The sequence below is a fragment of the Callorhinchus milii genome, unplaced genomic scaffold, assembly GCF_018977255.1.
Source record: "Callorhinchus milii isolate IMCB2004 unplaced genomic scaffold, IMCB_Cmil_1.0 Scaffold3, whole genome shotgun sequence".
In the NCBI taxonomy this organism is placed as follows: domain Eukaryota; kingdom Metazoa; phylum Chordata; class Chondrichthyes; order Chimaeriformes; family Callorhinchidae; genus Callorhinchus; species Callorhinchus milii.
This window is the reverse complement of record NW_024704744.1, coordinates 63,284,432-63,572,789: the sequence shown is the minus strand read 5'-3', so window position 1 is coordinate 63,572,789 and position 288,358 is coordinate 63,284,432. Positions and strand designations below refer to the sequence as shown.

Below are 288,358 nucleotides of genomic sequence, written 5' to 3'. Positions count from 1 at the left end.
TTTATATAAATTTGAAGGGGGAGAAAAATAATCTGTCATAAAACTTTATAGTACTTAAAACCCTGAATTTTATTGACTTAATGCACTAGTGTGTCTGCCTGGCTCAGTGGTAGCACTCCCACCTCTGAGTCAGAAGGTTGTGGGTTTAAGCCCCATGTCAGGACTTTGAATCACATTGTCGAAGGTGACACTCCAATGCAGTGCTGTGGGTGTTTTGCATCGGCTGAGACATTAAACCAAGACCCTGTCTACCTTCAGGTGGATATTTAAGATCCCTCGGCACTATTCAAAAAGATAAGGGTGTTTCTCCTGGTGTGCTGGCCAACATACGAAATTAAAAAAATCGATCAGTCACTCCACGACTGATTGTGGGGGATTGCTGTGCACTGCTGCATTACGCCCACAAAATACCGTCAATCCATTTTACAGTTTATCTTGTGAAGTGCTTTGAGATGCCTTGACATGACAAGTTGCTATGCCAAATGCCAAAAGTATTATTATCAATGTTATTAGATTCACACATGAGGGAGAAGAGAATAGACGGGAGTAAGGAGTGGGTGGAATATAAACACTGGCAGGGATGGTTGGGCCAACTGGTCTGTTTCTGTGCAGTTTGTAAATCTGTATGAAAACTAAAGCCTGGGACAGTCCTAGAATGCCTTCAGGCGTACAGAAACTCATCTCCATAAGTAAGCACTTTTAGTTTTGAGTTTTGATGCTGAAAGAATTTTACAGACATAAAGCTGTTACAACATAATAATAATCCTTGCATTTGATGTAGCGCTTTTCACGTCGGGAGGACGTCCCAAAGCGCTTCACAGAACACACTGTAAAGTGAATTGACTGTATATTTAGGAGCGAAACGCAGCAGTCAATTGCGCACAACAGTGTCCCACAAACTGTCGTGGTTTGAGTGAACAAATTGTTTTTTTAAAGATTATTATCCTTCATATGGTTATATGATATGGTACAATATAGTAATCTTAAATTGCCATATTACCATGGGACATCCTCCTGACGTGAAAGGTGCTTTACAAATGTAATTTTGTTGTTGTAATAATTATAATATCATAATATGGTAATAACTCACAAGTTCAATAATAGATGGTAAAACATTTCAAATAAATTGTAAAAACTTTACCTGATTACCAAGTTCCTCTTTATTCCCATATGTTCTTTATCTCACATCAGGATAAAAGTGGCAGCTTATTGAGCAAGAATAGTATCAGCTTTTTCACCAATCCACTGGATATTACAGTACTGTACTTCTCAGCAGTGGTGGTAGTGACTTTTTTGACTGGTGAGGCACATTTCCTTAGGCTATCTATGAATTCGTCTAACTGAGCGATCGTGTGACCATGGTAATGGTTAGCGCTTTGGCAATGTCTTGGCCTCTCTCCGGCTGGCCTTTGGTCCTTTGCTGCTCTCACCCAATTTGCTCAGCTTCCACTTGCTGGTCTCTGTGGGACATGGACATTCTAAGTGAGGCAATTGCTTCTAGTGCTTCTGATAGTATACCAGTAAAAGCTTATAGTCTTATCTAACTTGTAGTCCTACAGATAATGACTCAAGGGCTTTTAAAGTTTAAATATGCAGGTTGAACTTCAAGCCATGTGTAGTTATTGAATTCCAGATCAATAACCTTTTCACTTAACCTGAACATCTGATCAGATCCCCTCCAGGTGATAGCATCCATGACCTCAACTCATTTCTCCTTATCCATCTATTGGGTGATAGGCTGCACCTCCTGTCACTCTGAAGAAATCCCAATAAGCGTTACCGGAATGAGTGAGCCATGAATCTTAAGCTGCTGTTTGGTATGTGTGCAGGTCTCTTTCCTTATCCCCTAACATTACATGCTTGTTTACTTCTTCATTTACTTTGACATGTGCTGTGGATTTACTGAGAACCTGAGTCACATGGATAATCTCAGCTATGGGTTTACTCAGATGTCACCTTTGCTGTGAGTTCAAGTCCTGCACAATGACTCAAGACTGAAATTGAACTTGAATGAAACACTCCTATTTTAAGGCATCAGATTCCAAGTTTATTCAAGTTAACACTCTGCTCTCTATAGACTTTTTTAAAAATATATTTTTCTCTTGACAACCTATTACTGAACAACTGGAGGCAAGTGCATGCGTGTCTTTTCAGAAATATAGTTTTCTTGTTAAACCAAAATCTATGTGGTATTAAGCTTTAATACAAATGTAATCTTGTTATTGTTAATTGTCGCAGGCTAATTGCTTGTTAACCCAAAAATGTTTATTTGGGAAAGAATTTAGTTTCGGGGAAAGTTACACAGAGATCTTCCCTTCATAGCACCATGATACAAATGTGAGATTGATTGACTAACGTTCTTTGTAAGAACAAGTGCAATCCCCCTTTTAGGGCCATTTGGCTGAATATAGCTGCTGTGTGACAGACAAATGTCTGTCCGATATATTGCAACTAATGATTAAATAGTAAAATAACAGCACATGTATTCCTTAACATTAATAACATGAATAGATCTCCACTGAAGTTGTTTTCTAAAGGTGTACAGTCAAAAGAGCCAATAATCACCAAGTAGTGTTTATAACATGTTACTTTTCTTGTGCATCTCTTTATGTACAATTGCTGCAACTTTAACCTTACATAAAATCAACCCCATTGTCCACCTCTGTCAAACACACCCAAAGGCTTCTTTACTAACAAAAATGTATGTAGGCAGTGACCGTGAAAGAAAGCACAGATTAAATAAATAGTAAAATATAGGACAACAACAAATTACATTGTATAGGATAATGTCAAACACGAATATTCAATAAAAAAGCTAGCCTTTACACCCCACTGCTTCATACATTCATTGGATTTTGTATTTACTACCTGGATGTCCAAATAATCAGGAACTGGAAATGAAATGAATCACTCCATGGGAATTCTGCTCCAGAAGCATTTCGTTTCTGTGGGTCTGTGTGACACGTTCCTGCGTACCAACAGCTGTCAGTCACTCATTGTGAAACCATGTCACAAATACGGCAGTTTTGACTGCTGATAGTGACCCATTTAAGTACTACTTTCTACATGTCTCCTTTCAAGGCCAAAGAGCTCTAGTTTTGACAGACTATACAAGTTTGTTTCTGGGTGTTTGTGCTCCCAGCTGTCTTTTCCTATCATTGAAGCAGATGCATTTATCACAGTTTATTAGCATGAAGACAGACAATAATTATTAATTAAGGGTTATAGCAGACTACCATAGCACATAAACATTACACGTCTTTAACAGCAACAACCTAATTCTTCATTATGCAGGATCGCTGAAAGTCAGAGGACACAACTATTCAAACTCCTACTGTAATTTTCCCATTATCCCATTACGCCTTGAAAGGGGTTCAAAGGTAACCATGGAGAAGGTCTGGAAAGTAACCTTCCGGCAATTGTGTGCTAACCATGACCAGCCCATTCCACTCTAGGACTAGCGGGTTTGTCTGATGAATTCCCACATTTATTGTGAACATAAAGCAGGCAGACCTTGGAGATAGCTAACTGATGGTTGATGAATGAGTTAGCTACATGGTAGATATTTGTGCCAAGGACTAATGTTTATAGTGATTTACTGCAGGACTTCAGTAATGCAATTGGAAGGTGACTGTAACCTGACCTTATTTCCCTCTATAACAGATCCTGAGAGGAAGACAGAGCGGAGACCACAAATCAAGCCAGAGGAGCCCTGGGTTCCATCCAATGCTCCCATTAAACTTGAATTATTTTTGTTACTTACTAAGGGTGATGGCATCACCCAAGACCAAATTATGCCTTCACCACTTCATTGAGTCTGCTTTTAATTTATCTAATCAATTGTAGTAACACACAGTATTAATCACATCATGTTTTCCATGTTAAGGCAAGTATATTTTCAACTGACTGTGGCATATTTAATCTGAAAAGTGAATTCTGAGTAATTTATTTGCTGTTGACCTAATGCTGACCTGTGTTATGTCACTTTCACATCAGTCTCCTCAGTGATTTTACTATGAGCAGACTTGATGTACGGGTCAGAGTCTGCAGCATTATTGTGTATGATTTAGTGTGTGTGTATGGGCAGGGGGTTACATTGTCTACTGCACTCTACTGTGGTGGGCACACCAAAGTCACTCTAATTTCAACAATTTAAATGAACCTAATTTTACTAAGCAACCCTCTTCCCAGAAAAATACAAAATCTTCTACAGCAACGAACAGAAAGTTGCAGCAGTAGAATTAAATATTTAGGGGTAGATAGGTGAGCCCGACAAAAGTTTGTTTTAGTGAAAGTTTTAAGGATAGAGAGTGAATTCTTGAGTGATTATGTGCTAAGCACAGACATGTTCGAACTTAGCTCCAGTGAAAGACTCTGGGCAGGTTTTCCATAAACCCAGGTGATTTATTTAGCACAGTTTTCAAACCTTTTGAATTCCTAACATGGCTGAACCAAAAGACCAAGATGTATTTTTTTTAATATATATGTATTACAGTTGCTATTTTTATAGGTGATGGACAGCTCTGAATTGTGAATCATGTGAATAGCACATAGGAACCTGCCATAAGAAGGTTATTTAAATCTGCAGGGAGCAGAATTTTAGAGCATAAAGCCGATGAGGATCAAGGGATGTTTTTGATTGCCAGATTTCAAAAGTGTTGCAACAGTAATAATAATCCTTGCATTTGAGAAGTGCCTTATCATGTGTAGAAACATCTCAAAGCACTTTGCATATTATTCTGTAAAGTGAATTGACGATGTATTTTGTGGGCGAAATGTGGCAGCCAGTTTAGGTACAGCAATGTTCCACAAACAACAACAACTTGCATGTATGTAACGCCTCTCATGCAGGGTAGTCCCAGGGTGCTAACAAACAGTCATGATGTGAGTGCCCAATTTTCTTTAGGGGGATTGTCGGCCAGGATATCCCTTCTCTTTTCGAATAGTGCCTTCGGATCTTTAACGTCCACTTGAACAGGCAGCCAGGACCTTGGTTTAATATTTCATCCAAACAATACAAACTAGCTGAGATGGTAAATGATAATGACACACACAACAACACATCAAAATACATTTCCACAAAAATAGCCACCACACTTGAAGGAATTATTGGCTCTCCCACCCCGCATCTCCCTCCCCAAGCTTGAGTGCTCATCCTGCATTGTCAAGTGCTTTGAGACATCCTCCTGCCATTAAAGGCACTATATAAATGTAAATTTGAATTATTGTGTGAAGCACTTTGAGCTGTTCCAATTTGATAAACCCACAACTTTCTGACTCGGAGGTGAGAGTGTGAGCGACTGACAGTTTAGCCCTGATCAGGGGTTAATTGGGGAGATGAGAATCAATAGAGAGTTTTTTTGAGCTTGGATTTAGTCAGGTAATCACTCTGAATGGTTGTAGTGATATTATGACATGTTATGAGTGGAAAGAGGAATGCTTGTGTTGCTTTGTTGGAAAAGTTTTTGGAACGCAGGTTATTCAAGTACCATTGTATTATTCATCAGGAGGCCCTTTGGCCAAAGACTTGGACTTCTCTTGTGTGCTTCATCCTGTGGTGCAATGCATAAACATAATTTGTGCATTCGCATTAAACTACTGGGAATTTTGTAACTTGTTTGATGAAGACGCAAATGAGGAAGGGGAGTTACTCCTTAATGTTCGTTTGCTATCAAAGGGGAAGGCACTTGAAGCGATTTTAGAATTTAAAAGAAAAAATGCTTACGTTTTTGGAGGGGAAGGGAGAACTTGAAGACTGCAAGCTCCTTCAAGACAAAGACTGGCTCAGTGACCTTGCTTTCCTTACAGACATTTTCTTAACAACCTCACTGGACGCTTGCAAGCCTTTTTTCAATTTAATTTCAAACTTAACCTTTTTTTGAATGTTTTGTCTTAAAAAAACACTGGATCACTTTGTTCACTTGCAACACTTAAAAAGTGACAGTAACATCATCATCAATGTAGAAAAATATCAGAACACGATTTCTTCAAGATTTTGAAGAAGACAAAGACAATATAGCACTTTTCATCAACCCTTTCTCTCTTGCAGGCATCAAGGTTAAACATTATCGACCAGAAATACAATTGGAAGTTTTGGAACTTAAAAATCATAGCAAATTCAAAGAACTGTGCTTCTCCAGTAAGCCAGGACTTGAAGTCTTTTTGGAAATTAGTCCCTAAGAGTAATTTTCCTAAATTGCTCGACCATGCTCTTTGATATGTTTCACCGACAGGCCGAAACTTTGGGCAAGTTTCCTTACTCCACACGCCTTTGTTTACCAAGCAGTAAGTAGGAACCGGGCTTTTGGCGGATCGCATTTTGCCCACAAAATATACAGTCAATTCACTTTACAGTATATTCTGTGAGGCGCTTTGAGAAGTCCTGAAGAGTGATAAGGTGCTATATCAAATGCAAGGATTTTTTTTATTATTATGTGTGAAGATTCGGATCAACCTACACCTGTAAGCAGTTCTTTTTCACCAAGAACTTCATAAAAAAATAAATACCGCTCCAAACTACCGGGCGACCATTTTAATAATCTTCTTCTACTGGTGTGTTCAAACTGAATCCAAATATTGAAGAAATCATGAACAAAAATCAAATTCAGAAGCCTCATTAAGTAACTTGTTTGATATTTTATTGTAAATTTCTTATTATGCATCTTTCATTTCTTGTAATATTCTTCTTTTTAGTTTTATTGTGTATTTTTTAGTTGCACAGCAATATGTCTTGGGGTCACACTGGTACACCTTAGCAAAAGATTGGCCACCACTCCTAAAGGGATTCAATGATCTGCTGGGCGCAGTTATTAAGACAAAGTGTGGAACTGTTGGGCTTTATAACAAATCATGCTATTACTGGGTGAAAGCTGTTTCCATTCAAATATTTGTTGCAGTGGTTATTGTCGACATGTGCAATAACATCCATTATGTTGTGGAACAACTGTATACAGCACCATCAGGCATCCTGCGGCCTCTGTGACCACCTTGGTGACAATCGTGCCAAATTGGGGACAGTTAATGTGCATTGGACCTGCACCCACTAGGTTTGGAGTTGATATTGTTGGCTCTTATGAAATTAGACATGTATATCTAAGAGACAGCCTCATCAGTCTGGGTTCAATTCAATCCCCAGCGACTGCATTTAGCTCTTTGTGTAGTGCATTTAATAGAATGCCAAACGCAAGTCCTGTGTAACAGGCCAAATGGAAATTGTTTTGCATCTGGCAGCCTACACATCCAGAGTATATGTTAGTTCAGAGCACACAGATTACATTTAGTACATGCAGTGCAGCATAGAGCCCATATTGAGTTCAGACAGCTATACATCAGCGCTGGCTTTCTCTGTGGGGTAGATTAGAACTCCTTAGTGATCATGCCCTTCACCCAGTTTGGTTCAACATATACTTTACATAGCACAGATTTGAGTTTGTTGTATTCATCTTCACTCTTTGAAGTTATTTTCGAAGAATCCTGTGGCATTTGCAGAGTTTTTGAAGTAGAGTTCACGTTGTGGCCACTGCAGTGTTTGGTAGCGTTGATTTCGTGCCAAAGAAAATATCTCTGAGTTTAAAAAATTACTTTGCCAAAATAAACACTCCTACTTCAGTGAACTTTGGTTGCATTTGAGGTTCATCTTCATTTTGGATCCACCCACCAGCATGTGAGGCGCTATATCAAATGCAAGGAATATTATTATTATACAACATAGACAAAATATTTTATTCCTACTCACTTGAATGATTCTGCTTAACTTCCGATTTCCATTCCTAAATTAAGTTGCCTTGTATCAGAATGGACAGCATTTTTCTTTGGGCAGTAACCACGTGAATGTACTACCACCCAACCCTCTAAAATGTTTTGACACTTAATCTTGTTCCCTTTGTCATTACCAAATTAAATTCTTATAAACTGTCACTAATATCAACAACCACTCCAGATAAAAACTGGTCACTCACTTCATGACTGTTTGTGGGATGTTGCTGTACAATGTCCCACAAACAGTCAGGAATTGAACGATCATATTTATCTGGGGGATTGTTGGCCAAGACACTGAGAGAAACTCCCTTTTCTTTTCAATTAGGAATGGGATTTGAAACATCTAATTCAACAGACTCCAATGACAGACTCAGTTTAATGTTTCATCTGAAGGATGTCTCCGTCAACAATCAACACACCTCAATCACTGCAGTAGCAGTCTAAACTATATGAGATCAAAGTTCTGAAATGATGTTTGAACCCACAACCTTCTGATGCACAGGCAAGAGTTCTACCAATAGAGTCAGTCTGATACAAAATCAATAAAATAACATTTGCACACAGCAAGGTCCAATAAACAGCATGAAGGAAATAACCAATTTGTATCTGGAATATTGTTGGCTCGGACACCTGGGAAACTGCCTTCTCTTTTGAATAGTGCCAAAGGATCTTTCACCTGAACAGGGAGACAAGACCTCATTTAATATCTCATCCAAAGCTTCCCCAGTTGGACTTGTTCCTGACAGCAGGAAAATCTCTCCTTCAGAATTATTTTATATTTATTTTTGTGCTCCCGATTAAATTGGCCAGATAACAAAAACAAATCAAGAAATTGCTTTCTAATTGTGTACCAGGACCTCATCAGCAGCGGAAGCACAGGGACGTGCCAGACTTGTACAGTACTTTTGATCATCCTCTTTTCCCCCTGCCTTCCACCCTCCCCGATCCCGGCCCCCAGCTTGGGTCCGAAACACTGATTGTCCAGCGCCTTGGGACGTCCTCCTGTGTGAAAGGCTCTATACAAATATCATTTTGTTATTGTTGTTGTTATTTTCACATTTAAGTGCACAGCGAGATCAAATATTATGGCACTTGGTTGAACATAAAACAATCACACATTGGTGCAAGGTTACCTTGCTTCGCTATGAATCCCTGCATTGGGTCTTGACCTTTTACCCAGAGCGTGAGAGCAATGCCTCCTTTGAATGCTGTACATTAAAATCTACTTCAAATCATTGAGAGTGGAGGCCCAGGTGGAGATGGCTCCTAAGTGGTATTTAATGGAGGAGGAGGAGCAGAGGAGGAGAGAATCATACAGCATTTGATCACATCAATCATTGTGCTCTGATTGGGAAGACATAAGAGAGCGTACTGCATCCATCCAACTATTGGCACTGAGCAGTGAGTGCCTCATGCATGAGAACCTCAGGGCAGGAAGCCAAGTCTTTTCCTGTTCCTAAGTTGTGCTTGATGCCCCTTGGCTGACGGAGAGGTCCGAATCTTGCTATATGTTTACAAATCTGGTGAATATAAATCTTGTGGTGACACAGCAAGCTGCTTGTTCCCTCTGCCCCCTCTTTGTAAGCAGCTCAGAGTTGCTGTATTATTACGACCACCTACTGCAAACAATCTAAGATAACAAAGCTATTTGGATGCTGAGAATGTGATGACTATTCCTCAAGGTAGGCAGACTTGGCTTTGGTGTATTCTGGACTGTGTGTGCCAAGTGTGGGATCAAGCCCTTGAAAGGGAAAAGAGTGAATCAGTCTAAAACAGTGCTGTGAGGATCAGTATCATCACTGAGCTGTAAAATGTTGCATTACGTGTATCCTATGAAATGTACAAAAGGCAATGATACCGTGCAATCAAAGATAAAGTCTGAAAAACTTCTCCACTCTCTCGCTCACGACTGTGAACTTTGTACCAGATTCATTATTAACGGAAAATCAATAGCACATATCCAATTGGAGTGAATATTAGCACTAACACCCTGATGTAGCAACATTTAATACCAGCGCAGAGATAAAGGTCTGTCCTGCATAATTCAAATTACAGAATTGCAGGTAGCTTTGTGGTGTGGATCACATCTGCTACATTCAATGGAACTCCAGAATCATAGAAATTTAAGGCACAAAAGAAGACCGACCATTTGGCCCATCTTGCCTGTGCCAGCTCCCTCAAGAGAAATCTTTTCAGCCCCATTTATGGGTCCTTTCCCCCATACCCTTGTAGTTTATTCCTTTTTAGGTATTTATCTAGTTCCCTTTTGAAAGCTAAAGGATTCTGCCTTTTCCCCTGCAGGGCATTCCATATCCTAACTACCTTTTGTGTGAAAAGATTTCTCCTTGTCTCCCCATTTTCTTGTTTGTTCACCGGACTCACAATAATATAATTCCTTTCACATTGAACCTATCTCATTCTCAAATCTACTGGGCATTGCCATTAATTATGGACCAGATTAAAGTTGATGACTCCAGGAGTGATGGCATCTAGTTGACCCCTTTGGATGAGGTTAGCAGATAGGTTTGTCTCCTCCCCTTTCTTCCTCCACCATCTCAAGCAGAGACGAATAAAAACAGCTGAGTTCACCACTATTGTCCTCAAAGGCAATTCAATCATACTAACATGTCTTCACTGGTTAAAGTGTTTGTGTTGCACTGTTTTAGCTGAAGCTTTCAGATCCATCTGTTGACTCAATGGCTGGAGCTCTGGCTGAGGCAGCCAGTCTCACTTCCTGAAGATATTTTTCCAAAGAAAATGTGTTAAAAATACATGGAGCGCAGGTTAAATATCTGCATTACAGTCAGACAACTATGTAAGTTGGGCTCAGGGCTGGTACCACTGTGAACATGTAATTACATGACATGATGGATAATTTTATAGGCAGGTGACTTGAGGGTCAAAGGTACAGTCTCATTGCTATGTTTCACTCCACATTGATTGACATGTTCTGCTTTCTGGTGTATGTGTTCCTAACTGAACTGAGAAAAATTACATTCATCCAGACAGCGAAACAAGTTACAAGGCTGATATATTAACAGTTGTAGTTGGAATGAGGTAATTTAGGGCTCTTCAGAGAGATACCACCACTCATTGTTTTGTACAATCCTGATATTATTCTTTGGTTACCTCCTCACGTCATTTATTTTTAGTGTGTATATAATGAAAGAGGAATCCAAAGCTTTATTGAGCTCCCTAACGTTAAATTTACTTTGCTCACTTTCTCCTAATATCATGTAACCTTCAGTTTACCTATAAAATGAACAATCGCTACTCTAATAAATCCTGTGAAGTACCTCAAGATGTTCTCCTGACTTGAAATAATTATTATTATTATGATTATGATTATGATTATAACCCTGGGTAAATCAGTTTCTGTTTCAGACTGTCATTCCTCACTCTGCCTCAGTGCAGAATCGCCTCACAACTTCAGAAGCCCCGAGACATAGTTCTTCATAGTTTAACTTTGGCTCTTAATGATAACCTCATACTAATGCTGCACTAATGGCTGTCTCTGCCTTTTGCTACCACAGTATCTCTCTTCATACAAAATTGCACAAATTTTTGTTTCATTTTCTATATCTTTTAAACACAAATTTTACAATATGAACAGTCATTAAATATCTAATAGCCCGTGGCTCTCCTTCCAAACAATATATCATTTCCTTCATTTCCTTTCATTAAGTTCCCTCCGTGCACCATTACTCATTGCCTGATCGAGGGGGTCAGGAGGCCATCTCTCCCAGCTCCTGCGGATATTGCTCCGTACTCGGTCAGTGGAAGGTGGGTAGGAATGACCTAGGCCCCCAGGTTCATTCATTCTCTGATTTCCACCCTCGGCCAAGAGAATCACCCTCAGTCCTCTGGTTGTCTCCTGAATTTGGGAAATCATCAATTGGGTGGTTGTAGGGAAGCTTTTTACAAGGTCATGTGTCACATCAATAAAGTGCATGGTGAGAGTTTATAATAATAGTAATACTTGCATTTGTTATATCGCTTTTCACGTCTTTTCGACGTCTCAAAGCCCTTCACAGAATAATAATAATACTTGCATTTGTTATATCGCTTTTCACGTCTTTTCGACGTCTCAAAGCGTTTCACAGAATAGACTGTAAAGTGACTTGACCGTATATTTGTAAATATATTGTAAAGTGAATTGACTATATTTTGTAGGCAAAATGCTGCAGCCATGAATTGAACTGACCAATTTATTACTATTTTATTTGAAGGAATTAAGTTTCAGGGAAAGAACAGTTGTATTTCTGTCCCACATCTTTAATGTTTTACATTTCTACTTCATCACCTACACGAGGCCAGCTCTTTAATGATGCTAGGAAATGGTCAGTTCAGAGCACCTGGCCAGTCCAACAGAACTTTGAAAAAACACAGAGCAATTTGTTCTGAGACCTTTACAGCTGCTTAAAAACATATCTCTTCAACTGCACCCTCCAAGCCTTCAAACCTTAAAAAAAATTGATCAGTAGCACTCAGAAAGGTTTCAGTGTTACACAGGATTTTGCGTCTTATCCTCCCCCCTTATTGAAGGCAGGAGTTGCTACTGATCCTGACCTCCCTGGGCAAACCTCCCACTCTGACCTCTCAATCCTTGGCCTCTCCTGATAACTCCTAAACCTAATCCCAACGCAGATTCCTGGAGCAGCGTTTTATCTTTCCTCAGGTGTTCTTTGAGCCTGCACGTCTGACCTGTGACTTTAATGTGTTCAGACTGTAGTTGTCCTCACTCTATTCCCAGGTGTGTGTTTTATTTCCTCTCTCCATTTAAATTGGGATTTGATGGCTTATAATAACTGCCGTCTCACCCACTTTTATCAAGAATAGAGGAGCTGACAATGTAAGAGCTCCATTTTAATACATTTCCTCCACTTTATGCACCAGACAGAATATTTGTTGCCTTTTTAGGTATCGTAACAGTTTTTAAACTTCTATTCAATTTTTCTTTCTTCTTGGGCTAGCCTTGCTTGCTCTATCCTGTATAACCTTTATTCTATATAATCTTTTTTAACACTGTCGAGATGTGGGTGACCCTGGCAGGCTGGCATTTATTGACCATCCCAGTGCTTGGCAATGTTCCCCCAACGTGAAATATCCTACATAAATGTAAATTTGTTATTATTGTAAACTGCTCCTATCCTTAAAATATAATAATAGTAATAATAATAATCCTTGCATTTGGTATAGAGCCTTTCACATCAAGAGGATGTCTCAAAGCACTTCATAGGATTTAATTGTGAGTTATAATGATTGTGTGTTTGTAAGTGAATGTGGCAGCCCATTTGCAGACAGCAATATCTCACAAACAGCCATGACCAATTTTATTTTGGGGATTATTGGCCAGGACACCCTTCTCTTTTCAAATAGTCCCAGAGCATCTTTAGCACCCAGCTGAACAGGCAGACTAGACCTCAGTTTAACATTTCATCTGAAGGGCAGCACCTCAAACAATACGGCTCACTCTGAGCACTGCATTGGAGTGTCAGACTAGAAGATATGCATTTTAAATCACCACCTGGGGCTTGAAACTACAACCTTCTGACTCACAGTTAAGAATTCTATCAACTGAGCCAGGCCGACTTGTGGTGATGGTGTTGGAGTTCCTGGAATTTTGACACATTTTGTTTGCAGGCCACTGAAACGCTTGTTCGTGCCTTCATCACCTCCAGGCTCGACTATGCAAATGCCCTGCTTGTTGGCCTTCCCAACTCCTCCCTCCACAGGCTGCAGATAATCCAGAACTCTGCAGCCCGTGTCCTCTCCCGCACCAAACTCTGTGACCCCATCTCCCCCATTCTTGCCCGACTCCATTGGCTCCCTATCCTTCAGAGGATCCAGTTCAAGATCTTGGTCCTCACCTACAAAGCCCTCCATGGCCTCGCCCCACCCTACCTCTGTGACCTCCTAACCCCCTACCAACCCGCCCGCTCCCTCCGCTCAGCCGACTCTGGCCTGCTCCACGTCCCCCGACCCACCCGCCCCACCATTGGCGGAAGAGCCTTCAGCCACTCTTCCCCCAACCTCTGGAACTCCATCCCCCAAACACTCCGCCTCGCCCCCTCCTTAGCCTCCTTCAAGTCCCGCCTCAAGGCCCTCCTCTTCAACCATTCCATCGATCACCCTCCTTCCCCTCCCCTCCCTTCTCCCTCCCTGACCTCAGCTCGGGTCTGAAATGCTGTACAGTGTCCAGCGCCTTGGAACGTCCTTTCGATGTGAAAGGTGCTATACAAATGTAATCTTGTTGTTGTTACTGTTCAGTTTGCAGGATATTTATCATTGGTGAAATGTATCGAAGCCAACATTATATCTTCTCAGCCAGTTTTCATTTGCATATCAAAGCAACATGTCAAAATGCAGGGTATTTATTACAAAATTACATTTGTAAAGCGCCTTTCACGTCGGGAGTGGGATGGGGGGGCATCAGGAGAGGGGAGAGAGGCATCATTGTAGAGGCGAGCCTTGAAGGAGGTAAGGGAGGCAGTGAGGCGAAGGGAATGTGGGATTTACCACCTCCATTGCACACAATTGTTTTTTGCAAATGATACAGGGCAGTAAAATTAGCAATGAGTTGGTCTCTGTTATATGACTGAGATACTCAGCAAAATAAGTTTTTTTATCATTACAAGTTATTACTCGTCCAATAACTTGTAATGGTAATAACCAGCGCAGCATAATATTCTGAATTTTTTAATATTTAATAACTTTGGGACATTCTTCAGACATGAAAGGCACTATGTAAATATAAATTTGTATTGTTTTTTGTATTGCATTGAATGTTGCGTGCTTTTTGAAAGAAAAGTATTGTTGGATTTCATGGTGGTCTAAGATTTAAGTCATGATTCACTTTGCTTTGATTTCAGGCATGTAAAAATGTTGCAGTCATTATTGGATGACTGGGTTTATCCTAAGGTAAATGGATCCATTACATAGAGTATTAATTGGTTTCATTGTCAGATTTCATGACTGTACACAGAAAGGTTTCTGACCGGTTTAGTACAGGCAGATGATCCAGACTGACTGAAACTCAACCAAAGTCCACATTTCTGCTGAGACTTGTTGATTTTCCCACCTGCCAGAGAATATACCAACTGTTGAACAACTCTTGTTTATTTTGCTGGTTTTTAGTCATTTTAGCACATTTTATCCACTCTGTGGATTTGGTGCTGTTGGTAGATTGCAGCGGAGTTCCTACAACTCAGTGTGATTTACGTCCAGTTACAAGAAGGAGACCGTGTTTGTCACTCGAGTTCTTAATTAAGGAATCTGTTCGTAATTACTGCAATTGAGACCACGATATGAGCAGAGGCTGCCATGTTCACCTACTAAATTTACAGTCACCAGATTTTACAGTAAATCCTGTGAAGCACTTTGAGATGTTTTCCTGACATAAAATGCAAATGCAAGGATAGTTGTTATTTATTATTACAGTGTAAAGGTATTGGGAACCTCAAAAAGGACTTGAGATGAAGGATTTTTTACATTAAACATTCACTCCATTACAGGTTAGAAACCAGATAGTGGTAACCACAGATTATCACTCTCTCAGTCCTAGGTATTAATAATCAGCCCCTGAGAGATTTATTAGAATTGATTCACTATCAGGCAAGTAACTACAAACTAAGCATGGACTCATCGTGAGGGACACAGTAGATCCACATCTCCTGTGTTAGTTGATAACAGTGATACATTTTTGCCTTGAGCTAAGTTGCTTTCCATGATGTTGTGGCGATCTGTTCAATCTTGCACATAAAAATTCTTGGCAAGACAGCAAAACAAAGCATTCTCTGTTGTGTTTTGCGTGGGCTTGAAATCCAATAGAGGCGAATGCCGCTCAGCAAGCTCACTCGGTATTTAGAGAAAAAATAAAATAACAACTTTGGACGACCGCTTTCAGAGTTAAGGTTTGAAATAAAGACGCCTTGAAATGGGGAACTCAATGCAAAAAGAATAAAGTGAAAGCCTAGGATGTGTCCTAAGGCGTCCTAGGATAATATCCACCTGAACAGATAGATGAAGCAAGCCTTCATTTAATGTATCATTCAAAGAATGGTACCTATTACAATGCAGCTCTGTCTCAATGCTGCACTGGAGTGCCAGTGTGGACTATGAGCTCAAGCGCTGGTGTGGGACCTCACCTGATCCAGGAGTGAGAATGCTACCAACTGAGTCAAACTGAGCCAGATGCTCATATTCATATACAGCATCCCAGATGCTGTATTTACTCTTTTCACACAGAAAGACCCGAGTGCTGATGGCTGAGGGTACTCAGAGCTGCTGTAGGGAGTATTCAGAACTGTAGGGAATATTCAGAACTGTAGGGAGTATTCAGAGCTGTAAGGAATATTCAGGGCTGCTGTAGGGAGTATTCAGAGCTGTAAGGAGTACTTAGAGCTGTTGGGTGGAGTACTTACAGTGCTCAGAGACGCTGCTTTGTTAGCAGAAGAGGTTGAAGTGAGTCGTAAAAATTAGATGAAAATAAAACATTTTGGAAGCAGTGCGCAGTATAAACTGATGCAGCTTAATGTCATTCACAAACCCATGAATTCTGGATTAAAATTGCTGGATGAAAGGTAGGTATCGTAAACTGTTATAAAGCTAGTACCAATACTGCTTTGTTACATAATAATGCAATGTCACCACCTGATATTCCCATAAGATAGAACCGTGTTAATAGGACAGTAAGACTAGATTGCCTACAGTATTAACACTATTGTATCTTATGGTAATATCAGGTAACGACACACAAGAATTTACATCAGTACAATAATCAAATCCACAACCCTGCAAAACATTTCAAAATAACATGTTGCGAGAGAGGAAGAGAAATGTATGGATTATGAATTATACCAAAAACAATTTGTGTCTCACAATCTCCAAGCTGTGATTCCTGTGGAACACTGTAATCAGAAACCAGCTCCTGATTCCAGCTTTTTCCTAGAGCCAAAAAGGAACTCGCTTGTTCGCTTGTCACAGACAGTCACTACACTTGACACTAATTACCTGTCAAGCATTTTGAGATGTTAATAAAACTGCAAATAATTTATTTCCTGCAGCAATCTGAGGATACCGTGCATGTCTTTCAGAATGATACCTTTACAGCAATGGTCATTCATATCGGCAGCCTTGGTTGTGAAACTGGTGATAAAAGCTCACAGAAGAAGATGCTTTGCTTTGACACGTGGTTCATGTACATGAACGCTAGACTGAAATTGGTGGATGAAAGCCAGGTATTCTAATCTGCTATAAAGCTAGTACCATTAATGTTTTGTTACATAATGGCATAATATTGCATAATGGCACAGTAAGACTTTCAGTTTTACTGTTCTATTAACACTGTTGTATCTTCCTGTTACACTGATATGCATTGTATCTTGCCCTGAAGTGGGAAGTGAGAATTACAAAGAGAGAAGAAACCGTAGCTTGGAAGAGGTCCTTTGCCAAAGAAAAGATCCAAATACATAGGAGAAAATCAGATGAAGTGTAAATTAAGGTTAAATATGCACAGGCTGTTCAACTGCAAGAACATTGGTAATTTTTCTGAGCTCATAAAACATTGATTCGCCTCAGAGAGATGATGCTTTGTACAAGCAGAGGCAGTGTAACTGAGAGTGTCTGCAGGAGAGGCACTGAACCATCTGACCACAGGACAGAAAAAGGCCATTCTGCACATTGTGTCTGTGTTGACTTTTTGAAAGATCAATCAATTTGGTCCCAATAACCTGCCTTTTCCCCATATCCCTATCAATTACTCATTTTTAAATAATAATAATAATAATTAATAATCCTTGCATTTGATATAGAGCTTTTCACGTCGGGAGGACGTCCCAAAGCGCTTCACAGAACACACTGTAAAGTGAAATTGACTGTATATTTGTGGGCGAACGCGGCAGCCAATTGCGCACAGCAATGTCCCACAAATAGTCGTAGATTGAAAATGACCAATTTATTATTGTTTTTTTTGGAGAGATTATTATTAGGCGTGTGGAGTAAGGAAACTTGCCCAAGGTTTCGCCTTGCCTTGAAATGAACTCAGGTCTCTCGCTTGCAAAGCGAGTGGTCTAACCACTGAGCTACAGGACTCCACGAGGTCTATCTAGGTCCCTCTTGAAATCTAATATGGATTCTGTCTCAACCTCAGCACCTGACAGAACATTCCATATCGAAACAACCCTCTGTGCAAAAAAAATCTTCCTAATCTCCTCTTTCACTCCTTTGAGGAATATCTATTTTATTATCAGAAACGGTGAAAAACATAGGAATGGTAAAGGCTATCTGTGTCAGATCATTGTTTAATATCCTACATATAAATTTAAATAAAACTAGACAGGACTGAAGGACCCTTCCTTTGAATCAAGAGAAATGTTTTCCACAAAACCCATCTCGGTTCATAAAATCTCTGGGTCAGAACTCTGAGCCATGGGTACTTCACACTCTTCTGTTCGCTGGCATTTAGGGAAACCAACAGGGGAGGAAGTACGGTTAGTAAATTGCTACTTCAGCAAAACTCAGAGAGAAAAATTTAAACATAAAGACTACAAGATTAAACAAGCAGACCTCACAAAGAACTGAGGCATTTTGGAGCAAGAATAGAACACAAGTTCTTCAATACCTCATTTTTATGTTTGTAGTTTGGAGAGATTTGTTTCTCCATGTCAATGGAATAACAGATATTTATTTGGCAGGAATGGGTTTGGTGAGTGGGAAAGCAGAGTACTTACTGCAGTCAAGTGACTGTGATGCTTCTAATAAAATAGATGTGCATAAACCTGGCTCATCTGGTAGCCTCTGGTAACCTCACCTCTGATTCTGAAATTTGTGGATTCAAGTCTGACTTCAGGACTTTGAACTCATAGCTTAATGTAATCCTGGGCTGCATTGTTGGATGTGCCGTCCTTCAGATGAGACATTAAACGAAAGTCTTGTCTGTCTGTTCAGTTGAACATTATGGTAATACTCAAAAGTAGAAGGGAGTTTCTCTGTATGTCCTAGACAATGATCCCCCAATAAATTTGATCATTCACTTCATGGCCGTTAGCGAGGCATTGTTGTGCGCAAATTAGCTGCTGAGTTTCCCTACAAAAATACACATTGTACATTAAATCTTGTGAAGCACTTTGAGACATCCTTCCAATGTTAAAGGGGTTATATCAAATGTAAGGATTATCAGTGTTATAGACATTTAGAGCAAAGGAGAATTTGTCTTTGATGCTGCAGCTTGATCTCATAATAATTATTATCAATATTGTTGATGAGCAGCACAAGCTTCTCTTACATATCTTTGTCAACGTTTACATTAATTGCCAATGTGTTTTGTTTCCACATTTACCAAATCCGGTTCATTTCAAGGCAGATGTTCTGCAGCTGTTCCACAGTATTTTCTGACAGTTTCACTGGATTCTGAAAGTGCGTTGGTAACTTTCCAAATGAGCTTTGAGCAATGATTTGACAGTCTTGAAAGGAGATCTCTCAGAGATATATGAGATTTTAAATGGGATTGAGAAAGTAAACCCAGAATAATACTTTTGGATGCACTGAGAGAGCAGAATAAGAGAGCACAGCTTCACGGTTGCAAAGTGTAATTTCAGGTCAAACACCAGGAAGTGTTCTTTAACCTGAAAGTCATTAATGGGTAGAAGAGTAGCTGAGGTCAGGGTACAAGACTCATTGAAATCAGTTCAATGCTGTACTGGGAGGTAGTGGGAATGCTGGAAGAATGAAATCGCTAAACATTTTTTTTCATCTCTTAAGATCTTATGAATAGCAACCGGAAAGTAACAGTTTACACAAACCTGCTTGTGAAGTCTTCTCACGTTGAATTGCTAGTTTCAGTATGTTCTGTGGCAATTTCAGGGGAGACTTCTATTCAATGCGTTTTTTCTGTAGTTCTTATATTGAAAACTGGGTTCAAAATTAAAGTTAAGGTAACAAGGTAAATCTAGACCTAAGTAGAATTTCTCGGTTGTCGTGTCCATTTAGCTTTCTCTTGTCCTAGGCCCCACTAGTAACATAGGAACAGGAGGAGGCCATTCAGCCCTTTGAGCCTGTTCCTCCATTTAATTAGATCATGGCTCATCTGTACCTCAACTAATCCTTTCAATTCCAATGAATTCCAACTCCATACTGTTGATGAATTTGAGTTACAGATTATCTGATCCTTTGCAGTTCTTCACTGAACCTTGTTCAGCAAGCAGTATTCTGAGCCATCCTGGTCTCTGCTCCTGAAAAGGGCTGTTAACATAACCTTGGTGATGAGGTGATGACGTGAAATTGGAATGGTTACTTGATGCTAAAAGGCTTTATTTTAAGCCAAGAAATTACATCTTTGCTCTGCCTCTGAGGTGCGACAGTACGAGCATATACAATAACAGCCTGAGCTAGCATTACACCTGTGGATTCCTGTGGATTAACATTCGTGAAGTCCTGTAGCTCAGTGGTTAGAGGACTCACCTCGCAAGCGAGAGAGCTGGGTTCAATTCCCAGCAGGGCGAAATGTTGGACAAGTTTCCTTACTCCACATGTTTCTGAATACCTAGCAGTAAGTAGGAACCCGGTTTTTAGTCGATTGGTGGATCACTTTTCCGGGGACAATAATCATTAAAAAAAAAAAAATTTTGTCACTCAATCCATGACTGTTTTTAGGACACTGCTGTGTGCAATTGACTTCCGCGTTTCACCCACAAATGTACCTTACAGAAAATCCCGTGAAGTGCTTTGAGACATCTAGAAGATGTGAAAAGTGTTATATCAAATGCAAGAATTATTAATATTATTATTATCTGAGATTTGTTTGCAGGGTTAGAATCATAAAATTATAGACATTTACAGCACAGAAGGAGGCCAATTGGAATTTGCATTGGCTCTCAGAGCAAGTTGTTCATTCAGTCCCACTGCGATACCCTGGTTCCATAACCCTTCAAACTTGTAGCTTACCTGCCTACTTCCACCTTGGAACCCACAATGGACTCTGCCTCTACACCTCTATTACAACAACAACAACAAATTATATTTGTGTAGCACCTTTCACGTCAGGAGGACGTCCCATAGGGTTGAACTTACTTGGCAGAGCAATCCTCATCCCAACAACTCTGTGTGAAAAAACTCTCTGAGTTGCAACTTTGGAAGTGTGTGATCCCGTTCCCCCCAATCCTGTCACACACACTGGGGACAATGGGTGGGCCCAAATAAGATGTAAGCGTTAACAGGTAAGTCTATAGGCCAGCAAATACAAGCAACCTTGGGCTATTTATTATGATAGATGCTGTTCACACCCATATAACTCAATGTCTTTAGTTATCAACATTGCAGTTTTCACCGCAGTTTTCCTAAAGAGACTAAAAATGTAATAAGATTGTAAATATTTGTAAGATTGGCAGTAAACACTATCCAGAGATATGGGTAACCAGAAAGAGTAAGTGCCTTGTGGTTATTGCCCTGTCTTTATTTAATAGGGAATTTCACGTGTCAAATTTATAATTCTAATATATTTGCAAATAATGATAGCACTTAAAAAATTTTGTTTTGTAAGTCTCCATTTTTCAGATCAATTCTGCTGGAGATTGATTTATGTATGGTACCTCCCCATAGGTTGGGCGTAGTGAGAGTGAGAGGCAATTATTCTCCAGGTGATCATTTTGCACTCAGAGTCACACACACTTTTTTCAATGAGTGAAGTTTAGTGTAGCTAACAGTAAATAATCAGATGACAGTGTCCATTAAAGCATGTTTGGTATCCCGCACAACAGGACAGACAGCACAATATTAATGTAACACTCGGCGACAATCAAGCTGAACTGAATTTCACCACAAAATCATTTTAATAATAATAATAATAATAATAATAATAATCCTTGCATTTTGATATAGCGCTTTTCACGTCGGGAGGACGTCCCAAAGCGCTTCACAGAACACACTGTAAAGTGAATTGACTGTATATTTGTGGGCGAACGCGGCAGCCAATTGCGCACAGCAATGTCCCACAAACAGTCGTAGATTGAAAATGACCAATTTATTATTGTTTTTGGTTTTGGAGGGATTATTATTAGGCGTGTGGAGTAAGGAAACTTGCCCAAGGTTTCGCCCTGCCTGGAATTGAACTCAGGTCTCTCACTTGCAAAACGAGTGCTCTAACCACTGAGCTACAGGACTCGAATGGGCTCCTTCTCACATTAACCTCTCAATTTTCCCTTTACCAGCTCTCAATGCCAGATCTATAGATTCCCGGCAGAGCTGAGCTTAGGGCTAACATTTGAAAGGGTGATGCTTTGCCCTGTACAGGGTGTCAGGTGTCACATGCCAGCCTGGCTCAGCGGGTAGCACTCTCTCCTCTGAGTGAAAAGGTTATGGGTGCATGTCCCACATTGGGAGTTTGTGCTCACATGGTCTAGGCGTGCATTTACAATAACAACTTGCATTTATGTACGTCACAGACACAATGTTGGATGTCAAGCAACAGGAGGAGGGTGAGATCACTGGAGTCATAAATAGTGTCTTTCATGTGAAAGAATATCTCAAAGCACTTCACGCAATGAGATAATTAAAAATGAAGTGAACACTGATATCTTGGCAAACGTGGCAGCAAATTTGGATCATAAAGAACGTAGAGGCAAGTAGTAAAATGAATTAGAAATTTTGGCATGAATTCTTCAAAGTGGAAAAGGAAAAATAACCAGAAGAAACTTCTTATCCTTCTTTGAAATAATGGCGCAGGATTTTTGATCATCTATTTGAATTTCAAAGCAGATGGGAAAGAGGAAAAAATGTATGCAGAAATAAAATACAAACCCATCTAAATTTTATACTGTATATCATAATCATTATGCCTTAGAATCTATTTTGACCCTTACTGTGTGTTTCCTCTTTTCTCCCAGTATCCTGGTCAGGAATCCCCCAGCTAAAATTGATCATTCACTTCATGGTTGTTTGTGGGACATTGCTATGCGCAAATTAGCTGTTACATTATTCTCAATATACAGATTCACTACATTTCACAGTAATTCCAATTAAGGCTGAAGTTAATTTTTTTTGCAAAAGTTTGTACAGTGTACATTTTATGACCAAGATGTTTGGGCCTTTGATTCCTATCCAGTAACCCTGTCGGAAAATGTGTGCATTTATGTGTGGACATTGAAGGATAACAGGATCTAGATTGTCTGTGATGCCCTCTATGGTCATCTTTTGAACCTAATGAACAGTCGCTTTGGCCAGGAAGCACTGCCTTCACTCATACAAACATACCCATGATGAATCAGGGGAAGAAAGGAAGGTAAAGAGGGGAAAATCAGCAAAGAAATAAATAAAATAAGGAAAATATCAAATCACATGAATGCTATTATACCGTTTATCATGCCCGAGATTGTATCTCAGAGATTTACTCACTGCTATCCACATTTTGCTGGGAGGGTTGTCACTGAAGCCTGACCTTTTAAATTAAAGAACAGTGATCAATAGAGGTTTCATGGTAAAGAATGAAAATCCTTCCGTGAAGTGAAGAATCCCCATTACTGATTCTTATCTGATTGTGACATCCAGGTCAACTGAACAGAGGTTCAAACCAAAAGAAAGGAACAGAAGAACTGATTTACATTAACTTTAGTAAATTATGTTCTTTTTCCATAAAATCAATTTGTCTTCAGATGTACAGCATCACCTGCCATGATCTCATACTCTTGCCTCTGGGTCAGAACGTTGGGAGTTTAAACCTCATGTTAAGGACATTGAGTTCAAAGTCTAAGATGCCAATCCAATACAGTGTTGGGGAAGTGCTGTGTTATTCGAGTTTCCAAACTTCTGACCTTAAACTATTTGTGAAGCTTATAAATTCCACCCATAAACACAGTACAAAGGAGCAGCAGTCTTTGGTACTGTTGAAGTTCTAATCTTGTGGAAGACCTGAAGGCTGGCCACATCTCCTCAATGTTATAGAGGGTGGTTTCTGGCAAGGAAGAGTTAGTTGCCTGACATGGGTTTGCACTGTACTAATAAGTTGGTCCCAAAGTAAACACTGCATTTAATAATAGTAATACTTGCATTAATAATTCTCCTATTATTAAACTATAATAATACATTTTGCATTTGATATAACATTGTTGAAATCTCTCAAAGAGCTTCATAGTATTTTACTGTAAAGCGTAGTGACTGTTTATTTTTAGGCACATCTTGGAAATCCAAGATTTCCAAAAGCAAATTCTGTTTGAGCAAGAGCTCACTTTATCTGATAAATCAATGTAAATATGCCTTAACTGAATGAATATGACATAGTATACGGTCACCCTTGTTAATATGCCTGTCCGTGATTGGTATTACATTCCATTTGTGTATTTAGCTTCAGGACAATATTCCTATGACAACATACTTTACCTAAAGAGTTTCTCTCTCCTGATTAAATTGTTCTCAATAGGTAAACATTACTTAAACCAGTTTATGAATTCCAAGTGAGCTCTGAAGCTGGTAAAGAGCAAATATGTATTCCAAACAAATCCTTTCCTGTACATTAAAACAGTGATCTTTGAGATGTTTATCTATGTTATATAAATGCAACTAGTTGTTCTGTTTACCATGCTTAGATGAATCAAAATTCCTTTTAAAACCAAATGCAGTACTCAAAAGTGTCCCCCAGCACAACAATTTGCTTTTGTGTCTTGCTGATCAGCCCCAATGTGGTGATTGGGCTGATTCTCCATTTCCTTAAGCAGAACAGCATGAAGACAGCATAGATAGAATAGTATTAAGACTTAACATTGCTTCTGTTTCCAGATCAAATAATTATCAATGAGTGGGAAGCTGATCAAAACCTTGCTCTCTTTTACGTGAAGTAACTGGAGGTAGGATTTTCTCCAATTAGCTCCTGTTTACGCTGCAAATCAAAATACTCATGGTAGGGTGGTTCCAACTGGACAAGGCAGTGCTTTCAATGAAAAGCTATGTGGTTTCAACTGGTTGGACTCCAGCCGTACCCCAAAGCACATCCTGGGGTCCCCAAGCCTTGGATCTCGCCATTATTTTCTGGAATTGCGTGAGCAGGGGTGCATCGTTCCAGAGAGTGTGCACATTCCATTCCAGGCACACGGAAATTCCCATGTGTAGGTGACATACATATGTGGAACTCAAAGCCTGGATTGGATATTCGTAGCATGTGTCGGATACCCATCTGACCAAACACATATTACGTGAATTGTCCAGGAGTGGTGAATCATGGTTTGCCTTGAGGTAGCCAGAGATTTGCCTAATATGACCCTAAACCCCGCCCCCCACAAACCACAAACCCCAAGGAACAGGTCAGTAGTCAAACACCTCAGTGCAAAGAGCCTACTTTCGAAATGTGGCATTTTGAGGTGCTCTTCAAGAATCTGCAGGGGAGTTAAATCACAATGTGAACTGGGGTTCCTTTAAAGTTCAGTACATTTTTATCACAAAAAATGTTCTTTACCATATACATGTTTGTAGATATCCACATACTGTTTGCTTGGTTGATACTATTCAAAACAATCGGGACTCCCTTCCCCATAAAAGCATGGTTGATGATTTTAATATTGTAGTTTCAAGCTTCACATTTGAGCTGAATAACAAAGTATATGCACTTTTATTGCACCTTATCACATTGAAGGCTCTCTAAGAGCTTCACAAATAATTACTGTCAAGTGTGATGACTATTTTTTAGGATATTATTATCCTTGAGGGAGTAACTGGTCCAAACTGAATATCAAATGATATTCCTTGTTTTCTTCATTAGGTTAGCAGCGGGGTGCAACGCTTGTTTGCTAACCAATGTTTCAGAATGTTTGGCATTTATTCATCTTTTATTTATTGATCAGGCCTTCTCAGCACTCCCTATTTTAAAATGGAAAGTGTGAGGAGAAGGGAATGAGTCTCGCTGAAAATGGAGAGGTCAAAGGAGCAGAGGTCAGATGGGAGAGGAGGAGGAGGAAGGGGATGCAGATAGGAAAGAAACAGAAGAGATTTGATCTCAGGCTACAGAAGACAGATAAAGAATGGAAATGAAAAAGGCAGAGGATGGGAAACCTAAGGCAAGCAGTTTTGGGTGAAAAGTGGGAGGTAAGGGATTTGCATGAAGAGAAATGATGAGTTTAATGAGCTGAAACAAAGAGACTGAAGCAATAATTCAGGGAGATGCCAAGGATTGCAGACAGAGCAGAGACAAATTGAGGAGAAAGGTCAGCATATAAAATAAACAACAATGCAGCTTGTTGTAGTAGGAGAAAGTTGACTCATGCCTGCTTCATAGAGCTGGATCCAATGAAATAGTTCTTTAAAATGTTCCATAAACATGTTTTTCTCTCGTTTGTTTTACAAAATGAATATCAGTCTCCTGGTAAGCAACACAGACACATGCTTCATTGAATTATCATTTCTCACCAGAGGTCCTTGTAGCAATTAGTCATTGGTCCGTAAAGTTTGTGATTCGAAACTTCAACTCAATGTTTTCCCTAGAACAATAAAAAATTATAGCACAGAAGAAGAAGGCCATTTGGCCAATCTGTCTATCCCAGATCTTTGAAAGAGCAAATCATTACGTCCCATTTACCTGACTTTCCCTCTCCAAATTACTGTTGTTTAGATATCTTCCGCACTAGGCTCTGTGAGCTGAACACTCCCCTCCTTGCCTGTCCTCACTGGCTCCCCATTCCCCAGAGGATCAAGGTTAAAATCCTTGTCCTCACCTTTAAAGCTCTCCAAGTCTTGCTCCCACCCCACCTCTGTGATCTCCTAAAAGTTTGAATTTCTCATTCTATCTCAGTGGCTTACACCTTCCTACATTCCTTAAAGGTCAGGAGTTGTCCAAAGCACAGAATCCATTCAACTAGGAGTTAAGCTGCATCACATGTCAGTGAAATCCATTTGATCCAAAGTCACTGCAGCACTAGTTTAAGGTAATGGAGTCCTGTAGCTTAGTGGATAGAGCACTCGCCTCGCAAGTGAGAGACCTGGGTTTGATTCCCAGCAGGGAGAAATGTTGGACAAGTTTCCTTACTCCACATGCCTCTGTTTACCTAGCAGTAAGTAGGAACCCGGTTGTTAGTCGATTGGCAGATTGCTTTTCCGGGGGTAATAATTCCTTCAAAAAAAACATTAAATTGGTCACTTCAATCCACGACTTTTTATTAGACACTGCTGTGCTCAATTGACTGCTGTGTTTCGCCCACAAAATATACAGTCAATTCACTTTATGGTATATTCTGTGAAGCGCTTTAGACGTCTTGATTATTATATTATTATAAGGTTAAATCAACTGAATATTTTACATCAAGTGAAACCCAATCAGGTGGCAATTTGTGGAAATGTTGTCATAGGTTGCAGATGTGGGGTGACTGGAGGGGTCCAGAGTTTTGTAGGATTTGTAGGAAATTATGAAGATATATTGCAGACCAAACACCAAGCGTGACTATGTATTTCTTTTTTAATTGTTGTAATTCTGGGCATTACTGTATTTAGGTGAAGTTCCTGAAAGTGAACTCTCTTTCTCGCTACAAACTGAAGATGTTATGCTGACCTCCTACGCTGGTCTGAGCAGCAGAACAGCATGATCCATGGGTCAACAACTATCTCTTTGTCATGATTTGTTGCTGGATTTGTGGCCCTCAGAAGTGCAATTGGAGTCTATTGAGGTGGCGGATATAACAATACGGATCAGCAGTTAATAGAGAATAGTAATCAGTAGTTTTATTTACAAGATACTGTATAAGAAAAAGCACGATTAAGCATTGGGCTGGAGAAACAACAGTGTTCATTGAAACGTTCGAAGATCAGACAGTTCTTTCTTCATTTACAGTCCATTTGGCTGCCGCGTTTCGCCCACAAAATATATACTCAATTCACTTTACAGTATATTCTGTGAAGTGCTTTGAGACGTCTCGAAGACATGTAATAAGGTGTTATATCAAATGCAAGGATTATTATTATTTGAGTAAATAGCTTTTCTTGCTGAATTATCCCTTTATCCCATCAGCAGAGGCTTTATAAACCCAAGTAAGAGCTTTGGGCAAATGTTGAATTCTGGGCCTAACTTGTGACCAGCCACAGTAGAAATTCTACCTGGGTGTAGATTTACTCTATTTTCTTTGCATTCCAGAGTGTGCAGAATTTGGCAAATTATTGAATTCAGTCTGAACTTTGAAGCTGTTTTTCTGTATTTCTTAAAAGAAACGTACACAAAACCTAGCTTGAAAATTGAGTCCATATTTGTCAAATTATGGATGCTCTAAATAAATAAAAATCCTTGCATTTGATATCGCGCCTTATCACGTCTTGAAGACCTCTCAAAGCGCTTCACTAGAATATACTGTAAAGTGAACTGACTCTATATTTTGTGGGGAGAAATAAAATACTAAGAAAACAGAATAAATCTAGATCCCAGTGGAATTTTCCCTGCCTCATTTACAGGTACGAAGCCTCTGCTTTTAACCCCTTAATTTCTTCGAAGTGAAGCTCTTAAACACACTTTAACAGTATTGCATCTAATTATAAATCATCAGAACAAGGTAGCTGCCTTTAGTCCTCAAAGGAATGGCAGCTCCTGAATAATTAGCGTTTGAAATATAGCAGGATTTTGAAATGGAGATGCAATAAATAGTTAGAAGACAACATATTTACACTTAAATGATCTGTTTCAGGAATCCGATACCTTCTCCCAGCTTTCAGCCCGTCACAAAAAAGTAGATGACTTTGTTAACATGTAGTGCTTCCAGTCCTAACCTAATTAAATTAATGACTCCTGTTACATAATGGAACCGGAGTAGACACCGCAGACCCACATCAGTAAGCGGAGCACACGATAATTCACTCTGAGCATGAATTCAGCCCACATCAAAGGGTCTTCTTTCAGGTTGATTTTCTTAAAGTGACAAGCACCCGGAGTCTGTCTGACTTTAAATCGAGAGATAATCAGAAACATGACAAACATTGGGATTCTAAACTAAAAGCAGTGAACACTGAAGGTTTGAAGTTCCAAACCTTTCGCCTGCAAGACCATTATCCCTAATATCTAAGGTTGCAAGGAATTGTGTGGAAAATTCCTAAATTCAGCGTAAATTTGGAAGCTGGTTCTTTTTAAGAACTGTGACAAACGGCTTCCAAATTAAGATTGAATTTAGGGATTTTCCACAATTCTGTGTTTGATCTTGAATGTCAAGACGAAATAGTCTTACAGGTTAAAACTAGATGGCATTTGGGCTGCCAGGACTCTACAGAAGGTCTATTGCATCTGCAAAATGAGTTTTGATGCTGATTGACCCCATCTTTTCTTAATTTAAGTTGGTTATGTCTTTAACCCCATCGTACTCTCTGAACTTTGAGTTTAATAAGCTGAGGGTGGGTGCGACTCGAAGGGAATGTGGTGAATAATAAAAGAGGAGGGGAAATCTAGCATTGAAGGGGAGAATGTAAGAACTTGGAAAGAACAACAACAACCTGCACTTATATAGAGCCCTCCATGCAGAGTAGCGTCTCAGAATTAACAGTGGCGGCGCCTGACTCCGAGCCGGGAGTAGGGTGGGGTGGCCATAAACCCAGAGGAAGAGGAAGATTTTCAGGCGGGGCTTGAGGAAGGGGAGAGAGGGGGCAAGGCGGAGGGATTGAGGGAGTGTATTCCAGAATTCCGGGATGTAGTGGCTGAAAGCGTGACCTCTGATCATGGGGTGGTTGGTTCGAGGGACGAGCAGGAAGCCGGTGCCAGTCGGGCGGAGGCGCCAGGTGGTGGATTGGGGAGTGAGGAGGTCGGAGAGGTAGGGAGGTGCCAGAGAGTGAAGGGATTTGAACATGATTGAGGATCTTGAAGTCAATCCAACTTCAGAGAGAGAGAGAAAAGAGAGGTAAAGAGAGAATTTGAGAGATTAAAAAGTGAAGGAGATGAAAGAAGGGATGGCAGCATTCCAATTTCTGTAAGAGTAATGTAGGAAGAAAATAGATCTTGTCTGAATATAAATGGAACCCGTGCAAGTCTACTCTTGGGAGACATTAAGAATTCTTCAGATGTTTCTAGCAAAGCAGTATTTCTCTACTCAAGGCCACATTGACTTTTTGATAACACAGGAACAGAAATAGGCCATTCTGCCCTTGAGCCTGTTTTGACATTCTAATAGATCATGGCTGATCTGTACTTCAACTCCATTTATCTGCCTTTGCTCAATATCCTTTGATACCCTGACCTAACAAAAATCTATCCACCTCAGTCTTGAAAATTCCAAGTGTTCCAGCAACCACAGCCTTTTGGAGGAAAGAGAGTTCCAGATTTCTACTATCCTTAAAATCTTTACAATCCACAAAAGGGACCTTGGTATTTTAAAGATAAAATCCACCTTTTCAGTGACAACACCTGAATATCGAGATCATACCCTGACTGAAGGAAGCATTTCAGAAAGAATCACAAAACTATTGTTTCTCTTTCCGCTGAGTAAATCTGACAAGCCCAGATTTGAAACCACTCGACTCGGTTTGGCAAACATTTTTTTTTGGAAACTGTTCTTCTATTTATGCCTTTACAGCAACCATTTTTTCTGATGGTTTAAGCATGGTTTTATTATTTTTGGTCAGCTGGGTGTCTAACAAATGCAGAAACCGACCACCATGCTTAAGAGTATCCAAATCAGACTGCGAGTTCCATATTTGCCACCCACACATGGTTTAGTCAACTGATACTTCCAGGTTTCTTTCAGCTTCCTCCTTGGTAAGTTCTATTCTATGTGTGGCGTGCATGTGCCTCTTTCTATAGCCAGTACCTTTCACTTATCTGTGTTGAGTTTTATTTGCCAGTTATCAGCCCATATGCACCACCTATCAAGCTCTTTTTGAGACCTTTGCTGACTCCTCTGATTCCACAGTTTCCTCCTTTAACTACCTTAAACTAGGTACGTGAATCCAGATCATTAATATTTACAAGGAATAGGAGGGGTCCTAGTACAGACTCTACTTGAAACCTTCCCTCATTTTGACTTAGCTCCCCTTTCGCCACCTGTACTCAGTAACACAGAGACCAAATGAGGCACTTTGCTGAGCTGGTATTGTGGAAAGATAAGATCAAAATGACTGAAGGGCTTTCTTCATGCGAGCCTCTCTTATGATGGTTTGAAGCGCTGCCGTTGCTGAGATCAGCTAACACATCACAGAGCAAGATTCAAACCAGGGACTTTCTGATCTGTGTGACCTCCTGCTGCACTGATAGCAATGCTGTAACTAACATACTATAGACAGAGCGCTTACACTAGTATTGTTTTAATTCATGGGCAGAATTGCTGATAGCAGGTAATGTAAATACCGATAATAATTACTTATAACACTATATAAATGCACAATTGCTGCCCTATACCTTACATTAATTGCTGAAGAGCATAATGAATCTGTATTTGTAGGCTAACGCAACAGCTAATATGCGCATAATAATGTCCCACAAACAGCCATTAGGTAAATGATCAATTTATCCAGAGAATTGTTGGCCATGACACCTGGAGAAGCTCCCTTCTCTTTTCAAATTGCATCATTTCTTTTTCTGTAAAAGATACCACTCAAATCTGTGCAGATTTTTTTTAAAAAATCTTGAATAGCTGAATTATTCGTATTGATGGCCTTCCACTTTGATCTACCTGAACAGGCAGACCTCAGTTAACACCTCATTCAAAGAATGCGGCACATTGAGTTCTCAAATGTCCAGGATGGTGGAACGAACAAATCCGATATTTCACATTATTTCACCTTGAAGTGTAATATTGATAATGAGAGCTATTTATCATGCTGTCTTAGTAATACGGAGGCCTATAGCACTTCATTGCATCTGTCTTTCATGCAGTTTTGAAGCCGTTGCCTATGATGGATGGCTTCTAACGTAGCAATCTGTCAGTTTTAGTCACTGAGACCCATTGTGAATTTCTTTTCCAGAGTCTTTAAGTACTTTTTCTCAGGGCTATGGGTGGAACATACTGATTGTATAGCGCAATTCAAATTGATTTCAGCCCTTAAGAAAGAAAAGGGAAGATAATACTAGAGGAGAGAAATATTATCAGGGAGTTTAGGCCGTTAATTACAGCACTTGGTAGTTGGAAAAGTATAAGAATGTGTAGCATTGGCAATTGCTTTCCACACTATAGGTTGAGACCTTAAAATTATAAGGGAATGTTTCACTTTTTTTTTCCCTCCTAAAAGACATTCCTTAAGCATGTGCAGATATTTTTACAAATATCTAGAATAGCTGAATTATTTCTATTTATTGCTTTGGTTTAAACAGAGGATTCAAACTGTCACATAGAGGAAAATGTTGTTTTTGTTGAAAAATTTCACCTGGTCTAGATTTACTCAAATAGATTAAATGTAACATTTCAGAACGTCCATAATTTGGCAAATTGTTGAATTGTTAACTTTGAAGCCAGTTTTCTCTAGTTCTTAAAAATGCTAAAGGAAAACCCCAGCTTCAAAATCAAACCTATTTAAACATTTTACCAAATTCTGGACAACCCGAATTGTTAAAAAATAGAGTGAATCTAAACCGGGTGTGGGTGTACTTCATGGTTTGTATGTTCTTTGTACTTCCTTAACATTGATCATCAACCAATGCACATTCAAATCCCATCCGTCAGCTGTGGTTTAAGCAACAAGTTTTCAAAATCCCACAGGCTATCACTGGATGATCAACATTGATCTTTCAATTATCACTCAAACATTGAGAAGAGAATGTTATTACAGCTGATCACAGTATTGCTCCAAGTTACCCTGAGGTCCTTGGCTTTCAGCAATGCGAACAACAAGAAATACTTTTACATTGGTGAAGATCTGCTCGGAAAAGAGAAACATTCTTCTGACAAATTAATATGTAAAGGCAAGTGGTAAGTGAATCTCTAATAGACACTGAGTGCAGGCTCAGAAAGAGTTAAAGAGAGAGGACAGTTTTCACAATCTAGTGTAGGCTTAAGAAAAGGAGCAGCTGTGAGCTTTTACCTGTGTAGTCTTTAGAAATATAGGAATGTCTGTGTGGATCAAAGCTCTATTTGTTCTTATGAGTGAGGTGGGAAACCCTTTAAACTCGGGCATAAATAATTAAATTGTGTATTCCTGTATGAATCGATCGGTGAAATCTATTTTAACTCAGACTTTGGGGGAGGGGATGGTTGATACTCTGTGTTTTGGAAAGTTTAGTGTATTTTAAAAGTGTTTATACTGCGCTTACCTTATAACAGCGTATACAACCTGTATAGGTTGTTACTCTTCAGAATCACAAGTTCTTACTTGAATTATTTCTCGCTAATAGCTCTTATGTGAAGAAGTATATAGATTATGACTTCTTGTGCAAAGCTACATAGAAATTTACAGCACAGAAGAAGGCCATTCAACCCATTGTATCTGGATGGGTAGCTGAGAATTGAACATCCACCAAATCCTAACTGAGAGGAAGAGATAGATATTTGCTGAACAGAGGGTGATACAGAAATTAGTATTATGTGTCACAAGTATAAAGTATGGAACAAGAGAGAATCAAAAGCACAGAAGGAGAAAGTCCATTGAGCCCACCAACCTCCTCTCTCCAAAGCATCCACAGCGGACTCTAAATATTTAATCTCTGGATGGAATGTCCTTCCCAACAATCCTCCAGAGTTTCTATCCATTCCTGAATCCCGATATTAAACCCTGGTATCTCTTCATTGCAAGCAGCCCATATCCCCCACTCACCCAGGATAGAATCTGGATCGTGTCGAGTTGGCCATCTCAGTCCATTCCTATCCTGATATCCTCTACTCCAATTCCCAAACAGATATTTATCCAGCTCCTTTTTAAAGGACCAACATTGACACAGAAAATAATTGAATACAACAACCAAGCTGCGTTTTCAACCCTGGTCTCAGGTGCTAATCCTCAGCTGCCTGAGCACGAGCCATCCGGTCCCTCAGGGCCATGTCAGAAAATCTACTAAAAGTTATAATTTAGGAACTCAAAATCTCTATTCTGAAAGAGGGCTTCAAGCTGACCCTCACCCCTATAACTGCATAGAACATATACAATCAAACAACTCATTTCCTTCCCCTATCACACACAGGGGCCAACTATTGAGTTGTCAATGAGTAAACCAAGGCAAAGTGTTCATTTGCCAATTGCAACCAAATTATTCTCTCTCTTCACATGTTTGAGAACCCATTGATTCTTGCTATTGGAGAGGGATGAGAAGAATTCTATATCACCCCAGTTCCCCCTGTTGTTTACAGTCCTCCCGACATGAAAGGTGTTATATTAAAATGGAAGGATTATTATAAGTGTTGCCACCAGAACACACTTCCATTATTCCTGCCCTCTACCAGCTCCCACACTTGACAGTTTTCATACACAAGCCTTTCTCCATTCTCATAAACAATCTATTCATTTTAGCCTGGGCATTTCCACACCATCTGTCTGATTACCTTCCAGTGTATACCTTTGGTATATAGTGACCCTGTTGGATATAAGAAGTTATATCATTCAATTCTCTTGGAATCATGGCTCACAGAACTGCTTGAAGGATGACCAACATAATGCCCTTGGTATAGGACCATCTTCCTTATGGTATTTGGGTCTCAAACTCTGACTAAATTGTAAGCGAGTTACAGACATTTGTGGTATTTCTTAACAGAATTCATTAATGAGGAATTTGAATTGTGCTTGAAGGCTACTTTCCAATAACTACATCACACCAACTGATTGAAATTCCTCTCCAACACAATCTACCTCTAATGCATAGATCATACTAAGGAGTCCTGTGAAGAAATACTGTAAATTAGATCCTGAATAAATAAACCCTTAGTTGCTGCAGTTAAACAACGTACAAACAATGAAGCCTGTTTCAATGAGGCAGGTGTTCCTTCACGCAAAATCTCTGGAACGCAGTCAGTGACCCTGAGGAGCAGAGTGCAGGCACCTTTCCAGTTTCAGACTTAATAACACAAACATTGCCTGTTGGATGTATCTGCCTCTATGTATCTGTGCACCGAACATCCCTGCGCCTTGCTGCCTTGAATTTATTTCCAGACTGCAAGCTTCTTTTTGTTTAACATATATTTTTAATCTTGCTACATTTATAACTTATCCTTTTTTCCTTCTCTCAGTCAAGTAAAAGCTTTAAGATTCTTCCCTGTCCCATTGCAAATGCAGCAGAAAGATATTATGCACATGGTTGAGGCCAGTTAAGACATGTCATCGTTAAAGTTATATGAACAGTTCAGAACGCCTCATGTTTATTTGTATGTGGTTCCACCTATTTTATGAAGTTAAGGAGCCCATCATAACCTGACTATTTTAGGTTTCATCCCCTAAAGCACATGTGACGTAACTTAAACAGTATTCTTACTTACTTTGGGTGTAAATTCCCCTGTCAACGATTTATTTTAATATATATTTTAATGATCCATTCCTGACCTGCACACACCTGAATACTGGACACACCTTGTACATTGCTCACAGCTATAGCCCCTGCCAAATACTTCTCACTCATTGTTTTATACAATCCTTTTGCTTCTCATTTTGTAATTTCGTACTTAATGGTGCAAACCTTGGACTGTCCAGTGTCTTGGGATATCCTCCCGACATGAACAGCGCTATATAAATGTAAATCTGTTGTTGTTTGTAACAAACATTTAGCATTTTCTTTTATTGGTTACCTGTCGTTTATTTGCTCACTGTTTTGATCTTCACTTACCTCTGAGTCAGATTGTGGGTTCAAGCCCCATATCAGAACTTTGAATTCATGTAGTCCAGGCTTACACTGGGAGTTGCAATATATTATTGCATTGTTCAAAAAGAGAAGGGAGTTTTTTCCAGTATCCTGGCCAACAATCCCCCAGATAAAATTGGTCATTCACTTCATGACTCATGGAAACAAATTACATTGCTTGGAGAATGAATTAAAGTAGACAAATAAAATACTTTTCAAAAATGGGAACAATTCAAATGATTTTTAAATGCAGCGCAGACTAAATGGGACAAAAGTCTCTTCTCAATGCTGGCTGTAAGGGTTCAGTGTAAAACCAACTGGAATGACCTCAACCCAATTATTAGTGGGAATGCTTCATAGTTTGGAAATAATCAGGAAATCAAGCTCAGAGGCCGGTTTGAATGGAATATGAAATTCTAGTGCAGTAGAGAATGATCTGCTCCAGTTGGTTTGAGATACGTGCAGGAACTACAGAGGGAGCTTTCCCCTACATCTAACCTGTGTGGTATTTCACCTGGGGGTGATTGATGCCAGTGAAATGTGCAAATAACATTAAAATAAAAATTACCCAGAACTAACATCCTTAATAACCAAAATAGTTCTTTCACCATATCACAAAAGCTAATCATTTGAAAGAAAGGAAATAGAAGCGAGAAACATGCCCGGTTTGAATAATGTTAATTATTTGGTTCCATCGATATCCTGCAGCCTTCACTCAATTACGTTTGTTGTCACTGTTGTATCTTCATGGACGATTTACCTGTGCTTATCTACCTCTTTCAGGAGATCAAATAAATTGGGAGGGAACTAGGATAGTAGATTATGCATAGGAATTAGATAGACCTCACTGAGAATAAAAACTATTGGTATTATTTAGCAACACTGGGGCAGAGTCACGAAGCAAAGACAATGGGATTAAAATCAAGACATGATGCAACCTAATCTAGGGTAATGGATATTAAACCTAGAGTGAATGGATCCCTAACCTCGGGTAATACAGAAACAGGAACAGCAGGACCAAAGCCTGGGCAACTCAATTTTTTAATCTTGTACACAAGTGTTTCTTGTCTTCTGTTACTATCTTCACCTGTTCTGGTGATCAATTTAGGCTGTATTAATAATACAAATAATAACAATCGTTGCATTTTATATGGCACCTTTCTCGTTAGGATGACTGTTCAAAGCACTTCACAGGATTTACTGTAAAGTGTAGTGACTGTGTATTTTGCATGTGAATGCGCAACCAGTTTGCACACAGCAATGTCCCACAGATGGTCATGGAATGAGTAACAACAACAACAACAAAATGACATTTGTAAAGTGCCTTTCACGTTGGGAGGACGTCCCAAGGCGCTGGACAGACAGAGTTACGGACCCGAGCTGGCAGAGTGGTGGAAGGCCCGCCCGCCAATAGTAACCAATTTTATTTTATTATTTTTTTAAATTTTATTTTATGTGGAGGATTGTTGGCCAGGACACTCGGAGAAACTTCCTTCTCTTTTTGAATAATGCCAATGGGATCTTTAAAGTCCACCTGAACAGGCAGATCGGAACTTGGTTTAAAATCTTATCTGAAGGACGGTGCCTCCAACAATGAAACACACTCTCAACACTGTTGTTGTTTAGATAAGTGTTTAGATAAGTTCAGAGTCCCAACATGGGACTTGAACCTACAACCTTCTGACTCAGAGGCGAGATTGCGACCAACTGTGCCAGGCTTAAACTGCCATGATATTCATTCATTCACAATATTTTTTCTCCTCACAAATTGTTAAAAAGAAGCCAGCCAGAAGTGGTGTCCCATGAACATACACATGACAAACTGGAAGATTGTTAGTACTCAGATACTAGATTAAAAAAATCTCAGTCTACAGAGTGCCAAATGATTTATTCAATGATAACAGGACTATAACTCACAGCAATGTAGCAGTTATCCTGCCCGGTGTACATTCCAAGTATCTTTGCTGCAGGCCTTTTCATGAGTCCAAGCACTATATCAAGAGTTCAAGTCAGTATATACAGTATATGCATGTGATGGTAGAGTTAGTCAACCTCGAAATGTGTGAGTCTCAGTGTTGTCACACCAATAGGAGTACTGCTTGAAATGAGTGATCAGGAATCTACACATTCCCAATTTAACAAAACTGGGATTTTGTTAGCTGGAAACTCTTTTGAAAGGCCAAGATTGTACTGGTGAGTGAGCGAGTGTTTGATACAAAGTTTGCATTACAGACCAAAATGAAAGGGTTCTGAACAATGCCCAGGCAATAAACATGTCAAGGGTTAAATTTCCTGAAAATCAGTAAGAGTCACACATTTATCTAGCGGTGACTTGCTAGATCAAGATAGGATTAATAATAATAATCCTGTATTTTTTTATAGCGCCTTATCACGCCTTATTGAAATGTCTCAAAGCACTCCACAGAATGTACCCTAAAGTGAATTGACTGGAGATCTTGTGGGCGAGGCAGTGTTGGTGATGGGACAAGCAATGGTAGAACCATGGCAGGATGGTGTCATGGAGCTGGAGCACTAAGGAGAGGTGATGGCGGAGAATGGATTGATCAAAATTACTGATGGCAGCAGAGAAAAGGTGGTGAGGAGGGCCAACGAGCCATAGTTGTTGTAGCACAAGACATCATTTGTGACTTTGATTGAGGCAAGTTGGAAGCCACACTCAAGAAACTCATGCAAGAAACATGAGAAGTAAAAGTATAAGTGGATGGCAATACATGTTAGGAACATGGGAAACAGGATCAGGAGGAGGCCATCCAGCCCATCAAGCCTGTTCCACCAGTTTATCAGATCTTGGCAGATTTTGTTTGTGGGTCTCGGCAAAGAAGGGCAGCCTAAGGATAGGGCAAAGCTTTAAGAAAATAGAAAAGTTAAGAGTTAACTTTTAAATAAAAATGGTTCCTGACAGGACTCCCTGTTAGCAACTGAGTTGATTTTAGTGAATCCGCTACGATTTCAACCCCAGTTACTATATAATGAACTCACTTATGCGTGTTGTATCTGTAAGTACCACTTCTGGCTGGTTTGTTATCTGCAGGTATTAAGGTTTTAAAACAACCTAAATGAGCATGAGTTTAGATGAGTGAATCCTGCCCCTTGAATCCTCTCTCAGTCAGTGGTTTTAATTCATTGTCAGAAACTGCTTGAATATCAATATTGGGCATTAACAAAGCAACAACAACAACACATTTACATTTATTTAGCACCTTTCACGTGGGGAGGATGTCCCAAAACACTGAACACAGGATTATAAGTCTGTTACATTCAGAGTGTCTGTGCGGAGCTTGATTGTGGGTTAGAACTCCCGAAATGTTTATTCCAAATATAAGATAACGCAATGAGAAAGATGAGAAAAATTCCTGTTTCAAACAACAAGATAGAAGGAAAGTTGGTGCAAGGTCATTGTCTTGGAGCTTGTGCAATTTTGATGTTCCTCGGATGGTGATAACAGTCCCAAACACTTGCCACATTTATTGAAAATTAACTCAGCGGTCATTCAGACATTTTTACCATTGGTATGAGTGCTGAATGCAGCACACTCTGAGCCATGTGATCTGTGCACTGGACTATGTGGCTGTACACTCTACCCTGTGCACTGTACCCTGTAACTAGTGAGCTGTACATTGTGCTCTTTATGCAGTTCCCTGTAACTGTACAGTGTGGTTTCTGAGCTGTGTTCTTTAGGCCATATGTTGTAAGTTGTATCCTGTACATTGTAGAGCTGGATATCCTATACTGAACACTATGGGTTATATAATGTCCAATACTTTAAGTTGTATATTGTAAGCTGTGCAATGTACCTTGTTCGACCCCCAATTATCCTTCCTCCCCACATCCGGTCCCTCACTAGCACCGCTTTCTTCCACCTCTGACGCATCACCCGTCTCCGCCAATACCTCTCCCCAAAAGCCGCTGAAATCCTGGTCCATGCCTTTGTCACCTCTCGGCTGGACTACTCTAACGCCCTCCTCGCCAGCCTCCCCTCCACTACCATCCATAAAATCCAAATCATTCAAAACTCTGCCGCCCGCATTCTCACCCGCACGAAACTCCACTCCCCGATCACCCCAGTCCTTGCCAGACTGCACTGGCTGCCTATCCCAGAGAGGATCGACTTCAAGATCCTCACGCTTGTATTCAAGTCCCTGCACTCCTCTGCACCCCCCCCTACCTCTCTGACCTCCTCTCTCCTCAAAACAGTACCCGTTGCCTTCGTTCCTCCGGGTCTGACCTCCTCCTCGTCCCCCGAGTTCTCTGCTCCACCCTCGGTTGTCATGCCTTCGGCCACTACTCCCTGAGGCTCTGGAACTGCCTTCCTCACTCCCTTTGCCTCGCTCCCTCCCTTCCTGTTTTCAGGAATACCTTTCTTTTTGACCGCGCCTTTGGTCACCTTCCTCCCCCTCCCCCTGGCTCGGTGCTGGCATCCATTACTGTGAAGCGCTCTGAGACGCCGTCCGGCGTGGAGGGTGCTATACAAATCCAAGTTGTTGTTGTTGTTGTTGAACTGTATATTATACTTTGAGCACTATACCATGAGCCAAAGACGGTGCAATCAGAGTAAAGCTCCTGCATATGGCACTGTGTGCTTTAAGTTGAAGACTGGATAGTACCCTGTGGGCTATTAACTGTGAGGTGCTGTTCTACGGTGAGAGGAGTTTGTCTGTGGTCCATCGATACCACGCGTGTTTTACCTGGTCCCTTTTACGACCACATTAAATCCTTAATCAAAACCCTTACTAAACGCAATACAACATTCTACAATAACTTTGCTTGGTGTTTTCATTCCCACAAACAAGCGATATCTCAAGTTGTGCATTTCTTCACATCCACTCTCACAACTCATCTATTCCCAGCTATCTCTGTATTAGTGACCATGCTTTCTGTTACTTCCTCCTCACAGGCACTTGGTCTGAACCTGCACTGGCACGGCCTGGTACTTTCCAAACACCAATTAGTGTCACTCCCACATATTTCATTTCAAAATATGCCCAGCAATAATTTACTCAAATATTAATTACTGCCATGATGGTGTCAGAGAAGAAGAGGCTTTGAGATATTTTGATGCAAAAAGACACAATAAAAATGCAAATATAAGTAAAAGACTGTGACTATATTGCAGGAATTGTCAAGGTTTCCCAAGACCAGTACTAGATCTTGGCAGTTCACTACCTACAGTCTCTGCATTAATGGACAGTTCACTATCAGCAGTGTCTGTGTTAAGGGACAGATCATGTGCATGTACCTCCTGATTTTGCTTGAAACATGTTGAGTACAGTATTTTGCTTTTATTTGTACTGAACTGCATTCGGTGATGATCAGCCCTGTCGAGCTCTCTTTGTAAAATCTTGGCTGCCTTCTCTCATTCAGCAGAACCCTCCTAGCTTTTTGTGATTGCAAATGTAATCACTTTGCATTTGAGCCAAAAAAAATCTTTAAAAGGCTTGAAATTCCACACTCCCAATAACATTTTAATGATGGGAGTTATATTATCTTATATGCTATTGATTGTATGTTGTTTTCTGGAGTTGAAAGGAAGTTGAAGAATAACAATATTAAAAACCATGGAGATAGAGCAGGGATTGAATTATGTAACTCCAGCGTGTAGCTAGTGACAATACAAACGCGATGATGGGCTGAATGGCCTCCTTTCTATGCTAAAAATACTTCTGCCTTAATATTATACCTGTAATTCATTTAACCAATTTTTAACCAGATCTATCCCATTCCTAACCAGGTGTCAGCCTGGTTCAGTTGGTAATGCTTTTGCCTCTGAGTCAGAAAGTTGTGGATTCAAGCTCTACATTGGGACTTGAAAATCATACAGTCCAGATTGTCATTCCAATGAAGTGCTGGGGGCATTATCAGAGGTGCTAGCCTTTGGTTGAGACATTAACTGAGGTCCCACCTGCCTGTTCAGGTCAAAGTTAAAAATTCGAAAGGAGAAGGGAGTTTCTCCTGCTATCCTGGCCAACAATGCCCCAGATAAAATAAATCATTTGGCTTTTTGTGGAACATTGTATGTGCAAATTGGCCACGCTTGCCTAGAAACAACACAGTCACGACACTTTACAGTGACTTACGTGAAGCGCTTTAAGATATCCCCCTGACAAGAGCAGTGCTTTATTAAATGTAAGAGTTATTTATTATTATGTTCATCCAACATTTTCTTTGAAGGAGAGTCAAGTATTTGAGCAGAGAGTTGCGCTCAGAAGGACCCCAAGAGAGAAAACTTGAGTATGTGAACTGTTTGCTAAAATGAAAACACCATAATTCTTAAATTCTGAAAACCAGTAAACAAGCAGTCTATTATTAAAATTTCTTTTGAAAATATGGTAGAAATCCTAATTGCACCAATTTCAAGCGCCAAAGTACTTCTGTTTTACAGTAATGAGATCTGTGTCTCAGTATACTCAGTAGGGGATTTACCAGCTGAAACCAACATCACCACAGAATGGATATTTTTTGTATTTACGAAACGTTTCATTTGGGTAGAAAATGATTTATAGTAGCCGTTGTGTAATGCAGTAGTCATTAGTGTTTATACATAGCCACTGAAGCTGAAGTAATTGTTAGCTAAGAACAAAACCACTAAGTATGGTTTTGCCATGTGTCACAAATTGTGTATATTTTAAAATATTTTATTATAAAGTTATACCAACCTGCACTTTCCAAAACAGCGAGGAGTTAAAATCGCAGCCATTTGCTGATGACCTTATGTCAAAGTATTTAAGCTCCAAGACAGTTCCACAGCACTAAGCACCATTCCACACTGCCGAAACAACTCTCAACAATATTACTGTAGCATCTGTGATGCCCCACAATGGTTCTGTTGTAGAGTAGAAATGAGATTGTATTTAACTGAAAGAGAGAATTTGGGAGAATTGTCTTCATTTGATCAAGGAATGCCCTACCTGGAATAATGGTTGAGTCTGAATGCACATTGGGATTTACGAGAGAATAGTTAAATATCTGAAAAGGAGAAATACAAAAGGGGGTTGGGGGAAAAGGCAATCTAGAGTTGAATGGCTTCCCTCTGTGCTATCAATTTCTATGGCTCCAACGACCACTTCAACAGGGATGGGTGGACTTGAGATCAATTATGTGAATTATGTGAAAATGTGTTTGTGCTTGGATTGCAAAAAAGCTAATTCTTATATAAAAAAGAATTAACCCTATCTTTTGAGTAACAGATTTAGTGAAAATGAAATACAATTACAATACAATTAATGTTTATATAGGGTCTTTCACATCAGGAGGACATGTCAAAGTGCTAAGTATACTCTGCTGACTCTGCTGGCTGGGCATCCAAGGGAGAGGGAGCAGAAAAATGTGGGGAGTGGAAAGACGACTGAAAGCACGATCAAAGAGGTACTTCTTAAAGTGGCCTTGAATGTGGAGAAGGAGGGAATTGGAGGGACTCTAGGATGGAGTTTCAGAGAGCAGGGTCAGAATGGCTAAAAGCTGGCTGGCTGATGGTGAGGTGGATAAGGTGGGGGACTTGTTGAAGCAGGCTGGTGTTTGCTGAGTGAAAGGAGCAGTCGGATTAGTAGGATTGTGGGAGGTTGCAGAGATAGAATGCAGCGAGGCTGTGGAGGAAATCAATTCCTAGTGTTTTTGCTCCTGCTGTTCTGTTTTTGGATCAGTCAGGTGTCTGCATCCCACCTACACATGGAAATCCCATGTTATTGGAATGGAATGTGCACTATCTCCTTGGAGGGATGAATTCTGTTTATCTAATTACGGAAAGTATTAGGCGCAGATTGGCAAGAGCCAAGGCTTGGGGACCCCAGAGTGTGCATTGGGGTATTGCTGGAATCTAACCAGTTTAAACCACATAGCTTGCCATTGTTATCACTGTCTGGCAAGCTTTCCCACTGCTTTTTCAGCTAGGACCACCCTACCTATTTGGGCTTTGGCTTGCAGGGTTAAGAGTTGCTGAGTGCGAAGAGCCCCTGCCCCCAGTGATTGGTTTACCCTTCCAAGTTGTGCCGATGAGCCAGGCTGGCTGTGCTGTCATCACCAATACTTGGGAATACTGTGGACCTGCCTGGCTCAGGAACCGGACTACCGAGATCGCCACAGAGGGCTGGCTCCATCATGACATTCCATTGCCAAATATGCCAAACATGGAGCCAGTTTAGCTCCAAGGATACCCTACTTACCTACCCCGAGGAGAATAGTTGGTCTCCAGCTGTGATGGAACTGCACATTAACAATGGAAGTGAGCAAAAATGTTTCAGATCGTTTGGAAACAAAGATTCACCTTCCGAATCAGTACAGGAAAAGCTGATAAGTGGAGTTAATTTGTTTGCTACAAGTGAGGAGGATGTGTTGAAGGTAACCTCTAGCTGGGTGGCATTTAGTGGAGGGCAGATGGATTAACAACCAGATTGATGTTGCCAAACCTTCTTCACTTGCAGGGCAGAACCCTGCAATTCTCTCCCTGCATGTTGTGCCGCCCTTGGCAAAGACCAGCTCTAAGGTCCTGTAATAACAAACTGGATCCTCGATGCAGGAGGCCAGCAATGGCTGTGTTGTGTTCTTTCTGGGTTACAGCTTTAGTCTGCGAACCAAATGATTGGGACGAAGCCCGCAGAGTAGGATATTATAACCGTCTGACAACATCTTGCTAAGTAAAAGCATGTTGCTTCAGTAAGTTAAATTCAGCATTCTAATTGCACCACACAAACAAGCTCTGGCACGAACACAGGAAAATCAGGAATAAACAAGAATTTGTGTTTACATAACTTCCTTCACACAGGTTAATGTCTCAAGTCTATTTGCTCTACTAAAGCACATTCCTATAGTACGTGGACTCTCCCAATATGACCTCTACCTGTGGTTTGAGGAGATCCTATGTTTTTATATAATAATTCTTGTATTTTACACAGCATCTTATCACATTGTCAAGACGTTCATAACATTCACTGTATTGTTTTTGGTCAACCAGGTGTCTGACACATGCGGAAATTCATCACCATGCATAAGGGCATCCAAACCAAACTGAGAGTTCCATGCATTTCAAAATTTATATAAAGTATATTGACTGTATATTTTATAGGCAAACCAGCTGCCAAATTGTGATGTCTCACAAACAGCCATAGAGCAAATGACCAATTTTATGTTTTTTGCCTTGATTAGGCTGCGCACTAGATTTCCCTCGTTCACTCACCTCTTTGTCCATGCTTTGGTCCTTTCCCCCACCCCACCCCAAGTGAAATCGCTTGACTGTCCAGCGCCTTGGGATGTCCTCCCAATGTGAATGGTGCTATATAAATGCAGTTAGTTCCCTGCTGTTTTTGATTACTTCCACCACAAGATTATTCTACCATTTATTGCTCTATAAGATTTCTTCTCCTGAAATATATTATAAATTTTCTTTTAACTGGTTTGTATTTATGTCATCTGGTCCTATTTTCGTGACTCACTTTGAACTAAAGGCACAGTTTTCCCCAAATATACCATTAAATATCTTATAAAATTTAATGAGGACTCACTCTCTTTTACCACCTTTCATCCAGATTGTAAAACATATTTCCGCTTCTCTTTATAACTCATCCCCTTGCATAGAAACCAGGCACCAGGCTCCGTGAGTCTATCCCTTCCCATCCTCGCTGGCTCCACTGGCTCCCTATGCCTCATCAGGTCAAATTCAAGATCCTCATCCTCACAGTCAAATCCCTCCACGGTCTATCCCTACCCAACCTCAATAATTCCCTGCAATCGCAGTAACCCAACAATCCATAAGCTCAGCAAATATTAATCAGCTTCATGTCCTCTGCCCTATCTGCCCTACCATCAGTGTTTTTTTCGCTAGGGAGAGTGGCTGAAGCCAGGCCACTGGAAATATTTAAAAAGCAGCTTGATGCTGAGATAGGAGCACAGTAGGGTGGATTAGATAAAAAGAGCCAAAGGGCCTTCTTCATCTGGTGGTCTTCTGGGTGAATTTTCAGTCATTCTGCTCCCACTCTGGAACTCCATCCTGGAATCTCTCCACCTCGGCCTCCTCACTTTTAAAGTCCGCTTAAGAGCTATTTCTTTGAACATTCTTTCGGTCACCTTTCTTCCTCCCAACCACACCAGCTCAGGTGCCAAGTCAGCTGTATAGAGCACTTTGAGACAATTCATGCGCGAGCATCTCCCTGGCTCTCTGATCTGCCTTGAGTTCAATTCCAGGCAGGTCAGGGCGAAACCTTGGGCAAGTTTCCTTACTCCACACAGAGCCTAATAATAATCCCTCCAAAACCAAAAACAATAATAAATTGGTCATTTTCAATCCACGACTGTTTGTGGGAAATTGCTATGCGCAATTGGCTGCCGCGTTCGCCCACAAATATACAGTCAATTCACTTTACAGTGTGTTCCGTGAAGCGCTTTGGGACGTCCTCCCGACGTGAAAAGCGCTATATCAAATGCAAGGATTATTATTATTATTATAATCATAATGAAACAACAGGTGCTCGAAAGATAAGTTTTGAAGTTCTTCATAATGTAATACAATGAGGCTGACCAGCATTCCTCAGACTGATGTTAGTATTTTAATACAATCAAAGTGACATTGATAAACCGTTTACATTTGACAGTGCCTATAATAGTGAAACATCATAAAGTACTTCACAGAAAATTGCTGTCAGGTCTGTGTATTTGTGGGCAAACACAGCAGTCAGTTTGCACACAGGACTGTTCCACAAACAGCCATGAAGTGAATGACCAATTAATCTTGAGAATTAAATTCCCTTTCTTTTCAATCAATGCCATGTCATTTTTAACATACACCAGAGCAGGCAGGAATCCCCATGGTGGTAAGCCATCTATCCTAGATATTTTGCCCGTAAGAAATTTGCTCGTACTGCTCCGTAAACTGTCAGGAAGCTCAACTCAGCTCAGCCCAGCACTGGCAGGGCAGCTCCATCCCCCCATTGTGCACATGGTTGTTCAGCCCCCCTGGACAGTGTGGGATGGAGGTGGGGGTCTTCTTTCAGAAAGCGGAGAAGTGATCCATTCTTCCAACCAGCCTCTCTTCTGTTAAAACACAATCCAGCTCCCTTACTAGAGCAATCGTGAAATCATCACAAGTCTCAGAAGTGATGTGATGCGAGTTTAAACTCTTGATCCCCATGGACTTAGGGGTTACCACACTGCTCACTGTAAACACTGTGGCTGTGTTGGGTAAACGTTAATTTGTTTATTCAGTTTAAAATCATATAACAGGCTTTAAATATGGGATCTGAACATATTTACAGGTCTCCTCACATGAACATGATTGGGAAACAGCCACTTGTGCAGCACCCTGGACAGTCTTGGGTGGAGGTGGGGGTCTTCTCTGTCACCTTTCAGAAAGTGGAGAAGTGATCCATTCTTCCTTACACAGGGAATTAGATATTCTCTGCTTGCTTTTCCAGGAACCAGACTTGCTTTTTCTCTTTGACCGTGCCTTCAGCTCTCTCGACTCTCTAACCCTCCTCGCTCCCTCCCTTCCCTCCCCTCACCCTGACCATTTCTCCCCTGCTCGGGTCCTGACCCAACTGTACAGCTCCTTGGGACGTCCTCCCGACGTGAAAGGCGCTCAATAAATGGAATCCTGTTGTTGTTGTTGTTGTTGCTTGGGTGACTCCTAGGCAGCAGGTGAGTGTTTGCATCTCCTGCCCTCTACTCCTATTATTAATAGTACTAATAATCCTTGCATTTGATATAGTGCCTTATCACATCATTGTGGGGTCTCAAAACGCTTCACAGAAAATATTATAAAGTGAATTGACTGTGTATTTTGTGGGCAAAGCTGTCATTGTCAGTACTATCACATACCATTCGTTCTTCCTCCAGTCTTGCCTCTGCTCCAAAAAAACTAATGAAGGAATTATTCGAGGTTTGTCATTTCAGTAATGTAATACTGTATTACAGTAATGTAATACCGAGGCTCCACGATCCCATCACCCCCACCCTCGCCTGACTCCATGGGTTCCCCATCATTCAGAGGATACAGTCAAGATCCTGGTCCTCATCTTCAAAGCCCTCCAAGGCCTTTCTCCTCCTACCTCTGTGACCTCCGAAACCCCTACCAACCTGCCCGCTCCCTCTGCTCAGCGGGCTCCGGCCTGCTTCATGTCCCCCACCTTGCCCATCCCACCAATGGCCTCTCTGTCCGTGCCCATTGGAACTCCATCCCGCAGTCCCTCCCTCTCGCCCCCTCCCTTGCCTCTTTCAAGACTCGTTTCAAGACCCTCCTCTTTGACCGTGCCCTCGGTCACCCTCCTACCCTTAACCTCCCTGCCCTCCACCCTTCCTGATACCAACTACCAGCTCGGGTACGGATCCCTGACTGTCCAGCGTCTTGGGACGTTCTCCTAAAGTGAAAGGCGCAAAACAAATGTTATTAGCTGTTGTTGTTGAGTGGAGCTTGTTAATGGACTCCATAAACTAGCACTGGGGCTTGATTGACCTCAGCTTGACCCTCCCCCCTGCCCAAAAGAAAGGGGATTAAACTCTTGCACGTCATGACAGGAGCCAAGAATAGAAGTAATTCAGTTATTCTTAGACTGGATTAAGGAATTAATTCAGACTGGGATTAATTGTCTAAGAATTATGCCGCAGAGTTGTGGTGCTTGGCTGTCAGGCTGGGTGAGAGGGCTTCAGTGCGGTGCTGGATGGTTCAGCCTGGGTCCATGAGAGCAGTGTTTGAGTGCGTGGACGTGGAAAGATGTCTCTCCAAGGCCTTGGGCAAATTAGTATCCCATGGAGAAACCACAACAGCACCTTCCAGCCTAAAGAGCATCCCATCTCAGAGCAAGGAGAGACTATCATTGGCGTCTACCTGCTCATTCTCGGTAGGTAACGCTAACTCCTACTAAACACTCAGGCTTCTCAGGCTATAACAGCAGCTCTTAAGAATAGGAAACGTACTTCCTTTTTTAGCCCTTTTCTGGATCCTCAAAACATTGACTGCAAATAAATATGCAATTAAAGTGAACCTGATTTCCCCCTTAAAGACATTTTCGTCACTATATAATTCTAGACCATGATACATTTCTAAAAGCCAAAGCCATTGGTTTAAACTGTTTCTCTTTGACCTGTGCTGCAAGTCCTTGTTCCTATGTTTGTTAGTAACTGGAGCCAGAGAAAGCAACAGCACTGATTCCTCTCTCTCTGTCCCCCCTTCCCATCTCTCTGTTGACAGCAAGTGGAATGGGGGAATCCCATTCCATGGTCTCCTTTTTAACTCAATTTTGTGTTCCACTGTGCACAATGAATGCAAGGATTATTATAAATGCAAGGATGATTGTTACTGATGAAGCACATTTTTGTGTTTGGGTGGGGGTGAAAAATGAATCACTGATATTGGTACAGTTGTGACAGTGTGGCTACATAGAATTAAGCTACCTGTAGTTTGTTTCAACATGATTTCAAATGAAATAGTCAGAATACCACTGAAATGTTACGCTCCTACCCAAACACAGCATCAGCGGCAACAACTGCACAAGAGACTGATTGAGTCCTGTCATTACAACTAGATTGACTGCAGTTTAGGTAAGCGCACCGAGACGTCATCCGGCGTGAAGGGCGCTATAAAGATGCAAGTTGTTGTTGTTGCTGTAGCTTTATACCAATGAATTCTACACTTGCGAGAGAGTGAAATGCCCACATGCAGTTTCTTATATCAGCGAGACAGCTACCAATGAGCAAGTCGGGGGGTGTAATAGGAAAATGCATTCCCCATTCCAGCAAATTGCGACTACTTTATTGTTCCCAAAGTGTATTCTGTTTAGACAAATGTATGCTATTAATCTAAAATTAAACTGAAATATTTATGTTGTTAATGCACCTTGCCGCTGTGTTTTTGGTTTCAGGTTGGTTATCCTGGTTTGGAAACAGCATCGTGATATTTATCTTGTACAGGCAAAGGTTGTCACTTCAACCCCCGGATTATTTAACACTTAACCTGGCGGTGTCAGATGCCAGTATTTCTATTTTCGGCTACTCCCGCGGAATTATTGAGATTTTTAATGTGTTTAGAGATGATGGCTTCTTGATTACATCCATATGGACTTGTCAGGTAAGAAAAAGTAGAGACCAACTAAAGCCAATACAAATATCGTTCCACCAGATACCAATGATCATCAAGAATTAAAGCAAGAAAGAAAAGTATATTCATTCCTTTAATATTATTAAAATATATTTATTTAAATAAAGCAATAAACGTGCAAAGAAATTTGGATCACTAGTCCATCTTGTTTCTTAACAGTAAGTAAGTGACAACAACTTGAACATATTTAGAACAAAAAGCTGAGCTGTCGGATAATCTCTAGTCACTTAGTTTTTCAGATTGGAAAAGTGGAGGCAGGGTCAGTGCAGAGCAATGGGAGTAGCATAACTGTGCTGCAGTAGGTACCTCTGCAATGTACCACATCTCATCCATGCTCACCAACAGACGGTAGATTTGGAGCTCCATTGATTTGGTCTATAATGCTATGTGCTTTATATGTACCATTGGACAGTTTAGATCACTTCTAGTAGCATTCCTGAGCTTCTCTTAAAACATTTAGTCACCAATTGGTATTGTCAATTGGAATCACTGCCGTGGAACAAATCATTTATTTTAATGATTTGTCTATTAATAATAATCTTTGCATTTGCTAGAGTGCCTTATCACATCATCAAGATTTCTCAAAGCACTTGACAGAAATTACTGTAAAGTGTGGTGACTGTATATTTTGCAGGCGCATTGGCTTTTTTTTAAGAACTGGACTAACTAATTATTCCTTGAAAGATTAATGGACAAGCGTGTACCAGTTTTGCACTGCTGTGTGTTTTTGTGTGCGGATTACATAACATGTAGTGATTATTGGAGTTAATTTGCAAGATTTCTCAACAGATTTTCCAATAAGAAATATGTAATTAGCAAAGTTCTGAAACATTGAATGTACTGAGCCTCTATTAAGAATATTAATATTAGTATTGTTGTCATTGACGTACAAAATAGTCACTACACTTTACAGTACATCCTGTGAAACACTTTGAGACACCTCCCAACGTAAAAGACTCAAGCATTATTTATTTATCATTTATTTTAGCTAATTATTATTAGTGGTGCTGATATTTAAATTGGCTGACCTTTAGGATCCCTTTTAAAATAGTGGCTCACAAAGACAAATGATCGTTTTAATGTATGTTTTTTCTCCATCTATTTCTGAATTTTAAAAAATTTGTTTTGTTCAGTCAATGATATCATCGTGTTTAAATTTAAATAGCGTGCCGTGAAGTGTAAAGCTTATTATTAACAGAATTACCCATTAACCTACTTAGCTTCAGCACCAAGTATTAATGTTAAATCAGCTATCACAGCTTGGGCTCAGTAACTTTGTACACTAATAGCCAATGATGGCATCAGCATAAGACTGAGCGCACAAAATAGTCAAATATGGATGAAACAGTGAAACATTAAAGTTAATATAATTCTTTTAGAAATGTATGTTACAGTAGGAGATTGTAGTATGTTACCGTAAGAGGTCATTTGGCCCATTTTTTCTATGAGTGTTCCTCCAAGAAGCCATCCATCCTAATCCCAATTCTATTTTCCCATATCCTCCTATATCATTCCTCTGCATATGCCCAGTCAAAATTGATTTCTTTCCTCTCAATGTTCCTGATGATGAGACATCCTCTTTAAGTGTTTAGAAAACAGAACTTTATTAGGCAATAAATGGTGTATTTCATTTAGTATGAATCCTTATATTTAGTAGAGTGTCTTTCACTTAAGGAGGATGTCTCAAGGTGCTTCACAGGATATACAGTAAAGTGCCACAAACAGCCATGAACCAAATGACCAATTTTATTTGGAGGACTGTTGGCCAGGCCACCAGGAGAAGCTTCCCTTTTGATGGGATGAATGGTGTGTTTCTATGCTGTAACCTCTATGATTTGTTTGTATATTAGACAAAATGGTAAGAGGAGCTGTTTAGGGATCACATTATCAAGTCACTGGATCTTATCTTTCCAGATCGATGGCTTCCTAACATTGCTGTTTGGCCTGGCTAGTATTAACACACACACAATGATCAGCGTGATAAGATATATCAAAGCAGTTCATCCGCACAGAGGTAATATTTTACTTTTCACCTTGTCTCTTTAAAACCCTAACCTTTCCACATATCTTTTCAGTGGATTCAATGGAAATGTCTCTTGAAGGTTTTGTACTCTTATCTGTAGTTACTACACCCCTAACCTCTGGAACTCCCTGCCTCAATTCCTCTGCCTCACCCCCACTTTATGTATCTTTAAATCCCGTTTTAAGACCTACCTCTTTGAGATTATGATCTATGGTCAACTCCCTTTGCCTTCCTCACTTAGTCGGGGTCAAAACGCTTGACTGTATAGTGCTCCAAGACCCTATCCTGCATGAAGCGCACTATATAAGGTGCAAGGGCAATTTTTTAAAAATAATAATTTAGCACAATTGGGCCATACCACAGTGCAGCAAAGATGTGTAACATAATGAGACACATAGAATAGCTGTAAGTAAATTAGAGGGTCCTATTACAAAGCAATTTGTAAAAAAAAATGTTATCTATATCTTATCTCAGCAGTTTGTGGCTCTGTATTTCTAGGGCTCTGTTCATATGTTGCATTGTTGAAATAGTTGCAAATTGAAAATGTTGTCAAACTCCACATCGCAGTGCATTAGAAGGACAGTGGAGCCCTGTAGCTCCATAGTTAGAGCACTCGCCTTGCAAGCGAGAGACCTGGGTTTGATTCCTGGCAGGGTGAAACCTTGGACAAGTTTCCTTACTCCACACGCCTGATAATAATCCCGCAGGAAAAAAATCAATAATAAATTGGTCACTTCAATCCACGACTGTTTGTGGGACACTGCTGTGCGCAAATGGCTGCCACGTTTTGTCCACAAATATACAGTCAGTTCACTTTACAGTATATTCTGTGAAGCGCTTTGAGACGTCTCGAAGACGTGAAAAGCGCTATATCAAATGCAAGGATTATTATTATTAGAAGACTTCGACCAAATTTGGACTTTTTTTACTATTGTATAAAAAAGCTGAAACAAATCTGAAGATTTGATTTTGAAATCTATGCCTGATAATATTCTAAGGCTTAAAGTAAGGCAACGTTACTTTTTAGCAGTAAATCTGTGACCTTGTGTGTTGGTGCTCATTCATCTCTGCCCTATCCCTGTTATGTTCCACCGCTACACCCACATGGGAACATATGCACTTTGATTAGTGGCGAGTGTGTCAGTATCAGTAATTACTGCTGCATCAGATATATGATAGCAAATCACTAAGCTAGAGGGCAAATATCCAGAAAAATGTATTGGAGTTAGAGAGTGCATCGATGTGACGTTATTCCCTTGTGTGATGTTTTGCAGCTTATTCGATCAGCGCTGGGAGTATCGCTGCGTCGCTGGTACTGATCTGGATTGCTGCGATCTTCTGGTCAGGAGCTCCTCTCTTCAACTGGGGAAGTTACACGGGTAAGATTGTCACCAAGAGCCAAATGGAGCATAAACTGGAGTATAAACTCTGCCTCAGACTATTGGGGCAAATGGCATGTTTCCATGCTGTAACATTCTGTGTAATTCTATGTTCAACACCATCTTGGCATCGTTTAACACACTTGATTTTTTAGAAATTGAGTAATATATTTCTAATAAATAATTGCCCCAAGTTAGAGCCTAATGCCACTAAAACAGACCAGAGCAATATCGATCAAAGTGACCTAAGGTTAAGCTATAATATCTTGCTGCTCCTTCTTTTCCAACTGAAATGAGAACAGTATCATAAATTGAATTGTTGCTTCTGTGAATTGATTTAATTTATAATTTTGATTATTTTGATAATCTTAGTGACATGTAATTGGGGATAGTGCCACATCAAAAATCTTGTTGAGTACAGGAAGATGGTAGGATGGTTTTGAATATCCAAAGCTGAAGTAATTTCTGGACCCAGGAGATCACAAGAGAAGTTCAGATGAAGAAGACTCTTTGGCCTATTTGATCTCCAGAATACCTACTCCACTGTCTTCCCATCACAGCAGGAAGCTGGACTCATTTTAAATGAGGCCCACTGTCCTGGCCTCAACCACTCGCCTGGTAACCTGTTTCCACTGTTAACTGTTTGGTGAAGAAATAGGTTAGCCAGGTGGAAATAATAATAAAAATAATGATTATTGCATTTAGTATAGCACCTTTAAAATCAGGAGATGTTGCCACAGGATTTATATAATAATAATCCTTGCATTTGATACTTAGTATGAAGTGGAGTGACTGTGTGTTTGTAGGTGAATGCAGCAACCCAGTTACACACAGCAATGTCCCACAAACAGCCTTGAAGCAAAAGGCCCATTTTATTTGGGGAATTGTTGACGCCGGGAGAAACTCCCTTCTCTTTCAAATAATGCCATAGGATCTTGAACGTCCACCTGAACAGGCAGATTAGACCTTGGTTTAACGTCTCATCTGAAGGATGGAACCTCCAACAATGCAACACACCCTCAGCACTGCATGTGAGTTTGGTGGGGGCTTAAACCTACAATCTTCTGACTCAGAGGTGAGAGTGCTACCGACTGAGCCATACTGACACTTGAAATGAACCAGGTGGATCCTTGAACTGTGAGCATTGTAAATAAGGGCCTTTCCTGCCACACAATCATTACTCATTAGCTGCTGCAGGTTTCTTCTTGCTCTCTTTTCAGAGCAAGGAACACTTACAGGAGGCTTAGAATTATTTGTGTGATGACAGACATACTTTACATAAGGCAAGATATGGTTGCACATGGCTAAGATCTTTCAACCATTTTCTGCTGCCAAATTATAGTAGAAAATGCAGTTACTAAGTTCACCATTGCAAGAATCCTACTTTAATCAACTCACAATAACTTTTTCAAACCTCCCATTCGGATTACTTTCCTGGTTTATTACGGTCGTATTAATGATTGAATAATTCAAATTCCTCCAATAACATGGTGGTTCTTTCCTCCCCCTTTGTGTAACCAGGATTTTCACAGCTATCTCCGTAGTTACAGATTTTGAAGAGGTTTCAGACAGATTTGATAGACTTATCAAAAAGCTCCTATCTCCACTACATGAAGGGCAGCCTGCATGTCTGCTCTAGGATTAGGACAAACACCATTTCCTTGTGTTCAAACATGTATAGACACTGTCTTGGTTCTCAACTGCACTTTGTGGCATTAATTATATTCAATGCGTCTAAACTATTCTATACTTCCATTTCTTTGGAAAATGAAATGCTGGTGTCTCTATCTTTGGTACAGATCGCATGTACGGAACCTGTGAAATAGACTGGAGCAGAGCAAGCTTCTCCACTATTTACAAGTCATACATCATATCCATCTTTATCTGCTGCTTCTTCCTGCCTGTGTTCGTCATGTTGTTTTCATACATCTCAATCATTAACACTGTCAAGTCGAGCCACGCCTTTGCGGGAAATGCTGACCTGAGTGACCGCCAAAGAAGGATGGAGAAGGATGTCACGAGGGTAAGTTCTTACTAAAGTGCATGTGGATCTTTGAGTTTCAGCCTTGGAACCAAACTCTTCTTGTCAGAGTAAACACGGCATTGCTTAGGCTTTGATCTCTACCAAAATAATTAAACTAAAGCAATCATTCCACCAGGACCTACATTATTGTCAAACACTGTAGTTCACAAAGACTTGTGTGTGACATTGAATTGCTGTCACATGAACTATTTCATTCAATCACAATCTGGACCGGATATTTCTATTAAATGTATTTTTTGTAAAATTATTTCACTGACCCGAGAGGTTACCTTTTGCAGGAATGAGAGATGATCTATTCGATGAACATTTCCACAAACAATATAAATATCAGTCCTAGCCTAGTGGTTTGCAGGCACAACAATGAGCAATGAGTGTGAGAAGGGACCAATCTTTGCCATGCTCTACCTCTCCATGATGTGAGGAAAGTACTAAAGCAAGTGCAAAGTCAGCTAAGCCAGCGATCCTATCTGATTCAAAGTCCAACCTCAATTAAACTTTGATGTCGGTCTGCACTTCATCTGTAATACCTGAAGCTTGACCTTGGCAAAGCCACAAATTTTGCAAATGCGGCCCTTGTAGATTGATCAATTCAGAAGGAGGCATGTTTTTAGCTATTTGTCACTAAAACCTTTGCTTGGATCCCGCTTGCTGCTGCTTTGCAATCTGTGTTCCTTTAACTTCCTTACTCCCTCTAATACCGTGTGATCTCAGTTGCCTATTCCTTCATTTCTTGTGGTATAAAATATATTTTAACATGTTTAAATTGATTTTGACCTCCTTACTCTGTCATTACCTGGTCTGGTCTTGGTTTGTTCCTAATAGAAATGAATTTTCTTTCCAACTCACCTCTCTCAAAAACGGTCTTAAAAAAATTCCTCTGTTTCAGTTTCGAACTCTGTACCCATTAAACAAAAAGGGCTCCCTAAAGCTTGTCTTATAGCTACAGAATTCATATTTCTAAATTTCTGACACATGCAGAAACCCATCTCCATTAAGAGGAGTAATCAAACCAGACTGAGAGTTCCACGTATGCCATTTACACATGGAATGGATTGCTCACTCTCTCCCCAGTGGGAAGCATCTTGCTTACCTATTAGGCACAGGTTGGTAAAAGCCAAAGCTTCGGAGAGCCCGGAATATTGAATGGAGTCACCTATTTTCTCTATGTTCTCTCTGCCTCCTCGTCCTCCTCATACAGGCATTCATAATATCTAGGCTCGACTATGCAAACTCCTTGCTTGTCAGGCTCCCCAACTCCTCTCTCCAAAGGCTGCAGATCATCCAGATTTCTGCAGTCCGTGTCCTCTCCCACACCAGGCTCCATGACCGTATCACCCCCATCCTCACCTGACTCCACTGGTTTCCCATCAAATAGAGGATACAGTTCAAGATCCTGGTCCTCACCTTCAGAGCCCTCCATGGTCTTGCTCCCCACTACCTCTGCGACCACCTAACCCCCTTCCATCCTGCTCGCTCCCTCCACTCAGTGGGCTCCGGCCTGCTTCACATTCCCCGCCTCACACACCCCACCATTGGGGGCGGGCCTTCTGCCACTCTGCCCCCACCCTCTGGAACTCCATCCTACAGTCCCTCCGTCTCGTTCCCTCCCTTGGCTCCTTCAAGACTCATCTCAAGACCCTCCCTTTGACCATGCTTTCGATTACCCTCCTTCCCCTCCCCCTACCCTCCATCCTCCCCAATCCCGACCCCCAGCTTGGTTCTGTAACACTGACTGTCCTGCACCTTGGGATGTCCTCCTTTACGTGAAAGGCACAATACAAATGTAATTTTGTTGTTGTGTTGTATGTTGATTTCCTGCCTATTACTCGTTTCTCCGTACCTCAATGATCCCCCTTTGATGTCCTTATCAGATCATTTCTCCTGTCTCTCCTGCTGTATTTATTGCCCTTACCAGCAGTGCACCCCCTTCACTGGGTCTATATTTACTGTCTTCTACTTTCATACCTGTTTATGTGAAACTCATAATGTCAATATTTTCACTGGCTGCATCAGATCTCTAATCTCAAAGTTAATTCTGGTGCTTCTAAAATAGTATTAAAAATATTTAAGCTGCTCCATCAATGCATTCCTTCCTCTTTTTGATCTTCATGTTTAATCTTTTTACTCTTGTTTCCCTGAGGCTGATCTGAAAAATCGGAAATCAGGGCCAGGAGAGAGTCTGGATTTTGCACTTACTCGCTTAGATATTGGTCTCAAAATAGTTTGACAATGAGAAAATCAACGTTTAAAAAGCCTTTCTAATTGCTAGAATTTGAATAAAATACATGCATTGTTTTAATAGAATGATCCAGTTCTGAGCGAGTTCACAAAAGAAACCATTCTCTAAAAGTCTGTAGGCCCAAAAGGTTATTTAAAAGGGATGTATATGGAAATTTGATAAGAAAGGCATATGGAGAAACAACAAGTCAATAAGTTTAAAAGATCTGCCACGATTGAATAAAATTGTCAGCCTGGCTCAGTTGTTGTTCTCTGGCCTCTGAGTCAGAAAACTGTCCTATTCAACAATCCTCTAGATAAAATCAGGTACTCACCATGGCTGTTGTGGGACACTGCTGTGCACAAATTGGCTGTCAGATTTGCCTACAAAATACACTGTCACTCCACTTTACCTTTTATCCTGTGAAATGCTTGAAGCAACGTAAAAGGTGCAATATCAAATGCATTTTTTCCCCAACTGATATGAGAAGTTAGTCCTTTTGATGTCCTGGCAAACAATCCCCAAACAAAAATAGGGTTATTTTCTTCATGGTTATTTGCATGCTTGCAATTTGGCTGTTGCGTTCATCTTCAAATACAGTCATTACACATTATGTAAAACTGTGAAGTGCTTTGAGATGCTATGACGTGATAATAATAATTCTTGCATTTGATATAGCGCCTTAGCACATCTTTGAGACATCTCAAAGTGCTTCATGAATATACTGTAAAGTGAATGGACTGTATATTTTGTGGGGGAAAGGCATGAACAGGCTTGATGGACTGAATATCCTTTGCATGCTTCTATGTTAATGTAAAGGGCCTCAGTTTGTTGTATTTGAGTGCCCATCATTTACTATCTATAATCACCATCTAAATATTTTCACTAACATGGCTAAAACATCTATTGCTAGACATTAAACCATTTACGTAATGATTGTCAGGTTAATATTCTTTTACGGTTCCTCCTACACTTCCATAACATGAGACTTTCTTCTCCGTAGGTTTCAATGGTTATCTGCACAGCCTTCATTATTGCTTGGTCACCTTATGCTGTTATTTCCATGTGGTCTGCAAGTGGCTATACTGTGCCACAACTGACGGGCATTTTTGCCAGTCTTTTCGCCAAATCGGCCAGTTTCTATAATCCTATGATATATTTTGGACTGAACTCAAAATTCCGTAAGGATATTTACATCTTACTGCCGTGTGTCAAGGAGCCCAAGGAATCCGTGAAGCTCAAGAGATTCAAGCACCTCAGACACAGACCTGAGCAGCAGCAAGCCAATAAGGACAGATACGCAGAGGAACTTCAGCAGGTGGCGAGTCCTGACTCAGGAATGGGCAGCCCATCCAAAAGCCCACCTCTTCATAATAAAGATGTCTTCTTTGTTCCTATGGGCTCAGAGGCTGATGATTCGCTGTATGAATGTGACCGGCTGTAGGAATATTGATGGTCTATGAACTATGTTTACAACGTGGTGATGGTGTTTGCTGTGGTGTGTAGCATGTTTATTTAACCTGTAAGAAACAGCCGTCATCAACCCCATCTTGAAAAAACCTTCCCTGGACCCATCCCTCCTCTCCAGCTACCGGCCCATCTCTAACCTCCCATTCCTCTCCAAGGTCCTGGAATGAGTCGTCGTGTCCCAGCTCCACTCCTTTCGCTCTCGTCATTCCCTCTTTGAAACCTTCCAATCCGACTTCCGCGCTGCCTAAAGCACGGAAACAGCCCCGGTCAAAGTCACTAATGACATTCTGAACATCTGTGATCAGGGCTCCCTCTGCCTCCTTGTCCTCCTCGACCTCTCTGCCGCCTTCGACACTGTTGACCACTCCATCCTCATCCTTTCCTCTTTACTCAATCTTCGTGGACCTGTCCTTGCCTGGTTCGATTCCTATCTCTCTCACAATCTCCACGTTGTTGCCTCTAGCGGTTTCTCCTCCAGCCCCCGCACTGTCACGTCTGGTGTCCCCCCAGGGCTCTGTCCTTGGCGCTCTCCTCTTTAATATCTACATGCTCCCCCTTGGTGACATCATCCGCAGACATGGGGTCAACTTCCACATTTATGTGGATGACACCCAACCCTATCTCTCTGCCTCCAGCCTCAACTCCAGGACCACTGCTGTCCTGACAGACTGCCTGTTGGACATCAAGTTCTGGATGAGGGAAAACTTCCTACAGTTGAATGTGAACAAGACTGAGGCCCTCCTGATCAGCTCACATCAGAGCCTCTGCACTTCAGGCTCTGGCAACATCAACCTCCATGGTTCCACACTACAACTCACCAGCCAGTCAGGAACCTTGGTGTCTTGTTCGACTCTCAACTGTCTTTTCTTCCCCACATCCAAGCAAATGACCCGCTCTGCCTTCCCTCACCTCCGTAACATCGCCCGACTCCACCACTACCTCACCCCTCAGGCCGCTGAACCTCTTGTTCATGCCTTCATCACCTCCAGGCTCGACTATGCAAATGCCCTGCTTGTCGGCCTTCCCAATTCCTCCCTCCACAGGCTGCAGATAATCCAGAACTCTGCAGCCCGTGTCCTCTCCCGCACCAAACTCCGTGACCCCATCTCCCCCACTCTCGCCCGACTCCACTGGCTCCCTATCCTTCAGAGGATCCAGTTCAAGATCTTGGTCCTCACCTATAAAGCCCCCCATGGCCTCGCCCCACCCTACCTCTGTGACCTCCTAACCCCCTACCAACCCGCCCGTTCCCTCCGCTCAGCCGGCTCCGGCCTAACCCTACGTCCCACGACCCACCCGCCCCACCATTGGCGGGAGAGCCTTCAGCTACTCTGCCCCCAACCTCTGGAATTCCATCCCGCAATCACTCCGCCTCGCCCCCTCCTCAGCCTCCTTCAAGTCCCGCCTCAAGACCCTCCGCTTCGACATGCCATCGGCCACCCCCTTCCCCTCCCCTCCCTTCTCCCCCCCCGACCCCAGCTCGGGTCTGAAATACTGTACACTGTCCAGGGCCTTGGGAGGTCCTCCCGTGAAAGGCGCTATACAAATGTAATCTGTTGTTGTTGTTGTCATCCATTGGAAAAATAAATAACGCGAGCATTCACTCAATGTTTTGAAGCCAGCAATAATGCGGTGGAGTATGTTTAAAAATGTTATCTTTGTAATTGCTGCTTCTCACGTTAGACATTGTGAAAAGCAGTGCACTCCAGTGAGGCTCAATACAGGCCCAAGTTAGATCATGGTTCAAAGAATAAACATAATAAAGTTCAGACACATGTAGTCAATTCAGTTTCTCCTCTGAACTTGTGTTATGTATTATTACACTTTGTTAAATGCACATCAACCTCTAAACAAAGCAGTCATACAACACAATACAATTTACTTATAAATAATACCTTTCACATCAGGAGCATGTCTCAAGGTGCAGGACACAGCTGTTTGGGCACACGCATGAGGATGCAAACCAAGGGGGTGGGAGGGGACCAAAAGTGCAGTCAAAGTGATATGTTATGAGATGTGTCTTAACTGCTTCTTCCTCATGCGGAAAGGAACAGTTAAACATTGGATTCATTATCAAATCTAGTGTTCTTCTCTTTTAATTTTTGCTAAGTGGTCACCATTTAATGGGTCTTCAGTTAAGTAATCCACACACTCCGTTGTTATCATTTTCAAACCATTTTGATTGTCAATACTTTTGGACACACCAAGACAATGGAGCGAGATGCCATGGGTTTAAAGTTGCAAAGAATATTTTAAGGCAGATACCAGGAAGTTTTTCTTTACCCAGAGAATAATCAACTGGAACAGGTTATCAGGAAGAATGGTTGAGCCAAGGACATTGGACTTATTTAAAGAGAAGCTTGATGCTGTGATGGGAGGACCATTTGGTGGGTATTCTGGAAGGATGAGATCAGATGGGCCAAAGGGCCTTCTTCAACAACCAATCTTGTGAACGTGTGAAAATTACCAATTTAACATTTGAATATGAACAGTAAGCACCTTTTTTTTAAAAAAAAGATGTACAAACAGTAAATGCACACAGGAATGACTCACTCCACAAATAGGTTTCCAAACAAACCCACTGTACGGCTTTTTGTGTTCTATAATTTTTGCAACTCTGGCATATCCCAATCGCTCCAGCAATTAGACACTTTGGCCCAGGTCAGTATCATTCTCTTCAGTTGCCACAGGAATGAAATCTTGACAGATGGATCGTTTTACTGTTCATTTCAAACTGCACCACACCTTGTTCATCACCTTGTAGATACCACATTGCTCAGATCATCTATCAACATGTGTCAATTTATCATGAAACTGCATTGATTACACATTTCACAGCAAAGATCAACTGAGACTGTTAAAAGGCTTCGAGGCAATTCAAAGACCTGACTGTATCAAATACAAGGAATATTATTGTTGGTATTTATGTTCAATGAAGCAAAGATTGTAAACACAAGTCTTAACCTGTCAATGAGTGTTGCCCACTGACCTATGAAACTCAGATTAAATTTTATGCACAGTGCACAGTGCCTTGGGCTATAAAAGGACACATAGTAGGAGGCAATCATATATAAATAATGGAGATGAAATTCAATTGTTTAAAAATTGCCTTAAGGAAATGAAATATATTCCCAGAAGGAAAATAGCAGGGTCATAAAACCTGAATAAGGAATAACCTAATGTCTAAGAAGATTTATTAACCTTAATAACGTGGAATTGGAATGCAATGAAGTGTTGAAAGGATACATAAAAATTTATCACAGCCTACAACTGCACAATCTGTTCAGCTGATAGCACTCTCGCCTCCAAGTCAGAGATTGCACTGCACTGTTAGAGGTGCCATTCTTTGTATTAGACGTTAAACCAAAGTCTCGCCTGCCTGTTCAGGTGGACGTTAAAGATCCGTTACCACTATTCAAAAAGAAACAAGAGTTTCTCGAGGCCAACAAGTCCCAAGATAAAAAATTAGTCATTCACTTCATGCCGTTTTTGGGGACATTGATGTGTGAAAATTGGCTGCTGTTTTTACCTAAAAATAAACTCTCACTGTACTTTACAGTGAACCATGCAAAATGCTCTGAGACATTTCAATGGACTATTAATATTATTGTTATTATAATGTGGCTTCAGAAGGAACAGATTGTGACTGATAGATTTGCTATGGTGAAAGCTTCACAAGCTGCCAGTGGAAGGCCTCACATAGTATACTTACGCTCCATAGGACCTTTGGAATAATACCTCACAAGAGGTTAATTTACAAACTTTAAAGCATTTTTATAGCCCACACCTGGAGAACTGTGTCCTGGTCAACTCTCCACAACTTAAAAAAGTCTCCTCTACCCCGACATTACAAACAGTGAAAACAGTAACAAGGCTGATGTCCAGTGTTAAAGGGATGAGCTAGGAAGAAGGGTCTCAAGACCCTTCTCTTCGACCAATGCTTTGGTCTCCCTCCCACCTCTCCGCCTTCCCTCACCCCAACACCCCCCCACCCACCCTGCTCGGGCCCCGACACCTGACTGTTCAGCGCTTTGGGACGTCCTCCCGACGTGAAAGGCGCTCTATAAATGTAATTTTGTTGTTGTTGTTGATGACATAGACTGGGCTCTTTGGTATTCAGAAGAGGTATTCCGCTAGACCTACTCTTTTGGACAGAGAATAGTGTTCAGCTTAGCTTCTAAACAATATCTTCTATCTATTTATCTTTGTGGCTAACATATAATCATGCCTGACCTGCTGAGTGTTCCAGGCGATCTCTGTTTTTGTTTCAAATAATCATGTTGATCATTGACAAATAAACAAAATAAAATAATTTTAAAAATAGTAGCAGGAAACACAAGATAAGTTAAATTATAACAATAATAATACTAATAATACAAGTTTGCTTTCCAAAAGTCAATACACACTTCCTGTATAATTCATGCAAATAAATGGAGCTTTTATGCTTTGAAGAAAGAGCTTGAATTTTTATAGCACTTATCACTTTAAAACAGCTCAATGCACTTCACAGTAACAACTATTTTTATCATCAAATGTGGCAGCCATTTGGCACCCCACAAGGTTCCCCCAAACAGACACATTTGAGGAGTCTTACAGCATTAGAGCACTTGCCTTGCAAGCGAGAGGATCAGGCTTTGGTTCCCGGGCAGGAAGAAACATTAGGCAATTTTCCTTATTCTTCTGTTTACCTAGCAGTAAGTAGAAACCTGGTTGTTAGTGAATTGGCAGATCACTTTCAGGGGACAATAATCCCTTTTAAAAAATAATAATTTGGTCACTCAATCCATGACTATTTGTGGGACACCGCTGTGCGTAATTGGCTGCTGGGTTTCACCCACAAAATATACAGTCAATTCACTTCACAGTATATTCTGAGAAGCACTTTGAGTCATCTCAATGACGTGATCATGTGCTATATCAAATCTAGGATTATTATTATTATTATTACATGGTGGATGACCAGTGAATCTGGAGGAATGCTGGCCAGTCTATCAGGAGAGACATCTCTGAAGTGTCAAGGAATCTTTTACATCCACCTGATGAGCACACAGCCAGGACCTCGGGTAACATCTCCCCTGAAGCACAGCACAGCTGATGGTGTAAAGCTCCCCTGTAGTTCCTTGGATTACAGATTGATGTACATTGATGCAGATGCTGAGAGTTGATGGCAGTAAAATAACCATTATCAGTGAGCTTTGGGTGGCTGCATGCTCTCGGCATTCTGTGTCTATGCTTCTTAAATAATCAGTTTGGAATAAAGAAAATTCATCCTATTATGCAATTCCTACCGATTTAAAAACTATATGTTTTTCAAAAAGCACAAATGAGTATACTTGAGTCCCTTTTAATTAAAATGAGGCTTTTCGCTGAAATTACTCTTGAAAAGGATGGAGAGGAAGAGTTATGTTGTTCCACAACACAAACAGCTTGAACGAAGACGGAAATGTAAGAGGTTCCATCATCTCTCTGGAGATCATATAATTACAAGAGAGGTATGAATCAAGATGACTTTTAGGACCATTTAATCTCATCCTTCCAGACACCCACCCTACTGACTTTCCTATCTCAGTATAAATCTGTTTCTTAAATGAATCCTCCGTTGTGGCCACCCTTCAGATGTAGTCCAAAACTTTTCTTTTCCATGCAAAAAAACTTGCAGCCTTTATGCGTCTAGTTAAAGCTTTGGCTTTTTACCAAGGCTGGGGATTGGCAGAAAATGTGTGTAACTGAACACTTTGTTCACATTTGATGTGTATAATCAGCTAATTGATGGTCATATACATCACAATTCAATTCTAATTCATGCCGTTGAAAAGACAAATTGTTGATTATCCCCAATCTCAATTATCCACCAATTTCAACTGTCCATTGGGAGGTCAATGAAGGATCTGCTCATGTCCCCCATTGAAGATTTGTAGGCTTCATTGTTGCGGATATTATAACTTGAAAAGTTCTGTTTATTCAAAGATAGAAAAGGTTCTTTTGCATTCAAAGGGTTAATTCATGCCAAGTTCACTGACACCAGCAACCATACATAAATATAACTTTCATTTGTGGGAAAGGGTTATTTTTTTTATTCCTATAAAACAGTCATGAAGTGAACAAACAAGGGAAAAAAGACTATTTTCACCAAACACACAGGCGGTAAAGGCCAGCTACAACTCCTACTGTAGCAGACCATATTGTTTAAATTATGCACAAATAAAGTTGCAACGGATATCTCAGACTGAGAGTAGATAGGTTTTCTCTATATCTTATTCAAATAACGGAGCATTAATGTACTTTGTTGGTGTGTCTCTGAGGTTCCCACAAACATTGCTTATTTAGGATTAGTGGGGTTTTGTGCATATGAGGCAATTGTCACCCCCCTCCCCCCCCACAAATAGAACTATTAGTTTTGATGCTGCTCCATCAGCCCTGAAGCACACAAACTACTCCAAATCAATGAGGGAAGTGTTCCATTTTGCTGGCTGTTATAGCGTGGGAGATTCAGCACAATGTTAAGCACTGAGGTCCAAACAAATGTACCATTGCCTGACAATTTAGGCTGAAATGTACTTGGATACTAGTCAGATTAGCTGTGAACACATTGTGATCTGAGTGTTTGTTTGTGGGATGAATGCACCCTGTTGTCAGCTGTGATCAGACTTGGCAATTGCCAACCTTCAGACGTTGTGAGCACTGTTACTGGGGCATTTAAATGGCATTTCATTCAGACAAAGGTTTGGTCAAAACTGCCAGAACAACAACTACTTGCATTTATATAGCGCACCTCACACAGGGTAGCGTCTCAGAGCGCTTATGTCCTCTACTACAGTAAAACGTTGGAAAAATTGTGATCTAAGCAATCATTTTTTTTTATCTGTGAGCAGAATTGAGATGCCTGAAACCCTGAAATCTCTTGCTTGTAGTATTGGCAGTCTAACTAATCCATTTATACTGGCCATGCCCAGTGGGAGAGAGTACGCATTTCATTCCATTCCAGACTCAGGGAAATTTCCACATGTAGGTGTCACACATATGTGGAACTCTCAGTCTGTTTTGGATACTCTTAAGCACAGTGATGCCAGTTACCCGGCTAAACAAAAAAACATGCATAGTGGGTCCTGTGAAACACAAGAGCTCCTGCAGACTCAATCCTAGCTTGATCAAATGAAAAGTAATTGATAATAATAATCCTTGCATTTGATGTAGTGCCTTATCACGTCTTTGAGATGTCTCAAAGCGTTTCACAGAATATACTATCAAGTGAATTGATTGTATATCTTGTGGGCGAAACATGGCGGCCAATTGTGTACAACATGTCCAACAAACAGTTGTGGATTGAAGCGACCAATTTATTATTTTTTTTTGAAGGAATTATTACTCCGGAAGAGCAATCCACCAATCAACTAACAACCAACTAGGTTGCTACTTACTGCTAGGTAAACAGAGGTGTGTGGAGTAAGAAAACTTGCACAGAAATTTCGCCCTGCCAGGAATTGAGTTTGCTTGCTTGCGAGGTGAGTGCTGTAGCTACAGAGCTAAGGACTCCAATGATGGCAGAAAAAGTTTCCAGCCATATGTTATAATAATAACCCTTGCATTGATATAGCCCCTTTAAGTCGGGAGGACGTCTCAAAGCACTTCACTGGATATACTGTAAGGTGTAGCGGCTGTGTGTTTTTGTAGGGAAGTACGGCTGACATTTTCCCCACAGCAACATCCCATAAAACAGTGGCGAATTGAATAAACAATTTTATCCAGTGGGTTATTTGTCAGGACACCAGAAAAATTCCATTTTTTTTAATATTGCTGCGGGATATTTAACGTCCATCTGAACAGCCAAATAGCACTTTGGTTTCTCGTCTCATCCAAAGGATGGCGCCTCCGACCATACAACACTGTATTGGAGAGTCAGTCTAGACTATGAGCTCAAAGTCTCAAAGCGGGGCTTGAAGCCACAAGTATCTGAATCAGAGGCAAGAGTGCTAGCAGTTGAACCAAGTTGACCTACCTAGTGAGTTGGTATTGGGCTGGTGTGCTGGTGTAGGAGTCTTGTTATTGGGGAGTGCAGGAATTGGTGCTAACGTTGATGTATGGGAGGCTGTATATTCAGCCTGAATCCTGCCTATCCCTTGTGTAAGTGTGGGTGGCTGATAGGGTGCACACAGCCCGCCTCTCACCTTCCCTCAGTGGCTGTGTGTGTGTGTGTGTGTGTGGCACTCCCCTAACACCCTGATCAGCTGCTTGCACTGTCTGCCGTGCAAACCATGGTTATGTAGGGTTGATGCTGAGCTGAGAGAAGGAGTGCAGAGCTGTGATGTGGATGTAGCAGTGCTGCCAGCAGGCACTGCACACTGAAGTCAGTCTGGAAGACAACACTGATTGCAATACATCGGTAAGTTCAATGTTATTCGATTCACTCTTTTCTTAACTTCACCTTTAACAGCAATTCTGTTAGATTGTCTGTGCAAACATAATGCACAAATGCTTCTCTGATTCCAGCGTTACTTGTACCAATTCCATAAATCTCCAATACAATGTATATAACTTGGGGTTACAGACAGAGATCACTGAGATCTATGTGTAATGGAACCTCAAAATATATTCATATATTTTATATGTATTATATATATATATATATTTTATATGTGGCTTCAGCAGAGATGTAAAGGAGAAGCTCCCTCACATCACACCTATCTGTGTGTGAGTGTGTGTGTGTGCAACAGCAAGTAAGTGATGTGGATGTTGGTGTGCATTAACTGAGAGGGGAATGAAAACTGATCGCAGGATATCAAACTCAGGTTTGATCTCTTTCAGCGCCTTGGGACGACCTCCCCGACCTGTAAGGCGCTATGCAAATGTTATTTTGTATTTTGTATATTTTGTGAAAAAAAATTAACAGGTGAAATAATGTGCACTTTGCCATAGATGTCGTGCACATACATATGTATATATATATATATGTGTGTGTGTGTGTGTGTGTGTGTAATCTCTGGAACCGATCTGAGTTTGCTAAAACCAGTACAAACATGAAGAATATAACCTGAGGCATTCATTTTTATTCGGATAGTTCGTGAATGATTGAACTGGTGTTATGCTCTGCGCCTCACTCTGAGTTAGAGAGGTATTGCATAGAGTGAGAGGGCAATGGGAAGGTAAACTCCCTCAGTATTATTTGTCCTGGGGTTTCTGTACTACTTCTAGGGCATTTGCTTGACTTTTTGTTAAATTGGAAGAAAAATCTGGCTCTTGCTGTGAACATTATTTATCAAAGAAAAAATCGGACCAAAGTGAACCTTAATATGCAGTATCTTAATGTTTTCAGAGTCACTTATATATGCAATGCGAAGTTAAGAAGCCGCTTAGCAAGTGTTGGAATAACTTAATATATTTAAGTGACTGCGGTTTTGCCCTCTACACAATGAGGAGACGATACAACCTCACTATTTATTAAGTAGATTTTGTTTTAAGAATCTGGCATTTATTCTCACCGTTATAATAACACGTTTTGAGCGTCAGCCTGGCATGGTGGTAGCGCTCTGAATCAGAAGGTAGTGGGTTCAAGCCCCACATCTTGGACTTGGTATCACATAGTCTAAGATGACACTCCAATGCAGTGCTGGGGGGCTGTTGCATTGTTGAAGTGACATCCTTTGGGTGAGACGTTAAACTGAGGTACTGGCTGCCTGTTCAAGTGGATGTTAAAGATCCCATAGCACTATTCCAAAAGAGAAGGGAGTTTCTCCCCGAAATACAGTTAGCCACTCACTCCTTGGCTGTTTGTGATACATTGCTATGTCCAACTGGCTGCCGCATTTCGCCCATGAAATACACAATCAATATACTTTACAGTATATCCTGTGAGGTGCTTTGAGGCGTCTCGACGACGTGAAAAAGTGCTATATTAAATGCAAAGATTATTATTATTTAAATAAATTATTATAATTTCTCATATGTCTCCCTATTGGCCTATGCCACTCTTCTCCTGGTCTGGCCTCTTACTGGGTTAGGGTTTCACAGGTGCTGGTTGTCTTCCAGCACCTTGCCCAAGTGTCCACTGTTGGCCTTGGTAAATGGCAGGCCATTTAACTGTAGAGGGTGGCATAGCCGAGCCTGACCTCTCCCCACCTGACAGCCATACATGGGCACAGCCATAGAGGGTGTTGTAGAGGCACCAGGAGCAGGATTCCTGGCTGGTTCTCCTCTCCCTAACCATAGGCTGGTCAGTAAGCTGCAGCTCTACCCCACAACACCATAGGGCCTGCCCCAATAATACATCCTTAAGTCTTTGATACATTACTCTTCTGTCACAATGTGTTACTTGATTAACAGCTTTGTGAAACAATGCTGCAAAACATTTATGAATATTGTTCCTGAAAGGTAAAAATAACTAATTTAAGTGTTTATGAAAGCTATATGGGAGACTTCATTTGCAAAGTTATTTAGTTTTATCTATAGATTATATTAAGCGCTATGAGACACTGCCCTGTGTGAAGGGTGCTGTATAAACCCAAGTTATTGTCGTCGTTGTTGCTGTTGTAGATACTTCATTTCAGCATCAAAGAAAATGAAACCTGCATATAGAAATGCCTATATTTCTCACAGGGTATTTCAGCAGTTATAAGAATGCTCCATAGTGTTAGTTATTACATCACATAGGAACTCAAACACTACTGACCGCATGTGCCCAAATAATTTTTCCCCAAGAAAATTAAGTTTTGCTAAGTGAGGATAATGTATTACATTCCTGCATATTGGACAGTCCAATCATGACATTAAGTTGTTATTTGTCTTTAACTTTAGTTCAGTTGATTTTATCCTTTAAGTTATAGGTCAATCCACAGATTCTTCTGTCTCATTTTCAATGTAGCAAAATACCAGTAAAGCTTATCATAGCTTTATTACTTTAATATTACTGTAATATTATTTTAATAGTATCTTAATATTATTTTAATATTACTTTAATATTACTTTAATATTATTTTAATATTTCCACTAGGGTTTGATTCCCCAAGCACTGGACAGCCCTAGGGGAGTAACTTGCCCAAATGTTGCTTAGTAGTGAGTGAGTCAGTCTGTGGGAAATTACTGCTTTTTTCAAGTCCACTCTTATAAAACTTAAATCTAACATTGTGAAGGTAAACATTGCAACATGGCATCCGAAGCCCAAAGTTACAGTGGAGGGAGGTCAGTCTGAGCAATCACCAGGTTTGTAAGGTCTTATTTCTGGTATTTTTTTCAAAAATTCCTTAATAAGGAATTTGAGCCAGGCAACTGGGTATTTTTTCTGGAAATAAGTCATGCTGACCCATGGGAACACAAATCAAATGTGATAGACATCCAGAATGCAGGTCAACAAGAATTCAGGATATCTTAATGAATTCTGTTAAAAAATATTGTATGAGGGTATCAGGTAGGCTCATATGTTAGCCCTCTTCCGCCTCTGACTCAGAAAGTTGTGGGTTCAAGATCCAGTTTATGATTTTGAATTCATGCAGTCTAGGCCGACTTTCTAATAAGAACATCAGAAATGCTAGACGAAAAAAGACCAAGGTCCATCTAGTTTACCTTCCACCTTCCTGATGGTCACGTGCACATATGTCCCAAACTACCTATGTACTATATCCCATAATGTTAGTTCCTAAAGGAAAACTATCTAATCTGTGTTTGAAAGAATCAAAACTTCCTGCTTCAACCGCTCACAGAAATAGTGTTTGCGTAGATTCGTTCTGAATTTCCCCCCTTCAATCGTAAGTCGTGTGCTCTGGTTCTATTATTCTGGACAAATTGAAACAGCGTGTTATGATCTATATGGTCTTGCCCCTTTAGAATCTCTTAAGACAGCAATCAGTTCGCCTCACAATCTTCTCTTTTCCAGCATGAGCTTTACTTAGTAGTTCCCTATAGTTCAATCACTCCAATCCCTCAATCAGTTTGGTTGCCCTCGTCTGTATCTTCTCGCTTTACTCACTGCCACAAAGCATTATTGGGAGAGCTTCAATTTATTGTCAATCAGGACTCCAAGGTACTTTTCATTTTCCATGAGTATTATTTTCCCCATGTGCAGTACTTTACATTTCTCCACATTGAAGTTCATCTGGCACTGGTCTGCCCAATTTCCAAGTATGTTCAAACCCTCCTGTAACCTATCTTGTTCAGCTTCGCAATCTACCACCTTCGTTAGCTTGGTGTCATCTGCAAACTTAGCCACTGTGCTTGCGACTCCTAGTTCCAGATCATTTGATCTAATGCAGTGCTAGGGTTGTGCTGAATTGTTTGAGATGCCATCCTTTGGACGAGATATTAAGCCAAGGTTCTGTTTGCCTGTTCATAGACATTAAAGATCCCATGATACTATTTTAAAAAAAAGAAGTCTCTCCCAGTTTCCTGGCTAACAATCCCCCAGATAAAATATTCACTTCATGGCTGTTTGTGTGACTCTGCTTTAATTGGCTGCCACATTTGCCTAAAAATACATAATTACTACCCTTCACTGTAAAATCCTGTAAAGTGCTATTAGACATTTTGACAATGTGATAAAGCACTGTATCAAATGTAAGGATCATTATTAACCCAATTGTAGCTCTCTAGGGATCTAAAAGAGAATTTAGGAGGAACTACTTCACGCAAAGGGTAGTGAGATTGTGGAACTTGCTGCCTGAAGCGGTGGTTGAATCAGACACTGTAGATACATTTAAGAGGAAGCTAAACCTTCACATGAGGGAGAAGGAAATAGAAGTATATGGGAGACAGTAAAGCAGTGTGTGGAGGCTCGTGTGGAGTATAAACATGGACTGGCTGAGCTGAATATCCTGTTTTTATTCTTTGTAATTCTTTGCAAATGCTTTTAATAACATTTTCAAAGTAGACCTGTTCCTTTAAGATTCAGTGAAGGAATAGCAGGTCCTCATGTATCAAATGGTTTTGTTCCCATCTTAGAATACATTACTGAGTATACATAAAGTGCATAAACATCTGGGAATTTGGGGTAGGGAGACAGTTAATGCACAGGTTAGATTAATCTCCAACTTATAGGTTAGACATTTTGAGTGTCTGCACATTCTCTCAAATCGAAGGTTTCTCCATTCTGAGTAAACTTTCAGAGTTATCACCATAATTTCACCGAGATAGCAATCGAAGAATTCACTAAGTGAGGATGAGGAAAGAAAAATAAAGCAATGAATGCCGCTTAGCATGCCCCAATTGCGACATTCCACATCATTTTGGCAAACTACCAGACCCTGATCATCACATTCAAGATCTTCATCTTTTACCTTCCATCCATTCTAAGAGAGAGCACATTGTATATTCTTGTTTACCACAGTGAGTTGGAATATTATTAGCTGCTTCCTCAAAGCATTTAATTGTCCTGAACTAATATTTTTGCTGCACCTCTACTGAAATGCACATCTATTGATCAGTATCAGCTAGTTTTCCCAATTTTACTCCTTGCCCGAAGTCTTTTTCAATTCCCTCTGAATGTACACTCTGCCTATTTGTGTTAGTTTTCAGTCTGGCTGCCTTCCTATGTGTCCTTGTCATCTGCACCCAGGCTTTCAGCTTCTCTCCCTCTCCACCCTCTTTTCATATCTTTTCCCTCTTTGCATTTAGCTATTGAATGGAATGAAGGTCTCGAAGAGCTGATTGGATTTATTGGAGATCACCAATTATGGAAAAGGGAGAATTAAAGTTGTTGTCTACAGTCAACTAAAATGTATTTGGAGGAGTATAGCGGCTGAAGATTTGGCTAATGACAGTAGACTAGAATCATAAAAGCGTAGGACATTACTGTTTTATTCCATCAGCAAAGGATTTTAAAGCTCGCGATTACAGCCTCGATTATAGCCTCTTTCAGGAGCTGGGAACATATTGCTGAGATGAGATTTGACTTAGACTGACACTCCAATACATTGTCGGAAGTGCCATCCTACAGATGAGACATTGAACTGGGTCCTATCTGCCTGTTCGGGTAGACATTAAAGATTCCATAGCACTGGTTGAAAGGAAAGGGGAGTTTTCACTGGCCAACAATCTCCCAGATAAAATTGATCATTCACATCATGGCTGTTTGTGGAACATTGCTGTGCACAAATTAGCTGCTGTTCACCAGAAATGCACAAGTCACACCACTTTGGAAAATCCTGTGAAGCACGTTGAGATATTTTTAAAATGTGATAAAGCACTGCGTTAATTTCAATGATTATAATAAATCACTATATTTTATGTTTGTAAGGAAGTTTTGACAGTCAGATGCTGTTTCATGGAGATAGCGTCCTCCAATGCTGCTACAGGTATGGATCACCGTACCACTCTCAATACATTGTGGTAGCATTTGAGTAACATAGGAAAAGTACTTATGGAAATCCAATACAGATCATCATAATATATGTTAATGTAATCTCAACTAGTATAATAAATATCCTCCACGATTCATTAAGACAGCACTCTGAGGCGCTATCCTGCATGGGGGTGGGGGTGTTGCGTTATATAAATGCAAGCTGTTGTTGTTGATTCTCTCTTAGTGAATAAGCATAGAAATGTCTCACTGATAACATTTCCTATCATGACCACTCTCCTGTTACACACTATAACAATACTGGGCACAATTAATGAAAGCCTCTCGTATTGAGGTCTTTCTTAAATGCAACTCTTTGCTTCCTCGCTCTTTGCTTTGCTCTCTGTAAAAGCATTGGACCAAGGTCTGTGCTCTCACAGCTTGGCGATGTGGTTTGAGTAATGCCCCTATTCCCATTGTCCGGCAGCGCCCTCAAATAGCACAATCTATCTTCCACACAATGCGATGTTAACTCCATCACTGCTGCTGTTGTGAGGCCACATTAGCAGCTGCTCTGCTCCCCATCATCACTGCAGACCTAGTCAATCTGAAAGGAAAGAGTAGAAAGAGTCAGGAAACACCAAGTTAATATCACATTTGAATGAACTTTGCCATCTCTTTTCAAGATATTTCATTATTTAAGGCTTGAGTGAATCTGAAACTGTACTGATTCAGCGATGGAAAGACGAGCAGGGAGAGCATAGCAATGAGTCCCTTTCAGGCTTCACTAAAAGGAAAATGTTCCTAATCCCATTTTACAGCTGCCACAATGCCAATAGAGTAATCCACCATTCAGAGTCACTGACGCTGGCCTTTCAGGTCTGGGGTGCTGGTGGTGTACAGCGTAGTGCTTGTTTGGCAGGACACATGAGGAGGAGATCTTCAGAGAATTCTCTTAAGTACTACATCGCTTGTATTGATATTGTATTGTATTAATATTGTATCTGCTACTAAATTCGTATCAATGCTGTGCTGTGCAGAGCTGATCTGTGCTGGATTGATTGTGTTGAGCAAGGCTATGTTGAACTGTATTAGTGATGGGGGTTTGTTCTGGTTGTGTGATATTATTTCTTGCATTGGAGAGGAGTACCAGAAAGTTATCATCATGGTGATGAGTGGGACACCGTCGGGCACTCACATGTTACAAGATTTTAAATGAAGTAGGATTGTGCCACTTCCACTGGCTTTGGGCTGGGGAGAGTTTGAATTGACTGAATTGAATTGACTGGCAATGTGTTCTTTGTTTACTGCTTAGGGCAGTTTTACGGGTTTTGCTTTGACCATTTACACTCAGTGTTAGACTGCATACACAGAATGACATCACACAGCAAGCCTGACATTGCAAAACCAACAGATTTCCACCGTTGATGATAGCAAATTTACTTTAGCTGTACATAGATGTGTGGATGAAGCAAAATCATGGAATTTTTTCCTGAATTTCTTTTGACTTCAGGGAGTTTCCAAAATAGAGCTTTTTCTCTGGAAGTCAATGGGTGGAATGACATCCATCGTGAAATATTTTACATTTGGTAAAGCGTCTCATGTTGGGAGAATGGCTCAAAGAATAACAAGTGATGTCTTTTTTCTTTTTCTATGTTTACGTATGTAATCTAGCTACAAAATACAGACAGTCACTGCACTTTACAGTAAATCCTTTGAGATACTCTCACAATGTGAAAGGTGCTAGACTAAATGTAAGGATTATTATTAATATTGATTAATGTCAGCCTTAGTCAGTTGCTAGCAGTCTCGCCTTCTGAGACAGAAGGCTGTGAGTTCAAATTCATAGTCTAGGCTGGCACTCTGCGAGTAATGCTAAGGTGCTGTCTTTCACATGAGACATTAAACTGAGGTCCCGCCTACCTCAGATGAATGTTAAAGACCCCATGGCACTATTCAAAAAGAGAAGGTGTCCAGTCTAACAATCCCCAAAATAAAATTGGTCATTCACTTTACAGAAATTTGTCTGTAGAGTGAATAATACAGTACAGAGTGTGGCACACTGACCTGATCAGCTTTGTTGTAAACACAACTATGAGGAAATCATCAGTATTTTCTTGTCATGTTGTTCCCACTAAGTCAGTGCGTCCTGTAGTGTATTGGTTAGAGCACTTGCCTCGCAAGCAAAAGGACCAGGGTTCGATTCCTGGGCGGGGTAAAACCTTAGGCAAATTTTCTTACTCCACAATTGGCTGACGTGATTCGCCCACAAAATATGCAGTCAATTCACTTTATAGTATATTCTGTGAAGCTCTTTGAGACGTCTCAATGACTTGATAAAGCGCTATATCAAATGCAAGGATTATTATTATTATTGTTGTTAGTATTATTAGTCCTGCGATGACTACTCATTCTCCTCTCTTGTGACCAGGAACGGGCTCGCTTATAGACTGAGGAGAATCCAAAGCCATTTGTAACTCAGGCTCAATCGCACAATGAACAAATTCACACTTGGAATCATCGTTCTAGGTAGGTAGCAGAAAACCTGATCCATTTTACATGTATAAACTGCAAAAGATGACATATTTAATAGGATAAAATCTGTCAGGGACCAGAAATGCACCAAATAAGCAAAAGGAGATGAACACTGCATGTAAGTTGTGATTTTATATTTGAGAGTTGTGCTCAGATTGTTTCTTTAATTTTGACTGTAATCAAACCTGTGATTTTTTTTCTGAGGTTAAATAAGAACATTTGTGTATATGTCTCCTTGATCTTCTGATACAGGATAGTTTGGATGGCAAGGTTTCAAAGAGAAGCAGCTGTTGCAAAGATGTGCAGCATAAATTATTGATTGTCTTCATCTTCATGTCCCTTCGTAGTCTTACCCATCCTTTTCTATGCAATTTCGTTCAGTCCTATTCTCCCGCCTGTTACCCTTGCTCTTCCAATACTAATGGGATGCTCTGCCCAGAAAGCTGTGAAGGAGGTGGAATCAATGCGGATGGTTTATCAGAGAGATAGACAAATACTTGGCCAGTGTAGCTATTGAATGATATGGTGAAAAGGCAGAGTATTGGGCTTAAAAGACCTAATAAATTGGTAGAACTATCTCAGTGGTCTGAATGGCTTCCTCTGTTCCTGTTTTCCTGTTTCTTACTTCTTGTCCTTGTTAATTTAATTCAACCATTGTTTCCTGTGTTTCAGCCACTATACCCTGTGCTTTGGAACTCTCTTCCCAAACCTCTTCAACCTGTTTCCTCTTTCCATGCATCCACAATTCTATTAAAAACCTATCTCTTAGACCTTGCAGTTGGTCAACATTGTCTGTTAAGCTCTTCGAGATAGAAGATCATCCTGTCGACTTTACAAGAACAAGTTGTTGTTGTTGTTGTTGACAGTGCTATTTCTCCACTTGTGACAGTCAAACAGTCATGTTTCTGAATTGACATTTTTTCTGTTCTCTAATGCAGCTCACGTGAAGGTGGAAAGAGCAGATGTTCAAGACTCTTATTTTTCTTTCCAGTTCTACTGCTGATGTTTGCAGATGGTGTAAAGCCAAAGGCAAGGAGAGGCAAAAAGCAAAGTAGGTGCAAAGTCTGACCTGGAAATATCTGTAGTGTGCTTGTCTCTCAGCGAGTGTGTTAGCTGATGCTTCTTGCCTGGTTAGTTATGTGCAGCAGATTTTTTTTAATGTTCCTCCTCTTGAAACCATCTGAGCAGTTTCACAAGGGGAAGCCTTTTTGACATTTACCTTCTCCGAATCACATTCACTCACCCAGAGGGCCTCTGCATATATACAGTTTTTTTTCAGGATTAAAAGCTTGTTGGAGTTGGCCCCAGTACTGGATTTATAGTATGTCTGAAAAGTTTGATGATTGATTGAGGGAATGAGGGATTTGAAGAAATCCAATGACTTGAGATTGTTAATAACTCAGGAGATGCTAAATCTCCAAATAAAAGTTGCCTGTCACCTGCAGAAGAAGGATTTGCACAGATGAAGAGCTGATGTCTTGATACACTGAGATTCCTGGAAACTATTTACACTGCAGGATTTTTTGTTGGCTGGCACTCAGCAATTGGGTTGTTGAAGTGCTTCGTAGATGCTAGTATTTATAACCAGGTGTCAATGCTAAAGTTATTGAGTCTTTGTGGGCTTGATCAGTCGAGTCGGTGTCTTAGATTCCAGGCACTCCACAGGGTTATATCCGTAATATAAAGGTTGTACAAACTGCTAAGCTGATCCTTTGAACATACTCAAATGCTCTAGTTCATACCAAACAACCAAGCCAAATATAACACATTATATATTTAAAGTTTAATTTGTTCCTCCTCTTGAAACTATCTGTGTGCAAACTGTATTTGAAAAGGGAGAAGCTTTTCCCCATATTATTTAGTGGTTGAAAGTACTTATTTAGGTTAAATAAACAGACAAGGGCGGCTACAAGTCTCTGCATGTCCTATTTTGCAGCAACTGTTTATACATTTATTGCCACATTGGCAAAGGGCAACACGTTAATACTTTAAAGATGAATTGTTTTTACATGATGAGCGATGAATCAACTAACATGAATGAACACTTTTCACTTTTTTTGTCTCTAACCATCTGTTTCCTCTTGTGGCTTTAGGCGTGGCCCAGATAGACTGTGACATCCGAGCTGGAAAAATTAAGGTGCCAGAGTTCATTGCCAAATGCTCACCAGGATGTCTCAGTACAAAGCAAGCCGTGTGGGGCACGGACGTCTATGCATCTGTTTCCAGCGTGTGTGGCGCAGCTATACACAGGTCATTGTTTCTATTATTTTCTAACCCGAACTGTGGGCTGAAATTCTCTTCAGTGTCATATGCAGCGCCCTTTGTCGATGTCGGCCAAAGCTGCTATTTTAGCAGCAGTTCAACTGGACGTTTTACTCAATGATTTATTAAGTTCCAGAGGCATTCATTCTCTCTTCAGCAACGGGTTTAATTTGCAAGTTGCCCTCTGAAAACGAGGTGCTCCTCCAGCACTGCATTGGATTGTTAGCCTAGACTATAAAGTTCTGACGTATGGTTTGAGCCCACGACCTTCTTACTTGCAGAGGTGACACCTCAAACAGTTGAGTTCTGGGCTCCAAACAGTGAGTTCAGGGCCCAGGGTGTCCACTACTTATGTTCTCTGGTAAGATCTACTGATTGCGGAGCAGGCTGCCAGAGTCACAGCAAAGGACTCTTGTTTGCTAACCGGAGAGAAATGGAACAGTTTTTGTGAACTGTACCTTCCGCAGGTCAACCACACAGCACTGGATGGTGATTGGAAATAAGCTGCTCTGGGTGTGCGGAATGGTCTGCAAGGAGAGCAAATCAGAAAAAGAAATCTAAGGCAATTGGATTCTTTTCCTTGACAACCTGTGCAGTGTAATTTGAAACCAGAAAACTGAAGGGTGCTGACAGGTGGAAACTCACATCAATCAGAGTAAGCTCATTGCCCAAGTTTCCCACATGGTGGAGTATCCGCTCATTGCCTCATGTGAAGGACGCTATATAAATACAAGTTGTTGTTGTTGTATCTCCTGATTTGATGGGGATGAGCACCATGGGGTGCCTTGAAGTACTTGAAACTACTCTTCAGGGTTCATTTTTTTAATACCATTTAGCACTTTATACACCTCCTGAAAACTATCTCCAAGACTCCTCTTTTCAAGGCTGAAGATTCCGATTTAACTATTTTTTCATAGCTTTTCCTTCTAATACTGGCGATCAGCTTTGTTGCCTTTCTCTGCGTTGCCTGGCAAGCTTGGGCAACCCTTTTGTACTAGGTACTGTGCATACTGTTTCATATGTTGTCTCATCATGTAAACACAATGTGAAGTAATGTTACAGAAATGTGTGCAATTTTGGAACTCTGCCTCACATTGTTTTTACATGATGAGCAATGAATCAACTAACATCACTGTGTTTCTTTCAGCTGTAGTTACCATTTCTCTGTCATCATTTATGAAAATAGGAAAACTTGCTTGCTTTTTAGTCAGTTGAAACCTCCACAATGTTAAGAGATCCCCCAAAATGTGTGTGCTTCACAATCTCCTACCTTTTAATACAGCAACTTTTCACGTTGGGCAGACATCTCAAATCACTCACGGGATTTAATGTAAAGTGCAATGACTGTGTATTTCGTAGGTGAACACAACAATCAATTTGCATGGAACAATGTCGCACATACAGCCATGAAGTGAATGACTAATTTTATCTGGGAGATTATTGGACAGGACACCAGGAGAAATGCGCTTCTCTTTTAGAGTTGTGACATAAAAACTTTAAATATCCACCTGGACAGGCAGACGGGACCACAGATTAACGTCTCATCTGAAGGACGGCACCTCCAACAATGCAACCAAAGCACCCCATGTATTGGAGTGTCAGCCTAGTTTATGTAAATTCAAAGCTCTGATGTAAGCCCAAATTCTTCTGACTCAAAGGTGAAAGTGTTACCATCTGAGCCAGGCTGACACCTTTCCTTCACAAGTACTCTTGATTTGTTGGTCAATTGTCCTTGAGCCTCTGAAACACCAAACGCCCGGAGTTTACAGATTATATAAGATGTATTAGACATTGTATAAGATATTGTTATCCAAAAAGAAAATGCTTAACATCTTTACTGTACAGCGTAATGTTACATACTGTATGTAACATGCTCATAACCACATGGAGATATAATGGTATAAGAGTAGATTTAAGCCACAGTTTGCTGATTAGGCAATATCACTGCATTTTATCGTATAATCCTGTGAAGCTCTTTGAGATGTCCTCTTGATGTGAAAGGCACATTTCAAATGAAAAGTGTTATTATTATGATTATTAATAACAATATTAACTTACCTGTCTGTTGCCTCCAACAGTGGCATCATTGACAACAATGGAGGAAAGATCCATGTGCGTAAAGTGCCGAGTAAGCCAAATTACAGAGGAAGCTTTTCCAATGGTATTCGTTCCTTGTCACTTCCTAGATGGAAAGAATCCTTTGTGGTCTCAGGTGACACCTTTTTTCCTCTAAACGTATGATTTTTTTTGTTGAAAAAGAGATTTAATTCTCATTTTGATCTTGATTTTCATTTGATCGTTACACAAATCAATCAGAAAGGATAGAGAGAAGATAAATGAGAGATACTAAACAATAGTGTTTAGAGGATTGAACCAGCCAGGTGATCTTTAATGCTCTTAAATGATCTTGTACCTATCTATGTTCTGAAGTACCTGTTCTCACGAAACCAGTGGGACTATCTGCACAAAACACTTCCTTCATAAATCCCTACAATATTATTTGACAAAATTGAGTTGATGTTGCAATCATTTGCTGTTTGTAGAGTAGCCCCACTGACTATGAACAAGTCACTTTGCTACTGTATGGCTAACTACTGACCAGCATCTTCCACTTCCCTCCTTCCTACCTGCCCCTCCCTCTGAAAATACTACCTTTAGGGTGCATGACATTAATACAAAAGGACATTGGTTTGTAGAGAAAGAGCAATTCCAGGACAGATACCAAGGTTTTTATTTACTCAGAGGACTAGAACAGGCTGCTGGGAAAGCTGGCAGAAGCCAGGACACTGGACTCATTAAAAAAAACAGCTTGATATCGTGATGGGGGCACAGTAGAGTTCTTGAAGGATGAAATCAAATTGGCCGAAGGGCCTTCTTCATCCAAACCAATTTGTGAAAGTATCTTAAATGAATTGATAGTTAGCCACAACTGAATAAAAAAAGATTCCTTGCATTTCATTCCCTCAGGACTCTGTCCTCGGTCCCCTCCTCTTCACCCTCTATATGCTCCCCCTTGGTGACATCATCCGCAGATATGGGGTTAACTTCCACATGTATGCGGATGACACCCAACTCTACCTTTCCTCCTCTACCCTCAACTCCACGACCACCGATATCCTGACAGCTGCCTGTCTGACATCGAGTCCTGGACGAGAGACAACTTTCTTCAGCTAAACGTGCGTAAAGCTGAGGCCCTCCTGATTGGCTCGCGTCAGCGCCTCCGCACCTCAGGCGCTGACAGCATCAGCATCCAAGGCTTCACCTCTCAAAGCCAGTCAGGAACCTCGTTGTTCTGTTCGACCCTGAGCTGTCCTTTCTCCCTATATCCGCGCCACAACTGGCACCGCCTTCCATCACCTCCGGAATATCGCCAGACTACGGCACTACCTCACCCCTCACGCTGCTGAAACTCTGGTCCACGCCTTTATCACCTCAAGGCTGGACTATGGGAACTCTCTCCTCGCCGGCCTTCCCGGCACCTCCCTCCACAAGCTGCAGGTCATTCAGAACTCTGCAGCTTGTGTACTGTCCCGCACCAGGCTTCGCGACCACATCACTCCCACCCTCGCTCGCCTCCACTGGCTCCCCATCCCCCAGAGGATCGAATTCAAGATCCTCATCCTCACCTACAAGGCCATTCATGCCTCGCTCCCTCCTACCTCTCTGACCTACTATCCCCCTACCTTCCTGCCCGTACCCTCCGTTCCTCTGGCTCCGGTCTGCTCCACATCCCCCGCCCCAACCATCCTACCATCGGTGGCCGGGCCTTCAGCCTCTCATCCTCTAGGCTCTGGAACTCTATCCCCCAGTGCCTTCGCCGCTTCCTCCCTTTCCTCCTTCAAGGCTGGTCTCAAGACTTTTTCTTTGACCGTGCCTTCATCTCCCCTCTCGACTCTCTATCCCCTCCTCGCTCCCTCCCTTCCCTCCCCTCACCCTGACCATTTACCCCCTGCTCAGGTCCTGACCCAACTGTACAGCGCCTTGGGACGTCCTCCCGACGTGAAAGGCGCTCAATAAATGGAATCTTGTTGTTGTTGTTGTAGCGCCTTAACATGTCATTGAGATGTCTTAAAGCACTTCACCAAATATGCTATGAAGTGAATTGGCTGTATATTTTGTGGGCGAAACACCGCATCCAATTGCGTACAGCAGTGTCCCACAAACAGTCGTGGATTAAAGTGACCAATTTATTAGTATTATTTCTAACTACCTTTTAACTAGGTCCATTTTCCTTCTCCTGATAACATTCAAGAATATCTGTAATAGTTAGAAGCACCATACTGATAGCTAATTAATTTTAAAATTTGCAATGTCGTTTGCTCTGATGTTTGTCCTTCTTATCATAGTCATCGACCTATTATTTGTTCTCTCTATTTGTACAGAGCCTAAACAGCAGAAAGGAGTCACTTATCCATCCATCCATGAATTTCTACCCTCAAGAAAGTCAACAGTAAGGACAGGTAGTGCCTGTTTTGGATGTGCTTTAGACGTAAAGCAGGTCCTGTTTGAATTTATTACAATGTAATAAGTTGCAAGTAGTTGCTACTCTCCTTACTCAAATCAGAGAATCTCACAGCAGAACCAAAGCAATCAGAACATAAAGCCTCACTTGGACAGCCCTTTCATTCAGGTGGAAAAACTGACGAGAATATGGTTCTACACCTGGTCATGAATGAAGTTAAGGTTAGGTTTTGTCTCTGTTTGACACACACGGAAACCCAGCAGCATGCTTGAGAGGCTCCAAACCAAACTGAAAATTCCACACATCTATGTTTTCTGTTTGTCTGGAATGGAGAGACGCACCTTGCTCACCTAATCCTGGAAATTGTTGGCAAGTGCCAAGGTTTGGGCCCCCCAGAATATGGTTAGGGGAACTGCCGGAGTTTAACCAGTTAAAGCAGTGGGGGTTGATATTGTGAACGCTAGCAAGCTTCCCGCTGCTTGCCCAGTGGGAAGCTTAACCTCAGCCTTTCAAAGGTACTGTGATGAGTTTTAATACCATTTTCTTTTGTTTTGGGGATTATTTATCCAGAGAGATTGAAACCAACCGCAGCCCCAGCCACCACTAGAGCACCAGTCATCACCACCAAGACACCAACCACCAGAGTACCAACTACTACCAAGGCACCCACAACAACACCTAAACCAACCAGCACCACCCAGCACCCAACGCCATCTCAGCCACTCTTGTATGAACTGAGAGAAGTAGGTTAGTAGTGATGGGAATTTATTCGAAAAGCCTATTACAGCTTCAGGGTTTGGTTTTGATGCAAACAAATCAACAAATAGAAAACTAAATAGAAAACAATGCGACGATTGTAACTGTGGGATCACTAAGGCATGGGTGATGTTACGTATCTGAGACCAATGGCAGATCATTGGATTTTAATTCCTCGGGATCTTACTTGAATCTTTGTACTCAGTTATATTGAACGGTTAAGCTTAGTGATGACAGATGTGAAATTGCTGCCTTAGAATCTCAGAATGTTAAAGTATAGATTTCTAATGGTGATGGTCATGGAGAGTCATTCCACAGCCAAGATACCTCTCTCATCTGACCAAAGGTGTCAACCTGGAGCAGTTGGTAGCATTCTCACCTCTAGGATTCAAGAATATAGCTTCAAGACCCACATCAAGAACTTTGAGCTCATAGTCTACATTGACACTCCAATGCAGTCCTGCAGAAAATACTGCACTATTGGAGATGCTGTCCTTCAGATGGGTTGTTGAAACAAGGTTCCGTCTGCCTGTTCAGGATCCCATGGCACTATTTGAAAAGAGAAGGGAATTTCTCCCAGTATCCTGGCCAACAATCCATCAAATAAAGTTGATCATTGGCTGTTTGGGGCCATTGCTGTGTGCCAATGGGCTGCTACTTTCGTCTACAAAATACACCCAATTGCACTTCACTGCACTTTATACAAACTTTGTGAAATGCTTTGAGATGTTATGGCCGTTATGTCAAATGCATGGGTGGTTATTTTTATTCAAAGGAGGCAATAAGGAGGCAGAGAATGGAGGTGAACCCTGGAAACAATTCAGTCACTAAATGCCTGACCCATTGTTATTTTGTCAATGCAGGTTACAGTGACAGAATCCCAAATGCTGCCTCTTTGAAACTTCCAGCAATTTCAAGTAAGTTTGCAGATGGTCTTTATTGGCATTGTTCCCTTGTATTGCAAAAGGGTCTGGGCCAAACTATGGAATTTCTATGCTTCATAAACTCAGATAATGTCCTTTGTTGTTTCTGCAGCACCGCAGCAAGTCAGGAGTGTTAGAGTTACAGCCTGTCACATTCAGCATCTTTCTCTCCATGAGCAAAAAGAGAGCAGATTATGCACCGTGTGTAAACACAGCTGCATTATGCTTTATATAGAACACTTGTGGAATTAAGGACACTTGTGATTCCATCTGGACGCATGTGTTTACACATGGCAAATAATATACTTGTATTTACATATGTTTTGCACATGCCACGTAACAGGCCCCATCCTATTGTCCATCTCTTTAACCCTTCAACATAGAAAAAGAAGCAAACTGTACAAAATAACTAATAGCCCATAGGGTAAATCAGAATCATATGGACTGAGAAGATCTCAGGTTTGATCTCTGATCCATAGCATTAACATTAGTCTCAGTGCCTCTGGCCATGGAGAAGGGGAAAAATGGTCAGTCGAACACCACTTATCCGCACACTAGATAACCACATTTCCCCTTATCCTCAATAAGGTTCAGATGCAGAAGTGAAGTTGGCAGGTGAAGTGGGTGAAACCTTTAATTTGTGCAGAATGTTTGCTATTTTACTTCGGCATCACGAGGCAGAGAGATCTGATCAAGGCAAGGACATGGATAAACACAAACACACAACACAGAGAGCAGAGAATCACACATACGTGCACAATCACAGACCTGACAATCTATTGTTTTCATATCCACAATGGGACTGGTGACAGTTACTGTGGTTATCTGGCTGTCTACTAAATTCAACCTGTGTCAAAGCTTGTTCATATGTTCCTTGATTTAATGTGTGCTTTCTTTGGGAATGCAGGTCAGTCTCACTCTTTATATGGAAAAGGGCAGCATCCAGGTAAGTGGGAAATGAACTAATAGTTGCCTTTTTCTATATTGCTGTCTGTACACCCCATAATAAAACCCCAGACTAACAGGCAAATCTTTCCTTCCAAGGGTTCAGAGGTGCAGCAGTGACTGAATTCACAAACAGGAACTACCCCCGTGTAAATGCAGGTATGTGGTTATATGTGGAGTCACAATATAAGTTATATATTACGTATGTGGAGTCCTGTAGCTCAGTGGTTAGAGCACTCGCCTTGCAAGCGAGAGACCTGGGTTTGATTCCCGGCAGGATGAAACCTTGGGCAAGTTTCCTTACTCCACATGCCTGATAATAATCCCTCAAAAAAAATTGGTCATTTCAATCCACGACTGTTTGTGGGACATTGCTGTGCGCAATTGGCTGACGCATTTTGCCCACAAATATACAGTCAGTTCATTTTACAGTCTATTCTGTGAAGCGCTTTGAGATGTCTAGAAGACGTGAAAAGCACTAAATCAAATGCAAGGATTATTATTATTATATCATTAAGTTCCTGGAAGCTTTTATTCCGTTCCTAGAAACTTTTCAATTTAGAACACCCAAAATAATTTCGACAAGAATATCCACAAAGCTTCTGAAATGATCACTTTATACGTTTTAGGCATTCGCCGACAGAACCCAGGAGTTCCATTCCGCAGCCCGGCAAGATCACCTGTTAATCCTGGTGAGCTCTGTCTGTACCACTGGTAAACCATCTATTCATCTGTGTTCTGTTATTCTCCCCCAGAGAATAAGATCCTAAGTGATGAGATAAAACTCTCTTCCCACAAGTCTGGGCTGGATTGGGAGGCAGGTTGGCATAGGTAGTGAACTTCAATTGGTGCAAGCTTAACTACTGAACCAACTCCCTCTCCAATGCCCTGTGTTTTTTTTTACCCAGATCGGGTCCAAATCCCTGATTGTCCAGCCCTTTGGGAGTCATTCAACATAAAAGGCACTATACAAATGTAATTTGTTGTTGTTTAACTCCAAGAATCTAACTTAAACGAGCCCCATAGAAATTTATGGGGAGAAGAAGGGTTAACTTAACTTAAACAGCCACATCTCAGTACTCCAGCCTTGTTGCTTGTCAAAGCTTCCAGGCACTCTTGGTAATATGGCTTCTTTATCACCAGGGTTTACACAACCAAAACAGATATCAGGGCAGAGACCTGAATGGCCAGGTCTTCAGTCACGGCAGAAAGGTAAACACATGAAATCTACTAATTGCCAAATTGTAGAAATGTTTATTAATTGATTTTAAAATCAGGAAAATGGTAAAAGTGACACTTTCCTTCTGTGCAGATAGTGGTGGCATAGCAACAGATTCCGCATACACCTGGACTGAAGTGGAAACGTATCAGAACCCAGGTAAGAGTTCCTGGTTAACTGCAGAGACCAGGTTAGACCAAATATCCAGAGCAACCTCATACCGTTCGCAAGATGGATATTTTTCTTTTACAGTTAGATTTGAGAGGTGAGTGTGTGCTGGCAATTCTGGGTGTGCGAGAGGTGACCGTATGCTTGGGCGGCAGTGAGTGTAAGTGGTGAGTGTGCTCGGGCAGAGGTGGGTCTGCAGGCGGTTAGTGTGGTGGACGGAGGTGGGTGTGTAAGAGGTAAGTGTGAGTGGGTGGAGGCAGGTGTTCTCTGGCATGCTCAGCATGCTGGAACCTTCTGAAGTTTCTGGATACAGTATTTGGACCAGTTACCCAGTCAGGAGAGAGACATTTACGGTCTGAAGGTTCCACTTTAGATCCAGCTAAAAGCCTCTGGAGCTTGATTCTTAAAACCAGCCCAGTTCTCACCAAATTACATTTTCCATTCATGCCTGAACCCATTACTGTGGGATAAAATATGTTATATTAATAATAATCCTTGCATTTGATATAGCACCTTATTACATCTTTGCAATGTTTCTTCACCCATTCCTTGTGTTAAGAGCATATTTCGTTTCCATATTTTTTGAGCAACAGTGTTCCTTAATCCAGACTGACCTGTACTCAGCACTCTGCCCCTGGCCTCAAGTTCACGTAAGATACACAAGTAGGGGTCTAAGACAGGGGCACATCAAACAAGATTCCTTAAGGAAAGTGGAAGTACAGTGTTCAAAGTCATGGGAATTCCGTTCCAACGCGGTCTAGTTTCAGAGCGGAGTTGCCACGGACGGCGTGATATTTCCAGTGAATGGCCATTTGCACTCACTAGACTGAGGATCCCACTGGTTAACTGAGAATTTCCAGTGTTATGATCCCAGGCATTGGTTGGCTTGTTTTGAGGAATTTGTGTGGGAGGTTTATAAGTGCTTATATACCCACAGGTGTAACTTTCCATGCATGTCTAATGATATTATTTGTTCCTAAGCTTACAGCGCCAGACCACTGTCATCCGATTATGACAAGTGGATCCACAGCCTTGGTGGGAGCAGTAAGTGTTTCATATTATTTAGACATGCACCTCTTGCAAACGTTTTTTATACACACGCTTGCCTTTCTGTAGTATGCAGATCTGCACCGCACAACTCATTCTGTTAAACTCAGTTGTTATTTAGCTGTGTTGGGATCTAGAGCTAGAACTCACTGCTGCTAGAATTGCAATTTACTTTATGTATTTTGTTTACTTGTTTTCTGCATTTATTCTCATAAAGACAGAATGTTTGTTCACCAGTAAAGTTGCACATTTAATTCTCATTGGATTGTGTTAAAACAACAGGTTGGTTGGTCTCATACCCCTGTGTTTTGATTTTTTCTCTACATACCAGTGTAAACAGTGAGTCTGCTCTGGTTAATGAAGGGTTCAATTAGACTTTATAGAGAAAATAATGCAATTACAATAAGGAGTAGCAGTCAAAGAAGTGGGTTTTAAGTTGGACCTTGAATAAGGGGAGGGAGAGAGCAAGTCATAGCGACTCTGGGATGGAGTTCCAGAGTATTTGGGTAATGTGTTCGAGTGTGAAATATGAAAGTATTAAAGAGAATGCAATTTTGTTTTCTTTTCAGATCACAGACCTCAAGATCCAAATTTATGGCGATTGCAAGCCGAATCCATGGACAGAAGTAAGCGTTCTGTTTTGCACGGAATGTATTTTATGTGGGTACATATAATTACTAGCTCATTTCAAACTGTTGGAAGTTATTTCTTGTGTAGACTAATATTTTCTTATCAAAGACCTCAGGGTTGATGTGCCAGATAGAACAATTCTTTAGATGAGCTCAGATTAGGACCTTATGGAATTCAGGAGCAGAGACTTTCAACACACAAGTAAGTTGACGCTGACATGTTGTCGACTATGGCGTGGACCTGTTCACATGACAGACAGACCAGTGGACTATGGCTTCTCTTTGAGAAAGGACTTGAAATGCAGGTCCTCTCTCACCGATAAGCCATAGTCCACTGGCCTATCTGTCAGGCGAACAGGTCACATTGAGTCCCAGAATTGCATCACTGAAATGGGAATAGATGGGTGATAAATTTCCTTAAATGGATATGAAGTCTGGGTATTTTATAAGTGAAAAATGTGCAAGTCAAAGAATTTATAACTAGTCAAAGCCAGATGTGTTCCAGGTGCAGAGGTTGATGTCTGCTTGCAACACACCTTCTGAACTCCTCTCAGATGCCAATCTAAATTTTGACTTCCTAAGATTTATCTTCCGAGAAGTGTTCCACAGGGTTGCCCTCAAATCTCCGGAATTCACTGCTTTCGAGTCTTTTTTTATGATTCCCGCAGCATGGATCCTTCTGAATACTTGCAGGTGTATGATTCATTATCATTTCAACACTTTATCACAAATGCCAATTATTTTTCTCTAGATCACAACACGGATGAAACAGATACTGGTTTCTGGAACTCTGACTTACAACCCTTCAACATAAGGGGTAGGAACCTGAACTATTACCTACTTCCTTCCAACTGGCCTATTGGGATCCAACAGTTCTTTAGATGAGCTCAGAGTAGGAATAAACTCTTGAATGCTAAAGGATATATGGTAATGCAATTACATTACATATGTGGGCATATTGATTATAATAAAGAAAATCTTTGTAGTTGATATAGCGCTTTTTGCACTGGGAGGATGACTCAAAGTGCTTCATAGGATTTAATGAAGGGTGAAGTAACTGTGTATTTTATAGGCAAATAATGTAAGCAACAATATTTACAATTTTAGGCCACAGTCCATCTACCCATCAAATTTTCTGTAAGATTCTTCCAATTAAACCTAATAACCTTGAATGCTTTTAATTGGCACAAACCAACTTGGGTCCTTTTCTAAACTTTATTTCCTTATTAATGTGAAATATTAGTAAATAGCGGTATACTTTTTATTTCAATGTAACATTTTCCAGAGGAGAAATTCTTACTCATTGTGAGTTGTGACTTGCTGTTTCACAGAATCCTAAAGCTTACAGCACAAAATAAATAAGCACATGCATATTCTGTGCTAGTTCCACTGGGCTGACCTGCTCTAATCCATACCCTTTATGTCTTTACTCTTCAATTACTCTTAAATGCTCTGAAACGCTGCCCTTGGTGAAGGGCGCTGTATAATAATCCCTCAAAAAAAATTTAGTCACTCCATCCACAACTGTGGGACACGACTGTGCGCAATTGGCTGCTGCATTTCGTCCACAGAATATATACAGTCATTACACTTTACAATATATTCTGCAAAGTGCTTTGAGACATCTTGATAAGGCACTATATCAAATGCAAGCAATATTTTTATATTATATAATTGCAAGTTGTTGTTCAACTCTCTAAAATTTCTCTTAGTCTCTTTTTGATAGCCTGCAAAAACAACAAACGATTGTATATTGTGTGTCTCAGGCTCGGCAGATAAACATTCCTGTCTTTGAGTCTGAAGACTCCATGTCAGGACTCATATATCAAACATATATCAAATGCAAGGATTGTTATCATTATAGTCTGGGAAAAGACTCCAGTGCAGTGCTGGAGGTGTGCTGCATTGTTGGAGGTGCAGTCAACAACAACAACTTGTATTTATATAGCGCCCTTCACACGGGTTAGTGTCCCGGAGTCTGCGATGGTGCAGAGGAGGGGACAAAGGACAAACAGGAGACCGGAGTCAGCTGAGAGGAGGCAGCGAGTGGTGGAGTGGGGGGTAAGCAGATCGGATAGGTAGGGAGGTGTAAAGGGCATGAATGGAATGCCCTGCATTCTTCAGGATGAGATGTTAAACCAAGGTTCTGTTTAACTGTTCAGGTGGATGTTAACGATCCCATAACACAATTGAAAAGTGAGAGGAGTTTCTCCTGGTGTCCTGGCCACAAATCCCCCAAATAAAATTGGTCATTCATTGCATTGTTGTCTTTGGGACATTGCTGAGTGCAAATTGTCTGCTGCATTCACCAACACAATAGTAAGCTGCTACACTTTACAGTGAAACCTGTGAAGTGCTTTGAGACATGATGTAAAAGATTCTATATCAAATACAAGGATTATTATAATGAAGACGTGAGGTGAATCTCTTCTTGTATTGTTCAAATGCACCTCCTAGTGGTTGGATTAAAAATATCACCACCTACACCACCGACAGGATGGTTTCTATTGTGGGTTACCTGCCTGTACAACCAGTAACAGCATGGAGGTGGTTGCTAATAATAATAATAATAATCCTTGCATTTGATATAGTGCTTTTCACGTCTTCTCGACGTCTCAAAGCACTTCACAGAATAGACTGCAAAGTGAATTGACTGTATATTTGTGGGCAGCAGTGTCCCACAAATAGCCATGGATTGAAAATGACCAATTTATTATTGCTTTGGAGGGATTATTACTAGGCGTGTGAAGTAAGGAAACTTGCCCAAGGTTTCGCCCTGCCTTGTGTGATGCAATTCACAGATATGAAGAGACATCAAGGGACCATGTTGTAAGGATAAATTATATTTGTATATCTAATGAGAATAAAGGAAGATAAATGATAGGGCGCAGTTCCATTTTCTTAACTATGCTAATAATATTTTCTTCCTAACCAGGTTTCAACACAGGGGATGGAGATTTGGGACATATTATAGAAGATCCTGCTTCCCAAGGAGATCCAAGTATTTAAGTTTTGCTATTTTTTAAACAGAAAGTAATAACATTTGTCAAAGACATATTAAAGTAACAGAAACAAATCCATATTTTATCATTGAATTTGTTCTCTGAATTTTCTATCTCAGTCACCCATTCTGGTGAGTTGATCAGAAGAGATGCGGTTTATTTGGAAAACAGCTCTTTCTATTTTATAGCAATATTTAAGAAATTGTATTTTATGTTAAGAGACCAGTCAAATATACACCACATTATTTTGTCTACAAATAAGAACATGTTTTATTTCACCCACAAAATACACAGTCAATTCACCTTACTTATTCTGTGAAGCGCTATCTCAAAGACATGATAAGGTGCTATATCAAATACAAGGATTATTATTATATTTGAAATGTTAATTTAAACCATGATATTAACAAATTGGATCCATTCCGTTATTGCAATTTACGGTTGGTGAATATTGGATTGTGTGATTTGCAAACTGGCAATTTATCTACTCCCACCTCCACAGAATCATAGATTCATAGAAATTTACAGCACAGCGGTAGGCTATTTGGGTCGATATGGGCTCTCAGAGCAAGGTGTTCATTCAATCCCACTTCCCTGCCTTAGGTCCATACCCTTTCAAGCCTCTAACCTTTGTATTCCATCCATTCCTTAAATCCATGGACAGCTTTACCACCACACAACTAAGCTCCTTTTATGAATTAACTTCAGTTTGCTTTGATCTCTGAGATGCTACACATTGCTTATTATGGCCTAAACAATTGGCAGACCAGTGCTTGCTGCAAACAGATACGAAACATAACATGAAGGGAACAAGTCCATTCAGTGGAAGCTTTTTATTCTAAGTGGAGTTTCACTACATTCAGTTTTGCTATAAGTAAGTCCCACTTGATGAAGAATTGTGTTGCTAGCAACTGAAATTTAAAGAAACGATTTACTACAGCAGACATTGTAGCTCAAATTTGTTTAAGAAATATATAGATCCTAGTTGTTTTTTAACATAATTGTAATTTTTATATTTCTTATTTATATTTGTATCTCATAGTTGTGGCAGAATACATCCACTACTATAAGTTGCATGCACTTTCTGTGTAATTTTGATGACGTGATAAGGTACAAGGATTAATATTTTATAACATTGCTCAAAGAAACCAGAAGGTCCCATGTGATTCCTGGTCTGTGCTGAGTTAAAGATACTCGGTCTCAGACAAGAAAGAGAAACATTAGTCATGGTTCTGACTCCTGATTGCTATCCAGTGACTACCCCCTCCCCTCCCAATGCTGGAATGTGCCTGTATGTGGATGTCAAATGGGAATAGGAGCTTGAATGGTCTCCATTATCCTTGACTGAGTAGAAAAGAGCACAAGATTGTTGGAAAAAGAAAAGGCAAATATTAGGCACAACATAATCAGAAAGGGATACTATATCAAACTTGTTTGAAAATAGGACACGTAAGGCCCAAATTCCACTTAATCTTAAAATCGGCTAGAATTGTGAAAAACTTAACAATCTTAATTTGGAAGCCACTTCTTTTGAGAAATCCAGATTGACGTGCTGGACAATGTAATAGCGCAATCGAGTCAACCCTCGGTGGTGGTCTCGGTGGTCCGGTTCCTGAGCTAAGCAGGTCCGCAGTACTCCAGGGCACTGCTGATGACAGCACAGCCAGCCTGGTGTAATGGCAGGCTCATTTGTTTTTGGTTGGGAACAGTTGTGGCCAAAGTACAAAACAAGCTAACGTCTCTGGAAACTAAGCAACTTTCCAATTGTAGCTCTTCACTTCAGAAAGTGCAGCTCTGATAATGGATGTAATGGATAATTGTTGTATAGAATAACTGCCTTTGGCTCAATCTTCTAGACTGCAAGATTGATATTGCCTTCCTGTTGGATGGAAGTTGGAGCATAGGAAAACGCAGGTTCAAGATCCAAAAGAAATTCCTATTGGATTTTGTTCAAGAACTTAATGTGGGGGTTGCAGGCCCACTGATGGGCATTATTCAATATGGGTAAGTAAAGTCAGTAAACAGTTACCACGTAGACTTAGGGGAAGCACTGTGTTGTTGAAGTCACCATGTCTCAGATGAGATAAGTTAAACCAAGGTCCTGTTTGCTTGTTCCAACAATCCACTAACTCAGTTCCTCTTTATGCGGGTCATGGGACTTGGCTGCGTACAACCACATTTTCCTACAAAAGCAGTCACAGGATGGACAGTTATTGCTTGTGAGGGGTCAGCCTGACTGATTTGGTAGCACCCTCGCCTCTCAGTCAGACGTGTATGGGTTCAAGCCTCACGTCAGGACTTTTAACTCATATAGTCTAGGCTCACATTCCAGTGCAGTGCTGGAGGAGTTCTGTAGTATTGGAGGTGCCACTCTTAGGTCACTTTGCTAACCAGGCAATGTGCCGTACATAACCAGTACTCATTCCGTGTGCTGCTAATGTGCATACTATAAACCTGTATGTCTCTTGAGCTCTGTGATATAGTTGATTTTGTTGGTTTATTTCAGAGATAATGCTACAACAGAGTTCAACCTAAAGACTTACAGAAATTCCAACTTCCTTAAACGTGCCATTGGAAAAATTCCACAGAAAGGTGGCCTTTCCAATGTCGGTAAGTGTTTGGTTATGTTCCTGTTGAAAAACTCAACCTCCATATCTACAACTAATCTGACACACAACAAATAAACTCAGCACCATGCTTGAGAGACTCCAAACCAAACTTCTGAGAATTCCACATAACTATGATTTCTGTTTGTCTGGTATATGGAGTGCATACTCTGTCCTGGAGGGAAGTCACCAACTCGTCCCCAACAAACTATATTTATTCCTATATTTAAAAAGGGAGATAGAACAAGCCCAGAGAACTATAGGCCTGTCAGCTTCACATTGATGGTAGGAAAGATAATGGAATCCTTTCTGAAGGAGGTAATAGAGAAACATCTAGAAATGGAAAACATAATAAAGAATAGTCAGCACGGATTTCAAAAAGGTCACGCTTGACCAACCTCATTGAATTCTTTGAAGGGGTAACAGAAAGAGTAGACAAGGGTAATGCGATAGATGTAATATATTTAGATTTCCAAAAGACGTCCGATAAGGTACCACATAATAGACTAATGAATAAAGTCAGAGGATGTGGAGTCAGGGGAAAAATAGATGGTCAGTGTCTGTTGCTGATGAGATAATCTGCTGTGATGCTCACAAGATATCTCAACAGGTGCTTTTCCAAGATCTGCCAAGAAAAGATGTCCCTCATTCATCCCTCAGACAGTGTCTGAAGGATGAATCGATATTTAATTTGAACCCATTTTTTGAGTCAATAGTAAACCAAGTGTTAAACAACAACAATACAATTACATTTGTATAGTGCCTTTCAAAGATATGGGTTCCAGTTTTAAAATGATATGATTACTGTTACAGTAAATCCTGCAAAGTGCATTGAGACATCCTCCCGATGTGAAAGACGCTATTCCAAATGCAAAGATTATTACTAATGATATTATTAGAAGCATGCAAAGTAAGCTCTGATATTTAAAAATAAGAGTGTAAATCACACAATAATCAGAAAATCTAAAATAAAGTAGGAATTTTAAGGTAAAATTAACAAGAGAAGGAGATAATGGGGTAAAAGTGGAGTAGGAATGAAGTTCACAGATCCAAAATACTCGTCTTAAACTGATTTCCTGCTGTTCTTGAAAGTAACTTCCAAATAAATTCCAAATTAGAAGTTTTCAAAATTCAGTGCGACCCTAACCATTAAGCCAGTGGTCTTAAGGCTAAGACTGTCCGAAATTTATTTCTGATCTTAGACTCTTAAAAATCTAAACAAAGCTTCAGATGATATTTTGAAGAAAATCAAAAACGTGTTGGATACGTTGAGCTGTGTTTCACAGGCAGAGCGCTGACACACACCAGCCAGCATTTCTTTTCCAATGGGAATGGGAATCGAGGAGCTGCCCCTAACGTGATTGTGATTCTTGTGGACGGATGGCCAACGGATAAGGTTGAAGAAGCGTCTCGCCTTGCCAGAGAATCTGGCATCAACATCTTTTTTATCACCATAGAAGGACCGGTTGACAATGAAATGAACAGCGTTGTTGAACCAAACTTTGTGGACAAGGTAATGTTCCATAAGCACTTGAACAATGGATCTTTTGCAAATGTCCAAAATGTCCATCAGGACAATGTTTATGTACCCGGTAAACGGGTCTCACAGGAGTCTGTACTGATCCTTGTTCTGTGTTATTTTAGATACAAAATACACAGTCATTACACTTTACAGTATATACTGTGAAGAGCTTTGATATATATATATATAAAGCTATATCAAATGTGAGGATTACTATTAATATTATGAATATACAGCCAGTAATGGGATATAATAATAATAATAATAATAATCCTTGCATTTGATATAGCGCTTTTCACGTCGGGAGGACGTCCCAAAGCGCTTCACAGAACACACTGTAAAGTGAATTGACTGTATATTTGTGGGCGAACGCGGCAGCCAATTGCGCACAGCAATGTCCCACAAACAGTCGTAGATTGAAAATGACCAATTTATTATTGTTTTTGGTTTTGGAGGGATTATTATTAGGAGTGTGGAGTAAGGAAACTTGCCCAAGGTTTCGCCCTCTGCCTGGAATTGAACTCAGGTCTCTCGCTTGCAAAGCGAGTGCTCTAACCACTGAGCTACAGGACTCCATTTAACTGATTGATTCTAGTTAGGACCTGTCCAAGATACGTATAAGCCAAACCCCAAATATTACACCTCTTGAATAACCGTTCATTATTGAATACTTCAAACTCTCAGGGTGATGCTGAGCACCAAATAGCTGTCAATTTATCTGCATAACATTCCCTTAATCTCATTCTGTAAAGCCCTGCAAGACATTTCTATTACGTGAAAGTCACTATCAACAGTAAATACAACTAGTTGTTGAAGTGGCAAATACTGTGAGTGAAGACCCTCTGGATTATCAGGTCTGTGGTTTAAAATCAGTGACATTAATAACAATAATAATAATCCTTGCAATTAATATAGCGCTTTTCACGTCGGGAGGACGTCCCAAGCGCTTCACAGAACACACTGTAAAGTGAATTGACTGTATATAATTGACTGCATTCTGGTAACTACGCTTCTTGCAACCCAGGAAGTGACTCCATTCCACTTGTTGTACCTCTCGGTTTCTAAACCTCCAGAGAACTGTGTCTGAGGGATGAACAGATTCTTCAGTCCAGCCGAAAATAACTGACTTGGATAGCTACCTTATCCTTTCAGATAATGACAAAGAAGAGTCTTTGTTTCTCAGAAAGACTCCGCAACTATTAATGCCTGGACAATGTCCAAGGGAGCCCATGTGTCTCTAAATGGTTCAAGATGTGGCAAATATGAGCAGCCTGTGTCATAGTGTTCTCATGGCATACGCTGGTCTTCAGAAAATTTGGGAATGTCACATGGGATCCCATTAGATCAGGGAATCTTGTGACTGAGTATTTGTTTGATCTCAGACAAAATATATCTAAGCCAATTTGAATTGTGCGAACAGTCTTTGGCTGCAGGGTTGCCGAATCTGAAATGTGTTTCAAATTAATCCACTTGATGTCTTATCTTATTCAGGCGTACACATGCCTCCCAATTTTGCTTCGTACCTTTCTTTTATCTGCATTGAAATCCTTTTGCCTGTTATCAGATCAGGTGCATATCTTGAGTTATTTAAGGAGTATGGCGTTGGTAATAAAAAATCTGCCAAGATCTAATAAACTAGTGAAACTGGCACCAGAGGCTGAATGTTCTCCTCTTTTCCTTGTTTTTCTATGTTCCTGTCTAGTTTGCTTTATAAGAAGTTGGCTGCATCCTTCTGTTGTCCGTAACGTGATGCCATCCATCTACAAATTTGATTAACTTGTACTGAGTCTGTGGATCCACTTCATTTATATGTATTAAGAACAGGACCACTGAGGCATCCCACTCAATTCAGCCTAGCTCCCTTAACAACTACTTTCTGCTTCCTGCCTTTTAGACAATTGCTAATCCCAGTCCAATACCCTCGATATTCATGACATCAGTTTGTGAAGGTCTCTCATGCGGTATTTTGTCAAAGGCCATTTGACTTGGACCTATGGCTTCTCACAGTCAAATTGGAATGTCACAGCTATAAAATGTCCATGAGATTGGTTCGGACAAAACCTACCTCCTCTGGAGCTGTCACTTATTAAGTTAATTTCATATATGTAATGTACAGTATTTTGCTTCTGATGATTTATTGCTTTAGGTTTCCAATGTTTGAGGTCAGGCTAATCGTTCTGCAGGTGACAGGTATGGCTCCGGTACCTTTCATAAAACTGGGAAGGTCATTTGCTTGTTTACAGAATAATACACAAAATACAGTCTTTTGTATATGGAGCCCTGCAGCTCAGTGGTTAGAGCATTCACCTCACAACTTGGATTTGTTTCCTGCCAGGGCGAAACCTTGGGAAAGTTTCCTTACTCCACATGCCTGATAATAATCCCTCAAGAAAAAAAATTAAATAAAATAATAATTTGGTCATCAATCCACGACTGTTTGTGGGACACTGCTGTGCGTAATTGGCTGTCACGTTTTGCCCACAAATACAGTCAATTCACTTTACAGTATATCAGTATATTCTGTGAAGCGCTTTGAGACGTCTAGAAGACGTGACAAGCACTATATCAAATGCAAAGATTATTATTATTACACAATCCATTTTACAATGTGAAACATTTGAGATGTCTCAACGACGTGATAAAACACTCTATCAAATGCAAGGATTGTTATTATTATCATTACAGTGTGTCAATGCCAGTCAGTGTTTATTGACTCCTTCAAAATTTTCGTTCAGTGTTTCATAAATTTTCTCCTTTGTCTGTATGAATGCCTTGGAAGATTTGTTGTTTTTCACCTCCTTGCACCTACATAAGCCGAGCTAGGAAGTCTAACCCACTAATGTTAAAATCATGGAGCTCACACTACGTATGTTTGATGTTGGACAATTTATTTTTAGTATCTTCTGTTGTTTAAAAACCTTCAACAAGTGGTGATTTAATATGTGTTCTATCTCTTGTTCATCCTCATTTTCAACTCCCTTTGGGTCTTCACTTCTTCCCTGACTCACTGTTGGGAGTATTGAAAGGTTTTGTTTTAGCGTTCTGCTTTCCATATGCAGCTTATGTTTTTCCAGTTCTTTCTTGGCTGCCCTATTTTAACCTCCTTTTGTATAATCTCTCGCCAGTGGTTGCTTTTTACAAGCTCTTTTAATGTTCATAAGCTTTTTGTTTTAAACATTTTAATTTTCCTGTTCCACTTTGAAACATATTTGTCTAATAGGCCCCGCAGTATTTAGTTATGGACCCGAGCAGAGTGTGTAGAAGGTCAGAGGCAGCTTAGCAAAGGCGGTGGGTAGAGGAGTGGGCTGTGAGCAGATGGGAGAAGTAGGGAGGTGTTGGGGCTTGAAGTGATTTGTGTGAGGCTCTTGAAATCAATCTGAAGTGCATTTTCCCAGATGTAATAACCAGAACACTCCTCAGATGTTAATCTCTGCTTCCACTTTTGTGAAGTTGCATCAGAAGAGGTTTTCGGCAGCCAGCCAAAGACTGGGTGAAATCCACTGGCCCTGCTCTCAAGTTGGGGTGGGAACAGGGTCTGGTGGCACTGCAAGGATATTTTTATACCTTGTGATGGAAGCCTTTCCATCGCCAATTTCTATTATTCCTTAAACAAAAGGCGAAATACAAAATACTCCAGCGACTTGCTTTTATTTCTATTTTTCCTTGTTGGCTTATTCTTTACTTGGAGATGGTGAAATGAACCTCAGTGGTCTTTTCCAGATCTGTATCTTCCTGTTTGTTCCAGATTTCCAGCCATCAGGCATCAGTTTTCTTTCTATACTCAGAGGGTAATTGCCGACTGGAACAGGCTAGGCTGGCAGGAAAGGTGGTAGAGGCCAGGACACTGGACTCATTTACAAAGCAACTTGATGCTGTGTTGAGGAAGGTGGGGTATTTTCTGGAAGGATAAGATCGGATAGGCTGAAGGGCCTTATTCATCCAAACTAATCTTGTGATCTGGGTCATACTTGACTAGGAATAAATCATTTACTAGTTTCACACTAACAGGCCGGAAATTTGACTCAATCACAGGCTATAAAACCATTTATTCGGTCTTAGAATTTAAGATGGCATAAAAATGTTGAAAATTCTTCAATTCAGTTTTAATTTAGAAACTAGTTTCTTTTTAAGAAATGCGTGAAAACAAGGCTTCCCAACTAAGACTCAATTTAAGAAGTTTTCCCCAATTGTATTTATTGTCATCTTAAATTTAAAGATAAAATGGTCAAAACAGGTAAAGATTAGATGGAATTTCAAGTCTTTTTGCGAAGTGAAGTTCATGAGGTCAATTGTAGGAACCCTCAGGTTTATTAACTGACCACCAGAGGGAGATAAACAAGCATTTGAGTATCCTTAATGAGAGCGGCTTGTATTTGTTTTGAAGTCCCGTAACTTTTCAAAATGGTTTACCGTTAAACTTCAGAGCTGGCAAATATTATCAAGATTGCACAAGTGATGTGCTGCTTTGTAACAATAATCCATTCGATAACAATTTACATAGTGTTCTTCATGCAGGATAGCGTCTTGGAGCGCTGCACAATGTTAGGGTTGGACACCGAGCGAGGCAGAGGGGGGAACGGGAAGTAGCCATAGGTGCTATATGAACGGATGTGGTAATAGTCTCTGTGTGCAATGGTCTGATGATTATACATGGATGTTGTGGTTTGCTGCGGCTTAATAACCCGAATGTGCCTGCCCTCTATTATACATATTGCACCTGAGCATGTATTTAATCAGGATACATTACACTAGAAATATGGCTGAGTACAGTCATTTGTTTCTCTAAACAGCACGGCAGGCAACTGACTAATGTTTGAGTTAGAGATTGGGAAGGTGCGAATCAATACGCTACAATAAATACAATTTACACTTATACAGCACCTTTCAGGACTTTGTCCCAAAGTGCATGACAATTCTGGCTGAATATCAATAGCTGAGGGGGTGAGGAGGGTAAAGATGATTTAAGCGTTCTGAGACACTACACTGCGTGGAAGGCACTATAATAAGTCAAGTTGTTGATCAAAGGATGAATGGAACTGTCATTTTGATGCTTAGCCAATTTAGTGGGGCGTGTTGATGTAGCTTAAGGAGAATACATTCTTCACCATGATGCACTTAAATTACCCCATTGGTTAAATAGCAGTGGCTTTGGACACTGGTCAGCTCCCTGGCTGATGGTACATGGCTTAAGTCGAGATCAAACAATGAGAGAAAATAACCACTGAAAATCTTTTTAGTGGCCAGCATTTCTGTTCTCATGAGGTCAGTCCCCCCATACAATACAAAGGTACAGTATAAAATTTGTTGACAAATTTGCAGGGCTATGGAGAGAGCACGGGAGTGGGATTAATTTGGATAGTTCTTTCAAAGAGCCGGCGCAGACATGATGGACCGAATGGCCTCCTTCTGTGCTGTATAATTCTATGATTGTGGTTATAGCGCAGTTAGATTTTGCTTCACCATTTTTTAAACCAAGAGAAACAAGTTGATTTGTATTCATTTTACTTGATTTAAACAGGATTGTTTCTTTCAGTCTAAGCTTGTCTTGTGAGACTTCAATCTCTCATTTTTCTCCGTCCCTTTCAGTCTGTGTGCAGAACCAACGGATACTTTTCAATCAATGTCCCCAGTTGGTTTAAGCTGCACCAGGTGGTCAGGCCACTGGTTAAACGTGTATGTACCACCAACCGCTTAGTGTGCAGCAAAACATGCCTGAACTCTGCTGACATCGGATTTGTGATTGACGGCTCAAGCAGTGTAGGAACTGACAACTTCAGGACCGTCCTGCAGTTTGTAGCTAACATGACCAAGGAGTTTGAAATCTCAGATACGGACACTCGGATCGGGGCCTTGCAGTATACATATGAACAAAGGCTGGAGTTTGGATTTGGAGAGCACAATACAAAGGAAGAAGTGATCAGGGCCATCAAAAATATACGGTACTGGAGCGGTGGGACAAGCACTGGGGCAGCCATCAGTTATGCATCCGAGCAGCTCTTCAGTAAATCCAAACCAAACAAAAGAAAACTGATGATCGTCATCACAGATGGAAGGTCTTATGACGATGTCCGAACACCAGCACTTGCTGCGCAAAGAAATGGTAAGATCGCAACCGTACAATACAATACACATTTATAGAGCATCTTTCACTTCAGGAGGACGGCCAAAGACTCGTAACACTGCTAGCTTGGCACTTGATCTAGGGGTGGGAACCGAAGCGGGTAGGAGTCGATGGGGGTAGGAAAAAAGATGACTGAAAGCAGAGACAAAGAAGTAGGTCTTGAGATAAACCTTGAACGAGTTGATGAAGGAAGAAAGTCAGAGGAAATGAATGACCGAATGAAACTGCCTTTTTTATTGTGTCTTGTAAGTGAAACATCTCATGGCACTTCAGTTACTTCTGTCAAATATAAAAAGTTTATTTTGCAATTAAACCGCCTACAAAATAGTCGCTCCACCTTACAGTATACTGTAAAACACTTTGAGATGCCCGATATGAAAGGTGCTACATCAAATGCAACAGTTATTGTATTATTAGATGTTCAAAGCTCCTCAGGTCCCAGCTAATGCATTTCTGGAACAGAAAAAAAAATGAGTTTTCTGCTCCAAATTGCTTTAATGCTGTGAGAAAGGAACCCTTTCCAGTTGTATAAACTAACATACGATTGCCACAAAGCGGTCTCTTATCAAACCACTTTGTGTTAAAATTAGTTCAATCGCAGATCCCTTGTGTAAACTCAGTCATACATTTATTTGGTGTGATTTTATAAAAATTCTCTTCCTCTTCTTTCACAGGAGTGATAGCATATGCTATTGGCATAGCCTGGGCAGCAGTTGATGAACTGGAATACATAGCAACAGATCCTGATAAAGACCATTCATTTTTTGTAGATGAGTTTGATAATCTGTATAAATTTGTGTCTCAAATTGTACAAAATATATGTCAGGAATTCAATTCACAGCCACGTAACTAAGGAAGCCCTTCAAGTTGTTTTGGATCATTTCAACTATCACAATACAACACTTCTTTGATACATTCTTTTTGAATTGCAAGTACAGCATTTAAAATGTTAGTTCAGCTCTCCAGTTAGCAAGCAAGGCTTTGTTCTGCATTTTCAAGATTTCTGTAGAAACAGCATTTTATAGACATATGTAAAGCACTTAGAAATCTAATTAAATATGGTATAATGTGTTCTTTAAAAAGCAAGACAGTCTGCCTTCACAGAGCTATATCTGCTAATATTTACATTACAATGACTTTAGTAAGACATGTCTCTTATTGAATGATTAAAAGCTGCAAAATGAGCTACTTTGTGTAAGATAATGTACAGTTATTTTATTTACTAAAACGAAATGTTGAATATATGCACAGTATTCATGAATGTTTCTAGAATAAGGCCCAGGGTTGGGCTTCACAGCATCATATGACTGTATTGCTGAGTGGATTTATATACAATACCAAATAAATAGTTACAGATTCATTTTTACAAAGGATGGATTTTTGATCAAAGCTGAGTAACTGATTTTTGTATGTGTGTGAACATAAATATTTCCCCCCTAAAACTGCAATTGGTAGCTGGTTATGGCATTGTCCTAACGATCAGTCAGTTTATCACTACTTTTAAAAATATTACTGATTTTGACAAATGAAAAGCTTTAGCAACCAGTCTCCTAATTTTAAAATCCACCAATGTAGAGGATCAGGAAGGGACCAGAACTAGAAACACGGTGATGTGGTTAATAGAGAAAATTGTTAGAAATTCATACTCCAACATTTTCAAACTTGTTTTAAGGATATCATTTATGCATAACAAGGGCATGTTTCCAGGCTCAGAGATATTTTTAAAAGTACAATGATTTTACACACAGGACATCATGGTTCTAAATACCAGTTTGGCCTTCACAATGTTGTAAATCATTCCTAATCTTTTGGCAAAAGATCAGTAAAGCTTATTAATGGGGTAGACATGTGTTGATCCAGTTAAAGACGGCTATGGCTTTAAATAAAGCTTTTGCATACTTAAAGCACCTGTGATCTTATTGCCTATAAATCCAGCTCAGAGCTGGCATCAACGAAATAAACTATGAAACTCAGCGAATGCAAATTGAATTAGGTACCACTATGGCCATTACCATCATTTCAATAACAATTTACATTTTATAGCACCTTTCACAACAGGAGGCCGTCTTAAAATGCATCTTACAGCCAACTAGGATCCCAAGCCAGGAAGTGGCTGAAAGCATCATCAAAGAGATGCATCATAAGGAGGGAGTGAAGATGGAAAGACTCTAGGGCAGAGTTCCAGAGAGGGAGGGCAGAGTGGCTTAAACCATACTTACAGATGATGGGGGGCAGCAGGTGGAACTTGGGAACAGAAGATGTTTGCTGCACGAAGGGAGTGAAGTGACTAGGGCAGCGGGAGCATAGAAGTAGGGTGGGTCGAGGCCATGGAGACATTTTCTTTTTTGAAACCACGGTATTCCAACTCTCGAACGATACGAAAAGTCTGGAAAAGCTAGGCTGATTGGACTGTTGGTGTAATTCAATACAGCTGATAGGTCATGGAGGAAAACAGCAACATTATAGAGAAACGCCTTTCAAAAAACAGTTACGGCAAAACTCTACTCGTGTGGTTTATAATTTTCAAGCACTATTGTTTTCAAGCTTATGTTGGTACTGATTCCAGAAGTAAAACAGAACTGACGCAGGCACAAGATGGGATCAGTTATAAACAGAACAAGTGAAAATCATGAGGGATCTGGATGATGAATCATTTGAAAAGTATACTATATGACTATTTCCATGGAAACGGTGGGTGGGAAATGGAAGAAAGAGCTAAGAGGGGTCTTCTTGAGCTGTCTTCAAGGTGACATGCTTGACAACAGAATATCATATCTGAGTTAACCCTCTGCAGTCTTAGTAGTTTGGTTGCTGAGCAGGTCTGCAGTACCCTAGTGTACTGCTGTTGATAGACTAGCCAACCTGTTTCGTCAGGCAGGGTGTTTCCCACTCGATTCCTATTAATCCTGCAAACAAAGTCCAACTGAGTAGGTTGATCCTAGCCAAAGTAGTAGCAGGACGTTAGCCAGACTTTCAATGCAAGCTCTGCGGTTTTAGATGGCTGAAGTCCAGCAATACTACATTGCACATTCAATACAAATGCTTGGGAGTACCCAAGCATTTGCTCTCACCAGCATCCATCCAATCTCTAATTTTCTCTAATCTTAATTTTTTTTTAAAATTTCAATACACAACTGTTTGTAGGACACTGCTGTGCGCAACTGCGCCAACAGAATAGTTAATCCACTTTACAGTTTATACTGTGAAGCACTTTGAGACATCTCGAAGGCGTGATAAGGCACTATATCAAACTCAAGTATTATCTCTAATTAGGTAAGCAGGATACATCCCTCCAGGGTGAATGCACATTCCATTCCAGGCACAGAGAAATTTCTACGTGTAGGTGACATGGATATGTGTAATTCAATCTGGTTTGGATACTGAATTATATGATTGGTTTACATATTGTCAGACAACAGATAATCCAATAAAGACAGTCCCCTGATTTTACCAGCTGCATAATTTACTTTACCCACTCCATGCGTTGTATAACCTGAAAAATAAAATTACCCTGATAAAAGTTCATTTGATGATGAACTTTCGAGACTCAAAAGTAAATTACTCTGAACTTTATACAGTTAAGTCATTACGGGTATTAAGAGTTAATCATAGGAATAGACAAGATGCATCACATTACTTACACAAATAACTCTAGGGTTCACCAATTCTATTCAATTACACAATGAAATAAGTCATTTTCTGAAATATGGGATTTTATTACCAATAAATCTATTACTTTCCTTCCAGAAAAGAGATGGGTACATCATAGAACAATCAGCTTTGTGCAAGAAAATTAGCTTTTAGTAGGTATCAAATAATCATGATGTTTAGAATCCTGCTCTACATTTCTACCTAAAGAACATGATCACTTTTTTTTAAACTGGCAGACAGAGCAACTGTGTCCAATACAGATATCAAACATACTCTCCCTGTATTTGCTTACGCCTCTCACCCAAATGTATAAACCATTGTCAGTATTGAATATTAAAGAGGGCCTGTTTCGAGATGCTTTTATATACACATGTATTAATAATTTCAGTTAATCTAATCCCCTTAAATAATTTGCAACTTCAGTAGAAATTGGGAAATTAAAGCAAGCTAACTTTGAGGCAACATTCCTTACCTGAAAAACCATTCAACAGGCTACAAGTCTGATCTACTTTTCAAACAAGTTTTAAATCTGCTACTGGTAGTTCTAATTTATAATTTTTCAGGAAAAGAAACCACTGCTCTCAAGTTAACCTGTTCTTGATTATGCGAGCATATAGTGGCAGCCCAAACGCTACTGAAACAGATGGTGTTCCACTTTAAAATCTCTTTGATAAGTAAAACTCTTAGCAAAATAGCACAATGCTCTTATTCTACTCCCATACCATTACCCATAGTGCACATACGACTCCAAGGAAGTGTTAATGCCAAGGAATTACAGAACAAAACCCCCAAATGTGAATTCCCCAACACAATAATACCATTAAACATTCCATATGCTGTGTTTACAATATGTAGTCTTCAGGCCATTTGAAATTAAAATGCTTGTTTTGTGAGACCACTAGACATTCAAATACCTGATGTTAAAGGGTTAAAGTCCCACTTTTTAAGATGATCTATTTAAAAGAAAGTATACCTTTATATAACTGTACTTAAAATGTCAGTGTTTATGCAAGTGCTAAACAAATCTTAAATGCATTATATATACAACTCCAAATGAAGTACAATTGTATGCCATTAAGTTTACTGAAGATCCACATTTACTGTAAAACATTAAAATTTGAGGTCCTTATGAAGAAATAAATCCACTGATCACACAGTCTCCTGGCACAAGTCTAATACAGTGAGGCAGCTAGAACAATAATTGACTACAGATATTGTATACCATATTGAACATTCTGCTTTTATTGTACAACTGTTGAGGTTTTTCTTTTGTTTAGAAAATGTTTGGCATTTGTTTTTATAAAATATACTATGTTGGTCTTCCAACACCACCCTTTAACCTGGAATCACTGCAAATTGCACACGCTGCTGCTTAACTCTTCACTGTATTAGCAATCCTTGCTTTTCAGACAACTTAGCTGCCTTTCCAGGCAACTAACTTTGCCTTTCACACAGAAGCTGCCAAATGTGTTTAGAGCTTTCTGAAACCAGGAAATAAACCTAGCCCAGCTTTATCCAGGCCTGCCTGGATAATCAGGGCAGCCTAGGATCAAAGAAATTAATTTAAGGGAAATTAAGCAAATACCTAGGCTGTCAGAACAGTTGGACTTAGAGTAGCCTGAATAAACCAGGTGAAAAAAAACTTGCAATCAATACAGTCATTTCAGAACTGTAACTGAAACTCACGTGGCAGGATTGCTGGGCAGTAAAGAATATCCCTACATTTGTTAGTGTCAGACACTAATTGATAACATAGAGAGCATGGAGTAGTATACATGAAACTGTCATACAAAAACTTTGGCCAGTGCATCTGCCCCTGCACTGGCAATGTAACACTTGGAAGGGTGGAATGTCACATCATGGATGGATTCATCAAACTTTTTACGATGTGCTGTGAATTCCTGAATGCATGTCTTGGTTTCAAGACTCCACAAACGAATTGAAGAGTCATGACCTATTGAGAGGAGAAAAATAATGTCAATTGGCAAGATGTAAATTGTTAAAGGTGCAGTTGTGAATACTCAGAAACTGAAGGTTCAAAAACACCATTGTCTGCTAATGACTGGGTACTTACTGCCAGACATCAGGTATAAGCCATTTGGATCCACAGCTAAGCATGTGACAGCATCCAAATGGGCTACCATTGAATGAAGTAGTTTTCCTGAAAATAAAGAATTAAGACATATTATATTAGGATTGAAATCTATGTCTATAATTTAATAGGTTGCACTTTTCATGGGATTTTTATCAAATATCGATGAACTCAGATGCATTGTCAGTGTATCTGACAATCACACAATAACCGATTGACGTAGGAACATGATTTATACCTCATCGGAAAGGCCTTGCCTCTGGCAATGTCCATGGGTATATATTTGGGGCGGAGGGAGGGGGGAGGGGGGATCGCCTCTCGTTGATGAACTTTATTAAACGTTAAGCCCCAAAACACGAGGCGTCCAAATCATCTCTATGTCAATCGGTTGTGACATCCTCCAGTGTGACATCATGTCCGTTGTGATAATACAGTATAATAATGGCTTGCAGACAAAAAAACAGTGACTGTGAGAGAGAATATAAAGTGTAGTGACTGTGTGCTTTGTGAGAGTCAGAGAGAGACAGACAGATACAGAGAGAGAGGGAGAGAAACACACACACACACACACATACAGAGACAGACAGACAGACAGAGAGAGGGAGCCAGAGAGCGACTGAATCAGAGAGAGAGAGAGCGAGAGAGACAGACAGACAGAGAGGGGGCAGACAGAGAGAGAGAGAGAGACACACACACACACACACACACAGATAGAGAGAGACAGAGACCCAGAGAGAGAAAGACAGAGAGATAATATATTAAGAGTCCTCCAACTGAGACCTCCCACAGGAATCCTCCCAGTTGAGCATAAAGATGAAATGTCTGTCTGTGTGCCAATCTACATTCCATATAGGATCCTTTGGTTGCAGGTGAAGCTGCAACGGGTACAGCTCGTACAAAAACATATTGGACAAGCATTTTATTATTTATAGGAACAACAATTTGTAAAAAGTCTATATTAATATAGTTTAGCTCCATCAGGTCCTCCAATTTCCCCCCACTTCCTATGAGAAACAGCTTCCCTCTTGCTCAGCATTTCATATAGTGGTACTACAGTGTTCAACATTCATATAGATAAACCACAGCTCTGAATCAATATCCTGCCACTGCAAACAAAATGCCAACCCACTAACATAGATGCAAGTTAAATTTAATAGTTTAAAAAGCAAAAACAAACTTGGGAGTGGGGGGGGAGGGTGTAGAAGGGGGTAAATGTATTTCTATAGTGACGGAAGACTACATTAAAATAATGCTTAATATAATGGAGAAGAAAGGGTTGTACAATCCAACTAATGAACACAAAAATTCACATTCTCCTACCTGTGGTGTTGTCAAAGAACTTTATGTGCCTGTCCTCATGGGCTGTGATGGTGATAGGAAGTGTGGGATGACTAATAACTTTATTAATCTGACATGTAGCCAAAGAAGCTGTATGGAAAAAAAACACATTAATACCTTGCAATATATATATATCATTCAAGATTCTAAAGTTAAATTAAAAAAGGTAAACATTCTTTTTTTTGAGAAATTTGCCTCTTGCAAATGAAGTTTAATTATTGGTAATCAGTTTCAAAATTCAGTACAATTTGAATTTATACAGTGTTCTTCTCATTGAGTAAGAATTCAGAATGCTTTACAAAGACTGGGCCAGACACCCAGCAGGGGTGGTGCAAAGTAAACTGCAAATTACTAGTCCATTGTAAAATCCACACCATCAAACTCTACTTTTAATGATGATGTCAGGTTTCTTTTATTGTGTTTATGTTCCTTGTATTCCTTTTCTCCTCCCCCTTGTAATAAATACTGTGAAGCACTTTGAACTATCTCAAAGATGCGATAAGGAATTATATCAAATGCAAGGATCATTATTATTCATGTTTAGAGTATTGTTTCATTGACACCTGCATTTCCTGCACCTCACTCAAGTGGTCATTAAAGAGATAGAACATGAATATCTAGTTATTCAATGCTGAAGGTATCAAAGCTCAGCCCAGTGTACAAAGAGGTACACTTTTCAACAAGGCTCTTGAAACCTCTGTTTACTTTCCTTGATCAAAGGGAACATTTGTAACCATTCCATAGTTGCTTTGAATGAGGTTAATTATTAAACAGCTGCTAGAGATGGAACTTGGGATCTTCCTGGTCTGTTTGGCTCGGTACAACACCACGCAATGCATTTATTTTAAAACACTGGGAGAATAAAACCAAGTTTAAACAGGGATCTCACAAACATCTATCCCAGTTTATCCCAGTGGATGACTCGAGCAACAAAACCAGAATCTTGGATAAATTCTGGAATAAGACGTTTTCTAACATAACTTGTTAAATTAGACAAATTTGTGATGTTGTGCTCCTAAGGAAGCACAGGTGATTTTGACAAAATCGTGAATTGTCAATGCACTGCAGCACAGTGATGAAGTGGAATTTGTGCAATAATCTCCCACATTTAAAATTACCCAACTCAGTCTTGCCACATGGGAAGGCACGGAGCAGAGACATGGTAGTGGGGGTAAGGTGGTGGGGGAGGGGGTGGTTGAGAAAAAGAGGGAGACTCACCCCAGAGCCATTCTTACACATCGTTCAGCAACTGGCTACAAAACTGCATTGGCAAAGGCCTGAGAGCAGGTTGCCTGCTCGCCTCTCAGCCAGAATAGTAGATAGCGATTAGAAAAAAATGGGAAGGAGAGAAAATATACAAAAACAATTTAGATGGCATTTCAAACACATGAAATTTCAGCTGTACTGAAACGAGATGACCCACAATCTCTCATGTTTAGATCGATTACCACAAATCCAAATACCCTTTTGTCTTTCAAAGTTGGGAAACTTTACACAAGTATCTGGAACTGAACTGCAAAATTGTCCAGTAACAACTGCAATAATATTTAATGCATTTTGCAAGTCGGGCAGGAGTGAAATCTTATATGGTAAAATAAATTGTAAAATGTTTAATAGCAACATGTTGCTAATAAAGGTATAGACAACAGATCTCTACTATGAGATACTGGCAAGCAATTTATTCAGATTATAATTTTCAACAAACTTACAAGTGTCTAATAACCAAAACTTAACTTTGCAGCTAAGTTCTCTAAACCTTCTAAGTTATTATTGGCTACTTATACTCTTGACTTATACTTCCACCAGATGTTTTTGGTCATTTTTAATTATTAACCAAAAGTTGGAAGTTTCTTTTAAACTACATACCATCAATACTGGACTCAAAGGTAACAATTCGCTGACAGGTCTCCATGTCAAATATACTAGTCTGTCCACTGCCAAAAGATGACACCAAGTGGGAAGGGTCACTGCAGACTATGTCAGCAGAGGTAGGAATTCCGAATTCTGCAGCAGGAAAACAGTTGTGAAATGATATTAAGCACTAAAATCTAAATACGATTTGTGAGTTTTACTGTTTGAAGCCTGCTTTACATCTGCTTTGTATATTCTAAAAGGTAACAGCCAGGACCATAACGTTTAATATGACGTATGCAAAGTACGAGTTACAGGCAAACTTGCATAAATTGTATTATACATGTCTTAATCAATAATCCACACTATCCATGCATACTTCAATACAGCCATTAAGTGGACATGCAGTGACAAGTCAAGACTTAATTTTCTGCAATTCAATGCAACTGGTAAGTATGGTAGCGACATTATAGATAATTTGCATTGGAGTTAGGATGCATTTGGGACCAAGAAACCATCACAATTTAGCCGGTTGTCTGATTTATAAAATACGTTCAGTGCAAAGAAATCTAAATGTTTTTTGGTAGAAAACTAGATGGGATATCGGGGCATGTACGATTTGGGTGAATATACAATTTATAAATACTTATGCAAGTTTTACTGTAAAATCAAGCCTATAATTACAGCAGACTAATAAAAACTGAGGCACAAACAGTGACTTATGCCAGGAATTAAAAGTGATTCAGGCTGACCCATGTGATCATAGAATTATAGAATCGTACAGCACAAAAAGAAGCCATTTGGCCCATCGAGTTTGTGCCGGCTTTTTGAATAGAGCAATGTAATGTCAATCCCACTCCCCAGCCCTTTCCCCATATCCGTGCAAACCCGTCCTCCTCAAATACCCGTCCACCGTGTTTTTAAAAGCAGTTATTGAATCGGCCTCGACCACCCTTTCAGGCAATGCGTTCCAGATATTCGCAACTCAACTAGACTTTCATTACAAATCACATGTCAGACTTCAATAATGATAAAGCATAATAAACAATGACAAATTTTAACATTTAGAAGTGTTCTTAATAATTAACACATTTTAGTTAAAGGTTGCTCTCAATTAATAATGTGACAGGTAATTCAGTATATTTTTGGTGATTAACAGACCAATTTAAACAATATACATATCTAATAATTACTTATTTTAGTTACATGAGATTTAACTGAAATATTTATTTAACTTTCGTTTATTTATTGAGCATTCCAATTGTAATCTTTAGCTAGTTAAATCTCTTATGTTCATTACCTCGGTTCTTGTTAAATATGCAGAGTGAAGGTGCTACTTCAGCCGAGTTCCACAGCCGGAGAGTGCCATCAGCTGAACAGGATAGTAAACGCTGAAGTGCTGCACTGTACACCAAACCCCAGACTGCATCAGTGTGACCTTTAAGAGCTCCACGTAGGACAGAAGGTTCTGCAAATAAACAATTCCTCAGTACAAATTGACAAACTCATATTCCTATCCTTCCCCCAATTTTCCTGCAAAACATTCTGGAGTAGTGGCTAATGAGCAGGATGCTTGCTTTTTGGCTAGAAAGATGATAAGAAGGTGGAGAGTTAGGAATGCTTGAATTATTCTTGTGGCCAATACCTTTCTTTGCAATTGCACAAATGTACATCATATAATTACAGTAAACCCCCATTATAATGTGCTTTGTTACTACATAGGTTGCTTATAGCTGTTGGGTTGTGTACTCTGACATTTGCTTACCTAAAAATCCAAAATTTGGACACCAGCTCTATTTGTGTTTCAAACCACCAGCCAAGAAGCCAAAATGACTGACTTCCAGGTCATCAGCTCTCCACCGGCATTTTCTGCTTGCTTGGCATGCATCTGCAGCAACCTAAGGACTGTATATTTTGTGTAGAAATAAGGGTGTTTTATTTCACCCACAAAATATACAGTCACTCCACTTTACAGTATATTCTGTGAAGCGCTTTGAGACGTCTCAATGAAGTGCTAAGGCGTTATGTCAAATGCAAAGATTATTTTTATTATTTATTATAAAGACCCGGAAACCAGCCATTGTATTCACCCTCCTGCCAGCTGGCTATTTGAAACAATGACGGAGTTAGCCTTCTTTATGTGCACACGCATAGAAGTGTTGACTGGTAATTGCATTCTGTTACAACTGGTTGGGATTTATGGTCCTCAAATATCACATTACAATGGGCCTCCACTGTATTGTTAAATTTACAATTCTACAGCTCAGTTTTAATGATGAACTTCACAGTAGATCCAATACTTAATATCATCTTTCCCATAATTTTTAATTTACTTTCATCTCTTTATATGAAACAAGGTAATGCCTAACAGTTTAAGTTGGTAAAATACATAGCATATACATACCATATGAATCATAGGGATCAATGTTAGGATTGGGAGTATTCCAACACTGGATTAATCCATCAGCTCCTCCACTGAAACACTGCTCTCCGCTTGTACTCATTACAACACACAGGACTGGGCCTCTATTCAACACAAAGAAAACAAAATAGTACAAATAAATTCAACTTCTCCCATAATCCAAAATGATTAAATGCACAATAATCTTGACATAATGCAGAACATACGCGCTATATCAAATGCAAGGATTATTATTATTATACATCGATCACATACCTGTGTGCCCTGAAAGTATATATGGGTTCTACATCCAACGAGGTACTCCTGCAAACACAAAAACAGTACAAAATTATTAATGCAAGGAAGGATTTGCTAATTCAGTAATTTTATGAAGGAAGGCCCAGAATTTTATTTCTGGTTAATACCCCATATCCATCAAATTTAGCAATATTACTAAAATGAACTACCAAAGCATAAAAAAGTGAATAATGTAATAAAAATCCTTACATTCGATAGAGTGCCTATCACGTTGGGAGGACGTCCCAGAGCACTTCACAGGAAATACTGCAAAGTGGAGTGACTGTTTCGAGGGCAAACACAGCAGCCAATTTTGACACATGCTATTTAACTGCAATCAAATACAGTATGCTTTCGCTACAAGCTGCTGGTGTAAGCCTAACTCAGTTTATAGCACTTCAGAGTTAGAAAGTTATGGGTTAATGCACCACATTGGCTCAAAGATCATAATTCAGGCCGACACTACTGTACTGCTTCTCTTTGACTGTGCCTTCAGCTCCCCTCTCGACTCTCTACCCCCTCCTCGCTCCCTCCCTTCCCTCCCCTCACCCTGACCATCTCCCCCCTACTCGGGTCCTGACCCAACTGTCCAGCGCCTTGGGACGTCCTCCCGACGTGAAAGGCGCTCTATAAATGGAATCTTGTTGTTGTGTTGTTGTTGCTGGAGGCTTGTATTATTGGAGTTGCTGTCCTTCAGAAGACGTATTAAACCAAAGTGATGTCTGCAGTTTCACACGCTTTGTTAATTACACTATTTGAAAAGTGAAGGCAGTTTTTTCGGGCCAATAAACCTCTAGATAAACTGATTGTTCACCTACTGGCTGTTTGTGGCATTTTAATATGTGCAAATGGGCTGCTGCATTTGCCTAGGAATACAGACACTACATTTAGCAAAAAAAAATTTTAAAACAATTTGCGATGTTTCAAAGTAATAATATTAAATGCAAGGATTGTTGTACATTAAATGCAACATTGACTGATTATTCAGCACCATTATCTCTTTCTTGGATGTCATTATTCTAATATCTGCAGGCCTTCTGATTCAGGTTGACATTAAAAGATCTAGTGCTGCTAAATCAAAAAAGAGTTTATCTTGGTGCCCCCTCACTCTACAAATTCAGGTGCGGGTGAGGTAAAGTGCCCCCTCACACTACAAATTCACTACAAGATATTCAGAGTACTTGGCTATCATCTAATTTTTGCATGTGGGACATGGTTTAAACAAATTAGCTGCCATATTTACCTACATAACATTCACTTAATTTCAAATTCTCATTTTGTGAAGTACTTTGAGATAGTTCTTTTATGTATAAAGCACAATATAATGAAACGCATGACAGCACTCAGGAGAGGTACCCCTTACTGATGTGTACTCTGCCTAACACAGGGATGATAAGGTCTATTATACAGATTCTACTGCTTGCCTAGTCAATATCAGATAGTCGAACAGGAATCTAACCTTGGACATTACTTAAATTCACAGTAGCGACATTATTAAAACAACTGTTGGGAAATTTTCTGCTTCCGATTAATGAAGAGGACGGGGCAACTAAAAAAAATCCAATGGCAGTTGTAACATATGGTACACCAAACCTTCAATTTAACCCATATCAAAATGTATTGCTATATTTAACAATCATTCTTACTTTTTGGCTGGGGCAGTCTTTTGCAAATTCCACAATTTCACAGTGTGATCTTCTGAGGCAGTTACCAAAACAGGTTCAATCGGATGAAAAGCAAGGCCTCTAATTCCATCAAAATGGCTCCTTAAAGTGAACTTGGGGTTCCAAGTCTTTCTCAATGCATCTTTATTGTTTGTGATCTGTTGTGGAACCAGAAAAGTAGTCAAAAAATACAGGGCTTCAAATATTCTGCACATAAAGGTTATTCATGTCAAAGTCACACCGATGTTCAGAATTTGAAGGCCTTCTTTGCTGTACACATTTTATCTGTATTAACATTTAAAACATATCCACAGGGATCCCAATAATGTTAGGACATTAATCTGCTAGACCATAAAATAAAATCAAAGACTTGTTGTGTGTCTGAGCACCGACTTGCTCTCTCAGATACTAGCATTAAACTTTTCTAACCTGAACTACGAATTTTTAGCTTTTGCGAAGCGAAGAAAGAAAGTCTAGACCTTCTATCAACCAATTAAGAAGTAGTATCGTTTCCTCCTCAATTACAATGGTTAAAGTGCTGTGAGTGTTTGAGGGGGGGTGGGGGGGGAGAGGAAAGAGAAGAAAAAGGGCACAGAAGAAAAAGTTTCTTGCCACACACTGGTGTTTGGCCACTGACCAGCTATTGAAGTGAGTACCTGAGTACCAGTGCAGGGTAACAATGGATTTGCTTGAAGTATGCTTTTGAAGATTAGTTTAAAAAAAAACCATTAAATGCACCCATAAAACAGGCATGACTAATTAATCATTACATCAGGAATACATACATCATAATTTAGAGGGTCTGCCTCATTGGCAACTGTAAGACCTGCTAACTCTCCAAGACCCAAAGCATTTTCCAGTGCTTCATCTGTACCCATGATAAATGATTTCCCTGCTCCTGGAGGAAATGTCAATGCTTCCACTAGAAAACAGAAATATTTTCACATTAAAAATTTAAACCCAATATGAACTCATACAAGTCATATTATGCAAAACCGATTTATGATATAATTTCTAAACATTCATCAAAATATTTAAGATAAATTGTTATTCCAGCTTGTCTTTCACTTACCTTCTTCAGTCCTGTTAGCTTCATGCTCCATTAGTCGTGAACTGGTTGGTCTGGGCGGTGATACTGAAGGTTGCAGTGGAGGGAACTCGTCTACATCCCTTAGAGTAGCTAACATGTCTTGTAGCTTTGATCTATTCGGCCCTATTTAAGAAAAGGAGCAAGCTGAAAAGTAATCTTGGATATTGCACATCTTTGGCTCTACGATAAAGAATATTCCATCTGTAGATGGAATATCTATCTCATGTAGATACAAGTAACATTTTTATCCAGCTAGATAGTCATTAAATATCCTCCATCATCAGAAGACTGATGCTCCCTCACAGAAATGGAGATAAATGCAACTTTACTCACTCACATTCATAAAATACTACTTGAAGGAAATGGCACCAAAAGGACATCACAATGTTTTGCATGATATTTTGATAGTTATTTGAAACCCCAATTACACTAAATGTTAACCAAAGACAATGTCTTCCACATGGCAACAGTGTTGTGATATTAGAAAGATTAAAACAAAAGGCAGTACAGCAACTTAACAAAAAAGAGGGTAGGGGAAACTGACTGTAAATAAAGAGATATTTCTCCCCCAGACAACATTGTGGAAGTTTTTTTTTTAAAAATTAATCAGAAAGAAATGTAATTACCTCAAAAAGAAGAATGCCCTGTACATAACATTTCATTTTTTGTCTATATACCGTGGCTAAAATTCCAATTGTTGTTGGACAAAACCCAATATATGTAAATGTGTCTCTTTAATGTCACTAAAAACACAGAAATTATAGTTTGCTCGGATTGTAATGGTGACTTGTGTTCAGATTATAAACCAAATCTGAGATTCAGAAGGACAAGGCAAATTGCAAGTTAAACTTTTTTATATTAGATCTTGGTTAAGAAAAAATAGTTATTCAGTCAACAGAAAGGAGAGAAAGTAAGAAAAAACCTACTAAACTTATTTTAAAGGGAAAGAGTTGAGAAGCATTTTGGGAAGCTCCATTAAAAGTTACTTCTATAGCACAATTTATTCCATGGTATTTGACAATGTGCAAAATTTCATAATATGCCCTATGATATAAATAAAACTAGTTATTTTATTATACAATCTGCTGGCCCATGCAAGACCGAGGCCCTCCTGATTGGCTCGTGCCAGTGCCTCCGCACCTCAGGCATTGGCAGCATCAGCCTCCACGGCTGCACACTCAGCCTCACTAAGCCAGTCAGGAACCTGGATATCTTGTGACCCTGAACTGTCCTTTCTCCCCCACATCCGCGCCATGACCGGCACTGCCTACCACCACCTCCGCAATATTGCCAGACTCTGCCACTGCCTCACCCCTCAGGCTGCCGAAACCCTCACCCACGCATTCGTCACCTCAAGGTTCGACTACGGAAACTCCTTCCTCATCGGCCTTTCCAACTCTTCCCTTCACAAGCTGCAAATTATCCAAAACTCTGCAGCTCGTGTACTCTCACGCACCAGGCTCCGTGGCCCCATCACTCCCACCCTCGCCCGACTCCACTGGCTCCCCCATCCCTCAGAGGACCGAGTTCAAGATCCTCATCCTCACTTTTAAGGCCACCCATGGCCTTGCCCCCTTATACCTTTCTGACCTGCTGACTCCCTACCAACCTGCCCGCTCCCTCCGATCATTGGGCTCCGGACTGCTCCATGTCATCAGTGGCCGGGCTTTCAGCCTCTCTGCCTCACACGCTGGAACTCCATCCCACGGTCCCTTCGCCTCGCTTCCTCCCTTGCCTTCTTCAAGGCTGGTCTCAAGATCCTTTTCTTCGATCGTGCCTTTGGTCTCCCTCCCACCTCTCTGCCTTCCCTCACCCCTACACCACCCCTCCCCCATACTCGAGCCCCGACATCTGACTATTCAGCGCTTTGGAACGTCCTCCCGACGTGAAAGGCGCTCTATAAAAGTAATTTTGTTGTTGTAATATCCACCTCGTAACACACAAAAGCCTTGCTTTGTGTGTTAAACATGCACTTCTGGGAAAACAAATGCTGATTGTTCATCTGTTTTATTCCCTAGGTATATCCTTCTGAGCCCAAAAAGATGTAGAACAGCAGTCTAGATCATGGGGATAAGAAAGTCCACTCACACTTTAAACTGGATGACTTAAGGGGAAACAAAAACCCTGAAAAGACTAAAAAAAACACTAATTTTTAAACATGAAATCTTTCTCCTGAAAAGTTCAATACCACAGGCATTAATGTGTTTTCCTACAACAGTATATAAAGAACTTATTCTGGAAATATACATTAGTGATTATTTTTCTAAAAATGTGACAAGAGTAAATCCGTACAATAAGGAAGGTAGACACATGAAATAAACCCTTGAAATTGAAATTACATTGTCACGTAATAGATCAAAGGGGCAGGTAGAGCTTTGCATTTGAAAGTTAAACTACTGTATGTTCAAAAGAACAAACACCAAACCTATCATTCACAGCTGTCCAATGTCCAGATAGAAATTCTATAAATATTAATATATAATAGATATAAATATTAAGTTAAGGTAGAAACTGGAGATGGAAACTTGCATATTTAGGTTGGCTTGGAATATTGCATCTGTGAAGCATTTTTGTGATCTGAGCTCTCAGGAATAATGAGCTCTAAATTTCTACCTTTGTATCCTAACCTCGACAGGAAGTAGTATAGGGAAATGCATCCCACTGCACAGGTTGCTGATGTATATTTAGATATTATTCCATTCAAGGTCTTGTTTCCAAACAAATTAAATGCCTATATTGGTGAAACTCTTGAATCTTAGTTGGACTTTCAAAGAAGCATTTAGTAGTCAGCAAGACCAAGTACAGTGGAGCCATCACCAAATCATATTTGCTATCATCGATGTGGAAATGGGGTGGAGGGGGAAGTCAATAATCATTGTCTTAATCGACACTAAAATCACTGGGATCCACAAGGCATATTTAGGAAAATAGGTACAACAGTTTTCTTTGCAGATGAACCTGTTAAAAAATAATTTTTTTTTAAATGAAAAGATCTTATAAATGTGTGGCAAATTTCAAACCTGCTCACAATACTCATCATATCATTATACATCTGGAGAACGTGTTGAGTAGACAAACCAACAGGAATTTGCTCACCATAGCCATAGGTGTGTGCAAGCGGGAGAGGGGTGGGGAGGGAGAATGAAAAAGCTCCAGGTGGTCTCACTGATGTGTAAATGGTGACAGCTTGTATTTATACCTCTACGTTGGTCTTCTGAACATTTTAGGTGATTGATGCCTTTTGTTCAACAATGAAGTTTTGCAGTATATTGGAGGATGCTTTATCAAATCACTGGTCGAGAAAGTTAAGTTGTAAAGATCTCAAATAATCTTGCTTAATTATCAATAAGATAAGAATACCCAGGTCATTTTCAAAGTGGATCTTTAACTATGTCCAAATAGTGCGTGGCAGTAATAAACAAGGCAAACAACACACTGGGCTACATTGCTAGATCAGTTGAGCTGAGACCCCTTGATGTCATACTTGGTCTCTATAATGCTTTGGTTAGGCGATACCTAGAGTAATGCATAGTTTTGGTCATCGCGATACAGGGGGCTGCCCAGATCCTAGATGTAGTCAGTGGAGATCAACGAGGATGTTCATCAGTATTAGAGGCATGAACTATGAGCTGGGCCAATATGCGCAGAATCCGCTACAAATCCGCAATAAATGGAGTTTCTGGCCCACGGGCCTCCCGCCTGTTTGACTGACATCACTGTGGGTGGGCTGGGTCCAGACCCGCACACGCAGTGCGACCCAAGTGGGAAATGTGCTTCACTCAGAGCCACCAATGTTGTGATGTCTGTGTATGTGTTTGTGTGAATGTGTCTCTCTCTGTGCGTTGGTGAGTGTCTGTGTGTCTCTCCATGGGTTTGTGAGTGTATATGTGAATGTGTTAGTGAGAGTGTCTGTGTGTTTCTTCTATTTGTGTGTTTATGAGTGTCGCTGTGTGAATGTGTATCTCTCTCTGCTCTATCTGTGTGTATATATGTCTGTCTCTGAGTTTGTGCGTCTTCCTGTGTGTGTGTGTGTGTGTGTCTCTCTCTGTCTCTGAGGGTGCATGTCTCTTATGAGTCTGTGTCTCTTTCTAGGTCTCTGTCTTTGTGTCTATGTGTGGTGCCGTGCCCTGAGAGGCAGGACGTGGTGAGCTCCTGTAGTCTCGCTGGTGTCCCCCACACCCCCCAAAATAAAAATGGGCCACCTAGTTTTTGTTGAAGATGTAATTAATCATTTTTTTTGCAACAATCCATTATGTGTTATTCCCTCATGTTTTACGAATAAAGTATGCAATTGGAATTGAAAAATAAACCAGAACAATACTTTAGGATACTGTCTACCAAGACAGTAGAACAAAAGGATAGAAGTCCATCTGGAGTTCCAAAGGCAATTTCCAGACATAGCAGGAAGTTTTTCTTTACATCCAGAAGATAATTAACAACTGGAACAGTTCACAGGAAGGGTAGTTGATGCTCTGACAGGAGGACAGTATTCTACAGGGATGCGATTGGACGGGCTGAAGAGCCTTCTTTATCCAAACCAATCTTTTGAACTCCCCCTGAACATTGCAAATTTCTAGCCATAAATCACATTCTTTCTGTTCATTTCCTGAAATCTATGTTGGAATATAGATACATTAAAGTTCATTTTATCCTTGTGCTGTCCTGCTAAGATGATCATCACAAATAGGACAGCTCCACTCAATCTGCTTAACCAGTACTAAGGCAAGGATCACTATGAACATGACAAATATCCTGTTATTCCCTGCATGGTTTAAAATAAATTGCTCCATTTTCAGATTCAATACCGTCACAATCTCAGCTTTCCTTACTGACGATTCAAACTTATGTAGATAAAGAACCAAACAAAATTAGCAGATCTTTATTTACCTGAAGTTTTCAGAAATGTTTGTTTTCTCACACAAACAAAATGAATAGAACAGATGCTGACCTGGAGATGTTGGATCAAGTTACCAATATTTAGGTGAATTCTGTGTCTCTAACTTTTGAGCATCAATAATTAGACTGAAACATGAAAATCAGTTACTGATAACAATTTTAAGTCTTTGGTTTAAAATAGCCAATAAGTTGGAAGACAAAGAGACACCCCCCACCATGTTATCATAAACCTACAGATTTATTTTAGTTTACCAAGGCCATTATAGATCAAGCAAACAATTGTTCTTGGAAGTCTTTTACAAGAATTTTAAAATCAAAATCAAATACCAATTCTATTAAAATTGTTTCAACCTTATGTACTAATGAAACACAAATGAACGAGAATGCAAAGGTGAAAGGGTATCATGGGAGTCCAATGCAGCAGATCCCCAAAAAATTATAGTTAAAGCCAGACAATGGTGTCAGAGAGAATCAGAAGGAACAGCTAAGTAAGAGCAGACAGTTTAAGGAACAAAGAACCCAGATACTTTTTTTTTGAAAAAATGGGAAAAGAGGGATGATGAGCCAAAAGTATACCAGATTTCATACGCACTTACTCTTCACCCCCTTTTTTCCCTTCCGCTCCTTTTTGTACTGCTCCTTGAGTTTGGTTATTAGTCCCTGGTCCACGTCCCAGCTTTCTGGTGTGGGACACATATCTTCCTTTTCTAAACAGTACAGTGAAACAAATCAGAGACAGCCTTCTTAAGGAATATTCCTAGTCTTTCCATTATCTAAGCAGTACCAACATACCTATTTGATCGCCCAGCAGCAACAAAATGTTTGTAGAGGTGTAAAGATCTGGATAAGGTTTCAGATTTTTTTTAAAGGAGAATTTGATAAGACCTACTGTTAAAGGATTATACATAGTAGACAGATACCTTTTAATTTGATGTTTATTTTATTCTTTTTTAATCAAAATATTTAGAATCAAGATCAACGGACATTTTTAATATTCACAAGTTAAAATGTGACATTCCTTACTATGTAAAATGCAAAATTGGAACTATGTAATCATTTTGTTATACAAGAATACATCTACAACCTTGCCTACATTTCATAAATAGATTGCAAATGTACATTTGAGCTCACTTAACTTCAAATTTGTGTACAAGGATTAAGGACTTAACGTAAGAGCTGTTAAAGCCAACATATACATCAATGTGCACAATTTTTTGTGTCAGTAGAAAAAAAGCTAATAAGATCATCCAGTTAAATGTTTACCTAATTCTGTTCCATCGCCTGCACTTCTAGACTCCCCAGCTCCATCACCATCTTCTGTTGTTCCTAAGAAATCAAATTCTCGAAGTGCTTCCTCGGTGTCCATATCTTCAGTCATATCAGAGGACACACCTTGGTTAACAAACTGTTTAAAATAAATTACAACCATTAATATTTAGCAATGATCCGCAATTAATAATATTCCATTAAAACACAAGCATAGTTCTCCAATGATATAGAAATTACACTGCCCACTGTAGTACCAGGCCCCAAAGATTAGATAATTGCTTGTTTGACTTAGCTCATCTCAGTTTCAACAGCTACAATTAGCCTTACAGGCTCCGGGGTTAAGAAGTCAGGTTGAGACTTGAACTTCCAAACCTGCTGCTACCGAAAGACGAGGTTAGACAATGTCAGCATATCATCAGGTAAGAACAGGATCAGACTTTGGTGCTGACACAAGGGTGCAATGATTTCCAGATCAAATAGCTTGCCAAAACTCTAAAAGACAGCTAAAATATGAAAATAAAATTCAGAACTAAAGTATTAAGTCTAAGCTGATTTTATAAACAATGTGAAAATAGACCCAAACTTGCAGAATAGAAAATAAACTGATAAAACATGGGGGGAGGGATGAAAAGGGGGGACATTTGTTCATGTTGGGCAGGAAAACAGGCGGCATCAGTTATGACAGCATAATGCCTTAAAAAAAAGTATCAGCCTTTGTTATCTCTCTGGGCTTCCAGATCAAAAGTATTAGCGGTGCCTGAGCCCAAAACCAAAGGAGCATCTCCAACAGCATGTGTTGAAGGAAGAAAGTGAAATCAATCCAAAAAGCTGGCGTTACTATTATGGAGTGTACGCCTCCTCAAAACGTTTGTGACAATATAAATTTTAGGATGAAAAAAAACATGAAATACTTGTTCCCGTATCAAGGAGATCATTTTCTTCCAGTCCAAAACAATTCTTCCGCCTCCCCTCCCCCAAACTGAACTAGATACATTGTACATCTCCAGATAAATAATCCTTGTGTTTGATATGGTGGCTTATCATGTAGAAACTTTAATACGATGCGAGTCATAAACCTGCATGCCTTATAGGCTGGGCCAATAGAAAAGTGCGCCTCCAATCCCCCCCACCAGAATCCGCTACAAACAGCGCCTTCAGTTACAAATGCACTAAAAAGTGTCTGTCCAGACCTCTGGCACTGTTTATCCCACGTCATTGTGGGCCAGGCGACTAATGGGCTTCACTCCACTTGAAAGCCCCAAGGTTGTGATCGCCTGGTCTCTCTCTCAGACCTGAGTTCAATTCCAGGCAGAGTGCGAAACCTTGGGCAAGTTTCCTTACTCCACACACCTAATAATAATCCCTCCAAATCCAAAAAACATAATAAATTGGTCATTTTCAATCTACGACTGTTTGTGGGACATTGCTGTGTGCAATTGGCTGCCGCGTTCGCCCACAAATATACAGTCAATTCACTTTACAGTGTGTTCTGTGAAGCGCTTTGGGACGTCCTCCCGACGTGAAAAGCGCTATATCAAATGCAAGGATTATTATTATTATTATGTGCTTGTATCTATGTGAGTGCACCTCTCTCCTGTGTGAGTATTTGTGAGTGTCTGTGTGTGTCTCTCTCTCTGTATTTGTGAGCGTCTCTATGTGAGTATGTGTCTCTCTCTAAGCATTTGTTTCTGTGAATATGTCTCTCTTTTCTGTATGAGTTTGTGAGTGTCTATGTTTGTGTGTTTTTCTCTCTGTGTTTGTGAGTGTCTCTCTCCTCTGTATGTGTCGTAAGAACATAAGAAATGCTGGATGAAAAAAAGATCAAGTTCCATCTAACATCTATGGAGAAAGGAAAGTGAGTCAACTTTTTGGGTCCATGACCCATCAGAACTGGGGCACGTTGGGCAGGAGAGGCTTTTAAGTGCTAACAGAGAGGGAAGAAGGAAGACAAAGGAGAAAGAAGTGGCAAGAAACCAGTAGCTCAGAGTTGTGCTTGCAGACAGAAGGGAGGTGTTTGGCAAATTGGTCACCTAATCTGAGTTTTGTCTCCCCAATGTAGAGGAGACCACAGGGTGAGCAGCGAATGGAGTAAACTACATTGGTGGTAGTACATGTAAATCTTTGGCTTACTTGAAATCTGCGTTTGGGACCCTGGACAGTGGTAGGGAAGAGGTGAATGGGCAGATTTTGCGTTCCGGTTTCTTGCCACTTCAATGCTCCCTCCCACTCACACTCTGACCTCTCCATCCAGGGTCTCCTACGCTGTTCCAATGAGCCACAGCGCAAGCTCGAGGAACAGCACCTCATCTATCTGCTAGGGACCTAACAGCCCTCTGGCCTCAATATTGATTTCAACAATTTCAGACAATAACAGCTCACCTTCCCCCTCTCCGTCCCAGAAAGCCCATTTCTCTCTGGTCTACCTACTTTGTTGCAATTTCTCCCCCCTTTGTTTTGCATTATTAACATCTATTCCCCGCTTTGTTACAATCCCCCTCCTCTTTATTTTGCATCATCAACACCTCCTGCTTCCCACCTCTCTGTAAGCCCTTAAAAGCCTCTCCCTCCCAACATGCCCCAGCTCTGACAAAGGGTCGTGGTCCCAAAACGTTGACTCACTTTCCTTTCTCCATAGATGCTGCCTGACTTGTTCCCAGCGACTTCTGTTTTTGTTACAGATTTCCAGCATCTGCAGTATTTTGTGTTTTGTCCAAGGTCCATCTAGTTCGCCTTCCACCTTCCTGACGGTCACATGCACATATGTCCCAAACTACCTATGTACTATTCCCAAAATGTTATTTCCTAAAAGAAAACTATCTAATCTATGTTGGAAAGAATCAAAACTTCCTGCTTCAACAGTTTCTCTAGGGAGCCTGTTCTACAGGTTCACTATTCACTCACAGAAATTATGTTTGCGTAGATTCGTTCTGAATTTATCCCCCTTCAATCGCAGGCCATGTCCTCTGGTTTTACTATTCTGGACAAATTGAAACTGCCAGTCATGATCTATATTGCTAGCCCCTTTAGAATCTTAAAGACAGCAATCATGTCACCTCTCAATCTTCACTTTTCCAGCATGAACAGCTCCAGGGTGAAGAAGAAATTAATAATATTTTTGCAACAATCTATGTCTTATTTCCTCATTTTTAGTTTTCATCGATAAAGTGAAAAGATGTAGGCTGGCAGTAAAATGTACCTCAACAGCACCAATCAATTCCCTGCAATTCGGGGCAAATATTTACGCGCTTTTCTGTTGGCCTGCTTATCTGCTGAAATGCAATGAATAGAACTTTAGAGTCTTTGTTGTGCATATTGATTCAATTCAAATGTACCCACAATTGTTCACATTGTTATTCTACTTACCGAAGTATCAATAATTGTTCTCTCCTTTCCATCACTGTCATCTTCATCTTCATCACTAAATTCCTCTGCTGCTTTTTCAAGGAAATTGAACGTTTCCAGCACAGCTGCTGAATCTGTCAAAAGTGGTTTAACTTCCTCTCCAGAATTCCTTAAACAAAATGCATTTAAATTTTTAAAAAAAAACATACACCTCACTTAAAGCCTCAGCAAACTATCACTAACTCATATCAATTCCTACATTTGGTAGTTAAAGAACAGCAGTTTGAAGCACTTCACAGTATGAATACTTTCTAATTTCTATAATTCTCACGTCCTGCATTACGTGTTGAATGACACATTTAATGCACTTTCCTTGAAAGTTTCCATCATTGCTTCTCTAATGTCACAAAGATGTAATCATCTAGTGTGTACTTATTCATTTCCCCCTTACCGCATTATGACATGTAAATATACATTAACGCAGATTTCTTTGGGGGTGGGTACAAAATCAAATTACACACTTTGAGTATAACCAGACATATTGAAAAATGACATTTAAAAAATACATGGATGACTAAAAGCACCAGACATCTTTTTCCCTTAGAGCATAAAGAACAGGATTCAAAAACAATATAAAAATAAAACATAATTCTGAATGCAAATATAGATATCCTGCAGCTGACAATTAGTAGGAACACAACAGAAACTCTCAACTTCTTGCTAATTCCAATTTTATTTTAATAAAGTAAAAGGCAAAACACAAAGTACCAGTTCCATAAGCAACTACATAATTTGTATTCTAAGTCAAATCCAAGTCTGGACGTATTGGCAATGGTCAAGATTAAGGAACGAACAAAGAAGTTTGTTTTTTGAAGAATGAAAGATCAGAATAGACTAATAATTCAAAATGTTAGTTATCTTGATAATGTCCATTTCTCTTGCATACTAACCCATCAGCTATCATGGAATCAAGATTTGGAGCATTATATTATTCTATCAGTAAATCCCTTCTCCATCTTTTCAATGATATGGAGATCCAAGTAATTAGCTACTCTGACATTACAAAAGGAGGATATGGGAGCATTGCAGCAGTGTTTAACCCATTGCTAGAAAATGCAATCATTGATTATTATGACCACATCTTGAGAGGAGGAAACATGTATGAAACACTGTCCTGCTTGCCAAAATAGGTTTATTTATTGTCCATGTGTAACTCCACACTTCGGTTGGTACAAAATTTACCGGAGCAAGTTTGGAAGCAAGATGAGCATACCAGTAGGATATGTAGCTGTCTACTACAGAAGCAAATGATCTGAATGCATTGCATCTCTTTCCCAGTAGGATTCAGTAGGATACATACATCTATGGAAGAACATTTTATGCTTCAAGATGAATTTCTGAGACCTTTGGTCGTTATCAATTGTTGAAAGCCACTACTGACTATCTTATGGGATAGGATCACGCTAAGTCTTACTGGTAACATCAATGTCAAATTCACTTTATGTTGACCCAGGAGAAGCAAGCAAGCTCGGGGGGTGGTGGGGAGGGGGGAGATAAGCCTTGAAATCAGGACCAAAATGATTAAGTGTTAGAAATTAGGTTGGATGGCATTTCTTCACAAACCCAGATGTTTGAGGTCAGAATACTACTCCAGTATTATCCAGTCCCCTGAAATGATTGTGAAAAAAAAATCTTTATTTGAATTAGTTCACCCTACCCTAAATTCTCCAAACTCTATGGCATTTTTCCAAGGTAAAGGGGAGATTTATCACATTTAAAATAATATACTATGTCATGCTTAAATTTCAAAGAAAAAAGGAATCTCACTCTAGTCAAGCAAACCAAATGCCACGATCAAGTGAGGTTAGTGCTAACAACAGTCTCTGTAACAATAAAGCTAGTTCCTGCTTTTACCACAGAAACCACATTATACAATTTGCTCACAAGCAGAAACTACAAATCCCTCTGAAGTTAGTACGAGTGTTGTCATTAGCCTTATTCAGCAATATATTAAATGAAGCAGGGGAGAATCATTCAGCTAAATACACTTTAATGTTGTGCAAATATTTGTGTGATGTTTTGCGCTTCTGACTGTTCCTCTTGTGCAGTGATGGAGTCATAAAAGGTGTGAAATAATAATAATCCTTGGATTCGGTATAGTGCCTTTCATGTTGTGAGGATGTCTCAAATTGCTTCACAGAATTTATTGTGAAGTGGAGTGACTATACATTTGTGGGCGAAAACAGCACCCAATTTGCACACCTAATTTTAAGAATATGCAGTGTCCCACAAACAGCCATGAAGTGAATGACCAACTATTTGTTGGCCAGGATACCAAGAGAAACTCCCTTCTCTCTTTAAATAGTGCAATAGTCTACTTGAACAAATAGATGGGACCTCGGTTAAACGACTCATCCGAAGAATGTGGAGTCCTGTAGCTCAGTGGTTAGAGCACTCGCCTCACAAGCAAGAGACCTGGGTTCGACTCCCGGCAGGGCGAAACCTTGAGCAAGTTTCCTTACTCCACACACCTGATAATAAACCCTCAAGAAAACAAAAACACTAATAATTTGATCACTCAATCCACGACTGTTTGTGGGACACTGCTGTGCGCAATTGGCTGCCACATTTCGCCCACAAATGTACAGTCAATTCACTTTACAGTATATTCTGTGAAGCGCTTTGAGACGTCTAGAATACGTGAAAAGGTCTATATCAAGCGCAAGGCTTATTGTTAATAGCACCTCCAACAATGCAACACATCCTTTGCTTCAGGAGTGTCAGCCTAGACAATGCAAGTTCGGGTTACAGCGTGAATCCACAACCTTCTGACTATCATACAGTAATACTCTCTCCATCTCTAGTTGTGTAACAAACAGAAGCCAATTCAATCTGTCCTAGTATTTTTTTAAGATCACATCAGATATTTTCATCACATTTCTCCACATCCCTTAATTCCTTCCTTTACTCTCCAAGTGTGTAACCTTTTTAAATATCCCGATTGATGCTGTACCTACAGCTTTTCCTAGCAGGGCATTAGTTTTACACAACCTTTTTGTGAAGAAATATTTTCTGATCTCACTCCAACTTCTTTAACTCTAATTTTAAGATTATGCATTCTTGTTTTGGAATGGTAACAAAGGATGACCGCATTTACTCTATTATTTCCTTTATTTCATTTCCTTTATTATTTTAAATTCAATCGGATCATCACTCAACCTCTTTAGTTTGAGGGAACATACATAATCCAGCCTCTGTCATAATTACATTCCAAATATTAAGACAGAATTAAAATCCCTTCATTCTGGATATTAACTGTTGCTGGATAACTAATGCACTCTTCCTCAGAGTGAATCCTCAAAATTGAATAAAATGTTCCAAACAAGGCCTGACCAGCACTCATTACATGCAGCTTTTACAGCACAAATAGTTATAACGTGGTGGACTCTACTCACTGCTCATGGGCAGAACTCACCCACTTGCTTCGTATGCACCAGTCGGCTTTCCCACCAAAATGGCCAACTTCTGGGTTACTAGGTCACTACTAACTTCACTTCCAACTTGTAGCACACAGGAAGCGATTTTGGGAGAGATCCAATAACTCAGAAGTCACTAATTTTAGCTTCCCGTGCTTTTAAAAAAGAGGCCGTTTCTCAGGTCATCGGTCATTGCCAACATCGCTTCCTGCTTTGCACTTGCACAGCAAACAGGAAACAATGTCAGCAGCAACCTCTTTAGCATGGAAACATTACTGGCTTGTGTTCAGGGTGTGAACCATAGGCAGAAAACTGTCCTGGTATGTCAAATGCATCTACCTCACGGAAAACTGTTTGCAAGAGATTGACTTGCGGGAACTCTGCTCCAAGTGAAAATTGTATTGCAGCCAAGTTCTTGTGGGTCATCATGACGTGTAGGTTTTCCTGTCGGAGTGGCACTTTACATCCTGAGATCTTTTTCTCTCAGAATCAAGGAGTTATTCTCGCAGTGGCTTCCTGACAAGAGCTTTTTCACTCCAACACCATGCATTTTTATTAATAGAAATTGTACCAGTACTGGAAACCTTGGGTGAATTTTCATTAGCGGTATTATTCATTCCAGGTTGCATGAAATGACATTTGACCAACTGGGTCAACAATTTTACTTTACTTTAAAAAAAGCCTTCATTTTTATTGCACCATATACATGCAATACTACTAGATACATCCATCAATCAAATACTGTACAGACATTTTGCATATTATGGGAAAGAAACTAGCAAGTCAACATTGTAACTCAACTTAGTTTGTGTTATGTTTCTGCAGAATTGCAGAAAACTTAAATTTAGCATTAATTCTGAAGCTACGTCTTTAAGAACAGAAATGTATTTCCAAATTAACCCTGAATTTAAGTTCTGCACAATCTTATATTTTGAGGTAAATTGGTCTTAAAACTTGGCATAATTTCAGATCTTAAATGCCTTAGTTGCATCTTAAGGAGTTTTTAAAAATCAGACAAAAGTCACTACATTATTTTTTGTTCCTTCAAAGATAAATATTCTCTTCTTTCCAACAGGGTCATCTACCAAAAACCATGCAGACTCACACTAAAACCAAGGGCAATATAAGCTATTATCACAACACTGGACTACATCCACTTTAGTATCCCAAATTTAAAAGCCTCCTAGAAATATATATATTTAAAAAATACTTGAAACAATTTTTTTTATTAGAATTTAACATATAACCAGTTTAAATTAGTATGAAGTATCAACACTTACCCAATCATATCTGTAACTTTTAGCAGAACTTCTCCACCATTAACAACAGGCTCTAGGTTTGTAATTCCTGATACTTTGTCCAGGTCATCATTAGAGAGGCCTAGCATTGCTCGTGTCCGTCTTGACTTCACATCTATTATGGTATCTGTGTAACCCACCTCCTGTAGGTATCTATACAAATAAAACTAAACGTTAGTTCTTTTGAACGACCATTACAATTCTGTGAAATTTGTACAGTAAGATCTGACCAGATACCAGGTAGGATGTTTAAACAACAGGAGCAAAAAACACACAACAGAAAATGCTGTTCTACACTCTGCTGAACTGTAGTGATGTAGTGGGAAATTGGCAAAAATAGTCACTTGTACCAGCTGCAGGATCAGAGTGATGCATCTCTTCCAGTACCAGCCTCTAAAGTCACTAGGAAAATGAAAGCTCTGAGCACACTGGCTACTGTAAACAATTCACTATTCATTACATTGTCTGCACTAAGAAGAAACCTCAACAGCTTTTTTTTTGTTGAGATTGAAAACATTTTCCCCAATAAAATACAATGTTTAACAAAAACATAAAACATTAAAATCATAAATGTTAAGTTTTAATTAGAAATAAACAGAATCTATTTAACTAATTCAACCCGCTTTAAGCAGAGTAACCTACATCTGGATAGGACTTCGACAAAAAGAAAATCAAATGCTTTAACAAATTAGATAATTCAAAATGAACTGAATGCATTATGTAGGCAAACAAGGCAGCTAATTTGCACCAGTAACATGCCCACAAATGAGGTGAGTAACCAATCTGAATTTGGGGTGAACTTGGATTATGAGGGAATACAAGTCAGGATAATGAGAAAATTCCACATTTCTTTGGAATAGTAGGGGACGTTCCAGCAAGACCAATTATGGCATATTTCACTTGGGGGCCATCTCCAAGTACTTAATACAATACTTTATGACAGAATGGGAGCATATGCTGGCAGGACGGTTGGGGGAGGGGGTGACGAAATTTAGGATTAGGCCAAAGATGCAGTTGAAGAGTTTTTAGGCAGGGCAAAGTGGCCCAACGTGGTGGATTGGTGGGGAGATGAAGTAAACCAGCATTGTCAGTGTAGGGTGGGGGGAAGAAAAGTTATCCCTTAATACTACCAAAATCATGAGGTGGGCAAAACACAATTTATGATAATCAAAAAATGAGATAATAAATGTATATTAATATGTACATTTCATTAGAATTTTGTTTATGTAGGCAAACGCAGCAGCCAAACTGCACCATCTATGTCCCAGATTGAGATGAGTAAAATTAATGAAATCTGATTACTCCACTTAATGCCTTCATAGAAGCAGATTGTGCATTTTAAATTACACCAATGTCAATGAATTTCAAATTCTGTAGTCTGAATGATAAATCTCAGCTTTATGATGTAATTAAATGTCCTTCAAAGTGAAAACAGAAGTATGTTACAACCTTCATAGTGCTGCCTGAACACTTAAATACTACAATCATATCTGAAAAATGAACAACCCAATAAGATACTTACTGGCGAAGCAGCTGTCTCCCTTGCTTCCATGTTAACTGACTATTTTGTGTTGTTGGGACCTCATTTTCATTGCTTTCATCTAAAAGAAATAGAATGCATTAGACCCAGCTCTCTCTTGACATGATTCACGAATGAGTATTATTCTCTATTCTCTAAACATGTTACTGTAGAATATTAAATACCATTTAAAAATTCAAAGTCTCCTATTGTGATTGATCTCATAGCATTTAGCTGTTAATACTCATTACAATTTTACACATATTACCTTCACACTCTTCATGTGTGCAGCAATGCTAAAGAAAATGTAACTCAAAGGAAACCATACAAAATCCTAAAGACCAAGGATCAATTGGTTCCTAATAACATGGTTAACCTGGTCCAAAATATATCTCAGACGAGGGAAAGTGAACAGTCATTTCAGATGTATTTATCTTTGACATTGATGTACATATGGAATAGACTACTCAGGGAGGAAGCAGAAGCATATTGCGTTGCAAAATTGACAACAAATTAAAAGTTATTTAGTGAAGAAATCCACTGAAATACATGTGTGATTATGTGGGATTATTTTTTTGTTAAAATTGTATTTTGTGACCAACCAGACTATTTCCAGGTCTGTAGATTCCTACGGTCCTTAGTAAAAAATGCTGCACAGAACGTCTTCAAACAGAATATATTTTCCCATTTTGGGTACCAACTCTGCAACTTGAGTACTCCAAGGTACATAAGTATGGATATACACAGAGAAAAGCTCTTTTTCTCGCTCTGCTCCATTAATGTCTCAACCAACAGGTTAATATGTTCCCATTTCCAATACCAGGCATGCTGTGGCTTGTCTGATCCAACAGACAGACAATTTTAAGAGCATTTTGGCCTTTGGGGCCTTGGCCACCAAGGAACGAGTTAGGAATGCACAAACCCATTTCACAAAGGACCTTTATAACAACATTTAAGCCCGTCAATCTTCTAGACTCTCATAAAAAATTTATACCTTGTAACATTTACACAATATTTGGGGGAGGGAGAGAAAAGTGAAAGTGTAAAATATTAAATTTATCACCTCTCTTTCTATTGTAAATGGTCTCACTTACTAGCTCTTTCCAGTGTCTCCTCACACTCAACTTAATTCTTTCATACTGAGTCAGTCATACTCTGTATAGCTGTGTACATTCTGTACATCTTTGTTGGGTACTTAGAACTTTATGGGTCCAAATGTTTACTAACATTACAAAATAACATATTATGTTGGAATTCTGAATAAATGCTAAACTGAAAGTTAGGTTTTTTTTTATTGGTGTTAATGTGACGAACAGCAGGAGCTTGAATCAAAATTCCCACAGCACATTTCTTTGTTTATTTCAACAGTAATAAATGTAGCATGAAATCAATTGTTTTTGCAGCTAAGAGATGCATAAGCACATAACACTTCAGTAACATCAGCAACCAAGGATCATGTGTAATCCATACTTTGTTGAACAAAACATATGTGCAATAATGCACAAAAATGCTCCTTAACATTTCCTTTCTTAAAAATCTTGCGATGCAATTAATTTACTTTCTACTTAAACTAAATATTGAAATTATATATTTGCTAGATCCATAAGTTATACCTTTTAATTAAAATTCCCTGCCTTCGTCAATGGTATTAAAATATTTCTGTGAGATGTGTTAATTTTTTTTTTAGAAGCACTCGCAAATGATTCACATCTTACCAGAATCATAATTTGGAGGTTTCATATCTCCTTGATTCAACTCCGTCCCATATTTCAGTTTATGGTGTTTAGCTCTGAAAAAATAGGAATACATGTTTTAGTTAAGGAAACAGCTAATTAAACTGATATATTCACGCAACCAATAAATCATTAACTTAATTATGCAATTACTGAATTGGGAAATTGATTTTGTGGTTAAGAAATACAAAAACATTTCATACTTTAGCAACATACTGGAACCACAGATGTCTATTTCATATTTTGTTGAAAACATATTCATCATTAGTGCACAAAATATATATCTTTAATTTTTCACTGTCAATTTAATGCACAACTATCATTAACTAAAACCAATCTAAAGGAAATTCACTCGTAACAAAACTACAATTTCAGAACTTCAGTTCACTTTATCATTGAAAGATAAGCTATGTTGAACTAACAAGAGTGTTTCAAAGAATGTCTATAAAACACTAACTCTGCAAGAAAATCTCTAGGGTTATTGCAAAAATAAACCAGCTCAAATCTTAAGAACACAGCTAAATTAAAATACTGTATTGTTTTCAATTCAATAAAGAAACAAGATAGCAATTAGACATGGATTTTACATTGCGAGAGACATGTAGCACATTGAGGCAAAAATGATTCACAATCTACTCATCTTTCTTCTTAGTTATTTTATTGTCTTTGTTTAGCACAGACACTTCAATATGTGTAACCTTTTACAAGAAACCAAGATAATCAATTCACATCACCTCTTCATTTTATTTTTTTTGTTTAAAAACAAATAATAAAAGTAGGTGATGAGTCTATATTTTCTGGGGGGGAAGAGAAGAGAGGAAGAGCAGAAGGTGAGGGCAAAGGAAGAGAAAGTAAAGAAGATACAAATGTACAAGATTTAAATATGTGGACGTGAGCAAGGCACCTTTAACATAGTCATACCAAGAGAAACTTGCTTGGTTTTGGATACAACAACAAACAACAACTCACACTTACATGTAGATCAAACTCGGTCAAACTCTCTTAGACCGTGCCTTCAGCTCCCCTCTCGATTCTCTACCCCCTCCTCTCCCCTCACCCTGACCATTTCCCCCCTTCTCGGATCCTGACCTAACTGTCCAGCGCCTTGGGACGTCCTCCCGACGTGAAAGACACTCTATAAATGAAATCTTGTTGTTGTTGTTGTTATATAGCGCCCTCCATGCAGGGTAGCATCTCAGAGTGCATAACAGTGGCAGAGCCTGACACTGGTGACTGGAAGCACGGTCAAAGAGGAAGGTTTTCAGGCGGGACTTGAAAGAGGATTGGCAAGGCAGAGGGATTGAGGGAGAGTGTTCCAGGGTTTTGGGGCATAGTGGCCGAAAGAGCGACCTCCGATGGCAGGTGCGAGGGACGAGCAGGAGGCCTGTCAAGCGGAGGTACTGGGTGGTGGATTGGGGAGTGAGGAGGTCCGAGAGGTAGGCAGGTGTAAGAGAATGATGGGATTTGAACACGATATAATGCATTCAGCATGTTGCAAAAGCTGACCAATTATAGTTACTTCCCAATTCATCCAAAAAAAAGTTTGGTCAAGCAAGGAATCAATTATCCTCATTTGCCAATAGAACAGACTTGCGCAACAACCCATTCAATTTGCAAAGGGACAGAAGAAAATAGCATATATACAATATACATAGTAATACTCACATGAGTCGTATCAGTCGAGACCATAACATTTGATATGACTTACATGAAGTAAGAGTTGCCGGCATGCTTGTATAAATCGTATAAAATCTGAGTTAATCAATAATCTATACGATGTGTAAGTATTCAGTGGAGTCGGTAAGTGCGCATGCGGTAGTTTGTCACTGCAGCCAGTAAGTGCACAAGTTGTGACTAGTCGAGACTATGTTTCCCGCGATTCAATGAGTCAGTAATTTACTGATTTTTCACTATAATTCTTTCATTTTCCATGAGAAACTGATTTGAAAATTGGAATGATATACTCCACAGTAAAACTCATATAAGTCTTATTTTTTAATCTTTTTTGTTACGGCAGGATTCTATTTATGAATATATCAAAAGGTAAAGTGAAGCACATTCGTGCTCTGCATTCTAATGTCAATTCTCCAAAGCATTACGCAGCAGGATTGATCAGAAGGCTGTCAAAGCATTCATCGGCAATAGGCCAAGCCACCCAATGAGCTGGCTTGCAGACTGTGAACAAACCCCAACTTGTACACAACGTTAATAGCAACATCAATAAAAAGTAGTACTCAAAAACTATTATTTACCAGAAATATATCCACCCAATTTGACATTTTTCGTACTAGCAAAGAAAGCAGGCAGGCATGTAGGTTCACACCCACAATTAAGTCCACATCTCAGTCTACAATACCATTTTATCCTTAAACTTCAGAATTGTGAAAAAATTTACTTTTAATTTGGCAGCTGTTTTTTCACAGCTTTATCCTTATAAAATAAATTATCTTCAAATTAAGATCAAACGTATGCATTGTCTGCGATTCGAAAAATTTGTTTTTTTTTAACAATATGATCTTACAGTATAAGACCTTATATATCCAGATGAAAGAACAATAACATTTCTAGGGATTATTGTGCAAAACCAAGTTTTGAAAAAACTAATTTAATTCATCAGCCAATGGGAGTAAATGAGAAATATAATGCCTACCTAGCCTATAAATCTGGCAAATGGACTACTACTGTATATACGGAACATGTAGCAACAGGGCATATAGCAACAGTTTACCCTTTCATCTACATTTGATGCTAAAGGAATTTATTATGTACATTAGGAATCTAGGTTAGTCTAACATTTAATATCATTATGATAAACTGCTGCATTATGATTGCCTGTTAATGCTTCATCAAGCCTCATGAATGCTTCATGTCAAAACACACTGCATTTTTTTCATGCACTTCAATCAATTCACAACTCATTTCAGTATCTTCATACTTTACCCACTTATCATAGGAAAAAGATCAAAAGAAAGTGAGAAATTGTTACTCAATTAGACAGTCCTTTCAAGAGATACAAGAACATTTACAGCAGACAAATGGTGGGGGTGGGGGATGGGGGAGGGCAGGAGGAAAAGCTGTCAAAGGATATTAAAAATATAGAAATGAACTTCCATACAAATACACAAACTTGAGTTAACTATAATTTTATGAAGCCATCAGATTTTCAATTTGACAGTACAGCTTAAATGATAACCAATTCATCTCCAACTTTCTTAAATTGGACCAAAAAAGGCTCATTATTGAAGATCCTGACATTTGAACATATTCAATTATTAACAAGATGATGGCTATTACATCCTAAAACTTTGATAACAGGAAGTCTTTATAAAAAATATCTGAAGTGAAGCGTTTTAAGAAATTCAACTCTGAGTGTCAGAGAATAAGGAGAGACGCCACAAGTGACTCAAGTGCACACACTCACACAAAAGATCTCCAAAGGACTTCCTAGCGGACTGTGAAGTGATTGCTTAAAAGAAACAGTACCAAAATAGTTCATACTGTATATACAATAAAACTGATTCAATATGCATTTCTGTCACTGAATTTTACAAAATAAAAGCGATAAATCTATGGAATAGAATACTAATTAACACAATTCTTAGAACAATTTAAATTATGTTGGTACAGATCTGCCACTGCAGTCTTTGAAGAGTTAAACTGGACAATTTTCCTTAGTTTTTTTTTAAAAACAAAAACATTGTTCATAAATTGAAAGTGGTGGAATGTTTTACAAGGAAATCTGATCACATGCAAATCCAGAGGAAACTCAACATTTATTCCAACAATATTAGCAAATGTCAAAAGGCAAGTATTTTATAAGAAGCAATTTGTGAGGTATGTTTTATGACCACATCCAGAACACAGTTCATATAAAGATTCCAAAAGCCACACCTTTCCTGCTTTAAAGCAAATTCAAGCATTTTAATTCTTCTGACCAAATCCTTCTTCAAGTTCTCTTGGCCTTTCCTCTCCCCTTGCAAGAAAGAAATCTGTGCCTGAAAGGAAAAAGCAGAAAAGGTTCAACCACCAACATTAAAAAAAGGAAAAAAAAACGCAGGTTAGCACATTCCAACATTTCAAAATAAATGGTGTAAAATGGAAACATATCCCCACTACCACCACCTCCTACTGCCATTTAGTTCAGAGGCTACTCCATCTAAACAATCATAAGCATGAAATGCTCTACCATTTTATTAGATCTTGGCTGATCTACAATCTAATACCATTTACCTGCCTTTTCACCTTTTCCTTTATTGCAGAATGATATCCCTGTCCACCAAATATTCATCTACCTCCCTCTTAAATATTTTAATTGATATGGCACCTAAAACTTTCCTGGGGCAATGAATTTAAAATTTCTAAAACCTTTTGTGTGAAAAAATGCTTTCTGATTTCATTCTCAACTTGTTTAGCCCTTTAGGATTAAGATTAGCCCTTTGTTCCTTAATGAAGGCATACAGGTTTCTCAAGTCACATTTGGGTATTCAATTCAAGTAAAGGTAGATGCAATAAGAGTGTTCCTTTACTGAGCCTGAAAGCTTCTTACCAGCGTGATAACAGTGGTGCCTGAACTCCACCAACCAATAACCATTTAGAAATTGATGTTTTTGTCCTTCTGCAATGTAAGCCAGAGATGATGGGACTAAGAGCTGAGATAGTTAAGGGATCATCTGACAGATCTTCATGATTATGAAGGGTTCCAATAGATAGTAAGATTATTTCCACTAATAGTGATTATATCAATATGCAGTAAGTGAAAATATGCTATATCCTTTGGTAGGATTCTGGAACAAATACTGCTTTATCTGAATGCCAGATGAAATCTCAATTATACTGTATGAAGAGACCAGCAAAACCAGAAAAGTAATTTAAGATCACAAGTCAACAGGGTCAAAAGGATATGGAAATTCAGTAGAAATAGATTGAGATTTTGTAAAGGTATCAACTGAGGGTGGAGAGGATCACACTTCTAAACATCAATTGTAAAATGCAGAGAATGGTCTCCAAGGGAACCTAAACAATTATCTTGGAAGACAGCTAACAAACTTAAATGGCCATCAATGGAACTGTACATCTAACTCAGGATACCAAACCTACTCTAGTACCAAGGACATATTCCAGCTGAAAGAGTTATATTATATGGGGGGGGGGAAACATATTCATAATTTGATCCGATCTACCTCTGTCATTCAAATCCTCACCATGATCCACAAAATACACAAATGACAAGAAACTATACAGCTTTGGAAAGGAAAAATATTTATAGAAGCACTGTGAACATACTGAACATATTTAGTCAAATTATTCAGTTCAGTTTATCCATATCAATTTTGAACCTCAAAACAGGTTAAATATAATTTCGAACATCACACACCTAAAAAAGGGAGAAAGCAAAGATAAAGTGAGATTCAACTGTAATTTAACTGGAGCTAAAGTGAAATTCCTGGTATTAGTCTGATGGTGAGTTTGCATTTTGATGCAAATAGTCAGGGGGCAGATTTCAATTTCACATTTCCTTAAGGATTGTTAACTAATCTAAGACTGAAATAGCGCTTTGAGGTCCTGCCCCGCGTGAAGGTCACTATATAAATGCAAATTGTTGCATACACATGTATGTGTTAACTTCACATGCACTGAAATATTTACAAATTGCACTCATATAGCACCTTTCACATAGAATGAACAACTTGATTCAAAGGTGAAATAGTTCCAAGTCAGTTTGTTTAATTTGATCTTCAAGATGATTTCAGTTTATATGAATCTAAAATGGAAAACATAATTAGTCAGAATCACAATGGAATATCACTTTTTCAGCTCAACTGTGAGTAGCATAAACACCTTAGTGGAATCACATTTTTGGCACATTTATGCATTAGTGCTGCCAACAGCAGCCCCATCCTCAACAGCAGCACTATAAGATGAACACAGTAGTATAGTTTACTCCGGAGTTGTGAAATACAACTTCAAGACATGGGTCCCTCTGCACTTCTAAAGGGCACTTGCTCTGGTAACACTGCTCTTGTGGCATTGCTTGATATTATTTCCAGACCATTCCATACAGGGCTATAATGTGTGTTCACCCCACTGGTTTCAAAATATTTGTGTCTAAAAGACCACAGCCAGAAAATAAGTACACATGGTTAATATATGATCAAGTTGTCGAGATGTCACAACTTGATGCTATGTGTATTTTGTGGCTGAAATTCATGGGGATTAGGCATGGGGGAAACAAACAGGAAGTGTCAGAAAGAAAGACACAGAAAAACAGGAGACAGAGACTCGTTCACAAACAAAGATATGTGCTTTGTTGCCAACAGCTCATTACTTGAGACCTTCGTTCCCATGTAGGCCCTCCTCACTTTTGTCCAAACTGGGATGGGCAACTCTACTAGTTATTCATTACTGATACCAGATAGTCTAAAATACATATAAGTTGCAGACAATTACATATCCACTTCAAAACTACTTTACAACCAAACAAATTACAACAAAACAATATCAATTTGTATAGCACCTTTCACATTGGGAGGATGTCTTAAGGCGCTGGACAATCAGTGCTTCTGACCCAAGCTGAGGGTCGAGATCAGGGAGGGTGGAGGGCGGGAGAGAGGGTGACCAAAGGCACGGTTGAAGAGGAGGGTCTTGAGATGGTTCTTGAAGGAGGCAAGGGAGGGGGCGAGGCAAAGGGTCTGCAGGATGGAGTTCTAGAGGGCGGGGGCCAAGTGGCTGAAGGCCCCACCCCACCGCCAATGGTGGGATGGGCAAGGTGGGGGCCGTGAAGCAGGCCAGAGCGCGTTGAGCAGAGGGAACGGGCAGGTTGGTAGGAATTAGGAGGTCGCAGAGGTTGAAAGAGCAAGGCCATGGAGGGCGTGGAGTAAGGCCATGGAGTGTGCATCCTTGGATGGCGATGCTGTCAGTGCCTGAGGCGTGAAGGTGCTGACCAGAGCCAATCAGGAGGACCTCGGTCTTGTTGATGTTCAGCTGTAGAAAGTTAGCTCTCATCCAGGATTTGATGTCAGGACAGCAGTGGTTCTGGAGTCGAAGGTGGAGGCAGAGATGTAGAGTTGGGTGTCATCCGCACATGTGAAGTTGACCCCATGTCTGCGGATGATGTCACCAAGAGGAACATATAGATATTGAAAAGGAGGGGACCAAGGGCAGAGCCCTGAGGAACACCGTTCGAGACGTAAAATTAGTTTTATGTTTAGCCTCGGGACTCGAAATTAAAGCTGCAGATCCAGTAAGTGACAATGAGTAATGTATTTGCTACAATGGTTTGTACCATGTTACAAGTAGATGTTAAAGGCAGCTTAAATAAAAGCACACAAGCATATAACTATTTGGAACTTATTTAAATGGTGCACTGTACAGTATTGCACAACATCCCAAACTCACTGATCCATTCTAAATGTGCTCTTCTGGTTCACCAGACCAATATTTAATTTCAAACCTTGATTGTGATCAAAGATGGTAATAACAACATTGCATATGCTATACCAAATGTAATGATTATTATTATTAAATGTTGGGAAGATATCTTAAGAGTTTTACAGGATATACTGTAAAGTGTACCATCTGTATTTTGTAAATGAACACAGCGATCAATTTGCGCACAGCAATGTTCTACCTCAGTTTAATATTTCATCTGAAGGACATCTCCAAAAATATAACGCACCCTTAGCACTGAACTGAGGTGTCAACATAAACTATGTAACTTCAAAATCGTGACATGGGGCTTAAACTTTCCAAATCACCAACTGAGCTTGCCTGAAGCACAAAGGTGGTTACAAGCATGAATACTTTCTCTAAAAATTAAACAGAATCGCTCAGGAAGCTTGATTAAAATTAGACACATTAATGAAGTACTAGTCAGTGTTCAAAAAATGGAGGGAAGGAGAAAAAAAAGGAAATAAGCAATTTGGCTGTACTCAATACAGCACATTGGCAAGCCATTTATATTTTCAATTTCCAGTTACATTTTTGCTCCAACGTTATTTATCAACTGAATTAAGCCACCAGGATTGGAAACTACACAAAGTTATATAACACTCTAAATTTAATTATAGCAGGTTTCAGTCTATCAAGTACTTTGGAGTTAGCTATAAAGCATATTGCAATGTCATAAACCCACACCTTTCACATTAGGAGAATGTCTTAAAGCAAAGACTAAATGGGAGATGCTAACAATACAGTCATTCTTATTTTATGTCCTTGCAAAAGTAATTATATATTACTGAATCAGAGAACTTTGCTGTGCAGTACAATTCATCCAGTTTATATCTTCAGCAAAGTTTTACAGCAGTATCAACAAAGAAACTACACACATGCTCGAGTGTAAACAGCAGTTTACAAAAACAACTTGCACTTTTATAGCACCTTCCATGCAGGATAGGGTCTCAGAGTGCTTAACAGTGGTGGAGCCGGGGGGGTGGTTGACCTAAAGCACGGTCGAAAACGAAGGTTTTAGGGCGGGACTTGAAAAAGAGGAAAGAGAGGCAAGGCCGAGGGGTTGGGGGAATGTTCCACAGTTTCGGGTAAAGTAGCTGAAAGCACGACCTCCAATGGTGGAGCGGAGGATGCGAGGGACAGGCAGGAGGCCAGTGCCAGTCGAGCAGAGGCGCCAAATGGAGGAGAAACCATTTGCCGAGATGAAAAGGAGGCGGTTGGTTAAGTAGGAATCGAACCATGCGAGTGCGGTCCCACTAAGGTGGATAAGGGAAGAGAGGTGATGGAGAAGGACGGCACGGTTGACTCTGACAAACACGGCAGAGATCCAGGAGGACGAGGAAGCAGAGAGCCTGGTCTCAGATAGCTAGGACGTCGTTCATGACTTTGACAAGCGCTGTTTCGGTGCTTTGGGCAGAGCAAACACCAGACCGCAGGGGCTCAAGGAGGGAGTGGTGTGACCGAAGTTGACCTGCAACAATGCATTCCAGGACAACAACAACATTACATTTGTATAGCGCCATTCACATCGGGAGGACTCCCAAGCTGCTGGACAGTGTACAGCATCTCAGACCCGAGCTGGGGTCAGGGAGGGAGAAGGTAGGGGAAGGTAAGTGGGGTGACCAATGGCATGGTCGAAGAGGAGGGTTTTGAGGGGGACTTGAAGGAGGCGGCGAGGCAGAGTGTTTGGGGGATGGAATTCCAAAGGTTGGGGGCAGTGGCTGAAGGCCCTCCCGCCAATGGTGGGGCGGATGGGTCGGGGGATGTGGAAGGCCAGAGCCGGCTGAGCGGAGGGAGCAGGCGGGTTGGTAGGGAGTTAGGAGCTCACAGAGGTAGGGTGGGGCGAGGCCATGGAGGGCTTTGTAGGTGAGGACCAAGATCTTGAACTGGATCCTCTGAAGGATAGGGAGCCAATGGAGTCGGGCGAGAATGGAGGAGATGGGGTCGTGGTGGTTGGTGTGGGAGAGGACATAGGCTGCAGAGTTTGGGATTATCTGCAGCCTGTGGAGGGAGGAGTTGGGAAGGCCGACAAGCAGGGCATTTGCATAGTCGAGCCTGGAGGTGATGAAGGCATGAATAAGAGTTTCAGTGGCCTGAGGGGTGAGTTAGTGGCAGAGTCGAGCAATGTTACGGAGGTGAGGGAAGGCAGAGCGGGTCATGGCTTGGATGTGCGGAAGAAAAGACAGTTGAGGGTCGAACAAGACATCTAGGTTCCTGACTGACTTGGTGAGTTGTAGTGTGCAACCATGGAGGTTGATGCTGCCAGAGCCTGAGGTGCAGAGGCGCTGGCGTGAGCCAATCAGGAGGGCCTCAGTTTTGTTCACATTCAACTATAGGACTTTAGCAAGAAAGGGTAGGTTGGAAATGGGACGGTTGTGTGATTGATTCGAGGAATCGAGTAGGTTTTTTGAGGAGGGGTGCGATACAATTAAATAATGAAAAGAAAAATATTACACTTAACACAAAATTCTGATGTTGGATGTAATTGAAAACAAGTGGCATGTTATACATTTGTCAAATTCAAACGTATAATCTGATAAGATCGAAAATGAAACTAATATCTCAGAAACAGCATTTCTATACTGTTTTATGTGTTATGTCAAAATGCCTTAACAGTGTTTACTTGTTTTTATAAGCAATTGGGGCAGGCATTTTCCACTGTAAAGTTTCACAAACCTATGAGGTGAATGTCCTATTTATCTAGGACATTTCTCTTTCTCTTTTCAAATGTTGCAGTAGGATCTTAAACATTCACCCGAAAATAGGTTTAACAACTCATCTTCATCAATGCAGGATCTGTCTAGTTCTGTACTAGGCTGAATAATTCAAGCCCCAATCTTCAATATAGTAGTGGATTGCAACGTCCAAAGCAATTAATGGCAATGAAATCTGATTCAGGAGCAATTCAAAATTTCCTCCACTGCAACCTACCTCAATGGTTTTGCTTACAAAAGTGAATCCCATATACAGTTCTCAATTAATTGTGAAGATGCAAAGTAAATATAGGCCAACTCTTCCCAATGGGAAACAAACAAAAGCAAGGCCATCTTTGAACCTACCCGTTTTCCTAATGACTGATTACATACATACCTTGCCACACGGCAGAGGTTTGGGAAAGAAGATTGGGTCGTCACCGCCTGGTGGCTTAATGCAGTTAACAGTAAAATAATGTTCCTGCAGAAACGTAGCTGGAAGTTGAAAGATTCAGAATGTTGTCTTATCAATATGCTGTGCTACAGAATGAGAGAAAGGGGATGACAATTCTGCAAATTTGGATGCTGATTCCAAGTAAATCAAGCATTTCTTTTTCCCTTTTTCCTCTCTTGGTATCATCGCTTTCTATAAGTCACCCAAAATTAAACAACCTTTTCATTAAATTATCTTAACTGTAGCACACGGTACTCTAATTCCTTTCTTTGCGAAACTTTGAGAATTGGTATCCTATTAAAAAAACACTATATTAACTGAACCTATTGCAAATAAAAATAGAAAACAGCCTTTCTTTATAATTGCAATATCAAGTGCCATTTTAATAAAGCATTGGAACCCCAATTATGTAGAAGACCAGAACAGAAGTTTGGAATGAAAGTAAAGCAGAAATCAGTGATGACAAATATGTACTTTAGAACAATATGATTACGTATATTTGAAATGGAGTATTCACGCACCAGTGTATACATATTTTAAAGGTAAAAATGCATTTGCTATACTTGTCACATTGTTGTGCTAAATCGGTATAACATGGAGTACTTCAATAATGAAGACAAAGGTACATATTGAGGAGTTGTATTCGAAGACAAAGCCAAGCCAATACCTGGCATGAACCAGCTCTCTCATTGTTACACTTTTTTTAAAAAAAATCTACTTTTACAGGACATACTTTGATCCAACAATGCACCTCTACACTAAGTAATTAAATACAACATTCTCAGTTAAGGCCAGTTTACAATGTTATGACAGCATACAGTTATGCAGTAACTATGTATAAGACTAATGTCCAGTTGACATTTGTGTATGACATTGAGAGTCACACTTTGTAATGAAGCGACAGAATGAGAGGCTAGGAGCCTCAGAATATGCTCTATACGGAAAGTGAGAGAGAGATCAACTGTGGAACAAATAAACTAACACTGAAATAATGAGCAGATTGTGAGGAATGATTGAGTTATTGTGCAACCGTGATGGACAAGATGTGTAAAATGTGGCTGAAGATTTATTCAGTCCAAAGTGGTTGGAATGGATCACAGATGGAAAACAAACATGGCTGAGACAATGAAACTGTATATAGAGGAAGAGTGGGAACAGACAAACCGCTACAAGAGAGGTCAGATGAGAGTTCAATGGTAAGGTCTTATTGCACTGAATACTAATGTGGCTATGGCATTCTACCAACTGACTATGAATCTTAATAATAATAATCCTTACATTTGATATAGCGCTTTTCACGTCTTCGAGACGTCTCAAAGCACTTCACAGAATATGCTGTAAAGTGAATTGACTGTGTATTTGTGGGCAAAATGCGGCAGCCAATTGCACACAGCAGTGTCCCACAAACAGTCGTGGATTGAAAATGACCAATTTATTATCGTTTTGTTTTTGGAGGGATTATTATTAGGCGTGTGGAGTAAGGAAACTTGCCCAAGGTTTCGCCCTGCCTGGAATTGAACCCAGGTGTCTTTCTTGCAAGGCGAGTGCTCTAACCACTGAGCTACAGGACTCCATCTTACTGTGTATTGCTGATTAATAGGCAAGCATTTAAATTACATTAAAAAACATTTCACAATTAATTACAATAACAAGTTCTAATAATAACAACAACAACATTTCGTACAGCGTCTTATCCCATCTTCGGGACGTCTCCAAGCGTTTCACAGAATATACTGTAAAGTGAATTAACTGTACACTTGTGCAGCCAATTGCACACAGCAATGTCCCACAAACAGTTGTGGATTGAGTGACCAAAACATTAGTGTTTTTAAAAACTTTGTTTTGAAGGGATTATTACCCCGGGAAAGGCAATCCGCCAATCAACTAACAACTGTGTTCCCACTTATTGTCAGGTAAACAGGGATATTTGGAGTAAGGAAACTCGCCTAACATTTCACCCTGTCTGGGAATCAAACCCAGGTTCTCTTGCTTGCGATGTGAGTACTCTAACCACTAAGCAACACGACTTCAATAAGTTAGGTTAATAAAAAAACATTGATGGAACAAAGAAAACTTGCAGTTATCATAATTACAAACAAGTGTGCAGGTAGAAAACAGTATAATTTAAAGGATAAAAGCACTTCCAGTCTTGCATTATCTGTTTGGCTAAATATCATTCAATTAATTTTGAAACATAAAAGAATTCTTGAAAAGAGTGTTCAAATAACTGAGATAATGAACTAAAATAGCTCATTACTATAAGCACTTTTCTTAAAGGGCAATTGGCTAAAATTAAGACACATAGAATTGAAGATATTGTATCATGGAGAGGAAATTATTTGTTAGGTAAGTGGCAGAGTGGTTATAAAAAAGACATTCTCTGGCTGGCATCCTCCATAGATGAGTGGTATCCTCCATAGATCAATTTACAGGTGACACTAAACTATGAAATGCCTAGTCCAGAATGTAAAAAGGCGTGCTTTTCTAGTTATATATAGAGCTGGTCAGACCTCATTTTGAGTGCTTACTGTTCAGTTTTGGGCACCCAATCTTAGAAAGGATATACTAGCCTTGGAGGTTGACCATCTATTTATACATATACAATAGAAAATTATATACAATATACATCTATATAAAGGGTATGGAAATCAGGATTCAAATATCAAATAAACTAATGAAACAGGCTGAATGCCCTCAACCTATTTCAGTTTTCTTATATTCCTGTGGAATTTTGCTATGAGAGGTGACTTTCAATGCAAAATCCAAAGCTACCTGCTCAGGGAGGCAAATGAAAATATAAATTAAGAACACTGGAAATACATGCTTCCTCTGGATGTGCTGAATTGTGAACCACATTCACAATTTTGTCTTACTATCAGTCAATAATACTGCATATTGGTGCACAGTAAAAACAACAACCACCGTAAAGCAGCACTCTTGCAGAAATAAGACATATTTTACTCAAAATCTAAATTTGATTAGTTGGGCACTTTAATATGCATGTAATTATAGGCACTCTGTTGAACATTTTTAGGAAGGGAAATTAAAAGTCAATTGGTTTTTCAGTTTATTTATTTTTACCAGGATAGCTGCCATGATTGTTTTATATCATGTGTGATCTTGAACACAATACAGTGCATGTGTTTATAGAACAAAATGTAGTAACAGTACTTCAGTAGCTATTTGGGAAGTCCTCCCGACATGAAATGCATTATACAAATGTGATTTTGTACTGCATTTCTTGACAATAATGTAAGGTGGCCATTTAGATGAACGAGATTCATCTTGAAGAAAATAATGATGCAACAATTTTATTATTTTAATACTGGTTCTCAGTCAAACTTAAATATTACCCATTTTTCAAACCCAAATCATAGTATAATCATAATATAAAATATTAAAACAATAATAATCCTTGGATTTGATATAGGGCCTTTCATATCAGAAAGATGTCTCAAAATGCGTCAATAGATATAATACTTGCATCTGATAAAGCGTTGTATCATGTCGCTCATAAGATATGGGTTCACTCGAAAGTGAATTGACTTTATATTTTATGGGTGAAACGCGGCAGGCAATTGGACACAGCAGTATCCCACAAACAATTGTGAATTGAGTGAATTTTTTTTATTGAAGGGATTATTACATCCAGAATACAATCCGCAAAACAATCGATTTTCAACTTGCTGGCTAGGCATCTAGAGAAAGGAAACTCGTCTAAGGTTTCATCCTACCTGAGAATAATAATCCTTGCATTTGATATAGCACTTCGCACGTCTTCTCGACGTTTCAAAGCGCTTCACCAAATATACTGTAAAGTGAATTGACTGTATATTTGTGGGCGAAACACAGCAGCCAATTGCACACGGCAGCCAATTGCACACAGCAGTGTCCCACAAACAGTCGTTGATTGAAGTGACCAAATTATTAATTTCTTTCTTCAAACCCATGTCCTGTCGCTTGCAAGGCGAGTGCTCTCTACCCAATATGCTACAGGACCCATACACAGCCAAGATGTGAATGAACAATTTTATCTGGGAAATTATTGACCAGACATTGGAAGAAACTCTCTTCTCTGATAGTGCACTGGGATCTTTAACGTCTACCTGAACAGGCAGATAAGACCTTACCTAACTGACATATCTGAAGCACAGCACCTCCAACAATTGTATTGTATACACACCAAGTATTGTAGTGAGTTGAGTGTCAATTTAAGACTATAAATTCCAAATCCCAATTTGGGGCTTGAACCCATAACCTTGTAACTCAGAGGCAAGGGTGCTACCAACTGAACATGCTGAAATTTAATCAAAAACACAGATCTATAGAAATTTATAGCGCAGAAGACCATTCAGCCCATCAAGTCTGTTATGGCTCTTTCAAAGAACAATCCTTTCAATCCCATTGACCTGCCCTATGGAAGCCCAGTGACAATATAGTAAAATTTGCAGAAGTCAGGACCATAACATTTAATATAAATTTCACAAGATACAGGCAAACTAGTATAAGTTGGATTTTACACAACTAACATATAACAGCAAACAAGTATATCGTTTTCTGCAATTTTTTCAATGGAGTACACTGGACTGCATGTGCGGTACTTCATCAATGTAGCATGCATGTGGTGACTGGTCAAGACTTTGTTTCCCAAGCTTGTTTTAACTGAAACACCGTGCAGGCATACTCCAATGCAAAGTGTGTATGTGCCATTACAATTTAGGAGATGATTTGCATAGGATTAGAATTACTTGGAACCAAGAAACCGTTATGAATTGGTAATTTATCCGATTTATAAAATATGACTAGTACAAATAAATCTAATCTTTTTGGTAGGAAACTGAATGCCTACAAGATACAGACACTGTACGTTACAGTATATCCGATGAAGCACTCTTGAGACATCCTCCTGATGTGAAAGGCACCATCAAATCTAAACATTATTATTAAACGTATGAGCCTCCTTGCCTCCTAATCCCTCTCCCGTTGTTCCTCGATAACTAATTCGGTTAGCTGTTTTAATTCCTATTTATTACAATCAAATTTATCTCACTGTTTCATAATAGGACTTCGCAAGCAACACTGGTATAAAATTCAGCAGGTGGAAAATGACCCAGATATACTGTGAATCATGCGCCTGAACACCAATTACCCCACTGTCAGGTGGACGATTGAGCAATGACTCTATTGCAATCGTTCAATCATCCACCCGTTTTGCTCAATACACTCACTACTTCCTTCACTCTTTTGCTCGAGCTCGCTTACTTCCTTTACGAAACACTTACGTTGCCCTTACAGCACGAACAGCGCTGAACTTATTTGCGAATCCACCGTCAAATTCTACGACTTTTCTACACCCCCCCCCACCCCCACCACCCTCCAGCTCTCTCGGATTAAATAATGCTAATCGTCAAAGTCCAAGCCTTCAAGTAACTTTTTTTTGAGCGGCTGCCTGTGGGGTTTGTCAAGGGCTCGATGGGTTGATCGCCATCTTGGAATGTCAAGCTTGCAAAACCGCTCCTGTCGCCCCGCATCTCTCGCCCCGGCCCCGGCGGCCGACAGCACGGGAGGAGGGGGACAGAGAGCCGCACGTTACAAACTCAGCCGCTCCGTGACCCGGACTAACGCTGGATCAAACCGAAACACGTACAAAATAATGTGCCCGTAGCTGAACCCAAGCCAGGAGCTGCCACTCGGCTCACTCTCCTACAGTATAAACAAAGCGCCGTTGGCCCCGGGGCGGCTTTCCCCCCCGCGCCCAGAGCCTGAACATGTCCCTCGGTCATTACCTGTAACTCCGCCCTTTCCACATCCCATTGCGTCTTCTCCACCTCGAAGCGGGCCCACTCGTGCTGCAGGAAATGTAGGATGCCCGGGATGTTGTACTGCGCTCTCGGAGCCTCGCCCTCCTGGCCCTGTTGCTGCGGGCTCCTGCTGCCGATGCCCGGCCCCCCCATGCCGCCGCTCAGCACTGAATTATTAGCGAAAAACACGCCGGCGCTCGGGTGCTCGTCCATGGCGGAGTCCCAAAACGCCTCGTCGCTCGCCTCCGCCTCCACTCCGACCTGGGGGTGAGCGTGGCCCCGCTGAGCCCTCGCCGGCCTCGCCCCCCTCCTCTCCTCAGGTAGCCGCTGCGGGGTGGCCTCTGCTCAGCTCTCACCACCGCCGCCGCCGCCTCCTCCTCCTCCTCCTCCTCGCGCCGGTGGGCCGCTCGAGCGCTGCCTCTGCGCGAGGACGTCGGGGCGGCCGTTAGAATTCAAACTGCGCCGAGCATTCCATGCAGGCTGCCGGGTTCGCGCGCGGGTCACTCGCTGGCTCCGGCCGGCAGCGCGGGCGGTGGCTCTCCGTGCCGTGGCCACTCGTTTCTCACTCACGGCGAGGTTCTCTCCCTGCCTGCCCCCGGTCTGACAATAACCGAGGCCCCGCTGGCGGCCAGTAAGTTATTTCCGCTGTCTTTCAACCTGACAACAGACGGACGCTCTTTTTCTTTTTAAAAAAAATCGCCGGGCGCGCCGAGCTCCCTCCTTCTCGGTGACGGTTTTAATTGTAATACGAGCCCGTCCGCTTCCTCCCCCGGATTTGCCGGTCACGGGTGTTTAGCCGCTGCCCCAGGTCCCCCTCTCCGCGTATTCGTCCCCCGCGGCTCCAGCCCCACACCAACTGTCAACACAGGCGGACGCGACTGCGCAGCGGGCAACACCGGCCCACGCACGTCAGCCAGCGCCGATTGAGCGGTTTCTGGTGACGTCACGGGAGTGTCGACCCGCTGCCATTTTTACGAGTTCTACAACGCCCCCCACACACCCCCCGCACACACACACCCCTCCCACCGCACACACAAACCCACACACCCCCCGCACACACACACACCCCCACCGCACACACACACCCCTCCCACCGCACACACACACCCCTCCCACCGCACACACACACCCCTCCACCGCACACACACACCCCCCCCCGCACACACACCCCCCCGCACACACACCCCCCACCGCACACACACACCCCTCCCACCGCACACACACCCCCCACCGCACATACACACCCCTCCCACCGCACACACACCCCCCACCGCACACACACCCCCCACCGCACACACACCCCCCACCGCACACACACCCCCACCGCACACACACACCCCTCCCACCGCACACACACCCCCCACCGCACACACACACCCCCACCGCACACACACCCCCCACCGCACACACACACCCCTCCCCACCGCACACACACCCCCCCACCGCACACCCCCCCCCCACACACCCCCCCGCACAAACACACCCCTCCCACCGCACACCCCCCCCCCCACACACCCCCCGCACACACACACCCCTCCCACCGCACACCCCCCCCCACACACCCCCCGCACACACACACCCCTCCCCCCGCACACACACACACCCCTCCCACCGCACACCCCCCCCCCACACACCCCCCGCACACACACACCCCTCCCCCCGCACACACACACCCCTCCCACCGCACACCCCCCCCCACACACACCCCACCGCACACACACACACCCCCCCCCCGCACACACACACCCCTTCCCACCGCACACACACACCCCTCCCACCGCACACCCCCCCCCACACACCCCCCGCACACACACACCCCTCCCACCGCACACACACCCCACCGCACACACACACCCCTCCCACCGCACACACACACCCCACCGCACACACACACCCCTCCCACCGCACACCCCCCCCGCACACACACCCCCACCGCACACACACACCCCCCACCGCACACACACCCCCCACCGCACACCCCCCCCACACACCCCCCGCACACACACACCCCTCCCACCGCACACTCCCCCCCACACACACCCCACCGCACACACACACCCCTCCCACCGCACCCCCCCCCGCACACACACACCCCTCCCACCGCACACCCCCGCACACACACACCCTCCCACCGCACACCCTCCCCCACACACCCCCCGCACACACACACCCCCCACCGCACACACCCCCCCCCGCACACACACACCCCTCCCACCGCACCCCCCCCGCACCCCCCCCCCCCGCACACACACCCCCCACCGCACACACACCCCCCCACACCACACACCCCTCCCACCGCATACACTCCCCCCCGCACACCCCCCCCCGCACACCCCCCCCGCGCACCCCCCCCGCACACCCCCCCCGCACACACACCCCCCCGCACACACACCCCTCCCACCGCACACACTCCCCCCCCGCACACACACCCCACCCCACCCCCCGCACACACACACCCCCCCACACACACCCCCCACACACACACCCCCCACACCCCCCCAACCACACACACACACACCCCACCCCCTCCGCGCACACACACACCCGCACACACACACCTCACCCCCCCCCCCCCCCGCACACACACACATCACAGACACACCCCACCCCCTCCGTGCACACACACACCTGCACACACCCCCCCCCCCCCGCGCACACACACACACACCCCCCGCACACACACACAACCTGACACACCCCCCCGTGCACCACACACCAGATTCAGTTCGGTCCAAAAGTAGGAAGGCTCTTCGGTCTATTTGATCTTATCCTTCCAGAGGACCCACTCTGCCCACTTCCTATTCTCAGCGTCGTGCTTTTTTTAAAAAAAATTAAAAGAAAATGAGATCAGTGTCCTGACCTCAACCACGCTTCCTGGTTACTACTACTACTACTACTTTACTACTGCTACTGTTGTTGGCAACCTGCTGAGGATGGCTCAGAGTTTCTAACCCGTTTCTCATCCTTTTGTGGTGTTATGCTGCCTTTGAGGATGACCCTACCTGTTGTGAGATTCAGACAGATCTGAGATCAGTGGGGCTGGACTGGGCAGGGGCTCACCCTTTACTGCAGACCGACTGACAGGTGTAGTGCAGTGGGTTCTGTCCTTGCTCTATCAATGCGGATATTGAAGGATCACTTTGTGTCTTCTGGAGGTATTTTTTTCTGATCTGCAGAAATCTTCCCTCAATTTTTTGCTGTCCAGAGATCTTGTGTGGGTAGGGTGAACAGATAAAACAGGGTAGGCAATACACGAGCCTTATTCGGTTCTGGATCCCTTGATATTTTTTGACTTGGGGCTAGCTCACTGTGCACTAGGCACTATGGCTCCACTCCAGGATAGGGCAGATGTATTCTTTGTATAGTCCTGAACACATTCTTCCTTCCTCAAAGGATCAGAAGCCAGTTCAGCCGCACCAACATCCCAGCGCCAGGTTCCTTTGGAAAGCTATTCCGAGGAACGTTTGTTCTTTGGTGATTGGATATGTTTGGAAAGCAGTTCAACTCAAGTCCTCCTCACTGCTTTTGTTCCTCTTGGAGAAGAGCATGGACTAGGATTTCATTGGGTTTAATAAAATACCCTTGTTGGTACCTGTTCTAGTCCTTAAGTCTCTTCTGAGTAAATAAATACTTACTGGTGTTGATCCTGAAATTGCCCTTTGCAATTCTAAATCTGTGTCCTCTTGTCTTGGTGATTTGGAAAGTCTGTCATTGCATCCGCTGATCACACTTCCTACACAGCATACAGCATAAATGATACATACATAAAAGTATGAGTCAGACCTATAATGTGTGTTTTCCCAGCAGGGATCAATTCAACAGTCTTGGTTCCACACAATCTCATGGTTTAGGAGTCATTAGTTGCATCAAAAAAGCTTTTTTGCAAAATGCATCAGTAACTCTACAAACCGTTGCGGATATTATAGGTTCAGTAATTTTAATAATTAATAATAATCCTTTTACTTGATTTAGTGCCTTATCATGCTGTTGCGATGTCTCAAAGCACTTCATAAGATATCCTGTAAAGTGCATTGACTGTCTTTTCAGGGTTTAACACGGCAGCCAGTTGTTCACAGCAATGTCCCACAAACAGCCATGATGTGAATGACCAATTTTATTTGAGGGATTGCTTGACAAGACATGGGGAGATATTCCCTTCTCTTTTCAAATTGTGCTATGGGAACTTTAACATCCACCTGAACAGGCAGATAGGACTTCGATTTAACATCTTGTCTGACGTTTTAGTGCTCACCTTTCAAAATTTGGACTCTTCCATATTTTTTTTATCGATTGATGTTTTTTAAGCTATACTTGAAAAAGTATATTTTTAAAAAATCTTCAGACAGCCTTTTTTTTTTCGAGTTGGTCCTCCCTTCCAGAAGGTTTACCTGACCTCCTCATGGTTCTACTGATTTCTTCATTTATCAGGCCAATGGGTCCTGATCTCCTGAGCATGCCTACAAATACATAGTTACTATACTCATCAGTAATTACTGTGAAGTGCTTTGAGACCCTTTGGGTTCGACCCCCAGCTGCCCTCCCTCCTCCACATCCGGACCCTGACCAGGACCGCCTTCTTCCGCCTCCGCCACATCGCCTGCCTCCGATCATACCTTACCCCAAATGCAGCCAAAACCTTCGTGCATGCGTTTGTCACCTCCCGCCTGGATTATTCAAACGCACTCCTCGCTGGTCTCCCCAGTTCCACTGTTCACAAAATCCAGCTCATTCAGCATTATGCCACCGGCATACTTACCCGGAGCAAATTCCATACCCACATCTCACCAGTTCTAGCCAGGCTCCACTGGCTCCCCATCACCAAACGGATCATCTTCAAGACCCTCACACTTGTGTTCAAATTCACTCTCTGGCCTCTCTACCTCCTCACTCCCCAATCCATCACCTGGCACCTCTGCTCAACTGGCCCCAGCCTCCTGCTTGTCCCTTACCTCACGCAACCTAGGTCTCAGATTCGACCCCCAATTATCCTTCCTCCCCCACATCTGGTTCCTCACCAGCACTGCTTTCTTCCACCTCCGGCGCATCACCCGTCTCCGCCAATACCTCACTCCAAAAGCCTCTGAAACCCTGGTCCATGCCTTTGTCACCTCTCGGCTGGACTACTCTAACTCCCTCCTCGCCGGTCTCCTCTCCACTACCATTCATAAAACCCAGGTCATCCAAAACTCTGCCACCTGCATTCTTACCTGCACCAAACTCCCCTCCCCGATTACCCCAGTCCTTGCCAGACTGCACTGGCTGCCTTCCCAGAAAGGATCAACTTCAAGATCCTCACTCTTGTCTTCAAATCCCTCCACTCCTCCGCATCCCCCTATCTTTCTGACCTCCTCTCTCCTCACAACAGTGCCCATTGCCTTCGCTCCACTGGGTCTGGCCTCCTCCTTGTCTCCTGAATCCGCCACTCCACCATCAGCGGCTGTGCCTTCAGCCACCACACCCCAAGGCTCTGGAACTCCCTTCCTCACTCCCTTTGCTTCGCCCCCTCTCTTCCTATTTTCAGGTCTCGGTTGAAGACCTTTCTTTTCGACCGCACCTTTGGTCACCTTCCTCCCTCTCCCCCTGGCTCGGCCCCAGGATCCATTCCTGTGACGCCGTCCGGCATGGAGGGTGCTTTTTAAATCCAAGTTGTTGTTACAACCTCCGCCCCTCCATCAGAGGATATGCTTTCAGCCACTACACCCCAAAACTCTGGAACACTTTCCCTCAATCCCTCCGCCTTGCCCCCTCTCTCCCCTTTCTCAAGTCCCACCTGTGCTTATGGCCACCTCCTCCCTTGGCTCGGAGTCAGGCTTCGCCACTGTTAAGTGCTCTGAGACGCTACCCTCAGTGGAGGGCGCTATATAAGTGCAAGTTGTTGTTGTGATAGGTGCTTTATCAAATAAATGCAAGGATTTACTTTATGATGGTTTACTTCTAGCAGTAAAGGGTTAAAACATATTGCTACAATGAAATTTCAGTCAGTGTTCACTCGTAATGCCTTTGGCATGTCAGCAACTAACAGGATTTCTCCATTATAATCGCAGATTGCCAATACACTACAAGTAACACCGATTGAAATATCAAGTGCAGGTGAGCTTAAGATTGACTAAGACCCACAATATTTGCCTTGAGCGCTTGTCCTTCACAGCATGAAAAATTCAATGTTTGTTTAGGAATCTTGTTGCAAACAATTGTGGCAGACTTCAAGGAATGGGGGACAAAATTCATTATGATTTTGTTCATTAATTTGACCACAACTGTTTTATTTTTTAAGAAACATGCTGGTCTCCTGACAATACACGCAGTGATTCCATTGGAGACCTGCTTCTTTTCCACTATGTCTCAAATACAATTTGAATTTGGCAGGCTCAAGTCAAAACAAATCATGTTGCCAGCACCTGACAGGCTGGAATGCATTAATTAAGCAGAGGAATGACTCTCGAACAAATATTCTTTTCCCAGGGTGTGCCTGCCTTCTCTGCAATCAGATATATAGTTCTGAAGTCGAGTAATGTCACAAACACCTGAGTCATTCAAAATGCTTTATAATCTCAGTGATTTTAAATATCTCCTGTACTCCCGAAAATCCTCTCTGCATCACTCTCTCCTCCCTCTCCTCCCCCTTTCCCTTCCCTTCAGCAAACCCACCCGCATTTCCCTCCAAACTGTCCGTTCCCTCTCAAATAAAGCCCTCACCATCCATGACCTCATCCTGAACGAGCACCTTGACATTCTTGGGCTCACCGAAACCTGACTCTCCCCCAATGACCCCGTCCCTCTCGTGGAAGCCTCCCCTTCAGGCTACACCTTCCACCGCACCCCCCGTCCAAACCAACGTGGCGGCGGGGTGGCCTTCATTTCTAAAGCCTCCCTTGGTCTCACCCCCTACTCCTCTGGCTGCTTCCCCTCCTTCGAGCACCTTACCCTCTTCCATCCCTCTCTCCCATTGAAAATCCTCCTGGTCTGCCGCCACCCCTAAGCCCCCCGGTTTCTTCCACACAGACATCTCTACTCTCCTTTCTTCCCTGACCCTCTGCCACGAGCGTCGGCTCATAATGGGTGATTTCAACTTCCACCTAAGCTCCCCTTGCCCTACTTCTGCCGACTTCACTGCCTTCCTCTCCTCCCTAAACTTCACCCTTCATATAAATTCACCTACCCACAACCATGGTAATGCCCTTGACCTCATTTTCACCCATGGCCTTGACATTTCGGACCTCAGCATAGTGGACAAGCCCATCTCAGACTACTTTCTCATCTCCTTCTCCTCTCACATCTCTCTCTCCTCCAGCAAGCCCTCAACCATCCTCTACCGCCCTTGGAAAAGGACCCCCTGAGACCCTCACAAAGGCCCTCACATCATCAAACATCCTATCCCTCTGGCCTTCCACTCGCGGAGATCCTGAAGCAACCGTCCAGCTGCTCCATGATTGCCTCTCCTCCACCATCGCCTTTCCTCCGTCATCCACCTCAGTGGGACCGCACTCGCCTGGTTTGAGTCCTACTTCACAAACCACCAGCAGTACATCTGCACAAACAACTTCTCCTCCCGCTCTCACCCGGTAAGCTGCGGGGTACCCCAAGGATCCATCATTGGCCCCCTCCTCTTTCTGATCTACATGCTCCCTCTTGGGGATGTCATCCGCAGACATTTCCACATGTATGTGGACGACACCCAACTCTATTTTTCCACCTCTCTTTGCAACCCCCAGTCCCGATGTTCTGTCAGCCTGCCTGTCAAATCTCGGGCTGGATGAGCGCAATTTTCCTTCAGCTGAACGTTGACAAGATGGAAGCCATACTCTTTGGCTCTCGTCAATGTCTAAAATCTCACGGTTCTCACCTCTTCCACCAACCTGATCTCCCCTTAAAACTCTCCGAACCTGTACGAAACCTAGGCGTCAGGTTCGACCCCCAATTATCCTTCATCACCCCACATCTGGTCCCTCACCAGCACCGCCTTCTTCCACCTCCGACGCATCATCCGTCTATGCCAAATCATCACTCCAAAAGCCGCTGAAACCTTGGTCCATGCCTTTGTCACCTCTCGGCTGGACTATTCGAACCCCCTCCTCGCCAGCCTCCCCTCCACTACCATCCACAAAATCCAGATTATTCAAAACTCTGCCGCCCGTATTCTCACCCGCACCAAACTCCGCTCCCCAATTACCCCAGTCCTTGCCAGACTACACTGGCTGCCTGTCCCAGAGAGGATCGACTTCAAGATCCTCACCCCGGTCTTCAAATCCCTCCGCTCCTCTGCACCCCCACTACCTCTCTGACCTCCTCTCTCCTCAAAACAGTACCCATTGCCTTCGTTCCTCCGGGTCTGGTCTCCTCCTTGTCCCCCGAGTCCTCCGCTCCACCATCGGCGGCCGTGCCTTCAGCCACTATGCCCCGAGACTCTGGAACTGCCTTCCTCACTCACTTTGCCTCACCCCCTCTCTTTCTATTTTCAGGTCTCTGTTGAAGACCTTTCTTTTCGGCTGCGCTTTTGGTCACCTTCCTCCCCCTCCCACTGGCTCAGCCTTGGGATCCGTTACTGTGAAGCACTATGAGATACTGTCCGGCGTGGAGGGCGCTATATAAATCCAAGTTGTTGTTATATTCTTACTGGTTGTCTAAATCTTTCAAGGGTTTTGGCGTCAACTCAATTCGAAATATACTCCTTTTTATTCCAGGATTGCCTGAATTTGCTCTTTAATGAAGCCCCTTTTGTAAACTTTTGCCATATTTCTAATTCACAGACATTGTTAGCAACTAATGTAACTCAGTTCGCTAAGCCACACCTTTGTTAGGAGTTGGAATCTGATTAAGTTTATTACAGCCAGAGAAAAAATGTTGAAGACAGAGATAAGAAATTCCATTGTTATTGGAACCATTCCACTATCACCTTTGCTCAGCTGGCTCGGACCTTCTGCACGCCCCTCGCTCCCTCCGCTCCACCACCAGCAGCCGTGCTTTCAGCCACTATGCCCCAAATCTCTGGAACTCTCTGCCTCAATCCCTCCGTTTTGCCCCATTTGCCTGACGTCAAGTCACACCTGAAGACTTTCCTGTTCGACCATGCCTTCGGTCACCTCCCCTCTCTTTCCAGCTCTGTGTAAGACCACCCTATCTACTGTTAAGCACTCCAAGACGTTATCCTTGTGATGGCCTCCACATAAATGTAAGTTGCTGTTAGGCCATGGAAAATAATGTTAGGAAACAGTCATGTGAGTTCAATTTTAACACAGGAACAAGAGGGTGAAATTCAATGAAACAATATCCATTAGTAGTACCAATTCCACAAACAGTCATAGATTGAAAGGAGTAAAGAAACTTGCCCAAGGTTTCACCCTGCCTGGAATTGAACTCAGGTCTCTCACTTGCAAAGCGAGTGCTCTCACCACTGAGCCACAGGACTCCACAGGATGCAGGGAGGAGGAAGAGTGCGTAGGGTGGCATATTTGGAGTTGCGGGGGAGCAAAAGAGGAAAATTTAGGAGGAGCAATACCCATAGCAAGATGGATAACATAAACAGAAAGTTGTTATGGTAGGGGGATTAAACAACAACAAGCCTTTTTTGCTTTACTGTGCAAGAGCGTGCAAAAGAAATGCTGGAGGAGCCTCCTTGATATGAAATAGCATTCAAGTTCTGGACGGACTTCAGCTCCATAGAGTTAATCTAGTTGAATGCTTGGCACAACAGAGGAAACAAAGCTTCTAGGAAAATTTTAGAACAAAGGCTTTTTGTCGATTTATTTCATACATTTGTGCCTTTTGACAATGACACTCCAGCTAATTGTACCAGAGAATTGGAGGCAGGAAATGTAATTCCATCATTCAAGAACCGAAGAAAATACAAAGCAAGCATATTTATCAAGATGCTCAGTCATTTTCTCCCTGATGATAGATTGATAAACTATAGGTCTCTGGGTTTACAATCAGTAGTGCACAATTTACTATAATCTATCATCAGGGAGAGATTAACTGCATATTTATCAAGACGCTCAGTTATTTTTTCCCTGATGATAGATTGATAAACTATAGGCCTGAGTGTTTAAAATCAGTAGTGCACAATTTACTATAGTCTATCATTGCATGCATTTTAAGTGCTCTGAGACACTGCCCGGTGTGGTGGGTGCTATATAAATGCAATTTGTTGTTGTTAACTGAGCATCTTGATAAATATGCAAACCCATGTTGACTCTCATGTTTCATGACTCTACTAGAGTTCTTTGACAGAACGACATACGTGATAAATAAAGGGGGTTATTTATATGGGTTTCCAGAAAGCATTTGACACATTGCCACATAAAAGATTAGCTAAAATTAAGCCACATGAAACAAGACATTCCATGCAATTTACTACCAACTAAATAATTTGAAAGTAACAGAATTATGATATATTCTGCTAAGACATAAAAAATTCTGTAAGCCTTTTCGTGGCGCAAACATTTCCATGATGTTACGGGCAAAATCATTAATTGGTCCTAATTAGCAGGTGGGGTTCAGAGCAATGTTATTTTCATATTCAAAGTCTATCTTTTCTGAGGCTTTTAAGACCACTCCGAATATCGGGCAAATTGATCTTGGCATTTTCAGCTACTGTTCATGGAATCATCATAATGGATTGAGCAGCAGGTAAGTTTGTGAACCTGTACTTCTAAGTTGAACGTTTTTTAATTTCAGTTATTGGTGCTTTCAGACATAAATATCTGTCTCCTCCCACCAGAGATCTATTTCCAACTTAGCACAGAGGAGACTCTTTACTCCCACTGAGGAGTGCGGTCTTGACAAGCCTTTGCAATGAAGGGAGCTCCATCTTGGAACCAAGCTACTATTAATAATATTCTTTCACTGTACTTCTTTTAATATGCATGATGACATATACAGGATATCACTTCAGTTTGATAGACATTCTTGAGAGTGGGGAGGGAATATGCTAAGTCTGTTCAAATTAATAACTTCTAAAAGTAGCTGTTTAATATCAACTTTGAGAAAATATCTGTACAATCCATTTCTTACGATCTTATAGATAGTTGTCTTTTAGGAAATAACAACATAGGTAATTTGGGACATATTTGCAAGCAACTGCCAGGAAGGTGGAAGGCAAACTAGATGGACCTTGGTCTTTTTTCGTTTAGCATTTATGTTTTTATGACTCTGTCCAGTGAAAACCAGCGAGATACAATGCATCTGATCAAACTGCCTGAACAACTAAGTAATTAAATATATTTATGGATGTGTTGGTCTTTTTGTTGCAGGTAATACAGTACAGGTTTTCATTTATATAGTCCCTTGCACAAAGGGAGGACATCCCAAAATGCTTAAATGAAGAATAATTGCCATTAATGGCCAGGTTGAGTAGTCATTTGAGCAATAATAGCTACATTGTGGTCCTTTTGCTCATACCCTACCCTGCCATTCATTGGACCTGTGGAACGACTTTGAAAGTGACTCAGCATCTCTTGGACGACCAATCTGTTGATTGGCTAGGCTTTGGGAGAGCTGGCAAAGCTTCATGCCTCCAGAAGAAGTGTTCAAAACAGAGGTAAGAAGTCCCACTGTTTGGGATACTGGAAAAGAATAAGTCTGGAGGCGATAGTAAAAATAACATTCTGAAATACAGTATTTCAAGTGAATATTATAGAACAAAACTCAACGATTCACTTATTCAGCAATATTTAGATAGTAATTTTACATGAATCTATCTTAAATATTTTAATCTTATCCCTACCTGTTTGTAAATAAGCACCATTATTTTACTTGAGATTAAATATTTTTGTCCAACAATAAAAGCATGCTAATTGTATTGAGTAAAAGTAGGCTGTTTACTTTGAAGATACCGAAGAAGTAGTTAAACACATTTTTTGAAGTCTTTGCATTGCCTTTATTTATAACACGCAGTTTAGATGACTCTGCTATACAATTATGTGATATCTATACACAACCGTTTCCGAACAATAAACCCCAATTATTTTTAATGATTTATACACCCAACAGAAACCTTGAACCTGGACTGTACAGAAAAGATCATAGGCAATTCACACTTGAACAACAATAAAGATGATAGTTTTAAACGTTATGTTTTAAATGTTCACTGCATTTTCAATCAGTGTGATAACACAATAAGATTCACACCACCCTTTAGAAGAAGCTGGTCTTAAGCTTGATGGTTGGAGCAGCTTGTACCACAGGCCGTGTTTGTCGCATTGCTGCCTTCGCTCTGTTGCTGGCCTGGCTTGCTCGAATTGCACCTTCCAGTTTTGATTTGAGCTCTTGCACTGCTCCCATCACCACTTTAAATGCATTTGGATAAAGGGGACCAATACGCATCAGGTTCTGCAGTGCAAATTCATGAAGACCCTTTGAGGTTGTGGTAGCTGAGTTGTATGAATTTTCATCCAACAGGTAAGAAATAAGGGTTGGGACTAAAAGAGCAAGTAGCTGTATTCCTTTAAAAAAAAGAGGAAGAGCTTTCATTAGTACAGTATTTCTCAGCTAGCATGTTCTCAGTGCAGTTAGTAAGTCAAAATGAATCCAACACATACTTTGAACTACTCCAGCCTTGACAATTATGCAATTTTAAAAGAAATCCTGAATTCATCAAAATAATTAAATCACTATTTTCAGAAGGTGCCATGTTGGCTCCAACTCTAAAAATATACAATAAATCAGAAGGCAGCATTCACCAACCAGTCTTGCACCTGCTGCTTTATGCAGCAATGCTGATTTCCTTAGCATTTTATGCAACAATGCTGAATTATTTTGTATTGAAGTGAGGGTATATTCTGGAAGCACCATTCCCTATATAAAAAAATCAAGTGTTGTTGCATCGCTAATTTTGCACTTTTACATATCGCTTGTTTTTGAATTGCTGAACATTTGCTGTGATTAAGAGTGGTAGGTTCTGGGCTTGTGAATGTCCCGTCTTTTACCGAGGCAGGAGCAGTGGCTAAGCCACAAAAATGTTCCTTTTGGTCAATTTTCAGTCATTCTGGTGGAGGACTGGAAGTATGCTGCACTCTTTCTTGCCTGAAGATTGCAGTTGAAGACAAAGAGCAGAAAGAAAATAAATTTGTGCATATATAGAGAGAAGGGCATAGAGAGAAATACGGCAAGGGAATCAGGATGGATGGAGGCTCATGTGAGTATAAACATCAGCAGATTTGTTGGACAGAATAGCCTGTTTTGGTGCTGTAAATCCTTTTGTAAAAAAAATTAAAATAGGACAGGAATCCATGGTATAAAAATATCGTTTGCCTCTGTAAAAAAGAATTATGACACTGTAATACGCAAAAGAACCAAATGCTCTGTGGGAGGATCATTTGCAATTTAGTTAGTCTAGATCCAAGTATTTTTGGATGGTTACTCATACAGTGCTAGGTTTACAAAAATGTGCAAAGCTTAAAAAGGGGAGAAAAACACAGGTACAAAGGAACCTTTTTATTTCCAGCTTTTTAAATCCATCCAGCTCCGCCTTCTAGAACAAATCAGGCCAGCTATACTTACACCCACACTAATACCTATCACTAATTTGTTAACCCTGCACTAGGCAGATGTCTAATATCATCAAAGAACAAACCTCCAACAGTGCAACATTCTCTTAGTACTATTGTCCAACTTGAAACCACAACTTTGCGACCTAGACGCCAGAATGCTCTAACTTAGTCAAATTTGTAAACTCTACAGTTCTGGGGTTACATTACAAATTTTAAGATAGACCATTATGTTGCTAAAATTCATTTATGAAGCATGGTGAAAAACATGCTATGAGGACATTTCATTTTAAAATTCATGTTTTTAATTCTGGATTCATAGGACTCTACACTTGTCCGACTACATCCATTATTAAAACATAAAACATGAGAGTATCAATAATCTTCACATAAGTTGTATCAGTTGGAAGATAGGTTAAGGTATTGAGTTGACGAATATCCAGTGCATTGCCTGAGAGATAGCAGCAAAGTATAATGAGCCAACTTACTATTCTGTTCCTCTCCCAGATTAACCAGTGTTTCAAGGACCTTGATTCCCTCTTGTACCGCTTGAAGTTCAGCACTGTTTTCTGGTTTATTTTTCTCCACGGTCTTTAGCTTCTCAACCACTAGTGGAGCCAGTGCATGGATATATGGAGTAGAGAGGGCGCGATTTGAGTGTTGAAACACTGAAAGCAGGAGCTGGTAACATTTTGCTTGAACCTATAAAGAGAAAGAGACACTCATCTTCATTTTACTCTCTGCAATAGTCTACCTACATCTCTACAGACTGTGCCACCAGCAGGATTTATGCAATCAACAGATTTTATATGATTGCAATTTCCAGGCAGTAAAAAAAGGACATCTCAATGAGCAGTCTCATTGAGATGTTGCTGAGTGCAGATTAGTGTTGGTTATATAGTGACATTTGCTTAATTTCAAATCAATCTTATTTTGTAAAGCGCTTTGAGAGGTTTCATTTTATGACAAAGCCGTTTATGGAAACAGTTCAACCTTGTAAAACTGACTGCATTCTGATGAACATCAAATAAATATTCTAGAACATGTTAAATAAGTAAATAGGAATTTATTTTTAATATCAGATTTCTTTAAAGATCTATGTTTCACTGAGAATATTGATTAGATGTGTTAGACTTCCATGTTCCTATGACAAATATACTCTCTCCAGTAACCATAGTAACATGATATATTCGTGATTGCTTTTTAAGCAGCAGTTCATTTCTCTGTTGAAGCAGAAAGCCTGCAATGTTGTGCTATCAAAACTGAATACTGATTCTTTCTGGATACTGACTGATATACCAATACTCAATACTGACTGACCCTATATACAGGAATAGAGGGGACCATTTCTAAGATTACAGATGGTGCTAAAATAGGATATTATAAATTGTGAAGGACAGGTGAAAAACATAAAGAGACAAAATACGTAATCATTGATGTCTCAAAGCGGTTCACAGGACTTAACTGTGAAGTGTAGTGACTGAATTTTCACGTAAACGCAGCAGACAATTTGTGCACAGTAATGCCCCACAAATAGCCAGAGCTATGGCAGATAGTTTTGGCATTGCAAAGTGTGAGGTAATACACATCAGATGGAAGACAAGCATTGTTCTAAATGGAGGAGCACTAGGAGGGGTAGATGAGCAGAGATCTAGTAATTCAAGTGTAGATCATTAAAATTAAGTTTATAAATTCAGAAAGCAATCCCTAAGAAATGGGATGGTAGCCTTTATAACATGAGATTTAGATTATAAAAGAACATGCTCCAGTTATAGAGAGCTGGGACCACATCTAATTTGGAGTAGTGTGTTTTTCTGGGTAACTAATCTTAGGAAGGCTATTCTTGGAGGTTGTACAGCAATTTTTCACTAGATTAATAACTGGGTTGAAGGGGTTAGCTGTGATGAAAGACCAGGATTATATTCCTTAGAGTAGAGGAGTTTAAGTGGGATTTGATTGTGGACAGAGGTGGCAGCTATTTTGCACACAAGGTCTCTCAAACAGCCATTAAATAAATAATCAAAGAGAGGACCAGGACACCAGAAGAAACTCCCTTCTCTTTGCATAACCTCATGGTTTTTACCCATACTTTATCAACAAAAATTACTCTTGCAAGAGTCTTTTCTTGTCCTATACGTTACGTTTGTAGTAGAAGCTGCTGCTTCATAGACAATATATACAGAGCTATACAGATGCAATGGTTGTACACATTTGAAATAGAATTCAGACTCGATAAAAATACAAAAATGTGAATATTGTTGTGTTCACAGATGGAAAGGCAGATAATTCTAAGCAACTCTGATTTTGTCCATCTGCCCCTTCTAGAAAAGTTAATAGAAAGTTTTAACTTAAATTTTTTTTAAGTTAATTGTTTTCAGAGGAATAGACAGATATCGCCTGGCGTTCAGCTGATCTGCCCCACTGTCTGTAACCATCCTGGTGTCCCTCCGACTCCACCAGCTTCTCATCTATTTCAAGTCCACATAAAAATCTTCCTCTTTGACCACACCTTCAGACATCTTTTCCCTCCCCATTGACCTCATCTCCCACATCGTGCTAGGGTGTTGAACCAGGACTATGCCTTACGACATCCTTCTGACACAAAAAGCGTGACGTAGATATAAATTTGTATGTATTGCCTTTTCTTGCAGTGGAGACCAGATTAGGAGAGCAATTTTACTAAACACAACAATTTTACAAATTTCAAACACAAAAAAAACTTACCCAGGGGTCGTTGGAATTTAAAGCACTTCTGAATCTCTCAATGCAACAATTTTGCAGAGCTTGAATGCCAACTACCTGGTTACTGGCAGGCAATAAGAACAGGGTAATGGCTGTGAGCATGCTTACTTCATCTACATTAGATTTTGATTCCTCTGAAAAACAGGAAGCAAACCAAACTTTTACAGCACATACTGCATTTTCTATAAGCTATGAATCTCCATATCTGATTGCTTGCAGTCAGGAGAGAAATGGCAGGTGCAAAGGAGCATAAATAACTTCAAATGATTGATTAACAATTACAAACACTGCATTAATTACTTTTAATTAACAACAACTAGTAAGCAGCAGCAGTAACAAGACCAACCACCTTACTCCTTTAAGTTCCATCAGTTCCACCAGTCACTCGGACTTGAGACCATATCCCACTCTAGTCCAATACTGTTAGTATAGACTTGCTTATACAATTCAAGACCTACCTGGTTTTGAATATTCCAAAACAGAAGCCAGAGAGCTACATATGAGGCCTTTCCATGGCTTGTGGATTTCATCTGATTTGGCCAATGGAGAAGTAATGATAGTCTTTATTGCCTGTAGAGCTGCACTGACTGGAGGAGCTACATGATTATCTGCTGATTTTATTGCTGTTTCTCTCAGTACTCCCGTGATAAGATAAAGGATTGTGGGTAGCACTGTCATACTGCCTGTGAAGGGTGAACAAATGCAAGTTATTCGGAGATATAAAACATCCTAATTACAAGCTAATATTTACAGTGATCCAGGGGTTTAAAATATCATGTTTATTGGTTAATTAGGCATAGCACAACAACATGAATGTAACGAAAAGTAAATTTCAGCTAATGACAGCTTAAGAACTGAGCAACTAACAAATCAAACAGAAACATAATACTCAAAAGGAACAAAGACATCTGAAAAATACTCTGATGTAAAATTATTTCTGTCATCCAAATCAAACCTCTTTCAGGACATTTTCTTAAGCTTTGCCCTTTGAATACAGTCATATTACTTTAATTTTGGTATAATATTCCCTGTTCTTCATTCACAACCTTCCACACACCATGGATAATTCTGATCATTTGATCGAACAAATGACAAGAGATCTCGAATAAGTAATGAAAAAGATTTGCATTACGTGCCACTTGATATTTTTACGCAGGTTTATTTTCTTTTTAACCATGGAGTTTGGCAGGAAAAGTTGAGCAGACTCAGGACAGATTTTAACACTCCATCCCCCTCACTCATATGTGAAATACAATCCAGATCAGCAGGTTACCTCGCTTGGGTCAATGACCTCTGTCCCCAGGGGGAGGCCAAATGCAAAACAGCTCTACAAACCTTCATGTCTCAGTCTAGTCTATCTTCTGCCCAGAATGTACACTGAATGTAATAGTATTAGAGAACACAAAAGAGAATAGGTCACTTAAGAGAAGGTCGGCTTTCTGTAAGTACTTTTCATTTATTTGATGGTATTACATTCAATTAAGGTACAGTAATATGAAAAGATAAAAGGATTTCCTCCACAATTAGTTCCTATCAAGTAAACAGAAAACTTGCTTTTACTGTAGAATTTGGGCTTCATCATTTATCTGCAGGCTTTAAATACATGGAGACATTTGTGCTAATCATGTATCTGCAGCTTCAAGTACATAAGTTAGTTCTTTTTAAGTTATTCTTACCTGATGGAGAACAAAGAGATGGCAAATCAGCCAAGATAGTAACAGTGGCAGCAACAAGGCGGCCGCTCTCTTCTGATAAAAGCTGTGCCTTGTTAGGAACATGACTGGGAGATTCTGTTACTTTAGGATTTAGCTGTGGAAGGTGTCGCACCAGGATAAACATAAGTAGTTCCAGTGCTGCAAACACAAGCGATTTTCCGGGAATGAGACCACCAGTTTCACCTCCTTCCCCCAGTGAATCCTTCTCAGAAATGGGTTTACCACCTAGAAAACATTGAACGTTACAATATTACATTTTCAAACAAGCTCTAACAACTTATACAGCAAGAATATGAGAGCAAATGGTCGGAGTGTGCAACTTTACTTTAATGTACACTTATTCAATAGGAGTTTCAGTACAAAACTTACTTTGAATGTTCTGCTGTTGCTCTTGAAGATAATCTTGAGCAGCTCGAATTGTCTGCTGCACAACACGAGTCACTTGTAATTGGATTGAGGGAGGGCCACAAGTAAGCAAAAGGCGGTGTAATACATTAAGCAGCTCAACTACAAGAAGCTGTAAGTGAATCAAACACGAATATTTCAAGTTCTTAGACAATATGGTTGTGCTTTCAGTTTGAGCTATGCAAACACATTTATTTTTGGACATTCTGCCATATGTTTATTCAGTTAACTTGTTCCATCAGTGGGGAATTCCATGCCAGCCAATTTCCCGCAGGCGCTGACAGCATCAGCATCCAAGGCTGCACTCTCCACCTCTCAAAGCCGGTCAGGAACCTCGGGGTTCTGTTCGACCCCGAGCTGTCCTTTCTCCCTCATATCCGCGCCACAACTGGCACCGCCTTCCATCACCTCCGGAATATCGCCAGACTACAGCACTACCTCACCCCTCACGCTACTGAAACTCTGGTCAACGCCTTTATCACCTCAAGGCTGGACTATGGGAACTCTCTCCTCGCCGGCCTTCCCGGCACCTCCCTCCACAAGCTGCAGGTCATTCAGAACTCTGCAGCTCGTGTACTGTCCCACACCAGGCTTCGCGACCACATCACTCCCACCCTCGCTCGCCTCCACTGGCTCCCCATCCCCCAGAGGATCGAATTCAAGATCCTCATCCTCACCTACAAGGCCATTCACGGCCTTGCTCCCTCCTACCTCTCCAACCTACTATCCCCCCACTTACCTGCCCGTACCCTCATTTCCTCTGGCTCCGGTCTGCTCCACATCCCCCGCCCCAACCGCCCTACCATCGGTGGCCGGGCCTTCAGCCTCAGCCCCGAGGCTCTGGAACTCTATCCCCCAGTGTCTTCTCCGCTTCCTCCCTTTCCTCCTTCAAGGCCGGTCTCAAGACCTTTCTCTTTGACTGTGCCTTCAGCTCCCCTCTCGACTCTCTACCCCCTCCTCGCTCCCTCCCTTCCCTCCCCTAGCTCCTTGGGACGTCCTCCCGATGCGAAAGGCGCTCTATAAATGGAATCTTGTTGTTGTTGTTGTTCTCTATAATGGGAATTTTCTTCTCTCCCACACACATAACTTATTCTGTCTAGGCTGAATATCTCACATTTTCTCCCCAATTCCCTGCAATTTAATTGGCACTTTCTCGCAGTTTCCCCTATTAAAAACAAACCCATCCTGATTGGTGGACCACACTGTTTATGCCATTCAGCCAAGAGATCCAGATCTGCCTTGCTGATAAAGAAGCATCAGTAAAGGATGTGGGATAATGTGGAAGTTTGATGGAAATTACACAGTAAATGCTACATATATATGTGTGTGTGTGTGTGTGTGTGTGTACCTCAATCACTATCCATGCAGTAGCTTCTTTTAATGTCTTTAGCAAAAAGTAGATAATTCAAAACTGACGAAAGAATGCATTATTTTAGTTCTAAAACTGTTTAGGCTTCTTATTTTAATCTGCTCCCTTTATGAACCCATTGCGGGTAAGATTCAAATCAAGGCCTGAATATCCGAGCAGTTGTACTTGTGAACTTGCGATTGGGTGTGTGTGTGTGGGGGGGGGGGAGGGAGTGATAAACCATCTATTATGAATCATTACGGAAAATGCATCACATATGGAATATTAAACGCAGATGACTGACAAGGTTTTCACACTGGATCATTCGTCAGAGTTACCCTTACAGCACAAATGACACATTGACAAATGTATAGTGTTTATTGGATTAACCTCTTACCTGATCCTCTCCAATGTAGGCTCTAGCATAGGAGGAGTCCAACAATGTGTGCAAAGCCTGTAGGCAAGCTGCAACATGTTCCAACGGTTCCTCAGGCCTGGGAGAACATAGAAACTCTATACTGATGCCTATAAAAATAAGACAACAAATTCTGGTTTGTCAAGTTAATAAAAAAAATTTGGGGAAAATGTTCAATGAACACAAAAAAGCTTTTTGCTTCTGGCTTTGATATAAAAAAACGGAATTATTTCAGATGACCTCTGCTCTTCTTAAATAATGCTGTGGCTTACCAAATATAAGATGAAGCCGATCTGTGTTGATCGCTTCCAGTGTTTTGGCAAGAATTGAAGCACCAGATGACTGACCCAAGACAACACCCGTTTGGGTTTTCTGCGCATTCGAAACGGGTGGATCTTCTGGCAAATCTGCAACAGTGAATCCCGTGCTGTTCAACCAGATTGTCACTGCGTGCAATATTGGGGCCCAGGAGGTACGGTAGTGCAGCCTGGCACTATCTATGGTTTCGGGTGTATAGAATGCTCCTCCTAGAACAAGATAAACACAAATGTGTAACAGCAGCCAAAACACAATTCTTATCCTTCAAATAATTAACCCCACTTGAAGATATCCGAAACATCTATAACTTAGGATATTTTCTATAATGGGCTAATACTTATTTTTTAAATGAACATTCTACACATACCATCAGTTTAGTTCTTATGCAAAGCCTCAGCAGGGGTGGAAATAGTCCAAAGTTATTCTTTCAATAGTCTTCGTATCTTGCTTATCTCACATTCCCAAATGTTTTAACAGGACTTGTGAAACAATGTTTAATTATTAATTAAACAATAAAATCTTGCCTCACCCTGAATCAATGTTGACAATCAGAATCAAAGTCCTAATATTAATCAGTATGAGTTTAAGAGAATGATAAAAAGAATAAGGAGGAAAACATTTTTTTTAAAAAAAACTTGTATTTGGTATATATTTCACATCAAGATCTCAAACCGCTCACAGAAAAATGACTGCTTATTTTGTAGGCAAACATGGCAGCCAATTTCTGCACACAACCATGAAGTGAATGACCAATTTTAGATGGGCACCAGGACAAGTTCCCTTTTTTTTAATACCATGGGATATCTTTAATGTCCACCTGAAAGGCACACAGGACCTTGGTTTAATGTCTTGACCAAAGGATGGAACCTTTGACAATGCTGCGCTCCCCTAGCACTGGAGTGCAAGCCTAGATTGAATTTAAAGTCCCGACATGGGATGAAACCCACACCTCCTGACTCAAAGAGAGTGCTTTCTTTACATTTTGATTGTATTGTGGAGTTCGCTGCTACAAATCGTTCTTTTAATTGGGTTTAGATTAGGTGGCTCATTTTGGCTAATGGTCTGTTTTTGTTCTATAACATTTTATGATTATGTCTGATCAAGGCAATTGCTGCCACTTTCACCTTATAAGGACTGAAACCAAAAGTAAAGAAAATGAAGGAACAAAATGACATGCGACAGAGACATCCTATTTTTCGTTCATAATTTTTCACCTTGATATCTGGTGGGTCTACCGATTTTTATTCTTTGTTGTATAAGGAAATCTATTGCTTATTAAAAATATTTGAATTTTCATCACATCTGTTTTTAGCTAATCTGATCTGCCAGGTGAATTCTGCCTATAATATGTTTTGGAAATAGTTTTTTTCGATAAGATTAAATTTGCTGTGCAGTTGGGGAAACGTGAGTCTCCTTTACTTTCATATTTCCTTGAGTCTCTCTGAAGTTTTGTCTCACCCAGACATCTGCCTACAAATACGCAAAGTCACTGTGCTCCACAGTAAACCCAGTGAAGTGCTTTGAGGTATTTTGTTGATAAGATAAAGCGCAAGGTTCAGCCAATAATAATCTTATGGTAATCCTTGCAATTGTGGTTCAGCCTATTCTAGGCAGATACTAGATACTACAGATGCAAGGATTATTGCAAGGATTATTAGAAGATTATTTTTGACTGAACCTGTGCTAGATTATGCCTCGCAATTGCGCTCATGCTATTAAATATCCATTTTACAAGTGTTTTGCTTATTCAAAAAAAGGGATATCACGTCACTTCCTACCGTCAGATGGCAATTGGCTGGCAAATTCTGCTGGTAGAGTTAAAAGGGCATAGTCTTTCAGTGCAGCCAGCCAGAGGCGACTGAGAATCAGCAGCTCTGGCTGCACTAGTGTTATCAAGCTGTCTGCAGGGAGCTCATCTGTAGCATCAAAATCATCATTGTCGCCATCGGTGCTCTTGACTGGTTTTATTGGTTTGGTCTCTGCTTCTTTCTTAGTGTTCATAGCTACAATGTACACCTTGGGAGGTAAACAAAAATACAACAGGTGGTAAAAGATTAAGTGGAACAATGCATATCTTTCAGTAGATCACTTTGGACATTAAGCACTCAAGAGTCATTGCAGGGGAATCGAGGAGGGAGTATTTTCTGTTCAGAATACTCTCCTAAGGGAAAATAATACCACTATAATAATGCTCCTTCTTGATCCTGTCCTTCATTGCTCCTCAACACTGATGCAAGTTGTGTACATCCTGGGGCAGTTCCATTTAATTCAATGGAGGCAAATGATTTGGAGCATCCTGAAAGCTGAGTTGGATTTGCCCAGCCTTCAGGGAAGATGCAGCACTGGTGAGTGTGCAGTAATATCCATCCAGTTACAATGCTTTTAGGGTCAGGCAGATTTGGACCAGCATTCTGGTCATCCTGAAGTACAACCACACCCCTTGTTCAATCAAAGTAAACTGAGTCACTCCAGAACACATGTGACTCCTTTCCACCAGTGCGGTACCCTAATGGCCGAGTGAAGATGTTGGTGATCTTTGAAATTTAAGCGTTATTTCATTGATGACAAAAGTTATTCCTAAAGCATTTGCATTAAACACAGTATAATAGCTGAGTTAAAAATTCGAATAGAGTCTGGACACCCTTGTTACCAGTACAAGTCCAACACCATATTTCCTCCTGCAAATCTGGGCCCACACATGTTTCTGTACCTAATTTAGGCAATGTCCCCTTGAGTCTTACCTCTGCCCAAGCTTTTAAGACTGCCAGCTTCTCCATAGTGGTAGCACTCTCACTGTAGAGTTGGCTTGAGGAACCCTTCCCAGCCTGTACCTTGTCTAAGGAGGACACCAGTAAATTGTGAACTCTGCGCAGATCATTCAGGTCACTAACCACCCCACTTCCAATCCAAGTGCTGCAAACCTGTAACAAACAAGAAAGCAATCTCACTGATCTATTTTCTGTTATGATGGAATTTCACACAAAAGGTCTGACTGACTGACTGACTGACTTTCAAACCATGCATCTAGAACTCTTGCTTCCTCCCTTCAGGGGCGGTCTCAAGACCCTCCTCTTCGATCGTGCCTTCAGTCGCCCTCCCACCTCTCTGCCTTCCCTCACCCCTACCCCACCCCTCCCCCTTGCTCGTGTCCTGACCCCTGACTGTCCAGCGCCTTGGGACGTCCACCCGACGTCACAAGACACTCTATAAATGTCATTTTGTTGTTGTTGTTAATCTAACCCCTCTTAACATAATTAAATATTTATTACTTTATGATAGACAGGTCTACCGTGAAACTTATTGTGGTTTTGCAGTTAATTTACGTTATTCATTATTGCTGAGGAAATGAGAACATAAAGGTTCCTTCTTGAATCTGTTTGGTAATTATAGTTACAAAAAGACAAATTAATTCAGTCAGATTTTTTTCCTCTGAAACTATGATAACTTTTCAATTCTAATACAGGTAAACTTGACTTCAACATCTATTCAGGGAACTGGGCCAAAGTGGCCTTTGTGGAAGGGTGGCCTCTGAGTAAAGTTTCAATGTTGTGTTCCAGGTTGGTTAACAGGGGATGGCTGATGAATGGAGGTGGATGCGTGAACATGTTTACTGAAATTTATATGCATTTCATTCATATAGATGAAATACAATATGTAGGAAATCAAGTGGCATAAATAGGAAACAGAGTTAGAAAACAGAATCAGGATAAAAAGGACTTTCTCATTGGCAGTCAGTGAAACAGTGGTGTCGCCCAGGATTTGGACCTGGCTGTTTTTTAATATAAATAACCTGGATATGGGAAATGAGAAGCATATATCAAAGTTTACAAATAAAATAGGGCCTATAGTAAACCGCGAAAAAAACAGAAAATTTCAGAAGCAAATAGCAGGATGACGCCAGATGTACCTCAAGATAGCAGATACCATACTTGGTGCGCAAGAAGAGCAGATAGCAATGTATTTTAAATGGGGACGCACTTAGATTAAGTGGTGTTTGTGTAAATGAACAAATTTAGTCATGCAAGTACATAAGGTAGTTTTTGCAGACTGAGAAAGCAATTAAAAGGCTAATTGTATTCTGGGATTTATGATAAAAGCTTTAGAATATAAAAGCAAGAAGCTCTTGCTGTAGTTAAACAGAGTTCAAGTGAGACCTCATTTACAATATTGTGTTGGCCTACCTTAGGAAGGATATATTGACCTTGGAACAAATACAGAAACAGTTCACCAAGTTGGCATTTGAGATGAAGGAATAAAACTATGATGGGATTTATTTCCCTGAGCTGAGGATGTTAAGGGGTGACCTGATGGAAGTATTTAATTTAATGAAGAAAATAAGACTTGAAAATGAAAGTAGAAATCATTTCTTCACATAAAGAGAATATGGCATATACTGTATAGAAGGTGACAGATGGAGAATCAATTGAGCTGTTTGAAATTTAAATAGATAGGTACTTGAGAAGTAAGGGTATTAAGGGATATGGAGAAAGAATGAGGAAATTGGATTAAAACGATTCTAAAAACTGTCATGATTTAATAGCAGATTCACTGGCTGAATGTCTTAATCCTGTTCTAGAAACCTGCATTAAGTATCATGTTAAGAATATTATTGCAGAATATTGGGATAGGTCAGAAAAACTGCAATGACTCCCAGAACACACCCAGTGTTACTAAGCAAGGTTAATGTACCCATTTTAAATGGTGATTTCTCAACAGTATTAATTGCATGAAAGAATTCTGCCTTACAGGTTCTTCTGTTAACAGAGCTCTAAGATTACTCAAGAGATCTTTTGTTAATTTGTTTTAATAGTTTAATATAATATATATATTTGGGAAATCGCTTTTATTAGGTTCAGGCTTACCAACATGAAATTGGATTTGTTTTTACTCTACTGAATGGGAATAGTATTTGACATTATTAATCTCAATATCTTCCTGTTTTTGCTGTACTGTACACTAGCCATTTTCACTTCTCAGTGTAAATTGTTTACTTCATAAATTGTTACGCTGACTTGTAACCTTACAATGCTGCTAAATAATCGCCCTGGTGAATAATGATCCCGGAGGTTTTGAAGCTGGCTCAAGTTACTCCTCACCCTGCTAGGTTCACAAGAGAGATTCCGGGTAAGGCACGGAAGCCAATTTTGGTCAAGTTTGGAGTAAGAAGCAGATTTTGCAGCGTTAAACCAAAAACTCCACCCTGTAAAGTCAGGATGATGATAAGCCCCTTTGTTCAGTTGGTACCGACCTGCTTCATGTCCCTGCCCTACCTGCCTTACTATCAGTGATTGACAATGTAGAGAGTGAATAAATCTTTCCTCTCACAGGGGAAATCCAGAACAAGGAGACATCATCTTACAATTAAGAGTTGAAATTATTTCTTCACACAAAGAGAACATGGCATATACTGTATAGAAGGTGACATCCCAACATGAAAGATGTTATATAAATGTAAATTTGTATTGTATTGTGAGTTACTGAGGAAAATTTCATTACATGTATTAGACATTTATGTTTCGTAAAGCAGCTTATCTTTGTTACAAAATCCAACAATCCAAATACAAATCCAACAATCACTTAAAATATACAGTTTAAATACTGTGAATCCATAAAACCAGTATTTAGATGAAGAACGTTGCTCAGCAGTGCATTAGTATCTTTATCTTCTTTCTTAGTTTTGGAGTCAAAAGAGAGCGGAGGTAACCGAAAGTACAATTGAAAAGGAAAGTCTTCAGATGCAATTTGAAGATGGGCAAAAAGGGGACAAGATAGGGGACCTGAGGCAGGGAGTTCCAGAGATTTGGGACATAGTAGCTGAAAGCATGGTCATCAATGGTGGAGCAGAAGGGATGAGGGACATATAGAAGGACATGAGCCAGCTGAGCAAAGGCGATGGGTAGTACAGTGAAGTGTGAACAGATCGGAGAAGTAGGGAGATGCCAGGGCCTGAAGCGGATTGAAAGAGAGAATCTTGAAATCAATCTGTTCTGCAACAGGGAGGTAGTGGAGCCTGGCAAGGACTGAGATGATAGGGCTGGGTTTACCCTGGTACGGGTAAGATCATAGGCAACAATTTTGTTTGGACCTTATTTATAGTGGAGCTGGGGAGTCTGGTGAGGAGTGTATTAGAAAAATCAAGGCAGGAGATGACAAAAGCATGAATAGCTGACAAAAAAAGTTGTGCCTACAACACTGTTCACCTTCACAGTGGGTTCTAATTTGATACTTCTTAATAAGCAATCACATCAGAATTCCTGTCATCCCGCAGAAAGTACTCGATGTGACAAACTTCTGATTAATGGAAAGAGTCCAGATTTGTGCTCTCAACAACAACAACTTGCACTTATATAGCACCTTCCATGCAGGATAGCGTCTCAAGAGCACTGACCAGTGGAACCTGACTCCGAGCCGGGGGTGGGAGATGGCCGTAAGCACGATCAAAGAGGAAGGTTTTCAGGTGGGACTTGAAAAAGGGGAGAGAGGGAGCAAGGTGATGGGAATGAGGGAGTGTTCCAAAATTTTGGGGGGTAGTGGCTGAAAGTGCAACTTCCGATGGTGAGGCGGAGGGTTTGAGGGACGAGCAGGAGGCTGGTGCTGGGTGGTGGATTGGGGAGTGAGGATGTCGGATAGGTAGGGAGATGCCAAAGAGTGAAGGGATTTGAATATGAGTGTGAGGATCTTGAAGTCGATCCCTCAGTCTGGTTCTCAGACTCATTATTAAGGAATTGCTTCCAGGCATGCTGTAAATTGAATCCAAGTAGCAAGATACAAAAGCCACATATTCTCTCAAAGTAATTGCTGCATGGGCTCCGTTCTCGATTTGCAGTTCTTTACATCAAAGATTGATCTCTTTATAAGGTAAGTAGCTGGGAAGCTTCACACCAAAGTTTAGAAGGCACAGAGAGATCTGATTGATAAATTGTATCCTAAATGTATGGCTCAACATCATTACACACACCACAACAAGGTCAGGGACTGAAATTCAGACGAGGGAAGCACAGACTACTTTAATTTGTGAAATGACATCAGCAGCCCTTCCTTTGCACAGTACTCCTGTGCGGAGGAAGTGGAGTTAGCAGACCCGCACTGTAAGCGAGGCAGCACTCTACTAAAGGGTGCAATATCTGGGTTCCCCTGTATGTAGAACTCAGCAAACTCAAGAGGAAATTGGATCATTATTTGACCAATACATCAATTCAGAGGTATTAAAGATATAGTGTGTGATCTTTATTTTCTTAAGGACCAACCAGATTGACCGTAATGTTTATTCTGGTCCTATACATTCCTTTGTTATGGAGCAGCAATGGCTGAGGATCAATTACAATGCTTTGAATTTGATTCTCAGTCCCTAGGATATGGACTGCAAGGCGTTTCTGGCAGTGCAAAGCAGTACCATCCTTCATTCCAGGATTGCTCTGTGATGTTCACAAACCACTGTAAGGTTTATAGCAACTGTGCATGACAGAAGGTATCACTGCGTTGGCGGGTGTCTATCATTGGCAAGTGCTCCAATATACTCCTCCTCGTGAAGGGTGCTATATAAATGCAAGTTGTTGTTGCTGTTGTTGGAAAGGCCAAGTGGAGGAATTGCAACTTAAATAAGGCGACTGGCATCAACACTGTCATTGGTGTTGAGCAGATAGCTTTGATTTGAACAAGGCTGATCTGCTGTACACGTTCACTAAGGATTGTAACTTAGAAGATGATAAACTGGTGGGGAGTTTCTATTCTAAGCAGAAACACAAGAGTCTGGTTTCAAAGCCCATTTGACTCCATGAAGCCCAACCCTGTGGCACCCCAATTCTCCCATCATGACATACACTAATATTATAAATAACCACAGTGTTTTTATTTTGATTTTATTATCTTAGTTGAGATAAGGATGTTTTTCCTGAAATTGTTCTAAACTTGTCACTAATTTCCATTTATATCCACTGATCCCAGTTTCTTGATTGTTTATCCCTGTAATAGTCTTTTTAACCCTATCTATGTCATTAAGTATTTTATGTTTTGATGAGGTTCCTCTCTCTGGACTTTTTGAAGCTTGGGTTTCACTAATCATACTTCATAATTTATTCCTTTAGTTTTGGGATAGTTTTGTGACTTGTATTTATACCCTTTCCAAAATAATTTTTTGTGGTGCGGTGATCAAATTGAACACAGTATTCCAATTTTATCTGAACTAGTGCATTGTAGAGTATTGGTATAACTTCTGTATGTTTGTGGTATGCTTCTCTAGCTATATATCCTAGCATTCTGTTAGGTGTTATAATTGCTTCCCATATAGTCTGAATATTGAAAGCAAAGGGTCTACTATCACAACAACAAAATTACATTTGTAAAGCGGATTTCACGTCGGGAGGACCTCCCAATGCGCTGGACAGGCAGAGTTACGGGCCCAAGCTGTGAGTCGGGGAGGGTGAAGGTTGGGGGGAGGTGGTGGGGGAAGCATGGAGATCGAAAGCAGTCGAAGAGGAGGGTCTTGAAGGTGGCAAGGGAGAGAGGCGAGGCGGAGGGACTGCGGGGATGGAGTTCCAGAGGGTGGGGGCACAGTGGTGGAAGGCCAGCCCGCCAATACCTCCTGATCCCTTTCTAAAACAATAAAGAAAAATGGCACAAAAAATTACAAAAATTTTCAAAAGACTGACTATGAACCACCAGCTAACAATTAACAGAAGGAGCGTGGGAGCATTAAATGGCAAGTTAAAAACGTTTCCAATGTGGAACAAACTCCTGGCCGCAACAGAAAGGAACTGAGGTATAAATCCAGAGGTAAGGCATTCTTTGTACAATTTGGATGATGGCCTATTCATACATTTATATTTGGAGCGTGAAAGAAAAACTAAAGCCCTTCCTTCACTATTATACAGCTCAGGTATTAGCCTGTCAATATAACTGATGTAGGTGGTCTGCTCTCCTGCACAGTAAAGGGAAAGCATATTATGCTGAAGAGTTAGCCAACAATAAATGCTATTCTGATTACCATCGCATTATAGCATGAAGTACAAGTAATTTGTTTCAGTGAGTCATACCTTATCAAAAGACATTGATCTCTTTTAGGTATAAAAAGATTAACCAACTCCACTGACATTTCCTTTTATTTATCTATTCCTCATGAATGACGATAATATTATTTCAGTAGATTCCATTCAGTACCTGACAAGCCTTGGCAGTGATGTCTGATGGGGTGTCCTGGGAAAACGCAGGTCTCAAAGCTGCTCCTACCTGGGTTTAGAAAAGAAGGTCAATCAAATTTTTTTAAAAAAAGCACAACCCAAACTGAGAAATCCTATTGATTAGATAAATGGAAAGACTTCTTGCTGCAGGTATGGACTTCCTCATTCTTTGAAAAACGTTCAACCCTCAAAAATTCTATTTTATATCTATTTCGTATCTATTTCTCTTCTTGCAATGCACTGGATTGGTAAATTGGAGTATATGAATAGAAAAACAGGATTTAGGGAATTAAAGTAAAAAGGTAGTTGACGTGATAGATAAAAAAAAAGTTAATTTAAAATGTTTAACATTTCAATAGTTTGAGTGAAATTAAACACATTGAGAAAATACCGCAATCACTAGCAGAAATTCATATCCTGCATGTTCAGGGGTTGTTACATGCTGCACTGAATAAGGACTTGTTCAGGCTCCCTGCCCACATCCTGAGGCAATGTTCTTCCCCAGTGTAATCACTGTATGTGACGCTTGAACAAAAGTGGAAGATTTACAAGCATTTAACAAGGCTAAAGATCCTAAAGTAACCATGTTACTGAGGAAGGCGATTGGTTGTGTGCATATCTATTTCTCTTCTTACAATGCACTGGATTGGTAAATTGGAGTATAGGAATAGAAAAACAGGATTTAGGGAATTACATAAAAAGGTAATAAGAATCTAATGGTAGTTGACGGGATAGAAAAAAAAGTTACTTTAAAACTTTTAACATTTAAATAGTTTGAGTGAAATTAAACTGTTAAACTATAATATATCCACGTTGAAAACTGTACACATGCGTACAGTACAAACCTTTGCTTCCTATTAGTGCTGGAAGGTAATAGTCAAACTTACATTTGCTTGATACTGTTCCAAAATCACATGACCTGGAAACTCGGGCTCCGGGACTGCTGCAAACTTTTTGATGATGTCCTCGAGCGCCTGGAGTCCTGCCATTCGTAGCTCGTTACTGTGGTCAGTGGCTGCCATGAAGGCCATGCGGATAAGGTCAGAGAGGTGCAACACCAACAGATCATCTGCAAACCGGTCAAAAAGAAGAAATGGTAAAGCCATTTCTATCTGCGAAATGCGCACACAATGCAACATTGATACAGTTACTAGGATAAGAGTAAACTACAGGGCTACGGGGAAAGGGCAGGTAATTCTGGAAGGATTGTTATTTAAAGAGACAACACAAACCCGATTGGCCCTCTGTGCTGTGAATTTCTATGGGTCTATGGTATTTCATATAGTGACATGGTATTTGTTTTGCATATGGAATTACCAGGCTTTAACTCTTTTTTTCAGATTTATCAGGTATTGACAAACATTAAGCGCAACAATTTAATAATAATAGTGCTAATCCTTCCATTTGATATAGCACCTTATCATCGAGACGTCTCAAAGCGCTTCACAGGATACACTGTAAAGTGAATTGACTGTATATTTTGTGGGAGATTTAATTTAGTTAAGTTAAATGAAAGTCCCGCAATCAGCCGCAGAATGAATGATCAGTTTATCTGGATGACTGCTGACTATCACCCAGGTGAGGATGGAATCTTTAAAGTCCAACCAAGCAGGCAGATGGGAACTCAGTTTAATGTCTCATCTGAAGGATGGCATCTCTACCCTGTCACTGCATTGGTAATATTAGATAATATTATTATTAATTTAAGCACAGTACTTACTGTACACATGCGTGCAGTACAAACCCTTGCTTCCTATTAGTGCTGGAAGGTAATAGTCAAACTTACGTTTGCTTACTGACAATTCTCTTTTTTTATGCGTGAGAAATTACTGACAAATCACTGTAATTATCAACCAAAGTGGCTCAAGGGTAGATAAGAGAATAACACTGGTTTCACGGTTCCAGCACATTACTTCCAGCAGCTAATTACAGTAAAACTTGTGTAAGTCTGATCATTATAAACCATATAATCGCCTAAGTCATACATCTGCCCAAGTCCTGTTCAAGAGTTTAGATTCTATGCAACTTTGACATAACCCATACTTTGCATAAGTTATATCAAATGTATGGTCCCAACTGATACGATTTATGTGAGATTTACTGTATTCTCAAAGCTGGAACAAAGAAGTGATATTTCAACCTGTGGTAAAAATGCAACATCAAGTGAGACACTTTAACATAGACATACTTCTGGGATTCTTTAGCTTCGCTGTCCTGGCCTTAGCAAGATCAAAGTGAACTTTGTCTGCATTCTCACACAGCAGCATAATACGGCAAAGACAGTCAGCAGCAAACACACGGGTAGCCCATCGGGGGGCAACCGAGGGCTTGGATTTATCATCATCGCCGATACTGGTGAACATTATTTCATCGTCCATTTCATCCTTTTTTTCTCCATCATCATCTCTCATTCCTTCCAGCTGGCCTGCAGCATTCACATCTGTAAAATCAGGAAGGACATCCCCAAGTTTAGCACATCACAAATTTCAAACTAATAAAATAATCTTTGCATTTGATATAGCACTTGTAACGTGGAAGCATCTCAAAGGGCTTCACAGGTAATTGTTGTCAGGCGTAGTGACTGCGTATTTTCTGAGTGGATGTGGCACACAGCAAGCATACAGAAACAACTAGGAAGTGAATAACCATTTATAATTTTTGTCAATATTGGGGGCCAAATATTCTAAACTCCTGCTGATAACTGGAATTACATCTTGCCAACAGTCTGAGAACTCTTCATTGGAAGTAGATTGTTTTGAAGCAGAGTTCCTGCAGTTTGGCAGATACACTTCAGCTTATAATCAGGAGTCACAATTTGCAACTCGAAGTAATTATTTGCAACTCAAGTTAAAAATATCACTCTCTAGACCTCTATTTCACTATTGTTTGTCAGAATTTTTTTTTGTACAATGTTCATTCGATTTCAGATTTAAAAGGTTCACTTGATTTTTATAATGTGTCAAAAGGTAAAATCACTCTGTGATGTGGTATAGAGTCATACAGTTTGGAGGAGGGAAAAGGTACGAGATTGGACAATCTTCTACTTTCAAAGAGAGATTTAGATGAAGAAGGACCTGCGATCCATTTAATCTCATCCTTCCAGAATACCAACCCTACTGTCCTTCCATCACTGATCGAGCTTTTTTTCAAAAACGTGTCCAGGGTCATGACCTGAACGATCATTCCTGGTATATATTCCAGTTGTTGAGTACCCGCGGGTAAAGAAATACTTTACCAGTTGTTGCTGCTAAAACGTCTTTGCATAGCTTCAGCCAATGAGATAGTTTTTCAACTGCCAAGGATGAGAGCATATGACCCAGTGTGTCATGAATGTCAGCGCACAGCTTGCGATCAGTCTCACGGTCAAGCATTCCAAAGAGCACTCCCTCGAGACCAGTCTCGGTGATGCTCACATCTGAAAGATAAATACACAGATTTCAATCACTTCACTATGAGATGTTGAAATTCTAGCTCGGTTGGTTTTCAAATACTTTTTCCTTATTTAGACTAAAAAGCAGCTTTTTTTTTACATGGAGCAACTTCCTTATAAATGGTATGAATAGTGCATTATATTCCTCAAAGCTAGAACGGCGACAGAGGTAGCTTTGCATTGGTGTCACAGCAAACACTAATGGATGATGTTGGCAAACGAGGATCTGCTTTTCTCAGGTCAAGGTACAATTTACAATATGAGCTTCTTACAGATCAAAAGGTGCACCAGAGACATTTTGAGAATTTTTTTCTCTCTAAAATTAACACTTACCAATGCCACTGCTTTCCTTGTCTCCAACATTTCTCAAAAGACTCATTGCATATTCACACACCTCGGCTGCCTCCCTCTGAGCCAGCTGCCGAAGGCATGCCACAGCGGCTCTACGGAGGAGCAGATGAGAACTGCACAAGTGTACCTGAAGAAGAGAATTGGTCAACATCAAGTACAACAACAACTTGCATTGATATAGCGCCCTTCACGCGGGTTGAATCTTGGAGTACCAATCAAGCAGGGGGTCAAAATACTGCAAACTAAGAAAACGTCAACTTAACCTATATTTGTTCTAAAATAAGAAATAAACTCAATTCCTCTATTTATTAAAATAAATAATTAAGTCTTATATTTTTTGTAGAGAAACTCTAACGTAATCTAGAAGAGCAATTCAATATTCAGCTGGAATGTGGATGACAGTAATGCTAATAATATGCCATAATATGAAGTGTGACACACTTTTCTGGTAGGTGGTGAATTTGACTGGAGTACACTTTATGAGACTGAAACTTCAGATGGAATTTTTAGCCCAATTTATGTTGGTCTGTGAAGCACAACACTGACACCCCCATTTGTGGAATATTGCTTAAGTATGCTTCCCTCCTCTAATTTACCGTCCAATGAGAAAAAACAAGGGAAAGCCACCAAGTCTGGCTTACCCCAGTTCCATTAAAGCTTTAGGTCACAGAGCTTAACAGAACTGGCAAGGACTGATGTTCCACTCCCTCCTTCCTGCCAGGATGTGTTTGATGTCTACTTGGCCACTACCCACGATGGAATGACTGAAGCAGGAAGCTGACTTATGTAGGAATTGTGGGCTACAGACTCCGTAGCCCTGAGAGAAGCGTGGGACCGTGGGCTTGCACCAAAGTTACCGTAGCCAACGTTTAGCCTCAGGTATGTCTGCAGTTACCAATCAAGCCATGAAATTTTTTTTTTTTAACCCACAATACGTCTAATTGTAGGGACAGACTTAATGTGTTGTAATAAATCAAATATGATTACTGTAATTCCAAGATTCTGACATATTCATTTATCAAAAAATCCAATAGCTTTCTCCATCATAATCGCACACTGTTGCTATAAATTATTGCTGGCACCACTATCTTAGTTACCTTAGCTAAAAAAATCAATCAAGCCTTGCTTCTCCAAAATTATACACATCTATTACAACAGTGGAAACTGGATCAAATGTCTTGTTTGCTAACTTCTTAATGAACAAAATCCCATTATTAATAAATAATTTTTGTGCATAAAGCAGAAAACATTTTAATTAAGTTTTCTATGAATATGGTAGTTGTTGTGGACATTACTATTTATTCAAATGTCTTGTTTGATATTTGATCCGATTCCGCCAGAGTCACAACTGTCCCCGAATTGAATGGTGCTGGAACAAATTCAATTTTATTCTAACTGCAATTTTGTCAGCAATGTACTTACACACAAGCTAGGGACTAGGCTTGAGAGATTGACGTGCCGTGGTGCAAACATATGAAGCTGCTGCAGGCAGGATATAGCTGCTGCCTGAGCGAGAGAGTCGGAATGATCTTGCATTATGGCACAGCCTACGAGACATGATGAACGGATTGTTGATGTTGAGGCTCCATTACCTGGAAGAAATATCAATCATTATTAATGTTTAACTTCTTTCCAGCAGCAAATCTCACAGTTTTGGTAGTGAAGTCATTTTTGATAATAGAGAAAGAATATCACTTTCCTAGCTGTTCCATTGGGAGTTAAACAATGAGGCATAAAATAGGTAAATGATAAATTGTTCTCTGGTCACAACTTAGATGCATCACACGTGGAAAATAGTACTTTTAGTTTTAATGACACATTTCCACAAATACTTTGAAACAAATCCTGCAAATGTTAAATTTGTTGAGATCAAATTGTATTGCATGCTCACTAAGCACTTTGAGACTCTTCCCTGCTTCGCCGCCTCCCAGATTCTTTCTTCCGACTCCCACTGCGAGGAAATGCTGGACTTCCTCGAGTCCAAAATCGAAGGAATCCGCTCAGCTGCCACTGCCCTCCCAACTTACACCCCCTCCCTACCCTCTCCCCCACACTCCGACCACTACCTATTGCTCCTTCAATACCCTTGAACTTGTCACCCCCTCCTCTGTCATCACCACCATATCCTCCATGAAGCCCACTACCTGCTCCCTGGACCCCATCCCCACCGCTCTCCTTAAATCCCAGCTCCACCTCCTTGCCCCACTACTCGCCGATATCATCAACCTTTCCCTGTCATCTGGCACTGTTCCTTCCCCCTTCAAAACAGCCACTTTCACCCCCAGCCTGAAGAAACCTTCCCTTAACCCATCACAGCTATCCAGCTACCGGCCCATCTCAAACCTCCCTTTTCTGTCCAAGGTCCTTGAGAGAGCTGTTGCCTCCCAGCTTCGCTCTTTCCTCTCCTCTCACTCCCTCCATGAACCCCTCCAATCGGGTTTCCATGCTGCCCACAGCATGAAACTGCTCTAGTCAAGGTCACAAATGACATCCTGACCATGTGTGACCAGAGCTCCCTCTGCCTCCTCATCCTCCTTGACCTCTCCGCCGCCTTTGATACTATGGACCACTCAATCCTCCTCCACCATCTCTCCTCCCACCTCAACCTTCAAGGTTCTGTCCTTGACTGGTTCAGGTCCTACCTTTCACACCGCCTCCACTTCGTCGCAACAAATGGCTTCTCCTCCAGCCCCCACACCATCTTGTGTGGTGTTCCTCAGGGCTCTATCCTCGGTTCCCTCCTCTTCACCCTCTACATGCTCCCCCTTGGTGACATCATCCGCAGACATGTAAATTTCTACATGTATGCGGATGACACCCAACTCTACCTCTCTGCCTCCACCCTGAACTCCAGGACTAGTGGCGTCCTGACTGACTGCCTGTCCGACATCAAGTCCTGGACGAGGGACAGCTTTCTCCAACTGAACGTCAGCAAGACCGAGGCCCTCCTGATTGGCTCGCGCCAGCGCCTCCACACCTCAGGCACTGGCAGCATCAGCCTTCATGGCTGCACACTCAACCTCACTAAGCCAGTCAGGAACCTGGGTGTCTTGTTTGACCCTGAACTGTCCTTTCTCCCCCACATCCGCGCCATGACCGGCATTGCCTACCACCACCTCCGCAACATTGCCAGACTCCGCCACTGTCTCACCCCTCAGGCTGCTGAAGCCCTCACCGTGTAGTTGTCACATCAAGGCTCAATTATGGAAACTCCTCCTCACCGGCCTTCCCAAATCTTCCCTTCGCAACCTGCAGATCATCCAAAACTCTGCAGCTCGTGTACTCTAGCGCACCAGGCTCCATGACCCCATCATTCCCACTCTCGCCTGACTCTACTGGCTCCCCATCCCCCAGAGGATCGAATTCAAGATGCTCGCCCTCACTTTCAAGGCCATCCATGGCCTTGCGCTCTCCTACCTCTCTGACCTGCTGACTCCCTACCAACTTGCCCGCTCCCTCCATTCAGCGGGCTCCGACCTGCTCCATGTCACCCGTCCGACCCACCCTATCATCGGTGGCCAGGCTTTCAGCCTCTCTGCCCCCACACTCTGCAACTCCATTCCACAGTCCCTTTGCCTCGCTTTATCCCTGGCCTCCTTCAAGGCCGGTCTCCAGACCCTCCTCTTCGACCATGCCTTCGGTCCCCCTCCCACCTCTCGGCCTTCCCTCACCCCTACCCCTCCTCTCCCCCATGCTCGGGTCCTGACCCCTGACTATTCAGTGCCTTGGGACGTCCTCCGAACGTGAAAGGTGCTCTATAAATGTAATTTTGTTGTTGTTGTCATCGTGTGGAGGGCGCTATATAAGTACAAGTTGTTATTGTATCCCTCCAAATGAGGTGGAAACCTCCAGTGAAACACAGCACATGATTAGAGCTGCTTCTCAGATACTCCTATATTGCCACCTGTGGACTCATACCTGCTTTGAGCATCTGGTTTTGGCTGAAGAAGAGTAAGGAAAGATAAACATGAGATGGTGCTTAAGTGGTACCCAGCCAGTGCAGAGCTTTGTGGGGTGGTGGTAGGCGGGGGCGGGGTGGGGGGGAGTGGAGATGATTCAAAGCTATTGAAGAGATAAGACGTAAGGTGGGCTTTAAAAGTGGGGAGGGAAGAAATGTGGAGTGCGGGACTCTGAGACTGACTTGCAGAGATTGGGGGCAGGGTGGCTGAGAGCTCATCAACTGATGGGTGTTGATGGTGCTGGTGGGGATGGGTAATGAATCAGAAGGGAGAACATGAAGCAGCCAGTAGTTGCTGAGCAGAGGGAATGGCTGGGTCAAATCACATAAATTGTCATTTATGAGAAATTCAGAAGAGGTCATTTGATCCATTTGATTTCATCCTTTCAGAATGCAGACACTACTGTTCTCCCACTGCAGCATCAGGCTGTTTCCAAATGAGTTTAATATCCATTACACAAGATCTAAAATGTTGCAAATCACAGATAAGGCTATACTTGACATTGTTCGTTCAGTTACATTTAATAAGTTAAATCTAGCAACAGATCTCGCTTCACTTTCCATTAACTTTTCTCCTACCCATTCAGTGCATGAAATTACCTTGCAGCTCTGGTCCAACTGTAGTAATTAATGCTCCCAAACAACGACCCAAACACTGGTGCACTTCTGTATGCGATGGAGGAACAGTCAGAAGAAGTGTGAGAACGAGTGAAAGTGTTGGCTCCACATATCCACGATACATTGGACCACTAGAGTCTACAATCAGAGCTAGGGAATGAAGAGCCCAGGTCTGAAAAATGGAAATAATCCAGTCAGTGTCGAGCATTTGGAGCCAAAATCTCCTAAAAAAGTTACTTCTTTAAAACTATTATACCTGCACTTCAGGGGAGGTTCCATCTTGAGCAAGAGCCAGAAGAATGCTGACGCTTGTCTTCAGATGCTGCCCAGAGCCGATTCCCCCCACGTATCGATGGAGACAACCAAGAGCAAGTGAGTGACCGGTCCTAGATACCACATCACGGGCAGATTTCAGTCTAACAAAATAGAAATCTATGAGGAACTGTGCTCTGATACATTAGTCCACTGCAATCTTTACTTAATTAATTGATAATTGATTGATTGATTGATTGAAAGAGCTTTATTGCATACTTGTCAAAACTGTATTGTGCCATCCTGGCTATGAAAGTGGCCTCTCCGACCACCTGTGCCATCCTTCCCAGAGCTTCACCCGCTGCACATCGCAGAATTGGATTGGGGTTGTCCAGAGCTCCCATAACCAATGCTAGAGCAGACCTTCGCACTTCATCAGGACCCAGGGTACTCTTATTTTCAGCAAGTCCCTTAAAGAAATAGAAAGGACACTTGCTTTTCTTTCATAGATCTGCAGTTTTGACATTTGCGGGAAGGGCAGTGCAGATATTGCAGAAATATTGAATACCTGCACCCATATTGTGCCCAGAATTCCAAAAAGGTTCTTATTTGAAAATTTCTACACAACCAATAATTCTAGCTAACACGTAACAGTTTTCTTAAAGTTCCTCAATGAAAGAATTGTACCTTAAGTGCACTGAGAACAGAAGTGAAAATGTTGATTTGTACTGCCTGCTGACGCACTCCCTTCGCCTGCTTAATGCATTCAGCAAAATGGTCCAGCATCTGTAATCTGAAGAAACATAGAACATGAGGAGCATCAGCAGTCACTAACACAATGCGATTTATAGTGATTACAAATTGCACAATGCCAGATAAAGTGAATAGGAAAAGGCAATAACCTGAACAATATTCTTTATGAACAAAATCCATTAACAATAAATAAATGGTTTCTGTGCATAAAGTAGGAAACATTTTTATTAAGATTTCTATGAATACAGTTGTTGTTATTCAAATTCTTAGCTTCTGCTTTTAAAGAAATTAATATTTTCTTAGCAGCCAGCTTTGAAGGTGGTACAGTTGATAGCAGAGTGGAGACAAACTGGTGAGACAGGATTGCCCAGCTGATAACTTGCTTCAGAGCAAGTTCATCACATCACTACTGAAAGGATATTTAAAACTTCACAGGAAGAATCATGGAGGTGGAAGGTAATGTGAAGGAAAGGGCTTCTGCATTCCTAGCTTAAGAGACAGGAAGTCATAAAGGAAAAAGAGAGGGACCATTGAGAGAGATGAGGTTATAGAGTAAGGGGCACAGAGAGTGAAAGAGAAAGTCAAAAAGGATTAGAAAAAAATAGAAAGATGGAGATCCAGAGATAGCAAGAGACAGAGAAAACCAGAGAATTAGTTAAAAGTAAAATAAAATATTAGAGAAGGTCAAAGTGAAAGGCAGAAAGAGAGAAAAGAGCTGTCACATTGTGGTACTACAATGACAGTATGACTCTTGGTAGAAGAAAGTTTTGGTTAGTACTCTAGACAAATTTATATTTTGTATGATAACCAATAAACTGCACATTCACTGCTACTTCAACTGCCCAAAAAACAAAGGAAGAGAACCCGTTTCTGTAATGCAATTCATGTGTTTTGCTGCACATGCTACAAAATACTTGCTTCAAAAATGGTTCAGTACAATCTGACTTACCTATGCTTGAAAGATACATGAGGAAATACCACACCAAAGAGCGCAACAGAAGCATCAATGACTGACACGCCAAGTGGAAGAGGTCCAGGTACAGCCTCCCCCACAGGAATACGCAAATAGATCGAGGATGGATCATGCTCCAGGGCTCCACTTCCTGAGGCACTATTTGGCTGGAGCTGTGGGAAGAATTTGAGTATTCTTTGCTTAACTTAAATGTAAGGGAAATCATTTTCTTATTTCGATTATGAATTGGTTTGGTTTATTTGCAAGAGCAGCTGGCATGAGCTGGTTCCAAGATTCATAAGCAAATTTCACAATTGTTCTGGTCATAATCACATATTTAAGCCTCAGTGGTGGACAGAACAGATTTTGAAAAATGTTTCAATTGATAAACATCTATAACTTTGTTCCATGGCCCACAAATGACAACCTCAATAACTTGTAATATTTTCTGTTTCACAATGAATTACGTATGGTACATTCTTCCTCCACAATGAAACACTTGTTAAAGATAACAAGATCTTTCTTGGATGTTCCTAATTATTTTCCATTCGCCAAAGAATCAAAGCGTTTGTTAGATTGCAACAGTTATTACAAAGAAGCTCTCACACTCACAACACTTGCTGATACTGAAGTTACAGAGTCCAATGTGCCAAAGTCTCATATCTCCAAAGGACGAACTGCTGGTTTCCAGCCCAACAGATCTGAGAGGAGACTCATTTAAGTGGTACATATATACTGAGCATTGACTAGATGTGAGGTAGGATGGACAGCTGGGGAACGAACATAGATAACCTCAGCATCATGTCCTTCCTACCCCACCTACAGTCCCTGAACAGATCTGCTTTCCTCCACTTCTTCCACACTGCCCACATCTGACCATATCTCACATTCAATGCAGCCAAAACCCTCATCCAGATGGCTTCTTGCATGTTTCTCATCCCCTCCGCTCCACTATCGGTAGCTGTACTTTCCTCCACTACATCCGAAATTATGGAATTCTCAGCCTCAATCCCTCCACCTTATCTCCTCAACTGTCTTCAAATCACACCTGAAGATCTTCCTCTTCAACCATCCCTATGGTCACTTCCCCTCTCTCACCGGCTCGGCATCAAGCTCCGACTGTTAATAGCTCCGAGACACTACCTGCGTAAAGGGCACTGTATAAATGCAAGTTGTTGTTGATCCTCTTAGTCTGGGACTACATGAATTTGTTCTCAAATGCAGTTTGCAGTGAAATGATCTTGCTGAGTCTTTGAGGGTAGTGTGCATATTCTGTATGAAGACTATTTCAGAGGAACAGTCAGTAAGCTGGAGTTCGTGTTGAACCAGAAAGAAGGTTTTGGTTTAAAAGAGGAATTTATTTTGATAAGAGGTTCCGAAATTTAAGGATTTCCAGTATCTTGGATGATAGTGAAAAAAGAGTTCCATTATTGCTGCGCTTTGAATAACTGGTCCTGAATTTGCAATTGCATACTGCACACCAGCAACACAACCTACTAATAGAAACCAATTATTGCATCTTTTGAGGTTCAATTTATTTTTTCAATCAAAAGAAAAGGTTTTTTAGACCACTCTGGATTATAGCAAGCAATCTAGCATGGGATAGAATACCATGGTTTACAGTAATTCTCCAACCCCACCTCAAAATGCTTCACCATTTGAATGAGAAGCAAGAAGTGGAGTAACACCTTAATCTACTTTATCTTCTTTTATTTGGAGGCTTTTTTATACCCCCAGCAGCATCTCCAACCATGTAGACATTTTCAGCATGTTCCTATAAATGTGTCGCACTGACTGTCAAATAACATGGAACAATGTGACTACTTCCTTGGAATGGGAAGTGAACTCAGGCGACCTATACACTCTGGTTGGGAGTCAGTAATGATTCCAGTGTGGACTTTTTGCTCACTTATAATCTCAGGGGCATTGTGGATAAAGATGCTTTATACCCTTTCTGCTTCAACAGACAATATCAAAATAACCCCCTCTTTACAAACCAATTATTATGACTTTTGGGATGCGCAGCTTCTCTGGGTTGTCTGCCCATGCTTAATTTGCAATGTCATCTGCAATTCAGATTCTTACTGAATGGGAAACTTAGTGTCAATTATCACTTAGCTGAGGTACGAGTGGGATAGTGTTTCTTTCTCACTCAAGGACCACCAGAGACTCCCTTAATTACTGGTAAATCACCACCTGCCACAGCAATATTGAAATTAATTTGTAGGGTTTGTGGAAAGAATGATGTATTGAAGGCCCTTTATCCTAAATATGATTTAATATGATCCTGTTATCCTGTTATTTGCTTTCTCTGTCTTTTTGCTCCTGGGAGTTTAGATTCATATGGTCTTACTGGTGCTGACAGACCATGCTGATTAATATGATGTCATTGTATCAGAAAAATATATTGACCTGAAAAAAAGCATGATCATAACATTTCTCCAAGAGCTATCAAGAGAGATAATGACCTTCCTCACTCTGAATATTTACGAGGGCTGAATAGCTTTATTCTGTGCTGTCAATTTCTATGGTTCTATCTGAAAGCCACTTCCTGTGGTCCTGATCCCTGGTCCACTGAAGTAGATAGTGATCGTTACAGCATTAGATGTTTGGGAGCAGGAGTGTTCTGTAATTTAACACTTCTCTTCGCATTTGATATAGCTCTATCACATGCTCCCGAGGCACATCCTTTAAGTCATTTACAAGGATTCAGATGAACAGATGCCACAGTAGGACTTGTCACCTAAGAATGTACCATTAGTGATGTTATCACAACCTGAAACTTGCCTTCATACTATTTATGGGCACAGAATGGACATACCAGCAAACATGATATGAAGCTACAATCTATAAGAAGCTTGGGTTGATGTAGATTTGCATCATTCTCATGTCAAGTGGCTAAGGAAAGTTGTTAGATCCCTTTTCCTCCTCAATTCTTTCTCTTTTTCTCTTTTCCCATTCAGTCCTCAGAATAACAACACATTTTGCGTCACAGGCTGTTGTTTCAGCTAAATGAGTGAGCCCCATGGCATCCTGTGGTTTCTCCTCCTCTCACTTCTTAATGACTCATACACCACCATCACTGTAATTATCCCCTATTTATACCCATCCTGGAAATATGATGCAATGTCTTGTATGCATACAGCAGCTATACCTTCTGTTACCTTGTCTGCAGTTGGAACATTGTCACTTCTTTTGCAGTTTAATTGGGAAATCTGACTGTACAGTACTTTACAAATACCCCCACCATTTACAAAATTATAACACCATATGTTTTCACCAACTGTTAATACAAATTAAGAAAGAAACCAGTGCTCCAGTTTACAGGTAGTACATTTATAAACCTAAATGTTAAATATAATCAAACAACTTAAATATCACAATACAAGTATTTAAGAAGCTAAGGACAACCTCCTTATAAGGTGTCCCCTTAAGTGTCCTGCATGGACTTGCTGGGACAAATGGGACTGCTTCTGTGCCTCAAAGTTCCAGTAATTCTATGACGAAGTAAACCTGAGAGTGTGAGAAGATCTATAGTTTTGAGATCCTGGAAAAGAGTGATCTAGAAAATAGTGTAGTGATTTTCAATATCAATTCCGCAAAGATGAGAGAATAATGTGTAAGATAAATACTTGAAGCTAGCAAGGCAGGGGTGTTCCCAAGAGCAATGTTACTAGTAATGATATATTAGATAAAAACAAGAAATGTTGCTTAGTGGATGCTAAAGGGAAGAAAGTATCTTAAGTAACCAGAGAGCAATGTTTCTTCCTTCCCACAAAAAATGGACTTGGCTTCCTTCCCAATGGCAGTCAATGTTGGCAACTTGTCTCACGAAAAGATCATGGGTACGAATCCATGTCCTGCCAATCAAAGGCATAGGCTGTTGAGCACTAATTTTCCTTTATGATGCTCTATCCTAATGTTAAGCAGACATCAACTCATTCAGACACACTCTCAGCAAAAGACCATGAAATGCAAAGCATTTTCTTTTCAACTGAATGGGCTCATAAACAAAAAGAGGCAGTCTGTGGTTCCTCACCTGATCTTCAATTGACTTATGATCAGTTTCCTGCAGCCATGATCCTAAGAGAACACTGTCGTCATAGTGACAGAGCGATCGCAGTAGAGATGTAGTTGTGTTGGCAGAATTATCAGTCAGGGTAAACTCTGCAACCAATTCTCGAAGCAAAGCATTAAAGCTTCCTGTTAGAAAGGATTTTAATGAAAAAGTAAAAATTCTCATAAAAGTACCTGCAGAGCATATGTCTACAACAGATTGACAGGAATCATAACAAGAGGTTTGTGGTCTATAGCATGTAACCAGCCAGAGGGATGTTTATATTATGTAATTATTTTTTAATAAACAATCATGCATTATACCAAATCACAGAAAAACTATCAGTTTCATACTGTACGACAAGAAATTGCTGTCCTTTCACACAACAGTATTTGCTCTATCCTATATTTTGGTTTCTAGGTCAATCTACTATCTTTTTCAGTCACATAACTAGGTCAAAAATCCCTGTTGACTCCTAAGCACTTCTGCCTAATATAAGTGGGTTTTTTGAGTAAATTTATGAGTATTAACTTCTGCAGGGGGTCCAACCTTTTGGCTGTTGTGGGCCAGATTCCCTATTTGAGAAAGGTCAATGGATTGGTTGGGTCGGGAGAGCGCAGAAGGTAGGAAGGGGTAGGGGTGAAGGACATAGAGGAGTTTCTCACTGGGGAAAGAGCGTTTTCTGTGAGGAAACTTCACAACACGTCACTCGGTGTCTTGACCTCCCTTGAGGGAGGTTCCGATCATCTGTCCTGACAGTGAACCAAAACTTTGCCCTTACTTCTCCTCTCTCTCTGCTCCCTCTCACTCTCTTTGTTTCTCTCTCCCACCCCCATCTTCCTGATGCTCTCTTTCTCTCTCAAAATCACATTCGACACCCCCCACCCCTCACAAAATCACTCCCTCTCCCCCTCTCTCTATCCCAATTACTCTCTCTCACTCCCCTTCTCACCCCCTTTTCCAAACATTCCCTCTCTCCCTTCTCACATTCTCTCCCTCTTTCAATCACTTCCTAACTCTTCTCCCACTCTCTCCCCCTCTCTCAATTACTTTCTCACTCCCCCTCTCCGACGCACTCTCTCTCTCCCTCTCTGTGATTCTTCCCCACTCTGTCTCACACACAATCTCTCCCTCGCCCCTCTCTCTATCACTCTGCTCTCTCTCTCTCACACACACTCTCTACCACCATCTCTCTCTGTCTCTCACACACCTCTCCCTCTCTCACGCCCTCTCTCACACTCTCTCTTCCTCTCCTCTTTCTCTCAATTAGTCGCACGGGTCTCTATCTGCAGCGGCAGGAGACGATTCCTAAGGATGCCGATGGTAAGAGATGTGCTTGCCTTCCTGACAGCACCCTGCAGCAATGGCAGGAGCCGGCAGTTGGGAGGATGGAGCTAGGGGAATGGAAATAAGAGTGTGTGACATAATTTCCAATCCCCTCACTGTGTCCTCCCAACCGCTGGCTCCTGCCGCTGCCATGCGAAGACGTTTGATGGGTAGAGAGGCAGTGGGTGACCTGATGTTGGAAATGGTCTTGGGCCGGATAAAATCATATCATCGGGAAGGATGTGGCCCACAGGCCGCCTGTTGGACCATGTTGGTCCAATGTATTGCAATATGTGGGACGTCTTCCTGACGTGAAAGGCTCTCTATAAATGCAATCTTGTTGTTGTTGTAGTAGCTCTGTATAAAAACAGGCAGATTATCCTACACTATGGGTCCCAGAACTGAAGACAGAGAAACGTAATTACCCATTGATTGATATGCAGAATGCTTTGTTCAACATTAACCAGACAATAGCTTTGCCCTCTTAAACCTCCGCACTTTCAAACAGTACGTGGAAACACAGTGGATTACTAGTGGATAAGGCTGCTTATTTCGTATAAGCATGTACATCAATATAAAGATGTATTGCAACATCGTGGAGTCCTGTAGCTCAGTGGTTAGAGCACTCGCTTTGCAAGTGAGAGACCCGAGTTCAATTCCAGGCAGGGCGAAACCTTGGGCAAGTTTCCTTACTCCACACAGAGCCTAATAATAATCCCTCCAAAACCAAAAACAATAATAAATTGGTCATTTTCAATCTACGACTGTTTGTGGGACATTGCTGTGCGCAATTGGCTGCCGCGTTCGCCCACAAATATACAGTCAATTCACTTTACAGTGTGTTCTGTGAAGCGCTTTGGGACGTCCTCCCGACGTGAAAAGCGCTATATCAAATGCAAGGATTATTATTATTATTATTATTATTACAACATAAAAGGGTGCAACTGAATTTACCTTCATATGTTTTTGGAGGCAACAAAGCCAGAATGTCATACAGACGCAAACGCACCATTGCTGCACTTGCTTTCAGTTGAGCTCCATAAGCCTTTATGACGGACGGAATACTGATGAACAAGCAAATTATAGTTACCAAGAGGTTTGTGGCCTACAGCACGTAACCAGCCAGACGGATGTAAATTTTAACATTTATTCTTTCTCAAAGGAAAACTGTGTCAGCAACAAAGCAATCTTCAAATTTCATGAACATCTTTAATATAATGCAATACCACATTAAACTGCAGGACTCTCGATGGTGTTCCGCAGAAACGTGTTTCCCAAATTAAGATTCAGTTTAAGAATTTTCCGTAATCCTGCGCGCTTTTAATTTTTAAGGAAAGATGATTTTACAGGCTAAGTCAAGGTGAAAATTCAGGCCTAAGGATGGGAATCTATTAGAAATAGATAGTGAACAGAAGAAAAATGAACCACGGTGTTTGTGCTGAACAGTCAATAGACTATGTCAGTGGTTCTCAATACCAGGCCACAGAATGGAACCAAACCAGATATCAGGGGTTTGACTCACTCACAGTATCCATCCTGACCTCAGGAAGATTGATGCAAGGTTCATGAACCTCATCTGATATGGTGTGTGAACCTAATCCGACAATCACACTTTATAACTGAGAACTCAGAAAGTCTGGTGTTTAGGAATAAAACAAATATCCCAAAAAGTAAATACTTTTGCATCTATAAGATAAATAGGGTAGCATTCAACATCACTTTACATTCATCATTCTTTTAATATGCAAGCAAGGAAAGTAATTAGTAATGAATTGATATTATCTGCAGACCTCTGTTAAAATTTGCAGCCAGTCTTGGACAGGATGCTTATTTTTGATTTGACGGTCTATAATAAAAAAAGTTACCTTAACCTTGATTCAATTCCCACAACTAACACGGAAAACAGATGAAGACAATATTTCCATACTTTGACACTTTCTGAGTGTCGTTAGAAACTATTCTGTAATCGTTCAATAAACAGTAATAGTTGGAAGCCACTTACTGAGACAGCATCAACATGGCACATTCAATGGGAGTCATAAGTCTGCGAATCACATCTTCAGTGAGAAGCTCAGGACAGTGGGCAACAAAACTTCTCATAGCTGTGAAGAAATAGTAAATTAGCTTAATTGAACTCATCTCTTGATCATTTTTAAACAAAAAGTTCCTCTTAGCCATCCTTTTACACAACAAATCTGTACATAACAATGACGTGCAAGCAAAACCTTACCACATAACGCCCCAGCGCGGCCTTCCAAGGTCACTTGCCATGTAAAAGAGTCCCCTCGAGCTTTCTCGGCCTCAAGTTCTTTCAGGGAACGTGGAAACACATTACGCCAAAGTAGCAGCATCTTGGGAAGATGGTATCGAACAACAGAAGGCCCTAGAGGAGAACAGAACCAATGAGTAACCTGGAGACATAACATATTTGATCTTCAAATATTCCAGGGACCCTATGGGTTACCATTTCCATATCAGTTTTATATTCTGATATTTCTACAGTTACATTACTGTAACCGGACACCTAAGAAATTAATATTTATTACACCAAACAATTCTACCTGCAGACCAGTACAATTTGCCTCACCATGGATTGTCAATCTCCTGAGAGACAATATCAACCAACCAAACAACCAACCACGTGTTCTATCACTAAAGTTGAAGCTCTGTGAAACATCTCTCTAACCCCCAAAGCTAATTGCGGATCACTCCAAGATTTTAATTCAACCTTGAAACGTCAGACTCTGGTCAGTTACATTCTTCAGATAAATCCTCTATGGATCAGCAATGTAGGAACCATGATATTTCATAAAGAAATTGATCATCTGACACTCTTTGTCGTTATACTCTTAATAATACACTAATAGAAACTCCTCAGCACAGTACTTGCCAAACTAGGATCACCCTACCTTTTGATGTTTGGATTGCAGGGATAAGCACACCTCTATATCTTCATGCCTTTACTTTAGTAAATGAACTATTTTGCCATTTGCACTTTGCTTAGAAAATCAGGGTTGATTTTATGTAATCTTCATAGTTGGATGACTAACTTGATCTCCTCCCTTCAATCGGTCACCTTTCTGAGAGAATCATTTATACAGACCTCTTTGTGATTCTTGAATTTTTTGATACATCAAACTATTCCATCGCTACTCATTCTACAAAAGCACTGACCTTCCTTGGACCGGAGACTAGACGAATGGTAGTGCCAGTCATGCTTTCTATAGTTCCAACCTGTTGAAGCAGAAGGTGGATTGGTACATTTCCAAGTTACTCCCACTGACACACAAGTGAATGTCCAAATCTCCGAGGCAGGCACTGTTTATTGGAGCCAGAGTGGGAGAAAGAACTACAAGGACAAAACAACTAAATATGATCTGACCTCTCACCATTACCCAAAGCAGAAAGCATTGGGAACACCACATTGGTAACTCGAGCCTCAACTTCACTGACACTCTCTAGCTGTCATTACAGAACTCAAAGCCAAGTCCTGCCCATGATTACTCTGTGATCTGAAGATTAGTTGATGGCCCAGAACGTGTCCTGGGAAAGCTATAATTTGCATTTAGGCTCACAGGGGAACCTCGCAGTGAGAGGTCTGGACTGGTGTGGTCGACTTTTATGGGTCAACTCCTAGGTGGACTTTCTGATGATTCAGTCTTCAGGCACTTTTTTAAGGTCCAGGAGGAGGTCAAAGAACAGTACTTCATAATAGTAACATCCATTAACACGAGAACAAGATCATCCTCAGACAATGATAGCTGTGCCAATGTAGACATCTTTGAAGTCAACTGCTGCAATCCAATCCCAAGACACATTGAGATGAATTAAATGAATCTGCTTCCAACTTGATCCATGGGGTTCGCAGGAGTCTTAGCTGCTTGTGGGACAATGACATGGGATCACCAAGTGGTCGAGGTGGTATTGGGTAATACCGGAATTCCTAAACTAACAAGGTATTCTTGGATACACTTGAAATTAGAATAAGCCAACGTGCCAGAAATGGCTTCTCAGCGGTTTTGGTTTTAATCTTGGTCATTTGATGCATGTACTACACAGAGAGTTCATAATGAATCAGATCATTACTCTCTGCTGTAACGAGTTCTGGTTTGGCATTGGCTAATGTACAAACCTAGGCTCATCAGGGCTCCAAGGAGAAGCCAGCCAGCTTGGGTGCGCTGTAGTGACAGACGGCTGTTCTGTGAAGCAGTCCGTAGCAGGTCCTCTGCAATGCTCACCACCATCTACGTGAAAAGAAAGCCAAGCGATAAATTCATAGTCTAAAACACAATGCTGTAACACTAAAAACTTAACATTGGAAGGAAAGTTGGTGTGAAAATACAATGCTGGCAGCAAAAGATTAATTGTCTCCATATAAAGAATTCACAATCTCAAGTGGTTTATCTATGGGGTGGGGTGGGGGGGGGGGAGGCGAGGTGGCAGGGGCATCTCATCTATCCCTACCTTGGCTGAAAATTGATTATGCGGTCATTATTCAAGGATTGAATCCGGGAGACTGTGATCTATACAGTACAATACAATGTATTTATCACTGAGCCATAAACAAAGCTTCAACTTTTACAATTTTGGGTAGTAACAGGTGAGCTGCTGAAAATACTTACATTACAATGCAGTTATTATTATTAAGCATCATTTTCATTCCTGTGGTGTCTTACCTTTCCTTTGGCATGAGGGATTCCCAATGGGGACTGGTGTACACTGCCCAACAACGCTGCCATTGCAAAGCTATAGCCAGTGACAGCTTCTGGTGATGTTTTCAGACTGTTGATGCGCTCCGCACATCTATCCAACAGCGGAGTGAGCTGGTAGGGTAATGCCACAGCAATGCAGCGCAGACACCATGCAGCACTCAGCCTGGCAGCCATGCTAGGATGCAGCAGGACTGAGGTCACCGTCTCAAGGAGACCTTGATTTAAAAACAAATCCTTTTTTAGAACCTATGTCTGCAATAATACATCCAACTTAAACGCAATGACCATTCACGTGAATTGATGATGAATTTCAGCAGTTTTCCCACAACTAATGTTAAACTCAATGGTGATTAATTGATTTGTCCCTTCCTAAATTATTACATAATACTTATTAACTTCCAATCCTCTGGTAGAATCCAGTGATAATGAGAAGATTATAATTAATCCAGTTAGAATTTCTTCACTTTTAATACCCTGAGGTAGAAACCATCTAGAGATTTGAGTGCCCAACGAGTTCATCTATTATATATATTTTTGTTTACAATAAGGCTTTTAAGTTTCTTTCATAATAATAATAATCCTTGCATTTGAAATAATGCTTTTCACGTCGGGAGGACGTCCCAAAGCGCTTCACAGAACACACTGTAAAGTGAATTGACTGTATATTTGTGGGCGAACGCGGCACACAATTGTGCACAACAATGTCCCACAAACAGTCGTAGATTGAAAATGACCAATTTATTATTGTTTTTGGAGGGATTATTATTAGGCGTGTGGAGTAAGGAAACTTGTCCAAGGTTTTGCCCTCTGCCTGGAATTGAACACAGGTCTCTCACTTGCAAACGAGTGCTCTAACCACTGAGCTACAGGACTCCACGAGTCATTCGCTGATCTTCATTGTATTCTGTCCCTCTGCTATCAAATCCTCCTCCTCCCCTGTGAAGACTGAAGTAAAATATTTTGACATGGCTTTATCCTCTTCTAATAATTATTATTATTAGTCTAGTGGGGGTGGGGGGTCTCCAGAGAGTGATCAACAGCAAGAACCCTAGGTGAAATGCTTGATTCTGGCATCTTCCAGACTTAATAGTTTAGTACTGCAATCGGGCAAGGGGTTGCCTTTACCCACTAGGGAGAATATCTCAAAGCACTCTACAGACTAAGTGACACTCTGAACTGAGAGGGAGCTAGCCAAAAGAGCAGTCAAACAGGTAGGTCTTCTGGCAGGATTTAAAGATAAAGAGAGAGGGGGCAAGGGGAAGAGATTTCAAGAGAAAATTCCAGAGGCCGAAGACAAAATGAATGAAGGTTCGCCTGCCAAATGGTGGAAAGGAAAGGGCAGGAACTTGAAGCAGGCTAGAGTTGACGAGGGAGTAGGGTTGTAGGTGGTCGCCGCTGGAGCGCTACAAAGCCATGGAGGCATTTAAAATTGAGGACAAAGATATTAATCTACTGGGGTATAGGGATCATAGCATCTTTAATTTACACAATCACGGTAAAATCAGGCAACTTTTACGAGTTTTAAATCAAATTAGAACTTTTGTGCAGTCTACAACATTGCTTTTATCACATACCGACAGAGGGCTCCTGTATAAGGGGTGATGCGGTTGCACTTAGACTCTGCACCAGGCTCCCCATTTCTTGGAGAGCACAGACCATCACATGCTGACTAGCGGAAACATCGGTTGCTCCTGATTTATTTTCATTATTGGCGTCATTCACCACCGATTCTATCATAAGAAAAACAAGATACAGGACATTAAAATTAATACAGATATAACTATTTTCAACAATGCTTAAAATGAAAATCAGCTCAAAATTTCTAGTTACAATATCATAGGAATGGCAATCTTGCCCTGGAGAAGATATAGAATCAGCTTTATTCTATATACCCGTTTATTCCATGTACCTGGAGTAAAGCTGATTCTGGATATTAAGAAATTGGTTATCATTTTATACTAGGCTCTTCACAGTAAATTGCGGTAAAAAGCCATTAAATCTGAGTGATTCCTGCTGGAGCCTGACTATAAAGATAAATTGGATTGACCAAAATACTGACTCACAGCACTGCAGCACATTGGGAGTTCCAATTGCGATTTGGCAAAATCAATCAAGTAAACGTTACTTAGACCCTTCTTTAATAATGCTAAAAACTAAACATTGGTTAGTGTTACTTTGTACAAGTGGCGTTAACTTCATATGCAGAGCCTCTCCTCAGCCACAGGTAAATGGAAATGAGAAGGAAAAATCCACCTTACTGCTCTGAAAAATCAGTGGTATAAACCATGTGAGCACCAAAGTTGAAAGACACTGAATCGCTTCCCTAAGCAGATGACCTGATTGAAAGTGTTCCAAGATTACAAAGGTTGTGAAAGACAAACTGACAAATTGCTTCATTCACTTCACTCACCGTTACAAAGGGTTGAAATATCAGGTGGCACAAATTCAAAATGAGCAAGTTACAAGTAAAGTGGGCAGGTGGGACACTTTTTGGGGGGAAAAAGAACACTTTGAGGATACTTGACTAAAGTCACCAGAGATGGTTACTGAGACAAACAGATTGAATGGTTAATGAGGTAATACTGTGAAATGCTACAGGAAGGATTGAGAAGGTGAGAAAGATTGAGCCCATTCAAAAAGAGATAGCTTTCTGAGTCTATTGGTATTTTCTTATTAGTTACTTTATTGCAAATAGTATCAATTTACTCTAAATGTTAATCGAAATCTTAGTGTATTCTAGTGTGATGTTGTGTTTTTGCAATACAACGCAATTTTGATCATAAACTAAAATGAAAAATGTGAGCAATGCCTGCACACGGACGAAATTATTCACAATACAATGAGGACCGTGAACATATCTGCGGACTTTACTTGATTTAAAAGGCTCAAATTTTCACAAATGTAGCATCCTTTAAATTACATAAGATGTGTTTGGTTATTCTTAGCAACGCTACAAAGTTTGTAAGATACACCTAAATAAATTCCTACTGTGCTACTGCTAACACTTACACTGTCTGATGTGTTATCTAACTCATTGCTCTCATTAATCAGTGCTGTATGGTGCGCAATACATATTGCTGTATCCAGGTCACCTAATATTAACATGAACCATGAGCCAGAAAAGAGAAAGGCAGCTATAAAGTCAGCTATTTTGAAGCTTTTCAGCTGACAAGGTATTGTTCAAACAGACAAAAGGGTCTAGTTTTGTAAAATTTGCATGAGGGTTTGCAAAAAATAAATTTTTCAGGTATTCAAATGTATTTCAAGCCGGAGCTGAGACTGCTTGGAAGCCAATCCTAGCTTTGATTTCCTTGCAACCAAAGGAGGCTCCCAGAGAATTGCCTTTCAAGAATATGATGTGCTACTCTTACCTACTGCCTTCATCTGTTTAGCAATCGCCTGGCAGATCTCCTTTGCAGCTGCGATCTGTGCCTTCTCTCCCATCAGGCTGCCCACAGTGGCCCGAAGGATGAAAGAAACACAGCGACGTGAATACACTGCCTCAACGTGACTTTGTGTGGCTCGAGGATGGGAAATGAGCTCCAGCACATGAGTAAGGAAGGTAGCAAAATTGCGCTCCAGCCACTGTCCTCCGAGCGTTGTAACAAAGACCACATATGCCTGAAATAGACAAAGCAGTTGTTTGAAATAAATCTGGTAATTCACCCCTCAACAACCTAGCCACTACAAAAGTACCCACCTCCAGTGATGAACAGTCAATATTTCTCTTAAAGCAGTAAATATACAGTCAATCCACTTTAGAGTATATTCTGTGAAATACTTTGAGACGTCTCAATGACGTGATAAGGCACTTTATCAAATGCAAGGATTATTATTATTTACAACTATGAAAATTAGAATATGTCCAGAAACTGTCAGAAACCACGATTCCCTTTTCTTATTCAATGAGTCATCTTTTGTCCTTTCTCGAGTATAATATTTGTCACCAGAAAAGAAATCTCAGAAAGAAGGTTCAACATAAGACATAAGTTCAACATAAGTTTATGGTTCCCCTGCCTCTGGATCACAGAAGATTGTCGGTTTCAAACGTTACACCACTTGAGCAGAAAATCCAGACAGACTGTCTACAACAACAAGATTACATTTGTATACCGCCTTTCACGTTGGGAGGATGTCCCAAGGCGCTGGACAGCGTACAGCATTTCAGACCCGAGCTGGGGTCGGGGTGGGGGGGGAGAAGGGAGGGTAGAGGAAGGGGGGGTGACCGATAGCATGGTCGAAGAGTCTAAAGACTCTCTAAAGCAGTACTGAGGGAGTGCTCCATTGCTTAAGGTGTTGTCCTTCAGATTATATGTTAAACGATCTGCTTGTGGAGTCCTGTAGCTCAGTGGTTAGAGCACTCGCCTCGCAAGCGAGGTATCTGAGTTTGATTCCTGGCAGGACGAAATGTTGGGCAAGTTTCCTTACCAGTCAATTGGCGGATCCCCTTTCTGGGGTTAATAATTCCTTAAAAAAAAATTGACTGTTTGTGGGTCACTGCTGTGTGCAACTGGCGTTTCACCCACAAAATATAATCAATTCACTTTAAAGTATATTCTGTGAAGAGCTTATTTTACATTTCAATGTAGTAATATACAATACAAAATGTAAGCACTGTACTGCTTTCAAACTCACACAGCATGGATCTGCTGCATCCAGAGGTTAAAGACTCCTAATTTTACCCTTTGTAATAGTACACAGTTTCTTGCAGCAGATGAGTTTGCAAGCACACAACAAACATAGGAAAATAAGGCTAACATTTCAGCACTGATCTCAACATTTCATTGTTCTGAGGTGAAGGACCAATTATGCAACTCTGCTAACTTCTCTCCTTACTATTGGCTTTCAGCCTCTCTTAGGAAATTCATCCCACAATCTCTTTGCCTTGCTCCCTCTCTTGCCTCCTTCAAGGCACAACTAAAGACCCTCCTTTTTATCCGTGCCTTCAGCTGTCCTCCTACAGCCCCTGCCTTCCTTCATCCCAACCCTGACTCCCACACTCGGGTCCTGATCCCTGACTGTTCAGCACCTTGGGACGTTCTCCCAACGTGAAAGGCACTTTACAAATGCAATTTTGTTGTTGTTTTAACATTGTTCGGTCCAGGAATGTGAATATTGACTTTGCAATTCACTTTACCAGTTCAAGCTGCTCACCTGTGTGACCCCAACTCGCACCTCTCGGCTGACAGAGCCTCCACCTTTTAGCATTTCTCCTCCACTCTTGAGGAATCCCGAGCCCCCCCGCAAAAACCCTGTTGCCATCAACTCCAAGACTTCATCCAGTGTGGCGCGCTTCACATTCTGGCGCATCACTGTATTTGCCAGAGATAAAAACATAAGAGTTTGAATCAAAGTCTCACAATGATGAAAAAACATTAACTTTTCAGTGTACCACAACAATAATAATAGTTGAAACTGCAAAAGGGTGCTGATGTAAATCTGATTGTTTAATCTGTACAGCAATGTAGATCGCTTTTGGAAGAGGTGGCCGATTCTGAGATTTAACAGCTACAACACTTAAAACAGTATTATAAGATAAATCCATTGAATCAGCGTCACAGAAAATGCAGGCCAGATGACTTGTGTGTTTCAGATTATTAGAGAAGATAACTTTTTTTAAAAAAAAGAAATCCTCCCCCACTGGAATCCTTGCTAAACCAGTTAGGTAACAGTAGATGCTTGAAACATGACTTTTGACGATCTTCAAATGTGGATCATCACTGGGAGAGCTCAGATGTTATAAAAGTAGACAGCTTTCAACTTGCCAGGAAGTCTAGTGATATTCTGTGATCAATATTTTGTAAGATCGGCATGTAAACACTCTAGAAATTATACAATATAGCACTGTACTGGTTTTGAATAGGTACTGACAGACCACAGATGTACATCTGATTGTTTAATCTGTACAATAATGTAGATCACTTTTAAGAACATGATTGCATTTCAGATGGAATCTCAAGATATTGCCCTTTAGTCCTGCTTTTGATCAGTTATCATGTGACTTAGCCTCTACAATCAGGAAACCGGGTATTTTTCCTGAGTACATTTATTTGCTGCTGACTGAAAATGGAAATTGTAAAATTGTATCCTCCAATTAAACCAAGGTTTGCCATTATTCATTCTGTTTTTCCCTTCTAATTCAATATTCCTCTATGGGACTCTTCAGTGAATGATAGCATTAATAAAGTAATATAGAAGCAGAATAGCAGTAAGAGTAACATAACAGTAGACCACTGGTCCAAAAGCTATCATTGAACTTTCCAAAATTCATTTGATACATATATTTCATCAGCCAATTCTCTCTCCCTCCCTCACCTTTACCAAGGTTTGTCTCAAGACCTACCTCTTTGACTGTGCTTTCAATCATCATTCCCCTCCCCACCCTCCCCGGCTCCCACCCCCAGCTCGGGTTCCAAATGAGGACTGTTACGCACCTTGGGATGTTCTCCAAGAAAGGGCTACATAAATGTAAATTTGAATTATAGCAATGTAATGCTGAATCCTTTTAAATTTCAGGGAATTATCTGATCGCTGTCTGAAACTCTTCAAAATTCCTTATTCTACCACCTAAACTGGTATTGGGAAATAGCAAAGATAGAAGCAGCTACACATTCGTTAAAGAGTATCTACTGTGTACAAATTGCAGAGAAGCATTTATCTGCAAAAAAAAATCAGGATTCAGTATTGAATACCTGCAAATGCAAAAATGATCAGGGCTGCTGCATTTTAAAAAAAAATGTTTGCTTATAAAACTAGAAATAAATAATACTTTTGTTTTATAACTAAAGTTTGCCTCTCTAACGACAGAGTCTATATTCATACGAAGTTGTGTCTTGTTTGTAGTGGGATATTTTTCCTGGTTCGCTTTGTAACAGTACTTTCTACGCATAATGCCTCCCATGCCACACACATAACAATGACAAATTGCATTTATATAGCACCCTTCATGCATGGCAGCATCTCGGAGCACTACAAACACATCTAAGGCCTGTTAAGCACATTACCTTTGGCACAGTACACACCTGCTGCCTGCTTAGGCATTAAAGCTGTTGCCATGACAGTACCAAGTAACTTTGATACTGCAACACGGACCCCATAGTTAGATCCTTCCAGTGCCTTAAAACAAAGAGTAACCACGTTTTCCAGCTCTGTCGTCCACATAAAGACGGATTCATTCTGTAATTCCAGCAGGCACTAGGAGAGAAACATACACTTTCAGAAATGCCATGTTCTGAAGGTGATAGCGTACAAATTTTTCTGAGAACAGACAGCATTCCCTTCAAATGTATATTCTGTCCAGAATATTTATCCTTCCAAATGGCCACATATTTCTAAATACATTCAGTTGACTCCACTTGAACAATTAACCAAAAATGAACTAGATTCTTTAATGAACTAGATGTGCTTATTTGTCAAATTGAGTTCACTGCTTTGCTTCCTATAAAGCAGCCAACCCACCCTACTCGCATTATTCCTGTCTGCTTCATTATTCATGATTAAGTGTCACATATTAACAATTAGGCTCATTCTTGTCAAAAGCATTTATTTTCCTTACTAGTTCCAAATTTCTTACAAACTACAGCTACGCAACTTCACTTTTAACAATATAAATTAATAAGTTTCAGCTTTGCCTTTATTTTATCTGAAATTAAAAATGTTAACAATCAAAGAAGTGGTTATATAAAATGTTCTCTCTAACGCATATCAATGTGACTATTTTACTGATGGACAGTAAACATGATTTACCTTAGCTACTGCACATCGTACAGCCATGGAACGGTCAGTTAAACCTGATCGAGCATTCTTGTAGATATCCCGATGGCAGGAAGCAGCAGCACACCCAAGTCCACTTAGTATTTTCTGTAGGCTTAACAGAATCTCGCTGCGTCCCTGTGACTATGAGACACATAACTCTACTTTAGGAATGTAGTGCATAAGATCTGTCAGGGATATTCAGCACTCTCAGTCAGGAGCTCGCCTATCTCAACTCATGTACAGGTTTGCTTAGCCACAATGTCAACAATAACAACCACAACAATTGCATTTATATACGATCACTCCATATAGACACAGATTTAAAATGTAATCATGTTCACAATGCTAAATTTTAGTGTAATAACTATTTTGTGGCACACAACTCATCTCAGCCCTTGATCAACTTGTAAGTAGATCAGCCTTGATGGGAATTTCCTTCCAGACGTAATTGGAGGAACAGAATATTCAAAGAGCTCCATCTAGTGCTCTACCGAGGTCTGGCAATTTCCAGTATCCAACCCAGACAAGCGTTCAATGTATGCATACCATTTGCAATTGGAAATTTCCTTGTCTGGAATGGGATGAGCACTATCTCCCTGGGATGCATCCTGCTTACCCAATTCCAGAGAGTATTAGGCGTAGGTTAATATAAATAATAGAATCCTTGCATTTGATATGGAGCCTTATCAAGTCAAGACGTCTCAAAGCGCTTCAGAGAAATATACTGTAAAGTTGATTGACTGTATTTTGTGGATGAGGAGAGACAAGGCTTAGGGACCCCACAGTGTGCGTTGAGGTACTGGTGGAGTCTAACCAGCTAAAACCACATAGCTTGCCATTGAGAGCACTGCCTGGCAAGCTTTCCTGCTGCTTGTCACCTAGGACCACCCTACCCGTTAGGGCTTTCACTTGCAGGGATGATGGTTGCCAAGTGGGAAGAATTCCCCTTCAAATCCTGCCAATGAGCGATGCTGGCTGGTTTGTCATCAGCAGGGCCCTGGATTATTGTGGACCCATCTGGCTCAGGAACTGGACTACTGAGACCACCAGAGGGCTGACTTGATACTGGTTTGCAACATTCCATCATCAAGCACAACACCTTGGAGACAACTCAGCTCCAAGGAGATTGCTTACCCCCGTCCCCCTCACTAGACACCTGACATGTGCAGAACTGTGCTCTCACCAGGGCTCAAACTGTGGATAGCAGTTGTCAAGAACGCTGAGATTCCTGGTGAGCATCACAGCTAAACATGAGATGCATGAGCACTGCCCTTAATCCACAAAATACTCAGTCACACAACTTTCCAGTGGATCCTGTGAAGAGCTTTGAGACATTTCAACGATATGAGGTGCTATATCAAATGCCACGATTATTATATTATTGTGTTCCTGTGCACAGCTTAGACACACATCCCAGCTCATTGAGCAATGGTTCTGATTAGTTCAGAAATTAATTTACAATCAGGGCATTGCTAAATTAACCCAGTGTGTGCTTATTTCTAAAGCCAAACAATGATTCTTACCTCTGCACTTTTCAAAGCCTTTAAAAGATTGCTGACAGTTTCAGGAAAGGAGCTGCCCAGCATTCGTCCCATCTTCTCATAAAACGCTCCAACGCAGGCCACTGCCGCCCTGTCAAGAGCATAATCCATCTACTGTTAATGTTAGTTTTATTCTCTCTTTGCGTCAATTTAAAAGAAGCAACAGGTTTGCACACTACAACTCTGCAGTGGTCAGAAGTTCTCCAATGGTCTAATGGGCAAAAGAACCATTCGAAGCAGCACGAGTGATACAAGCAGAAAGTCCTAGACTGGAATCCCGAGTTAGAGGATTTCACCCAATGAAGCAGTCGAGGTTCTACTTTAGCATTTCAGATCTAGAGGGGTTCAGATCTGCAACCGAGAGGAAGAAAGAATAGGGAGTATCATACATGGATTTTCGACATACAAGGCAATGGCTAGGAACTATAACTGTATTTAGCACCCTTCACATAGGTTAATGTCTCAGTGCACTTTCTAGTAGAGTTGGATGACGAGCAATGGAAAGGGGAAGCCATAGGCATATTTGAAGAGAGAGGATTTGAGGTGGGATGTAAGGTAAGACAGAAAGAGAGAGGGTTTATAGAGGGAGGGAGTTCCAGAGGTTAGGGACGTAGGAACTGAAGGCTCAGTCATCAAAGCTACAGAGGGTGGCGGCGTGCAGCAAACCCGACTTAGCTGAGTGGAGTGAAACTCTCTGGAACGCTACCCTGCGTGAAGGGCATAAATACAAGTTGTTGTTGTTGCTGAATGAACGAGTGAAGGAGCAGGTTCAGAGAGGTAAGTGGATGGATTTGTAGGTGAGGACCTTGAAACCAATCCACTGGGAGCTAGTGGAGACTGGTGAGGACTGGGTGACAGGTGTGCAGAGAGCAGAGTTGAGGGAGTTGCAACTTGTGAATGGTGGAGCTCGGAAGATCAGCAAGGAGTGAGTCGGAAAAGTCTAAGTGGAATACAACTAATTTGACCAGACCCAAAAAAGCAGACCAATCACCCCAACTTCAAGACCCTTATCTTGACAAATGGAAGAATGGAAAGAATAAGATTGAAACCCATTATAAAAGGAAGCAAAGGTAATTAAAATTAAATTTTGGACTGATGACAGGAAGTCTGTGTCTATCAAATTTATAAGAATTCAGTTCAGAGCATTTTACATAATGTGATCATCAAAACGCTTTTTGAGAAGATGACATACAAACACCGTCCTCAAGGGGAACACATTACACACACACACACACACACACAAACAAAGGCAGATACATTTTATATTTGGTAGAAAAAGAGAGCAATTACTAAACGCTGAATGATGTGTACTAGGCAACTTTTATGGCATTACTAAGAATCATGGCTTTTGATAATAATACACACCATGTTCCACAATACAATAACAGATGCATCAGGACACTTCATAATATTCAGAACTGTAAGTAAACTACTGACTTTTCATGCTATCCAATAAATTAGATGTTCTTTCATTGAAAAGGGAAAAGACTATTAACACAAAAAGTCAATTGAATGTTACATCACTGAAACAAGGCCATTAGGCCCACCAACCCTCCACTAATATTTTCTCCATATGAGCTGTTTCATCTAATCCCACTCTCCTGTTCGCTTCCCATACTGTTTAATATTTGCTAAAGATCTTCTGTAACATAATGTTTAAAGAAAAACCAACACAAACATATTCTCTCCGTCTTTGGGTTATCCCACCAGTGCACCTCAAAGGATAAATTAGCACGGCCAATTTCACAAATGACATATCAGATATTTAAAAAACTATAATTAAAAACAGAACTTTGGAGAAGAAAAATATTGAATCACGATAAAGATAATTTGGGTTGGAAAGAGAAAATTGTAATGTGCCAATTTTTCAATAGGTTCATAGAAGACAAAGCAGGACCTTTAAAAGCACACAAGACAATGGGAGCAGGGAATAAAATGGTGACATTTGAAAAAGCAATTTTTCACAGCAGCTTCATTACAGAAAGCAGCAATGTTCCTCTTGCTGTGATTGGTACGAATAGATGATGGAGCAGAGCTCTTGGAGCAAACAGAACTAAGTGATGAGATGCTAATTAAAAACTGGATGTGGCTGAACATTCATAAAGCAGAGAACTGAATGGAATACATGCATTAAGCAAATAAGGGTAGAGGCGGGGGAGTGGCGGCTGAAACCATAACTCATTACATGCATGGTAGCACCAGAGAATTAGCAAATCGCTATTGCTGTTCACAGAAGGTCAGATACAAGATCACTGTAATTATAGCTTGACGTTTGTGGTAGGAAAAACAATGGGACCCAACACAAAGGAAGAATTCAAGAACATTAATTAAATGAAAATTAAGGCAACCTCCTCAAGTCAACACAGGTTTATGAAAACTGATTGTGCCTGAAAGATTTATTGGAATTCTTTGAGAACAGAAGCTGGCAGATGGGTATTCAATATTTTGACTTTCTTAGGGCATGTGATCAGCCTCATGTCTCTCATGAGACAGCTTCAATGAAAGTTCTGGGAATGAGAGGAAGTTGTAAACTGGATAATGAATAGTCTGAATAATGGGAAATGTAATGTTAGCTGCTCTGATTGATGGCTGTGACAAGTGGAGTATCCCACGGTTCCCTGGAATCTTAGCTTTTAACAATGATTTCAGAGAGAGCATTACAAACAAATATCTAATTCTACAGAAGTATCTCATTGTGTGGGAATGTAGGGCAAAAGAGAATTAAGACTACTCAACATTGTATCAGTTTATAGCTGCAGTTGCAAAGGTAAAAATTGCTGTGCGAAAGACGACAAAAACAACAATAAATTACATTTATCACATCGGAAGGATGTCCCAAAGCGCTGACAGAAATAGATAGATAAAGTCTAAGGACAAGTTAACGGCACATGAAATGCACTGTGATCATTTTGATGAGCTAATCTTGATTTAAGGACTAACTCCTTCACTCCTAAAGCAATCACCTTGTGGAATCAACTGTCTATTGAATACATACTGAATCAGCTGAAATACCAAATGGAAATGGATAGTTTGCTGATGCCACACGGACTTGTGGGATGTGGATTTGGGTAAAAAAGAGATGAATTGTCAGAGTACAGACTAGGTTGACAGCACAAGTTGCCAAAGGGCTGAATGACATTTTGTTCATTCCTAATTTCCTTAGACTCAGACATCTGGACAGAGGATAGGGTGGCAAGCGTACTGCACCTCTGCCAAAGCTGCTCAACGTACAGCAGTTTTGAGAACAGCGTACGTCAAAAATCCCTAAAAAAAATAATAAATTAAATAAAAATAATCATTTCAATCCATGACTGTTTGTGGGACACTGCTGTGCACAATTGGCTGCCGCATTTTGCCCACAAATGTACAGTCAATTCACTTTACAGTTTATTCTGTGAAGTGCTTTGAGACGTCTAGAAGACGTGATAAGGCGCTATATTAAATGCAAGGATTATTATTAATACGTCGACTTGATTTGTCTTTTCTTCCCTCACGCTGCGTCTGCTCATGGTTCTTCAAGTGCCTAGTTATATTGTCACTAAGATTGCGAAATTTTTCTTTAACATAACGTGAAGGCAGAGTGGAGAAGAGAAATTGTACCCTGCCACTTCATGCAGCAAGACATTACTGTATAGTGCCAATAAGATGACTCATCTTTCGCACTTGCTTTTTCTTATATTGCAACAATAACTTAGCAATGTTGAGCAAGACTGTTTCTGAACTAATACATTGTACTGGTTACTATTATAACTGTATAGAGCAATGTCAGGTGAACCATTTACATGAGTCATATTGGTCTGCAAAAACGAAAGCAGACAGTATTTTACAGGACGAAGTTAGCAGACCTCAGAAACAAGACTTTTTTTAAAAAAACAAGATTACATTTCTATAGCGCTTTTCATGTCGAGAGGACGTCCCAAAGGAAAAAATAACTGACTGGGATGATGTTTGCAGGCCTTATCTGGGGCAAGAAAATCCTACAAGTTTTTAGTCACCTTCTCCCTCTCCCCCCACATCTTCCCCCTCTCTTCCCTTCCAGCTTTGTCCCCTGGTCAGTTGCGTGAAGCACTTTGAGACGTCCTACTGATGTTTACCCAAAAAGGGTATTTATTGGTGAAAACTGGTAAAGGAAAAATTATTTTAATAGTCATTAATTGGTACTGAGAACCGCAAAGCATGTGGTCATACTGAAGCAGATACAGTGGCTGAATGGAATTGGTTAAGTGATAAACATCTTCAGAATGTCATTCACAACAGATAATACAACAACAACAAAATTACATTTGTATAGCGCCTTTCACGACGGGGGGGATGTCCCAAGGCGCTGGACAGACAGAGATTTGGATCCGAGCTGTGCCTGTATTAGGTACCGAACTAGATTGTCTGCTTACCAGTTACAATGGAATCACAATGCCAAAAAGGAACAGTAGAGGCTGTCACAGGGGGAGGCAAAAAAAAACAATCCAAATGCACGACACAATTTCTACAATCGGTTGCACAATTCAACATGCTGAATCATCAAAGCCATTCAAGCCAACGATTTCAGTTATATTAAAAGTACACACTCCAAAAATAGTTCCTTTTATAAAGCATTGTACTTACAGCTTGGTGGGGAGGTATGCTGGTGTGTCATCCTTACTCTTGATGATATCATTGCATCTGTCCAGGGTTTGGAAGACAGTGAAGGTATCCCCAATGCTGTACAGCGTTGCCAGGTTCTTAGCAAGAAGCTTACGGGTGGGTGGACCTGGAGAACTGCTGATAAGTCCGGTCAGTTGTTCAACCAGTTTCTTTTGCTTTTCCTTCACATCCAGCTATGTGGGCAGTCAAGAAAGAAACCAGACAAAGACAGATTGAAAGTGAGCGACTAGTCTCAATAAGACGCTTGTTTTTCTCACTGCAAGACAATTCTCCAAGCAAACCACAAACCAGGTTTATCTGCTTAGTACTGTACTGATGCACTATTCCATTTGCAACCAGATGCTATTAATGACTATTAAGCGCTGCAAAACAAGAGTTGACTTCTACTGTGAACTGCTCCTCACTTCTCAAATGAACACACTTCCTTGTATCCTGAGTGCTCAGAGTATGTCAGAAACAATAAATATCTTTAAAACCACATACCCCATCCTATTATGTGATTCCTACTATTTTCTTTAAAACATAACGTTTTATATTGTTGTTTATAGTTGGCTGAGCAATGGAGAAAAGTAGAGGAAAAATGAGGCAGCCAGTTGCGCACAGCAATGTTCCACAAACAGTCAAAGGAGTGAGTGACCAATTTTATTTGTGGGATTGTTGGCCAGGACACCGGGAGAAACTCTTTTCAAATAGTGCCATGGGATCTTTAACATCCACCTGAACAGGCAGATGGGACCTCAGTTTAACGTTTCATCCAAAGAACGGCACCTCCAAGAATGCAACACACCCCCAGCATTGCATTGAGTGTTATCTTAGATTATGTGATTCCAAGAGTCCTTGTGACCTTAACCCACAACCTACTGACTTAGAGGCGAGAATTGTGTCAGGCTGACACATAAAAGGAATTAAGTAGAGAGGTGTTAGGACATTAAATGATTTGTGAGAATATGAGGATCTTGAAATTAATCTATTCTGCAAAAGGGATCCAGTGGAGCCTGGCAAAGACTGAGGTGACAAAATAAAAAATGTGCAGAACAAATTGGCCTAAATACCTTATTTGCACCAACGATCACTTTGTCCAAGAAACGTAGCCATTCAAAGATAAATACAGGTCGCTTCGCCTCAGTTATTTGTGCTAAGGCTTCTTCGTTTAGCAATAAACTGTGAGCAAGCTCCATCGCACAAAATACTGTGGGCAGAAATTTTCAGATGAAATGTTTGGGCTCCACGATAATTTAATTCATTCCTATTTACAAAAAAAACATTCAATTAGACAGTGTCATGGTAAGCACATGAGTTGCACATTTATCCAACATGAAGAAGCAAAGCTGCTAACTGACTTTGAGAAGTTTATTGTCATATAAAAGTGTATAAGTGAAAGTTTGTTTATGTAATTGCTGAAAGTTTTGTTGCTGTATGTAAAGGGAACCGATATGCAGATCCTGCAGGAGCTACCATTAAAGAGGTGACTCCCTACAGAAGCAGCAATGCCAATGACAATAAAATCTAAATGTGGAACTGTGCCCCAGACTACCATAGAGGAGGTTGGACCAGGAGCAGAGAGACATATGACAGTGAGGAGAAAACCTGAAAAAGAATTGCAAACTAAATTTAAAAACATTTTTTTAATTGTCAGATGCTGTGCCTGCTCCCAATGGTACTAATTTTAGGTGGCCTGAGTTCCCATCCGGCCAATAGAGGACCAATGAGGTGATGTCAGAAACTTGGAAGCACTGACCAGTGGCAACTGTTTTGTGGTGAGCTGGAATTTTCTGAATCCAACAATCACATTATAACAAAGCTTCCCCTTTATATCCAGGAAGCATATTTCAGGGCACTGAACACAATGTTAAGTGACACTGAACTTCAGACATTGATTACCAACAACAACATGCACTTACATAGCGCCCTTCACATGTGGCAGCAACTGCAATTGAAGAACTATTTGCGGTCCTAGACACTGTATTACAGAAAGTAGATCAAATCACTGAAAAGGGTGCAGCACAGATTCACAAGGATCAAACTAGGGATGGCGAAGATGTATAAAAATAAGCTAGAAAAATGTGGCCAGTTTCCACAAGTTCATGACATCACCTCATTGACCCTGTAGAAGCTGGATAGGAGTTCAGGCCATCTAAAATTAGTACCATGGGAGCAGGCACAGCCAGCACATGACATTTTTTAAAAAAAAAACTATTTTAAATTTTGTTTCCAATTCTTTTTCTGATTTTCTCCCGAGTGTCATATGTCTCTCTGCTCCTGGTCCAACCTCCTCCATCTCTATGGTAATCTGGGGTGCAGTTCCACAGGCATTGTTTACCCTCCAATACTCTCGCCATAGTTTATGTAGGGGCCTTAGCAGGCATTCAACTATAGAGGGGATCACTGCTAAGTTTGACCTCTCTCCACCTGGCTGCCATTCACACGCTGGAGCTTCCTATAAAGGGAGCAGGAACAAGAACCCCATATGGTTTTCCCCTCTCTAACCTTGGGAAGACTGAGGCCAATTTAGCCTCCCCATGCCACCATAGTAGAGACCAAGGATTTGAACCAATGAGCTCCTGGTCCATAAACTGGAGCTCGATCCACTGCACAATTTGGGGCTTCCCCATTCTGAAACATTTTGAGAGGATAGTGAAAGATTATTCCCATTGTTTGGAAAATCAGTATCAAACGAACATATGGTCAGATTTGTCACCAGAGAGGCTAGCATGATTTTAGGATTACGGAGTCAAATACTCTCCTCCTATACTGGAATGCCCTTGATCTATGATCACTCCTAGCCTTGTGTCCTCTCATGCACTAAGCTTTGTGAGCCTGTTATCCCCTTCCTCACCTAGCTCCACTGGCTGCCCATCCAGTGGGGTCGTGTAGCTCAGTGGTTAGAGCACTCGCTTTGCAAGTGAGAGACCCGAGTTCAATTCCAGGCAGGTCAGGGCGAAACCTTGGGCAAGTTTCCTTACTCCACACAGAGCCTAATAATAATCCCTCCAAAACCCCCCAAAAAATAATAAAATTGGTAATTTCAATCTACGACTGTTTGTGGGACATTGCTGTGCGCAATTGGCTGCCGCGTTCGCCCACAAATATACAGTCAATTCACTTTACAGTATATTCTGTGAAGCGCTTTGGGACGTCGAGAAGACGTGAAAAGCGCTATATCAAATGCAAGGATTATTATTATTATTATTATCCCCATTGGATTCAGTTCAAGATCCTCATCCTCACTTTTAAATCCCTCCAAGGTCTTGCTTCAGCCTGCCTATGTGACCTTCTTAAACCCTACCAACCCACCCGCTTAAACCACTTGGCAGGCATTGGCTGATTCACCCATACCCTGTCCACCCCACCAACTGATGTCAGGCTTTCAGCCTAACTGCCTCCACCTCTAGAAATCCATCCCAGAGTCCCTTTTCCTCACCCCTTTCCTCGCCACCTTCAAGGTCTGTCTCAAGGCCTTCCTCTTTGACTGTGCTTTCAGTCATCTTCCCCCACCCTTTGCAAATCCATTCCCCAACTCGGGTTTTTAGTTTGCAATCCAATGGGATTTTATTAACCATTTCCACGCAGAAGGTAACAGAAAAGAGAATTTATACTTGTTAAAACATGGAAAGTCAGGGACACCACTGCACATAACTGAGTCTTGCACCAAAAAGAAAAAAGAGAAGTAACTTCTAGTGTGTGAAGAAACAATTGGAAAAAAAAATTCAGAATCACCCAATTCTGTCAAGGTTTCTGTGTCATGTTGACCTAACCCACTTCTCTAACTGAGAAATAGAGCTTGAAAGAGACAGAAGAGAAAGATGCAAAATGCACAGACAAAAATACACAATATGAATTATCAGTATATAGTACATTATTATATATTATAATAATAGTATATAGTACACATTTTACCCACAAAATACAGTCAATTCACTTTACAGTATGTACTTATCTCGAAGACATGATAAGGCGCTATATCAATGCAAGGATTATTATTATTGGAGGTACAAGTATATACATCCGCAAAACACATAAAAATACTATACATTGATATAGCACAACACAGGATAGATTCAGCACAAGACATATGAACCACACACACAATATAATACAAGATAGTACAGATCACAAGACCCTATGTTCAGTATAGTATACACATTATGTATCATATTATATAAATATGTAATGTACAAGACACTCTATACACGTATACAAAATCTTTCAAACTGAAAAGTGTAGATCCCCAACCCCCTCGTCTCTCAATGACAGTGTACAGTATATATATACAGAGCAAAGCACAGTATAGATTGAGAATGTCACACACTGTATAGTGTGTACCGTATATGATTGGTCCAGACAGTCTGGTCGCCCCTCACTCACTCTCACAGTCAGACCCACACACAGACAGACACAGACTCACATACATAGATACACACAGACACAAACTCACATACATACTCATACACAGACAGTCACAAAAACACACAGCCAGACACACACAGTCACAGAGAGACGCACAGACAGACACAGAGAGACACAGACAGACACAGAGAGACACAGACAGACACACACACAGACAGACACACACACACAGACACAGAGAGACACAGACAGACACAGAGAGACACAGACAGACACAGACAGACACACACACACACAGACAGACACAGAGAGACACACACACAGACAGACACAGACAGACACAGAGAGACACACACACAAACTGACACAGAGAGACACACACACAGACAGACACAGAGAGATACAGAGAGACACACACACAGACAGACACAGAGAGATACAGAGAGACACACACACAGACAGACAGAGAGACACACACACAGACAGACAGAGAGACACACACACAGACAGACACAGAGACACACACACAGACAGACACAGAGACACACACACAGACAGACACAGAGACACACACACAGACAGACACAGAGACACACACACAGACAGACACAGAGAGACACACACACACAGACACAGAGAGACACACACAGACAGACACAGAGACACTCACAGACAGACACAGAGACACACACACAGACAGACACAGAGAGACACACACACAGACAGACACAGAGACACACACACAGACAGACACAGAGAGACACACACACAGACAGACACAGAGACACACACAGACAGACACAGAGAGACACACACACAGACAGACACAGAGACACTCACAGACAGACACAGAGACACTCACAGACAGACACAGAGACACTCACAGACAGACACAGAGACACACACACACAGACACAGAGACACACACACACAGACAGACAGAGACACACACACACAGACAGACACAGAGACACACACACACAGACAGACACAGAGACACACACAGACAGACACAGAGACACACACACACAGACAGACACAGAGACACTCACACAGACACACACACAGACAGACACAGAGACACACACACAGACAGACACAGACAGACAGAGACACACACACAGACAGACACAGAGACACACACAGACAGACACAGAGACACTCACAGACAGACACAGAGACACACACACACAGACACAGAGACACACACACACAGACACAGAGACACACACACACAGACAGACACAGAGACACTCACAGACAGACAGAGACACACACACAGACAGACACAGAGAGACACACACACAGACACAGAGACACAGACAGACACAGAGACACACACACAGACAGACACAGAGACACACACACAGACAGACACACAGAGACACAGAGACACTCACAGACAGACACAGAGACACACACACAGACAGACACAGAGACACACAGACAGACAGACACAGAGACACACAGACAGACACAGAGACACACACAGACAGACACAGAGACACACACAGACAGACACAGAGACACAGAGACACTCACAGACAGACACAGAGACACACACACAGACAGACACAGAGACACACAGACAGACACAGAGACACACACAGACACACAGAGACAGAGACACACACACAGACAGACACACACAGACAGACACACACACACAGACAGACACAGACAGACACACAGACAGACAGAGACACTCACAGACACACAGAGACAGAGACACACACACAGACAGACACACAGACAGACACAGACAGACACACACAGAGAGAGAGAGACACACACAGACAGACACAGACACACACACAGACAGACACACAGACAGACACAGAGAGACACACACAGACAGACACAGACACACACACAGACAGACACACAGACAGACACAGACAGACACACACAGAGAGAGAGAGACACTCACAGACTGACGGTTGGCCACTCGCTATGGCTCGAGACGTCGCTCTGCCCTCGGCCGCGGGAGGAGGAGGAGGAGGGGGGGAGGGGGGCGGAAGTGACGCGTCCCTCCCCACTCGGGCTGCCTGGCGCTGGGCCGCGCCCCGGAAGTGAACCCGCGGGTGTCGGGCGGGATGGCGGCCGGGGAGCAGGAGGGTGATGAGGATTACATGTCGGAGACGTTTGTCAGCCCACAGTAAGCGCCCTGACCCTCCCGCCCCCACACCACACCCGGTGCTCGCGGGGCCGCTGTGAGAGTGAATCCCTGTCGCCTGTTGGTGGCTCAACCCGCCTGAGCCGATGCTCCTTTCTCTTTGACTGTGCCTTCAGCTCCTCTCTCCCCTCCTCGCTCCCTCCCTCCCTCCCCTCACCCTGACCATCTCCCCCCTCCTCACTCCCTCCCCTCCCCTCACCCTGACCATCTCCTCGCTCCCTCCCCTCCCCTCACCCTGACCATCTCCCCCCTCCTCACTCCCTCCCCTCCCCTCACCCTGACCATCTCCCCCCCTCCTCCCTCCCTCCCTTCCCTCCCCTCACCCTGACCATCTCCTCCTCCCTCCCCTCCCCTCCACCCTCCCTCCCCCCTCCTCACCCCTCCCCTCCCCTCACCCTGACCATCTCCCCCCTCCTCACTCCCTCCCTCCCCTCACCCTGACCATCTCCCCCCTCCTCACTCCCTCCCCTCCCCTCACCCTGACCATCTCCCCCCCTCCTCACTCCCCCCCTCCCCTCACCCTGACCATCTCCCCCCCTCCTCCTCCCTCCCTCCCCTCACCCTGACCATCTCCCCCCTCCTCACTCCCTCCCTCCCCTCACCCTGACCATCTCCCCCCTCCTCACTCCCTCCCTCCCTCCCCTCACCCTGACCATCTCCCCCTCCTCACTCCCTCCCTCCCCTCACCCTGACCATCTCCCCCCTCCTCCTCCCTCCCCTCCCTCACCCTGACCATCTCCCCCCTCCTCACTCCCTCCCTTCCCTCCCCTCACCCTGACCATCTCCCCCCCTCCTCACTCCCTCCCCTCCCCTTGACCATCTCCCCTCCTCCCTCCCTCCCTCCCCTCACCCTGACCATCTCCCCCCTCCTCACTCCCTCCCTCCCCTCACCCTGACCGTCTCCCCCCTCCTCACTCCCTCCCCCTCACCGTCTCCCCCCTCCTCACTCCCTCCCCCTCACCGTCTCCCCCCTCCTCACTCCCTCCCCTCCCCTCACCCTGACCATCTCCCCCCTCCTCCCTCCCTCCCTCCCTCACCCTGACCATCTCCCCCTCCTCCCTCCCTCCCTCCCCTCACCCTGACCATCTCCCCCCTCCTCACTCCCTCCCTTCCCTCCCCTCACCCTGACCATCTCCCCCCTCCTCACTTCCCTCCCCTCACCCTGACCATCTCCCCCCTCCTCCCTCCCTCCCTCCCTCACCCTGACCATCTCCCCCCTCCTCACTCCCCCCTCCCTCACCCTGACCATCTCCCCTCCTCGCTCCTCCCTCCCCCCCTCACCCTGACCATCTCCCCCCTCCTCACTCCCTCCCTCCCCTCACCCTGACCATCTCCCCTCCTCCTCCCTCCCTCCCCCCCTCACCCTGACCATCTCCCCCCCTCCTCCCCCCCCCCCCCCTGACCATCTCCCCCTCCCTCCCTCCCTCCCCTCACCCTGACCATCTCCCCCCTCCTCCCCCCCCCCCCCCCCCACTCCCTTCCCTCCCTCCCCTCACCCTGACCATCTCCCCCCTCCTCACTCCCTCCCTCCCCTCACCCTGACCATCTCCCCCCTCCTCGCTCCCTCCCTCCCCTCCCCTGACCATCTCCCCCCTCCTCACTCCCTTCCCTCCCCTCACCCTGACCATCTCCCCCCTCCTCCTCCCCTCCCTTCCCTCCCCTCACCCTGACCATCTCCCCCCTCCTCACTCCCTCCCCTCCCCTCACCCTGACCATCTCCCCCCTCCTCACTCCCTCCCCTCACCCTGACCATCTCCTCACTCCCTCCCTCCCCTCACCCTCTCCCCCCTCCTCACTCCCTCCCCTCCCCTCACCCTGACCATCTGACCCCTCCTCGCTCACTCCCTCCCCTCCCCTCACCCTGACCATCTCCCCCCTCCTCACTCCCTTTCCTCCCCTCACCCTGACCATCTTCCCCCTCCTCACTCCCTCCCCTCCCCTCACCCTGACCATCTCCCCTCCTCGCTCCCTCCCTTCCCTCTCCTCACCCTGACCATCTCCCCCCCTCCTCACTCCCTCCCTCCCCTCCCCTCACCCTGACCATCTCCCCCCTCCTCACTCCCTCCCTTCCCTCCCCTCACCCTGACCATTTCCCCCCAATGCTCGGGTCCCGACCCAACTGTCCAGCGCCTTGGGACGTCCTCCCGACGTGAAAGGCGCTCTATAAACGGAATCTTGTTGTTGTTGTTGTTGCTCCACACGGGGATGGGGGTCACATTATAGCAATAATAATCTGTGCGTCTAATGTCGCGCCTCATCACGTAGACCAGACTCTCAAAGCGCTTCACGGGATTTTCACTGAACTGTAGTGACTGTGTATTTGTAATAATAATCCTTGCATTTGATATGGCGGCCTTGCCTGCGCGGTTTATTATTATTACCCCCTTTTTGAGATAGGATACACTGTAAAGTGGATTGACTGCGTATTTTGCAATGAACAGTTTGATCGTCTGCTTGTCCCCCACAGTCGGCTTCTCTACAACCACTTTCTCCGTGCCGCAGTTGATGGTTTATCCTCTGACTTTTGTCAAGCACTCCAGGATTTCTCACTCACTTTGTTCCTTAACTGTATAGCGCCTTGGACTGACCCCATCTGGACTACTGCGTTCAGTTTTGGCCACTGCACTTCAGGAAAACTATATTGGCTCTGGAAGGGATGCAGCACAGATTCACCAGAATGATGATGATAATAATCCTTGCATTTGATATAATGCCTTATCACGACTTCCAGACGTTTCACAGAATATACTGTAAAGTGAATTGACTATTTTGTGGTCAAAACGCGGCAGCCAATTGTGTTTAGCAGTGTCCCACAAACAGTCGTGGATTGACTGACCAAATTATTTTATTTATTTTGAAGAAGTTATTACCCCTGGAAAAGCGATCCACCAATTGACTAACAACCGGGTTCCTCCTTACGGTGAGGTTGTGTTCCTCCTTACTGCTAGGTAAACAGTGGCATGTGGAGTAAGAACCCAGGTCCTATCGCTTGCGAGGCAAATGCTCAAATCACTAAGCTACAGGACCCCACGTATCTTGATACCAGGCTTAAAGGGTTAAATTATGAGGACAGGTTGGTCTCTATTCCTTTGAATTTACAAGGTTGAGGGGTGATCTGATTGAGATTTTAAAAATAAAAAAGGAATTTGATAGTGTAGATACAGAGAAACTATTTCCTTTGGTAGGGGAATCCAGAACAAGGGATATCATAGAATCAAACAGCACAGAAGGAGGCCATTGGCCCATTGTGTCTGTACCGGCTCTTTGAAACGAGCTATCCAAATCAATCCCACTCCCCGCTCTTTCCCTGCAAACTTGTCCTCCCCAAGTTTTTCATGCAAAGGGTAGTGGAAATCTACAACTCTCTTCTCCCAAAAGGTTGCAGATGGTGGATCCATTCACATTTTCAAGACTGAGGTGGAAAGAGATTTGTTAGTCAGGGTATCAAGGGATATGAGGCAATGGCGGGTAATTGGAGTTGAGATCAGCTATGATCTTATAAAACGAAACAGGCTCAAGGGGCTGAATGGCCTGTTTCTATGTTTACCCAGATTAGTTTAAATATAGTATTCAAACTGCATAAGACAACAGCAACAATACCTTGCATTTATATAGCATCCTGGAGCTAGTGACAGTCTGACATTGAGCTGGAGGAGAGGTGATTGTAAGCATGATCAAAAAGGATCAATTTAGATGGGATTTAAATAGGTGGAATCAATCACCCCACCTGTTTATACAGAATAAAAAGGTAGGATGGATGATTGATTACATATCAATAACATTGCATAACTGTCTAGTTCAGTGAGAAGTTTCAGTCGAAGGTATAACGTACACACTACTGGAAGTAAGATTTCTTGTCAGAAAGATGATTTTAGCTAATTTTTTCACACTTGTTTATTAGACAAGATGTCAAGCCAGGGCTGCCAATAGCCAGAAGAGTGAAAGAAGCTTATCAAAAAAAAGAACATCAGATGGAACTCAACTTGAAAAACAGACAGAAAAGTAAAAAGGAAGAAGAGAAAGAGAGGCGGGATGCAATGCTGCAAAGCTCTTTAGGAAGTGAAAACAAGGGCTTTGCGATGCTTCAAAAGATGGGGTATAAAGAAGGTCATGGTCTTGGCAAGACTGGTATGTGACTTACATTTATATATCACTTTTAGAGGATTTGGGATTTTTTGAAAGTGGCATTTAGGGTTATTTTGGTCAGCCGGGTGTCTGGCATATGCGGAAACCCACCACCATGCTTAAGAGTATCCAAACTGAACTGAGAATTCCATACATCCCACCTACACATGGAAATTCCATGTATTGGAATGGTTCTTAAACTATTATTAAACCTTGGGTTAGTGGTGAAAGCAACAAACCAGATTAGAGAATAATTTCTCAAATAACAACATTAAATCTAATTATTTTTTCCAAACAACCTCAATGTCAAGAGGAATCAGGGGATGTGAAAATTTTAATTATTATTGGCAAAATGCATGCAGCTCCTTTAATAAGATATTCATTAAAGTTAATGGAGCCTGAAATTCTTCAAAATAAAACTTGTTTACTTTTGTTTAAATAGCAACGTAATCAACTAGGCAATAATAATAATTATCCTTGCATTTGGTAAATCGCCTTTCATATCAAGAGGATGTTTTAAAGTGCTTTACTGGATTTATTGGAAAGTGCATTATTTTTAGGCAAACATGAATTTGTATTCTGTAGACAATGCCTCTGAATCCTATCTTTATGTTGTATATGAATGAATTTGGACTTTAAGGAGCAAGGCCAATTTCCTGGATTTCAATTTGCATGTATCCAATTATGCTGCGTATTTAAATCCCTTTTAAAATACACCTGCACAGTTCAATTTAACTTAGCAATATTATTTCTTTTTGAAGAAGAATGAAACTTGTTTTGAGAAAATCTTAGCCTTCTTGACTGTGCAGTTATAAACTAGTGCTATAGGATAAGAAAATTGCCGTTTATAATTATTGTAACATTTTCTTTTACAGGAAAAGGAATTGTTGAACCTATTCCATTACAGATCAAAACAGGTGTGTTAAATACCGTTCAGCTGGTTTACTTTACTGTAGAATTACATCTCACTTCTTCTATTGTTAGCATCAGTAGGTTGGCAATGGTAGGTTAGCATCACCTACCAGAATAGAGTACTTTAAATTCATTTATTAGCTTCTTTACATTATTCTGCCATGTTCAATATATTTATTTTGTAGTTTTCATAGTTGTTTTGCAATGATTTTTAAGGTTTTGTAAAAGTGCATATATTTCTAATTTGCCAGTTATTTCTAATTACTGTAGTTTCCGAATCCATGTTGTTTATGTGGGAATTTTTTTTTTTTGCCCAGGCTTGCTTTGCCTTTTCTTAGCTAAAGACTTTTCAGATAGATTCAACACTGGTGGTGTTTAATAATAGTACAGTACATCCTCTCACTGTCTTTTGTAGCTCTGTGACGCTACCTTGTGTGAAGGCACTGTATAACTGCAAGCTGTTGCTGATGTTGTTGTCTATCAGTGCCAATGATTGGCATTTGCACTGTCCACCTTCCTCCAGTTCATAGCATGTTCAAATGATGGCTTGTTTTGAATGATTGAATCAAAAAAAAGTGAATTTGGAAGAAAGATTATCATTGCTTGATTTTCCACACATTGACAGCCATGATAAACAATACATTTAGCAAAGCCACTTTGCATTTTGTTTGTACAATGCCTGGGGCGGAGGGGGTAAAATATTGAGTTAATGGATGTAGCTGAATTTATGAGCATCATGGGAGCTGTGTATGTCTGTCTGTGGTTTATGTCATTTTATAGGTAATTTTAAATAAGCAGAACATTGGGCCAGCCCTGTCATACTTACTCGATATTTGGGAAAATGAGAATATTAATACATACAGGAAAAAGGAAGCAAAATCTGTTTTGAAATTATTTGTAAGTAAAATGCTTCTTTGCATTTTATTCCCTTGAATGAAAAAGGCAAGACCACGTTAGAACCATATAAATGTACAGCGCAGAAGAAGGCCATTTGGCTCATGGCCTGTGGCAAATCACAATCATAATCCGGTAGTAATATGTTATTGCCCAACATTGTTTTCAAAGTGTCACTTAAAATCCATACATTGCAGCATATGTGACTGAGTTACATAACTTTGCTTGTTTAAAATAACTCTGATCAAGGAAGCTTGTCTTACTCTTACATGGTGGACAGCTCTTTACTGGGCAGTTTTTCATCATTAAAGGACGTGCTGGGATTGGACATGAGGAGGCAGAGAAGCGGAGAGCTGAAGAAAGGATGGAATACAGCAGACGAAGGTTTCAAGTGAAAAAAGAATTTGAGGAACAACGCTTTAGTCAATATAGGCAAGTAGGTGACTGTGCAAAGTATATATTTAATGCAAATATTTTGTAAAACTGTTTAAAAGTTGTGTGGATTTTTTTGTCAATTAGAAGAATTTAATTGCATTCATATAATTCATATTGCTACCTAAACAGTTATGCACTGTAGCAGAGATGGCTAACTTGTGGCCTGTGGGCTACAAGTTGGCCATTCCTGCCCTATGGGATTTAATCCTTATTGTTGAGATTTCAGTCAGTATACACCGGATTGTGATCTAGCACAGGCCATGAGCCGAATGGCCTTCTGTGCTTTACATTTATATGGTTCTAACATGGTCTTGCCTTTTTTATTGAAGGGAATAAAATGCAAAGAAGCATTTTGCTTACAAATAATCTCAAAACTGATATCCCTTTCTTTTTCCTGTATATATTAATGTTCTCATTTTGAAATATTGAGTAAGTATGATAGGGGTGGCCCGGTGTTCTGCTTATTTATAACTACCTATAAAATTGCCTGAACTCACGGTTAGACATACACAGCTGCCATGATACACAAAAATTCAGTCACAACCATTAACCCCATATTCTACGTCCTCCCCCCCCGCCACTGTTCAAACAAAATGCAGAGTGGCTTTGCTAAATTTATTAACTAAACTGATTTCAGTCAGAAAAACCTTTCCAATACTCAACATTTATTCCTAAAATGTACCAAGGAGGATTCTCAGAAATGGGTGTTAAGTTTACAAGGATAATATAGAATAAAATTAGCAAAGCCAATGTAAATTTTGTTTACACAGTGCCGGGGTGGGAGAGTTGGGAGAATAGTGGATTAATGGATGTGCCTGCATTGTGTGTATCCTGTGAGTTGTGTATGTTTGGGTTGAGATAGTTTATAATAGACAGAAAATTGGGCCAACTAGTCATACTTGGTGGATATTCAAAAACAAGACTGTATCAATACATACGTAGAAAAAACTATTTATGAAATATATTTCCTCAAGTAAGATACTAAGGCAAAATGTACCTGGTTTTAATGATTATTTGTAAAACACTGTGAACCTGGATGATTGTAATGATTGGATTGTCCTTCCGCACATTTTTGGAGGTTTGGTCAACTAGTTGTCTGACATGTGGGACTCCCATCACTATTAATATGTTTAAGAGTATCCAAACAAGACAGAGTTCCAGGCACAGACATTTCCCTGTACCTTGAATGAAATGCATACTTTCCCTCGAGGAACACATTCTTTTTAACTAATTCTGGAGAGTATTGGGTGCAGGAAAGCCAAGACCTGAGAACTACAAAATGTATATTGGGGTACTGTTGGAGTTCATCGAGCTTGTAATTGTGAGCGCAGAGTTTAACCAGCTATAACTGCATCACTTGCTATTGAAAGCATTGTCTGGCAAGCTTCCACTGCTTGTCCTCCTTGGACCACCCTATGCATTAAAGCTTTGCTTGCACTTTTAACAGGAACCGAGTGGAAAGAATCCCTGCTCCCATTTTTAGAGTAATGGAGCACTTGGAAAATAATCTGAGAGCACCTGACTTTGGGTCAGTACTCAACCAAGCACAGAACTGGAAGACAAAATACTGGGACATTCTACTCCCAGTGTCTTGTGATGATAATATATGTAATTGTACATCTGCAGGTAGCATTTTTGGAGAATTAAATTTCAGCTCCACGTACAAGAATCATCAGGTGTAGGTGGTACATTTATATATAACATCTTTCCTTCTGACTTTCCAGACAGCAAATTAAAAAAAAACAGGAACAGCTACAATTAGAAGGAGATCTGCGGAAAAGCCAACGGGCCTGTGAACAACTGGACACACAAAAGGTAACCAGATGCGTAGATAGAAATCAACTGAGTATGCAGAAGATAAATGAACTGCAAAATGATTCCCATTCTTGATGAACATAGAACTACCCAGAACTACTTCAGAATGCTCTCTCTCAGATGCCATAAGGATAAAAAGTGCAGTAAAACTCACATAAGTCTTATGCTTTTAAATCAAATAATAACCTAAATTGTGCCTGCACCCAAGTACCATTCAGTTTCCTATCAAAAAGACTAGGTATATTTGCACCAGTCTTAATAATCATCTCCTAAATCGTAATGCCTCTCCCCTAGTCTCCATTACTCCCGTACTTACCAACTGCATTGAATTGCGGGAAATGACGTCCTGACCTGTCGAAGCATGTGCACTTGCTGGCCGGCTACATTGAATCACGGGAAACGTAGTTCTGATCCTTCGATGCATGCGCTGAAGAGCTTCATTTGCTGCAATTTCCAATGCTCGCCCTTAAGTGCGCATGTGGCAACGGGTCAAGATGTATTGAATCGTGGGAAACGTAGTCTTGGGCTGTCACCACATAAGCACTTACTGGCTGCAATGACGAACCACAGCTATGCACGTACCGGCTGCATTAAATTACACATGCTCAGTGTAGATTGTTGATCAAATCGGATTGAATACGACTTATACAAATTTGTCTGCAACTCGGACTTTGCGTAAGTCATATTAAATGTTATTGTCCCATTTGATACGCCTTGCGAGTTTTACTATAATATTGGTATTGGTTTTCGGAAAGTTCCTTTTGAACTGGCAATGAATTTATTTTCTGGGCAGCATAGGGAAAGTTCCAAATTGCCTTTTATTCTACAATTTTACCTGACTTTTGAGTGTTCCAATACAGTTTTTGAGTCCGATGTTTCAGTATATTCAAATTGTACTTCTATTGAAAGTTATTTTAAAAAATACAAAATCTTAAATTATTCGTGTGCACAGGGTATCGATGCTCCAGAGCTGGCGTGGTATTGGCTGGCTGCATCCACTGAAGATGATGATGAAGAAGAGGAAAACGACCTGACGGAAAAAGAGGACGAAACATTGAGTGTATGATACAATGCAATTTACATTTTAATATTGTCTTTTGGGTCAGGAGGAAGCCTCAAAGCACTTTGCGCAGCTAACTGGGCGCTCTAGCTGGAGATGGGTGGTGGGAGGGCATGACCCTCGATAAACATGATCGATTAAGTGTAGAGGCAGGCTTTGAACGTAGGGAGGAAAGGGGCAAGTCACAAGGACTTTTACATTCATCATGTTTCAAGTTTGTAAATTGAACACCAGTAACCTGTGTGTAATATTAATTTGCTCGAAATTCGCAATTTAATCAGACGTGGATTGCAGTACAAGGAAATGTGGGCTTTAAGTATCTTTGTGTGGCTTAGTTCAGATCCAAACCTGAGTGTTATGATGACTCAAGACAGTGAACTGAATTTGAACATCTGAATCAGTGGGGATGGACAGGTGACATAAAACTGGCTTGAATTTTGCAAAGATTGACGATCTGCCTCATAGAGGGCACAGAATACCTGGTGTGGGAAACATAAACAGTCAAACCATGCAGTAAAGCGTGATCTGGTGAGATCAAGAGGTAACTGGTTAGAGTAGAGCAGGGGAAGGTTTACGTCCTACCATCCAGTCTGACCTTTAAGTACAGCATTTACCTTTTAATATCACAAAACAGCAGTTTAGAGTTAACTGTTCTCATTATAAAGCAGGGTCTCTTCACACAGGTCTAAGCAATTAGAAAATATAAAAATGATACTGCTGTGATTGAATAACATAGGCTGTGATATTACTATAGAGAGTGTTATCCATATCAATTGGGTCTGGCCCCATTGTAGATGTGGAAACGGCTTTGGAAGGTTTCTGGGAACCTCGTGTGCATTCGGCAACTAGGGTATGGCAGATCCCAATGCAGATTAACTGACATTGAATAGTCTGGGTGGAGATGCAGAGCGTTCTACTGAATTGCTGTTTCAAAGCTTTGTTACATTATTAGGGGACAGAGTGCTGAATCTTGTTTGTGTTACGTGTGATTAATCATCTTATTCAGAATGTTAATGTGGATAGAGTCTAGCGTAGGGCAGTCTGTACCTGCTCTGTGACAGGTATCCTGATGAACTAAATATCCATGTCTCATTCCAAACTTTTATCAACATGACATACTTGATGCATTTCTGACACCAGGTTTGCTTAGTTGGATCAACAAGGGAAAGAAATTCTATATCCTCAGTGCTAATTTCTCAGGAAGCTCATTTGTAATGAAGATGTATTGTTGTATGAACTTGTATTGTTGACACCACAAGGACATGTTCTACTTGATTTCAGACTGAGGACAAGCTTCAAATTCTAACCAAGTATTTAAGAAGGAAACATCTCTACTGTATTTGGTGTGGAACGTCCTACCAAGGTAGAAATATACTGTCTAAACATCATTACAAAAATCATAAGGCATTCAACCTCATTATAACAGTGTTTGGGATTCAGAAAATCCCAACTCATGTCAGAAAGTTCTGTTTCAAGCCCCCAAGTTCGAGAGTTTGAACTCCCAGTCCAAGCTGACGCTCCAATGCAGTGTTGGGGTGCATTGTCAGAGGTGCCATCCTTCAGATATGACTTTAAACTGAGGTCCTGTCTACCTGTTCAGGTAAACGTTAAAGATCCCTTGACACTTCAAAAAAGAAGGGAGTTTCTCCCACAGTCCCAGCCAACATTCCCCCAGATAAAATTAGTCATTCACTTTATGGCTATTTTGGGGACATTGCTATATGCAAATTGTCTGCTGTCTTTGCCTACAAATACATACGATAAATCCTTTTAAGTGCTTCGGGATGTTTCGAGGATATGATAATGCAATGATTATCTTGTTTATTTTAAAACTGAAATAAAAAGAGTGACAATCCTGCCTGCTCCTAGTCCAAATAAATATTCTTTTTATTGTGGGTCAATTGTGAACAGAACGGAGGTGTTCAGGAAAGAGATCACCCAATCTACATTTGGTCTCCTTGATGCAGAGCAGACAACAGAGTGAGCAGCGAATACAGTATACTGGGTTAGCTTGGGGTTTGGGGCCCTGAACAGTGGTGGGGGAGGAGATGAATGAGTAAGTGTTGTATCTCCTGTGCTGGCATGGGAAGGTGCCAGGGGAAGGTGCTAGTGGTGATGGAAGAGTGGATCAGGGAGTCACGGAAGGAGGGGTCCCTGTGGAATGCGGGGAGGGAATGGAAAAATGTGTTTGCCAATGGGATCACAATGGAGGTGTTGGATGATGTATTGAATGTGGAGGCTGGTGGAGTGGAAGGTGAGGACTAGGGGGACTTTATCATGGTTCTGGGAGTGGGGGATGATTGGGTGAGGGCAGAGGTGCAGGAAATAGGATGGACACGGTTGAGGGTTCTGTCAACCTCAGTGGAGGGGAATCCTCAGCTGAGGAAAAAGGAGGACATTTCAGAAGCTCTGATGTGGAATGTGGCATCGTCAGAGCAGGTGCGGAGGAGGCAGAGAAACTGGGAGAAGGGAATGAAATCTTTACAGGAAGCGGGGTGGGAAGAGGGGTATTCAAGGTTTGTAGTAAATATCAGTGGATTGTCTCTGCCCCGAGATGGAGATAGAGAAGTCGAGAAAGGGAAGAGTCGGAGATAGACGATGTGAAGGGAAGGGAGGGGTGGAAGTTGGAAACAAAATTGATGAAATTTTCCAGCTCGAGGCGAGAGCAGGAAGCCGCACTAACAGTCGTCAATATAGTGGAAGAAAAGGTCAGGGAGTAGTTTTGACGAAAGGTCATTGACCTGAAACGTTAAACTAATTTTTCTCTCTCCATAAATGCTGCCTGACCTGCTGCATGTTCCCAGCGACTTCTATGTTTGTACCAAATGTCCAGCATCTGCAGTAGTTTGCCTTTTTTAATATTATTTCTACTGTGTTACAGATAATGAAGACCTATCTGACAACTGCCCTGGAGAATGTGCTGCAGACCACGACTAACTGACAAGACAGAGTGGCCACTGTATTTATGTCTATGGAGATGTTGCAAACCAGCTGTTGAAGGCTGCTTGAAGTAAAACTGCAGAATATTAAGATAAAATTGCAAAGGAAAGTTCTCAAATCACAACAATGTTATTTGTGGGGCAGAAATTATTTTGTGCAATATGAAAACACAAAATCTAAAACCTGCCTGACTTGAGGTGCATTCTGATTCTTTCTGTAAAATAATCTTACCATCCTCCTACTTTTCTGTTTCTTTGAATCTTTTGTGGTTTAACAAGTGTCTTTTTTCTTTTGAGTGGTGCACTCAGGGGATCCAGCTTAGTATGCATGATCTGTAGTCAAAAAATACTTCAGCTAGATCCCAGTACAGTTTGGACAGCAGAGATGAAATGGCACTGAAATAAAGGTAATCAAGAATATGTAGGAAAACTAGAAAGCATATTAAATTAAATACCATTTTCATACTGTCAGGCAAGTGTAATTGTAAAGTATATAAATTAGAGAATGCTTTGTGATATTTTTAAATCTGCAATGCTGTTTCAAGTTCTTCATTCTTATTTTTTTTACTACATTCAAGTTTTGCATATTTAACTGCTACAAATAAATATATAATTTAAAAAGTGTCTTTGTTACGGACTATGAGATTGTTAAGCAACACCACATTAATGGAATACAATAAAATCAGCCTTGCTGCCAGGTTTACATTCTTATTTTCAGTCATTAATTTTTTTTGTCAAACCGTTTTTTTAAGAAGAAAAATGACCTATTTGAGTTTGTGTTCTAATGATTGTGCTTGGTTGCTGGACTTGCAAACAAAAAGGTTAGAGATACAAAGCACAGCGCTTCACTTCAAAAGATTTTATATAAATGTCTTATTGATGTACATGAAAGTTGTTATTGAAAGGATTTGCTGTATCATTGATTAATTGAAAAATAATAAACAATAATCCTTACATTTGGTATAGCACCTGTCAAGTCAGGACATCCCAAAGCACTTCACAGGTTATTCTATAATGAGTGTTTATTTCGAGTGGAAAACTATGGCATCCAGACTTCATATAGCAATTAATAATCCTTGCATTTGATATAGCATCTTGGCACAGAATACACTGTAAAGTGAATTGACCATATTTTGTGGGTGAAAAGCTTTTCACTTTTTGGATTGTCCCATGGGATCTTTAGCGTCCATCTGAATATGCAGAAGGGACAGCAACAACAAAATTACATTTATAGAGTTCCTTTCACGTCAGGAGAACATCCCAAAGCACTGAACAGTCAGGTGTCGGGGCCTGAGCATGGCGGAGGGGTGGTGAAGGGGTGAGGGAAAGCAGAGAGGTGGGATGGCGACCAAAGGCACGGTCAAAGAGAAGGGTCTTGAGACCGGCCTTGAAGGATGCAAGGGAGGATGTGAGGTGGAGGGACCGTGGGATGGAGTTCCAGAGTGTGGGGGTAGAGAGGCTGAAAGCCCAGCCACCGATGGTCGGGCGGGAGACATGGAGCAGGCCGGAGCCCGCTGAACGGAGGGAGCGGGCAGGTTGGTAGGGAATCTGCCGGTCAGAGAGGTAGGAGGGGGCAAGGCCATGGATGGCCTTAAAGATGAGGATGAGGATCTTATACTCGATCCTCTGAGGAATGGGGAGTCAGTGGGACTTCATTTTAACGTCTCATCCAAAGGATGGCACCTCCGACAATGCAGCACACCCTCGGCACTGCACTGGTGTTATCATAAACCAGGATGGTCCAACCTTTTGGCTGTTGAGGGATGGATGCTAGATTTAACCAATAATAATCCTTGCATTTGATATAGCGCCTTAACATGTCTTCGAGATTTGACAAACATCCGCAGGCCACATTAGCAATATTTTTTTAATGTCACTATATTTTAATTACAATGTAAACTTAAAATAAAGTCGGTCGATTATGAGTGGGGTGGGGGGTAGAGGGAGAAGAGAAAGAGTTCATTAGTATAAAGAGTAGGCACTGCCTTTCAGAAAAAAAAGGCCATTTCCAGGCACATAAACCTCAGCAGTTTGGTCCTGATATTCTTAAGGGTGGCGATGGGTTTCCCAGCCCAATGCCTGCACTGGGAGACATAATAATAATAATAATACGTGCATTTGATATAGCGCTTTTCACGTCGGGAGGACGTCCCAAAGCGCTTCACAGAACACACTGTAAAGTGAATTGACTGTATATTTGTGGGCGAACGCGGCAGCCAATTGCGCACAGCAATGTCCCACAAACAGTCGTGGATTGAAAATGACCAACTTATTATTGTTTTTGGTTTTGGAGGGATTATTATTAGGCTCTGTGTGGAGTAAGGAAACTTGCCCAAGGTTTCGCCCTCTGCCTGGAATTGAACACAGGTCTCTCGCTTGCAAAGCGAGTGCTCCAACCACTGAGCTACAGGACTCCATTATTCCTATGTGTAAGATGTTATGTAATGTTAAGAGGGCTGAGCATCCTGAGCAAGTGAGTGCCAGCCTTTGCCTCCCATCTTAATAGTGACGCCGCAGCTCTTTGCATACCTTCGACCCACACAGACAGTGAGGAGCAGCGCGTGTGTGTGCGTGTGTGTGTGCGTGGTGTGTCTATCTCTCTCCTCCCGCACAGACTTGACATTGATCCGCAAACCCAAGAAACGAAAGAGATGACGCTGAGCAGCGACACCCGGAGAAACGAAAGTGAAGCTAAACTGCAGCTGGGAGGAGGCTGCAGCCTCTGCTTATAAACTCAGCGAGTGAGTGTCTGTGCTGCACACAGCCCGGGGACCAGATACGGTGAGTTAGACTTATATTAAAGCTCCTGCTCTGCTCTCCCAGAGGTAGATTTGTGCCCCAAGACTCGGGCTCAGCAGAGCTCCTGGTGTTACCCCCGAGCTCTGGCCTGTGCTCAGTCACTAGCACTGTACCTGGACTTGACTTATGTGTGATTCGTGTATGATTTGTTCAGTTGAGGGTTTTTATCCATTTGTTGGGGTGGGGGGGGGGTGGGGGGGGGGAGAGGGTGAATAAAACAGTCCACAAAGGTACATTGCATCAAAGTGTCCTCAATGGGCCAGAATAAGCTGCTTTCATTTCTTGCAAAGTTTATGCTACTTTAGTAATGGAAATACTGCACTATATCTGTATTTAGTCAGCCAGGCGTCTCACATCTGTGGAAACCCATCGCAGTGTTTAAAAGCATCCAAACCAGACTGAGAGTTTCACCTATGAACAGTACTTTCACACTATGGGAATTTCTCTGGGTCTAGGATGAAGTCACATTCTCTCCCAAGAGGGACGCACCCTGCTTACCTAATTCTAGGGAGTATCAAATGTAGATTGGCAAGAGTCAAGGTTTGGAGACTCCACAGAGTGTCTACTCTGGAGTTTCACGAGCTAAAACTAGTTGCTTGAAATTGAGACTGATGTGACTCCTGCTGCTTGTCCAGCTAAGACCACCCTACCTGTTAGGGCTTTGACTTGTAGGGTTAACAGGATCTGGGTGAATACAATCCCTGCCCCCAGTGACTGGTCTGGCCTTTGACGGAGGCTCTGTTTACCTTCTTTGTCACTCTCTTCCCTCCTGTCCCGGAGGATAGTCGCTAGATGGTCATTTAACATCTGACAAGTGCAGGTTCGAGCCCTCACTAGGTGGATGGCAATGTCCTTTGAACTCCCTACAGATTCCTGGAAAGCAGCACAGCTCAGTATGAAGTGTGTGAGAGCTTTGCCACCATTGTCCTGCTCACAGCTCGGACTCACATCCTTACCCATTGAGCAATGGTTCTACCTTTTGGTGGTGTGGTGTTTGAGTTCCAGCTGCTTGCCAATCACAGCAGATTCCAAGCCCTAGACATGAGCATATATTCACAAACCCGGACTTAAGGGAATGCCTTCCAGTAGCTATTGCTACTTGAACTTCCTCATCGGCTGTTTGATGGATAAGTGCCTAGTAGGAGGACCTTTATAGGACAGCTTGTCACGTGCCAGCCACCAAGATGTGCTACAACAACAACAACTTGGATTTGTATAGCGCCCTCCATGCTGGACGGTGTCTCAGAGCGTTTCACAGTAATGGATCCCGGGTCCGAGCCAGGGGGAGGGGGAGGAAGGTGACCAAAGGCGCAGTCGAAAAGAAAGGTCTTCAGCAGAAACCTGAAAATAGGAAGAGAGGGGGTGAGGCGAAGGGAGTGAGGGAGTTCCAGAGCCTCAGGGCATAGTGGCTGAAGGCATGGCCGCTGAGGGTGGAGCGGAGGACTCGGGGGACGAGGAGGAGGCCAGACCCGGAGGAACGAAGGCAACTGGGTACTGTTTTGAGGAGAGAGGAGGTCAGAGAGGTAGGGGAGTGCAGAGGAGTGCAGGGACTTGAATACAAGGGTGAGGATCTTGAAATCGATCCTCTCTGGGACAGGCAGCCAGTGCAGTCTGGCAAGGACTGGGGTGATCGGGGAGCGGAGTTTCGTGCGGGTGAGAATGCGGGCGGCAGAGTTTTGAATGATTTGGATTTTATGGATGGTAGTGGATGGCAGACCGGCGAGGATGGACGCTAGAGTAGTCCAACCGAGAGGTGGTGCAAGTGGTGCAAGTCCAATGTGTGAATCCAGGCTGACTGAGGGGCTTTGGTAAATATGTTTGCTGTGAAGGTGGCTCTTCCGCCAGGATGGTAATTTACTGAAATATTATGAATAGGTTATACTCATAGGTACTTATTAATGTAACAATATGTGGCTGCTATTTTTGCTACTGATAGTTCATCATTTTCCACAGATGTGCTTTGTCCATTTTGACTTGAGATTCCTCTTACTTTTGCAGTTGATACAAGGAAATGGCAGTTTCATTAGCACCAAACTCTGATATCCCTTGTAAATACACAGAAGCACTTAACGCATATGCAGCTGAAGTTGCACTGAATTTGGAATGGGGGAACTTTTCTCAAAGTGGACCATCTCATGACCCTACGTAAGTAGACCCTGGTATTCTGTGAGTGACCGTTTTAGCAACCAATGTCCAGGTATGAATAATTTTCTCTTCTATGAGGTCTGGATAGTTTGTTCTAAAATCTCAATCATTTTTGTTGCCTTTCTGTAAAAGCTCTTCAATTTATCTATGCTCTTTTTACTTGGGATGGTCAAAATGCAATTGTTTATTTGGTTTATGGTGCCATGTTGCTATTGTTGTTGTAATTATTATTCTAGTGCATGATCCATAATGTTGACAATTGCTTCACATTCATTGGCTAGTGTGCAAAGTGAGGTAGATGTGTAATAATCCACTTTGTGTGTGTTTGTGTGCGTGCGTATGATCAATAATAATATAATAATAATCCTTGCATTTGAAATAGCGCCTTATCAATGAGATTTAGGAGGTACAAGAGCCAAAGCCCTAATGGATAAGGTGATAGACAAGTACCATGAAATATACCAGTCCATCATGCTAGTAAGGTATTATTGTCATTCTTTATCAAAATGGCAAACTCAAACTGATGGCTTTCCACATTAATCCACAATCTTCATTCTTCTTGTTTTCTTTTCACTGATTGTTTTCTAACTTTAATCAAACTTCTCTCTTGTAAGTTTTGTGTTCATTTATTCCATATTTCTGAACCTGCTTTTTTCTCACTATTCTACATTTTCTCTGCCATGCTCTTTACGTCAATTCTCTTGCTTTTTATATAAATATATATATAAAATGAATGTGTTTATATTTTTTCTTCCTTTTCTGAAGTTTGCTTATTTCTCTGGCTGTTGCTAATTTTGCCTTGCTTTATGATTCCTGTAGCTCAGTGGTTAGAGCACTCGCCTTGCAAGAAAGACACCTGGGTTCAATTCCAGGCAGGGCGAAACCTTGGGCAAACCTTGGACATCTAATTTTGGCCAGCGCACTGCTTCTCCTCCCATTGCCTCTGAAGTTCATACCTTGTTTGCTGTCATTATAATAATAATAATAATTTGGTCACTCAATCCATGATTGTTTGTTGGACACTGCTGTGCGCAATTGGTTGCTGTGTTTCGCCAACTAAATATACAGTCAATTCATTTTACGATATATTCTGTGAAGCGCTTTGAGACGTCTTGTAGACATGATAAGGCGCTATATCAAATGCAAAGGTTATTATTAATTTAACAGAATGAAATCTGAAAGGAAAATAAAAGACAAGATCTACAGTTAAACCCACAAGTATAAAAATTGGAAAAAGAATGGAAAGTTCTAGGAAGACTAAGAGTAGGGAAATAACGTACAAGACCAAAGAATTGAAGCATTTGGAGAAGGTAAAACAAATAACCTGAAATAAAAAATTATACAAAATACTTTTTACATTAAAAGAACAGTGTTTTTTCAGTGCAGGAACACAAATCTATTTTTCCTTGTAGGATCTTGGCTGCACCTTGATTCTACAGTGCTCTGAGTTTCATAACTGATATTCTGTGAATGTAATTACATTGCCCTTTGATTCTGTGAATTCAGATAATTTATGGATAAGAAGAGGAGGGGTACTAGCACAGATTCCTAAATTCCCTCCATTCAATACCTACTCCCCAGTTCACCCAAGCTCCTCTTTGATAACCATTCTCTGCCTCATTTCCTTTAACCAGTGTCATTCCATGCTTGTTTTACCTTTCATACCCACTGAAGTCGCTTTGTAAAGGAGTCTCTCATGTGCTACTTTATTGAAGGCTTTTGGAAATCTATATACCCTGCATTATGTGGCTTCCCACTGTCAAACTGGCATGTCACATCCTATTAGAAATTGAGAATTAATAGGAACCTGATCAAGTTGAGAATTAATAGGAACCTGATCAAGTTGAACTATATTTAGATTTCAAAACAGCAAACTATAACCCAAACTTCAGTTGTTATCCCTGAATGCATCTGTGTCAGTTTTTCACAGTATCTTTGCGTATGGCTTAGCTGTGAAAGTTTGGGAGTATTGAAACCACTAAGAAAACCTAAATTAGGAGAGACACTTTCATCCCATAAATCAGGGGCAGGTGAAAGGCCGGTGTAATAATGCAAAACATTATCTCGTTTCTTGAAGATCAGTGATTTGGTTAGTTCTGAAGCTGGTATCTTATAACCTATGTTGTAATGGGTTCCAGCTACCATCTATTGCGTCTTGCAAGTTGGCCATTTATTGCATGTGAGACAAGGTGGTATTGGGGAGCTTGATCCTCTCCTGTTGTCCACTTTTGAGCAGCATCAGTAGACACTGATTGTAAGCAGGAACCTGTCTGTTAGATTTTCGCTCTCAACTTACTCAGGAGATGCTGAGGTCAATTGTTCTGCTCACATTACAGCCCAGGCTCAGGTCAGCTAGCTCAGCAGAAGTCGTAGATTGAATTTAAGATTTTTCTAGTCTACGTCTTCTTACCAACAAAGATTCCATTCCCTCACTGTGAGATTCCATTCCCTACAGCTGTGTTACGTACTGTTTTAAAGTTAGCGACTAGCACTCAAGGTTAAGAATCTTATCATTTTCTCTAGAATAATCCATGTTGCATAAGTCATACTACATGCAATACAAAATGTATACATGCTTCTAACCTTTGTACATTCTGCTTTACTTTAGGTTTTTCATAAAAGTGAATGCTGGGAATGACATATCTGCTGAAGGCCAAGGCAAAAACAAGAAGGAAGCAAAGAACAGTGCAGCTAAGATACTGCTCGAGATATTAAAACAAAAATATCCAATTGATAGTTATGTGAGTAGCGTTTGTGTGGCACTACATTTCAATGATATTTTATAATAATTACAATCTAATTTCTGTTAAAACCTGGAGGTCCACAAAAAGAGATCCTGCAAGAGATTGATACAGTTGACCACTATCCACCTCCACCGCCTCTCCTCTCACCTTCATGGTTCTATCCTTGAATGGTTCAGATCTTTCCTCTCACTTCACCGTCTCCACTTCATCTCGGCTTCTGCTCTAGCCCTCGCACCGTCTCGTTTGGCATTCCTCAGGGCTCTGTGCTTGGTCCCCTCCCCTTCAATATCTATGTGCTCCCTCTTGGCGACATCATCCACAGACATGGGGTCATCTTTCACAATTATGCGGATGACATCCAACTGTACCTCTCTGCCTCCACCCTTGACTCCAGGACCACTGCTGTCCTCACAGAATGTCTGTCAGACATCAAGTCCTGGATGAGAGCTAACTTTCTACAGTTGAACATCAACAACAACAAGATTCCATTTATAAAGTGCCTTTCACGTCAGGAGGACGTCCCAAGGTGCTGCACAGTTGGGACCGAGGCCCAACAAGACAGCTGCACAGTTGGGACCGAGGCTTGGAACAAGACCGAGGCTCTACTGATTGGCTCCTGTCAGTGCCTCCTCACCTCAGGCGCTGACAGTATCACCATCCAAGGATGGTGCAGAGGGTATCATAGCTGAGCCTGACCTCTACTCACCTGGCTCTGACATGCACAAATACAGGGTACTGGCTGTTTTTNCCTCTGTAACCCTGGAAAAGATGCGTCTAATTTAGCCCTGGCTGAGACCAGCAAACTCAGCACGGACTAGGATTCGAACCAGTGAGCTCTCAGTTTGTAAGCTGCATCTCTATCCAATAAACCATCAAATCTGCCATTCATAGAATTATCAGTAAAATCTTAAAACAAGTAATCCTGAACCATTTCAACTAAAATTAGCTGGGCAAAAGGATTTCCTTATGATTCTGCAAAGTTTTGCCATTGGAGATTGTGGCCAAAGGGATGCAGTAAGCCAATGCTTTCTCAACTGCTTCACCAGGACATGGCCTGGTTTGTGGCTTTGCATGAGATTAGCATAGTGATGAGTTTTCACATGTTTCAGATACCTGGCTGACCAAAACAATGGATGTAGATACAGATGTGATCCTTTCTAATTTGTTTTTACTGCAGGCTCGTGACAATGTGTCTCGCACACCATCGCCAGCCAGCACGATAAATTACATCAGCATGCTCAATGAGTACTCGCAAAGGATGAGGACACCAATTCAAGTCAGCTGTCGACAGTTGGCGACCGGAATGGATCACAAGCCAAAGTAAGCATTTTTAAAAAATAAATAAGACCAGATTGCTCTGGTTTTATTTCCTCTCTCTCCCCTCATACTGCCGAACACTCTGTCAAGTGGTCTTACAGTATCTTTTCTCCCTGCTCTGTGCAACTCAGTTGAGGATAAATGGAAATCCCTAAAGAACATTATGCAGGACGAGTATATACTCAGTCCAGTAGGGGCAAAATAAATAAAAACACTGCACAGAAAGAAGTTAAAAATAGATTAGGGAACCCAAGGGAGAACTGGAAAGGGAAATAGCAGCAAATGCAAAATCTAACGTACCCATAGTTTTTTCAATATTACAATATAAGAGGGTAGTAAGGCAAGATGTTACAACAACAACTTACATTTAAAGGATGCCCTTCACGCATAATAGTGTCCCAGAGCTCTGACTGTGGCGGAGTCTGACCCCGAGCCAGGGGAGAGAGAGGGCGGAGGTGACCGTAAACATAATCAAAAAGGGGTAAGCAAATCGGATAGGTAGGGAGGTGCGAAGGCATTAAGGGATTTGAAAACAAGTGAGAGGATCTTGAAGTCGATCCATTTGGTAATTGGGAGCCAGTGCAGCCTGGCAAAGACTGGTGTGATGCAGGTCCGGAGTTTTGTGCTGGTTAGTATCCGGGTGGCAGAATTCTGAATTGAATTTTGTTGAAAAGTCCAGCTGCGAAGTGACAAAGGTGTGGACGAGGGTTTGGTGGGGGTGTGAGAAACCCTTAAGGATTCAAATGTGCACACTTCATATCTATGTGATGATCAACAATGTACCTGTTGTCCCATGACAGATTTGGTTGTACATACTCAGTCAATGGCAAAAAATATCCCGAATGTTTTGGTAAAAATAAAAATGAGGCCAAACGAGAAGCAGCAAGACAAATGTATGAAGAAATCTATGAAATTCATTCGCCTCAATCGCCTCCACAGGTAGGAGAGCAGATAAGTGTAAATACTTGATTAAGGTGCCCAATTACAAAATCGAATACTGTACTGTGCAGATTGGGAAGAAATGCCTAAAACTTAATGGACCAAAGTTTTGAATTTCAGTTATAATTCTACTGCCAATTTTGTACTGTTTATTTTCTACCCCGAGCTTGTAATTGCATTGTTTTGTATAAAATTGGCTCCTGGTTCTACTTTATTGTCTCAAATAACTGTTGAGCTGCACAAAACATCCTAGTCTAGGTGTCGCTTTTGGGTGGGAACTGGCGTGATCGGTCTCTAGACAATTAATGTACATTCCACAAGTGATGCAAATCAAACTGGCAGAAGAAAATGTGAAATCTTGTTTTCATTTCTTGTTGAAACCTTATAACTTTTGATTTTTGTTTTGTAAACTTCTCTTGAAGAAGATCTGTTTCTTAATGTAAGGCAATAAAAAAAGGCACAGATTTTTTGGTGTCTCCAACACACCACTTATTTAAATGTATTTCTTCATTAGATGTTACATTAAAGTGGATGCAAGGGGTGGCTTTTTAAACATCTAGAAAAAACATTCAGTGAAGTCACTTGAACCTGGCGAACTACTTTGGCTGTGTAATAGGCTTTCTTGGTATTTGATACCTATTACCTATTGTAGTTCACATGATTGGATTCCTGCTGGTGCTGTTTTCCAGTTAGCATGGCACAAAATCAACTGCCCGGCCAGTCAGAGATGGCTACTGCTTTGAAGCAAATGGAGCCCAACAAGTATAACAGCCCCTCACTGACTGAGGCGATGAGTGGATCCAAACTTTAATGCCTCCACATTTCTGAAAATATAATACATATTTTGATAGAGGCAATAAATATAACTCTTATTTCCTGAAAGAGTTGGGGTGGGGGGGTGCTTTGAGCAGAAGATACAGCACTCGCTCTTGACTTTCCTCTTTAATCAGTAGCTCTCTTTATGCCACAATGTAATTCTATATAAAATGAGTACTGTTTGGGCTGCAACATGAGCAGAGTAGAGGGGGAGGTCTTTCAGTCTTTAAGCCTGCCCTGCCATTTTATTTGCATCATCCTGAGTTCGCTTTTTTTTAACAAAAGCCCTCCCTGTTCATGCTGCACAGCACCCGATGTTGAGAATGTTGTGGCTTCCCATTCGGCTGCAGGTAAAGCTTTGAGAAACCCATTTTAAAGGGAACCAACATTTTGTGGCATAGATTAAGAAGAAGCCAGATGGCTCAGCCCAGCAGTTAGGAACACAAATGCCTACACTTAAGAGCGAAGTAGGGTTCCATTTGATGTAAGAAGGGAACAGATGTAGATTTCGTTTAGAGACTTTGAGTAGAGTCTGGATTGAACAAAGTGCTATAACACCATGAATAAATTTTCAACTCTTATCCACTGTGCCCTAGATTTCCTTCTGGGTTCATTTGTGATCATTCTTCTTCGGTGTCACCAAACTCATCTTTTGGCTCTAATGCCTTTAACTTTGCAGTTTTATTAGTGTTGCTTGCGTTCCTAGTTCTTCTTGAGAAAAAGGTTGACAATGGAAATTAAGTAAAATACTGGGAAGCAGTTCTTCCTTTAATTTTACAGTAATACAGAAGGAAGGAATGATCTAATTGCAGCTAGTTTCCCAACCCTTAAAAACATGTTTTTATATAAAGGCTGCTAGATTCTAATGTCTTCTGTATTTTCTCCCCTTATTGATAAGAACCTGGTAAAAGCTTTACCTGATTTAACGAGGAAACAGGAGCTGCAGCACGCTCCAGAAGGAGCTGCTAACTTGGTTTCGGAACCTGCCACAAGGTACGCTCGCATCTTCATGCTGTCACATTTATGCGGTCCCGGAACTCTTATCTCTTTTTTATGTGTGAATTACACGCTCCTTTCAAGTCCACTCTGAAAGGAACGATCCTACACTTCTCATTTTTTATAGGATCCGAGCCCAGTCAGAGAGATCTCACAAACTAGCCACAACACTACCTCAATCCAATACTACCCCACAGTGACAATCCAATACTACCCCACAGTGATAATCCAATACTACCCCACAGCACCAATCCAATACTACCCCACAGCGCCAATCCAATACTACCCCACAGCGCCAATCCAATACTACCCCACAGTGCCAATACAATACTACCCCACAGCGCCAATCCAATACTACCCCACCGTTCCAATCCAATACTACCTCACAACACTAATCCAATACTACCCCACAGCGCCAATCCAATACTACCCCACAGCGCCAATCCAATACTACCCCACAGTTCCAATCCAATACTACCCCACAGTGCCAATACAATACTACCCCACAGCGCCAATCCAATACTACCCCACTGTTCCAATCCAATACTACCTCACAACACTAATCCAATACTACCCCACAGCGCCAATCCAATACTACCCCACAGCGCCAATCCAATACTACCCCACAGTTCCAATCCAATACTACCCCACAGTGCCAATCCAATACTATCCCACAGCGCCAATCCAATACTACCCCACCGTTCCAATCCAATACTACCTCACAACACTAATCCAATACTACCCCACAGCGCCAATCCAATACTACCCCACAGCGCCAATCCAATACTACCCCACAGTTCCAATCCAATACTACCCCACAGTGCCAATCCAATACTATCCCACAGTGATGATCCAATACTACCCCACAGTGATGATCCAATACTACCCCATAGCGCTAATCCAATACTATCCCACAGTGACAATCCAATACTACCCCACAGTGCCAATCCAATACTACCCCACAGTGATGATCCAATACTATCCCACAGTTACAATCCAATGGAAATGTTTCTTTCATCCATAAAGCTTAATTTCACATCTCAGTTACCCGCACAATCTCAGATTTCCACTGATGCTTGATGCATGACATTCTTTCATTACACTTTTGGTTCCTTTCAAAACTGTTTAAACCTCAAGTCTACTTTTGTGCATAGATAATGATCCTCACCTACCAATTATTTTGCGTCTGAGAAGAGTGGTCTGCCTCGAAACCCAGTGTTGCTTGATTCTAATGCTTTTACACTGGGAGAGATATTCCCATTACAAACTAAATATCTATATTGAGGTATTTATTACACTGGTTGTGCAAAGACCTTCTTGTTCCTTGCCTCAATTGTGAGTTGTATTTTGTTGTCATTCTTATAAACGTCAATTTCTTAGAAATAGAGAAATTAGCTTTTGTCAATTGGTTACAGTGAGAGAGCAGAGAAGATTGATTCTCAACCCTGAAAAGTAATAATAATAATAATAATCCTTGCATTTGATATAGCGCTTTTCACGTCAGGAGGACGTCCCAAAGTGCTTCACAGAACACACTGTAAAGTGAATTGACTGTATATTTGTGGGCGAACGCAGCAGCCAATTGCGCACAGCAATGTCCCGCAAACAGTCGTAGATTGAAAATGACCAACTTTATTATTGTTTTTGGTTTTTGGAGGGATTATTATTAGGTGTGTGGAGTAAGGAAACTTGCCCAAGGTTTCGCCCTGCCTGGAATTGAACTCAGGTCTCTCGCTTGCAAAGCAAGTGCTCTAACCACTGAGCTACAGGACTCCACACTAACCCTAACTAGGAGCATCTGCATTAATTTGGGACTAATTTCATTAATTTTAGCAATGTGTGAAATGCTCTGATTTCCAGTGATTTTCCCTCCCCCCCCGATGAGCAACAAGTTGATTGCATTTAAAAAAAACTCCCATTAACATTTCGTAAGTAACTACATATCTGAAATAACTAGCATCTAAATATTGGAGTATAATTTAAAAGATTGGTAAAAGGAGTTGTTGATAGCTAATCTTGCAGATACCTGGGTGGGTCTCAGGCTGACTGTCTGGATCTCCCCTTGGATTCTAAACTCCTGTTTGGAGCTTCCTTTTGCTCCAATTTGGCTTAATGGAAACCAAAACCTGGGATTGGCCTTTGATGCATCCAGGTACCTGCAGGATTTGCTGTCTGCTATATTGTCGTTGCTCTGAGATATTACCCCATGTGAAGGGCATTATGTAAATGCAAGACGTACCAGTGTGTAATGCAGGTGTTTTCTTGTATGGTCAGCTCAACAGATCATGAAAAGCAAGTGGACGGGAATGAAGAAAGTGCAGCAACAATGAGTAAGGAACAAAAGTCAACAGAAAACACAGATAGGTTCACAACGGTATGGTAGATTTTCAAAAAATTTGAATGTGATGTATTTTCTGAGGCTAAATTTGTGCTGTACCTCCCTGAAGCCAAGGTTGAGATCAATTCTACAGGGTCACAAATTGATCAGTAAACAGACTCTGACTTATCCTTGATTTGATCAATTGTGAGAATAAAATCAAAACAATGTTCCCCTATTTAAAAAATATTAATTGTATAAAATTAAAATATTGTTTTCACTTTTTCAGTATATTTTCCCCTTGTCCTCCTTCCACCCCCACCCCAAAAAAAACTTTTAAAAAAAGAAAAATTTCCCTCTCTTGCTCAGCAAGTAAACTTGTCAATAAGTCAGTCACTTGCCCCCATATCACTAAAATAGTAAGGGTAGTTCTAGTTGACTTGTCCTACTTGATTCCATGGAGAGCCCCATTTTCGAATCTTACCCCTGTGATTTTTACACTGAAGTTGTGGAGAATTGGGGGAGAGTGAACCCCAACCCTGCTGCTTTGTGGTGCAACACCTTCTCTACACTGTCTCATGCATTTTACATTCTAGAAGAATGTCAGTAAAAAGGTCACCGAGCAAAGGGAACAGAGACAGTCCTGAGAATCCTAACTAATGTTGGTTCTAATCCTGTTTTCCCATGTTCCTACAATATTTGAACAGTTTTTTTTGTATGACACCTAGGAAAATCTTGTATAGCAAACATCAAAATAGTTACCAAAATCAATGTATTGTGTTGGGATTTAAAGTGATTGTGCTTGCAGTTAGTTGTCAGGACAATTCTTTGTCTCACATGGGTAAACAAATTAAGAGAGTCTGTGGGATAAATGCCACTTCAAGAGTTTTTTTGACAAGAAACTTGTTCCTTTCCTGCGTTGTTTGCGAGTTATTTTGCTCTTGGATTTGCTTGCAGGTTGAAGTATTTATGCTGCTCAGTTGTGAAAACATAGTGGATAGTATTGAGGTTTCACATTGGTTGTAACCAGCCAGGTGAGCCATAATCGAGGCCAATATTAATTATTGAACAGACTGCCTGGTGCATCATTGAGACTTGGAGGAGTAGATGTGCCTTCAACCTTGAGTCCCCTAATGGATAGGATGATTCTGGTTGGACATGTACCATGAAACGTACTAGTTTTCTTGCATATTCTGACAAACCACACATCTATTTCAAGAAAAAGTAGGTAGATATAAAAGTTTGTACCTCAGGATAGGATTTTAGGTTCTCATTGAGGAATCATTTGCAGTACAGGAAAATGAAGCTGTGTGTCTAACAAAGTGTCTTTGTTCCGTGACCCTATCCCCCCCATCCTCGCCCGACTCCACTGGCTTCCCTTCACACAGAGGATACAGTTCAAGATCCTGGTCCTCACCTTCAAAGCCCTGCATGGTCTTGCTCCCCTGTACCTCTGCAACTTCCTAACTCCCTACCATCCCGTTCGCTTCTTCCGCTCAGTGGGCTCTGGCCTGCTTGATGTCCCCCGCCTCGCTCGCCGCACTATTGGCGGACAGGCCTTCCACCACTCTGCACCCACCCTCTGGAACTCCATCCCGCAGTCCCTCCACCTCGCCCCCCTCTCTTGCCACCTTCAAGACCCATCTCAAGACCCTGCTCTTTGACCGTGCTTTCAAACTCGCTGCTTCCCCCCCCCGCCCTCCACCCTCCCCGATCCCGACCCCCAGCTCGGGTCCCAAAGCCTCTCTGTCCAGCACCTTGGGATGTCCTCCCGATGTGAAAGGCGCTTTACACATGTAATTTTGTTGTTGTTGCCATCTTAATGGCTTTCTCAATTCCTTACCTGTAATAAAGGACAGAACGCTTTTGTTTAGCATAAGGACTAAACTAGCTTAATTTTCCCTCTTCCTGAGGATAATCTGGCATAAGGAGGAGCTCAAAATGAACTTTGTGCTTTTTTTAAACTAAACTACAGGTGTCCTGTGATGAAAATAAAAGTCAAGGAATGACCTCGAGCTCCCAAAATTGTATTGGAGAGTTGAATCAATATTGCCAAAAGTTGAAATACAGTTATGATATTATAGAGGTTGGCAAGTCTGGTCCATCCCACAATCTAGTGTAAGTATGTCAAAAAACACATTATCACTTAATTCGCTTCATGGCTGTTTGTGGGACTTTGCTCTGCATAAATTGGCTACCGCGTTCACCTACAAAATACACAGTTGCTACACGATACAGTAGAAGCTTGTGAAACGTTTTGAGACGCCCTACTGATTTGACAGGTGCTTGTTCAAATGCAAGGATTATTATAATAAATGTGATTGTAAGAAATAGGAAATTACAGAGTTAGCAGTTGGAATTAGTTAGGAACAGCACTAGGGGGATAGGGAGAGGGCATGAGGAGGCTCAGGTGTTTAATAATACAGTAAAACTCACATAAGTCATATCAGTTGGGACCATAACATTTAATATGACTTGGATGAAGTCTGAATTGTAGGCAAACTTGTATTAGTCGTATAAAATCCGATTTAGTCAATAATCACCACTGGGCATGAGTAATTCAATGCAGCCGGTACGTGCGCATGAGGTTACGGGTCAAGACCATGTTTCCCGCAATTCATCTTTGTCATCTTTCCTAAAATTGGCTGCCCACAATTGGACAAAATTCTCCAACTGTGGTGTAGCCAATGGCTTCTCTTTGTTTTATAATCCATGTCTCTCTTTATCAACTTAGAATCCCTATCATTTAACCCCTAATTCTCTCAGCTTATTTCAGTTCTTTCTAAAGTTTTACCATTTAATGTATGTTTCCTCCACTTATTCTTCCTCTTCAAATCAATCGGCATTTCCCTTCAATCTTTTTCCAAAAATCTATTCCATGACCTCCTTCATTTGCTGATATTGCCCCTTTTTACTGTATTCCCACGCTATGTCTTTCATTCTGTACCTCTTCTGAGTTATTATCTGTTTCTGAGAAACATTTCTGATAATGATTCATTTCCTTAATTTAGATTGACTTGTAAAGTGGTGGTGAATGGCTGTGATTATCCAGAGGCCTCTGGGAAGAGCAAGCAGGAGGCCAAACAGAAAGCGGCAAAACTTGCTTTGGAAGCTCTTGAGGTACTTCTTCTAGACTATTTTTAATACCTGCTTGAACCTTGTGTCCAAGTCAGCTTGTTTTACAGGAACACAATAGCCAACTTGAAGTATGATTCAAGTTTACCTGCCTAATTTACCTGATACGACTTTACCTGCCTAATTTAATAGTTCAAATTAGCACAATAGATGAATATGGAAAATAAAGGATTGATTTTTTTACTATACCTATTCAGGATCATTCAAGAAGGTCAGTTTATATTAAGTTTATTACTACTAATAATACTTAATAATAATTCTCTATTCGATATAGCCTCTGACCAAGACACCTCAAAATGCTTCACAGGATACAGTGTAAAGTGGTGTGACTGTTTTGTGGGCAAAAGTTTGGGGCCTTTTTATATGGCAAAGTGCAAACGATTTACTGGGAAATTAACTCTGTCTACAATGTGTACAGATTTCCCTGTTATTGGAAGAAAGATCCCTTTCCTCATATCCCATCACACACAATCCACAAATGTAATTAATGTCTAATCATGTAGCATGGGTTTAGGAATTCCATAATTTCTTCAGTTGCTCTTAACACTCAGTGTAGCATATTTCACCTTTCAATGCACTCTATATTACCTTCCACTCTAGTCTAGCACTCTATAGAAGGCTCTCTATTACTCCTGAAGTCACCCAGTTCTCTTTTTGAAATTCAACTTTCATTTGAATAGCTTAGAAGAAGTTCTAGAAATCTAGAGATTTATATTAACTAAATATACACTTCTAAATAACATGGATCACAGGCTGTTAAATTGATTTATACAGTGCAATATTCGAGAAGAGAAAAGAGTTTCTTCCAGTTTCCTGGACAACAAATCCCCCAAATAAAATAGGTCATTCACTTCATGGCTGTTTGTGCGACATTGCTGTGTGCAAGTTGGCTGCTGCATTCATCCACAAAATACACAGTAAATCCACTTCACAGTATATCCTGCAGAGCACTTTAAGATGTCTCAACAATGTGATGAGGCATTATCAAATGCAAGGATTATTAATACTATTCTTACAATATGTGCAAGGTTCCAATAGGATAAATTCAGCGTGACGTGTTGCAATATCAAATTTATTTTCTGGTGTTCTTACTTACTTTATTTAAATAATTCTGATCCACAGAAGCAGGAAATGTCCGTTTCAACAAATGTATATTCCACATCAGGCCAGTACACATCAATCAACAGTTCAACAAGTTCAAACTTGTAAGTACTGTAGATAGAAAGTGCAATGAGTAATTCTATTTAATGTTAGCAGCGTATAATCACCGGTCAATCACCAGCTTTAAGTCTTGAAGCTTAGTGGTTAGAGCACTTGCCTTGCAAGCGAGAGGACTTGGGTTCAATTCCCAGGCAGGGCGAAAAATTGGGCAAGTTTCCTTACTCAACACACTTTTGTTTACCTAGCTTCCCTGGTTGTTAGTCGATTGGTGGATCGCTTTTCTGGGAGTAATAATATCTTTAAAATAAAAATAAAAGATTTGGGCCACTCAATCCACAACTGTTTCTGGGACACTACTGTGTGCCATATTTTTCCCACAAAATATACAGTCAATTCACTTTACAGCCAGTTAATTTGAAATTTGGATTTGATCAAGAAAAAGTCAAGTACAGTCAACCACAGAACAAATTGCATTTATATAGCGTCTTTCAGGTTGGGAGGACATCCCAAGACACTGGCAATGACTGGTTTGACCCAAGCTGCAGGTTGGGATCAGGGAGGGGCAGTGGGCAAGGGAGGGTATAGGAGGGAAGATGACGGAAGGCAAGGTCATAAAGGAAGATCTTGAGACAGGCCTTGAACGAGGCAATGGATGGTCTTTATAAGTTGATTGCTCCTGATATGTGTCCCTTTATTTTTAACACATTGCCAGTACTTTTAACCAGAAATAAAAAGCTTTTGCTACTCTTGTCATTGAATTTATCATACAGGCTTGTGAGTGTGAGATTTGTGGAGGAAGAAGGGGGGGTGGGGTCGGTAATAAAGGCTCTGGCCTTTATAAGGAAATTAAAAAAAAACATTGATTGGATAATTTGTTATTCTCAGATGTTGAACATTATTGTATCTTTCAGGAATGCTTCTGAATACTTGTTTTCGACACCGGTATAGTATACTTTAAGATAAATTGGCTAATTAAATCACAGCACCTGAAAGACTTCAACTAAATGCGGCTTAAAGTGTCAAATTGTTGTATTTTATGTTGATGAGCTAGAGGTTGCTAAACTGTCTTTGGGAGTCTGAGGAACTTTCCACACTGACCCTTTTACACCCCCAATTGGTCTGCTTCTCTGTTTTTTGCTTCTCTCTTGGTGTATGGTTCTTGTGGACGGCGGCAAGAGGAAAAAGTAATAGTTATTGCGGGTTGGACTGGGGGTCGGTTAGGCTCTATGGCCTCAAGGCCATTTCCCATTCTTACAGTAATTTACATTTATATAGCGCTCTTCACCTCAGGAGAATGTCCTTAACAGTGTGCTTAACAGTCCTGGCTTGGCATCTGAGCTCAGGATGGGAGCTGAGAGAGGTTGGGAGGGGAAAGATGGTCAAAAGTGCAGTCAAAGAGTTAGGTCTTGAGACGGATCTTGAAGGAGGGAAGGGAGGGAAAGTTATTTTCTTTTATATGTTTATGTACGTGCACATATGTTGCTAGATTGTGTCTGGAGGCACTTAGTATTGTAAAATCACTATTTTTCCCTGCTCCAAATATGACTATAGTTCTGCCGATATGATTTGCATACTAATTGTTAAAATATGTTTTTTTTTAAATACATTTTATTTTTTTCTCTCTAGAAATCTAAAGGCAAAGGGAGAAGGTAACTTGATAACATTCTTCATGTCTTTTTCTGATAATAGTATTGCTAGCACGTTTTATTTTATCAATGCGTTCATCTCGCTCTCCATTGGAGCCTCATTATATTGTGGTGATTGCATTCTATAAAATCCACAGGAAACCAGTTTATAAATTGAATTTAAGAATGTTTTCATTTCGCACAATCTTAATTTTTAAGACACATTAGCTGCTATCATATGAAAGGAATATTTGTATTGACTAATGCTATTCTATGCGATCTGTCAGCTTTTCAGTGGGTCTTCCTAAATAGGCTTTGTTTTTAGATTTTGTTTACAAACTTTTTTTAGAATACTTAAGTTGAGTAATGTCGTGATTAGGATTTTTCTTTCTCTCTCAATAGAAGTATAGCTGCAAATTTTAGCTCATCTATGAATGATCCAAGCACTTCTCAGGTATAGTATAATTTTATAAATTAATTATTTTGGGGGGCAGCCGGGTGTCTGACAATGGGGAAACCATCACCATGCTTAAGAACGTCCAAACCAAACTGAGAATTAATTCCATTCACCAACCTACATATGGAAATTCCAGAGATATTTATTGAAATGGATTGTGCACTCTCTCCCTGGGAGGGCTTTGGCTTGCAGGATTAACAGAAGATGGGTGGGAGGAGTCCCTGCCACAGTGACTGGTCTTCCTTTTCAAGTCCTAACAATAAGCCAGGTTGGCTGTGCTATCATCAGCAGTGCCCTGGAATACTGCGGACTTGCCTGGCGCAGGAACCAGACCGTCACAGAGGGCTCGATTCTGACATTCCATTGCAAAGCATATTACCTTGAAGCCAGTTCAGCTCCAAGGAGACCCCATTTACCTCTCCTGCATGGAGGATACTCCCTAGTTGGTCGTTTGATATCCGACAGTATCGGTTTGAGCCCTCACTAGGTGGACGGTAGGTACTAGGAACTCCCTGGGAGCTTCCTGTTGGGTAACACAGCTCCGCATGAAATGCGTGAGAACATTGCCACCATCTTCCTGTCCACAGCTCGGGTGCACATCCCTTCTCATTGAGTGATGCTTTCACCAATTGGACATGCAAACTTGTTATCACTCACTATTTAGACTTGGCTAACCTGCTTACTGACCTGCTACATGTCGTAGTCACTGCTAAGACTTGCACGTGAAACCTAGGTTTTAAGTGTAACCTAATGAACCACAAGGAAAAACCTAAACAATAATCCCCTCCTAACCCTTAAATTTGCAGGCTGACAGTGAGGATTCCTGGGTTGAGTTTGAAGGTCCACAAGACCGGTAAGAAAAGAACGGTTTTGACTCTGTTTGATCATTCAAATGAAGTGGGTATTAATACAGTAATGCTGTATGGGGTGGATCATATTTCATGTTGACTCATCTGTAAAACTCATCACTTGCAAAGGTTGGACTAAACTGTTTGGAATATATTGTAAATAGTCTATATAATAGTTTCTAAGGATATTGCTGCCTGTGTGTGGAATGGTGTTTGCAGTGTACCCAGCCATGGGAGACAACACAGCAGAGCTTGATTCTCTCCACAGATAGCTTTTAGAGTTGGGATAACAGTTGGGAACAGGAACTCTGGCTGATGTTCCCCCTCTGTAACCAGGGCCACTGAGATCATTTGTAGAACCTTGACTGTTACCCTGTTTAGCTCAGGAGACTTACCGACCAGTATTTGAACTTGGCACATTCTTGTCTGTATGGCCTTGTCCCAAATGGTGATTTTGTCCATGAGGCTTCTCTTTTAATGTCCTCATCCTGCTCTGATCACCTCTTTGTGATATCTGTCATTCTTAAATCCTTGTTGTGCCCTGAAAATTCCATCTCTATACTATATTGGGAGGGCAATCAGTGGTTTTCTCTATGAACCTATAATTACAATCGGAAAGTCGTCCAGTTTTGTCACCTAATGTGATTAAGAAGTGGATATCATTCCAAAGTAGTGCTGCTCATGAGGTGGTGCTATGAGTTATATCGAGTAATATGGCAAGGAAATGGACTAATCAGCCCAACTAGTCCATGCTGGCACAAAAGAGTACTCCACATGTGAGTTTAAGGCTCTCTGAGACGTCACCCCACATAAAGGGCACTATATACTCCTAAATGCAATGTTGTTGAGTTAAGCCTGGGGGAAAATGAAACTTGCAATCTTTTTGACATGTAATATTTTTGTTTGCATATCGTTTGATAAAATCATTAAATGTTTCCAGATTGCACCAGGAATTTTCAGACATTCAGTATGGGCTTGGAAGTGGTGCCTTTGGCAATGTTTTTAAAGCAAAGAAGAAAATGGACAATCGTTACTATGCTGTCAAAAGCATTATCCTAAAAGATGAGTGAGTTGATCTTAGTTTTCTTAGTATGGGCTACAAAGGTAAACAGTGGGTCACATTATGCAAGTTGTGGGAACCATATGTGCGGTTTACAATTCATATGTTAACATCTGTGTACAGAGGAACTGCAGGTTCCCTTAATTATGAATATGGCAATTAAGCCAGGGCAACACATTTAGAATCGTAGAATCTTTACAGTCCAAAAATGTTAGAAAGTAAACCTGGAATAAACTGTCAATCCCTTCATCACCATTGGTGATTGAGCTTCAGTCACTACATCCCTAATCTCTGGAATTCATTCTATCACTCCGTCTCGCACTCGTTCTATATGTCTTTAAGCTTCCCCCCTTGGCCTCTGACCCCACCACTGTGAAACCGTCTGAGACCTTATCCTATGTGAAAGACCCTATATAAATCCAAGCTTTTTTTCAATTTGCTTTTACTGAATTAAACAAAGTTCCTTGTTGATCTCTTGTCTGCTTATCTTAGTGGAAAAGAGAAACGTGAAGTTGAGTTACTGGCCAGAATGTCTCATGAAAACATTGTTCGCTATTACCATTCCTGGATCGAACACAGGTAAAACTATATGTATTATATACATATGTTATTCTGTAATACTATATATGATATATACATGGGTATTAGTATATTGAGAGACCCTCCTCTTTGCCAGCGTTTCTGGTCATCTTTCTCCAACCCCACCCCCCCACATCTGCCAGCTCTATTCCAAGCCAGAGTTGTTAAGCACCTAGGGACATCCTCCTGATGTGAAAGGTGCTACATTATCTTCAGGTTTGGTTTAGTTTGTGTAAAATTTCAGAGGGTGGGAGACGCTTGTGTTTTAAAGCTATTTTGCTCTTTCTCTTTTGAAATCCGCATGAAACCTATCATGAGCTCTCTTCACTCCTGAGCTCACCCCTCTCTTGATCTCTCAGCTTCATTTCCTTGCCATTGTCCTAGGGGACAGTTAACTTTTCACTCTCCAATGGTATAGTTCCCACTACCTTCAGCACCGCTGCCATCACCTGTGGTCCTGGCCAACATTTCCCCAGGTAAAATTCACTTCATGGCTGTCTGTAACGCATTGTTGTTTGCAAATTGGCAGCTGTACTTCCAGGGAGAGAGAGCTCATTCCATTCAGGGACAGAGAAATGTATGTCACCATGTGTAGGTGGCATGCATATGTGGAATCCTGTCTGGTTTGGATACTGTTAAGCATGGTGTTGAATTTCCACATAGCTCAGACACCTGGCTGATGAAAACAAAGGAGACCATTCCTCTTGAGTTGTCACGTCACACACTCTTATGTGGGATACATCTTAAATTGCAAAACGCGCATTAAAGCTAAACTATCTAACTTGCGTGAAGATTCAATATACAATATAATTACTTTTTGCATTTTAAATTTAGTTCCAAAATGAAAAAAAATACACTTTACATTCAAATGGAGCTGTGTGAGGAACATACCTTACAAGACTGGTTGGAAACGTTTGCAAATTCAAATCGTGAAAAGGAACCTGTGTCTATATCAATATTTACTCAATTAGTAGCTGGAGTTAAATACATTCATGACCAGAAGATGATCCATCGGGACCTTAAGGTAAGAGTAAAAATATAATACATTATGCGGCTTATAACTTCCTTATGTTGTGAAAGACACTGTAGTATAAATGTACGTTGTATAAATTCAGATTGCAGTGGTGGCAAATGATTAAATCATTACATCATTGAAGCAGATCAATTGGCTCATTGAACTGCAATGATGCTAGTTCCTCCAATCCCTTTGTTCTGGACATTCTTCCCCACTCTCTGGAACTCGCTCCCAAAGCCCCTTCACCTTGCCTGTTTTCTTTTTGATCATATTGGATCTTTTGGAGTCCTGTAGCTTGGTAGTTAGAGCACTCGCCTTGTAAGTGAGAGACCTGGGCTTGATACCTGGCAGGGTGAAACGTTGGGCAAGTTTCCTTACTCCACACTCTGTTTACCTAGCAGCAAGTAGGAACCCGGTTGTTGGTCAATTGACAGATTACTTTTCCAGGGGTAATAATTTCTTATAAAAAAATTGTAAACTGGTCACTCAGTCCACAAATGTTTGTGTGCAATTGGTGGCTGTGTTTCGCCCACAAAACATAGTTAATTCACTTTGCAGTATGTTCTGTGAAGCGCTTTGAGATGTCTCGAAGACGTGATAACCTGTAGCTCAGTGGTTAGAGCACTCGCTTTGCAAGTGAGAGACCTGAGTTCAATTCCAGACAGGGCGAAACCTTGGGCAAGTTTCCTTACTCCACACGCCTAATAATAATAATCCCTCCAAAACAAAAAACAATAATAAATTGGTCATTTTCAATCTACGACTGTTTGTGGGACATTGCTGTGCGCAATTGGCTGCCGCGTTCGCCCACAAATATACAGTCAATTCACTTTGCAGTATATTCTGTGAAGCGCTTTGGGACGTCCTTCCGACGTGAAAAGCGCAATATCAAATGCAAGGATTATTATTATTATTATTTTATAAGTCGTTACATCAAATGCAAGGATTTTTATTATTATATGTTACATACATATTATATGTTTCGGTTCAACACCCTCCTACTTGCCCCTCGTTTAGAGATTCACACTGTCCCTGTAAAGGGCTTCAAGCTGTTATCCCACATGATAGGTCTGATTTCTAAATGTAAATTGGTTATACTTTGAAACGTATAGAAAATAATTAAAATTCAGTGATGAAAAACTAATTATTTAAATCAATATGCAAAACTGTGGCTGAAGAACTTTTTCTTTTGGTTTTAATACAAAGCCTGCGAACATCTTCCTCAGTGAAGGAAACAAAGTAAAGATTGGTGACTTTGGTCTTGCAGCAATTATGAATGAGAAAAATGCTCATACTGTAGATGTTGGAACACGTAAATATGTAAGCCCAGAACAGGTAAGTACAAGTAAAGACAATCTTTATGTATAAGATTTGTATCCCTTTTGTAGACTTTAGAACTATTTTTTGTAAACTTTTAGAGCTGTGAATAGTACCTAATCTAGAAATACAACATATTGGTTTCTGTCAGATTAATTACACACAGTCATAAATATGTAGAGGAAATGAATGGGAGAGGCAGTGGAGACTGACTGCATCAGTTAGATCAAAAGGAATTGGATAACTATTTAGTAAATAATTCATAGAAATAATTCACACACACTTCTCCTTGCTCAATGTCTTTATAAAGCATTTTGAGAGATTGCATTTTGATAGCTCAGTGGTTAGAGCACTCGCCTCACAAGCGAGACACCTTGGTTCAATTTCCAGCAGGGCGAAGCCTTGGACAAGTTTCTTTACTCCACATGCTTGATAATAATCCCTCAAGAAAAAAAACAATAATAAATTGGTCCCTTGAATCCATGACTGTTTGTGGGACACTGCTGTGCGCAATTGGCTGCTGCATTTCGCCCACAAATATACAGTCAATTCACTTTACAGTATATTCTGTGAAGCGCTTTGAGACGTATAGAAGACGTGAAAAGCGCCATATCAAATACAAGGATTATTATGTGTAAGTAATTGCATTTTTGTTTAAATTGTGATGTTGCCTCAGTGGTTTGTTTAGTTACAGCGCTTGTTAACTTAGTCTTCAAAGCTTAGTTTCACTGGAGGTAATATTAACCAGAATTCCCACCAGCCAGGTGTTTGGCACATCTGGAACTCCATCACCATGCTTAAGTCCAAACTGGACAGAGTTCCACATGTGTATGCTACCAACACATGGAAATTTCCCCATGTCTTGAATGAAATGTGCATATTTTCCCTGAAGACTATTGGGTGCAGGTTGGAAAGAGCCAAAGCTTGGGGACCCCCAGATTGTTGGGGTACTTGAATGGTTCAAATCATATCTCTCACACTGGCTCCACTTTGTCTCCACAAATGGCTTCTCCTCCAGTCCCCGCACCATCTCATGAGGTGTTCCTCAGGGCTCTGTGCTCAGTCTTCTCCTCTTCAACCTATATATGCTCCCTCTTGGTGACATCATCCGCAGACATGGGTTCAACTTCCACATGTGCATGAATGACACCCAACTCTATCTCTCTGCCTCCACCCTCGACTCCAGGACAACTGATGTCCTGACAGCATGTCTGTCAGACATCAAGTCCTGGGTGAGAGCAAACTTTCTACAGTTGAACATAAACAAGACCCGAGGCTCTCCTGATTGGCTCGTGCCAGCTTCTCTGCATCTCAGGCATTGGCAGGATCAGCATCTATGGATGCACACTTCACCTCACCAAGCCAGTCAGGAACCCAGGCATTTTGCTTGACCTTCATCTGTCCTTTCTCCACCATATCCATGCCATGACCCGCTCTGCCTTCTCCCAACCATATTGCCCAATTCCGCCACTGCCTCACCCTTCAGGCTGCTGAAACCCTCATACATTCCTTCATTACATTTATGCTCAGCTATGCCAACTCGCTGCTTGTCAGTCTTCCCAACTCTTTCCTCCACAAGCTGCAGGTCATCCAGAACTCTGCAGTTCGTGTCCTCTCCAGCACCAGGCTCCATGACCGCATCACACCCACCCTTGCCTGGCTCCACTGGCTCCCCATCCCTCAGAGGATCAAGTTCAAAATCCTTGACCTCACCTTCAAGGCCCTCCATGGCCTTACCCCCTCCTACCTCTCCGACCTGCTAACCCCTTTATTAACCTGTCCACTCCCTCCGCTCAGCAAGCACCAGCCTGCTCCATTTCCCTGCCCGGCTCACCCCACTATCAGCGGTCAGACCTTCAGCCTCTCTGCCCCCACCCTCTGGAACTCCATCCCACATTCCCTTTGCTTTGCTCCCTTCCTTGCCTCCTTCAAGGCACGCCTCAAAACCCTCCTCTTTGACTGTGCCTTCGGCCACCCTCTCCGCCCTCCACCCTCCCTGATACCAACTCCACATCCCTGCTCGGGTCCTAATCCCTGACTGTTCAGCGCCTTGGGACGTCCTTCCGACGTGAAAGGCGCTTTATAAATGTAATTTTGTATGTGTATTGCTGGAGTTTAACCAGCTATAACCACATAGCTTGCCATTGAAGCACTATCTGGCAAGCTTCGGTCGACTTGAGGTGAAGCAATTTTGCTTGTCTAGCTAGGATAGGGCTTTGGCTTTCACGGCTAACAGAAACTGAGTGAAGGGATTTAATAGTAGTAGTAATAATAATTCTTACATTTAACATAGTGCCTGTCACATTGGGAAGATGTTTCAAAGTGCTTCAGAGAATTTATTGGTATAGTGAATGTGTATTTGTAGGCAATTTGTGAACAACAACGTCCCACAAACATCATGAGGTGAATGATCTGAATGTGAGGATGAGGATGTTGAATTCAAGGATCTTTAATTTGGTTCATGAAAGGGGATTGCAAAATAAGACCTTTGTCTGATTATCAACAATAGAAAGTATTTTTATTTAAGATATTTCAACTATGTCATTTTTATTCAGCAAATAATATCATCGTACACCAATAAAACGGATATATTTCCGTTAGGACTGATTTACTTTGAACTTTTCTGGATATTCTGCGGCACTGGGCACGAAAAAAATGCAGTAAGTAATTAATATGAGATCATTCTGTGTGTGCATGCGTGCAAAACTTCCTTTACTGTTAATTTATCTTAAGAGCTGGTCAAGTGACATTTTCAGCAAGTCATGGGCATCTACTGATTTACACAGTCTGCACAGCACCAACGCAGACCATTTAGCCCAACTATTCCATGTTTATCCTCCATATTGGCTTATACCTTAGGGAATAGGGGGGAATAGGAGGGGTAGGGACTCAATTGGAGTATAAATACCAGCATGGAATAGTTGGGCCAAGGGGCCTGTTTCTGTGCCTTAGAACTCTATGGAACTCTGAAATTAGGCACCCAAATTATGAAGAAAGACTGCAAAAGCAGGGATTGTTCACACTGAAGAGGAGAAAACCCTACAAAATCCTGCAGGCTGGGGATCAATTGATTTCTAATAGTAAGCTTAACATTACTTAATTTAGAAAAAGCACACAAAATCTACTCATCAGTTCTTTCACTAAATGCGGCATTTACTTTCTGGCAATAAATACATCTAATCTTGCCTCACTGCAATTGCAGCACATTGATATTTCCATCTCTAAACAAATTACATTCCAGAGCTTTGTGGGCAAATCTATACGCCTAATCCCACAATTTTACGGGATTAACTGTAAAGAACAGTGACTGTGTATTTTATAGGCAAGTGCAGCAGCCAATTTGTGCACAACAATGTCCCATAAACAGCCATGAAGTGACTGCCCAATTTTATCTGGAGGATTGTTGGCCAGGATACTGGGAGAAATTCCCGTCTCTTCTCACATAGTTTGGTTTGGATAAGAAGACCCTTTGCCCATTTGATCTCAGGTATCAGCCTGGCTCAGTTGGTAGCATTCTCACCTCTGAATTGGAAGCTTGTGGGTTAAAAATCCATGCAGGAACTTTTAACTCACAGTCTGGGTTGACGCTCCCAATGCAGTGCTTGGGGGTACGTTGCATTGTTAGATGTGCTGTCTTGGAATAGGATGATATACCAAACTGCTTGTTCAGGTGGCATGTCCTAAAGGTCCCCTAGCACTACTCAAAAAGAGGAGAGAGTTTTTCCTTGTGTCTTGGTCAATAATCCCCCAAATGAAATGTGGTTACTCATTTCATTACTGTTTTGCTGTGTATAAATTGGTATGTATAAATTGGCTGCTATATTTGCCTATAAAATCACGACACTGCTGTGAAGGAGAGAAGAAATGTAGGAGAAAGCCAGTGTGACCAGAAGTACTTTACTGAATATATTCCATTAAGTGTATTTATTTTGTGTAGCTTGGGTTTGGTTTGCTGTGGACATTTGAATATGTATATAATGATGATGATTATGTGGGTGAGGTGGTATTCTCCCTGGATCTGCTAGTTCTCCTCAGGATCAGAACTTGTGCACATGTCAGGCTGTATAGACAACAAAAATAAATTTGTGCAGCGCCTTTCACGTCAGGACGATATCCCAAGGCGCTGAGAGACCACTCTATGTTAAGAGTATAATTAGTATCTCACAAATGTAAAATGCACTATTTATGAAGCATAAGTTGAATAGTGTGGAATTTAATCTTAATGGTACTGATATTGTTTTCTTAATTTATTGAGAAATGGCAGAAGATTCGATCTGGCGATTTTCCATCACCATTTCCTGAAAACTTTGAATTCCAGGTGAGGCACAACATTTGCATAATCGCTATTTTTTAAAATTGCTTTACCTCCTCAAGACGACCATTTAAGTGAATTTTCTTTCTCCTGTCTTTCTTGCAGACTAAGGTAATCAAAATGATGCTCACCAACTCTCCAGAGTTGAGACCAACAGCTGACGATGTAAAACAAATACTGAATCGTGGTTTACAGGAAGAATCGAAAACCATTTAAACAGATTATTCTGAGGAGAACTGCGGGTCGGATAAACAGCCTCGGAGTGTTGGTTGAATCCATCAGTGATCATCTCTAGTTTAATTATTTCTAAACAATCAAATCATGACATTATCATGGTGTACTTTCCATTTAATATGCTGCAAAAGAACGCAAAGAGCATTAATAAGGGTCCTATACTTAACCAATGTGCAAACAGGACATCGGTTTTAATTTTACAGGTGTGTGGCAGAGCAGATTATTATTTTAATGGGGTACATCATTTTAATGGTGAACATCTTTTACTTATAAACCATTAATGTCTGTGTGTGTGTGTGTGTGTAGGGGGAGGGGGGACATTCAAGATGAAGCTTTAACTAGGATTGAATATTTTACTGATGTAGTTTTTATTCATTATTCACTATTCGATTGAAAGCTTATTCATTAATTAAATTAATAGCTGTAATTGTTTGTATGGGGCATAATCACTACTCCTTAACCAATTCTGACTAGACTTTCCACGGTAATGAGTAAAGCTACTGTGGCCCTAAACTCTGGAACTCTCTCCCTCAAATCCTCTATCTCGCTCGTAGGGGGAAAAGCCATTGAACAAAAAAAAATCATGTGCAATTATGGGCACCAGATATCCTTCTTCTTGGAGTTATTTGTTTAAAAGGTAAATTTACTCGACTCCACAATGGGCCCTCTGCTGGCTGATCTGTATGCTGTGCTGTGAGAGACCTCGAGTTTTATAACAAGGCCGAGTGGAGTTCAAGACTGGTATCTGAATTGTTTCCTCTTCCTACTGTGCCTGCAGACAAAGTTCAAAGTGGGAATGTTGCTTGTAGTGGAGAAGAACAAAATTTGGCAACAGCAAAACTTGGATTTATACAGCGCTCTTCACATGGGTAGTGTCTTGGAGAGCTTAACAGAGCTTGACATCGAGCTGGGGAGAGAGGGTAGGTGACTATGCACCGTCAAAGAGGAAGTCAAAGATGCGATCTGAAGAAGGGCAAGGAGGGGGCAAGGCAGAGGGATTGAGGCAGAGAGTTCCAAAGTTTCGGGGTGTAGTGGCTGAAAGCAGGCAGAGATCTGTATTTATGAACAAATATTTCGGACAGAACAAGTAAGTGCTGCAGGAAAGGTGCGGTCAGTCATCGTGTGATGTGAGAATATCTGAAGATTTGTGAGTCTGCCATTTTGACACTCGGTAATAACAGTGATCTTTTAGACATGTCCTGTCCCATTGTAAAGAAGTGGTGGATTTAACAGCCTGGAGTATTTTTTCATTAATTTGTGCCGAAGGCTGAATATTTTTTGTGCTTGGTGATTATTGATCTGCTCAAGTAAGAAGAAATTGCTGAGCCCGATGTGGTGGTTTAAAATCGGTGCCTTTATAAGATACACATGTTGAAGTGATATTTTGCATCAGTCTGTTTCATCATTGCTCAATTTGTACTCATTTTTATGCTGTACTTCTTTAAAACAGGTGAATTCTCTTGAAACCTGCCCTTTGGGGTAACACAAGGAAAGGTAACACAAAGTGTCAACAGAATGTTATTTATACAAACCTAGGAACTATGGATAGTTCAGTTTGTCAGAATTCTAGGTTCATGAAGTTGCAATATTAAAGCTGCTGGAAGTTGAGGCCCTATAATGTACTTCTGAACTGTTAAGGGCATCTCTGACCAGTCTGCAAATTTGTGGTTGAAACAGCAGTCATTATCCACAGGATAAACTATCTTAAGATTTCCAAGCTAAATATGTGATATGGATGAAGTAATTGTACAGACCTGAAATGCACAGGTAACCTGGAGTTGTGAGTGAAGGGGGCTGTCCAGTTCCTGGAGACAGTGGAGAGGAGAGCAATGAAGATGATCTATCCCCGATGTTAGAAGAATGAGCTATTTTGAGCAATGATTAGATACATTCTTCTAACATTGGGGATCGATCATCTTCATCCTCTCCACTGTCTCCAGGCTTTTTAGTCTTGAAAGGAGATGTTTCAGAGGGGACTTTAAAGAGGTGTATAACATTTTAAATGGGATTGAAACAGTAAACTCAGAACAATATTCTCAAATGCACCAGACAACAGAACAAGAGGCCACGGGTTTGGTGTTGCAAAGATCAATTTCAGGACAGATGCCTGGAAGTATTGTTTACACAGAGAGTAATTAACGACTGGAACGGGTTACCAGGAAGGGTGATTTAAAGACTGGGCACTGATCTTGTTTGCAGCTTTGTGACCTTACCATTTGGGGCAGTTAAGGCAGAAAGCAGATTTAAATTGAACCAGTGCTTATTGAGGAGACTTTTTACCAGAGATCAAAAAGGTTTAGATAAAGAAGGTCCCTCAGTTGATTTGATCACATCCTTCCAGAATAACTACCCCGCAGATATGAGTCCAGTGTTCTGCTCTCAGCTTCCCTTCCTGGTAACCCAATCCAGTTATTAATTACCCTCTGGGTAAATAAATATTTCCTGGTGTCTGTCCTGAAATTTGCCCTTTGGAATCCTGAATCAATGTCCTTTTGTTCTGTTGTTTGGTACATCCAAAAATATTGTTCTGAGTTTCATCTTATTTCCATTTTTTTCACCGGTGTTTAATACAGATAATGGGTACTAGAGATTAGTATTATCATACAAGCTTCATATTGGTATGAAATCTTGAGTGGCAGATTTAGGTTCTGAGGAGTATGAACATTCTTTGCAGAATTAAGTTTGATCAAGGCATAAAAGAAATGTGCAAAGGAAATAGACACTGAGGTCCAATCTGTGAATTGGGTTAATAATTGCTAAAATTGAGGGTTGAGTTAACCATGTGCAAGTGCATATGTACTAAAGGAAATACAAGAGCCTTTAATTATGATAATATAATAATCCTTGCATTTGATATAGCATCTTATCACATTGTTGACATCTCACAACCAATGAATTAAAGATGCCTGTTTTGTTGGTTGGTCAATTGAGTTTGCCTACAAAATAGTTGCTACACTTTACAGCATATTCTGTGAACCATTTTGAAATGTCCTCCTGACATGAAACAACAACAACAAGATTGCATTTATAGAGCGCCTTTCATGTCGGGAGGACGTCCCAAGGTGCTATATTAAATGTAAGGATTATTATTACAAAATTAAGAGCCCCCTGTAATTCACTCTGTACCCATGCATTTGCATGTGGTTAACCCAACCCTCAATTTTTACACACAGGTTGTTAACCCAGCCCGCAAGTTTACCTCTTACCTCCCTCCTCACAACTATTAAGATCTAAGTAAATACTTTAAGCCAAACAGTGGAAGAACCTATCAGTTTATATTTCCATTTGTTGGACATTTGACTGAATTCAGCTATTTCCTATTATGAGCGTACCTTGCTAAGTTTGAGAAATATAAGGGCACAGTTTGGGTCTGTGTGTGTGTAGAACATTCATTCCAGCAGGTCTTTCTAATCATGTGAATAAAGGCAAAACAAAATGAGCAGTTTTAAAATAGAAGATGTTTTCGCTTTTTTTTTCTTCAAGCTTTGAGAGATATTCTGTTCGCAAACCGCTGTTCGGTGTTAAACCAAACAAAGGCACATTCTGTTTTTGCAATGGTTAGTATCAACCATTGTTATTAATAATATGTTTATGGAATCCCCAAAGGCACAAGATGGAGGTGAAAAATCAATTAATTTGTAAACTACAAACCGTGATGTTGAGGTTGCAAATTGTGGGATTCGCTATGTAATTTGGTTGATACGACTTATACAGTCTGCCTGCAACTCGGACTTTGAATGAGTCTTAAAAATGATTAAATGATTAAAAATGATGGTCCTATCTGATACGACTTATGTGAATTTCACTGTATTGCTATTGTTTATAACCTGTAAGAATATAAATTATGTTTTAAAAAATATGTTACGTCAATGGCTTGCTTGAATATCCTAATGGGATAATTTTGCTGAATACTCTTAACTGATGTTACAGGGGTTGGTGACAGGCTGATGATAGTGTGTGTGTGTTTCACTTGCAAAGATTACTACTTCAATGTTATCACAAAATAAAGCAATTCCTGTCTCTGTATTCTGTTTTGGCAGGTGGTTTGTGGGGTTTTGGGAAGCTGCAAATGTGGGTTCTCAAAGTCGTGGGAAATGGAACTAAATTTCATTGAACTCGTGAGAAGAGCAAAATCAGTCATTAGTATGATGTGTAGGTCACCCTCACAGAGAGACTAAGCAACGAATTCTGAGACTGGAGCAGTATTGAATGTTACAGTTGTGTTTGAGCTGCATAACTCAGTAATGCACAAATTGACTTACTTGGATTCCTTACAAAGAAGCAGAGCGCTAAAATGATTTATATCATTCATTATTAGTCCAATCGCCTTTCTCATTGGGTAAATTATTTTAAGAATTGAACCTTATTCTACAAAGCAGTGGAGCATCTACAGCGTGGATGTGAGCTCAACACACTGTCCCTGATATGATTGATCGGAGAATGTACGCTTGCACCATTTCCAGGAAAGCTTAAGGATTGCACAGTGAAAGGTGAGTTGTGTTGGTTAATAAAGCGATTCAAGTCAATGGGACTAAAAGGATTGCTCTTTTACCAAGAGCCAGCCCACACTCAATGGACTGAATGGTTGTCTTCTGTGCTGTAAACTTCTATGGTTCTAATTTTCAAAGAAACTTACTGCATTTGGAAAATATACTGCTCATCACCAGCAGGTGGCAACTTATAGCTAAGGAGTGGTGCTTTCTCACCAATGGTCCAGCACATTGATCTTGGAGCAACTGTTCACTTAGTATCATACAGAACAACATTTTCCCTTAATTTTTAACTAAAATTGCCATGTTTCCAGTGAGAATAAAGCTCACCAAGCAATGATTGACCAGTAGGAGACTTTCTTTTGCCAGTGAAAACTATCCGTGAATTTTGGGAGAGGAATATTGGGGTCAATTTGTTGATATACGCTGACATCTGTATAAGTCTGTTACTATGATCCCCGATTAGTGAACCCAAAATTGACACCCGTTTTTTCCAATTGATTCTTACCCCGATATCCAGCCATCGGTGAAGCAGTGCAGCACAGATGTAACGATTTGCAATCAAGTCAAAATGGCGGGGGGGGGGGGGGGGTTCGGCAGCCAACCAGCAAACCATTACACGCAGGGCAGCCACTTACATAGCTCGCTCACCCCACCCCATTACACCCACTCCTTCAGTAAATGACTGCTCACAATGTATAACATTCGGCCATTTCGGTAATTAACAACAATAATAATACTCGCATTTGATATTGCGCCAGCGCCTCTGCACCTCAGGCTCTGGCAGCATCAACCTCCATCGTTACACACTACAACTCACCAAGTCAGTCAGGAACCTTGGTGTCTTGTTCAACCCTCAACTGTCTTTCTCCCCCACGTCCAAGCCATGACCCGCTCTGCCTTCCCTCACCTCTGTAACATCGCCCGACTCCGCCACTACCTCACCCCTCAGGCCACTGAAACTCTTGTTCATGCCTTCATCACCTCCAGGCTCGACTTTGCAAATGCCCTGCTTGTCAGCCTTCCCAACTCCTCCCTCCACAGGCTGCAGATAATCCAGAACTCTGCAGCCCGTGTCCTCTCCCGCCCCAACCACAACCCCATCTCCTCCATTCTCGCCCGACTCCATTGGCTCCCTATCCATCAGAGGATCCAGTTCAAGATCCTGGTCCTCACATACAAAGCCCTCCATGGCTTCGCCCCACCCTACATCTGCGACCTCCTAACCCTCTACCAACCTACCCATTCCCTCCGCTCAGCCAGCTCTGGCCTGCTTCATGTCCACTGCCCCACCTGTCCCACCATTGGTGGGAGAGCCTTCAGCCACTCCCCAACCTCTGGAATTCCATCCCCCAGTCACTCTGCCTCGCCGCTTCCTTCAAGTCTTGCCTCAAGATCCTCCTCTTCGACCCTGCCATCAGCCACCCCACTTCCCCTCCCCTTCCCCTCTTGACTCCAGCTTGGGTCTGAAACCTATACTCTGTCCAGCACCTTGGGACGTCCTCCCGACGTGAAAGGCGCTATACAAATGTAATCTTGTTGTTGTTGTTGCGCTTATCACGTCTTCGAGACACCTCAAAGCCCTTCAGAGGATATACTGTAAAGTGAATTGACTATATTTTGTGGGTGAAACGTGTCAACCCATTCCGTACAACAGTGTCCCACAAACATTTGCGGGCTCAGTGACCAAATTATTTATTTTTTTTGAAGGGATTATTACTTCTGAAAAAGCAATCCGCCAATGACTAACAACCAGAATCCTACTTACTGTTAGGTGAACAGAGGCGTGTGGATTAAGGAAACTTGCCTAACATTTCTCCCTGCTGGGAATCGAACCCAAGTCCTCTTACTTGCGAGGCGAGTGCTCCAACCACTAAACTACAGGATTGTTAAATGTTTATAGTGAACATCTGGATATAACGTTCTTTTTCCTAAGTCCCTAGGGCGTTCGTTATACCAAGGTCAGCCTGTACATTCAATATTTACCACATCAAACATACTTTGTATCTGGAGACAGAGATATTGTTCTCAAGAGCAATGTCCGTGAAGTCAGGTCTTCTGGGTTCACGGTTTAGACTGCTGGTTGTCAGGATGTTACTAAATCAAACCGAAACCTCAGCAGAGCCAATACCTTGCCAATCGGCAGTGTAGACTATGAGTTGACAGGTGAGTCCACAGATCACCATTGAGAACGGTCATATTATGCCTGTAATTTTTTTTGTTTCATCTCTTGTGAATCAAATGACTGTCTACTTTTACTTTGAAAAAAAATAATGCTGGATCATCTAACTTCACGATAGACTGTGAGACGCACAGATTCTGTGTTATATATAGGGGAACTGTTACTCCGGGGGTTTATGCTATTTTACAAGAGCAGACAACAGGGATCTGGCAGAAAATAAAATAAATTGAGAGTCAGTGGTCAAAAATTAATCATTTTGGCTCCAGAAGCCAGGATGAGAAATGTCAAGCACTTGGCTGATATCAGCTCTCTGACCGCAGAGAAGGACCATTCCCTAGACTCGTTTTACAATCAAAATACAGAGCATGCTCATGATTCAAGGGAGCATTACCACCAATTCACTTATTTAGAAGTGCATTAGGTGCCCCTTGTGGTAGAGGTGTGTTACTTCTCTGCATGGTATCAGCTACATATTTATTTAGCTGTGCTGATATTTTCACACTGTCTCTGAATTAGAACATGTTGTTACATTGATTTTGTAATGCATGATCTCCCTCTTTTAATGCAGCCACTCTTTGCGCTTACTTATACACTGACGTTATCTCACTTCTAATAGTTAAATTTGTGTGGTGTTGGACTGAATTAGTTCCTTGATCCAATAACTTACTGCATTGAAAGGCGGTAGCAAGCTTTAGTCTTTGCCACATATTTAGGTGGTACTATCTCCAATGTGACTCTGTTACTTCTTCAAATGGGTTTGCTATGAATGGTACCAAAAAATGACACAATGAATATTGTCCCCTCTTTGCCCATCTTCAGATCGCACCTGAAGACTTTCTTCTTTGACCTTGTTTACAGTCACCTCCTCTTTCTCCCTGGCTTAGTGGTAAAATTCTGAGGTGCTGCCCCACATAAATATATAAATGCAAGTTGTTAACCTGACAGCATTCACTTCAGTTACACAAGGCTTTGTTTCAAAAATTTCTAGTGCAAACACGGCTGCAGTAGCTCCATTACAACTATATAACAGTATTTGTTTAACAATATTCTTTGTGACTAGTGGTTTTAGAAACATCAATATGATTTTTTAAATAGTTAAACTTCTTGAATGTTTATTCTTAAGTCTACACCCCACCGTCTGCGAATCCTATTCATCGATGTAAAAGAAAAGAATGCGATATTCAAGTCAATCATGGGGTAAAAAAAATTTGATGTTTTAGAACAGATTCGATCAGGTTACGAATTGTTGCAGTTGTTCGTATCTCATTAGGGAAGCAAGTAATTTAAATATCTTTAGAAAGTGTGAAATTGAAATTCATTCATTTAACCATTAAAGAAAATTGATTTTTGTTAGCAGTTTTATGCCACTCATTGTTCAGTTACATTTCAACGCTTATTATTTTTACAGTTCCTGAGAGAAGGTTAAGAGTCTGGTTTGTACAGCTGGAATATTGGATTTCGAGAGCACTGTTCAGCTGTAGTGAGCCCTGGATTGTAGCTGAAACAGGGATGTCACAACAGCCTGTTTCCTTTCACTAATAAGACATTCCCTGCAGGTAGGCAGTAAATAACACAGGACTGTAGCACAAGAATGACAGCAATGTCAGGGATAGGAAGAGGTCATTAACCCCACCGTAGCTTGTCTATACATTAGTCAATTCTCCGCCCTCCCCCCCCCACTCCCCCCCGCCCCACCACCGGCATTTAAATAACTTTTAAATAACCCTTTAACCCTCATATTTTTAGCCTCTTGGTAGATTAATTGCTTTTTGGGTTATTAGAAGAAATCATCCCAGTTTGAGTAAAAAACTGATGCTGTATTTGTTTTAAATTTACTTTAGACTCCTATCGATAGCCTTCTATGTTCTAGCCTAAACAGAGGAATGTGAGTATTTCTTAGTAAGACTGACGGTTGTGTTAGTCTGGTTCAGTGGTAGCACTCTCGCCTCTCAATCAGAAGGTTGTGGCTTCAAGCCCCACAGCAGGACTAAGCTGATACTCCAAACAGTGCTGAAGGTGTGCTGGATGGTTGTAAGTGCTGACTTCAGATAAGATGTTAACTCGAGGCCCTATCTGCCTGTTTAGGTAGATGGTAAAGATCTCATGGCACTATTCGAAGAGTGAAGGGAGTTTTTCCTGGTGTGCTGGTCAACAATCCCCCAGAATAAAATTGTTCATTCATTTCAGGATGTTTGTGAGACATTGCTGGAGTCCTGTAGCTCAGTGGTTAGAGCACTCGCCTCGCAAGCGAGAGACCTGGGTTTGATTCCAGGCAGGGGCGAAATGTTGGGCAAGTTTCCTTACTCCACTCCTCTATTTACCTAGCAGTAAGTAGGAATCTGGTTGTTAGTCGATTGGCGGATCGCTTTTCTGGGGGTAATAATTCCTTAAAAAAAATAATAATTTGGTCACTCAATCCACAAGTGTTTGTGGGACACCGCTGTGCGCAATTGGCTGCTGCGTTTCGCCCACAAAATATAGTCAATTCACTTTACAGTATATTCTGTGAGGCACTATGAGACATCTCGAAGACGTGATAAGGCCTTATATCAAATACAAGAATTATTATTATTGCTGTATGTAAATTGGCTGTTGCATTCGCCCATATAACACACAGTGTCTGCACTTTCCAGTACATCCTGTGAAGAGCGTTGAGACGGCCTCCTGACATGAAAGGGGCAACCAACAAATGCAAGGATTATTATTTTTATTATAGTTAGAAAATACAGAGGACAGTAAGACTTATGGTTAGACCATACAAAGGAATGTTACTGTTTATTTGTAAGACTGATGGTTAGACGACGTAGAGGAGTGTTGGCAGTCAGCACATAACATCAAAGCTGATTGCTAAAAGAACAAAACTATCAGTCTGAGCTGGGAAGAGTATAAATTCTGGTTTTATGCTCTGGGAATCTATAATAATTTTAAACCACTGTTATGAGGTAGGAATTGGCCAATGTTTCAACAATCAAAACATATTAGATTATGAAACCTTGAATACTTTCCAGGGCATATTAAAGTATATTTAAAGTTGGCCTCCAGTGTTTAGATCAGTGGGTGTCAGTCGAGTTGACTGTGGGTTCAAACCCCACTTCAGGACTTTAAACTCAGGTAATCTAGGCTGACATGTTAATGTTGTGCTGGGGTTGTGCGTTTTAGCCATGTTTACCTACAAATGCAATCACTTGATTTCATAATAAAATCCTGTGAAGCGCTTTGAGATGTCTTGACTGGGTTGCTCTCCTCAGGCTCTCTCCCACTCCCCCTCAAAACCGCTGTCATCATTCCTCGTCTTAAAAAAGCTACCCTTGATCCCTCCAACCTCACAAACTTCAGACCCCATCTCAAACCTGCTCTTCCTTGCCAAAGGTTTGGAACACATCAACTTGGCTCACACCTCTCCCTCCACTCCCTACTCGAATCCCTCCCGTCTGGTTTTTGCCCAACCCCCAGCATAGAGACAGTTCTCATCAAAGTAACAAATGATGTCCTCTCTCTCTATGTCCAGGGTTCCCTCTGCCTCCTCATTCATTTGGATCCCTCCACCACGTCTGACACAGTCGACCACGCCGTCTTCCTCCACCGCCTCTCCTCCCTCATCCACCTTAGTGGGACTTCACTTGCATGGTTTGCATCCTACTTAACAAACCACCAACAATAAATCTCAGCAAATGGTTTTTCCTCCCACCTCCGCCCAGTCACCTGCGGGGTACCCCAAGGCTCCATCCTTGGCCCCCTTTTTTTCCTTCTCTACATGTTCCCTCTTGGCAGTGTCATCTGCAGACATAGGGTCAATTCCCACATGGATGCGGATGACAACAACAACAACAACAACAAGATTCCATTTATAAAGCGCCTTTCACGTCAGGAGGACGTCCCAAGGTGCTGAATTGATGACACCCAAATCTACTTCTCCTTTTCCAGCTGTGACTCCCAGTCCACTGATGTCCCGTCAGCTTGTTTGACGGACATCAAAGCCTGGATGAGTGCAAATTTCCTGCAGTTGATTGTTGGCAAGATGGAAGCCATACTCTTTGGTTCCCATCAACGTCTTCTCTCCTGCGAGTCTGAACTCCTCAATCTCCCTGGGCTCTCCCTCAGACCGAACTCATGCGCAACTTTGGCATCAGGTTTGATCCCCAGCTCTCCTTTCTAAACCACATCCATTCACATCCAGGACAGCTTTTTTCCACCTCCGTCACATTGTCCGCCTCCGTCCATACCTCACAACCAATGCAGCCGAAACCCTCATCCATGCCTTTGTCACTTACCGGCTGGACTTTTCCAATGTCCTTCTTGCCGGTCTCCCCAGCTCCACCATACACCAAATTCAACTAATTCAAAACTCCGCTGCCCAGATACTCACCTGCATAAAACTCCATACCCCCATCACACCAATCCTTGCCAGGCTCCACTGGCTCCCAACTACCAAATGGATCAATTTCAAGATCCTCTCACTTGTTTTCAAATTACTCATGCCCTCACATCTCCCTACCTATCCGATCTATCTACCCCCTACTCTACCACGCACTGCCTCTGGTATGCTGGCTCCGGCCTCCTGTTGGTCCCTTGTCCACTCCCTCCACTCCACCATAAGTGGCTGTGCCTTCAGCCACTATGCCTCAAAACTCTGGAACTCTATCCCTCAACCCCTCTACCTTGCTCCCTCTCTCACCACTTTCAAATCCCGCCTAAAGACCTTTCTTTTTGATTGTGCTTATGGTCACCTCCCCACTCCCTATCCCTCTGGCTCAGTGTCAGACTCCGCCACTGTCAAGCGCTCCGGGAAGCTACCAGAGTGAAGGGTGCTATATAAATGCAAGTTGTTGTTAAGTGATGAGGTGCTATATTAAATACAAGGATTATTTGAAGGTGATTGAGATTCTGGGCAGATGCGAGTTGTGTAAATTGATGTATTGTGAACCTTCGGATAGAAAGGAACTGAATTGGAGCCCCTGATCCATATGCACATTGGAAAACCACATTTGTTAACTAAAACTAGAGATTGATTTATCTACAATCAACTAACTAAAATAACTATTGTCATTTGTACTTGGATTGCAAATCAGGTGCATGAATAATAAGCACTGGGGATCAGTGGTGCACTGAAAAAATAATTCTGTGAATGTCATACATGGGAAAGTGAGTGGTTCTATAGTTCACAGTTTATTTTTTCATACATCACTGTTACTGAGTTCATTTATTTGATTTATACCACACGTCTAGAATTGAGATGGAAAATGGTTCAAATATCACGTTTAAAGGAGCACCATGTTTTCTTAGAGATGGAGTTGTTTTGTGGGAGCAGGCAGAAGTGTGGTGCAATAGAAGACTGATGCTGATTGAATTATCCCTGAAATGTTGGACTCAACCGTTTGCTTTCTTGCTGCTGGCTGCTGGTCAGTTTGAATTGGCCAAGGAAATGACAGGCCAAGGGAAAGCAGAGATGCAGAAGCCAATCCAGCAACAGCAGACGTGATCGAGGAGGATATCAACAATGGTCCAGATGAGACCCAGTTTGTCAAGAGAGTGGATCAAAGTGAGAATAATATTTATAATCCTTGCATTTGATATAGTGCCTTATCACATCATTGAGACGCCTCAAAGCGTTTTGCTGAATATACTGCAAAGTGAATTGATTGTATTATTTTGTGGGTGAAATACAGCAGCCAATTGCGCACAGGAGTGTCCCATAAACAGTCGTGGGTTGAGTGACCACATTTTTTTTGGAAAGGGATTATTAACCCTGGGAAACGATTCACCAATTTACTAACAACTGGGTACCTATTTATTGCTAGGTAAACAGAGATGTGTGGAGTAAGGAAACTTGCTTAAAGTTTCACCCTACCTGGGAATTGAATCTGGGTCCTCTCGTTTGTGAGGCGAGCGCTCTAACTAATACACCACAGGATGACTGAAGGGATTAGAACCTGGTTGGTGTCAGAAGGTGGAGATCTGGAAGTCAGGAGGTCAAGGGAGGTGAACGATTACAAAGACCCAAAGATATAGGAATAGAACATAAAAGAATAAAATAAATGAGACAAGTCCAGACAGAATGTATGTAACAGCTGGCACAAGCTAGTGAAGTTTAAGCCTTATTGGGGTAGAAAGCGTGTTCATTTTTTATAGAATCGTGTTATAGTTTGAAGAAAGGAATGCAGGTATTGTGGTTTGTTTTTGATTTATTTTTCAGTCTCTCCCAGCATGGTTCTGGAGTCGGATTCTGCTCCTTGTGAATGCATTAGGTGGGTTTCTGAGAGGAAACGCTACAAGTAATGTTTCCACAGGGTCCTCCTATGGTTTCACAGATGGTTTCTCAGCAACTGCTCGGATCTCAACAGCCAGGTTCCGTGGAAGGGCTTGTGTTTCAACTCAAGCAAAATGGGTTCTTTTATAGTTGCCGGCCATTGAGAGAAGGCTTGTGAAGAATGTTACTACAAGCTATGCAAAGGTAGCAATTCCTGTCTCCTGGTGGTAGAGGATGGAATGGAGCTGCACTATATTGGGAATTGCATAATTAGATGCAGTCAGGACAAACACGGATAATGATTGTGTGCTACAGAAACTGCTCTTCACATGCTCTTCTTCATTGAACATCGCGATCTTGTGAATATCCAGCATTCAGCAATGTTCCCTCAGCTCCAACCTCGGAAGAGCATCTCCTATCGTAGCAGCCTGTCATTTTCTGTTTCCTGAGACAGTTGTGTTGTGGCCTTTGAGTGAGATTGATAACTTAGTGCCAATTTGTGCTGAGTTGAGCGCTTTTGTTCTCTGCTTATTTACATCAAACTCTTTCGCAGGAGACCCTTTTAGCGACCAGAAAGAGAATTCCATCCGATCAATCTTGGCTGGCTTCAAAACCAGGTCCCAGAGATGTTTAAATGGAACCCATCCTTTGGGAATCTCCTGGTTTTGCATCACAGCTCCAGGTTTTTCTTTAATTAATTGATTTTGCCCAAATAGAAGCTGAAAGAGATCTAGGGTTGTCAGCAACGATTAGACAAACTAGGGCTCTTCGGTCTTGAAAGGAGATAAATCAGCAAGGACCTTAGAGAGGTGTTTATTTGTTCAACTTTTTTTACCTTTCAACTTTGCCTCTGATTGCCTCCCTTTATCCCAATACATCTCCTGAAATATTGAGCTGGATGTCATTGAGTCCACCTCCAGCATTCTGGCTGATTTCTTATGGACACACTATCAATTTCTAAATTCAAACTGTGTATTGCACCTCAATGATGTATCTCTATCAATCTCACCTCTCATTCAGCTGGTATTTGTAACGATTTTAATTGCCTTAACTCCTCTCGAATAGTCTCAGACACAGAGAGAGAGAGGTTTGTTTCCAGTGGGATGCAGTAGACCCACAATGACGTTCCATTACTCCAGATGTGTGGAACAGGTCGTCCTTTCTAACCTGTTGGGCAGAAACATGTTCCTATTATCTGATCACATGACTAGTCTTTTGTGGAGGTCTACTCACATCTGACCTGTTGGCATCCCTTTATCTTACCAAGTCTCAGCTCTTCTGACAACCAGATGTGCTCAGTCTGGGACATGCCTGTGAGAGTTAAACAGACCTTTCTTGAACTTGCTACAGAAATGTGATCCTCCAATTTTACAGGCTTTCTGCACCCCTGGCTGTACGAGAGTCTTTTGGACGTGGAATTTTGGATTCCTGGCAGACAATCACCAACTATTTTCTTTTCCTTGTATCCAGACTGTGGATTAGGATTTCCAATAATTACTTTGCTACTTTCCTCAACTACTTTGCTGCTGTGTTAACAAATCCCACTTCAGTCCCCCACTGAAACATCACTAGTGCCAGTCTGATGTGGGGTGGAGGTGTGAACAATGTTTAGTTGTGACATTCACTCAGGCAATAAAAAACAAGTAACCCATGCAGTCCATTCACACTTTAGTCACAGAGTCAAATACAAATACAACCTTGAGGATAAAACATCCTCCGATGATCAATCACCTCCTGTTTTACCCGCAGGACCCACCTGTCTAAAGTCAGGTGTGGGGAACAAGGTAAGCTAATCTGACTGACACTTGTGTAACCGAGGTCAGCTACGGTTGACTCAGTATCAGGTTCATCAGTTTATTGTCTGTCACTGAACTGCCCTTTTTCAAAGGATCAAGGTTGGACTGTAAGGGCAGAGATGTGAGATCATACACACAACCCTATCTTCAGGCACATCAGACCAGCAATGGCCTTTTTGTTTTTTCATTCTTGCAAAGTAAATGGCTTTTGTTCTGTATTCTTGGCAAACATTTTGCTGAGTCAAGCCCAGATACTGGAGAATAATAATAATCCTTTCATTTGATACAGCACTCCAGATCATCAAAATGTCTCAAAGTGCTTCACAGGATTTCCTGTGAAGTGTGGTGCCTGTGTATTTGTGACCAAAATATCATGCCTTGTCCCATCTGCTGCTGTTTAGTGTGTAGCATCCTAGCTCACTGCTGACAGGATGTTGAGGTGAAGTGACCAGAGGGCCAATTCTCTCTGTACTGTACAATGGCCAGTGGAGATTTGCCAAACATTTTTTGCCTTTAGATGGAGTCAGTGGGTTAAATACAGGAGTCAGATCAGTTCCCTCCTTCAATCCTGAAAGACAAAAAAACTTTTTGAGGCCAAAAAAGGAATGTAATACTTCAGCTCTGCTAAGGAGATTTTCAAGATTAACTCACTTCTGGAAAGAGGTCGGAGGAGTCACATTACATGGCATCAAGTGGAATAATAAAATGCCTTCAAACACTTGAAATAATAGACATTAAAACTGAGTATGGGAAAGAATAATGATTTGAATTGTTTTATTTTAAACAAAATCATCTGCATGCTTTTATAAACAGATTGTACAATAACAACATGCCAGTGCATACAATGTCTTTCACTGATAAGGTCCCAAAGTGCTCCACTCAAGTGTGGATCACCAAGCCAGGTGAAAAAGGACGGGCTATGAGGTCGTTGACTGAACACATTGTCGAGGTGGATTTTTGAGGAGGGTTTTTTGAAGGCAAAAGAGAGGGTGTAAGGTGAAGGGGGTTGGGGGAGAGTTCCAGACGAGGGTGAGAAATATGGTTTATTGCATGCATAAGGAAGTCCTGTCGGGGAGGCTGTGGCTTGTTAGGGCCTTTGGCCTATTTGTGATGCTCCAACCTGTGAAAGGCTGAGGATCTGATGGGAGATCTGCAGCCTGCAGGAAGACTATGGAGAAAGAGAGTCAGCTGTTAGTGACTAACAAAATCAATCAATTAAATAATTTGCGGCGCAATTCTGTGTGCAAATTGTCTGTTGCATATTGCCTACAAAATACACAATCACTACGCTTTACACTAAATCCTGTGAAGCACTTTGAGATATCCTCCCAATGTGAAAGGCACTGTATCAAATGTAAAGATTATTTTATTATAATCAAAACATTACAGTGATGGATGAAACAATTCAGCCCCTTGAGCATAAGACGTTGCTAGCTCATCCACTGGTGCTAACTACTCCCACTCCCTACTCAATCCCTTTTCTATTTCTCTTCTCTATAATACTTCATTAAAAGATTTCATGCTGGCATTGGGACTCCAGTGAGTTGTGTTCAGTGCATGAGAGCTTCAAAAGTATTGTCACATGTCACATTCACATGTCTGAATAATGCACACCAAGGCACACTTGTGAATAATTGTGCAAGAGTGTAACTTGGCACAATTTATTTTTTCTTTTTATTAAATCATTGGATAATTGAACAATCAGATCTGTCATTAGCAAGCCCAACCTCTTCTGAATTGATTGAAATATTTACTGTTTAAAAGCAGCAAAAAATCCTGAAGGCATTAATATTGACCACTACAGGTATCCGATAACCAAAGCCTTAATCGGGTGAAACCAGTTTGCATCTTGAGAACTCAGTTTGTGACAAGTGGTCTTTTGGGCAGCAAACTGCCCATCCCCCAAAGAATTGTAGCTCCCAAAAGAAGGGAGGAAGGTCCTTCGGCAAATGGGGCGATGGCGGAAAAAACGGTGGAGGAAAATTGGCAAAAAAATTCAAAGGAAATCCAAAAAGTAATTCAATTCCTTAATCAGCCTGAACGCACACACAACTAACAAATAACAGAGAAGTGGTACTTTTCTCATTCCATACACTAGCTTTACTGTGCTCATGTCATCCATTCTCAGCTGAGCGTAATGCTACACTGGCTTTCCTTGTTAAAAAAAAGTAATGTGGTTATCTGTAGAAAAGGGGCCACACTGCGTGCCAACATTTTAGCATTTGAATCGGCCAAAAGCCTTCTGTCAAGGCTCAGCACTGATCCTTTCACATCAGAAGCATAGATTGAACGGACCAAGGTTAAGAGATGTCTCAATGGGAGTTGAATTCAGGAATTACTGATACACTCCAGGCCTTTTGTGGGGAAATGACATGACTTCATCAGATTGTCTTTCACCTGTGGGCCAGACACACACTTGCAGTCTGCTCATCCTGTCCACAGAGTCAAGGGCAATGACTTTCTTTATGTCACTTCTGAAAGAGCGTCTGAAAAAAGGTTTGAAACTACAATGGAAGGCCTTGTGGCACGAATGAGGTTGAAGGTGTATCGCGTACTTTAGTTTGTACTTAAAAGAATGAGGCCAAATGGTTTCTTTCTGTGAAGAAATGTTCTACGTTTCAAAGAGTGCAAAATCACTGGGATCTAAATCACACAAATTATAATAACAACAATAATAATAATAATACTAATGCTTACATAATGTGTTTCATATCAGGAGGATGTCTCAAAACCCTTCACAGTATATATCTAAAGTGTAGTGTCTCAGTATCTTGTAGGCAAACATGGCAGCTAATTTGCACACAGCAATGTTCCACATGAAGTAAGTGAATGACCAATGACCAATTTTAAATTGTAAGATTCTCAAAAGGATTTGTAAATAGCAAATCCCGGGACTGGTGCAGTCGGGTCCACTGAAATATCACATAGAATCCTAGAATTATACAGCACAGAAGGAGGCCATTTGGCCCAACGTGTCTGTGCTGGCTCTTTGAAAAGAGCTATCCAAATCAATCCCACTCCCCCTGCTCTCTCCCCATAGCCCTGCAAATTTGTCCTCCCCAAATAATTATCTGCTTCTCTCTTGGATGAAGTTATCACAAAAGTAGAAACTAAGATTGGCTTTGGTCAGAACAACTGCGACATAGCTCAAGGAATTTGTTCTTTATGAATGCTCTTGTGAATCCTACAATTTAGACGCCACTATCTCTGTTATACAGCATGGTATAGAAATATGCCCAGTGTGTGAAGGAAAACTGTTAAATGTTCACTGTCAATTGGCAGACAGTTCAAATTCCCAAGCTGTTTCAGGTCTAGTGCTCTGCATGGAATCCATCATCAAAGAGACAGGAGAACCAGAAAAGGTCACTGAGAATGCTTTGTGGCTAAGTATTCACAACACATTTAATCAAACCTACTTTTACTGACTTGAGGGGGAGCTGGAGGTGAAAACGCATCTATCAAGGGCTTGTGTGATCAGTAATGCGTCGCTTCAATATAATCCTTGGCTTGAGATTTACCAGAATAAGAGCTGAAAATGAGAAGACAGATTATTTAAGAGAATTGAAGTGAAGCACTGCCCAGATTGTTTTCACTATATAAAGAACCGGTACAGACTTAAATATCAAGGTCACATCTTGCGACATCAGGGAGAGAGGAACTGACTCCTTTGACTGCGTCTATAAACTCTGAGCTTTATATCTCATTAATTCTTTGATATTAATAATCCTAAATAGAATCTTTGCACTTGATATAGTACATCAGGAAGGTACCTCAAAGTGCATCACAGGATTTACTACAAAGTAAAAGAACAAACTTTGCCTACAACGTTTATGTATTTTGTAGGGAAACGGGACAGCCAATTGATACACAGCAATGTCCCATAAACAGCCATAAAGTGAATAATCAATTTTATCTGGGGACTGTTAATGCAAGGATTATTAATATTGTTGGCCAGGATATCAGGAGAAACTCTTTCTCTTTTTGAATAATGCTATGGGATCTTTAACATTTACCTGAACAGTTAGATTCAATGGTTTAACATCTCATCCAAAGAACGAAGGGATTAAGGGATATGGGGATAAGGCAGGGTCAGTTTTTAGCTGGAGTTAGATTAGAAGATCAGCCATGATTGAATGGCGGGGCAGGCTCGAAGGGCCGAATGGCCTACTCTTGCTCCTACATGTTATGTTATGTTATGTTATGTTATGTTAACGACACAAAGCAGTACATCCCTCAGCGCTGTATTGTAGTGTCATCTTAGACGGTGAGTTCAGTCTCCCAAAGTGGGGCTTCAACCCATAATCTTCTGACTCAGAGACAAGTGAGCTAGGGTGACACCCCATATTGAACTTGGTCATTTCTTGACTCACAGTGGAATCAGAATAGTAAATATGTGAGCTACAGGAAGAAATAATAAAATAATAATTCTTGCATTTGATATAGAGCCTTTCATATCATAAGAATGTCTCAAAGCATTTCATAGAATTTAATGTAAAGTGTAGTGACTTTGTAGGTGAATAAAGCAGCCAATTTGCACAAGAAAATCATTAAATGTGGTCTTCCAGCACTCCAACAAGAAACAACAACTTGCACTTATACAGCACCTTTCACATAGGAAAGTGTCTCAAAACATTTCATGGAGTGTGAGCCCGATAGGAAGGAGGTAACTGAAAGAGAAGTGAATGAGGGTATGAGGTGGAGGGGATTTCGGGAGAGTGTTACACTGTGAATGGGCAAAGTATTTTCTGAAAGCTTGGTTGTTAACAATGGGCCAGAGAGAACGGGAAACTTGAAACGGCTTGAGTTAGGAGAGCAGAGGGAGTGAGCGAGGGAGTAGGACTGCAGGAGATCACAGATGTGGGAGTAGGTGGTGGTGGGGAGAAGGGGCAAGGGTGGAGGCATTTGAAGTTTTGAACAAGATCGTAAAGTCCATTATTTGAACTGAGGTAATAATAATCAGGACACTCCTGACCCAGTTTACATGACCTCCATTCTCTTGACATGGTATGGATTACTATGTCAAACCCTCTTTGTGGAGTTCATGAGTATAAGTCGCAGGTGAACAAAGGTCAGTTCTGAGCCATTACTCTGAGCCATGTCTTGCACCCTTTTGTTGACACTGTAGTACTTGTATAGGGTCGGAGCTCTGAAGCTTCAGAGTCTTAAGTCTTAAGTCCTAAAATTGAAGATTATGCAGAATTTTAGAAGGTTGTTAAATTCAGTCATAATTACAATACCTTTTTCTAGAGAGATTGAAAGGGCTTCAGACCTAGCAGTATAAATGTAGCAATGGATTTCAGACAAGGCCACCTGTCTATAAAAGATCTTACACACTGCGTAAAAGGACTGGGTTTCGGTGTGAACAAGGCCCCGAATTTGACTCGATGATTTGGTCCAAAGCCAATTTACAGAATTCTTTGAACACCTAATAAGCACTAGAGTACTGTAATGTGGAGTCCTGTAGTGTATTGGTTAGAGCACTAACCTTGCAAGTGAGAGGACTCAAGTTTGTTTCCCAGGTGGGGTGAAACCTAGGCAAATTTTCTTACTCCACCTGTCTCTATTTACCTAGCAGTAAGCAGGAACCTGGCTGTTAGTCGATTGGCGGATCACTTTACAGGGATTATAATCCCTTCAAAGGAATAAATAAACAAAATAATTTGGTCACTCAATCCATGACTGTTTGTGGGACATTGACTGCCACGTTTCACCCACAAAATATAGTCAATTCACTTTACAGTAAGGCGTGATAATGCGCTATAACAAATGCAAGGATTATTATTATAGAGCTGAGAATACTGTTTGTTGTCCCTGGAGTTAGCAGTTGAATTATTGCATCTGTGGATGCCAGTTGAGTTAAACTGGTATTCTGTTTTTAGCAGCACAAATCCACCGTTCTCTTCGTGAGCACAGAGATCTTTAGGCCCAACACCTCTAACTCCTGGTCACAATATCACAAGATTGGTCTGGGTGAAGAAGGCCTTTTGTCCCATCTGATCTCTTCCCTTCAGAACACCTACCCTACCAGGGTCCTCCTTTCACATGATCAAGTTGCTTTTTAAATGGGTCATGGGCCTGGTCTCAATCTCCCTTCCTGATAACCTGTTCCAGTCATTAATGCTTCTTGGTATCTGTCCTGAAATTGCCATTTACAACTCTAAACCCATGTCCTCTACTTACTAAACCTATGTTCTATTGTCCTGATGTATTATTTGGGTTTACAGAACATTTAAATGTTATAGACCCCTGTGCACTCCGACTTCCCAACTTCTGCCACTCCACATTTGTAAAGTGCTTTGAGATAATCCCCTACATCAGTGGTGGCCAACATTTATGGTTGGAATATTAAATCAGGAAAAAACTGAAAACACTCAAAGCATCCAACATGGACTTACCTAGACTTGTGCAAATGTTCCTGGGCTGCTTCTTGACAGCCCCACGGGCCATTTCCGGCCCGCCAGCCACTAGCTGACCACCACTGCCCTACATGAAAGATGTTGTAGAATATAGAAGATGTTGTTGTTGCCCAGTGTGCCCTTCTCTATGCCGTCCACTGTCTATTGCAGGAAACTTATTGATAACAACAGTGAATGAGGTGCCAGGAATGCTGTGGTCCTCTTGGAATGTGGCCCCCACTTTTTCCCCCTCCAGTAGTTCCTTTCGTTTGACATTTTTAGCCGTGTGAGTGTGATCAGTCCGGAAATGCAGTAAGTTTGTCTGTGAAAACTGGATGAATTTCCCTCTTGTTTGGTCCCCATTCTCCCTGTGAATAGCCAGAGTGAGGACAATGCCTCTCAGATGCCATAGGATCTGAAGAACCCAGACAGCCGAGGCGACAACCAGGGCAGCCAGTTATTGCTGTGCTGTGGTCCAAGTAATCAGCAGCTCTTGTTCTTCAGCAGCAATACACTGCAGACTGTATATTATTAGTGTGGTTGAGAGAGAGCTGGAGAATGTCCTTCACAACAGTATTCCTCTGTGCCTTGTAAATGAACTCACAGAATTTCATCTCCTTGGTGACCGAAGGCTAACCCGTTATTCTGATATTTCAAACAGTGCATCGTTTGTAACCCACTAGTAGTCTTAAACGTCACTGGTTATCACTTGTCTAGAACTTCCAATTGCTGTTTTCCCAGTATTACGTGTGACCCAAGGTGAATTCTTCAGGGGTTCTCTTCAAGAATTTTCAGGGAGTCCAATTTTAGAAATTCCCTGAGTGTCAAATATGAATTACCCAAGTGTGCTGAAAATGAGCTGTACCTCTTCACCCTCCACAGGGTTCTGAATGCTGGCATCCATGACAACTTTTGCTACCAATAAACTCAGAATAAAATAATAATAATTTGTGCAATTGACATAGTGCCTTATCACATCATTGACACAGCGCAAAGTGATTCACAGAATTTTTACTGTAAAGTGTAGTTGCTGTATTTTTATAGGCAAATGCAGCAAGTGTGCAATATAAACACAACCTGTGTGTAGCATGTCTAATATACCAGAGCCAATTAATCCAAGTAACAGTGTTAAAAGGAAAATTAAGGGAATTGATCTCAGGAAAACCTTGCAAAATGATAGGCACATCTGCCACAATGCACCTAATAATAATAATAATCCTTACATTTGGTACAGTGCATTTCATGTTGAGAGAACATCTCAAAGTGCTTCACAGGATATAATGTAAAGTGGAATGACTATGCTTTGTGGGCGAACATAGCAGCCAATGTGCATACAGCAATGTCCCACAAACAATTATGAAGTGAATGACCAATTTTAGAGGATTGTTAACTAGGGCACAGGAAGAAAGTCCTTTCTCTTTTCAAATAAATGGGATCTTTAATGCCTACCTAAATGGGTAGATGTGACCTCGGTTTAACGCCTCATCTGAAGAATGACACCTTCTGACAATGAAAAGGTGAGAACCCCAGGACTGCATTGGAGTGTCAGTCTAGAATATATGGGTTACAAGTCCCGATGTGAGGTTTGAAAGAATGGGGGTGAAACAATGATTCTCTGGAGCTGAAGAACTTCAGGAATTATTTGGATAAGAAACTGCCTTTGAAAGAGACAGAAATGATCTGTTTACTGTTGAGATATTTTGAATCAGTCTTATTTTTTCTTCCTCTTCAACCCCCTCCCCGACCAGAATACTCTGCACACTCAGTCCATACTTCCCTTTCCCAGATGTGAGGCTGGGTGTATTTTTCAGCAGTCACAAGTGGTAATTTGATTAGGAAATCTGAGACGGTTGTTGCGCAAAGTGTTGTGAGATAAGAGACTTGTTACTTAAGCAGTACCGTGTCTCACAATATTCTGATAAAGGTAATCCAAGAGAGCAGGATGTACAAGAAACAAGGACGTGTTCAACTGATATTTCACCTCTCTGCTCAGAATAACAACTTGACATTTCTAAAGAGTTGAACATCTTGTCTCCATCTTTGCTCTCACCAGACAAGGTTTAAACACAGCATGCCTGACACAGCCGATAAGAAAAGGCTGGTTTCTATCTGAAAAGTCTATAGTTTTGCAAGATAGGGTCAGAATGATGACTCCATCCTTAACACTAAGCAAGTTCATTGCAGTGGTTAGGCCAGGTTACTTGTCAGGATGAAGGACACAGAATATCGTAAGTCAAATTTACAGAATTAGGTGTTCATCGGTTACTTCCAGAGTAGCCCTGAAGCTCTCTGCTTGTGTATACTGCTCACTTTGTTCCAGTTAACAAATGCTGCCATTCTGCCATTGGGTGCTCAGCAGAAAGCAAGTCTCTCCAATCAAAGCTAAGATTGAAACTCCACAACAAAACAAAGAACTGTTTAAAGATCTGAAGTCAGTTTGTAGCTGTTCAACGGTGGTTGAAATATGGAATTCCTTGACACTAGCCATTGTTGGAGAGTCCATAAAATATGTTTAAAGGAATTAGATCGATACAACAATAACGACAACTTGTATTTAGTTAGCGGCCTTCAGGCATTATAGCATCTCAGAGCAATGATGCTCGCAAAAGAGTAACAAAGAGGAATATCAAAGGCAATGGGGAACAAGCAGGAGAGTGGGATTAGGTTAGGTACTCACGTGAAGAAAAACACCAGCTCAGACTTGATACCCTGAATGTCAGTCTTTTTATTGTAGTATTCAATGAAATACAAGTTGCCATGATTTGTAACCCATTCCTTGAGTTAAATAGCAAAAGAAATATTGTGAACAGGCACGATGGGTCGAATGGCCTCCTTCTGTACTGTAGGATTCTGATTGTATATGTGTTATCCCTGAAGACAACTGTGATACAATGTCTCTGATTTCACCCACAAAACATACAGTCAATTCACTTTACACTATGTTCTGTGAGGCGCTTTGAAACGTCACAATGATGTGATAAGGCGCTAAATCAAATGCAAGGATTATTATTTTTTATTATATCCCACGCAATCTGCTCTTTCCTCTGACCTGCCAGCACCCGGCAGAATTTTCCAAAATTCTCAACGGACCTTAAGGTAATGGAATCAAAGCTCAGACCATAAAAAATTTCTGGCCACTAATTGTTATGTCAAGTGAGGACAACTTCGAGGCTAGCTGAGATGCCTCCCACAGTCAACCCTCACTGCACAGGCTGGCAGGGGAAGAATCGACACATGGGCGAGGGAGCCTGACTCCTTTGGAGCGGTATACTAGTGCGAGTCAGTGGCTTCAGCATAGCAACAGAGAGAATTGAAAGCATAGGAAAAAAACATTCAAAAAAAGACAGTCCTATATTTGCCTTCTTAACAGGTAATAAAACTGTAAAAATATACTTTAAACAAGATGAATAAGTGCTCTTGTCTGGTGTCCATTCTTGGTCTACTGCCAGTGATTAATTATCCATTCTATCAGAGCCCAAGAGGCAGTTAACTTAACCACACCCAGACCTACAGCAGCCTGGCAGAACCTCATCAGCTGCTGGTTCAGCACAAACCACAATACAAATGTAATTTTGTATTGCCACACCAACTCTGACTGTCCCAAATCCCTCTGCAAAGCTCACTCAATGGCTCAGTTGGTAGCAACCTGGGCTCTGAATCATAAATTTGTGTGTTCAACCCCTTCGCTGGGACTTAGAACTTATATAGGGTATGCTGACACTCCAATGTGTGTTGGGGGGTGCGCTGCAATATCGAGGTGCTGTCCTTCAGATGAGATGTTAAAACAAGGCTATCTGTCTTTCAGGTGGATGCAAAGATCTCATAGCACTCGTTGAAAAGAGAAAGGAATTTCTCCCAGTATCCTGGCCAGCAACCCACCCAGACAAAAATGTTAATTCACTTTATGGCTATTTGTGGGATATTGCTGAGCACAAATTGGCTGCTGCGTTCACCTACAAAATACAAAGTCACTTCATGTTACATTATGTACTGTGAAGCTCTTTGAGACATCTTCCCAAAGAGCAAGGAGGTATGCCAAATGAAAGCGTTATTATTATTATTCCAGGAGATTGTATAACATGCACAGAACCGTGTTGGGTCTACATCTGGAAATCTTGAATGAATGACAAGCTACAGTCATTGAAGAACAATTGCAGAACAAAATCAGCAAAAAGCCTGTGATGCGTAAGGTGCACAGAACATTTTTTTAATGCCTTTTATGGCATTAAGTGAACATGTACAGACTGAGAGAACCCATTTACTATTCCGGTTTCCTTCAGGTGGCTTTGTGTAAATGCACAGTTAGCCGGTTTCGCCTTTCCTTACAGATAAGGCAAAGCTTGTGCTTTCCTTCAGAATGCACAAAGGCCCATATGATTATTTATGACTGAGATTAATCCGTTGGGAACAGCTGCCAAGGAAAAAAAAACTCCCCGAGCCTGGAAAAATATGCATAAGGGGGCACTCATCCACTCTCCCCTTCCTGAAATATGTTTGACAAAGCACTCGAACTTGGCAAACAGACTGATTTGATGAAGCAGCTTGATGCCAAAGCATTAAACTGCTTAATGATTTGGCAACACAAAACCTTCATATTGATGACAAAAGGACACATTTTAAAGCTCACTTAACCTATAACAAAAAATCTCATTGGCTCTTGGAAGTATCTTTATCATTTGGCTAACCTTTTATTTGAAACATGTTGCCTCAGAGTGTGAGACCTAATTTAAAGTTACGAGTACATAACATACATACAGTAATATATACAGTATAATGCTCTGTTAATAATTGGCTGTTTTTCTTTTTTATTGTAGAGCGCACTCGCTCAGTTCAGTACTCGGTTCTGGGGGATTGCACTAAACTTAGCATAGTGAAGGTCAAGCACCAGTTTGATTTATTACTCACACTGTTCTTTTACTTTTTTTCCAGTTTGCTTTTTCCTTTGTAACAAAAGAATGGTAAATAAGGTAGAGGATTTATTCCATCACCCTCATTCCCGAATGATTCAGGCAAATTGTAGTACATAAGAATGATGCTCCAAGCCACTGTCCGGCAGGAAGGGCACTATATAAATGCAAGTCTTAGTTGTTGTAAGGTAATTTACATTGTATTATGTGGCTATACAGTGGGGGTGGGGGAAGGGGGGGTGGAATGTGGAGGGGTGAGTGTGGAGTGTGTCAGATATCTTTGGGACCTTAGCTAGCTGGATACACTCTTCTGTGCTGCAAAACAAAGTGGAATTTTTTATTTGGGAAATGAAGATGGTCTTCATATAATATTGGGTATTCTCCTGTTATTTCAATACACTGTTACATTTAAAATGTGGTTGTTACCCAATTT

The 288,358-nt window shown here is 41.1% G+C and overlaps 6 protein-coding genes across 6 annotated transcripts; 4 read left to right on the top strand and 2 right to left on the bottom strand.

Moving 5' to 3' along the window:
- The first annotated feature begins 48,155 nt into the window (after nt 1-48,155).
- LOC103175905 (opsin-5-like) lies at nt 48,156-58,646 on the top strand. The gene is made up of 6 exons (XM_007889199.1): nt 48,156-48,282; nt 49,303-49,508; nt 51,453-51,552; nt 52,836-52,940; nt 54,740-54,963; nt 58,206-58,646. The coding sequence occupies exons 1-6, from the start codon at nt 48,156-48,158 to the stop codon at nt 58,644-58,646; spliced, it is 1,203 nt and encodes a 400-aa protein (XP_007887390.1).
- An 8,202-nt stretch (nt 58,647-66,848) lies between these two features.
- vit (vitrin) lies at nt 66,849-102,495 on the top strand. The gene is made up of 22 exons (XM_007891317.2): nt 66,849-67,052; nt 75,364-75,461; nt 76,459-76,518; nt 77,561-77,717; nt 79,808-79,941; nt 82,112-82,189; nt 82,762-82,938; nt 83,811-83,864; nt 84,778-84,816; nt 84,915-84,974; nt 85,445-85,507; nt 85,959-86,027; nt 86,128-86,193; nt 87,184-87,246; nt 87,819-87,875; nt 88,630-88,695; nt 90,814-90,879; nt 92,737-92,884; nt 93,387-93,490; nt 94,773-94,999; nt 100,595-101,108; nt 101,804-102,495. The coding sequence occupies exons 2-22, from the start codon at nt 75,428-75,430 to the stop codon at nt 101,980-101,982; spliced, it is 2,415 nt and encodes an 804-aa protein (XP_007889508.1). The 5' UTR covers nt 66,849-67,052; nt 75,364-75,427; the 3' UTR covers nt 101,983-102,495.
- A 2,329-nt stretch (nt 102,496-104,824) lies between these two features.
- Nucleotides 104,825-149,856, bottom strand: strn (striatin, calmodulin binding protein). Its single transcript, XM_007890489.2, has 18 exons — nt 149,426-149,856; nt 136,938-137,041; nt 133,029-133,102; nt 131,317-131,395; nt 129,777-129,947; nt 125,042-125,189; nt 121,673-121,814; nt 121,006-121,116; nt 115,496-115,636; nt 115,209-115,345; nt 114,406-114,581; nt 112,739-112,786; nt 112,466-112,587; nt 111,362-111,529; nt 110,077-110,214; nt 108,193-108,300; nt 106,855-106,941; nt 104,825-106,734 (listed from the first exon to the last, which is right to left on the bottom strand). The coding sequence occupies exons 1-18, from the start codon at nt 149,651-149,653 to the stop codon at nt 106,565-106,567; spliced, it is 2,352 nt and encodes a 783-aa protein (XP_007888680.1). The 5' UTR covers nt 149,654-149,856; the 3' UTR covers nt 104,825-106,564.
- Nucleotides 149,857-161,291: 11,435 nt separating this feature from the next.
- Nucleotides 161,292-217,772, bottom strand: heatr5b (HEAT repeat containing 5B). Its single transcript, XM_007888933.2, has 37 exons — nt 217,699-217,772; nt 214,442-214,635; nt 213,351-213,562; nt 208,731-208,839; nt 207,199-207,348; nt 206,475-206,646; nt 204,607-204,764; nt 202,824-203,073; nt 201,027-201,182; nt 199,417-199,667; nt 198,873-198,984; nt 197,915-197,974; nt 196,971-197,123; nt 196,743-196,842; nt 195,695-195,804; nt 193,397-193,560; nt 189,355-189,530; nt 188,340-188,445; nt 187,932-188,122; nt 187,657-187,816; nt 187,383-187,572; nt 184,247-184,416; nt 182,807-182,951; nt 182,279-182,458; nt 181,232-181,483; nt 179,931-180,112; nt 179,024-179,092; nt 172,609-172,788; nt 171,646-171,883; nt 169,822-170,076; nt 169,532-169,659; nt 167,751-167,898; nt 167,343-167,606; nt 166,125-166,349; nt 165,649-165,800; nt 163,413-163,626; nt 161,292-161,880 (listed from the first exon to the last, which is right to left on the bottom strand). Exons 2-37 carry the CDS (start codon nt 214,565-214,567, stop codon nt 161,573-161,575), a joined length of 6,216 nt encoding a protein of 2,071 aa, XP_007887124.1. The 5' UTR covers nt 214,568-214,635; nt 217,699-217,772; the 3' UTR covers nt 161,292-161,572.
- Nucleotides 217,773-219,785: 2,013 nt separating this feature from the next.
- Nucleotides 219,786-232,803, top strand: gpatch11 (G patch domain containing 11). The gene is made up of 8 exons (XM_042332701.1): nt 219,786-219,894; nt 223,814-224,040; nt 224,913-224,954; nt 226,155-226,275; nt 228,003-228,093; nt 229,046-229,153; nt 230,435-230,516; nt 232,035-232,803. Exons 1-8 carry the CDS (start codon nt 219,833-219,835, stop codon nt 232,088-232,090), a joined length of 789 nt encoding a protein of 262 aa, XP_042188635.1. The 5' UTR covers nt 219,786-219,832; the 3' UTR covers nt 232,091-232,803.
- Nucleotides 232,804-234,694: 1,891 nt separating this feature from the next.
- On the top strand, nt 234,695-262,031 carry LOC103187174 (interferon-induced, double-stranded RNA-activated protein kinase). The gene is made up of 21 exons (XM_007909715.2): nt 234,695-234,873; nt 236,890-237,036; nt 239,645-239,777; nt 240,958-241,100; nt 241,898-242,036; nt 243,751-243,845; nt 246,123-246,222; nt 248,141-248,283; nt 249,177-249,285; nt 250,423-250,505; nt 251,373-251,403; nt 252,088-252,110; nt 252,489-252,540; nt 253,350-253,396; nt 254,332-254,457; nt 254,944-255,030; nt 255,865-256,054; nt 257,252-257,380; nt 259,918-260,022; nt 261,618-261,680; nt 261,780-262,031. Exons 2-21 carry the CDS (start codon nt 236,903-236,905, stop codon nt 261,888-261,890), a joined length of 2,043 nt encoding a protein of 680 aa, XP_007907906.2. The 5' UTR covers nt 234,695-234,873; nt 236,890-236,902; the 3' UTR covers nt 261,891-262,031.
- Nucleotides 262,032-288,358: the final 26,327 nt, after the last annotated feature.

What these genes read in the sequence shown, in the direction of transcription:
- LOC103175905 (XM_007889199.1), top strand. Translation starts at nt 48,156, where the DNA reads ATGTCTCTCCAAGGCCTTGGGCAAATTAGTATCCCATGGAGAAACCAC. An exon ending in CATCCATATGGACTTGTCAG is followed by an intron (nt 49,509 to 51,452) that starts GTAAGAAAAAGT and finishes TTATCTTTCCAG; the next exon opens with ATCGATGGCTTCCTAACATT. An exon ending in CAACTGGGGAAGTTACACGG is followed by an intron (nt 52,941 to 54,739) that starts GTAAGATTGTCA and finishes TCTTTGGTACAG; the next exon opens with ATCGCATGTACGGAACCTGT.
- vit (XM_007891317.2), top strand. Translation starts at nt 75,428, where the DNA reads ATGAACAAATTCACACTTGGAATCATCGTTCTAG. An exon ending in CCACAGCCTTGGTGGGAGCA is followed by an intron (nt 87,247 to 87,818) that starts GTAAGTGTTTCA and finishes TTTTCTTTTCAG; the next exon opens with ATCACAGACCTCAAGATCCA. An exon ending in AGGTGGCCTTTCCAATGTCG is followed by an intron (nt 93,491 to 94,772) that starts GTAAGTGTTTGG and finishes TGTGTTTCACAG; the next exon opens with GCAGAGCGCTGACACACACC.
- strn (XM_007890489.2), bottom strand. Translation starts at nt 149,653, where the DNA reads ATGGACGAGCACCCGAGCGCCGGCGTGTTTTTCGCTAATAATTCAGTG. An exon ending in GGGAGACAGCTGCTTCGCCA is followed by an intron (nt 129,948 to 131,316) that starts GTAAGTATCTTA and finishes TTATTTGTATAG; the next exon opens with ATACCTACAGGAGGTGGGTT. An exon ending in CAGACCCTCTAAATTATGAT is followed by an intron (nt 114,582 to 115,208) that starts GTATGTATTCCT and finishes GTTCCACAACAG; the next exon opens with ATCACAAACAATAAAGATGC.
- heatr5b (XM_007888933.2), bottom strand. Translation starts at nt 214,567, where the DNA reads ATGGAGCTTGCTCACAGTTTATTGCTAAACGAAGAAGCCTTAGCACAA. An exon ending in AGTTGGACCAGAGCTGCAAG is followed by an intron (nt 184,417 to 187,382) that starts GTAATTTCATGC and finishes TATTTCTTCCAG; the next exon opens with GTAATGGAGCCTCAACATCA. An exon ending in CAGCCAATTGCCATCTGACG is followed by an intron (nt 170,077 to 171,645) that starts GTAGGAAGTGAC and finishes ATCTTGTTCTAG; the next exon opens with GAGGAGCATTCTATACACCC.
- gpatch11 (XM_042332701.1), top strand. Translation starts at nt 219,833, where the DNA reads ATGGCGGCCGGGGAGCAGGAGGGTGATGAGGATTACATGTCGGAGACG. An exon ending in GAGACGTTTGTCAGCCCACA is followed by an intron (nt 219,895 to 223,813) that starts GTAAGCGCCCTG and finishes CTTGTTTATTAG; the next exon opens with ACAAGATGTCAAGCCAGGGC. An exon ending in AACAACTGGACACACAAAAG is followed by an intron (nt 228,094 to 229,045) that starts GTAACCAGATGC and finishes TCGTGTGCACAG; the next exon opens with GGTATCGATGCTCCAGAGCT.
- LOC103187174 (XM_007909715.2), top strand. Translation starts at nt 236,903, where the DNA reads ATGGCAGTTTCATTAGCACCAAACTCTGATATCCCTTGTAAATACACA. An exon ending in GGTCCATCCCACAATCTAGT is followed by an intron (nt 248,284 to 249,176) that starts GTAAGTATGTCA and finishes TCCTTAATTTAG; the next exon opens with ATTGACTTGTAAAGTGGTGG. An exon ending in CTGAAAACTTTGAATTCCAG is followed by an intron (nt 261,681 to 261,779) that starts GTGAGGCACAAC and finishes TCTTTCTTGCAG; the next exon opens with ACTAAGGTAATCAAAATGAT.